Raw genomic sequence first — 261,010 nt, 5'->3', positions numbered from 1 at the left:
TACCGTAAACGTGTGTCTACTCCCGGTTCGAATCCAGCCACGCCGACCAGTCTAACGGGGTGCATAAGCCCTTACCCCAGGTGGGCCCTCGTCTGCTCGGGGAGCTAACGTATTAAACCTCGTATTGTTTTGTATATGTCTAGGATTTTAGAATTGGCAGGTGTAATTGCAGGCAGTCCCAGTTGCTAATGCAGGGTATGTGATCTATTTGATGTGGGTCGCCCTCTCCTTGTAAGGGGTCTCACTGTCCCAGATAGTAAAAAGGTAAAACCAATTATTATATAGTTTAAATTGCATGGATTAGTTGTTATGCCATTAATCCTCAAATATGTACTACTCAACATGTGAGATCTGAGAAAATGAATTAAAAAATGTATGGAAAGTTGATGTGGTTCGGGCATCTGGTAAGGATGCCCCCAGGACGTCTCCCAAGGGAGGTGTTCCAGGCACGTCCAGCTGGGAGGAGACCTCGGGTTAGTCCCAGGACTAGGTGGAGAGATTATATTTCGACACTGGCCTGGGGACGCCTCGGGATCCCCCAGTCAGAGCTGGTAAATGTGGCTCGGGAAAGGGAAGTTTGGGGTCCCCTGCTGGAGCTTCTGCCCCCGCGACCCGATACCGGATAAGTGGATGAAGATGAGAGGGAGATTAGTTGTTATGCTATTAATCCTCAAATATGTACTCAACATGTGAGATCTGAGAAAATTCATTTAAAAATGTATGGAATGAATGAAAGTTGAGGGAAATAATTAGAAAGATTAGGGAATGGATTGAAGCTGCTTGCGTTTATTTTTTTTTAACGCACCCCCTCAACCCATACTGTCCGCGTAGAGGAACAGGATTTTCGAGATGAATCACGAGACTGGCAGCTGATTCCGGAGCAGGGCTGTAAAATGTATTTATTTATTACTTTTGAAAATCTGAGATGGGAAGGTGGGCTGCACACTAAATCTCTAGCCTAGGGTATGAAAATCAGTGAAACACAAAATATGGAAAATCTACGTTTTTTAAATTTTTTGTTGCTGTTTGTTTTGCGTACCACATTTTCCAATAGTTAAATCATTTAGAGACATTGATCCAATTAATTAATGCAGGATTCTTGAAGCTAATGTCATGTCTTGGCATGTCAAGCCTGCAGGGCCAGTGAGATCCTCTCTACCTCATTTGGAGCATGGACACCTGTTTGATGTTATTGCCCTCACCTCCATTCCTCATCACTGTCCCTACTTAATACTCCTTCCCAAGTGTGTCTTGTTGGTCATTGTTTGCATTCCGTTCCTTTTGTGACCTTGTTATTTTCTTGTTTTAGATTTGCTACATCTTAGATATCTTTGTTTAAGTCCTCTGTACTCTCTACACCTTTGTCATGCCTACTACAAGCAATGTCACAGGTAAACACATCTTTCTGAACATTGACAGGCCAAGAACATTCAATGTGGCATGTTTTACAAGGTCAGTTTACTTTCCCATGGAAAACAAGCCTCTGGGAATGTTTAGAAAAATCGATGGGTTGGCTTGAACAATGTCAACATCTGACATTTTTATTTGTATAAAGTCAAGTTCTACATTTTTAATAGAGTGCATAACACAGCAATGTACAGTGTAAGATCACTGATTTGTTCATTGTTATGAACATGCTTTGCTCTAAATAAAGGAAGTCAGACATTCATGAAGACTGTCACATAGAATAAAAGTTAAGAGAGTGGGAATAAGCAAACACAATCACTGCCAAATTCACAATTTCAGAAATAGAAATCTTAAAACGTCACAAACTCATCTTAACACAGAAGAGCAGTACACTTCCTCTGATGTGCTTAGATGCAGGCATGGGCAGTATTTATGATACATGTATTTAAAAAACATATTTCAAATACAAAATAGTATTTTGTAATTTGATAAGGTTGATGAAAATGGCTTCGCATTTTGTATCAAAATACTTTAGTATTTTGTGGTTTAAAAATACTGTAAAATACTTTTTGATAAGAGTACACAATGACTGCATAAAAATGCTGCCTCTGATTGGTGCCTACTCAGTAATTTGCCCAACCTTGTTGAGATTAGAACATAAAATTGTCTCATACCCGAAGAAGAAGGTTAAGGTGAGTAACATGTAGGTTGACAGCTTTCCATACATTTTTGTTATGTTTTGGTGTTATAGTAGCCTAGGCTAAATCCTTTACCAATATAATGTTCTAGCTAACTTAGGTTTTTGTCAAAAAAATGATAATAGTGTTTCAACATCATCCAGCATGACCGGTTTGGCGGTGGGTCAGTGACGGTCTGGGAAAGTATATCCTTGGAGGGTCGCAGAAACCTCCATGTGCTAGCCAACAGTACCCTGACTGCTGTTACGTACCAGGATGAAATCCTCAGACCCATCATCAGACCTTACACTTGTGCAGTGGGCCCTGGGTTCCTCCTGGTGCAGGACAATGCCCGGCGTCATGTGATCAGTGTGTGTTGGCAGTTCCTGGATGACGAAGGCATTAATGCCATTGACTGGCCCTCAAGTTCCCCAGACCTGAATTCAATTGAGAATCTCTGGGACGTTATGAATCGGTACATCCAACGCTGCCAAGTAGCGCCACAGACTGTCCAGGTGCTCACTGAAGCCTTGATCTAGGTCTGGGTGGAAATCTCCCAGGACACCATCTGTCGTCTTATCAGGAGCTTTCCCGGACGTTGTCGAGAGTGCATACAGGCGCGTGGGGGCCATACACACTACTGAGTCACATTGAGTTGTGATGAAATTTACGCCAGTTGAAACTACATGCGATTTCAATTGTTTAATTAGATTTTATGTGTGAGTTTGAATACAGCCCTCAATCAGTTGGTGGATTTGGTTTCCATTGACCTTTTTTATGTTCAAGTCAAGTTCAGTTCACTTTGTTCTCAATGAATTACACAATGTACAGTAAAGATTTAGATCTTTAATACATTTCCTTCATCAAGACTTGATGTGTGATTTAAGTGTTCCCTACATTTTTTTGAGCAGTGAATACTTAGAAATTAGTTGCTATGAATAAAGGTGTCATCTGTTGTCTTCTTATGATATATTTATTTGACATTGAGTCAGTGTTGCTGACAAAAAGTAGGCCCTTTTTTACCAAATATCAAGTAACTAAATTAGGATACAATTATGAGTCATTACCAAACTGTTAGTAAAACAATAAACTTTTGGTTACTTAAAAACTAACCTTCATCTGGGTGATCACAGGGATGTGACTATTCAATCTGTTAACTGGTTTCATGTCAGATTCATCGCATGACTTGTTAGGCAGAGAAACGCTGTTGCTATCAAATGTTGTCTACTTAATCAACTGAGTCTGTGTACTGGGTGAGTGCACAAGTGCTGTTCTTTTTTTCCACTGTAGGTTCAGCTGGACTTCAAAACCGCTTCCTTTGTTGTGTTGAAATTGTTCATGGGACCACAATCTCATCCAAAAGTAACATTCCTGTTATGGGAGGATGAAAGATGCTGTCCATGATAACATAACACAGGGACCAATGGATAGCTCTATGGCCTGTGGCCAAGGCTATGCTCCATTCCAAATAGCTATACAGTGGATTTAATATGTCTACACACCTCTGTTAAAATGCCAGGCTCTTGTGATGTAAAAGAATGAGACAAAGATAAAATAACTTTCTCCACCTTTAATGTGACCTATAATGTGAACAATTCAATTGAAAAAAAATCAGAAATCTTTAGCATGGCAAATCTTGATGTGGCAATATTTGCCCACTCTTCTTTGCAAAGCGCTCCAAATCTGTCAGATTGTGAGGAAATCTCCTGTGCACAGCCCTCTTCAGATCACCTCAGAGATCTTCAATTGGATTCAGGTCTGGGCTCTGGCTGGGCCATTCCAAAACTTTAATCTTCTTCTGGTGAAGCCATGCTTTTGTGGATTTGGATGTGTGCTTTGGGTCGTTGTCATTCTGAAAGGTGAATTTCCTCTTCATCTTCAGCTTTCTAACGGATGCCTGAAGGATTTGTGCCAAAATTGCCTGGTATTTGGAACTGTTCATAATTCCCTCCACCCTGACTGAGGCCCCGGTTCCAGCTAAAGAAAAACATCCCCAAAGCATGATGCTGCCACTGCCATGCTTCACTGTGGGTATGGTGTTCTTTGGGTGATGTGCAGTGTTGTTTTTACGCCAAACATACCTTTTCGAATTATGGCCAAAAAGTTCAACCTTTGTTTCATCAGACCATAACACATTTTCCCATGTGCTTTTGTGGGACTTGGTGTTTGTTTTTGGAAACTTCAGCCGGGCTTGGATGTTTTTCTTTGTAAGAAAAGGCTTCCGTCTTGCCACCCTACCCCATAGCCCATTCATATGAAGAATACGTGAGATTGTTGTCATGTAGCACACAGCCAGTACTTGCCAGAAAATCCTGCAGTTCCTTTAATGTTGCTGTAGGCCTCTTGGAACCTCCCTGACCAGTTTTCCTCTCATCTTTTCATCAATTTTGGAGGGATGCCCAGTCCTTGGTAATGTCTCTGTTGTGCCATATTCTCTCTACTTGATGATGACTGTGTTCCATGGTATATCTAATGCTTTGGAAATTCTCTTGTACCCTTCTCCTGACTGATATCTTTCAACAATGAGATCCCTCTGATGCTTTGGAAGATCTCTGTGGACCATTGCTTTTGCTCTGAGATGCAACTAAGAAAATGAACAGCTGAATTTTATTTGTGATTAATCAGAGTCACTTTAAATGATTGCAGGTGTGTAATAAATTCTATTTAACATGAGTTTGAATGTGATTGGTTAATTCTGAACACAGCCACATCCACAGTTATAAGAGGGCGTGCACACTTATACAACCAGGTTATTGTAAGTTTTTATTTGTTATTTTTTTTCCTTGAAGATTTCAGTTTGTTTTTCAATTGAATTGTTCATATGATAGGTCACATTAAAAGTGGAAAACGTTCTGACCTGATTTATCTTCGTCTCATTCTTTTACATCACAAAAACCTGGCTTTTTAACAGGTGTGTGTAGACTTTTTATATCCATTGTAGATGTTCCCATGAAGTTTGGAAGTCCATGTATCCTATTTGATATTGGTGGAGGGAATTGAAGAAGTAGTATTTGTGTGAGGCTGGCTAGTTACCTGGTGCTTATGCAAACCAAGTGTTGTTTCAAACTAGTACATTTTTAATCCTAACAACTCAATGTGATGTACCAAACTTAAGAGTGGCAGCCAAGTCCCTCAACTTGGTAAGCATACTATTGGTTTGCCACACAGTGCTCATGTGAGCAGACACGGTTTCCCTTGGAACAATCAGTTGAACTTGGCCTTCAATCAATCAATCAATCAATCAAATTTATTTATAAAGCCCTTTTTACAACAGCAGTTGTCACGAAGTGCTTTTACAAAGACACCCGGCCTTAAACCCCAAGGAGCAAACAACAGTAGTGTTGAATTTCAGTGGCTAGGAAAAACTCCCTAAGAAGGCCAAATTTTAGGATGAAACCTTGAGAGGACCCAGGCTCAGAGGGGTGATCAGTCCTCTTCTGGCTGTGCCGGGTGAGATATTATTCCAATTGGAATAATTAATAAATGCATGTGGGCTAAATCCAGAGTCTATTTAAATTTAGACTAGGTCAGAAGTATGACCAGATGGACAAGGACAGGGACAGCAACGGGCCCCCCAAACCAGGTACTCGACAGGTGTGGACCAGGACCTCATGTCCTCCTAAAGTGTAAAACGTGAGGAGACTGGGAAAATGCAGAAAATGCATTCCTCATATCAACAATGATTTATAATGGAGTAGGAGTACTTAGTGGGGAAGGAGAACTGACCCAATCCCCCAGCGTATAGCAGCGTAAGACTTTGGAATTGAGACGGGGGGGTCCGGCGACACTGTGGCCCTACTTGGGGGAGGCCCCGGACAGGGCCCAACAGGCAGGAAATCAATCCACCCACATTGCCAGGCATCAACCAAAGGGACACCCACCAACCGTAACCACCCTGAATGAGGGCCGAGTATTGCCAGCAGAGTACAGCCCAATTGCACAAGTGTGCAACAGAAAGACAACAACAAGCCAGTGACTCTTCCCCTGAAAGGCATTGGAGGGAGGGCATTCCAGTGGCGACGAGAGCAAGGGTGGATAAATCAAGCCTACTGGTCACCTTCACGCCCCCGGGCCAGGCTACACCTAATTATAAACCGTGCTGTAGAGAAGAGTTTTTAGTAGACACTTGAAAGTTTGCCCTGAGTTTGCATTTCTAACCTTAATTGGCAGATCATTCCACAGTAGTGGAGCTCTATGAGAAAAGGCCCTGCTTCTGGCTGTTTGTTTAGAAATTCTAGGTACAATTAAAAGGCCTGCATTTTGCTATTGTAGGTTCCGTGTAGGTATGTATGGCTGGATCATTTCAGCAAGGTAAGTAGGAGCAAGTCCATGTATTGATTTATAGGTTAACCGTAAAACCTTAAAATCAGCCCTAACCCTAACAGGCAGACAGTGTAAGGACAGGAGTAATGTGTTCAAATGTTTTTGTTCTAGTTAGTATTCTAGCAGCCGTGTGCAGCACTAATTGACCTTCTTTACAAAATAAGAAAGTCATAAGAAATTCCTGGTGTAATATACATTGTCTTCATTGAATTAGCTCCAAACACCATGAGTTAGGATCTGGGCGTTCTTAACCCACTGGGCTGTCCTGAATGCTCACAGTGGCTCCAGGTGGCCAAGCCTGGTCCACTTTCACAGACAACAGTTGGCATCTAATCCCTTTGTATCCACTCAAGGTTCCTTTCTCTAATATAAAGATCCAATACAATCTATGAAGGTGACTCAGTCCTGAGTAACTGATTCAAAATGCATGTGCTCACTATTCTCTTCTTTCCCGGCCTGGCTTAAATAGGTAAAACGGAAATTATCAAAGAAATGTGTTCATAAATCGCTAGTAATTGTTGGAATGTCTCTGTGCACGCAACTCACTCAGGGAGAGCAGTGGCAAGCTAGCACAAGTGAAACAAGGTTTATCTATGTAAAAAAAAAAATATGGTTCTGTCACAGTGAAAACACAACATTGTGTAAGTGTAGTGAGCCAATGAGCCATCTATGGGGGAAATGTTAGAAAACTTAAAATATTGCTAAAATTCCCCACACACATATGGGGTTAGCCAATTTATAGGTTTTGCTGACACAACTTTTAATTTTCACATTGATAATCAAATTCAGAGTAGTTATAGTTAGTTTCAATTTTGTCATATATTTCCATTTTATTTTTATGAAATAATGTTTCCGTTTTGCTTGTTTTAGTTTTTGTTCAGAAATACTAAATCAATGTACTTAATTAGCCCTGTATGAAACATTACCATCTACTGGCACCACCAAGACCTTACAGCACTTATAGTACAGGCTGAGAATCCCCCTATTTTAAATGTGACTTAAATAATAATAGACTAGAACTGAAAAGAATTCAAAAACTTTTCATTGATCGAACAAATGTTCTAATTTATTTATTTAATGAAATATTTTTAAGGTGTAGTTTTAGTCTTAGTTTTACAACCATGCTATTAAACCGTGGTTGGAAGGGAAGAATGGATTGGTATCAGCCAAACAGACGACTGGTCTAACATCTGTGTGCCTTCATTTGCTTACAGTTAATGATTGTATATGCAATGTATATGACATGAATTGAACTGAAGCTCATTTATGAATTATAACTATTATAATGGGGGAGACAGAGGAACAGACACAGAAGGGCTTCTCAGTGCATTTTTTTTTACAACATGAGAAGGATGGGAGGAGGAGGGGATGGTTAAATTAAAAGCAAAAGGACAATCCCTTTTTTCTTCTACATTGTAGGTTATTTTGGCCTCCCTCCTGAGATGCTTTCTGCGAGCACATAAGTAGCTCCTTTGGGACATGAGAGTTTAGATGTTGATAACATTTATATTATCCACATAACTGTGCCAGGTTCAAGCTGGTGACAACTCCTTTATTGATGAGCTGAATTCCTCAGATAAATCCTAAAAATCTGATAAATACTAAACAACAATATGAAAATAAGTTGTTTTTAAATCAAGGGTGGGACATGGGGACAGAGGCAACTGAAAGAAGGAAAACTACATTTTATTTCTAATTAATTGAATGTAATTTCATTTCAATCCTAATGAATGTTTTCACAAAAATGCACAGCAATAATATATTTTAATTAAATTTCAGGCTTTCATGAACTCCTGGGAATGCCTGCCTAGGGAGGAGAATGGTTTTTCAAAGTCCAAATTCTGATTTTGAAAGTGAGTGGTTTTGATTACGTGAAGCACATCACATACCATCACATACCATAAGATGTGCACCATTCTCCTGCTTTAGCTCGACAGCGCCACTTTTAAAGCTAATTACCAAATATCCTGGAATATATATCTTTAAGCTTGAACTATTTTTGGTATGAGAGATGTTTGTATTTTTGCATTTATATGGGCAGTTTATAATAGCTGAATCTCCCTGTCTTGTTGTCAATAACCCAAAACAAAAATGTTGCCACCTTGTTGATTTAATAAGCCCATGGGTTGCTTTATCCACGGGTCACCGTGGTTGTTTATGCAATGCAATACATTACACTCTGATACAGCTGTGTTTACTATGTGAGCATTTCCGCTGGAACAGAGTGTTCTTTTTACTCTCCATGACGTCACCAGCAAACCTCAGCCAACATAACGAGCCTTCCATGTAAATGGATATAATGAGTCTGTCTGTATGACTGGAAGTAACTGCACAGTGGGCGTGCTCTTACATGTTTATTTAAGATGTGTCTCTAGATGAGTCACACAGCGCGGTGTAAATGACTGCACAGCACAGATGCGACCCGGCTGCTCCTCTGTGGCCTGCCTTAGTCAGCTCTCAATGGTAGGGCCCATTTCTCTGTGGTAGGGCCCAAGCTCTCAGTGGTAGGGCCCAAAGTCTGTGGTTCTGCGGTGAGATATGTTGAGATTAAGCTCCGTAGCATTTCAGCATCCCATCAAAGACGTGGTCACAGCTGCTGGGGCTTGCAGTTTGTGGTTCCTTACACAAATGTTGCAGAATGAAAACGTTTTTTATTTCTTATGGGATACACATTCAACTGTAGACATACACATTCAACAGAATGGCACAATCATAAAACAAAACATGGCTATAGGCCTTGTTGACCACTCTCCAAACATAGCGCTTATGGTTGTGACAATAAAGCTCTATTTTGTTCTTGTCACTCTAAATTACAATGTGCCAGAAGCTGTGAGGCGTGTCAAGGTGTTGTCAGGCATATAGTAACTGGGCTTTTTTGTGGCATCGGCACAGTGAAGGCTTCTTTCTGGCAACTCGACCATGCAGCTCATTTTTGTTCAAGTATCATCGTATTGTGCTCCTTGAAACAACCACACCACCAGATTCCAGAGCAGCCTATATTTCTTCTGAGATTACCTGTGGGTTTTTCTTTGTATCCTAAACAATTCTTCTGGCAGTTTTGGCTGAAATCTTTCTTGTTCTACCTGACCTTGGCTTGGTATCAAGAGATCCCAGAATTTTCAACTTCTTAATAAGTGATTGAACAGTACTGACTGGCATTTGCAAGGCTTTGGATTTTCCATTACCTTGTTAGGCAGGTCTTTTGACAGTTCTTTTCTGCTCCCCATGGCTCAGTATCTAGCCTGCTCAGTGCATCCACGTGAGCGCTAACAAATGTATTGACTATTTACAGTATAAACAGACACTAATTGCAATTTAAAAAGCCACATGTGTGGGAAATTAAACTTTAATTGCCATTTTCACCTGTGTGTATCACCTTGTGTGTCTGTAGGAAAGCCAACCATTCAAGGGTATGTAAACTTTCTGGGCCATTTGGGTGAATTCTGTTATCATTATCAATTAAAAAGGAGTCAAACAACTATTAAGTTGTTACATAGTATTGTAAGTATTGTTGTTATATAGGATTGTAAGGGATAGTAAGGGAAGGGGATGATGGTTCAAGCATCCTGCCTTCTGTTAGGGTCTGGCCACTTCATTCACATCACAATCAATGTCATCCCTGTCTAGGCAACGGGGACAATGTCATCCCTGTCTAGGCAACGGGGACAATGTCATCCCTGTCTAGGCAACGGGGACAATGTCATCCCTGTCTAGGCAACGGGGAAAATGTCATCCCTGTCTAGGCAACGGGGACAATGTCATCCCTGTCTAGGCAACGGGGACAATGTCATCCCTGTCTAGGCAACAGGGGAAAATGTCATCCCTGTCTAGGCAACAGGGGAAAATGTCATCCCTGTCTAGGCAACGGGGACAATGTCATCCCTGTCTAGGCAACGGGGACAATGTCATCCCTGTCTAGGCAACGGGGACAATGTCATCCCTGTCTAGGCAACGGGGACAATGTCATCCCTGTCTAGGCAACGGGGACAATGTCATCCCTGTCTAGGCAACGGGGAAAATGTCATCCCTGTCTAGGCAACGGGGACAATGTCATCCCTGTCTAGGCAACGGGGACAATGTCATCCCTGTCTAGGCAACGGGGACAATGTCATCCCTGTCTAGGCAACAGGGGAAAATATCACCTCGTGTTGCCTTTTCCATTGCTTGCAGAAGAAGCAGGAGGTTCACCAAAGTGGCCCTAATGTCATGGTAAATATGTTTCCGTCTATTGCCTGGTCCCCTTCTTTGTTCTTGGCCTCCTCCTCTCTCTCTCTCTTCCCCTCACTGCCTTCATGTTTGCAAAGTTCTCACAAAATGGAACGCAAATCAAGTACAAAGCAGAACATGTGTTTGTCCTTTTGGTGCCTTTGTTCAAGGCATGGTTATGAAAATTAATGTTTTGATGCTTTTGTCTAAGCATTCACTTTCAGAGTGTAAGCATTTGGCAGAAACATACAGCAACATACTTCACTGATGCTAATAAACACTTAATCTGCAAAGACTTAAGTGCAGTACTATGAATTATAGCTATATATCTGCAGATTGGGAAGAGAAAATGTTTGTGACATATATTTGTTGCTTTGTTTGTTCAACCAGTGGAAGTATGATTCATCGGCGGTGGTGGTTTGTTTTTTCACATCCAACGACAACAGGGGGATTTCTTGAAAATGTCTGCGATCTACATGAAAGAACCAAAGGCTTGGGTTCATCAGACATTGCATCTACAGTCGTCTTCCGCTTCTCAAGGCATAGGTAGATAGACAATGGTTTTAATTTAGATGTGCAGCATGTTGATTCATCTGTTGACCTGCTGTCAGTGTGATGATGGATCTGTTGGTCAGCTGTCATCCTATTCATAAAACACGAATTGAGTCATCTCATTTTCTCGTTTCGTATGAGCCATGATAGAGAAGACTAAAAAAAGTAATTTCTAGCCCTGACTTGCTAATCAGTTTCAGACAGCTATTTCCTTCCTCGTTCCGCAGTCCTGCAGGGGTTCACATCCTTTTTCACTCTAGGCAACCCTTCTCACGAGTAATGCCATCCACATTACTTAATTTAACTTGAGGGACCTAGGGAGAGTGAGCTGTTTTGCAACCAATTTACTTCCTTTCTATGTAGTCTTATAGCACTCATGCCATATTTTAGTAGGCTATGTAATATGAATTGTAATGTTACTACAACTTTTACTACTAATAATAATTATTACCATGTTTTAAAATAATTGTAGTAATATTAATACAAAATAAAAATTATAATTAATCCTGGCTAACCAGGAGTCCTTTTAAAAAAAATTGTTGAGTAGTTACAGAAGATTATGGTTTTCATCATATGGTGGGTGGGACTTGTTTGCTTGTGAATGTTGATACACACACTTGTTCCTCCAGCAGCACAACATTATGCTGACAGGATAAATTTGAGAATATTCCTTCAAATTAACAGTACCCTACAAAGCTTTGGGAATAGAGTATGTTATTAAAGCATTCAACTGCAGCATTCAATGTCTTCAAATAGTCCTTTTATTTTGAAGGTTTGATTACATAAAACACATTACATAATGCTGCCAAATGTTTTCTGCAACCTATTACTCTGCCTTCCTGGTTTAACTAAGTGAGCAACACTTGAGAGATGATTAGGCACACTTCTTGACAGAGATGTGACTTGTGTATATCAAGGAAGATTTGCCTGTATTGTCAATAGTTTGAGGTTCTTTTGTAATGGGACTATTTAAATGATGTGACAATGGGGAAACCTCTGTTATTTTTACTGCTTTCTCTTCTTTTGCTGGATGTGACATTTCCATCAAAAGGTAAATACAACTCATTATTATTTATTGCATCAATAATGAATAATTCTCAAAAGATGTGTAAACTGAAAATATAATGTAATCGTTTAGTTTAGTAGGCTGTGCATGTTTGGACATATTTTGGAAACCGTTTTTTATTTCCATAAGAAGATATTTTCACTTTACCACGTAGGTATGTGAATCACGGTAGATCATTTATGGATAAAAGGCTCGGCTAACTTAGTCACAGTTGCATGTTACTTTCCTAACCACACCTTTATCTACACCTGAGTGCTTTCTTTATCAGCAGCTCTACTCATAATCATAGAAATGAGTTGGTGAAATGAAATTGTTTCTCATTCAAAGATCATTCCAACATTAGATTTATTAATGGTATGTGCTTTATATTAGGGTGGGTGAAACAGGATCCAATCCTTTTACTATGCTATGTATAGACCTAATTAATTGCACATCTTTACCTCTCCTATTATCTCTCTTAAAAACAGGAACAAATAAAAAAGGGTTTAAAGAGCATTCACTCTAGGTCCATGGTCAATTATTATTGTATTATTCATTAGGATAACCATTAGATATTGCGGAAGCTACAAAAGTCCTAACAACAACCTAACACACAGACTACAGAACAGTTACAAGCAAGACATACCATTAATATTAAATTAAAAATACATGTTTTTAAGAAATCTGAAATAAAAAAGAGTAATCACAAAACAAAAAGAAACAACAATATACACAGTATTCATACTGAATGTTCATATTCTTAGAGTACTGTTACGTAACAGTTTCAGGAGGTGGCGTGTCTGCATTTGGAATGTTTTTTTTTTAAGATAAACTTTTGGTTTGGGCACAGTTAAGATAGGGTATGTATGTTGGTTTAAAGACGGGGGATTAGAGACAGGTCTAGAAGTGTAATCAATCTCCCCTCAACCCTCAACAATGAAGTTCTGCTGTATGTGGTGTTAATGTTGGTTATGTACAGTTCAAGACAAGGCATAGATTGTTTTGAGTCAGTTGCAGCTTTGCCTTGTCTTTTTTCCTATACCTGAACATATTACTAAACAGTAATGGGGACCAAAAAGGACCATAACCACAGCCTAAACGACTAGCACAGCATATTTCGTATATCAGACATACCTCTCGACATTTTTACAACAACATTCAGCGCTTTTTCTACTCAAATTCCTTTAAGAACAACTCTAGAAGTGTTGTTTAGCCAAATACAATGCTTTGTATTGTAGTAAACCCTAAACTCTGCCCCCTGTATGTCTTTTCTCCAGGGAATTGGGCCAGGACATCCAAAAGGAACAACACTGCTGTGGCAATTCCCAGAACATTTAAAGGACAGACGGTCCAGTTAGAGACCATCTCTCACCCTAATGCCAGACAACAAGAAGCCTCCCATTCTTCTCCCCTTGTCAACCCATCTGCTTATACCCCTCCAGCACTGCGGTTGTTAAGCAACAACACAGCAGCGTACCTTGCTGGACCCCTAAGCACGTGGGTCATCCCCAGCTTTTATATGCTGACTGTTGCGCTGGGGATCCCGGCCAATGCTGCCATTTTGTCCACCGTGGCTGCTAAAGTCAGGACAGTGTCTTCGGCCATCCTCTACTGTAGCCTGGCGGTCTCTGACCTATTTCTTCTCTTCTCCCTCATTTTCAAGGCCCATTACCATCTCCGTGGCAACAACTGGGTGTTTGGCGAAACTGCCTGCCGCATCGTAACAGCCTGTTTTTATGGCAACCTCTACTGTTCAGCCCACACGCTAGCGTGCGTTAGCGTCAAGCGCTACCTGGCCGTGGTGCATCCATTCTTTTACAAGAGCCATCCAAAGAGGGCATGCACTGCCTGGGCCAGCCTGGCTGTGTGGGGGGTGTTTGGGGCAGCCGTTGTACCTGAGCTCCTGGTCTGGCAGAGCTACCACATCCCCCAGCTAGGCCTCACCACCTGCCATGATGTTCTCCCACTGGACAACAGCTCCCATGCCGGTTTGCTCTACTACAAGCTAGTCCTGACCTTCGTAGGTTTACTTGTTCCCCTGGTGGTCACTGCTGTGTGCTATGTCCGGATCATACGACAACTCAACCACTCGCACCAGGACTGGGCGCTGTACATCAAAGCTAGCTCACTGGTGTTTGTGATCTTCGTGGTGTGTTTTGGACCTGCTGGGACTCTCCACTTCCTTCACTATGTGCGTTTGTTGGCTGGTGGAGAGGAGAACTTCTACGGCTACTTCAATTTGGCAGTGTGTCTGTGCTGTCTGCACGCCTGCTTGGATCCATTCCTCTTCGTCCTCATGTCCAAGGCAGCTGAATCCAAATGTTACTTACTGACATTCAAGGGAAAGTCAGCAAGCATCTCCACCTGAATGTGCATAATCCAAACGTTAGTCTGTAAACTTAAAGATCCTGATCATCTCATAATGCAGTGGTGACTCATCCATTTTCATTAATGACACACATTTTAATTATAAATAGAATTTTACAAATAACTTAGTTTAGCATCATTTACAGCATGATGTTAAGGTACTACTTTGGAGCGTGGAAAATAACTACCAGGTCTATATGTATTGTTAAACCAAGGTCTCTATACCAGGAACTCCACAGATTACGTTTATGGCAAATTGTTACTGAATATATACTTATAGGCAGTGTGCTCATTTGCAGAATCCAAAGGGGATCCTAATGAACAGGACATTTGTATCCAATAAACTTCTTGAGGACCATGTTAGAAAAAATCCTCACTCTGGGGCTGTACAATCGGACACTGGATATTGATAGGAATTGGCACATCAAATCCAATTACAGCACAATTTTTCAGTACTTTTGAACTGTTGCAGAGATGACATTGCAAAACGGAAGCTTAAGATAGCAGGAGCGCTACAGAGGACAGAGGATTTTTGGGGTGTCTGGAGCAATTAAATCAATTATCAAGTTTTAATACATTCTATTTCGTTTTTTGAGAAATGTTTGTTACAGCATCTTTTGGTGAGTTACTTGCATTTGTTTCACTGCAATCATGACACAACAGCAACTAACCTTGTTTCTGATAGCTAGGTGGTCAGTGGATGAAGTACCTAGTCATGTTTAATAATGAACTTGTCACAAGTTGTTGTCCTGTGTGTAATAATTGTTAGACAAATACAGCTAGGCTAACCAGTTAGCTCTATTGATGTTAACTATCAGATTCCTACATTAGGTGTCTACAAACGTTTGCCAGCTATGATCATTTACATTTACACAAAGTGCTTGTACAGATCAAGGGACACATCCCCCCCAATATTAAAATATGCACAACTGTTACAAAAGACTGCACACTGTCATTGATGCTAAAGGGGGCATTACACAGTATTAAGAACTGTATGCAGACTTTTGAACAGCGGTCAGTTAATATTTTTCTTTGTTGCCTTGTTATGTTTTATGAATGTGCCATTCTGTTTAATGTGAATCCCATAAAAAATAAAAGACATGTGTTTTGTCTGCTCACTCATGTTTTTTTTACAAATTGTACAAATATTATCAATTCTCCAAGGGAATGCAAACTTCTGAGCTCAAATGTATGTACCCTGAAAAATCCTGTAGCTGACAAATTCTGTAGCTACCAAGTAAGGCAACCTCCGAATATCATGCTGTTTCGACAGGCAACCCAATTTTCATTTCTATATTTTATATATATCGATCAGCCATAACAATATGACCACTTACGTGTATTGAATAACACTGATGATCTCGTTATCATGGCACCTGTCAGTGGGTGGGATATATTAGGCAGCAGATGAACAATCTGTCCTCAAAGATAATGTGTTAGAAGCTGGAAAATAGGCAAGCATAAGGATCTGAGCAACTTAGACAAGGGACAAATTGTGGTGGTTAAATGACTGGGGTCAGAGCATCTCCAAAACTACAGCCCTTGTGGGGTGTTCCCGGTCTGCAGGGGTCAGTACCTATCAAAAGTGGTCCAAGGAAGGAAAAGTGAACTGGCGACAGGGTCTTGGGCAGCCAAGGCTCATTGATACACATGGGGATTGAAGGCTGGCCCATGTGGTCCAATCCAACAGATGAGCTACTGTAGCTCAAATTGCTGAGAAAGTTAATGCTGGTACTGGTAGAAAGGTGTCAGAACACAGAGTGCATTGCAGATTGTTGTGTATGATGCTTCGTAACCGCAGACCAGCCAGGGTGCCCATGCTGACCCTTGTCCACTGCCGAAAGAGCCTACAATGTGCACGTGAGCATCAGAACTGATCATGTGGATGGCCGGGTGCATGTGTGTTACTTACCTGGAGTACACATGGCACCAGGAAGCACTGTGGGACGAGGCAAGCCAGCGGAGGCAGTGTGATGCTTTGGGCAATGTTCTGCTGGGAAACCTTGGGTCCTGCCATTCATGTGGATGTTACTTTGACACGTACCATCTACCTGAGCATTGTTGCCGACCATGTGCACCCTTTCATGGCAACGATATTCCCTGATGTCATTGGCCTCTTTCAGCAGGATAATGTGCCCTGTCACAAAGCAAAAATGGTTCAGGAATGATTTGAGGAACACAACAAGTTCAAGGTGTGGACTTGGCCTCCAAATTCCCCAGATCTCAGTCCAATCAAGCATCTCTGGGATGTGTTGGACAAACAGGTCCAATCCATGGAGGATCCACCACCACTTACAGGACTTGAAAGGATCTGCTGCTAACGTCTTGGGGCCAGATACCACAGCACACCTTCAGAGGTCAATCAATCAATCAAAATTTATTTATAAAGCGCTTTTTACAACAGCAGTTGTCACAAAGTGCTTTACAGAGACACCCGGCCTTAAACCCCAAGGAGCAAACAACAGCAGTGTTGAATTTCAGTGGCTAGGAAAAACTCCCTAAGAAGGTCGAATTTTAGGAAGAAACCTAGAGAGGACCCAGGCTCAGAGGGGTGACCAGTCCTCTTCTGGCTGTGCCGGGTGAGATATTAAGAGTCCAATTGGAATAATAAATAAATTTCTCTTGGCTAAATCCAGAGTATATTCGATTTTAGACTAGGTCAGAAGTATGACCAGGTGGACAAGGACAGGAACAGCAACGGTCCCCCCAAACCAGGTAATCCGCCGGTGTGGACCAGGACCTCATCTCCTTCTAAAATTTAAAATTGGAGGTAACGGAGAAAAGTTAGTAGTACATCCCTCATGTCCCCCAGCACAATAATATAGCAGCGTAACACCTTGGTCTAATGGAGTCCATGCCTCGACAGGTCAGGGTTGTTTTGGTGGCAAAAGGGGGACCCACCCAATATTTGGCAGGTGTTCATAATGTTATGGCTGATCGGTGTGTGTGTATGTATATATTTTATTTGTCTATTTATATTTCTTTTGACCAATTAGATGAGTTCTGAAAATCGGTGTGAAATGACATATATATATATATATATATATATATATATATATATATATATAGTTTTTCAGAACTTATCTAATTAGTCAAAAGAAATTAGAGTGCTTGAGTAACTGCCCCCAAAATGGATCAGGGTTATAGAAAGGTTTGAATTTCAGTTTAAATGGCTTGAGCAGTTATTGTATTATGTATTTTCTAATAATTGGTCTTTCCACCATTAATATAAAACATTAATGTCTTTTAGACCAATGTCTTTTAGAGCTGAAATTTAGTAGAAAAGAATGCAAAGTCAAAAATAGAACATTTTCTAATCATCAAGTGAGCAAGGGACATCATCATTCTTCTACATCTTGATAGCAGCTGGAGGTTGGGAAATCATCAGACTGCTTTTTACTATCTACTGCATATCATCATGACACCACAAAGGTTTTACTTTCAGTTTCAATTGATGGTGCTGATATGCCTTGGTCCCAGATGAGAGAAACTAATCATGATAAATACAAAGTGTCTCGCTCACTCTCTCTGTCTCTCACTCTCTCATCAATTTAATGTATCTTCTTAATTTTATTGGAGGATTAACATCTACTTCAATTTACAGAGAATTGCTAAACTTAACGCATTAACTTAAATCATATCCACAAAGTATTTATACCTCCGTGTTACTTTAACTAGTTTGCGATCAACAGGTAGTAAACACTGCCATCTTCTGGACATATGGCAAATGACAGCCTCAAGGTTACAATGACGTGGGTATCCGTCTGGAAGGAAAACACAATGTACAGTTGTGGAAGTCTGAGAACATTTGACAGGTGCGAATGAACACCACCATCTTGTGTCCATCTTGATAAATTACACCAATGTAGAGTGAGTAATGAAAGCACAATGATTGTTCAAGAATGGACATCTTTATTGAATACGCGCAGATACCAGAGGAGCCTACCTCTACATACTTTACACTGTACCTGTTACCCTTCTGCCAAATTAAATCAGATCAAGGACAGGTACTCGATAACAGGTTTAACATACACCTCCACATACATTATAGCAGGGCTGTTCCAAACAGGGCCGTTGGGTGTCCTAACTACTACAGCACTAAAGCTTTTCAACTTTCTCATCAGAGGATGGTCTCTCTCTGGTCAGTCAATGTCACATTTTTTCAGTCTATACCAGGATACTTTGAATTGTGATTTTGTGTCTGTTCTTTTCCCCATATGTTACACACAGATGTGACTTATTGATTGATCAGTAAGAGAGAGGTGACAAGATAAAAAACGTTGTATTGTAGAGGAACCTGTAGTTCTCTACTATGTACATCTCTCCAGTGGCATGCTCTGTCACAATGATCCAGAACTGACAGACACCAGTTCACAAAACAACCTGACCCTAAGGAGCTCAGCTGACTCATACATTCACCTTTGACCCAAATTAACCTGGCTGCTCCCCCCTAGAAGAAGAGTATGTTGGGATGTAGTGGAGTATAAACACACCTAAACACAGATAACGCCACTGGTTTATTAAAGGCTCAATGCAGTGATTTTACAGGAATATCAGTTCTAGCTAACAATCAAGGCTCTCTTTGTTATTGGTATATTAACATATTTGACCCCTGGTGACCAGGCCACAACACCATCAATACAAAACCTGCTGCTTAGAAGGTCTCGTAAGAAGGAATAGGTCATTTTATTTTCAAATCAGTAACAATCAGAAAATAACACTGACTAAAACTCATTTCACAATCATATAGTGTTGTTTTCAGCACCCCTTGTACAATGAGATAAAAACACAGTAAAGATTTCATTGTGATTGCATTGGGCCTTTAAGTAACACATGTTGTTCACAGACCTTTGTAATTACAGTAAGTTAGCATTGTTAGCTTTCCTGTTCAAATTACTAAAGCATTGATTTCGGTCATCTTGTCTGGCATTCGGCATTTAGCCACTTTTAAATTAACCACTACCTCCCTGTGAGCAGAGACAAAAACAGGACACAAAACGGAAAGACTTTAGTTACACACATGCAACATTTTCTAGTTTAAAAAGTGACATGAGAAAGTATGTATAGCTGCAAATGATGCAGCTGAATGAGCTGACAAAGTCATCAACACCAATCAGACACATCAGTGAGTCTAATCAACTCAATAACCCCAAGGTCAACCCAAATTAAAAACTTTGTACAATATAACACAATATACACACACGCATACACCTTATCATTCACATACACAAAATTCCCACACACATTCACACAAAACCTTCATACCTGGTAATGCAGAAACATCGCTAGGACACCAGATTAGCATGGCTCGCATTACAGTTGACGTTTCTCCACTGTCAATGCCAATCATCTGAAACTATGTTCAACATTTAGCCGTCTGTAAATGTTTTCCACTACATCCCGGTCAGTGTTATTTAGGGAATTCTTCCCCCGAACACTAAATTCTGTAAAATAGTAACTACAACAACCAGGCAAAACTGATGATAGCAGCAATAGGTAGCTTTGATTTAACTCAGGCTAGCTTTAGAAGGGCTTTTTTAATATCTCATAAAATTAAAGCCATCTTTCTTTCTGCGTAAGCTTACTGTTAAATCAATTCTCCAAACAAAAATCATGAATATTCAACAACAAATACCTAAGAATGAATAAGCAGTTCTAGGTTGGAAACAAACACATACACGCATACACCCTCAGAGACATACACCAACACACACACACAATCTCAAAAATTTAAATATAGCTGCTGAATTTGCCATGACTTTGAACACACTAATAATAGCTACTTATTACTATTTATACAATATTATGGCCATGTTATTCTTGCAGTTTGAACAGGGGTGCAACCCACAAACAAATAAATAAATATAAATAAATGAATCCTTTTACACACATCTCCCATGTGGCACTGTGAAGGGCAACTTGTGGTATTTCTCGAACACTTTACAAGAACACGCAGTCATAAGGCCTTCGTAACACTGTCTTAAAACAATTACAGCTCATATCAGCTTAACTAACTGGCCAAGCATGACGCTGAATAGCAGCTCTGTCGTTTATCTTTATAGCAGCGTGTAAAACTAAAGCCTGTAATGATAATGGAGGGAAGCCTGCTGGGTAGTGTAGTTCTACATCAGAACATTGCCACGTGTGTCGGGCAGCCTCAGCCCCACTAGGCCTCCTCCCACCAGGACGGCCGATGCCAGCAGGATGGGGATGGCCTTGGTGATGCCAACCAGGGAGCCGAAGATCAAGTTCCCTAACACCGCTGCCAGTTTACACAAGGCATTGCAGAACCCGAAACCTGTACATCTGGAGGACACAAAGAGAGTGGGGGAGGAGAGAGGAGGGGCAAGGAGGAAGAGTGAGCCAGAAAGTGTACGTACGTGTGTGTGTCTGAGCGTGTAGTGGGATGTAGAGGGAGAACTGTGCTGAAGGCCAGAAGAGGATGCTGTGTCTGTCAGCCAAGCTCTAATGGGCCCACAATTCAGGATAGTGTTAGGACATGTACATCTCTGACTGGGGACACCGTGGGGACAATTTCCCAACCAGACCCAATCATAAGGTGGCCGCCGCCCCCTAGTGGTGCGATAAAACTTGAAGTGATGAAAGCTCATTTCATTATCTGGATTAGGGGTGTCGCGATATACTGGTATTGACGATAACTGTGACATTCAAAAAATGAAATATTGAAATCATGTTAATAATACAATAATTCACTAAGCGAAACTGAAGTTGTACTTTTTCAGAAACTCCTCTCGGTTTTTTCGATACCTTATTCATGTCACCTATAGACAAACGATGTATGTGATTAAACAAGGAGACTGGACCTATACACGCTCAAATCAACTCGTTAGCCCCACTACAACCCCCAGGAGAGATTCGCAAAGACGCGCCATTTTCGCCTATTCACATGGTTAAAAGGACGTTGCGTTTTTCCAAAAACTCCTATTGGTTTTTCTATAGATTATTCATGACCAAATTATGCATTTGCTTAAACTAAATGTCTGGACCTATCATGAACTTATATCATAACAGCCCTAAGCTGAATTGAATTAGTGTGTTCAGATGCATTTGATTCACCATAAAAGGCTGAAAACGCCACTATGCTTTGTTGTATTTTACGGATTATGTATCATCTTCTACAGGGATGTTGTGTACAAACATCCCCTCAATGGTGCAACCTTTCCAACAGGGATGAGAACAAATGTGCACTCCTAATATTGTCTTGATACAAAATCTAAATGTCTTAGCTGTCTGATTCACTTAACGGACTAATGGATCTTGTGTCTGGGTAGGATGAATGGTCATGTTGATTTTAGTTAATGGATATTTCATTAATAGTAGCATTACTGCTGAGCTGTAATATATCAGAAATAGAGATCACAGCATTCTTCATATTTTAGATTAATCCTACATGTAATTTTTCATGCCATTTTCCACAGTAAAAGTACACAAAACCTATGTTTTTACCAAACTGTGCATTCCAGACAAGGAGTTTATGATTGAACAAAATTGCCAAATTATTAGCTGATTGGACAACAATTGAATAATGGCAATATGTAGAAAAATGACAACAGTTTCTATGGAATGTGATACAGGCTGAGCTACCACACTTATCCTATAGACAGTTATTTTTGGGGCACCATGACAGAATAGAGGAAATATAAAAATATAAAATATTACAATGTATCTTTATCACATAGAATAACATCATCAGTGATGGAGGTTAAAATATAGTGGGATTTGGGATTTCCTGTGTGTGTGTGTGTGTGTGTGTGTGTGTGCCTGTGTGTGTGTGGGTGCTCCCCACCTCCTGTCCGTTGAGTAGAGCTCAGCAGTGACAACATCAAGGGAGTTCCAGGCTGATATACTCAGACCGTTATACAGACACAGCATGAAGATCATCATAGATTCACTGGTCCCAAACCACAGAAAGAAGCAACTGATTCCTGACAGCACCATTGAGCCCCCTGGAGGAGAAAATAGGCAATTGCAAATGACAAATAACTGATTAAATGTCTCCTAGATTCTGGACCTTGTAGGGGTTCTGGACAGGTTCCAACTGACAAGTCTGCGTACACAGCGCAATATGAATGGCACAATATTAATTGTTGTATACTATGTAAAGCAGCTTGGGCCACTTTTTCACCTCACACTCTCTGTGAGTAGCTAAGATGAATTTATTATATCAGTGCGAAGAATCAATTTGACTTAGGCAAACACTGCGATCTGATCTTCCTAGGTGGATTCATAGCTTTCGTAGAATTGAAGACAGATAACTTTCTCTAGATCACAAAGGAATGCAATCTCTTATATCTAAGACTTAATCTGCAGGCACTCAATTTGTGTCTTTATGTCGCTCTGAGGACCCCATCAGTCTCTATGGTACATGTGTACATATTTATTTTACAGTTATCTTGTAAAATGCATAAATGCATTCCAGTAATTCTGTACTCTATTCTTCCAGTTTTATTGAATAGGAGGAAAAAACGATATATGATATTGAAAAATATTATACCATTTACTTAAGAATGCATCCTCAAAAGTGAGTAGAGCTAGAAAGAAAATGAAAGAATAAATGTTCTACGTGGGTGAGTAAAAGACCTTTCTAGAACTAAACAGCATTAGTAAATGATTAGACAGCCTTGACACATGATTGCACATAATGAATGGCGCATCAGAATTCTGTAGACTGTCATCCGATCATAGGAAATTCACATAATGAATGGCGCATCAGACTTCTGTAGACTGTCATCAGATCATAGGAAATTCTCAGACAATACTTTTCACTAAAATGTGTACGTATATGCGTCAAAAGAATGACCTCTTACCCAACATGCTCAGTCGCCCTATCTTGTCCATCAGAAGGGCAGAGACTATGTTGCCGGGCAACACAGCGAGTGTTCCCAGGAAGTTGACGAAGTAGACCCAGTAGGCACTGTAGTCATCATCGAAGGTCATCTGACAGCCCGTCTTGTTGTGGTGGAACGAACTGTTGATCACCCTTGATCCCACCAGCTTAGAGTCATCAATATCTGGACAGAAGGACAAAGATTCAATCAGAGTGTGGAATAAGAGTTTTATTTTGACTCCTTACTGATACAACCAGAGTGTGGAATAAGAGTTTTATTTTGACTCCTTACTGATACAACCAGAGTGTGGAATAAGAGTTTTATTTTGACTTCTTACTGATACAACCAGAGTGTGGAATAAGAGTTTTATTTTGACTCCTTACTGATACAACCAGAGTGTAGAATAAGAGTTCTATTTTGACTTCTTACTGATACAAACAGAGTGTGGAATAAGAGTTTTATTTTGACTCCTTACTGATACAACCAGAGTGTGGAATAAGAGTTTTATTTTGACTTCTTACTGATACAACCAGAGTGTGGAATAAGAGTTTTATTTTGACTCCTTACTGATACAACCAGAGTGTAGAATAAGAGTTCTATTTTGACTTCTTACTGATACAAACAGAGTGTAGAATAAGAGTTTTATTTTGACTCCTTACTGATACAACCAGAGTGTGGAATAAGAGTTTTATTTTGACTCCTTACTGATTCAAACAGAGTGTAGAATAAGAGTTCTATTTTGACTTCTTACTGATACAAACAGGGCATAGAATAAGAGTTCTATTTTGACTCCTTACTGATACAACCAGAGTGTAGAATAAGAGTTCTATTTTGACCTCTTACTGATACAAACAGGGCATAGAATAAGAGTTCTATTTTAAGAGTTCCTTTCTGTGCTTTTTGTCAGGAACTTTATGAATTAACACTGCCTGTGGAGGAAACTACCAGCCTAATTTCATGTGGCTTGGTTACAGTAGTAGCTCATTGTTAACTGATGTTAGCACCCTGTTGTTCACCATTGGTACCAGGGCATCAACCTGTATCGTTGTCTCAGTCTTATCTTGATGAGGGGGTTGAAAATATGGTCTGTCTGCAAAATCTCCCCAGGTCTTGCTGGGGTAAAGGGCTCCTTGTGATGGAAAAGCTATTATTACACAACATCACAAAATCACAAAGAAAGAGCAGAGGCAGCAAACAATCTGCACTCTATACGTCCCCCTTCTCCCTCGCAGTCCCACTCTCTCCACCTGCCCCTCCCTCCCTGCGTCTTTGTTCTTTTCCCCGCCTTTCCCCCTTCCTCTGTACTGTATGCATCCTGGAGTGTTGCAGCTCGAGGCAATGAGACTACATTTCCTGTGAGATTTGCCACCAAGCTGACACGCCCAGAATGTTTTCATGTTCTGCTGTTTCCTAAATGCTGAGGGGAACCATTTCCCATGAGTCAGCTGAATCACCACGGTAGCGGTCCCCCTTATTAACTACTCCCCTCTCATTTGCAACTCCCTTGGAGAGACTTTCCTGCATGGATTGTCTGGTTCAACCATTAGTCAGCTCCTCTTAAAATATACTTTATGCAACCCTTCCCTGACAAAGACATAACACGTGCAACAATGTTTTTAGATTCAGATTTAGTCCAAGTTAGTCCAAGTTAGTCCAAGAACAATGTAACAAAGAACAATGACATGTGTTTCAAAATGTATTTTTGTAGTGCTAACAAGGCCATTTATTTTCACATTAAGCAAAACTCTTAATGTACACTACCTATCAAAATTGACTGAAAACTATTTCCATATTTTATATCCCATAATCAAGTCTGATTTATCCTTATTATTAATCATTGATGCATAATATCAGTATTTCATAATGTCATAATTTCAATGGCAAACATGTCTTTCCAGATGACACACTGAAACAACTTGTTTGTTGTACTCAGGTCATGTTAAATGTTGTTTGGTTTTTTTGAGGATATGTATTGTTTTTTGTACTAAGAGTGGTGAAATATTACCACATACTTGTGTAAATAGCAGCAAGGAAACAAAAAAAGACTCTAATATGTTTACTATGAACTATGCTAAAGTGTAAATTGACATTATATAACAGTAGGCATTTGTATGGGTAATGTCAAGAAAAATAGGAAAGGAGAATTTACTTCAAGAGAACTGTGTTTTATTCCCTGATCTTCTACCAGATACAATTGATCATAATGCTTCTGAAAGAGCATTTGCCTGTGGGATAATCACTGCAAAACTATTGTAGGGGGTAATCATGGACGTACAACTGGCTCAGTGTCTTTGTCAAGCACAGTGAACAGGGAACAAAGAGCCAACCTCTTTAGGGGAAGAGATGTAATTCACTGGTTGTAAAGGAAAGCTATAACTTTCTAACTCAACTCTTCAGTCCACTCTTCACCCTGTCACTGGCACAATAAACGGAATAAGGTTTCTGAGAGAGATATAACCAGAGAAAGAGAGAGGATGGAACAGAGGGCGCAAGAGAGATAACAGAGAAAGAGCAGAGAGAGGGAGAACAGAGATAGGGAGAGAGAAAGAGAGGAAAAAGGAAAGACTGCAGAGAGAGAAAGAGAGTTATGTCTGATGGGTAATGGGGTTTTGTGAGAGGTTAGCCAGGGGGACAAACACCTAATCGGTAGCATTGCTATGTGCTCAGAATGATTAGAAAGAGTAACATTATAAAAAATAATCATGTGAGTGTGCGTGTGTGCGTGTTTGTGTGTGTGTGCGTGTTTGTGTGTGTGTGTGTGCCCATGCGTACACATTTGTGTGGGTTTGTGTATGCCTGCTTGTGTGTGTGTGTGTGTGTGTGTAGGGGTAGGGGGTGGGAGTCAACCTGTGTTATAAAAGAAGGCTTCTATAAAGGTGCAGTTCTTGAATAAGGAGCCCACTGTTGACACGTCATCAAAGTAGCAGTTCTGAAACGTAGAGTCTATGAAGGTGACAGACTTCATCTTCATACTGATGAACCTACACAACAAGAAGAAAAGAAGCCAATATTTAAATAATATGCAAAATTATTCTTAAAACAATAGCATAAGTTAACTTTGCACTCAGAATTTAGTGCCTTGGGCCTGTAAGCATTTGAATTGAATTGTGTCATTGCTGAATACTGTTATAACTGATGACACAGTTGATCCACTGACACTGAGCTGGATCCACTGCCCAGCCTCAGTCAAGGAAAGGCCATGATTGACAACAATAACTGTGGCACAAAATTTCATCTAAAGAATATTTGTATACTCCTTTGAGCTACTACACCATTACTCATAAACCCCTCTTATGCCACCCTCTTCTTCAGTCTCTCACTTGGTCCATTCTTGCAAATAGCAACTCAGGAGTTGCCTTTAATATGCATGAATAAGAACTGACTGCTGATTGAACAAAACTATGCAACAATGTTCTATAAACGTGAAGAAGTTTAATAAAGTATTTCATAAAGTAGCTTGTGTCACCTGTGACCTATTGTTTTAATTTTGTATGGTGTGTTGTATTATGGTATGTTGTGGTGTATTGTGGTGTATTGTGGTGTATTGTGGTGTGTTGTGGTGTATTGTGGTGTGTTGTGTTGTGTTGCATTGTAGTGTGATATGATTTGGTGTGGTGTATTGTAATGTTTTGTGGTGTATTGTGGTGTGTTGTGGTGAGTTGTGTTCTGGTGCAATGTGATGTGGTGCAGTGTGTTGTAGTTTGTTGTGGTAAATTGTGTTGTGTTCTGGTGTATTGTGGTGTATTTTGGTGTGATGTGGTGTGTTATGGTGTATTGTGGTGTGTTGTGGTGTGTTGTGATGTGGTGTATTGTGGTGTGTTGTGGTGTGATGTGGTGCTGTGGTATGTCGTGTTATGTTGTGGTGTATTGTGGTGTTTTGTGGTGTGTTGTGGTGTGATGTGGTATTGTGGTGTGTCGTGTTATATTGTGGTGTGTTATGGTGTATTGTGGTGTGTTGTGGTGTGATGTGGTGTTGTGGTGTGTTGTGTCATGTTATATTATGGTGTATTGTGGTGTGTTGTGGTGTATTGTGGTGTGTTATGGTGTATTGTGTTGTGTTCTGGTGTATTGTGGTGTATTGTGGTGTGTTGTGGTGTGTTATGGTGTATTGTGGTGTGTTGTGGTGTGTTGTGGTGTGTTATGGTGTATTGTGGTGTGTTGTGGTGTGTTGTGGTGTGTTGTGGTGTGATGTGGTGTTGTGGTATGTCGTGTTATGTTGTGGTGTATTGTGGTGTTTTGTGGTGTGTTGTGGTGTGATGTGGTATTGTGGTGTGTCGTGTTATATTGTGGTGTGTTATGGTGTATTGTGGTGTATTGTGGTGTGTTGTGGTGTGATGAGGTGTTGTGGTGTGTTGTGTCATGTTATATTGTGGTGTATTGTGGTGTGTTGTGATGTGTTGTGGTGTGTTGTGGTGTGATGTGGTGTTGTGGTATGTCATGTTATGTTGTGATGTATTGTGGTGTGTTGTGATGTGGTGTATTGTGGTGTGTTAAGGTGTATTGTGGTGTATTGTGGTGTGTTGTGGTGTGATGTGGTCTTGTGGTGTGTTGTGTCATGTTATATCGTGGTGTATTGTGGTGTTTTGTGGTGTATTGTGGTGTGTTGTGGTGTGTCGTGTTATATTGTGGTGTGTTGTGGTGTGTCGTGTTATATTGTTGTGTGTTGTGGTGTGTTGTGGTGTGTTGTGGTGTGATGTTGTGGTGTTTTGTGGTGTCATGTTGTGTTGGGTTGTGTTATGTCATGTTGTGTTGTGGTGTGTTGTGTTGTGCTGCGTTTGGTTGTGGTGTGTTAGAGTTGGAGAGAAGAAGTATAAATACACACACGTCTTCTCTTTGGCCTCAGAAATCATAACCTCGCTATTGAGGAAATAGGGAACAGAAGGAGGAGGGAGAAGGATGGAAAAAGAGAGAATGTAAGATAGGAAGAAAGAGACAGAGAAGGAATGGTCGAGCTAAGGGGAGGGAGAGAGATAAGGTTTTTAATTTCCTGGCGGCGGTGTAGATAAAGGTGTTGGAAGAACATTAGGGGAAACGGTGTGTTGTTTACAGGAATGATAGATCACACTACTACCCCAAACTGGATATGCCTTTTTACTATTCCACCCCTGGAGAATCTTGTCCCCTACGTGGACCGACATAGGACCAATTTAGAATAATGTATCTTGCTAAGGCAAAATTATCACATCATCAGGACATTTATCGTGATTGTTGTGATCAAAAGGATGATATTTCCGCACCACGGCGCCTCAACAGTAATGTCGTAGATCACATGAAATGGTGTGTGAACGTCAGTGACGTGGCATATTGTTACACAGTACCTATCGTTTATGAACACTCCGTTGGTGTGTATCTGGTTCTCCAGTGTAAAATTAAAGGTGAAGTCTTCTAAACGTTCGTCGTTGTGAATCTTCACTCTGGAGGCGTACTCATCGGACTGAAGGTGGTGGATCACATCAGGGAACCACACTGATAGGCCATAATACCTACACACAGGATATGACATCACTGATAGACAGCACCAAAAGCATGCAGTAATTACATTCTTAACAGTATTGTACAATCAGATTATAGATAAGAATATAATGATGGTTTCACGGACACAGGTAGCATTCTGAGGATCTTATTAAAGCAGTGTTCAGGGTTTTGTTTTCAATATATCTGAAATTAATTGGGATATAGCATTGATGTTCCAAGAAAATAATGTATTCCACTGCCGGCTTGCCTCTGAAGTTAGTCATACAGTTGTTCTCATAAGTTTGCATACCCTGGCAGAAATTGTGAAATATTGGCATTGATTTTGAAAATATGACTGATCATACAAAAAAACTGTTTTTTATTTATTTAAAGATAGCGATCATATGAAGCCATTTATTATCACATAGTTGTTTGGCTCCTTTTGAAATCATAATGATAACAGAAATCACCCAAATGGCCCTGGTCAAAAGTTTACATACCCTTGAATGTTTGGCCTTGTTACAGACACCCAAGGTGACACACACAGGTATATCTGTGTAGAAATAGTCAATGAGTTTGTTAGCTCTCACGTGGATGCACTGAGCAGGCTAGATACTGAGCCATGGGGAGCAGAAAAAAACTGTCAAAAGACCGGCATAAAACTGTAATGGAACTTTATTAAGATGGAAAAGGATATAAAAAGATATCCAAAGCTTTGTAAATGCCGGTCAGTACTGTTCAATCACTTATTAAGAAGTGGAAAATTCAGGGATCTCTTGACACCAAGCCCAAGACCAAGAAAGATTTCAGGAAAAACTGCCAGAAGAATTGTTCGGGGTACAAAGACAAAACACACAGGTAACCTCAGGAGAAAGAAGGTGTGGCTGTTTCAATGAGCACAATACGACGATGGTCACAACCATAAGCGCTATGTTTGGAGAGCGGTCAACAAGGCCTATAGTGAACAGAATACCATCCCCACTGTGAAGCATGGTGGTGGCTCACTGATGTTTTGTAGTTGTGTGAGTGCTAAAGGCATGGGGAATCTTGTGAAAACTGATGGCAAGATGAATGCAGCATGTTATGTTTTATGATTGTGCCATTCTGTTATGACCTACAGTTGAATGTGGATCCCATAAGAAATAAAAGACGTGTTTTACCTGCTCACAAATTTTTGCTTTATAAATGGTAGATATATTATCAATTCTCCAAGGGTATGCTCAATTTGAGCACAACAGTAGTCGGTTCTGTTTGGTCCCTGGATAGGAGATAAGATATGGGAAGGGCTGTTGGAGGGCCAATTTTGGACACTTCTTGCTCTGTTTAAATAATAAAACCTTAATGCCCCAGGGAAGTGAAGGGGACATTGCCCTGTGCAGAGTGCTGGGATGGGTCGTTAAAGCGGGTGTCTGGACTCTTTATTTCCACTAAAGATCTTATGGCACTCATTGTAATGGTTACATTTTTAATCATATCATCACCTAATGATCCTTATCTTCCATTAAGCTCATTCATCTCCTCTCCTTTCTCATAGAAAAAATTAATAAATCACACAAATCATACCTTTGTTAATCAAATGTATGAGGTAATGAGAAAACTGTCCAAGCTTGCTATCTTAAAGTGGAACTGACAGCATTTTAACAATATGAAATCTTATTAAGACATGTTGAAACAGAGCATACTCCAAGGAATACGCTGAGGGCCCTTTCCAATATTCAGACAAGCCATTGCATAGATGCGGAAATTTGCCCTTTTCCATACTTTCAATATTTAGGAACATAACACATTAGTGAAGATTCTATAGGAATGTAAAGCTGGAAAAGGTTTTTGGGCAAAAAATGCACTGAATAAAAACTGCAAAAAATGTGTCAGTGAAATGTGTTCACTGTGTGTTTATAGGCACTAGCTAAAGAGCACATTTAATTGAGTAGACAGCATTTGTTAAAGCAAAACTATTTTGTGTTTCAATGAATATTGGTAAATACCACAGGAGTCTCTTACCCCTTGGGAACATACCAATCCTGATCAAACAACCATGAACAGATAGGCTCCCTCAAAGACACACATCTGAATGACATTCTCCCTCTTGGGTATTTTCAAAGCCTCCAGCTTCCCAGAATGCACTGTTTTACTTCAAGCTACTACATTTTTGGAAAATAATAGGCAAAACACTTCTGGGAATGTCAACAAATATGTAACTAGCATGGCAGTGATGATCATACATCTGTAATAAATAGTGTGACTATCTGATGTATTATTTTAATATCTGGCTCTTTACACAGTGAGTCATGTTATTACAGAACTGTAAGGCTAGGTTATGTTGAAGAACATGTAACATACAGTAAGAGGTTAGGCTTGGTTAGGTTTACGAACTTGTAACACACAGTAAGTGTTTTAGGCTGGTTAGGTTTACAAACTTGTCATCAACATTTAATTTTTTGTGTATAAATGTTAGGTCAAGTGGGAAAGATGTGGTTTCATTTTGAAATGTTTCTAACTTTTTTGACCAGTGAAGACCCCAGTAGATGAGTAGTCAGCTGTTAGCATGTTAGAATTTCTTGACAGATCTAGTGCTGAATGCTGTATGTGAAACCTATCTGTAGAGAAGAGTCTTACCCAAAAGACAGCGTAAACCACACAATGGCTAATTTGATGGTGTTGTCTTTGACTGGATATTGGAAACATTTCATAAAAGTTAGCCAGATCTGCAGAGAGAAGATGATATAAAGAAAGCAATAAATACCTAAACTAAAGTCATCTTTATGCTTTCATATCATGTTCTTTGATCCAATCAACCAGTCCTACCCCTCTGAGTTCAGTTTTGATCCTGAAGAGGACTTTGGCAACAGGGTTGGCTGATTCTGACTGCATCTCCACCAGCTCATCAAGATGCTTAGGAAGCTTTATCCTGTTCACCTACAGTGGTACAAATTGAGTCAATTTGTGCGTGAAGGTAGTTAGAAAGAGACAGAGAAATATAGAGACAGAGAGAGGAGAGGGAGATATAGTAGAGAAAAGATGGGCAAGAGAGAGAGGAGGGAGAAGAGAGGGATGGAGAGGGGAGGAGAGAGAAGGGAGGAGAGAGAATGATGGAGGAGAGAAAACATTGGGGGAGAGAGAGTATTGTACTCACAGTAAAAACTTTCTCTGGTTCTCCACGTGCTCTCATGTTTGTGTCATGGACCTGTTTCAGAACCATCCAGGCTTCGTCATGTTTGCCCATCTGAAAATAGATTGAGAAGAGTTACGCACACGCACACGCACAAGCACACACACACACACACACTCATTTCTTACCTCTAAGAAGAATCGTGGGCTCTCTGTCATGAAGGTGAGAGCAACGACAGCACACATGCAGGGTAGAGCACAAACCACCACAAACACCCTCCAACTGTGGAATTGGTAGGCTGAGCCCATACTGAAACTCCAGCCTGCACACACACACACACACACACACACACACACGCACACAACCAATCATATGAATTACAATACATATTTCATGTCTAGTTTAATGTGTTTTTTATGTAAAAAGTTCAGGGGAAAATGACTCAAAATTGCCCCTAAGTACAACCATCAACATGTTTCATCATTGTGTCTCTTAGAAGAAATTATTCCAAACACACATTTCTATTTTCCACATGAGATGCAGCATGTTGATGTTAATGAGGAAGACTAGAGGCTGAACAACACCATATGGTGTTAGACTGAGCAGGAGAGAGAGGCAGAGAAAGAGACGGAAAGATGAAGAGAAAGACAAACCATTGCATTTAACTCGTATTGGAAGCATTTAGTGAGACTAATTGATACAGCAATCTCTGAGGAGAGCAACACAAGAGCTTTGCAATTTATGAAGTGTATCAAAGATAAATTCGGTATAAACAACATGAACTTGTGTGTTTGTGTGTGTGCATGTGACTGAGAGAGGCCCATTAGAAATACTGTGGTTATAATGAACTGGGTACCTGTATGGCAGAATAACTTCCTGTTCTACCTTAAACACTGTCGATGTATGGCAGAATAACTTCCTGTTCTACCTTAAACACTGTCAATGTATGGCAGAATAACTTCCTGTTCTACCTTAAACACTGTCGATGTATGGCAGAATAACTTCCTGTTCTACCTTACACACTGTCAATGTATGGCAGAATGACTTCCTGTTCTACCTTAAACACTGTCGATGTATGGCAGAATAACTTCCTGTTCTACCTTAAACACTGTCAATGTATGGCAGAATAACTTCCTGTTCTACCTTAAACACTGTCGATGTATGGCAGAATAACTTCCTGTTCTACCTTACACACTGTCAATGTATGGCAGAATAACTTCCTGTTCTACTTTACACACTGCAGTGTCCTTGGCTACAGTGCCAATGCCCAAGATACCAGGATCCAATGCATATACAGTTCACATCCCACCTCAAAGAAGTCTGCCAACATGCCAACTCCCATACACCGTAACACCCCACAGAAAGCAGCACACACACAGGCAGCAGCATACACACAGCAAATACATTTACATACACATACATACACATACATACATATACATACACACACACACACAGACAGCAGCATACACACAGCAATACATTTACATACACATACATACACATATATACATATACATACACACACACACAGACAGCAGCATACACACAGCAATACATTTACATACACATACATACACATACATACATACATATACATACAAACACACACACACACACAGATTTTTCAGGAGGAGGAGTCCCCCAGCCTCTGGCCAGCACCAGTCAATGAAGTGCCCACTGCGGCGGAACCTATTACACAAGCACAGCTCCTTTACACACACACACACACACACACACACACACAGAGACACATACGCACAGCTTCACAGAGAGAGAGAGAGGTTGTAAAACACTAGCATCTAATCAATTGACCTCAATCATGGGCCAGGGTTTCTCAGGGACGTGTGTGTGGATATGCAGTGTGCTTTTACACGCTCACATTCATTCAAGGTAATACACAGTCAAACAATTTACATATTGTCCTACTCCATAAACTGGTCCATTGGGATGGCAGGGCTCTAGGAGACAACAATATAATCACAAGGATAGCAAAAGGCCCCCGAGTAGACCGACAGACAGAGTGGCAGACAGACAGACCGGCAGACAGAGTGGCAGACAGACAGACCGGCAGACAGAGTGGCAGACAGACAGATCGGCAGACACAGTGGCAGATAGACAGACCGGCAGACAGAGCGTCAGACAGACAGACCGGCAGACAGAGCGGCAGACAGAGTGGCAGACAGACAGACCGGCAGACAGAGCGGCAGACAGACCGACCGGCAGACAGAGTGGCAGACAGACAGACCGGCAGACAGAGCGGCAGACAGACAGACCGGCAGACAGAGCGGCAGACAGACAGACCGGCAGACAGAGCGGCAGACAGAGTGGCAGACAGACAGACCGGCAGACAGAGCGGCAGACAGACAGACCGGCAGACAGAGTGGCAGACAGACAGACCGGCAGACAGAGCGGCAGACAGACAGACCGGCAGACAGAGCGGCAGACAGACAGACCGGCAGACAGAGTGGCAGACAGACAGACCAGCAGACAGAGTGGCGGACAGACAGACCGGCAGACAGAGCGGCAGACAGACAGACCGGCAGACAGAGAGACAGACAGTAGATTTTCTCTTCTCCTACAGTCTTATCTTTCACTGTGGGTTAATGATTCATTACCACACTCTCTCTTTATGTCACACACTCCCTCGAATCTCTCTCTCCATTTGAAATTCAAATTTCACCATCTTTTGTCTTCTTTTGCCTTCCTTTCTCTCTAAACCGCTCCTATTCCTTTGCTCCATCCATTTCTCTCCCACTGCTCTATGTTTCTGTATCTACAATATATCACCTCACATCCCTCACCACATCTCTGTTGTTCCTTTGCACTGACAGCCCACATAAAGCATCGTCACTCCACCTTTCCTTATCTCTTGTTTCCTTCTTTGGCTCTGTCTCTCGTCTTTGATTTTTTTTCTTGTCCTTTCCTCGTATCATTTTTGTCCCCCAGTCCCTCACTCTTACTGAATGCTTGTTCTCCTCTCTTTTCCAAATCTCTATCTCTGTATCATCTGTTCTTCTCTAACTCTGGTTTCAGTTTTGTAAACTTTTCAGGGTTCAGGTCTAGGTTGCTGATGTCGATCCCTTGTGATAAATGGTCCCACTCACTGCAGAATGGATTAGGATTGGGTTGCCAGCCAGGTTTGTCACTCAATCCTGCATTGTGATAGGAGGACATGGCTGTCAGTCACTCACCGTAATGCGGTATGATGAGCCAGGCCATGGCCGAGGCATAGATCCCTCCTATCATCCAGAACATGCAGAGCCAGCTCAGGTGCTCGCCTCTCTTCTCCCTTGACAGGAACTCGGCAAAGTAGGGGAACACAATGGGAACTGCTGCACCAATCCTGCAAAGGAACATGGGGAATGTAGTTAAAACTATTAAATTAACTAAATGATATGATGTTTTGGAGGTCAAGTGTTTTCCTTTCTGTCTAGTAATTTTCAAAATGTCACTGTATGGTGTTTGACTGTTCTTCAGGCAGCTGATTAAAAACAACAAGGCTGTTCTGATCAGAGACAGAGAAAAAGAGTCAAAAGAGAACGAGAGAGAAAGAGAATGAGTGAGAGGGAGAGAGAGAGGGAGAGAGATGTCCCCCTTGTTCTGATGTTCTGGTTGATGATAAAGTCAATAGAGCTTCTGAGGAACCAGCAGCCAGTTGCATCTGGAACCATTGCAAACAGAGTGGGGACAGACATATTAACAATTTTTTTTATAAACATATGTTAATGTCGCATTTGCATCTGTTGATGAGTTTGTTTGGCAACGGCACAAAATGGTGACAGGTGTCTCGGGAATGTAAAAAATAAATAAATATATAGAGGTTTGAATTTATTTGTTCTCTGCTTATTGAGAATAGAATAGAAATAGCAATTTATGTCATTCCTCTGTTAACCACAGGAAACCACCGGCTGCTGGCTTTTAAAGAGATGGGAGACAAGAGACATTCAATCAAAGAGACAGGCATTTTATTAGGTAGTGTATACTGCAATATCTAAGCCTGGGACAGTGCAGCTGCAGTCAGGTGTAGTCTAGGAGTCACACACACACAAATACACATTTTAGAATTCTTGTGGGGACCCAAAACAGAACTCCGACTCAGAATCTTGTTTTTCCGTAACCAACTCAAACCGTAACCCCTAAACCTAACATCTAAACCTAACCCAAAATAGACTTTTTCCTCATTGGGACCATAGAAATGTCCCCGCAAGGTCAGATTTTCCTAGTTTTACTATTGTTGCAGAGACATTAGGTGTCAGGACAGTAAAACCTGTACAAACACACGCCCCCACACATATTATAGAATCAGTCTTGTGATTTATGAATCCCCTCAGGCCAAAAACGGCTTTTATTAAAGCAAAAACACCAGAGAATCATGCAGCCTCTGAATAACAACCACGTGCAACTATCACCAGGTAATCATCCAAAGACTGCATTAGCTAACAGCAAAGGTCATATATTCTGTCAAAGCCTCTTGATATCGTCTACATATCATCTAGCGATTGTCAAGTAATTCACTCCTAACAAAAACATTTGTGTGCTATCAAGATCAAGAACTAAACTATTAAACATTAATACAATAGAATGGTAAGGACATTTAGTTTGCTACAAACGTTTAGCTATAATTTGTGTTTTTCTGTTATCTCCCACTCAGGGGATGCTCTGATGCCAGACAGCTAGAATAACCTCCTGTGCTGTTCTCTGACTTTGGGGGAGTGAAGGGAGGGACAGTCGTGGGAGTAGAGCTCTGTCTTGAAGAGTACCACATGGCAGAGGGAACAATGACCTCTCAACCAAGGAGACCACAATGTCATCATGGAAGAATAATAGTCTAATAGAATGTTGAAGAAGACATAGTGGGACTTCATGAGTGCTAAAAAGACTTTCAGAATAAGGAAACATTCTACAAGACAGTGTAACATACAATTATAATAATAGGGAACAAGATGAGACAAACAAATCGACCCTCATCGATCTACACTGACTCCCTGCACAATACTCACCTACAGTACCAAACACCAACAGGATAGTGAAAATGCTTTCTTCTTTTCCATCTATATGTCAAAGGTTTGGATACGAAATTTACAGTTTAGATTCCTAGCTTTTATTTGTGGGTATTTGTGCACATTATTTTCAGAAATATCAACACTTCCTCTACCTCGATCAACAAAGATATAGGGATCATTGGCTTAACTGGTGTTTCTGGTTAGGTGTGTTTTGTGACATCGTTTGTAAAGGCATGAGAGCGGTCAACACCTAGTCTTGATTCGAGGCTTTGCATTTGCCTTTGGCATCTGCTACTGGTGTCTGTCAAAGCGATGACAATAAAAGTCAAGGAAGCCAATATTAATCTGAAAGAAAAAAAATACCAGGAACCCGGGTTTGTGAACAGAGCTTTCGAGGGGCATGGGCTAAAATGACACAAAAGGGCCACCCGGATATCTGAAGATGTGTGGCGCCAGTCTCCTTCCATGATGCACAACATGCTGAAGTACGACTCGTGCCTGTTTAGAGTGAATTATGAACGTCATACAGACAGAATGCATGCACCGCTGGCCAAAACGGGCACTTTTTTCCATCTGAGATGGAAAAGGGCAGGGGCTCAAGCGCCCCTGGGGTCCATATGGGCACGTTCATGCCAAAAACAACAGTCTGGAACAATATGAAAAGGGAAGACACTGGGCACCTTAAAAGAGCCTGGCAGAACAAGGAAGACCTCTATACTGACAAATGCTCCCCATAACGAGTTAGAAAACACCTACATAACACACGGATGGATGTGTGGTATTAGAGTACAGTAGAATAACACAGTACGGAGGAAATGGATAGAACAGAACCAGTGACACTTACCCAAAGCCAGAAAGCATTCGGCAGAACAGGAACATGCTGTACCCCTGGACAAAGGAGGAGAGGAAGGAGAAGAAGCCATTGACAGACATGGAGATGAGCAGACACTGTTTACGGCCCACCTTGTCCGACAGACCCCCCCAGAAAAACGCCCCCACCATCATCCCCAGGTAGACTATGCTGCCTGCAGAGAGGGGGAGAGAAGACAGGAAGAGCGAAAGGGAGAGAGAGAATGGGGGGAGAGCCGGGACATGAGCAGGAGAAAGAATAGTGGGGAGGGAGAGTACAGGAGAAACAGAAAGAGAAAAAGAGAGAGTGAGTGATAAAGAACGAGAGTAATAAGGACAGAGGAGAGGAGACGAGGGAGAACAAACAGACTGCGTAAGAACATATTCATTGATACAGTGTTATTTTCTAAAGTGGCACTGTTAGATTGTGCAGCACTTGAGAAGGATCTGAACACGCAGAGAAACAGGTTACAGTATCAGCAGTGCTGCATGACTGATCGTGTTAGAACAAGGCCAGAGCTGCCAAAGTCACGTGGTGTGATTTAACCAGGCCTGTCAATTCCCAGTCATTGACAAAGCTCTAAGGGGTCACAGAGGTGTGATTGGACAGTGCCGGGGGACCTACAGACAGGCAGTCCTATAAAAAACACACAGGCGGCCATGACGCCATAGCCATAGAAACAGAATGAATCTAAAGGGCTTGTCAGTCCACTCATTAAGCCGTCTTTGACATTCTATTCATTCTATTTCTATGGCCACAACGTTAACTGGACCTCAAAAAACGTTACAGCGTGTTCCAACTGATAGGGGAATGTTTCAAATTGCAGGGAGCCTACCAGTAATCAGAAGGCTGTGTGAATGTTTGGTCTGTCTGGTGACTTCAGGACACGGAGGGCAACCCCAGCCTGGCTGGTGAGTACGGACAAAGAACTGCACTTGTTTTTCCCCATAAAACCAGGCCATGATGGGGTGTCAGGGAGGTTGTATAATGAGGTCAGATGTTCTATTTAAACCTCCCTCAATATGCAAGGACCAAGGCCCCAGGAGAGAAGAGACACAATCGTCTGGAGAAGACAGACTATCGACTCCTCCAAAAAGGCTCTCACCTCCACCCGTTCCTAAGCTTATGCTCTGAGTCACTGTTAGGTGTCGGCACGTTAAGGACTCATGGTTAAGTTCCAGCCTTCAATTTATCAGCTCCATACTTTGCCTTTGTGCTGATTTTGGTGTGCGTGAAGAGACGCTTTATAAAAGGAAACATGGATTCCCTTTACTTTGTTGTTTGACTCATTTGTTTGTACCACCTGTCTGCCAATAATGTGTTTGATTTGGTCGCCCAATGCTCACAGTTGCTAGATCAAATCCCAGAAAGGGCAGGTCTCCAAGCAAGGCACTTAACCAGGTCAGTGTAATCAATCAAACTACCTGGCAAAGGGAAGAAAAAATTAGCGGTGCATGCCTTCCCATTTTACTAACCTGGTTTGTACGGAAGATTCCCAGCATGGCCCGAAAACCAAGAAACATTTGACATTGTAGGAACCATTCATCGTTCCCCATTTTCAAAACTGCAATTTCTGGCTCAGTTTTTAAGGTTAGGCAAGAAAATTACAATATGACTTATAGTTAGGGGTTAGTGTTTTGGTTTAGGTCTAGTGCTAGGAGGACTTTGTGGTTAGATTAAGGTTAGATATTACTTTGAATAGTAATTACTTTGTGTTTCCCTACAACTGTAAAGATTCCTGAAATCATGGATTATGTGTGTGGCATCAGTATGCATGTGTTTCATAACACATCAGTGACCTAATCGTCCTGAAGCTGAGGTAGCGAAGATAAATTCCTTTCTTGTCCACGAGACCTGAATGTGTTCTCTCTTCCAGTCTCAAGGGATATTGGGGAGTGAAGGAGAGGGGGCAGTAAATAATCCACTTCACTCAGCCACAGTCAAGATATACTAATAAAAATGCTAATGTCTGTTTGTGGGGTAAGACGATCGTTTACCGACGCTCTGCTTCATCACTGATGGGAAGCCCAACATTCAGCCCCTCTAGGTTTTTCTCTCTTCTGTTCTCCCTTGGTCTTGTGGAGGTGATGATGAGAAAGATATGCTGAACGTAAAGGGCCTTATCGAGACGTACAGACGAGACCGTGAGAGACACTTATTCATTAGGTGACAGACTCTAACAGAGACCAAAAGACAGAATACTATCTACACTGGCTGTCCTATCATATAAACAGTAGTTATAGAATACTACCTACACTGGCAGTGATATTATATAAACATTAGTTATAGAATACTATCTACACTGGCTGTCTTATCAAATAAACAGTAGTTATAGAATACTATTTACACTGGCAGTGATATTATATAAACAGCAGTAATAGAATACTATCTACACTGGCAGACCTATCATATAAACAGCAGTAATAGAATACTATTTACACTAGCAGTTCAATCATTTAAACAGTAGTAATAGAATAATATCTACACTGGCAGTCCAATCATTTAAACAGTAGTAATAGAATACTATCTACACTGGCAGTCCAATAATTTAAACAGTAGTAATAGAATAATATCTACACTGGCAGTCCAATCATTTAAACAGCAGTAATAGAATACTATTTACACTAGCAGTTCAATAATTTAAACAGTAGTAATAGAATAATATCTACACTGGCAGTCCAATAATTTAAACAGTAGTAATAGAATACTATCTACACTGGCAGTCCAATCATTTAAACAGTAGTTATAGAATAATATCTACACTGGCAGTCCAATCATTTAAACAGTAGTTATAGAATACTATCTACACTGGCAGTCCAATCATTTAAACAGTAGTTATAGAAAAATATCTACACTGGCAGTCCAATCATTTAAACAGTAGTTATAGAATACTATCTACACTGGCAGTCCAATCATTTAAACAGTAGTAATAGAATACTATCTACACTGGCAGTCCAATCATATAAACAGTAGTTATAGAATACTATCTACACTGGCAGTCATATCATATAAACAATGGTTATAGAATACTATCTACACTGGCAGTCATATCATATAAACAGTAGTTATAGAATACTATCTACACTGGCAGTCATATCATATAAACAGTAGTTATAGAATACTATCAACACTGGCAGTCCTATCATAAAAACAGTAGTTCTATAATACTATCTACACTGGCAGTCATATCATATAAACAGTATTTATAGAATACTATCTACACTGGCAGTCATATCATATAAACATTGATTATAGAATACTATCTACACTGGCAGTCATATCATATAAATTGAAGATACAGTACAGACACATTTAAACAATACTAAGCACAGCGGCAGTGTAATACATTGAACACTGCCTTGCACTGCGTACCATATACCCATTAGAAAAACCAATAACCGGCTACTGTTTAATTACATTATAACCATGTCTGTGGGACTGCGCTTTAAACAATAGCATTTTGAGCCAGAGGGAAGCCTCTACTCAACTAATGTATATCACATGCACAAATTCACAATCTAACACACACACACACACGCTAACACACGCATGCACACACTACTGTAGCACAGGCCAACACAAATACACACACATACTTACACACTACTGTTGCACATACTAGCAAACACCCTGGTACACACACACACACAAACACGGTGCAGCGAGGGGGGATTGTCTAACAACACCTCCTTTATGCTAGGACTCGGCTCGGCTGGTGTCATAACCATACAGGAGGGGGGAGTAGTGGGGACGGAGGACAGGCGTAGTGAGCTACGGCTCCCATTAGGTGAGGTCAACAAGGGGTCAGGGGGTGGAAACATCAGCATTCTGGACCCTATGTTCCTTATTTCTGGAGAACAATGTGTCCTTAAAACAGTCCCATCACCCTCACAGCTGTAGTGTAGTAGTCGCATTTACATACACATCAACTGGCATCCCAGTTGCCGGAAAGGACGTTTACTTCCTCAGCAAATAGAGCTAGTAAGCGTTATTCAAATGAAGCTGCATTTAGTCATGTTCAATTAAAAATACATCATAGTCTTTTGAGAGATATTTTTGTAGACTGTACGGTATGCAGCTCTGATTCAAGCCCAGAGGGATAACTTAACTTACTCAACACTAGTTTCTGCTGCTATCTCCACCAGACGAGACCAGCCTGGAGGGTTTGTCTCTATGGTAATTAGCTCTTATGTGTAAGCCCAATTCCCAATCCACGTTACGCACCTTGCCACTCTGCTCTCAGCACCAATTAGAAGATGAGAGGAAAGGAGAGAGTTGATAAGGAAAGCAGACAGCAGAGAATCCGCAGACTAATTCTGGACCTTGTGAATGTTATGAAAGTTCATCGGGGATTCCCTCCGCAATCAGGGAATCCCCTGATAGTCCATTTTGATAATCTGTCTGAGACAGCAGCTATCACAGGCAGGATTTGATTTGTGTATAGCAGAAATGCAGGGCGCTCATCTTTAAACGAAAACCACGACTTTTGGGTAACACTTTATTTAAATATACAGTACCAGTCAAAGGTTTGCTACCCTCTCACAGCCTGAATGACTACCCCAAGAAGATGGCTGAGGGAATACAAATGATGTGCAAAGCTGTCATCAAGACAAAGGATGACTATTTTGAAAAATCCACAATATAAATTATATTTTGATTTGTTTAAATCTTTGTGGTTACTACTCTATTACTACTCTATTCCATATTCGCAATTATTCCACAATGTTTTAAACAGGAAAAATAAAGAAATCCCCTTGAGCGAGTAGCTGTGTCCAATATTTTGAATGGTACTGTATTTGTCATGACCATATTATGAAAGGTTATGAGAACTATGACGTAGCATACTCATACCACATTAAACAGACACTGCAGGCCAGTGAGATGGCAGTCAGGAAACAAGGGAATGATCATGATTAGGCAGGCACTTGCATAGGGAAAATCTGATTAGGTTTAGGGGTTACTTTAATGTTTAGGCATACAGGTTAGGTTATTGGGGTAATTAAGGTTAAGGTTAGGTTTTGGGTTGGGTTAGGGAACAGGAATTTCTGGGTTTTAGGTCCCTACAAGGATAGAAAAACAAAGGTGTGTGTGTGAGTGAATGTGTGATTGAGTGAGTGAGTGAGTGAGGGGTCAACATTTGAGTGGATTTAAGCGGCATTTTACTGACAGGTTCAGGAGCTGGTTTGTGTCTGTGTCAATATTTTGTTTTTAAACCCATCCATTTTACACACAAGCATGCATAAACAGAGACACAAAGACACAGAAACACACACACACACACACACACACACACACACACACACATACACACACAACCAGAGTGATGGTGGTCTGTCCCCTGACGTTTTAATTAGCTGACCTGAGGCTCCAGCACACTCACAATATCACCCTAATGTGTTGATTAAACTCTACTGGCCATGTGTTTTTACTACACACACACACACACACACACACACAATCACACTCTTCGGACCCCTCCTGTGTTTATCGGCAGGCCCTGACACAGAAACATTCAGCAGGGGAGGGAGGGAAGACAGTGGGATTCTTTAATAGGAAGGCAGACTCCACTCTAGCCTGTCTCCATCCACCTACCCCTCCTCTCCTCTGCTCTCCCTGGTACAGTGAATATACCTGAGCCAGCTCAGCATGGCTAAACTGCAGATAGAAGCATAATGCTCCAGATAGGAGCCTCATTCATATCTCACTATCACCTCACAGCGACGAGACATGGGGGTGGGGGGGGGTTTGGGGGGGGGGGGGGCGGAGGGAGAAACGGAGGGGGGGAGGGAGGGAGGGAGGAAGTGGGGAATGTAATAGAGAAGTAATGGGATAAAAAGGGGAAGAGCTAGATGAATTCAGATACGGCGGTAACAGAGAGAGAGAGGGCATGAATGGATAGACAGAATACTGTAGATATAATGAAGAAAAGCAGGCAAAAGAAAAGTTTTAGGGTTGACTCAGTGGTGTCTTTGTATAGCCATTTAACAACTACAGACATCTAAGTGGGAATTGGAAATGCTGGAGAGCAAACTATTTACAAAAATGACTGCTGCCTGGTGAGACCATTGGGCCTGTATTGAAGTGCAATGCTTGTCTTTCCCCTTCTCTGTATTTTTTACATCCTCCTTCTTTCTCCCTCTCTCTCTGCCATTCCCCACATATATCTTCACCTTCAATCCTATCTGTTCCTATATCTTTCTATCTCTCGCGATCTCTCCTGATCTTTCTTTCCGATCTCGCTCTCCCTTTCTCCCTCTGACTGTCTATTTGTCTCTCTCCTTAACCAGTCAATTAGGAGCTCTTCTCCACTAACAGTGGGGATGACCTTGAAACAGAGCCATGATGAGGCAGAACAATCAGACCTACACTGCAGCAGAGTGCCATTTCAAGGCCCTACACATTCTCACACACACACATTTACCGATCCTTGTGGGGACCCCGAAATTATTAAATAATCAGAACCTTAATCCTAAATGAAAAATGTAACCCCAACCACAACTGTAACATTCACCCTAACTATCCTGTTGCTGAAAATGAGTTCCTTCCTCATCAAAACCAATGTATTTTATAAAGGCCTGTTACAAAGGGCTTTTACAGATACGCAGCATGAAACCCCAAAAAGCAAGCAACAACTGAGTTGATGCACAGTGGCTAGGAAAAACTTTGTAGTATGTTGGAACTTATGTAAAAACCTAGAGAGGAACCATCTTTCTCATATATCCCCAAAAGGTCAAACTGTGCTTGTTTTACTATCCTTCTGGACCGTAACACACCCACACCCAAACACTTGTGTTCTTTTCCTTACCTAGCCACCCAGCTCCAGAGTTGGGGACACACATGTCCGTCTCGGCACTGGGTAGGACGAACCCCACCACAAACACCTCCACGCCATCCGACATCAGAGCCATGCCCAGCACAAAGAACAGCTGCCACTGGAACCTTCCGTGGCCACACTCCTGCATGATCAGCTCATACTGCTGGGCCAGCTCCTCCTCCTCCGCCAGCCTCTCCTGCTCCAGCTCCTTACGCTCCCTGAGGCTGTCCGAGACTGGCTGACCCATAGAAACCTGACCGTCCCTGGACTTTCCATCAGAATGAGCAGGCACGCCCTGGTACTCCCCCTCATAGATCTCATCTTCATCATCGTGACCCTCCGTGGCGTCACTGGCGTAGTCTTCCCCATCTTCGTCATTGGTGTTTTCACCGGGGAAGCGAGCATTCCCGTCGTGCTGCGTGTGGACGTAGCGTTCATCGTCATCATCCTCGTTCTGGAACTGGCTGTAGTTTCGTTGGGAGGAGTACTCATCCGCAGCACGGTTGACAACCTTGCTAACTTTCTTGGCGGCATGGCGCTTGGCTTCCCTGGCAATGTCCTTGGCACCCTTCACCAGTGACAACTTGTTATTGTACGACTCATCCATCTCACTGACTCTGGTGGGTTAACTGCCTTTGGCTTTATTTGTCCTTCACCGAGTCGGTCAATTGGGAGCCAATACGCTTTAGCAGAAATATCGGGAGAACAACGAAGTGCCACACAGACTTATTAACTTATGTGAGCCTATTTGTTTACTTTCTTCTGAGGTATCTGGATGTCGGTAACCACAGGACAATTTAATGGGATAAATCAAGTTCAGAATTGGTTAAAATGATGTGAGCTTTGACAGGATTGCTAACCACAGCTAATGTGGCAAGGGAAAGCAGCTCTCTATAGATGTGGAACGAGGAAAGTCACAGGGTTGAGAGATGAAGAAGGCGACGTCCAGAGAGATCACCATTCACACAGTCTTTAGGTCAGGTGACAGCTCATCTGTCTGTGGAGAGAGAAATCCAGGTTAGACTTAATTACATTATCTTAAACCATGTGAATTGATATTCTGACTATGTAAAAGATATAATTTTGCATGAATATTTCAGGCATGTAGTAGACATTCTCATCCACGGTGACACATTTCAGGTAACAGCTATGTTCAGGGACAAAATTTAAATGTTTCCACTTGCCAGATTGGGATTGGATCTGGCAAACTTTTGGTTGCTAGTTAGATGCCATTACCTCTAGGATAACTGCTTCCTGACTGCTGCCTCCTGATAACAAACCAGTAAAAATGCTTATACATTGATCTGTTTCGGTTCAGTGAACCCTCGGTTCTGGTGTGTCCCTTCAAGCTCAGTGTATTTTGTTGTGCTCTTCCAGGGATGTATGTTCTGCTCCTAGTCCTGCCTACAGAACATGTCATGTGGTGTGACTGGCTGCTTGCCCTAATGTGACGCTGCTTGACACCCTGACACACTGTGACTCAGAGGCTCTTAAGGACATGTCGGGCCTCACCATTACCACCCTGCTGGCTGCTCAGAACACCTCAGTCTGCTGACAGACAGCACCGCTCAACCTCTCCCTCTGAAGCCGGTGCCAAATGGGCACATCTCAAATGACACTCTATTCCTAACATACATTATTTCAAATTGATTTATTTTAATTCACAGCACTACTGTATGTGTGATAAATAACAAAAAATATTTTCATCTTGCTATGTATCTACATATTGGTATGGTACATGACCAAAGTTGAGAAAAGTAGTGTACATGTAGTAGACAGTGAACAGTAGTGTAAATGTAGAAGACAGTGAACAGTAGTGTACATGTAGAAGACAGTGAACAGTAGTGTACATGTAGAAGACAGTGAACAGTAGTGTACATGTAGAAGACAGTGAACAGTAGTGTACATTTAGAAGACAGTGAACAGTGGTGTACATGTAGAAGACAGTGAACAGTAGTGTACATTTAGAAGACAGTGAACAGTGGTGTACATTTAGAAGACAGTGAACAATAGTGTACAAGTAGAAGACAGTGAACAATAGTGTACATGTAGAAGACAGTGAACAGTAATGTACATGTAGAAGACAGTGAACAGTAGTGTAAATGTAGTAGACAGTGAACAGTAGTGTACATGTAGAAGACAGTGAACAGTAGTGTACATGTAGAAGACAGTGAATAGTAGTGTACATGTAGAAGACAGTGAACAATAGTGTACATGTAGAAGACAGTGAACAGTAGTGTACATGTAGAAGACAGTGAACAATAGTGTACATGTAGAAGACAGTGAACAGTAGTGTACATGTAGAAGACAGTGAACAATAGTTTACATGTAGAACACAGTGAACAGTAGGGTATAAGTAGAAGACATTGAACAATAGTGTACATGTAGAAGACAGTGAACAGAAGTCTACAAGTAGAAGACAGTGAAGAGTACTGTACATGTAGAAGACAGTGAACAGTAGTGTACAAGTAGAAGACAGTGAACAATAGTTTACATGTAGAACACAGTGAACAGTAGGGTATAAGTAGAAGACATTGAACAATAGTGTACATGTAGAAGACAGTGAACAGTAGTGTACATGTAGAAGACAGTGAACAATAGTGTACATGTAGAAGACAGTGAACAGTAGTGTAAATGTAGTAGACAGTGAACAGTAGTGTAAATGTAGTAGACAGTGAACAGTAGTGTACATGTAGGACACAATATAGAATAGAGCAGAGTAGGCTCCATATGCAGAGGGGTGATTGTGAGTTGAGGGCCCTGAATAGGCTCATGACAGGATGATGTATGGTCCATGTGCTAACCTCTGGTCTCAGGGCTGAGATAAGACATCAGGAATCATCTGTCATGCTAACAGGAGCGTTGAAGCTGTGGTCCAGGCTGACCTGGAGATTTTGCTGCATTGCACCAGTCAAACGGAGTAACTTTGTGTAATGTATATGTTATGTATTTATGAGTGTATTTATGTCTGTGTGTTTGTATATTTGTGTGTATATGTGTGTATGTATCTGTGTGTCTGTGACCTTATGCATGTGTACTCTACAATAAGCTAGTTTATTTTTCATTCTTTTAATAAACCTACGGAATACATGTATGGTTACATTTTAACCAGTCCCGTCCTAGCCACCACCAAGTGCAATCAGATTTTGGTAACAGTGCGAATAACCGTGGCACTGTCCTGTCTCACTCTGTCCACCAGTAACAGGTCCCTATCCAGGGACACATATTTAGAGTCCTTAACAATACAACGTTCGAAAACCTTGGCATTAGAGGATGTGTGTGGCACAAGCAGGTTATATGTTCTCTTCCTCTATTAATCCCATCAACTCCACTCAAGTCTGATAAAGCAGGAACCCAAAGGGACTTCATTTGTGCAACAAATTAAGTCCTTTTCCCTTCATAGAGCCACTTGGGATGCAGCCAGTGTCCTCTTCCCAATAAACAAGTTCCCCAAAACTCAATTACAGTGATGTAGCTTTTCTCAGCACAGGGTTTGTTCAGGGAAGTCAGGCCAGGACAACAGAACCATCATTTGACTGGAGACTGAGATCCAGCACCTACTAAGGTGATGGTGGAGTGAACACCCGATCAACATTTCATTAGCAGAAGTCCTTTCAATTAGTGAATGATCAACATTACTGGAGGTATATGAAGACTCAACGAGTGAGGTACCAAGCAGCAACATTAGGGTAAAATAGATAGAGGAATGTGAATAAATGTGAAGGGCTGTAGTAAATTACATGCTGACTAAAATCTTTACTGTTGTTTACTGTTGCTCCACCATGTCTCTCTCACTCACTCTTTTGCCATAATCCAAATGGTGTCCAGAGCATCAAAATTAGATGTTTGATACTAAATGGGCATATTGCAGCTGATCCCAAAAGACCGTAAAAGGACATGGTCACTGACACAGTTCACACATCCTCACAAACCTGCCCACACAGACACACATATTTTAGGAAACTCCAGCCTTGTGAGGACAGAAGGATTTTCCTTAAACTGTAAACCCAACAAAAATTGTTTTAACCCTAAACCTAAACTCTTAGAATTGTATTATTATTTCTCCCCATCTGACAAGGCAAATTGTAATACTTTCCTTATTTTACTATCCTTATAGTAAAACATGATCACGCATGCACACACACACACACACACACACACACACTATTCTTTACATTTTACTCAAATGCCGTTCTTCATTCTCTGATAGCTTGACTACTGTACCTAGAACAGTGATGGGGGTTAATAAAGCATCAAGATGTGTTTTAAGCAATCAGCACATTTCCTGCTGGTGTAAATGAGGAGCCTGCCGAGGGGGACAAATTACTTCCTACTAGTGAGGCTGACATGTCCTTCTGGAGCCACACACATACTTCTATTAATCACAAACATGTATGCATGAATGCACACAAACTGACAGTGCAGACACATACATACATACATACACTACCGTTCAAACGTTTGGGGTCACTTAGAAATGTCCTTGGTTTTGAAAAAAAAGCATATTTTTTGTCCATTAAAGAAACATCAAATTGATCAGAAATACAGGGTAGACATTGTTTATGCTGTTAATGACTATTGTAGCTAGAAATGGCTGATTTTCAATTTAATATCTTCATAGGCGTACAGAGGCCCATTATCAGCGACAATCACTCTTGGCATGTTGTGTTAGATAAAAGTTTATAATTTTAAAAGGCTTATTCATCATAATAAAACACTTTCTTTCAATTATGTTAGCACCGCTGATTGCTGTTGTGCTGAATAAAGGAGCAATAAAACTGGCCTTTTAAAGCTATTTCAGTATCTGATGCATAAGCATTTCTGGGTTCGATTAGAGGCTACAAATGGCCAGAAATAGAAATGTCTTCTGAAACTCTTCAGTCTATTATTTTCTAAAGAAATTAAGGCTATTCCATGCGAGGAACTGCCAAGAAACAGAAAATCTGTTTTTGCAAATAGCAGCGTGGCTTTCTAACATCTCTCAGCAGTGGGTCTCCATCCATACAACCCCCTTTTGTAATTTCTTGATAACATTACATATTGGGGAAAAGAAAATGTCAAAGTCTCTGGAGATGAACTTATAGCCTTTAGATCATCCATGCTTGGCCACAATTTTGTGTCTGACCTCCTCAGATAATTGCCTGGTTTTCTTTGTTTCCTCCATGTTTATGGCAGTACACACAGTTACATAAAACACGAGGAGTCCTTTTCTCTATTCACACAGGTTGAATAAGTGATTTACACATTGCAGGCTCTTCCACAGGTGAGTTCAATTCCAAAGTAAAGGAGAATCACATGCTTGTCATGTATTTATTTCTAACTAGATATAAAAGGTGCCAATAATATTATCCAGAACATTTTAGGATTTATTTTGTGGAACAAATACATACAGTATGTGGAATTCGAAAAGGGTTTTGAATATCAAAATGTTTCTAGATTAAATGGTGAATTATTTCAATAACGTGCAAGGGTGCCAATACTTTTGGCCAAGACTGTATGAGATGACACACATGCCAAACTCTCTTTATTAACCCAATTTATGATGTAGCTTCATAATCACCCAGGTATCACCTCAGTGAGTGAAACTGATGTGTATTTGGAGGGTATGTTTCAGGAAGGAATAACACTATTTTAGGTAGATGCAGGATACTGCAGTAGAAACAGCAGTGGTTACCCAGCACAGTTGGATCTATAGAAACCCATTCCAGACAAGCCCAAACCCCAAGCAGACACAAATGGTCACATTTGGTCATTTACTTTATGTTCCGCTGTACACAGGCACACTATCCTAGGTCCCTCTGTTGACAAAAATTCAGTTACACATAGAAAATACATCAGTATAACAATTTCTGTAATTCCTGATTGTATGCACCTACAGCATGTGAATGTGCACACATACGCGCACACACACACACACACACACAGACACACACACACCCAACCATCTGTCTGTAATGGGGTGATGGATGACTGTGTGTGTTTTTGTGTATGTACAGTGTGTACAATCCAGAGTCCAAGACCACTCTGAGGGGAGAGTCATGCTGGAACAAAGGGCCATGTTGATCCAGTCCAGTGGCCACTTGGCAGGCTGCGACATAAGGACGCAATCCCAGGGCAGAGACAGGTTTAGGGTTGAATGGCATGTTTTGGGGGGACTCCCAAGTAGAGATTGAATTAATGTAATACTCAATCAGTACTATGACTTATAGCTCTGTAATGCAATGAGTGGACTGACACGTGTCATGACATGGTGGGCTATCTCTATGCAAAAGTAATGAAATTAAAATGTGAAATTAAAACTCTACTCATGAGATAAATTACCAATATTTCAAACCAATGAATTGCAGGCTACATCTGGCTACCCATAGGCCATTTGACTTTTAGTACTATCAAGGACTTAGTCAAATGAAATACGTGTAGCCGAGACAGGAGACTTTTATTTCACGACGCATGAACAGAATTGATAAGCAGGTGACACACTCCCTCTACTCCAAGCTAAAGTCAGATTTCAGTTAATGAAGATAGACGCCTGTCTGGTTGCCAAAAGACATAATCCAAGGATAGCACACTGTTCCCTTTATAATGTACTAGCTTTGAACAGGGCTGTCTGGGACAAACTCCTGCCTGAATAACCGATCCAGGAAAATGTCAATATGCCCCATCCAGCCACGCTCAAGCTCCCATAATGAACTGTTTCAACTGTTTAGTGTTGGTTTCCATCAAACTGTCACACAGCCAATGTTACAGCCATATAAAGGAGAAACAATGGGTCGTGGACAGTTGTGTATGTTCAGCCACTGACAATGGAGGCAGATTATAGAAGTACTGGGCAAAGAGAGACTGTTCTTTCTTTTTCTCTTATTCCTTCTACTCTGTTTTTTTCTGTACGTGTCACGCATCGCAGGTTCCCCCTTTTCTACTGCGGCTGGGTGAAGTCATGAGGGGGATGTGCTGCTGCGCTGCATGGCCACAGTAAACCCAGACGGGGAGGACATCAATCACCAGCCGGCTGTTAGACGCAGACCGTGTCCTGTAATGAGATTTGGACTTGTCCTGGCATTCTGGTCTGTAATCAATCCTCCATCCCCCAGAATCCTCTGACTGATCTCTTCTCCGCCGATGACATAGGAAAACGGCAGTATTCATTTCTCCAAGAAAAACGTCTTAGCTTTGAAATGTTTTGTCAAACCGAGCAAAAATGGGGAGGGTTCAACCTGAATTTGTCCAAAAAAACATATCCCCACTTTGAAAAATTTTGAAAGGAAAAAGATTTATATATATATATATATATATATATACTGTATAATAGCACAAACCATTGCCAAATGAGAATCAGAAAATCAATGCAATCTAGACAATTTGTTAAGATTTTAGACATTTGACTGAATGTAAAATATCACTATGAAAATGTTGAAATGATCCAGGTCAATGTTTTTATACCACATATCGCTTTGTTTTATGTTTTGTTATTATATTCGTTTCATGTTTGAAGATAACAACTAGTTTGCCTACACATTTGGGAAAACTTCATAAATTTGTTATATTTTAAATTAAATTATTATATCCAGCCAGCCCTTCTAAAATTCCACCCAAAAGAGATTTTGTAATCTCCTGGAATTTGCCATGTTAAGATGATGGTCTGAACTAGGAAAGACCAAAATAATCTACTTTGCAAATGGTTTAATGTTGAAAGACAAGAACTATAATTAGTTAGCCAGTCAGTTCCAAGTTTTCCAGTTCCGACCAGCACTTCAACTGTGCATTGTTCCCAGAGACGTGTAACATTTCTAATTGTGAATAATATAATCTACAATACTAATTAACTTATTTTCTCAGTAGAGGAAATATAAAATGATTGCGTGAATCTCTGAGTCAAAACACACACACACACAAACACACTGTTTTGAGACATAATTTAACAAATTTTCCTGTAATTGTATCAATATTTTTTTAAACAATCATGAAGGAGCAGTGAGTTGACATATACTACATCAATTTCTGAAGTAAAATTGTGGCAATGAGAGGTCCTTTTCAGGTGGGCGAGGCTTAAGGCTTAGTTTTTAAACACTGTTTGACTAAATATTTTGCAACTAAATTACTTTCTGTGTATTTCTGAGTGAGTGATTGAAAGGTGAAAGTGGGATAACAGGAGTGTGAAAGTGGGATAACAGTAGGGTGAAAGTGGGATAACAGGAGTGTGAAAGTGGGATAACAGGAGGGTGAAAGTGGGATAATTAGAGGGTGAAAGTGGGATAACAGGAGGGTGAAAGTGGGATAACCGGAGGGTGAAAGTGGGATAACAGTAGGGTGAAAGTGGGATAACTAGAGGGTGAAAGTGGGATAACTAGAGGGTGAAAGTGGGATAACAGGAGGGTGAAAGTGGGATAACAGGAGAGTGAAAGTGGGATAACAGGAGGGTGAAAGTGGGATAACAGGAGGGTGAAAGTGGGATAACAGGAGGGTGAAAGTGGGATAACAGGAGGATGAAAGTGGGATAACAGGAGTGTGAAAGTGGGATAACAGGAGGGTGAAAGTGGGATAACTAGAGGGTGAAAGTGGGATTACAGGAGGGTGAAAGTGGGATAACCGGAGGGTGAAAGTGGGATAACAGGAGGGTGAAAGTGGGATAACTAGAGGGTGAAAGTGGGATAACAGGAGGGTGAAAGTGGGATAACAGGAGGGTGAAAGTGGGATAACCAGAGGGTAACAGTAACATCAGTTGTATTGTTGATTAATTGATCCATTATAATTGCGTTCATATTTCAAAATGACAGCTTTATGTTTCTGCTGCTACCAGTCCCTTGTTAAAAAGTAGTGTAAAGTATTTCGGGATATTAGAAGATCTCTTGTCCTAACGTTGTGTTGGTGAACCTACACGAAGACAATCCCAACCAATTAAATTTTGCCAGGCGTCATAAGGTGAAATCCCACCTGAACAGGCCTAAATTCTTAGCATTTGCTACATTATTTTTATTGCATCAAATCCAGTCCAAAATGAAGATACCCATCTTTCGATGCACATTTTTACAATCTTGTTAAAACCCTATAACTATATTATACTGATTTTAAAATGCATTGTATATAGCCGAGAGTAGCCAGTTTACAGACTGTTACATGAGTGACCTACAGCTGCCTCAGACCGGAAGTGTACTTTTACTGCTCAGAATGCAGCCATTTCCTATACTTACATTAAGCTGCTTAGCAAGACCGATGTTTGGTAATCGGAGTGAAAATTGTTAATTATAGTTGTTAATTTTCTTAAAATCTTAAGGCAGATTTTCCTTGAAGATACACACTAGCTGTAAAATTGGCGCTGTTGTGCCGAAAAGGATCCCTGAAAATGTATTTGCTGATTTGTGCCATGTCACCAAAACTAGCTTTCAAACTAGGAACGTAATAGGTAACTGCTGTATGATAGTGATTCTACTGATGTATTATGCAAATATAACGAACATATTAGACATACAGCCCAAAATGATAAAAAAAAAAAAAGAAATGTTAATCAAATAAATTCCCAAAATGCATATTTAAAGTAGATTAAACTGTCATCACTACAACCATATTTGGAGATTTCCATTCATTGGAGCAGCACTTCGTGCATAATCTGCCTTCTCTAGCCTACAATCTTTGGTAAAATCCTAACTTTTTGGGTAGCCTGAGCGCAACTTAAGTAAATACGACGCTATTCTCAGGGAGACTATCTACTTTGATTCTAATGTCTAATTTCACTTAATAAAGTGTACAAAGCTGAGAAACCCGTAATCTGAATTGCTGCATTCTAAGCGGTAGAGACCGCCTGTGGTAAAATCCTGTCCCCAAGCACAGGTAATGAACGTAACCTAGCTAAATGTGCATATGTTGTGATCTCTGCGGGATTAAACGTGTTGAACAAAGTGTCCCTTAATTTCCAACAGCGACAGCCGGTGAATTACAGTATATCAAATACCCAACATGCCAAAACTACATACACTAAGTTCCCCAACATGACACATTTGACATGACACAAGTTTCTACTGTATATGCGCACGTGAAGATTATTTAATCACGCTCTCGAATTCTATTTGGTGCCTAGCATACGTACAATAAATATTTGGAGTTATCTATACAATAATATTCTAATGCAGAGGGGTGAGGCTCAATAAAGGCGTACACATTTTCAAATCAAAATGTACGTCTGTAAACGGTGCAAAGATCGAGGATATTACAATACACGTTTGTTTTTACGTCAAAGAGATGAAGTCGAATTAAAGTAAGCAATTAAGATATGAAAAAACTACTTACCGCCTACAAAAAATGACAGTTCCGTAATACATATCAGGGAGCCATCTGTGTCCGTCTTCCAGCAGATATTTCCTGGTGTTCTCTCGCGACACAGGAACTCAAGTAGTTAGTGCCCGGGCGCGACAAGGGTTCTCTATTTTTCTCTTCTTTTTATCCTCCTCTCCAGCACGATGCGCGATGCAGCGGTGCCTCTGCAGTAGACCTACCACAACTATACGGTGAGAAAGAGCTACGGAAAAATCGTGTGTGTGGGTGGTTGGATTTGGGGGGGGGGGGGGGGGGGGGGGGGGGTGTATGGACGGGACGGGGAAGACCGTAAGGGGAAAGGTTAAGGGGATGGAAGGAACATTGGCTGTTTGTTTGGGAGGATATAATAACAATAAATAAGTAGGCAGAGTAATGCAGGGATAGACTGCTACATGGAAAAGCTACTCTCAAAATCAAAGATACATTATGTTTATCACAAGTGCATAGGCTCAAACGGGTTCTGCGTTCCGTTTATAAAATTGTCTAGATTAGGCCTGTTGAATTTGCCTGAAACTCAGTCTTAATTATACAACGTGAGAAGCCCGTTTATTCATCGTACACTGGGACATGTATGATGCGGTGATAAGGTCAAATATTCAGAGAAGTCACTCCAGCAGCTTGGCCAACTCCGGCACTAAACCTTCTGAGGGAGTCTCCTGAGCTGTCAGCAACGGGAAAGCAGGAGGCACTGTCTCCCTGACGCTCTGTTCACCTAGTGATTCAATGAGATGTCAGGCGTGAGGGAGCTATCCATGGTCCTGTAACGTCTGTCAGTGTTCAATTACACCAACACATATGTATGAGTTCATTACCGATGTTACATTACGATTGTGATTTAAATTCAATCATCTTCATTCATTATAGCATGTTGTGATGTGTAGAATGAGTGAAGGACTGTGCTTAGGTAAGACTCCAGCAGGAGCAGTGTGGCTGTGTTATAGCTGACTTTGCATTAGACTCTACATTGTCCTGAAATGCTGCTTTTCAGTAGGTTAGTTGTCAATGTTGTTCATTGATTCACTAACCTCATCCTTGTCTTGAAATGTCCCCCTGCCATATTGTGACTAAAGGTTTCCGTGAATCTTGAGGAGAATATTGATAAAGACATGACATGACTTATTTATTAACAATTAAACAACAATTAGCAATTAAACAACAATTCATTAACCAAGCAGGCCTGATATCGGTTTTTATATGTCATTAACCTTCCAAACAGAGAAACGAAACAATTTCATTCGTATCCTTAACTGCAGTGAGCGTTTGTGGGGCAAATTATAATTCACATACACGGGATTGCGCACACGCGTGTGTTAGTGTGTGCATGCATGTGTGTGTGTGTCATTCTATGTGTTTAGGGTCTTAAGAGGTCCCTAGAGACTTGTGGATAGAAAATCCCATCATCTCCAAAAAACTGCATTTTATTCTGCTCGGCTGGACAACAGCCATTAAGAACTTGGCTGAATGAGTCCGTTCCTCGCCTCCCTTCTCTGCTCCTCTCCTCCCCTTTCCTCTGTTCTCTCCTCTCATTCCGATCTTCTCATATCCTTTTTCCTCCACTCTTTTTCACTCCTCTTTGACTCTCTGAAATAACTGTTTGGGAGAGAATTCTCAAGTAGAGGAAGGAAGCCGGAAGGTCCTCCTTTTTCTCCAGCTCAAATGAAAATGCCAGTAAATTTGCATTTATATCCACCAGCTGTTGTTTCATCTGCATTTTGAAGTGGATCCACAGACTAACGTCCGCAGACGCACACACTCACCAATAGACACGACACACGCTTTCACATTAACACACACAGAACATGCTCACACACAAGTATGCACATTTGAAATACTCTTTTTAAATCCACCAACTGCACTACAGTCGAACGGATCCGAACAATTGAGAACTATGTTATCTGTTATTATCCTGTCTGTAGCAGAAACTATGAAGTCTCATTTAGTCTATATATAGTCGTTTTTTTTTTTTTGTCTTTATCAATCCTGATGTTTCCAGTTAATGAGCCCGACTTTTTCCAGTAGCAGCCAAATGGGTAGCCCACTACGAAGAATAGAACCCCGCACTGGCCTCCCACACAACAACCTCTGGCACATTTGGTACATCAGAAAACACTTTATCATCTACCAGGTTAACATGGCAACAAACGCTTATTGGGAAATGCAACCATTTACAACATGGACAGCATAGTCCATTACAGGTACAGACGCATTCGTGCAGTGTAGGAACGAATGTTTCACTTCACCTTAACAGTAAAGGTAGGAATGTCGATGCTAATAACAGCATTCTGATACATGAGTAAAACAGAGTTGAGAAACAGAGTTGTCGGCACAGTCCAAAGCAAGTTCTTTCAACAGCCTGATGCCAGTCTATTGGTGACATAGCTACCGCTTCCTGATGTCGAGAAATGATGCCCTCAGTGTTGGATGAAATGTTCCATCACGAGTGACAGAAACCTCCCTGACTACGCAGGGGTCTGCCAGAATTACATCAGAGACGATCCCTGGCTCAGTTTCTTTGTCAATCTGCATGCATTTTAGCTTCTGTACAGTCTGGTATCACAGGTCATTGTTTTCCATTGGGCTTCGTTCACATGCCTCTTTTTATGCCAAACATGTGTGGGATTGGTTTAGTTTAGCATATCAATTCATAAAATTTCAGTAGAGGGTTTCCGAAGGATCTCCTGTTCCAGTGTTTTGCAAAACTCATTGTAAAAAGCCCCAGTCAGAATAGTTGCCACTCTACTCCATTTCCCCAGGTCCTCAGAGGAAATGAAGTTCATTTTCTCCAGTAGCAGTTTCGTGTCCAGACTTTTTTCTGAAGGCTCTCTCGTGAATCTGGAATTGTACCCATTCATTTTACAACTGCTAACTTCCATACATAGCAAAAAATCTGGCTAATACACACACACACACACACACACACACACACTACAAACACACGCTACTCCCTCCCCATCCACTAATGTCTCCAGCATTATTAAAATATTATGAGCAGTGTAGCATGCTCATGTTAGAATTTCTAACTCTAGGCATCTGGTGTGTTTCCCAGCATCTTTATTAGACAACCTGCTCTTTGTGATTTGATCAAGCCACCCACTGGCCTATCTCACCCACCGCCCCCACCATTCTAAAGGCACATGGCCATAAACACGTACGAATTCATGACATGCATCAGCACCGTCAGACAAAGCCCATGAACTCTACAGAAATACAGACGAAGACAGTTGGGACCGTTGAGAATAAGAGAGATCGAGAGAAAGACAGAAAGGTAGAGAGGCATTGCTTGTGGATTCGCCCAATAACTCAATTTTTTTTAAATAATCTAACTCAAATCTTAACTTAAATAATATTTTTTGGTCCAGTGTTAAAACTTCGTCCTTCAAAATGTGCTTTCATCAAATAATCCTCCATTTGTGGCAATTACAGCCTTGCAGACCTTTGGCATTCTAGTTGTCAATTTGTTGAGGTAATCTGAAGAGATTTCACCCCATTCTTCCTGAAGCACCTCCCACAAGTTGGATTGGCTTAATAGGTACTTCTTACATACAGTACCATACAGTCAAGCTGCTCCCACAACAGCTCAGTAGGGTTGAGATAGGGTTGTGCTGGCTACTCCATTATAGACAGAATACCAGCTGACTGCTTCTTTCCTAAATAGTTCATCCATAATTTGGAGCTGTGCTTTGGGTCGTCCTGTTGTAGGAGTAAATTGACTCCAATCAAGAGCCGTCCACAGGGTATAGCATTGCGTCGGAAAATAGAGTTATCTTCAAGATCCCATTTACCCTGTACAAATCTCCCACTTAACAACCACCAAAACACCCCCAGACCATCACATTTCCTCCACCATGCTTGACAGATGGCATCATGCATCTGTTCATTTTGTCTGTGTCTCACGAATGTTCTTCTTAATGATCCTAATACTTCCTTTGTCCTGTGTCTATGCTCTTTTGCCCATCTTAATATTTTCTTTATAATGGGCCTCTTTACACCTATGTAGATATTCTATAAATCGATTTGATGTTATTTTAATGGACAAAAGATGATCTTTCAAAAACCAGGACATTTCTGAGTGACCCCAGACTTTTGAACAGTAGTGTACATGCTGCTTCATCAGTTGAGGTGTATGTGTTATATGGTGTTTAATTGATTACTAATTACATGGATTAGTGGGCACATCATTCTATGCAGATAAGGCTTAAAACAAAAGAGGTTGTTAACTAGGTCTGCTTTAGCATGCATGGCTTTGTTCTTCACTATAATTACACACTCCCATCATCTCTCCCCTCTTGAACAAGCCTTGTGTCTGTGACTGTTATGTATGTGTGTATGTGTGTACGTGTGTTTGTGTGTGTGTGTGTGTGTGTGTGTGTGTGTGGGATTGGAATGAGAGGTAGAATGCAATTTTTGAGAGCTGCTAATGCACAAACACACAGAGAACACCTATTTTGCGTTAAAAGAGTGTGTGATAATTACAATTTGCTGGTTGTGTTGTCTGTTGTCTCTACTTTCTACCCACCACATGCTTACAGGAGCCACGCATAATAAACAAATGATAATTAAACTCACACATCTCTCAATACATCAATCTAATGAGTTCCAAGTCATCAATACCATCAGCTTCAACATAATTGCAGTGTTCAGAAATAATATATCTGTTAAGAAAACCACTTCACTTAGATAAGCTCTCACTTCTTGAATATACACTTGCTCTCCATATCTCAATATCAACATTGTGTTGATCTTTATACATCTGTGAATGAAATCATCCACTTGATTTGAAGATTAATCTTCAAGAGCTTAGCACTTAACCTCTGACTGATTTCAACTGTTTGCTGAACTAACAGACACACAGACCTTTGGGTATGAGATAGCCACCCCCAAAAAATACTAACACAAAAATATACATGTTTTATGGTATGTTAATCAATCAAATACATTTTATAACCCCCCTTTTTACATCAGCAGATGTCTGCTAGTGCAGATATCAAGTCTAAACCCCAAAGTGCAAGCAATGCAGATGTTGTAGCAGTAGTTTTGAAAATCTCCCTAGGAAGGCATTAACCTAGGAAGAGAAAAGTAGTGGTCTCTCCTTGTCTAGCTGTGCCAGGTGTGGGTTTACATTGCACATAGCCATTAAGGCTAGATGTTTCAACAAGATGTTCCAATTTTGGTATGAAACAGAATGTTTGTCTTTCATTGTACAGTTTTTCACAACTGTTACCACACGTTTTCTGAATGTGTACTTCATTTTCTCTCAGCTATCAACTTACTTCTCAAACCTGACACCATATTGACCAAACACCAGACTTCTTACACAAAGTTAAACATTATACTGAAAACCATTTCATCTGGCATATAAATGAACTGTTTCCCTCAGTCAGGCGAAATACAATGACTACTGCCTACCCACTGCACACTGGTGAGAGTGATTGAAAACACTATTATAAAAACGTATCAAAGAATCAATAGTCATAATGTGTTCCAGAATTTCCCCTACGAATTTTACAGTTGGCATTATAAAATAGACTGTAAATTATGTCTAGTGTTTGGTGTTCATTTTGCAGGGTATTTTGCACTATTATTCAGCAACACTTTTAATTTAGCTCAAGAAGACCCAAAGGTAAAAGGGTATTTAGACAGGCACATAGTTATAGTCATAACATTTTTTATTCAATCTCAGAATCCTGCATATGACCTAGGCCAGATTTTCACCAACAGGCTATATTTTCAGAAGGTCTGTATACTATACCTTGAAAAATGCTGTTGTATTGAACTCTTCTTCTTGAAAAAGGGTAGTTAAGCCCTGTAGTTAGATAAGTTCACAGAAAGTAAAAAAATTATATTTCTGAAACATCTGTGCAATTGATGCCACAGTAAAACGGCTCATGTTTTGCTGTATTCTTGACCCAGTCTCCCTCATTGTCATTCCTTGTACAAGAGTATGGTCAAGTACAAAGTCACGAATGTTGTTTGACTTCACTGTTCTCCCTCTCCTTTGTATACCTCCTCCCATCTCTGATGTTGTTATTCATTGTTCCAAAACACAGATGAGTTTACCAGTAGACCTTTTTATTCATGCCAACATCCTGACTGCTTGTTGACTGGTTATGCTTGTGTTTGCACCTTGACAACTGTTTGCTTGAGTATTCAAACTTATTCGTTTTTGGAATGTCTGTCAAATTGTGTAGCACTCAAACCAGAGAGGGTGAGGTAAATCTACACCCAGGCTTATGTCAGAAGGGTATACAATAATATATGACAAGTGCAGTCCAGTTCATGTGATATACATTTGAGACACAGGTTCATAATGAAATGTCTGCCAAGATGAGGAATGCTGTATGCTGCTGCGAGGATCGTCTTTTGTCAGATGAGTTAGAATCATAACATGGCATTTTTCTGATAGGTCAAACAATACTAGCTATCACTGAAGATAATGTTCTGCCACCACCCTCTCTGGGACTGGTGTCAATGAAAAAGTATCGTCTCTGTGTTTTGAATGATGAATGAGGCGTTCCCTTGTTAGTCTTTCTGCTCATGTATCCTCAAGTCGCCGGTTGTCAGAAAAGGTAAATTGTTAACTTGTGACTCCAATTAATCAGATAAAATGCATATGCCATATATTACAGTAAATTAGGCTTAAAGCATTTTGTATTTTCATTGTGACTGAATATTACATTTCTTGGTCACATTTTTGTTATTCTACAAAGTTGTTCAGCGGTTCAGGCTGCATGGTCTTGTGACATAAGGCTGAGTGAGAGAGCTTTGCAATTTGACAGACAGTCCAATAACGAATTAGAGGGATTTATGAGATACATTTTCAGTGTCTGCCTTTATTTCCCTTTAAGGTTGTGGGAATGTGAGGAGAAAACTCTTGTAATACCTCAGATACATTTCCATTGCCCCCATATTTTGTTGTGCTAGCATGTTTTACAAAACATTACTGGGACATTGTGTGATTAAATTACTTAGAAACCTGATAACAACCTTAAGGGTATAATCTTGAGTTCTTGTTACAGATATTGTTCCGATGTTGTATTGCATTTTAGCATAATATTTAATGAATATTTAATTGACAATATTTTCTTATTAATATTAATTATTATGCTGATGACATTCGTTTTCTGTTATGTTTTTTTGCTTTGAGTTCATTCATCAGAAGATGGAAGTGTGCGTTAATAAATAAAAGCAATACTTTGTCATTTTATTCCCCAGCAGATACATAATTCTGGGGAGGTCCATTTCTTTTGTCTGGGTGCTCATGGAAGCAGGTGAGAATGGGTTGACACTTCATATGTATAGCCCAAACATGAGAAAAAAATAACACTTTTCCACCTGAATAAAAGATCTATAGCCTTGTTGAGAGTGTTAGAATTCTGATGGTTTGAGTTGTTATCCCTGGTATTGTAAGGTTTCAAGCTATTTAGTTACCCTACTAAGAGAACTGTTGACCTCACAAAGCATACACTATGATTCTATTTCAGACAAATTCATAACAGCATCAGTTGATTTTGACTTCTTAATTATTGCCTTAATAGTGGAATGGGTATTTTCAGCCATGTAGCTAATATATTTTTGTATAGCCATTGCCTAATTTATGGAAGTCAACAACCTTTTCTTTCAATTGTGTGTTCTCTGACTTTTCCCAGGTTGATAGATGACTAAGGGATTGTTGTATCTTTGTCAAATGTTTATACTCCAGTGAAACAGGAAGTCTCGGATGACCACTAAAAACTAATAATTTAGATCAAATTTATAAAGGGAAGATAATCAATTAGATGTGAGAATTCCTCTCAGAGACCCTTTGTAATGCTAATCAGGTTTCAGTCATATGATCAGCAAAATTTGCCTCATCAAACTGGATAGCACCTGGTGGGGACAATCTCTGGAAGATAAGCCCCCACAAATTACAGGTGGTTCCAGATTTTCTGGATCCAGCACCTCTCAGCTTTGTACAGTTTTTTATGGATCCTGCAATGTAAATATTTTGAATTAAAGCAACCTGAGTTGATTTGATTTGCCTCGTTCTTTACTGTCCTAGCTCATTTAGGTTGGACAGGCCCAAGTTTATGGTCAAGTCTTAAACTTAAGTCCAATGTGGGACCATTGCTGTGACAGATATTAGAGTACCTGCTGTCCATCCCGCAGAGAGCCAAAAAGAGATTTGTATGATTTCTTTCCCCCTCTCCATTTAGGTTGGACAGGCCCAAGTTTATGGTCAAGTCTTAAACTTAAGTCCAATGTGGGACCATTGCTGTGACAGATATTAGAGTACCTGCTGTCCATCCCGCAGAGAGCCAAAAAGAGATTTGTATGATTTCTTTCCCCCTCTCCAGTCTTATCTCTATAGGGTAACATTGTATTTCCTAACAGAATAAGGAAAATAAGAAGTGAGATCCTAATGAATTTAAATATATTTGATGAGGTCATAAAATTAGACCTTCTGTGGTTTAAATATAATAACTTAGAAACCTGCATCAACCAAGTCGGAATTTCCATTTCGTTATGAGCAGCAAACATGAAGATAAATACAGTGGGGAGAACACCTACCAACCAGTAAGAATTCCGGCTCTCACAGACCTGTTAGATTTTCTTTTAAGAAGCCCTCCTGTTCCCCACTCACCTGTATTAACTGCACCAGTTTGAACTCGTTACCTGTATAAAAGACACCTGTCCACACACTCAATCAAACAGAATCCAAACTCTCCACAATGGCCAAGACCAGAGAGCTGTGGACATCAGGGATAAAATTTGTAGACCTGCACAAGGCTGGGATGGGCTACAGGACAATAGGCAAGCAGCTTGGTGAGAAGGCAACAACAGTTGGCGCAATTATTAGAAAATGTAAGAAATTCAAGATGACGGTCAATCTCCCTCGGTCTGGAGCTCCATGCAAGATCTCACCTCGTGGGGCATCAATGATCATGAGGAAGGTGAGGGATAACTACTCACCGGCAGGACCACTCACCGTGTTAAGAGGAAGAAGAGAGATGAGTACAAACCCAAGAACATCCCAACCGTGAAGCATGGAGGTGGAAACATCATTCTTTGGGGATGCTTTTCTGCAAAGGGGACAGAACGACTGCACCGGATTGAGGGGAGGATGGATGGGGCCATGTATCGCAGGATCTTGGCCAACAACCTCCTTCCCTCAGTAAGAGCATTGAAGATGGGTCGTGGCTGGGTCTTCCAGCATGACAAGGACCCGAAACACACAGCCAGGGCAACTAAGGAGTGGCTCCGTAAGAAGCATCTCAAGGTCCTGGAGTGGCCTAGCCAGTCTCCAGACCTGAACCCAATAGAAAATCTTGGAGGGAGCTGAAAGTCCTTATTGCCCAGGGACAGCCCAGAAACCTGAAAGATCTGGAGAAGGTCTGTATGTAGGAGTGGGCCAAAATCCCTTCTACAGTGTATGCAAACCTGGTCAAGAACTACAGGAAACGTATGATCTCTGTAATTGCAAACAAAGGTTTCTCCACCAAATATTGAGTTCTGCTTTTCTGATCTATCAAATACTTATGTCATGCAATAAAATGCAAATTAATTACTTAAAAATCATACAATGCTTTGTAAGTGGGAAAACCGGCAGTGTATCAAATGCTTGTTCTCCCCACAGTATCTGTGGCTACCGAAATATTTTATCTCTGTCTAAATAGGTACATTTAGTGAAAAGCGGTCTATAACACAGGCAAAGTGTGTACCTTAACATGTGTCTCGACACACCTATGCCTAAGCAATTGATGTAGTGTTTCAGTTGATCTCAGATTCAGTTAGTCAGTGTCAAGGCAGCCTTGAATTTTGATAAATATCTGCAGTATTTAAACAATGATCCTGTCTCCAGTGCCCATGTTTGTGTGTGAAATAAGTTTGTTTTGTGCATGGAATTTCTTTGGGGGATATTTTATTTCAGCTCATAGAAACACGGTAGCAAACACTTCACACTTCTGTATTACTTTTTTTATTCACTGTGGTTCAGGGCCAGTGCCAGGATGACATGACAGAAGGGGCCATTTTGTATATATGTGGGGGCGTGTCTAATCACTGTTTAACCCCACCCCCCACTCCCCCGACAATACATTTAGAAACGTGATGATCGGACCAGTTCACATTCATATACGATCGTGTATGTACATGGGCAACAACACTGAGGGGGCGCGACTTTCTACCTCAGGGGGTAATGCCCCATTTTGCCCCCCCCCCCCCCACTGTGGTTATCTGTTGTGACTGTAATCTATTGAAAATATAAGCACAACATAACAGGCATTCATGCTATTTTATGGTATTTTTTCAGGAGTGGAGCCAGTAGTACATTCAGCTATTTAGCTGGGTTACACAGCATATCAAACAATCTCCACTGACAGGCAGTCAATAGCAATTTAATGTGTAAACAATTTTTACCGGCAGGCAGATTTCTTTTTTGTAGCTTTGACTAAATGGCAGAATAAGACAAAATATACCAATTATAACATAAAATAAGGATAGTTTTTCTATGCTCTTCAACCTTTTCTCATCCCCCCAACCCCCCCCCCCCCCCCCCCACCCCCCCAAGCCATTAATCAATCCAGGGACCCTTAATTAATATGTTGTCCTATGAAGGTCACTTGGTTGGGTTGATTCCCATGGGGGGCAAGTATGAAAATATATATGTTCTCACTACTTTAAGTTGCTATACGGTAAGTCAGCTAAATTACTTAGTATTTGTAAATGTTTATTTTTACTTTCTAATAAATAAACTCAGCTAGTTCAGCCAGGGAACCCTAGGGCATTGGCTCTGCCATGCATCAGCTGATGTCAGGATTACTCCTACCACTGTCTCAGGATTTCCTTATCTAATACGGTGGTCCATTTAAATCGGTTAGATTACTCAGTCAGTCTGCTGCTCTTGCTGGGCTTCTTAGCATGCGGTTGTTAAACCCACCCACCACTCCTGCCTCCATCTTTTGGTTCTGTGTTTCCTTCTGCAGAGGGATTGATACTTGCTCATTGCCAATAAATATTGATATTAACAATATTATATTAATCTTGTATCAGCATTATTATATACACATGCAATGGCCAATATCCAAATAAAACATTCAAATTAAAATGGTATAATACCTTACGTGGCACATGGTAAACTTGCTTAGCCATAACCAACCACCTTCCAGATCACAAATCAATTTAATTGGCTTTTATCTGTGATCAATTGTAGTGACTGTGATTTGTTCAGAATAAAAGCATTTGGCCATAGAGGACTGGCAAGAGTGTGCAAAGCCATCATCAATGCAAAGGGTGTTTGTTTTGAAGAATCAACCACATAAATGTATTTTGATATGTTTAACAAGTTTTTTGCTACTATTGTAGATGATTTTATATGTGTTTTGTTATGTTATCTTCACTATTATCTTACAATTTGGGATGTTTTATTTATATGCATTGTTTTTAAATGTGTAGATTTCTTATAATGCTTTGTCTTTTATGCATAATGTATTTCTAGTATAATAATAATAATTTAAAGCACTTTGAATTGCCTCTGTGTATGAAATGTACTATACATTAATTTTTTTTGCCTTGTCTTGGAAAATAGAAAACATAAAAAAATAACCTTGAATGAGTACGTGTGTCCAAATGTTTGACCGTTGCTCTATAATGTACAATTTAAAGACTTTTTGGATATCTTCCCAAGGACCCCCTACAGTATCTCTGCCGACACAGGAGACCCCGGACCCTAACTTGAATATTCCTAGTTGTGCCCAGTGCGATGTGCAGACATCCATTTTACTTTCATAATACTTTTGGAATGTCTGCTCAACGAATACGGCTGCAACACCATTGTTGAGGGTTCAGAATTAATACGTGTTTGTAAAACGACATCTACAGTCTATGATCTGGATACTGCTCTTTGACAGTTTCCAGAGTGGTAGGCTGCTAGTGCATGGACAGAAACTCTGCATCCATACTGGCTTTGGTCCAATGTACACAAAAAGGCTATCATCATCACTTTCAACCAGTCAACCCGAGTATTAGTTCAAACCTATAGGGAGGAAATATTGTCAAGTAAAATAGGAGTAGTGATTGCACAAGTCCTTTAAGAACCAAACATAGACCACGTATAGCATTTAGAACAGACTCGAGGGGCTGCCTCACAACATAGAACAGTGTCAGAACAATGCTCTTACTATAGTCACTGTGTTTGTGTATGTGTGTATAGCCCTTTACATCAAGGGACATGCTAGACTTCCCTTGAGAAACAGATCTTAGAACAGAACTTAAAAGGACTTTCAGACAAAGAGAAATGTTACCCCCCAAAAATTGTCATTTAACAGCCGTGAGACTGGTGTGAAATACTTTTTTTATGTGCAGCAAAGAAAAATAACATATTCACACTCTTTCTGCAATGTTCCATGACAGCAAAAAATTCATTCAGATACATTGTGATCTTTAGTGGGTTTTTTTGTTTCTAAACGTCGACAAAAGCATACCTTTGTCCAAAAGCCTCTTGACTCTGCAAATACCAAAATGTCAAGCTGCTCCCAGAGGTTTTCCGTCAGACAGAGAGTGACGTCAGCAGCCGCTGGTCCAGAAATACAATGACAATGATACTTTTATGAGCCATTGAAAAATGTATAATATAATGCTGTTGGTTTAGGCTGTAAATTACATGGAGAAAAAAAGCCTTTCTGTAGACCCATTTCATGTGAAAATGCTGTTTTGAGTTTAAACAAACAACGCTCAAATGTATGATTCAATGGGTCCTAAGAACTCTCATACCCACAACCCCGGTATGAGGGAGATTACTGATTAAATGTACTAAAAAGGAGAAGCCATTAATTCAACCAGTTTATTTATCAAATGTTTTCATCAAAATCCCTAAATGGAGTGACTTTAATTCAAATTGACCTAATCGCTATATTGCAGATATTGTGTCACTTACTAATTGATTACCAGTCACAGATCCTGGATAAAAATCCAGCTCAAAAAATCTATTTTTATACCTGGACTAGGCTTAATATGTGAATGCACAATATACAATATAAAACTTCCATAGGAACAATTTATTTTGCTGTAAGATACATTTCATTCACGCATTGGGTTGTCACCTAATTCACCCACGTTTTTTGTAATTCCAAAAAAACAACATGTTGGATTATTCACTGGATGGTGCAGGTAGGGGTGTGTGTGGTTTCCAGTATTTACCCAGCACTACCTCACCATAGAATCAGACTGGGTCACTTTTAACCCCCACATTTATTTTGTGTTGTACTAAGGACATAGTGAAAATACTTCTTAAAAAAAATGGATGAATGGTCTGTTTCTACTATACATCCGGTATCTGATCACTGTCCCCATGGCTGTCTAGTTTCATTACCCACAGCTCAGTCAAGGAGACAGGCAGAGACACTGAGAGATGGACGCAGCTGCCATTTGGTCTATTACGGCTCAGAAAGGCTGCAGTGCTCCATTAGATTTGAAGCTGTGTCGTATAAATGACAATAGCAGGGAGATTCACTGTGCTCTGTCATGTTGTGAAGCAGTTACACTGACAGCTTTTAAGGAAGGGGGACCGAGTGAGAGATTGAAGTGGCCAGTGGTGGGTCCATTATGACTCAAAATGCCGAAGTATTGTGTTGGGCACTGTTTGGATGTGATAGTGTTTCACAGACGGAGTCACCCTGCCCGAAGACCTCATAATGAGGCATGATTTTTTATTTGCTGAGAGGCCCTAGACACAGGGGGCGCTATCCTGAAGCCATCACTACTCCTCCAATTGCAGCCAACCGCTGTTTCTTTTCAGTTGAAGCTAATGACGTCAGTCTGCTCAGTGCAATGTGTGTGTGAGCTTGTGTCCGTGCATGCATGTGTTTGTGTGAGTAAAACTCAACCCAAGACCTGTGTAGTGGATCATTCATGCTGGATGATTTCTCTGCTTACGTCAGTAAGTTAAATTGCCCAAGGCTTCTCTCCGATACCTTTATATAAACCAAAGTGAGTCATGTTCGGTCTCCGCAAACAGGAGACTCAATCCGTTGCCATGGTAACCCCCCCAAGTAAGCAGCAACACTTAATGTAACTGTTTAAAAAAAAAAATGAATGAACATTTTTCAACTGGTGAGAGAGATTGGAGCGAGTGAGAGTGTTTTTGATTTTGCCTTTTCAGCCCTTTATTTGGCCCTAGACTTTGAACGAGGGGTGCCTTTTCAGTCCTCTATTTGGCCCTATAAATAAAACAAATTCCTATTTTTTTAATTCACGGTAAGGTTATTAAAAGGTAATAAGAAATAACTACAAGGCAACTAGAATACGTATAACCACCATAAGAATTACACATTGCAAACAGTGGACTATTATTTTTAATTCCGTGAAAGGTACCAGATCCTTACAAATATACAGTGGATATAAAAAGTCTACACACCCCTGTTAAAATTCTTGTGATGTAAAAGAATGAGACAAAGATAAAGCATGTCAGAACTTTTTCCACCTTTAATGTGACCTATAATGTGAACAATTCAAATGAACAACAAACTGAAATCTTTGAGGGGGAAAAATTTAAAACTCACAATAACCTGGTTGCATAAGTGTGCACACCCTTAAACTAATACTTTGTTAAAGCACCTTGTGATTTACTCAGTCTTTTTGGGTAGGAGTCTATTAGCATGGCACATTTTGATGTGGCAATATTTGTCCACTCTTCTTTGCAAAAGCGCTCCAAATCTGTCAGATTGCGAGGACATCTCCCGTGCACAGCCCTTTTCAGATCACCCAACAGATGTTCAATTCCAAAACGTTAATCTTCTTCTGGTGAAGCCATGCTTTTGTGGATTTGGATGTGTGCTTTGGGACGTTGTCATGCTGAAAGGTGAACTTTCTCTTCATCTTCATCTTTCTAACGGACGCCTGAACGTTTTGTGCCAAAATAGCCTGGTATTTGGAACTGTTCATAATTCCCTCAATCCTGACTAAGGCCCTGGTTCCAGCTAAAGAAAAACATCCCCAAAGCATGATGCTGCCACCACCATGCTTCACTGTGGGTATGGTGTTCTTTGGGTGATTCCTGCAGTTCCTTTAATGTTGCTGTAGGCCTCTTGGAAGCCTCCCTGACCAGTTTTCTTCTTGTCTTTTCATTCATGTCCAGTTCTTGGTAATGTCTCTGTTGTGCCATATTTTTCTCCACTTCATGATGACTGTCTTCACTGTGTTCCATGGTATATCTAATGCTTTGGAAATTCCTTTGTACCCTTCTCCTGACTGATATCTTTCAACAATGAGATCCCTCTGATGCTTTGGAAGCTCTCTGCGGACCATGGCTTTTGCTCTGAGATGCAACTAAAGAAATGTCAGAAAATCCTACTAGAACAGCTGAACTGTATTTGTGATTAATCAGAGTCACTTTAAATGATGGCAGATGTGTAATGACTTCTATTTAACACGAGTTTGAATTTGATTGGTTTATTCTGAACACAGCCACATCCCCAGTCATCAGAGGCTGTGCACACTTATGCAACCAGGTTATTGTAAGGTTTTAATTTTTCACATGGTTATTTTTCACACATGCCATCACATGGTCTCTCCTGTCATACCATCACATGGTCTTTCCTTTCACACCATCACATGGTCTCTCCTGTCATACCATCACATGGTCTCTCCTGTCATTGCTGTGCAGTTGACAGTCAACAACCTCTCTCCTTCCTCTATTCTATTCACTCAGGTGGCGATATACATTTCTGCATGACTGGCAGACATCACATATCAAAAGAGACAAATAGAGAGGGAAATTGATTCACAAGCTCCCCAGCAGCAAAAAGAACAAGCCTTCTTCTTTGTATTTGTCACTCCAGCCCTCTCACTCTGTTTTCACTCTGTATTCTCACTGCTAAACTCACTCCTGCTCTCTTATTCTCTCTCTCCCACCTTTGGCTCTAAGAAAAAGGCAATTACTTCTGTGTCACTATCCATCAATTAATGGAAGATGACAAATAATGGAGTGCCTGGGACACCACCGTCCTTTACACACTCAGCATGTTGGCGTGTGACCCATTGCAGGCATAGAGACAAGGTCCGGTGATCTCCCATGGGGCGTGAGTCGTAGAGTCTTTTAGTGCAGGACATGAGTAACCCACCAGAACTGGTTCCTCCTAGCCCAGTAGGTACATTTAAGGCAGACAGAACTGAGTCTGACCTGACCGGGATTAGATTCTACCCCTGGCAGTGAAGCATATTGAGTGCATAGAGGACATGAGAAACTGGTAACTATGAGTCAGTCTTGCAGGGCTTGCCCATCTGGGAATGGGGAATGAAGGCCTAGCATTAAAGATGGAGATTGGTAAAAAAGGTCAGAAAGCTGTGAACCTTCAACTAGAGTGGGAGACTGTGTAAGAAACTTAGATCCTACCAGGGGATCAACAAACCCTTTGCCTCCTTGAGGGACAGGAAAATGAAAACCAGGACACTTTCCAATGTAAGCTACAACCTAAACTCATGCCCTACAAAGAATAGAGGAAACTCTGATCCTGACCTAACTAAGGAGGAAGGGAACTCTAACTGGATCAGGATGTGAGGGAACTCTAAAACATGGTGGCAGAGAACTTTAGACCTACCCTAAAGGCAGGAAACTGGAAGTCTAGATCAGGCAGGATATCAGGGGTAACTGTTGCTGAGTCACTTAAGTTGTGGTCCCAAGGATTCCCTGTGGTGAAATTTGAAACGTGTGTAGGTGTCAGGGCCTAAAGGCCAAAGCTAGCAGAGTGCTAGCTGAAGGGGTCAATAGGACCCCATGCTTGGTGCTAGCAGACCCCTCCAGACAGGGGCTGCTACGGTCAGGCACACCGAAATGAGCTGACACTGTCTTTGTGGCCTTTGGATGAATTTCATCAACAGTAGATGAATGATCCCATCAAGTGTTACATAGTTGATGGGACCCAAACAGCAGGGCTACAATGGACATATGCAGTAGATGCACTAAAATCTCTCATTTTTGAAAACCAGAAAGTGAAAAAAGGCAAAGTTTAGAGACGGTGCAGTGGAGTTTCATAGTAGTTTATAATCAGCCTAAATTATTTCAAAGCAATTTCTGGGCAACCTGTATTTTTATCCAGAATACAAAACCTTAAGTAACATTATGCCTTATGGAAATTATTTCATTTGAAGCTGTGGTGCAAGCAGGCAAGGGTCAAGGCAGTAAGAATACATAACATGTGCATCACTAGATGCACATTTTGAGTACATACACAAAAGAGCTTCAGAAGATATTTCCCTGGTGTGGTACCTTTGATCTCGCCAACAGATGGTACATTGAGTAAACATGAAGTCTTGGCTACATGTTCAAAGATGACTTCAGAAAACCACGAGGTGTAAAGGAGGCTTGAGAGGGACACTTGGAACATTGGTTCAAAACACCATGCATGTTTTTCATCAAACAGCAGGTGCACCTCAGCTTTGGGTTGTGCAGCGCAGTCTTCATAGTAGAATAGACATGTAAAATGATTAAATCCCCAGTTGAAAGTGTCTTCTTGTGTGTATGTTCAGTATAATGTCGTCAGCTTCAGTGTAAGGCTGCATCTACAGTAACAACCAGTGACAGGATCTAACCACATCACAGCCAATGTTGTTGTTAGTCAAGTGGACATGTTAGATGTGCTTTTGCAAACAGGTTAAGCTGCCATTCCCACCACCAGCATTTGACGGTGATTGAGATGATTGATGTGTCCATCGTAGCCAGTCCTGCCTCATTGCATTACATTCCACATGACAACACCCATTCATGGCTGTATGGGAGACCAGCGTTGGTGGTGTTGGTAAAAAGAAAAAGTATCTCACACACGCCCGATCACCCCAGGTCAATGTGTAATAAGACATTTATCCAGGTGGAGAAGTCAATTAGAAATAAAAAATGATGATGAGTGCTATTTCACTTCCGACTTGGGGAGACTGTCTCCATTGGAAGAAAAGTGTGATTTTTACAGTCAGATATTAACTCTAACCTTAATTTCTAACTCATTTTGAGTTTAAGGGCTTATTTACATTACTAGAGAGAAAAAAGCGTTACATAGGCTTGATCTTTTTATTTTACACCAGTGTGATTGAGACATACCACGCAGGATTTTGTGTGTCAATCGAGGGGAAATTCTGCGGTATGCATGTGCAACGCACAGAAACATGATGCTGTTTGACACAATTGTCTTCAAACTCTCAAATCTTGAGGGGGACTCAATCAAAATATGGGTCATGCTACCTGGGAAGGGGATATTTCAAGCTAACTAATCTAAGGTCTTGAGTGTTCTTCAACATGTCTCCGAAAATGTATCGTAATGTATTCACTTCATCTAATAGACATTTTTTATTCACTTTCCCTATAGATGTTAATCTCCCCAGGACAGATGTGAGTCCCAACGTGAGCACACACACACACACACACAACCTTTTGAATACTTTATTTGAATAAAAAAATCTGCATTACAGTTGAAAGGATATCGCCTCATTTATGGGCACAGTAAGCACCTCCTACAAACGCCCCGGCTGCCCATGACCAGTGACACAGAGCAGCACATGACTAGTTGCTTTGACTTGTTTTTTGACACACACACACACACACACACACACACATGTGCACACAGAGACACACACTGCAGCAGAGGTTACTTCCTGCAGGTCATACATTAAGATAAGTGCTTCCTGTGGTTCTTGGAGTTTGTAAAGGAAGACAAAATAGCCTTAGGTGGATTCCTCTTTTCGCCTCAATTCTCTTCTTTACCCCTAACCCACCCCCCTCTCTTTTCATATTCTCTCTACTCCCTCTTGTTTTGCTCATCGCTTTTGATCCTCTCTCCTCTAACCTCTCTTCTCTGAGAGAATGGAAAGAGAGAAAAGGAAGAATGGGAGAAGCGGCAGAGGGGGGCAGAGAATAGGAGAAAGGAGGAGAGGGAGAGAGGAGGACAGGAAGGAAATAGGGTCTGAGCTGAGAAGGAAAAAGGGGAAAGGAGAAGTGAGAGAGAAAACAAGGGAGAGGTTCTACCCTTAGGTGATGTTGGAGTATTTATCAGGTTTGTGTCATGTAGTGAGAGATGGTCCTTTCACAGTTCAGTCCCCTATAGCCTCCATTTGGGATCACTTTAGGGAGGACAGGCACTGTATACAATAGTTGAGATGCACACAGACATACTGTAGCTGTAGAAGAATAATGAGAAGCATGTGCTTCCAGATCTTCTGTAATGTCACGTAGAACCCCCTGTTATCGGCAGAACCAACAGCAGTTTTGAAATATATCTTCTTATAACGAATACTCATTTGATAAAGTTGTCAATGTATAGTGATAATTAGTGACATACAAATGTTAACTAGCATGTCTTTAATTAGCATTTCTGAAATGTGGAAGTATTAATATTTTCAGCTAGTTGGTTAGCTACGTGGCTAGAAAATATGACCCCCTATTATCGGCCACTGTCACGGTCGTGGGATGGAAAGGACACAGGCGCAGAGTAGAGGTAGGGAAGGTAATCCATGTTTAATCAAAAAAAAGAAAGAAGGACTCCAACAAACAAAAAGGCAGCAACCAGTGACGTGGGTCTTCCTTACACAGGATACACAAAACCAAAATGAACCACGCCTTGGGGCCTACAAACTAAACTTAAATAGGGTCCCCAATTGGAGGCAATAACTAACACCTGCCTCCAATTGGGGAAACCAAAAAAAGGAGTAGAGGTGGCTAAAGGCCACCTCCTGTCCTGTCCTGGCTATGCCCCGAGCCCAGCGCAGAGATGGCTAGGGGCACAGCCAGGACGTGACAGCCACCTTACTATTTTGTTCAGTTACATGTATTACCTTTTTATTTGTGTTACAAATTACTGATAATAGTCTGGAGAAGAAGAAAAAAATACTGATCACTTTGATAATACATGATGAAGTCTGGTCTGTTGCATTATGAATTTCACAATTTCCATAAACTACAGTTTTAAAATCTCAAAAAAAGTATTTAACCTCCACACATCTCTATAATAAATGGTGGTGGGCCAGCTGAAAGGGTATATTTAATAGCAAAATATACTGTTTTTTTCCTGTGCATTAAAATTTTGAACATGAGAGGATTTAGTTCTCCAACCGCTAGAAACAGACGGTAATAGGGGGACGTTAGCAGCATGCTTGATGCTTGAGGTTCACATCACAAAAATACTTTTTAAATAAGTGGGCTTTGTGTCACAACAGCAGTAAACCAGAGATAAAACTGCATAGTGGCCTTAAGAGTAGCCAATTATTCTGAGCTACCCACGCAATTAGACGGTTAAAAACTATAACCTAGCATTTGTTAACAAAAAAACCCACAATAGATCCTCAAAAAATATTTTTTTCTGAACTTTAAGCAAACTTTGCATTGACTGGCTGCAATACACAAGCGGTCAGTGTTACATCTATACCGACATGCAAATGTTCAAACTGGAATACAAGTAAAAAGAGTAAACTAGAGTAAACTTGTAACACAATTATTGACCATGTTGTCAATCATCAAACGAGAAACTGTCCAACTGCCTGGACAACATAAGTGGAACATTTCCATGTTTGCTACCATATCTAATGATGGGCGGTAGGACCAAGGCCCCTTCTTGCTGTGGCTGCACAACCCATTTAGTTCTTCATTGAAATTGTGTGGGATAATCCGGGATGTAAAATGTGCTTACTGTTTTAAAAAAAAAGGCTTTTTTGATAACCTGTTGTGTTTCTTTTATATTAAATGTTGTGAAAACATACCACATATTTGTGAGAATAGCACTCTCGCAATAAAAAAAAAACTCAGTTTATAGACATGAGTGTGATAGCTGAATGTCTGGACAATTAAGGAATATAAAGTAGTACACTTCCAGAGAGAGGCAATGAAAGAGTGAGAGAAAGAGTGAGAGATAAAGAACCCAGAGAGCCAGGGGTTGATGTACGACCAGCTGTATGATGACAGCAGCGTTATGAGGTATTGACCAATCCTCATTCCTCCCTGTGACTCCCACCCGAATTACACACTGAGACAGATGGAGGGAGGTGGAGAGGGGCAGACTGCATGGGGAGACATGGGTGAGGGAGGGGAGTCATGGTGGGGAGAGGGGCAGAATGCATGGGGAGGCATGGGGGAGGGAGGGGAGTCGTGGTGGGGAGAGGGGCAGACAGCATGGGGAGACATGGGTGAGGGAGGGGAGTCGTGGTGGGGAGAGGGGCAGACTGCATGGGGAGACATGGGTGAGGGAGGGGAGTCGTGGTGGGGAGAGGGGCAGACTGCATGGGGAGACATGGGTGAATGAGGGGAGTCGTGGTGGGGAGAGGGGCAGACAGCATGGGGAGACATGGGGGAGGGAGGGGAGTCGTGGTGGGGAGAAGGGCAGACAGCATGGGGAGGGAGGGGGGAGGGAGGGGAGTTGTGGTGGAGAGAGGGGCAGACTGCATGGGGAGACATGGGGGAGAGGAGGGAGGGGAGTCGTGGTGGGGAGAGGGGCAGAATGCATGGGGAGACATGGGGAGGGAGGGGAGCCGTGGTGGGGAGAGGGGCAGACTGCATGGGGAGACATGGGGGAGAGGAGGGAGGGGAGTCGTGGTGGGGAGAGGGGCAGACAGCATGGGGAGACATGGGGGAGGGAGGGGAGTCGTGGTGGGGAGAAGGGCAGACAGCATGGGGAGGGAGGGGGGAGGGAGGGGAGTTGTGGTGGAGAGAGGGGCAGACTGCATGGGGAGACATGGGGGAGAGGAGGGAGGGGAGTCGTGGTGGGGAGAGGGGCAGAATGCATGGGGAGACATGGGGAGGGAGGGGAGCCGTGGTGGGGAGAGGGGCAGACTGCATGGGGAGACATGGGGGAGAGGAGGAAGGGGAGTCGTGGTGGGGAGAGGGGCAGACAGCATGGGGAGACATGGGGGAGGGAGGGGAGTCGTGGTGGGGAGAGGGGCAGACAGAAGATAAAGTGGGGAAAAACAAGGTGATGTAAGTTAGGGAGGAAATTGTGCAGGGTAACTAGACAATAGTGATTTACAACATATGCCTCCAAGAGAACGGAAGGAGATCGTGCAGAGAGACAGAGCGAGTCAGAGCATCTTTTCATAGCTGCAGTTTCCTGTCAACCCAAGTCAGAGTGTGTGTGTGTGTCTTATGAGATTGAAGAGCAGAGAGTGTGTGCATTCATGTGAGCACACACTCCCCATACCGTACCCTAATCAAGCAAACATTGTCAATTAACCATAAGACAGACAGACAGACCAACAGGCAGGCTGGCAGACTGACAGAAAATTGGAAAGGTTTGATATTGTCTTGGCTAACAGATCCTGAAAAGAAAAAAAACAGTAAAAACAGACTTGCTATATTTAGCTCAGTTGCTACTGTTTAGTGTCAAGGTGATGTTAATATCAATGATGTCATGGCAACTGTGTCCACATGGTGTTTGTCTGTGTGTGTCTGTGTGTGGGTGTGTGTGTGTCTTTGGCTAAGTCTTCTCACAAGGAGCTCCAATTACAATAATGCCAGTCATTATGATCCACATCAGAGTAGGTGAAATGAGGCCTGTAAAGTGCATTAGACTCCCAGTCAGATCTCTCGTACGGTGACCAACGTCAGGCCATGAGGTGAGTGTACGTAGCTCAGTGCCGGTGGAGGAGGGGAGACAAGAGGAAAGCCAGTGGAATCCCCTATGTATATTCACTGAGTGTGTGTGTGTGTGTGTGTGTGTGTGTGTTTGTTTGTTTGTTTGTGTGGGGGCGAGCTGTCTCTCGACGTGGTCCCTGCGCATCGTGAGTTGAGTGGGCGGGAGAATCCGTCCCGCAGGAATCACGAGCCGGAAATCGGAGAGAGTGTTTCATTTTCCACCGCGTGTGTTCCCGTGTCATGCCTCCGTCTCCTCTCCTCCCCCTCAACTCTCTCTTCACTCCTCGGAGTCGCTCGGAGGAGGAATCCTCGGTGACATGCAAATCAGCCCTGATCGCCACCTCGCTGAGTAATGGCAGCCCCGGAGAAATAGAGAAGAGGAAGCGGGAGGGAAGGAGCTATAGTGAGGGAGTCCCCGTCCCTAGCCCACTCTCTCCTCTTCCCCTGTGTTTGTCCTTTTTCACTCCTCTTTCCCTCTACAATACTATATGAATCTTTCTAGCTCTGCTATTTACTAATGAAAATAATGTTGTACACTTATCTAGTACAATGTTTGAGATCAGGACCAGGCCTTACTCTGCAACCCTCTTTTAACCCAAAAAGGTGGTGTAAAGCATGTATTAACTAATGTTACGTATGAGTAAAGTTTTCTACATGGTTACTATACTATTGGTAAACTGTAGCCTACTAATGCCGCACTGACCGCAATTCATCGTGTTACGATGTCTTTCACGCAATCATCTTACGTAAAACACCGCAACTTCGGCATATTTACTGGCAGATAAGTTATATCATACAGAATTATGTGGCAAACTTACCAAAGCCATATACCAAGCTGCATATTTCGGTCACTGGAAGTAAGGGTATTCAGCTTGTTGCGATCCCATCACATACCACTCAAAAGCTAGTTTTTTTTGTCTTTTTAGTCTTCTATGGTTTGACAACTTCCTGGTTGCAAAGGTTTGACTATTTTAAGCATGCAGTTGACAGGACCCATGCAGCCAACTCCGACAACTTTGCCATAGTGATGCAGAAGGCCTTCGTTGAAATTAAGGTCTTCTGCTGAATCGCAATGGTTTTTCCACGCTCTGTGTGTTAGCGGGGTTACCCCAGGAGTGGCCTGCACCTTAGATGCAGTAACATTCCTTAGAAGATTTTTAATGACCAAGTTAATGAATCGTTTTTTTTCCTTCTCAAGTTGAAGGATACATATTTGAAGTATGGCAGAAGTATGCGCAGTTTAAGTATTGAGTCAGTTTCATAGCCCAAGGCAAGGAGAGCCACTGGAAATGATGGCTCCATACACCATGCAATGTCCCCTTTCCAGCACTGGGGCATTGGGATTGGATTTAGACCAAAGAGAAGAATGCCCACTACTGACCCTCCAACACCACTTAGAAATGCATTGGATTTGCCATTCTGACACAGACCAGGACTAACCTGGATCAGAGGCAAGCTAGCAGTGGGAATATTGTCTTGGCCACAATTCAAACAATCTCAGTTATATTTGTAGTTGAATTAGGTGGTAGATCAGTAATCTAGAACAATCTAGAACAACAATTTTACTGTGTAACAATTCTAAGAACAAATATGGTACTTTGTCAGAAGAACATGGATTCCCCCTGTTAGGAAACAGCAGTTGCAAGAAAAAAGGTTTTATGTTCTGGGGTATGTTCTGGGGTAGGTCTCCCCCAGCAGATTCTGCATTGCAATTTTTTTCATGTGTCAGTTTCAGTCATTACCCAGCCAATGAATAACTATTCTTAAAAAACATGGAGAAAGTTTGTGGGTGCTGGTCACTTGCCACCTCTGATAGTAACAGATTGTCTCAATGTATAAGTCAACTTTTGTGATATTAATTGTTTATTTTTATTTCCTTAAAATCTGCTTAGATCAAACTGCATATATTTATTAACAACTGGATGCTAATAACAGTTGGTAATCAAACAATTTGACAATCCGTCTCTGACTTTACTGACCTGTACATGCTTGGTTATTTTCCCTGTCTGGCCTTGGATTTCTTTTGTCTGACCTACTTGGCTCTCTGGCTGTGGGGCTGAACAGGCAGAGACATGGAAATAGTGCTGTAATAGATATGGAACCTGCCCACTAATGCAGGATGTTTTATTTACGCAAACATCAAACAGTTTACTATGATGATACTGCAAGAACAAACATGGAAAGAACAAAACAAATTCAGTAGAAAATATGAGTCTCTGAAAGCAGAATTCAGCCTCAGTAGGATTTTAGCAATGAATGTTCTACAGGGGTGACATGGCCTTCAGGTCACTTTGGCTTTTAGACAAAAAGAAGCAGTAGGGATTCTATGTTTTAAAAGCAGAAGTGCATTAAACACTAGATGCCAGCTAGGCCTTTATGTGGTTCAGTTGGAGGAGCAAGACACTTACAACATCAGGGTTGTGGGTTTTGTTTTTCACAGGAGGCTTTAACTACCATGTAGCTCTGGATTATAGTGTCAGCTACATTTATATAATAAGCAAGTACAAATATTTGATTATTGGTGATGGGAAAATAAGTAACTGATAGAGGGAAAACACAGGAACATAAGCATACATCCGTGACAACGGAATGTTAGAACGTTTTAAGCAAATATTCTGTGTTACTATGGGGATAATGGCTGGGTAGGACCCACTGATTGTAATAATGTCAATGTTGCGAGGGGGCCCATGCATGCATATTTTCAGGGGGCCCAGGATTCCTGGCACAGCCCCTTGGTATGGTATATCACACAGACACATACACATACACACAACCACAGTCATTGGATCATGGCTTGCTGTCCCTCTTGATTGAGTCCACAATGACCCACTGTCCACTGGGGAGAGAGGGCACATGGGCTTACTGTACAAGCCAAAGAGCCGACTTTGGAGATGTTAGAAAAGGAAACATTTGAAACTTGCAACTGACATTTATCAAATAAAATCGATTGAGGTTACCCAATGTTGTGTTTTCACTGTGACAAAACACTTGCTTTCAAGTAGATTATTGTTATTTGACCAAGTTCTACAAAATTGCTTTAGTGGGGGGAGAGCAATATAACCAGATGCACTTGAGCAAACTCAACCCTTTTCTCCCTGAGTGAGAGAGTGGCATGCACAGAGAGACAGTCTAAAAAATTACTTTAAACGATTTACCAAAGTTTTTGAAATTGTTCATTATTCCCCTTTAATTTTTGAATGACCTTTTTCAGGTTGCTAATTTCAACAAAGTTCAACAAGCAATTAAGCTACCTTACTTAGCGTAGCAGTTACAGCATTTGATCAGTAATCTCCGAGTTGCTAGACTGAATCCCTGAACCGGCAAGGGAAAAAAGATGCTGTTCTGTCTCTGAGCACGTCAGTTAACCTTTATTTTAGCAGAGAGGCTCACACTAAGATTAAATAAGACCAAAATAAACAGTAAAAACAATGCTATACATCTTTACACATTAATGACACAATATTGTATGCAAAGCACTATCAAAAAAAGCAAACCTATTTGTCAGTCCATCAAAGGGCAACGTAATTTGGCTTAGCCCCGCCCAGGGTTCAATCTGTTATTAGACGACGCACTCAATGGCACTATTGGTTGATCCACACAATGTCTTTGCAAGGGAAGGTGACCAATATTTGCATGTACATGATTCGTTTTTCGACAGAATGTTGCTCAAAAAGAGGCTAATTAAACAAGTGTGTGTGATAAATAAGACAGAACATGGAATCCATTCTTGGTTTTGATTTGTAAGGGGGAAGTAATGTAGCAAGATATCAACCTGTCTCTAATCAACAGTAGACAAGGATTCCTTTGTTGGCGTCTCAAGAGGGTTATACAACTCTTACCAAACACCATTCACACGTTTGAACCCCTGTTCAATATTTAATGTATTCTATAAATTGAAACTCAATCTGGGGTTAGTGAAAGCATCAGAGATTCGATTGCCTTTCAGGTTATGAATTTGATTATGCTTAGAATATTGGTTTGTTAATGTCATTATTGGTGTAATTTCAGAATATGCCATGCCAGTGTTAACTGAAAATTCCCACTGGTTCACAAAATAAATTAATATGAGCATATTTTGATTAATTCTTCATTTCCATCTTACATTGATCATATGGTGCATTCAGAAAGTATTCAAACCATCACTTTTTTCACATTTTGTTACATTATAACAAAATTATATTATATACTTATTCTTATCAAGGATGATCAATAGAAACAAGGATGCATATGTACTGTATATATGTATGGATACAGATTAAAACAGATTCATTTTAGTTTGTGGTGGGGGTGCATGCTCAGTGTAGCAAAGAATGTCCTTTCAATCAGAACTATCAGCTGATTACAGATACCAGCATACTGTAGAACCTGCGGTGCACTTGTAGAACAATGGGTGAACATAACTACAATAAACTTGTACTTTATATTAAAAAATGTAGTCTAATGGTAATTGGAAATGTAAATAAATATTATGGTTGCCTGGCTACCCAGACTCCAGCCTAAAGCTACTTCATTCCCAATGTTGTATGTTTCATATCCCCAACTATTCCTTTTCTGAACACCTCCCAGACAAATCTTAGATCGGCAATGCAATCTAAATATCTAAAAGAAAAGTGAACAAGAGGAGTGAGGATATCAAATGAATCAGTTTCAAGTTGAAACCTATGGGATCTGGATTTACACTCTTGTTTGTTGTGATGGCGTGGGTGTTGTCAAGCTGTCTTCCTGTGGCCCTCAGGCCCTCTGGTCATGATATTTTTGTGTCCTCTGCTAAGTAATTTATTTAAGGTTGCGACCATCTGTAGAGGAGAGGCCAGGAGCTCAGCTCAGCCCACACAGCCTAGAACACATAGTTAAAGAGCACACTGTGAAACCAATCAGGCTTTGGGGGTCTGCAGAATACATCCAGGCAGACACACAAGCAGGCCCACTCATTAAAATACACACACAGCTGAACTGTATATGTTTGTTTTCATTTATCGTTGTATGTAGAGATGTTCAGTAAATTGGTGGATGACTCCTCTGCCTTCCAGAACTACTTTGAGGTTTGTAGAATCATGAAAAATTAAGAAGAAAAAATAATTCCAGGCCTGGAAAACTATGGTAAAATTATTAAAATATAATATGTTCAGGGGAAATAATTCATTCATTTATTTGAGTTCATTAGAGCAATATTTAAATTCATATTTAATTAATCGCATAAAAAGCCACCTATTAGGCAGCATGAGAATATTGCACAATGAGCCAATGGAACACTTTCACAATGCACTGAATTCATAAAGTTGTATGCTGGTTTCATGCTAGTCAAATATATATAGATAAATAACTACATAAACATCACATTGAAAGCACATTTTATTTGGTACAATGTAAGTTGCTCATATTGTAATTTCGTCATTACAAGGTTATAACGTTTGCCTATTTGTCCTTTTCAAAACCAACAATGAAGGTATTTGGTCTCCACTCACCTCAGTCATCCAAAAATCCAAAATGTTATTTGTGTCAGTGTTTGTTTTATCCTATCAAGAGTTAGGGATGGTGTTTTCATGTCCTTATAATCGATTGCGGGGGCAAAAACAATTATTCCATCCAATGGATAAAACAGGACAAACATGTCAGCTCTTTCTCTGTAGTCTGAGACTGACAGTGCTCTGACCCAATGAGAGTAATGGGGGCAGGCACCAATTGTGGCCAATCATATTTCAGTGGTGTTTCCTCCCTGACTACCCCCTATACCAACCCTGTATGCGATCACACACCTTACATACGTACACACATGCATGTGCACAGGGCCGTGTGCGGGTTGTCGGAGATGATGAAGGACTGTGTGTTTGTGGTGCATGTAGCGAAAATGCAAATAAGCTGACCAGATCCTTTACATTATAGAAAACCTGCTGATTCCAGGCCAGGGAAGAGGTCTGAACACACACACACATTCAAGCGTGTACATGTACACTCATACACACACGTGCACACATCATACACACGTACACACGCAAACGTGCACACTCACACAAACAAGTCCAATTCCTCTGAAGCCAGGGAAAAGGTCAGAGGACACTGCCAGTGCTTGATAGGAATCACGTCTACGAGTCTAAAACCCAGTAAGAACGCCTTTCAGAATTCTACGATACACCTTGTTGTAAACACTAGTCTCTCCCTGTTCCAACATCTGAGATTCTTCCTGTGAATATGAGTCACATCATTATCCACAGCAGTCTCTCTTACAAACATAATTTGCTAGTCATGTAATACATGCAGGTTTGTCTTCCTTCACTGCAGATCACATTTAAAATATTGCCTGTTAATAGGGCTGTTGTAATGCACAGGATTAACAGTCTGGGGTCCCTGCCCAAACTTGTCCAGCTGACCCTGAGCTCCACATTTATTTAATGAAGTTAGATGCCCTGGAAATGTTATTGAAATGAAAATTGAAGTAAGTGATTTGCTAATGCTTACTAACGTCCGTTGTCATATTTGGCATTGTGATAAGTGATTGCTTGTCACACTGGTGCAACGTTTGGAGTCTACCTCTGATGTTCTTCTAGTCATGTCCAGTCTTGCTATTAGCCCATGTAGTTGAATGAGCTTTGAGAACAAAATGTGCTAAAACAGATGCCAAAACGAGCACTTGTATTTCGTTAAGCCAGCCAACTCCCAGTTCCAATCAGCCACTGACTGGGAAGGAAACAGCCACAATAACTGCTGGGATAATGAGCCAGCAGAAACAACTGGGCTAGCTGCTAGCCTGGATTATGTGGACCTGCCCGCATTCACATCGCCTGCTAAATGAGTTCACCTTTTAGCAGGCGTTTTAATATATATATTTTCGATCCCATTCACATACTTTCACAACCAAATAGGCTGTAAATAGGCATTCACTTTATTTACCCTGACCAGAGGCATATTTTAGTAGCCTACAGAACAAATCAGACAAAATGTGTCCACTTTCTATGCACTTTCTAGAACGTCAGATCGCTAATAACATTTAGGTGTAGGATTCTTGATTTATGTAAGATATTTTAATGAAGTAGTAGTTGGTAATGTGTTCTAACTTGCTCAAAAACAGAAAAGATATTCACTTTCAGGAAGCATGACGTGCGTTCTGTGTACTTTGCTCTAGACACCCACAGGGAAAGCAGCATCACACCAATTTGAAGGGAAATCTGGGAAATCTGTCTTAATTCCACACAGTGCTCTCATAATGTTTCACGTCAATACTATGTGTGGTGTGGCAATTGCTGCCTAACTACTCATTTTACAGCAACCTAGGTCAGGTTACCAGTTACCATTAAATCAACATGCCTTGGGGAGGCCTCATGAAGGCATGTAGCCCAGGGGCCCCTGACCAGATAAAACCAGCCTTGTGTGCCTGACCTATACACATTAATATGTTAGATATTTAGCAGACGCTCTTATCCAAAGCGACCTAACGTTAGACCGTTATGATATCATCAGACAGTTTCTCTCTTGCCGTACTTTTTAAGCACTGCCAAAGAAGCTCTCTCTCTCCTTGCCAGTCGGTGCTCCTCCATTAGGCCTACAACAGTCACCTACTGGGTTATGGTTTATGCTAATCATATGACTGCAGATAGCTGAGTAAGTATAGCTACAAAAAGCATGGCCACTCTACATGGCCACGCTACATGATCAAGCAATTTTACAGAGTAGAGATGTGGTATCTGCAATACCTGGGATCAGCTAACATCTAAAACCCCACATCCTGGCCTACTATTAGTGCTTTGTCCATAAATTATTCAGAATTAAACATATTTACTATTTTCTTCTGCATTCAGCTTTTTTAGTAATTAGACACTGAAAAGTGACATACTAATTAGTAGAATTCTAACTCGGCATGCTAGAGGTGGTGTCTGGCTGGTGTGGGTCAAGTGGCAGGGCCTGGTCAGGACAAGGTGGAGGTAGTGGGTGGAGAAGCCGAACAATATGCAACATAAATCCTCTGGATACTAAATTGACTTGTCTAAGGCCTTCGATACTGATCACGCTGTCTTGTTGAAGAAATTGTCATCAATAGGCTTTAGCCCTGCAGCATGTTCTAGGTTTCATGACTATTTGAGCAACAGAACATAAACTATTGTGTTGGATGGAGTTAGGTCGGATCATCTTGAAGTACACAGAGGTGTTCTTCAGGGATCTATCTTAGGACCTGTTCTTTTTACTATATGCATAAATGGTATTGGTCCATCTGTACATAGTTGTGCTTTTCATCTCTGTGCAGATGATACTATTCTCTGTGCTTGCGCTCCAACAATCAATGTAGCTATGTTCTGTTTTCAGTTTGATTTTAAAGCTGTGCAGGATGCATTGATTTAAAGCTTGTATTTAATTCAGGCAAAACCAAATATCCCATCAAAAAAATCCCATCAAAAGATCTCACCTAGCTTATATCTTCACTCTTTAATGGTTCTATAACTGAACAGGTCCCATCATACAAATATCTTGGAATTTGGATTGACAGTGACCTTTCATTTAATAAGCATACAAATGAGCTTGTTAAGAAGCTTAAGTGTAAAGAATGTTTCTTCTATAGAAATAGATCTTGCTTTTCTCTGGCGAACAGGAAACAAATTTCATACCTGTGCTTGACTATGATGATACAATATACATGAGATGGCCAATGTCAGTTTATATGTAAATTGTATGTATTTTTTATTACATGTTTGTTTTATATTACACTTGTGAATGAAACCTAGGTCTAAATGTGTCTCCTTGGTTAAATAAAGGTTCAATATTTTCTTTTTAAAAAGAACCACCACACGGCATAAACATATCTGTCTACAATTGTCTTGGGACCACAAGACCAGAGTAAAAGAGGAATGGAATACTTTTATATTGGTATGTTTAAGTACTATGTGTGTGTGTGTGTGTGCGTGCGTGCGTGCGCGTGCGTGCATGTGAATCCCTAGCACATGGCACTCATCCCTGATGGATCTACAGAAATTACAAAGATGTAACTAAGATGTAAAATAATATAAGTATGCTTTGTAGAAAGGTGTATCAGCAAGCCTTGTGTATTTATTCGTTTTTTTATTACATTGGGTGCTATTTGTGTTCATTTTCATAATACTTGATACACAACAGATGAAAAAGCCTTTGTTTCAAAACTTTAAGTAAACATTTTACATTGACTGAGAACAATACACAAGATCAAATATCAGTCTTTAAAAATAATTACCTATGTACAAGACAGTACTGTAAAATACAGTGCATAATTACGATCCATAGTTGCTAAAGTATTTCACATGGTTGTAGCCATAACTGCTAACCATCTAACAAAAAGTGTGAACACTACCAATGTCTTTCAAAATGGAGCAAGATAGACAGCGGCAGAGAAGGAAATCCAAAACTCTAAACGGAGCTACTGTGAACCATAACAAGTACAGGCTTCTACCTAGCCAAAATGTTGCACTGTGGGAGGACATAAAGCCATTCGTGGGTCATACAATGCTGGGGTTGCACACCTCATTTTGCATAGTAATGTTAGGTTCCACCATTCAGGCATTGTTGAGTAATGGATTTGGGCCAATCCTCGATTCTTGACCCCTTACCTTTCATCAGCCCTGGTGCGGACTTCGTTTCATCATGGAGGTGGATGGTCTATGACAGCCATTCCCATGAGCATGTCACCGTCCTTCAGTGGAGTGTCTGCTAAACATTTATTTCATGATATTTACTTTATTTATTACAGTATGAATAACATTTGAAAAGACAAATGCCACGCAAGACTGAATGTGTTCCGTGCGACCAGTTTAGAGTTTAGAAAGTACCCCACATTCTTTTGATAAAACCATCAAAGTGCCTAAAAAAACTGCAATACACAGATTTCCTCAGTAAGCGGTTACAAAATAGAAAACACACAAATACATGCAGGCCTTTTGTAGAGAGAGAGAGAGAGAGAAAATGAAATCGATGGATGCCAAAGACATACAGTGCAGCAGTGCAGCCTGCTGGTTGCACCACCACTGTCACTAACACACTGTTTGGCACTCTTGTCTAGAATATAGAAAATAAGAAAAATATTAATAGTCACTGCGATCACTGTGGACCATGGTATATTATTAAAAAAAATATTAAGAGCTTTTCCACATTATATGCAGATATACTGTACACTACCATTCAAAAGTTTGGGGTCTCAATGTCAACAGTGAAGAGGCGACCCTGGGATGCTGGCCTTCTAGACAGAGATGCATAGAAAAAGCCATATCTCAGACTGGCCAATAAAAACCTACAGAAGAGCCGTGCTCTGGGACATGGCCAGTCCTCTTTCAGCACAGAGGGGTGAATATTATTAGAGTAAATCATTTTTTATGGCCACATCCATTGATCATCAATATATTCAAATGATGAGATGACCAGTCAGTTCAAAACAGGCATGATCTAGACTCCAGCACAATCTATTGCAGCATAAATACTGGGTGACAAAAAGTGTGCGGGGGGGGGGGTGCTGTAGCCCAGTCCAACAATAACCCCACACAGGGCCAACCAGGCATGAAATAGCTACACACACAAGGCAGAGTATAGCCCACAGAGGCCTCTACCATCGCACCAGATCCAGTGGGTGCAAAGCCGGGCAGGAGGATTTTTTGGCCGACTCAACCCACTCATGTCGGGGATGGCGAAAGGTCTGACATGACACTCTCTTAGGAAAAACATGCAGAGCATGATCACTGAAGCCCTGTAACAGTGTTGGAGAAGGGAAGAGAAAGAGAGCGTTGCCTGCCAGGCAGAGACAGCAAGGGTGGTTAGTTAATCCAGAGCTGTGGCATTCAGCTTCACAGCCAGACTACAGTCAATCACAATCAGTATTGAGAAAGAGATGTATATTTCTGCAATATCTGATGCTCCTCAAGGTTTGAATTAAAATGTTTTGTTAGAAAATGCTTTTATTTTATACAAAATATAAAATAACCTAATCCGTTTACAAAGAACTTAAATCTTGTGTTTTCGGTAAACTGTGTGATTGCAGTAAATAAAACTCCCTCAGCCAAACTCTCACCAATTCTGATACTAGCAGTCAGTGTTTAAAGACCAACACTGGTCTATCCTGGAATACCCAAATAAATCAGTAACAAAAAATCTAAGTACCAAGTACAGGAACTATTGCAGTTCCAATTAGTTACTGCTTAAACTTAAACTTTTCTACCTTAATCACAAATCGGTATCACTGAAATAAGACTACACAGCAAATAGTCATTTTTGGCAAGCTATTGTTTGTGTGATTTAAATCCCACAAACAATAGTTTGTATTTGCAAGGTTGAAAACATTCATTCACAAAATTAGATTTGATGAGCAAAACATTTCCATCCTCTCTTAGATTAATGCATTTCAAAACTATGTTATCCTAATAGAAGTGAAGGAACATTTAGGGCAATGCCTTCAGGGCGTTGTTGTTAGGATAGCATTAGAATGATTTTGAATGGGAAAACTGTTTGGTGTATACCCACAAGGATAGGTAAATGCTCATCCTGTATTGCCTGGGTGCATGCTGTGTGCTCATGGAAAGGCAACGCAAGAGGTCCGTGTCAGAGGAGATGTTTTCACTCATGCGTATAATAAGCATCATTCAGTGGGAGTGGGGAAGTGCTGAGCAGACCAGGTTGGGTTAGGCTGTCTGTGCAAGGTCACAGCGCTCCCTGTCAATGACAAGCCAAAAATCACTTCTTTACGGTCTACTGTAGCTGAACAGGATGGATAGGGACACACTTTTCTACTCTGTAGCACACTCACTATAACTCAGTCACTGAAACACCCTCATGCTCTTATAGACACGCACGTACACATATTCTCACTCATCTCCCAGGCAGCAGTGTTCTGCACTATGCCTGGGAATTCAGGGGAATTCATTTTTAAATCCTGTCATTAATTACATTATACATATTCTTATCACTGGAACGCAAACTTTCCTCTATTATTACAGACTCCATTTTGTAGTGACAATTGATTTTTCTTTTTCTCAGCCATCCCATTGAAAGAAATATTGATTCTATTTAGTCACTGCAGATACTTTCCCTCTGCCTTGTTACTGGAACTTTCTGGCTCACACTGGTGAGATCAGGTCTCAACTGATTATTCTTCTATAGATTAGATTAAAATGTATTGTCATTGAGCAGTACGAGTACAGTACAATGAAATGGAGTTAGCATCTAACCAGAAGTGCAATTAGAAGATGGCAGGACATTTACATTAGGTATAGTGTATGTTACAAGTGGGTAATGAAAAGTGTAAGGAGGCAAATGCAAGTACAAATGGAAATTCTGAATGTGCAAAAATAAATGCAAGGACAATGGCAATTATAAATGTGCACTGCAGGTAAATTTAAAATGCAGGTGGCATGTGCAACTGAAATGCAGGTATAGCAGCAATGAGGTTCTAGAGGTAGTAGAGTCCAGTAGTACAAGGAAGTAGTGTAACAAGGTCCCTGAGAGACAGTACTAAGCAGTGGGCGTGTGGGTATGTTTAGTGATGGGTCACATGGTTCAGCAGAGTTACAGTAGATGGAAAAACTGTTCCTGAGCCTGCTGGTGTGGGAAGAAAGAGACCTGTACCAACTGCCTGATGGGAGGAGGACAAACAGTTTGTAGCATGGATGTAAAGCGTCTCTGATGATGCGCCCTACGCATACACCGCTTTCACTGTAGGTCTACAATGGCTGGGATCCGGTGTTACAAACCCTGTGGCTCTAGCAGTCCAGGGTAGATTTTCCCATGGAAACAGGGACAAACAAACCACACAGGTAAAACAGAAACTAAACAGCAAACAATTGACTAGACAACACCAAACAAAACACCACAGCAATACATACTCACATGAAACAGGACAAAGAGATACATATGTGCTAAACTAAGTGATGTATGAATGAACACCGCATCTGTCTATCAAGAGTGTCTATATCCATGTGGGGTAAAGCAAAATAGTCAGTCTGGGAAAACCAACTGACTGGGTTTTTAAACCAGGGATGTGCGATTTGATTGGGTAATTGAAAAAGGAACAGGTGGTGCAATTAGGAGGGGTGGCCACTGATTGGTCAGGTGATGCACTTGTGACTGCCAGGTAGGAAACACCAACGAGCAACAATGAGGAACACCTGGGGAAAAAGAACGCACATACCTGCATGCGTTACACTCCCACCCTTAAAAGAGCAAACCTACTATGGTATACAGAAAGTATACAGAATACTATTCAACGTGCAAATGCATCCACACAGGATAGAAAATAAATCATACATCTCTAAACACGAGACAACACATCTGCCAGTACATTATGAGACCCCTTTTTGTGGCGGATCTCCAAATTATAATTTTGCACAATAAGTGCCCAACGCATAAGATGTTGGTTCTGGTTGTACATACGGTGGAGAAAAACATAGGGGTTATGGTCCGTATACACTATCACTGGCAGTGCACTGGAACCAACATAGACTTGGATGTACTGCAGAGCTAACAACAAAGCAAGAGCTTCTTGTTCAATGGTTGAATAGTTAATCTGACACTTGTTACATTTTCGAGAAAAATAACAGACCAGATGGTCCACTCCACTTTGGTCTGCCTGCAACAGAACAGCACCAGCACCTCTGGCACTAGCATCCACCTCAAGTTTAAATGTTGCTCGAAATCCAGAGCAGCAAAAACAGGGGTACTACACAGGAGTGCTTTGGCAGTGTTGAAAGCAGCTTGACAATCTGTAGACCAGGGCTGGCCAACCCTGTTCCTGGAGAGCCACAGTCCAGTAGGTTCTCTTGAGCCTCATTTGTGACTAACCTGAGTCTGCTTTTTATCCAACTACTAATTAGAATCAGGTGTGCTGAATAAGAGTTGGAGAGAAAACTTACAGGACTGTGGCTCTCCAGGAACAGGTTTGGCCAGCCCTGCTGTAGACCATACAAATGTTCTCATCGGACTGAGCAAATCGGTCAGCAGAGCGACAACTGCAGAGAAGTTCTGACAGAAACTACGTCAGTAGCCAACCATTCCTAAAAAACGGCGTCGCTCTCATCTGGTAGTAGGTGCAGGGAAGGTAGTAATAGCTGAGACCTTGGCATCAACAGGGCACACCTGACCCTGGCCAACCTGTTTTCCAAGATACGTAACAGTGGCTTTCCCAAACTCACACTTTGCCAAGCTCAGGATAAGAGAAGCGACTGCTAGTCATTCACTCACTATCCTTAGTGTACGGACATGATCTGTCCACTCTGTTGAACAGACCATCAGGTCATCAGTGTAGGCATTACAGTTGGGAACTCCAGCTAACACTGTGTTAACCAGCCGCTGGAAGGTGGCTGGTGCATTTCGCATCCCAAAAGCCATGACAGAGTATTGCAGGAAGTTGTCTGGGGTCACAAAGGCTGAGATGTTGGATGCCCGTGGGGTTAACGGAACCTGCTAGTAACCTTTTAGGAGATCTAGCTTGGTTACATGAGTAGCAGCACCAGCAGTGACAGTACAGTCGTCCAGTCTAGGCAATGGGTTACGAGACAGGCACTGTGACAACATTGACCTTTCAATAATCCGTACATGACCTGGATGTGCCATCAGTTTTGGGAACCAGAATGCATGGAGAACTCCATTGTGACGACTGCGCCCTCTGCTGCCTCTCCTCCCCCTGCAGCAGGCAGGCTCCAGCGGTCGATGTCACCGGTCTTCTAACACCACCGCCCATCTCATTCATTCATTTCACCTGTTGTCTTGTTTAGCGCACCTGGTCTTCATTCTAATCATTCCCCCCAGTATATATGTTCCCTCTGCTTCCCCTGTCTTTGTGTGTTATTGTCTCGCCTGCTAAGAGCATTGTTAGGCTACGCCATTTTTCTAACTACTAAATAACAGTTAACAAGTACGACTTCGTCTTTCTGCTCCTCATTTCCACTTGAGCCTGACATCCATGCACTTGAACTTGGCGTAGCTAGGTCATTCTCCAGCAAGTAATTTACTTCGTCCTTCATTATCTTCCATTTGGAAGCGTTGACTCAATATGCATGTTGCTTGATAGGGGCAGCATTTCCAACGTTAATGTCATGCTCTAACACATTTGTGCATGTAGGAACACCACTAAAAAGACAAGGAAAGCTGTGTAACAGCCTTACAATGTCATCTGCCTGTCCGTCAGTTAAATGACCCAGACTAGAGAGAAGAGACAGCAACTTTTGTGAGTTGGGAATCTAGCGCTCTGCTGCTGATTATTGCGAAACTCCAAACCATTGTCGCCAGCTTCATTAACATGCACGCCTACAATACCAGCAGTATCAATTGAGACGGCAGTGCCTGCCGGCTTCTCTGGACTGTCTATTTGGGTGATGGGTCTGGTGTGGTACATCTTTAACATGTTAATGTGAGGCACACAGTTTTTATCACGTAATCAGTTTCACTTAGTTTCTTTTCAATCACATAAGGACCAGAGAAACGTACTGCCAATGATGCTCCTGGTACAGGCAGCAACACAAGAACTTGGTCACCCGGCCGTAGAGGACGAGAAACAGCATGTTTATCATAATAACGTTTCATACATCTCTGCGGGGAAGACAAGGCTTCCTTTGCCAGCACACAGGCGCTCACGAAAGCGACTCACATAGTCTAAAACTTTGTCCTTTGCACGCACTCCTTCTGATAATAACTGATCCTAAAGGACTTTCATAGGTCCTCTTACTGTGTGTCCAAACACTAGTTCAGCTGGGCTGAACCCTAGGGATTCCTGAACCGTCTCACGGACAGCAAACAAAGCTTAGAAAGGAAATTTGAAACTTGATCAGTTTGTACCGCCTTAGGTAACCCAAATGATGAAAATTATTTAATCAAGGCTTTGCTCACCACCGGAGCAGTAATCTTTCACAGAGTAATGGCCTGTTGGTATCGTGTGGCCACATACATAATCGTCAACAGAAACTCGTTACCAGCTTTTGTTTTCGGTAATGGTCCAACACAATCAACTACCACATGTTCTAAGGGTATGCCTATGGCGGGTATGGGACAAAGAGGAGCAGGAGGAATAACCTGGTTTGGTAGGTGTAGCATGTCCGACGGTACTGAGCCACATCCTGTTTTAAAAACCAGGCCAAATCGGGCCAAAAGAAATTTTGCAGCACCCGATCCACCAAATGACGGGACCACTGGGGATCATGAGCAAGGGATAAAACAGTTTGTCGAAAGGCTGTAGGAACCATTATTTGGTAAATAGCATTCCAATCTCCCCCGGCGTCACCATGGGATGTCCATTTGCACATGAGAAGATTGCCATTAATGAAGTATGCCATGTGTTTCTTCTTAAGCTCCTCCAATGGGACAGCACTGTAAAAACATTTAGCAAGGCTTTTGTCACCCTTTTTGTTTGCAACCAGCTGCTCACAAATTACTGGTAACTGTATTACATCGGCAACATGGTCCACATTCTCCATCCCAATCTTGGGCTGTTTTTCAGACCCCACCAGTTTACCAGAGGTAGCACACAAGTTATCCTCTTGGTCAAACTCTCTAGAAAGAATAGTGTTTGACAATTCTATCACGTCACCCATTCGTCGTGACTGAGCATGTGTGATAGCACAAGCGGGGAACACGTGGATAACTCCGTGCCAGCTCCTCCGAAAGAGACTGGTCACTTTTATCCAACATCTTCAATATGGGTATTACCTTTCCACCGGCAATATCGTTGCCCATTACAAACATCAACCCTTTTACTGGAAACATAGAACGTACTCCAACTCTGAACAATCCACTGACTAGCTTAAAGTGTACGTTCACAAAGTGCAATGCACCAATATCTTGAAGGATCCTAACCGGACGTTGAAATCCCTCAATATGAATGGTTCCTAACTGCGATCTGGGACTGGGACCTTCAAGCCACATTTACCACGAGGCACCTGTCGTTTCTATGACCTAACAGTATGAATTAGCCCAACATTTTTTGGCGGCTTGGCATGCAAAGGCATCCCTTGTTTGCGTTTCAGCAGGAAGCACTCATTAACCATATGTCCTGGCTGATGACAATAAAAGCATTGACGTACATCTTTCGGCCGAGTTTGTTGTACTGTTGGTCGACTAGGGCTAGGTGCCGGTGGCTCCGCATCCCTACTCTTTGTACGAGCGTGTACGAGAATACGCTCTTGTGCATCAACACAAATGTCTGCCAATACAGAAGCTTCCGACAGTGAGTGCCCTTTCTGTTCATTTAGGTAAACAACAATGCGTTCGGGATAAGCAATGTTAAAACTCCTCCAACAAGAGTAACTCCGGAAGAGAATAAAAATCTGTCACCTTACTAGCAGTGAACCATTTGTCACACATATTTCCCTTGTCTCTAGCAAACTCCACATAAGTCTGGGTAGATTACTTTAAACAAGACCTAAATCTCTGTCGACATGCCTCAGGAACAAGCTCGTAGGCACGAAGAACAGTTGCTTTGACCATGTCATAATTCAAACTGTCTTGAAGAGGTAGCACTGACAAAACCTCTTGGGCTTTGCCCGTCAATTTACACTGGAGCAGCAAGCACCATACCTCTTCAGGCCATTTCAATGCTACCGCTATATGCTCAAACACACTAAAATAAGAGTCAACCTCTGACTCTCTGAACATTGGTAAAGGCGATCTGTCTGCTAATATCAAAAGTAGTAGAAGATCCCGCTGGTGAGGATGGCTCACCTTGCTGTCTCTGCCTCCAGTTCCATCTTTCGCAACCCTTGGTCAAGTTCCAGCTTACGCATCTCCAGTTCTTGATAAAGTCTACATGTCTCCTGTTCTGTCTCAAGTTTACGCATCTCCTGTTCTAGCCTACGTGTCTCCTGCTCTGCCTCAAATTTACCCATCTCCAACTAGACAGTTTCTCACCTGATCTGTGCTCTTTCTTGTGGTTAGCCAAAAAAGCATCCAAATCAAAAGTAGCCATCGTAAGCCAGCAACACAAGCCAACAAATACCAAACACTACACCAGCCATCCACACAATCACAGCTGCATTGTTCAACACTGAACTAGACACTTAAACCAAGTCGCATGAGTGACATGGGTATCAATGTGGTAAACAACAATGCATATCTCGGACGAGCCCCCACGTTATGTTACGAACCTCGTGGCTCTAGCAGTCCAGGGTGGATGGTACAGAGACCCGTAAGATTAAACTCATGCAAAGTGGTCCAATTTGGACTTTTTGACTTAGGGGTGTACTCACTTTTGTTCCCAGTGGTTTAGACATTAATGGCTGTGTGTTGAGTTATTTTGAGGTGACAGCAAATTGACACTGTTATACAAGCTGTACACTCACTACTTTACATTGTTGCAAAATGTCATTTCTTCAGTGTTGTCACATGAAAATATTTAATCAAATATTTACAAAAATGAGGGGTGTACTCACTTTTGTGAGATACTGTATCTCCATCTGCATTTGGAGCAAATAAAGGCACACACTGGTAATCCGGGCACTTTTCATCTCACGTCTGTACCAGTGCAACTGATTGTCACTTCATTGGGTAGGTGGTACTTATTACTGCTGAGTTGTGTGTTTGTCCCACCTAGCTATCTAAAATAGTTTGCACTGTAGTTCAATCTGGATAAGAGTTTCTGCTAAATAACTAAATTACAAAAAGGCTAAATGATGTTGCTAATGAATAAATTATAAAATTATTAAAGGACTAATTGTTGAATGGAATTTGATCCCCAACATAGGAAGTTAATTTTTCCTCCTTTAATCAGCTGAGGGAAAGCTATCACCTCCCTAGAAATAAGTTATTCAAATATCTGCAGATATCTACATTTGATATGCAGTTTTAGGACCTATGGAGTTAATGGAGTTATTAAAAAAAAGAAGTAATTAATGTGTTCCAGAGGCTGAGCTAGGTCTAAAGATTGTATTTATACAGTACATTTGTAGGTCCAACCATTAGTTCCTATTGTTTGTCTTTGTGATAAGAAAAGACTGTGAGAGAAAATAGCTACCAACAACAACACATTTGTATTGAACTCCGGTTGCAAATGTCACAGCAAAAAACTGCAAAGACATTTGTGTTTTCCTTGAAGAAGTACCTTATTAATTATTTTATTCATTTATCTTATTAATTAAACTTTTATTCTGATAACACATTGCAAACAGCACATTCAGATGCAAGCTTTTTTACATACAAGCCAAACTTTTTTTAAATTGTATAATGCTTGCAAGAAATGGGTTTGGAAGTTTCCTGAATTTCACAACCCTGCACACACACACACACAGACATACACACACACACTCTAGTTGAGTTCTTGTTGAAAGAGTAACGTTTCACAACTCTGCACCCCCCCCCCCACCCACACACACACACACACACACTCACACACACAGTTATCAGGAGAGTTAAGAATTAGTTGCAGGAACACAAACATTAACTCCGAGCGACATAGTCCTCTTGTTGCCAAACCCTTTTATAACTCTGGATTCGGGACAGTAAGCAAAGGGTGTACACCAGACCACACACAACATTCAGTCACCAGCGGTTTTCTGCAGAATATAAAAGGATGAAGGGAGTGGTAGCCTTGTCACTACTGCTGCCTCTGTACTGCAGCTTCTCCATGGAACAGGTTAATCATGGGAATGCTGGGGGGATTGGAGCCAGCCTGGCTGTCTGTCTGCCGGACACCTGCGCCATTTTCAAGGAACTGGCAGCCATAAAAGAGAGGCTAGGGAGTATGGAGCAGACTCAGGCTGCCCTGAAGGATAGTGTGGGGGCCATGGGACAGAAACTGGGCGCTGTCGAAAACAAGCTACAAGCCAGTGAGAGGGACGTGGAGGAGATGAAGAGAGTGAATACAGGTAACGTAGCACAAAGGTGTGAGAAGAACTAAGCTCTGTGAAGTATTGTTCCTCTTCACCAAAATGTGGAGGTTATATGAACTTTATTTTTCATTGTTGAGTGTTTCACTGCGCTGAGATTTTCTTAATAACCTTTGCTGTTATTTCAGTTCAAGAGAAAGAACTGTATTCCTTAAAGGAGAGCCTAACAGTTGGTAAGATCAAGGTTCAACTCTTTCACGTGGAGGCATCTATCTATTGATATCCATCTCCATTTCTACTTGATTATTCATCTATTTATTCCCTCACTAGCCCAGCCAAAGATAGCCTTCTCTGTAGCACTCACTGACTATGGTAGTGGAAACACTGGACCCTTCACCATCGATACCCCTTTAAAATATAAAAAAATCTTCTCCAACGCCGGCAGCGGCTATAACCCCGCTACAGGTACTGAGTGCGCGCACACACGTGTGACTCAAATTCTTAAATACTTGTTTTGTTTTAAAAGGTAACAGCATTGATCTTCACTTGCAGGCATCTTCACAGCCATGGTCAGAGGGATGTACTGCTTCCGTTATTCAATGTACAGCAACAACTCTGGCCGTCCCAACTCTGTTTTGTCTCTGATGAAGAACAGCGAGATGCTGGTTACTACGTGGAACACTGATGACAGTATGAATGTCCATGAAAGTTCTAGTAACGCAGCCGTGGTACAGCTGGAGGTGGGGGACAATGTTTACATTAAGCTTTGGGCAAACAGGGTCATCTATGACGACACTGGCAACTATAACACATTTACTGGATTCCTACTGTTCACAGTGTAAGAACGCTAGTTTATTTGACTTCAATTTTATAAGGACTAGCAATACCAATAGTGTTAATTTAGCCATGGGCAAATATCACAAGTTTAGAAAGATTGAACCATGCAGTACATAGGAATCGAAACCTAAAAAAAGTGACTCGATTTACTAGACAACAACAAAATGACTATTGCGGTTATTATTGTTTGGTGTTCTTATCAGGTTTTGCTTGTGGTATGATCAAACTACAGTCACACATAACAATTTATTTATTATGTAAACTATTCTTTTTTGCCAAGAGGGGGCACCTTTGCACCCAGTAGGTTGGGAGTCACCAAGCAATGCTTTGGAGACATAGGAACCTTTGATCAACCACTTTTATAAGGATGCAAATGCTTACATTATAACATAGCTGCTTTCTTACTCCTGTATCTTATACTTGTGTTGAGTAAACACATTTAAATACATATACAGATATACACAAATTTTTGGTAAACAGTGCAGTGTTCATGATGATCAAAACTGTGATGTATCATGGGTAAATTGTGACGGACTGATTTTATCTAACATCGGTTTATAATCATAAACTCACCTTCAAAGTTTGCTGGAATACTCCAATTCACATGCCATAGTGTAATGGTGCATTCGTAACCAACTGGGAAGTGGGAATTTACAACATATTAATACTATTTTGCAGGAAGTTTGGGATCCCACCAGTAGAGTTGAACCTGTACACACACATACACACGCTTTCATGAACTAACACATTCAAACCTTACAGCAGCACAGAGGTATGGAGTGTGCACGTGTGTTGAGGCAAGCTGCTTGTTTATTGTCAAGGTGTAAAATAATACTGTTTTCACTAATGTTATTGTACTGCACGCCCATTTCTCAGGAAACTACACTGATGGAATGAATCAATCATTGATTACATCAATCCATGTGTTTGGAGTGTTCAATCAGGTCTAGCTATTTCTAGGCACTATCTAACTAATGTGTGGAAGCAGATTTATTTGGATCTGTAAATAGCTCCTAAGTCCACCAGCTAGTGTGTTACCTAATGTCATGTTATGACAGGGTATTAGTCTGTTAGTCATGGTTCTGTGAAAGATAGGGTGTTGACACCAAGAAAATCCTGTGGGCTGAGCCGCACGCTGCTGCTGTAAGAGAGGCTTGTTTAAAGACACTACGTCTAAACAACATGGCGGCAGCAACCAAGGCCATGGTCCTACCTTCGGACCGCATGTGACACTGTAAACGTGCCAGCGTGTACGAATCATACGTCACTATAGAGAATCTAGTATGAAGTGATATTGCTACACTGACCATACACTTTCTCTGGGGATAGGACACGTCGACTGTTAAATTGTTAAAGGACAAGACAGTAATATAACAATAATGTGAGGTAATAGCATAATAGTTGGGCTAATCTTAGTGAGAGTTTCAGACTTTATTGGTTTGTCTCACATTAATCAGAAGCAATACCATCATCCTTAACCAGACTTTTATTTTTGGTGTATAAATGCATACATTGTACAATAAAAGGAATGTGACAGTTTAGCCAGTTCTATAGAACAATGTGATAGACACACATTAGAGGGCTGGATGACAGAGCGGAATCAGTAGAAAAGAACTGCACAGCCAGAAGAGGACTGGTCACCCCTCTGAGCCTGGTTCCTCTCTAGGTTTCTTCCTAAAATTCAGCCTTCTTATGGAGTTTTTCCTAGCCACTGAAATCCAACACTACTGTTGTTTGCTCCTTGGGGTTTAAGGCCGGGTGTCTCTGTAAAGCACTTTGTGACAACTGTTGTTGTAAAAAAGAGCTTTATAAACACATTTGATTGATTGATGAACTACAGAGGAGAGTAATGGGAATCAATCTACAGTTGCTGTACTGGGAATGGGAATCAAACTGCAGAGGCGAGTAATGGGAATCAATCTACAGTTGCTTTGCCCAGTAATACTCAGAGAAGACTGGGGAACCAAAAGGGATTGATTTTACCAGTCAGCAGGTGATCAAGAAAAAAAGAAACCATTTCTCTTATACTTTCTTACTCTTGCTGTCTCTGGGTGCCATGCTGCATCAATCTATAACCAAGTGACACGAAAGAGATGTGAGGAAATAGAAGCATGAGATGGGAAAGAGACTGATAGGACTAGAATGCACATACTGCAGAATGGTATTGTAAATGTGCTGGTGTGCCATTGCTCTTTTACAGCAGTAATGCAGCCCAGCAGACCCTTTGTTGGTAAAGAGATATATATTGAATCTTCATTCTGTCAGGTCTTGGCTGGGGTGCCTCTAGGCATCTCTATGCACGCGGGGGCCACAGCCAGGGCCTGACCGTGGGGATGCCTCTAGGCATCTCTGCACTATTAATTTCCCCCCAATTAGAGGCAGCTGCAACTTGTTGTCTCTGATTGGGGACCCTATTTAAGTTGCTCCTGTTTCACTTTAGTTTTTCAGTCATTGTTTGCTGTGTGGTTTGTCTGTCCTTTTGGTTCAGTTGTATGTCATGAAGAAGAAAATTGAAATGATGATTCCCTTTAACCCTATGTCCTATACTTAAAAAAATAAAATAGATATTGCTCATGCAGGGCCTTTGTGACTGTCAGTGCATCTAGGAACAGTTAAATAACAATGTTAAACTCTTCTCTCTCTGAACAAACATTCCTCATACTAATCAAAACTGGGAAGAGATGAGGAAAGATCCATCTGAGGTCCATAGAGTACTTCATGTGTCCACAGAATTAGATCTGATTGGACAGAATTTTGGTTTGTTCAGAATGGGGAACAGTAACATATCAAGCATGGCTTTTTAGGTTACAATGGCAATCTAACCATCCCTGGCACCGGCCCCCCTACACATACACACCAATTTGTCCCTCTATGCTTACCTTGCTCTCTATGACATTTCTGTTCTTGTCTCTGCCTGACGAACCAGTCTCTCTGTTTGTCTGGTCGCTATAGAAACAACCTGGTCATTGCCAACTGCTCCCAGGGACAAATAAAGAGTGTGCGTGTGTGTGTGATGAGGATGAATGAAGCCGACAGACAGAGCCTTGCGGTCTTCAACAAACAGATAGGGAGAGAAGTAAACACAAGGTCTGGAAGGTGCAGGTTCAGAACAGAAGGAGCATGTAGCAGAATATGAGCTGTTACAGTTGTAAAATCTAATAAAACACATAAGGGAATGGGGTTAGGAATATAAATGATGCACATTTCCAATTAGAATGTATTTTTATAAACAGTAGATACTGTAAAATTATTTTGCCGTGGTTAAGAGCACAAGAAGAGATGTTGCCTTGTTGAATTTAGGATTTACTCTCCCAAAGTTCTTGACTACCAGGATATCAGTCACATCTAAAAATGATCCCAACATTACCAATTACGTGGCATTGGTAATTTCAAATTAGGTGAAGAGGCCACTCACTGGTTATAGCTGGGCTAAGGTTAAGGATAGGGTTAGTTTAGGGTTTAAGGGATTTCTTTTTTACTGGTACTAAATTGCCAGTCCTCACTTTGATATTATGAGCGTGTGTGCGTGCATGTGTGTGTGTGTAAAACCACTATCAGGTGCTCAACCCAGAGATAAAATAGTAAGACACATAAAGACATGCACACACACACACATTCTCATACTCTTCTGAAAGGAATTTTGTATTTGAAGAGCACCCCAGAAACATATTGTAGAGCTACAGTAAATAGATGACTGTTCTTACAGTGGTCCCCACTGGTGAGATTGGATCTTGAACAATCAGATTCCAGATATATCCCTGAAGACCTCTAGATGGTGGTCTGTTGATTTCCCTATGGTGCTCTGGAGCTATGTCTGGAGAAGGGAGCGGGACAGCGTTGTTCCCTGGTTGTTGGGACATCACTTGGTACAGTAGCTGTGGTCGATTGTGACAGAGCCCAATTAAGCCTAATTTCTCTTTTCTCTCGTTCACTTGGGAAGTCCCAGCTGTTAGAATATGTTCACAGGGGTAGAGTGATTGTGATTGGATTCACACAAATGGTGGTTGACTGTAGGTTATTATATCAGAGGCAATCAATGTAAGACATACTACTGTAGAAACATGCATAAAAACAAAAAAAGACTTCAAAGCATCATCATGCTGTGTCTGTATGTGTTTCTGATAAGCCTAATGGAGGTCTTGTGGTTTCCTCTCATGAGTCTCATGACCGCACTGAGTTCCAAGTCAGAGCCATGGAACCCATGACACAGCCACATGGTACCCTGCTAGTAGAGGAGAGGTTGTCCTGAGGCTCAGATGTATAATCAGTTCACACTTGCTAAATTACTTTTAAAGTTTAAAAGTTATTAAACAAAACTGATCATTTAAGCTTAGTTGTGACACATCAACTCTAGTCTGTTATTTATTTGTAGTAGGACATGTTTTTTGTAGTATTTTATTTAAAAAATGTTACCCCTAACTCTACAATAGAATGTGTAATGTAGAGACATTGTCAACTAAAGAGAGGTGTTCAGGTGACAACTTGACATGGTGCTCTTTTTTGTGAATCACAGTGGCACTGAACCCTTCACACAGAAAAGTATAATAATATATATTTATGAATCATTAATTAATTTGAACTTAAACTAAAAAATTTACATAACTGCCCTACTGCCTTATACTGATGGTTTGAAGTGGAATCAGTGAAACACTACTTATTTTAGCCATTTTGGTAATAATAGTGTAGTGTTGTAGGCTAACCCATGGAGTAAGACTAGGGGACACGAGGGACTAATTATTCCCTCATTCTGCCCCTTAGAATGTGCATCAATTCACGCTCATGTCGTTACTCAAGAGGCTATGAATGAAGAGCCTGTAAGTACCCTTGATTTACAATTTTACCAAACGTGTATGTTACAAATTAAATGTAAGGTAGGTAATCACAGTACTGGGGTCAGTTGAGTTATGTTAAGAAAAAAAATCACAAAAATAACTATCTTCAACTTTTTCCACGCTCTTATCACCTTCCATGCTTTGCTTCGCTCGATGTGCTCTTCACTGCCCCTCCAAATTTGCAACCTAACATTGCCAATGCATTGAAACTAGTCGGAATGAAAAAACGTAATTGGTCGGAGATTTCCGAGTTGGCAGTTTAGAGGTTCCGATATAGCTTGAACGCAGCATTACCGTGTGTGCACTGGTGTACACAGTTACTATGCACATGACAGGAGTCACCAAGGAGTGGTTTGCTTCCTTTTGGGGAGTAGATTATGTGATGTCACTGGAGCAGCCAGCGCCCCTTCCACCAAACAAGCCAAGCATGCGCTCCAGTCGAGAATCTTAAACGCGTTTGAGCTGTCAGTTGCCTGTAAAGATAGATTCATATAAATACGGCACTCTCGAAATAAATAGGGATTTGTTTTGTGTTTGCCAGGTTAGTTAGTTGTAAGTGTAATAGTGTTCATTTTAACTAGCTGCCAGCGTTTTCAGTGTCCGAAGTTGGAACATTACTGGTAGAAGGAACAGAAAGGTGCGGGTGCGATTTACTACCTTCACGCACTCCGCAATAGCTTATCAGACAACCAGAGTCTGGTGAAAAATTCTGAGCCTACCAAAGAGCCAATGGGCTAGCTGAATGTAGTTATTCTCCGTTTAATTATTAGTTTAAAAGGACGACACAGTATTTGCTAACACGGATGTGTTACGCGGATGATATTGCGCTCTCTGTCATTTTTTGACGTTTTTAATTTAGATTTACTATTCACTTCATCTGACTGTCAGCGAACGTTGTTTGGCCAGCTAGCTAGCTAAACAACGACAATGTCGGATAATCAGAGTTGGAATTCTTCGGGTTCCGATGAAGATTTGGAGAACGTCGAATCTGGAGTCGGACAGTCTGCAATTGGAATCGCCGAGTTCGGTGGAATCCTCAGCAAGGTAGGAAGCTAACGTCAAGTGTGGCGTAGCAGCGTATGGTTCATTTAAAAGAAGACACCACTACAGTACCACTAAGCCACTAACCATACCTTTTTACTTTACACACAGTTGACGCATGCAATCTCATATGAACGATAACCTTTAGATGTGTACGGCTGGGCTGATTAAACGAAATGGTACAATTGGTTTACAGTGTCCCACACGAATAACGTAATTGTTGATAAGACCCAAATGATCGTGCTGCTTGTTTGATGTGATTATTTGATAATTATTTTAAATAGCTGCAGTAGTTCCGCACAGTACACTTTCAAACTCTAGCACGGCCCACGTTTTCCTAACGTTTTCTCGCTCTGGTGGGCCTTGCCAAACACAATATTATTTAGGCAGGCATATGCTGGACGCTATCGCCTGATTGATCTAATTGAAAACTGCGTGTATTGGCATTCTAAAGAGTTATTTTTACCCCTACATGGCTGGTCTCTCAACCTAAGCGTTTGTGAAGTCTTATAGTAAGCTCTGTACACATGTAGACCGAATTATATGTGTGTGTGTGTGTGTGTGTGTGTGTGTGTGTGTGTGTGTGTGTGTGTGTGTGTGTGTGTGTGTGTGTGTGTGTACGTACTCTATATGCTAACGTTTATTGTTACAAACAGCCTTGTGAGTGAGTCAGGCATTTTGAGTTAGGACATTCAGGTTTCTGTTGACCCTTTCAAAAGCTGAGCATGGACATTTTTATGTGCACTTTGAGTTATGGACGGTCAGTCCCAATTTAGAATGTGGAATTAACGTCATTTAGCCTACATGTACTTTACCTATTGTTCAATTAATTTGAAAGTACCTGCCAGAAACACAAGAAAGCATACACACTGGTTTATTCAACATTCTAGCTTGTAGAGCCAATAACTAGTCTGAATACCAGTCTCTTTAGCTAACATTCCAGACTGGCCTATTGGCAATCTTAAATTTCTATATACAACTGGATATATGGCAGATTTGGTTGTTGCGAATAACACTAATTATTAGTATGAGAGATTTGTATGTAGAGCCTCAGAACAAAATGTATAAACAAAGTGGAAATACTCTTTCAGCTTATAGCTTGGCTCGTTTTGTATTTTGAGACTCAAAATTAAAGATAAGTTGCATGTGGTTGGAATTTAGATGTTTTAGCCACTTCTGACCAACTTCTATCATCTGGATCAAGAAAATGGTCAGTGAATCAATTCCAACATATTCTGTAGAGAGAATATACAGTTCCAACATTTGCATAATCGTTTAGATTGGTAGACAGCTTTCAGGCGACCCAACCAAGCTGAAAAGTAATCCACGGTTCTCAAGCTGATTAAGAAAAGAATGTTGATATTTGTATTCTGAAACATAGCCAGCCCCTTTGGCACATTACATGGAGTAACAGGGAGTGGAATGTAAGCTAAGGAGAGGGATCCTCCGGGCCAACAGTTATGTTCTTACTACAACTTCTTTTAGACTGTTTATCCACGGTAACCATAGTATCAGTAATATTTGGGCAATACCTTATGATGCATTTAAATTACACTTCTGTTAGCTCCCCATTATAAGGAAATATTTAAAGCAAGATTATTTTCTACAAGGAACCCCTTTTATTTGTATTTTTTTTACCAATGACCTCATGACCAAAGCGTAATACCAATTTGAAAATGAGGGGCGAAGGGCACCAATTCAGTTATTATACTGTTTATCTCAATAAAACTCATGAAATGTTATCGCCTGGGAAAAATCACATAATTGCCCATAGAACATAAAAACTGTCAATATCAACAAAAAAAACATACACCAGGATCCAAAATAAACACAAACTATTCCTACAATTTAGTAGCCACACTGAAATCCTAGTAGACACACTGAAAACACTCAAATTATTGTAGTATTCAAATGCATTCTGCATCAAGCTTTCATATGAACTTTCTCCAATAATGACACATTATATATACACGTTATATACACACATGTTATCCACGGAAACACAATGCCAGTCTGCCTAAACCTGTATTTCGCATGAACCAGAGACATTTACTAGAATCTTCAATGTCCTATTACAGGATAACTCAACAACTCCTATTCAGGCTTTCCACTTTGTCCTCTTAAACACCACAGTGGGGGAAGCATCATGGACCCAGTCCCAAACATCTGTGTAGATTTCTGTGATGTATTATTAGAAATCTCAAAGTCATTGAAGATTTGAAGATTTTGCTTGTGTCCAGAAAGTCAGTCAATTGGGTAACATATCAGTAATGTCATTAATGTCACAAGACCAAATGTCAGTTTTAAAAGCGTTGTTCCTTTCTAAAGTTTTGCAATCATTTCTGGACTGCAGTCCATTCAAATCTACCTTACTTACTACATTTATATCCAGGTATTATTTAATGTGCAATTACAGAAAGGGAATGTTTATTTTTTGTATGATTGAATTTGTATTTGTTGCCATGAAAAGCATCATTAGAAGCAACATATTTAATTTCTACCCGGGTACACAGGTACAGGAATGACAAAACATCGTCCTCGGCAGATTGTGGTATATGAATATCAGCTATCGGTAACCGTCAAGAATATCGCACCATTTTCTTTCATACTTAGGAGTTCTTAGCAAGCCTGAAGCTGTCAACAAATTCAAATGAATAGTGGACATATACCAGAGCCGTGTGGCTTATTTACCTTGCTTGGTCATAGTCAGTGTAGCACTACAGTAGATTCTTTAGACTGTTTTAACACAAATACAGTATTCAGTGTGAATTTTTGTAGGATAACTTGATTTGTGTAACTATTTTGACCATTATTTTGCACAAGGGCAATACAATATGAAGCTAAGTATTCAGTGTCCCAAGAAGAAGATGACAGGAAGGCACATTTAGGCTGGCATGCCAATGTTCTTATTTCAGTATTTCATCTTTTGTGAATATTCAATATTCTTTCTTATAGTTAACTAATAACATTTTTCAATCCTTCTTTTTATAGTGGACCAACTACATTCACGGCTGGCAGGATCGTTGGGTTGTTCTGAAGAACAACACTCTGAGTTACTACAAGTCTCAGGATGAGAGGGAGTTTGGCTGCAGAGGATCCCTGTGTCTCAGCAAGGCTGTCATAACTGTGAGTAGATTGCACAACACTGTAGAGTACAAAACGCAGTCCATTATTAGTCCATTTATTAGGCGCTCGTAGTCAATTAGTGCATTTATTGTAAAGGCACAATCAGCAGTAGAAAGCTACCACCTGCCTGAGGATGGAGCTAAGCTAGGGTGCTCATTATTCTTAAAAATAAATGGGTAAGTCATTCATTTCCAAGCCTTTGAATGGATGTAACTGCGGATGCCCCTTTAAGTCTGTCCAAAAACTACGATGAAATGAAAGTGGTGCACGGCTGAGGAGGGTTCCTGTTTGTCAGCAGCTCTGTTAGTAGACAACCAATCTCAAACCTATAACACAGCGCTTTCTTCTGAATTAAGCTGTCTGTCAATCCAATATACACAGACACACACACACACACACACACAGAAAGAGAGACAGCAGGTTGTGGCGTGTGGGCAGTTTGTTTAGGTCAAGGAATGACCTGAGATGCCTAATGATGTACCTTGGCCCTGTGCCAAGATCAAGATCATTCTGAGCTGTTTGTTCTGACTTCACTGTAGTACCAGTTGAATGATGGGTTTTGTGAATGACATTGAAGTGGTAGTACCTAGAAGGGGAAATAATTTTGCATGTGTGTATACTTTACAGTGAAGTTGATCTGATCTATTATTTTTTTTTTTTTTTTTTTTTTTTTTTTTAAACCTATAATGAAGAGCACCAAGCTTCCACTGCTGTAGTTGAGCATGCCTGCATAAGATACTGTGGTTTTCATATTATACCACAGAATACCTGACTGAGTCATTGCCTCAATCTTCACCACAATCTTTAACACTGATCTAAAATTATTAATTCAGTGCCTAGTGGGGGTTTCCAAACTTATCTATACACCATACTCCATCCGTAATTATTATTCATGTACTTGAAATATGTGATATTGCAAATTTCGTCCATAAAACAACAAAATGTGGAGCAAGGCACTATATACACAATCAGCAGAATGAGTTGTTCCAAGGGACGTCAGTGCTCCACCTTTTCAGTCTGTTTATTCAGCTTTATCCATTCTCTACTGTACCCCAGTAAATATTATCCACAGTTGTGTGTGTCAGACCTTGGGAGTGTACTTTCCAAAATGAAAGCAGATAATAATCAATCAACATTTAACACAATTGTTGTCCTCTGTCTCAGACACAATCTGTTTAGATTGTAAAATGTATCATTGTTTGAACCAGCCAAGCCGCTGAAAAAATCGGTCAGGAGTCTACGAAAACAAAAATTGTGTTCTTAGATATTTGGATTGGACTGAATACCATCTACTGCTCCGTTGAATCGAACAGATTGTACTGCGTCAGGATTGTCACAGCAAGACAGGTGTGTGTATGTGAGAGGTTACAGGGTTTTACTTCAGATTAAAGCTTTAATCGTATCAGTTTGTCATGTGATACTTGTAATCGGATATACTTGTGATCATAAAAACCCGGAAGTCTGTTTTAAAGGATGGCAAAGCCTATTCTTCAGCGTTATTGCTTTGTCATACAGTGTACTTATTGTTGCGATTCTGATGCTCCTTTACTCAGTTAAAACATGTTGACAGCTCAAAGGGCCAGTGCACATGTCCTCTTTCTCTAACTCTAAAATTAACAAAGCATGCCAATAAATGCATGGATGCTAGCTACTTTTACCTAGCCCAGAGTAGCTGTTTAACATTTATTTTCAAACAGCTAGCCTGTGTCACAACATTTCTAAATTTGGTTGTACATTTGTTGTTATCTTCAAATCATCTGTTGTTCTGAAAATCTTCTAATATCTTACAACCCGTAATTTGAACGTGCTATGAAAACAAAGGTCTTGTCGTCTCACCCAACTGTTTCTTTATTGACAGCAGATACATCCAATTGAGTGCTTAGGACTCCATTGTGAGTGATGTGAGAATCTATGGTTTTCAGTAACCTTTAAATAATTAGATCATATATGTATCCAGCTAGTTTCTCATATCCTTGACGATACCTGTTTTGACTGAGTCCCGTAGTATCTACCAGGGTGGGACGGAGTGTGAACCCTGCCCATGGAGCTTAGATTGCCCAGGGACCCTAAATGTCTGTAACGTGAGTTAAACATGGACTTCAGCCAGAATGTACAATTGTTTTGCGGTTGGAGTGTAGGAAAGAATGGTGTTGTCTGTTTACCAATGTAACTAATTTGGTGGGAAATGAAAGTAATAGGTCTAAGCGTGCATGCGTGTGTGCGTTAAATCCGAGGCTCAACCCAGTGTATCGGTTGAGTAGTCAAACAGCACAGATCATTGTGGATCTGCAGCATGGGCATTTCCTCTCTAATTCTCTCTATATTCCTCTGTCATTCAATGTGGATTTAGACTGTCAGCTGAATGCTATTAAAACCTAACTGCTCATAGTCAGGCCATGACTGTAGAACGAAGTGTGTGTGTGTGTGTGTGTGTGTGTGTGTGTGTGTGTGTGTGTGTGTGTGTGTGTGTGTGTGTGTGTGTGTGTGTGTGTGTGTGTGTGTGTGTGTGTGTGTGTGTGTGTGTGTGTGTGTGTGTGTGCGCGCAAACCAGTGTGAAAAGGAAGGAGAGGGAGCCTTTACAACTTTAAACCACAGTTCCACACACATCAACATTTATTATTTGGGTATTCCAATAGTTACTACAGTGTCTTTGTTTATTCCCTGCACACGAATTAAAGTGTGACGCCAAACCCCGATTTATTTTTATATGGAAAGCACACAGAATCCTGGAATGAAGCCAGAGATGCATGTAAAAAATAATAATATAGTAGAACTGGCCTCGCCACTCGGAATACCACTAACATCCATTATTATCTCCAGAATTGGCTTCAGCTCTCCTGCACCCCTTAAAGGGTCAGTAGCATGAGTTAAATTACAGTAATTTGGTTAAAGTAGCAAATAACTTACATTGTATAGCCTCACTTTTGAACAACACAGAATGTGCTATTGTCAACTTCATGAAGTACTTGAGATAAGCAAGCTAGCTACATTTGCACTTACTCTAACATTTTCCGGCTTTTGGGATAAAACAAACTTTCAAATTTCCATGCTTTTCTTCACATTGGCCACCATGAACATGCAGAAATTGATCGACAGTAGCTTGTTATCCAAGTGATTCACTACCTGGCACTGGAAGCCTGGTTCCAATTACCTAGTTCAATTTTCCTAGTTTAACATCAAGTGAACCTACTAAGTCAATCTGCAAATCAACCTCTATGCTTTGGTTAAAATCCAATTACGTAATACACTACTTGCCCTTTTAAAGGGTAGGCGACAGACCAGAGATTCGCTGTGTTGTTTGATGCTCTATTCTATCTTTCACTGTCTCTGACTCTCTCGCTGACTGTACACCTGCCCCTCCCTCCCTAATTCTCTCTGCATATTTGATGAAGCCAAGGCCATTGGCAGGGATACTGTCTGAGCAAGTTTGGCAAAGCGACAAGGTCATAGCTGTAACAGATGTCAATTGGTTTGCCCATCTTAAACCCTACAGCCTAAAGTCACAGTCAGTAAAAAATGGAACTTTGCAGCCCTCTCTGCCTTTGGAGAGAACAATCTGGTAACAATTGGTTACCTCACTGGCAAAAAAAAAAGAACGATTTCAAATGTCCTGTCAGCTTTAATTAATAACAAAACTACCTTTAAGATACATACTTTAATGTACTTTTCAACATTTCCAGCTTCACATCTTCTCACCACTTCGATAAACATACCTAGATTTTGTAGGGCTTCTCAAAACATCCATGTTGGTTATTTTATAGAAGACTGTGTTTTCCCACTTTTGTGTGCATCAAAGGAAATTGATGTGTTCATTGGTTTGATATGTCAAGTAATTTCTGATAAAAAATTAATAAATAGGATTAGGAAGACCAAGAGAGAAATGAGGCAGAGAATGGACACCGCAGTCATTACGTAAAAAAGTGAGAGTATATGGGTGGGTAGGATGGAAGAGAGCAATGGACAGAGTTAGGGACAGGAAGTGCAAGTTAAAACAGGAAATTGTTCACTTCCTCTAGTCTTGTCCTTGTCTTATTGTGGGGTGATGTCATAGGAGAGAAGTTTTGTGTGGTGACTTATCCTCTCCATACTGTTCTATCCTCTCTGCCGTCCTGTCGTGCCCTCTTCTCTCTGCCGGCCTGTCGTGCCCTCTTCTCTCTGCCGGCCTGTCGTGCCCTCTTCTCTCTGCCGGCCTGTCGTGCCCTCTTCTCTCTGCCGGCCTGTCGTGCCCTCTTCTCTCTGCCGGCCTGTCGTGCCCTCTTCTCTCTGCCGGCCTGTCGTGCCCTCTTCTCTCTGCCGGCCTGTCGTGCCCTCTTCTCTCTGCCGGCCTGTCGTGCCCTCTTCTCTCTGCCGGCCTGTCGTGCCCTCTTCTCTCTGCCGGCCTGTCGTGCCCTCTTCTCTCTGCCGGCCTGTCGTGCCCTCTTCTCTCTGCCGGCAAACACCGGAATCACATGTAGTTGTCTGGCAGATGAAAAAATCAGTGGACAAAATGTCCAGTGGGAAAATATCCAGTGGGAAATGTGCCAAATAAATAAATTGATTAATAGCATATGAAATAGCCTAATATTGTGTGACCTATATGGTCTGTTGCCAAGAAAACAGTGAGCCTCCACTCACTGTTTCACTAAAACAATTCTGAGTGTTTGGTCATGTGACTAAGTGTGGCGCAAGATTCAAAAGCCGCACACACTGGCAGCAACTCCAGCATGCGACTCCAAAATGTTGAAGGCGAAGCAGATATCCGCAGGCTGGTTAAAAATTTTTAAAAAACAACCGATGGTGCAACTGAGGCCAACAAGACCACAGAAAAGCTTCTGCTCCTTCTTATTTAATTTGACTGGCTGTAAATGAAAATATACTTACATGTCTTTATTTTTTTAATTATTGTAGCTACGGCTGTCACGATTATGACATTTCAGTTGATGATTAATTGTTGCACAAATAATTGCGATTAACAATTGAATTGTTGATATTGTAAATGTTATGCCATTATTATAGTGTAGCCTAATAACGTTGTAAAAATATGCATGGTGGATCCGGAGAGAGTTCTTCAGATTTGTGGTGTTTGCGCTTTTGGGTGCCACCTTTCTGAAGCAAATCCGGCAATTCGCCTCCAAATTGTTGGGCTCACCTCTTTCATTTGGCTTAAAACAAAAATACACCCAGAGTGGTGCAGTTGTGTTTGGCTGTGGAACTGTACCACAAATCAATGATGTTAACGATTGATCTTTGTAAAACACAACCGCAAAGCAATGAAAATGATGTTTGCCTGCGCATCGTGACATTTCACCTCTTGATCTGCCGCACATTTTATAGCCTAGTTTTTTAAAATAGCTGTGTTAGTTACGTAGCAAAATCTGTTTCAATGTTTAATATGCAGTGGGACAACATGATCTGTGCCTATACCATTCCACAGAGCTGTCAAATGCTGTTCTGCACCTATGGAAAGGAGCGTGGAAACATCTTATGGAAATTGACATTATTCACCATGTATTTGTTTCTAACATTGGCCTAAAAACCCCTTATTAAGATTGAAAACACATGTTTTGCAATTAAAATATTGCACAAAAGTCTGGAGATAGATTTAGAATTAGTTTGTCAGCTCAGAGTCCCCACATCAACAGCATTGATGTTGCATGGAATTATTTAAACAGGGGCAAGAACAAAAGGCAAAAGAACAGTTGTGGCAAATCTTGCAAGAAGCTTGGAAAAGTGCACCGCTGGGCCACTCGCCAGTTTGGTTTGGGAAGAGCTCTTCTCCCTTCTGAAGGAAGGTGGAAGCTGGGACTTGAAGCACGTACACCGGTTAGAGGGAGGGGTGAGAACAGAGGAGTGTGTTGGCTCAAGTTGTTGGCATGCTTTTTGTCCTGAAAAAGACCCGGGGAGGAGGCCCAGACTTGAGCCTGACATTTTAAGTCAACTAGTTTCCCATATGTTTTCGGCATAAAACACTGGAGCAAACTAAATACGTTTGAACTCATCTGTATCTTTCTGTCAGCTAAGAGATCGTCTCTTCCCTTCTCCAGTGGAATGGGGATTTATTTGCTTCCCAAGTTACTCTTGCAGTATTCCAGCAGCCCAGAAGACCATTCTAAGAAGCCTAATTACCAAAAACATTTTGTCTCAGTAATTTAATTATATACAACAAATAATTCTGTAAAAGTTAAATAAATAAAATGTACCTTTTTTTCAGTTACACGTGTGCTTTTTTTGTAATGTCTCAAACACAATTCGATGTTCTGTTTGTTTCTTTAGTTGTAGTATAACAAAGCTATGGAGCTATGAGGGGATGAAGAATAACTGATCATTTTCTTTCTCCCCCGGCCCATCGTTTTTTGTCCTTACATAATCAGATGACCTCGCATCGCGTCAGAAACCCTTACTTTGGGAAATTCACAGTGGGAATATCCCCGACTTCTGTGTGAGACCAATAATAGACCCTGATGAATATATGCTAAATTCGCATCCAAACATAGAACTGTAGAAGGAGCCTAATACTTGAGAAGAGTGTAGTCTTTCACTCCGGAGTCTTGTTTTTACCCTGCATAACACAACAGTCCCAGCAACATTGGGAAACCTGTTGATGGAGGTTATGCAGAAACAAACTTTTGTCATGGACAGCCGCTGCACATTGACTGTGCATGTATTGCTGTGTGTATTTATTACATTATTACTCACCCAAACTGGGCCCCTGGTCATGTCGTGTCTGTGGTCTAGGTTTCAGCACAGCTAAATTAGTCCCCTTCTTGAAAGCTGGTGCTGGCTGGATGGGTTGGATGACTTGTTGTATAGGAATAGCCTGGTTGGTAGGTCTGTGTTCAGATTTTACTTTTCACTCCTTCATTACCCAGACTAGTATGGAAGTGAATGGGGTGTTGTAAAATAAAAAATGATGGCTAACATTAGTCCTGCCCTTAATAGTTTTTTAGAAATGTTCGTAGATTTCAAAACTGATCTGTAGTTTTCTGCAACATTAGAAAGGCCTCATGCCATCGTTAATAATTGTGGGATTGAGGCCTGTCAATTTCACCAAATGCGTTACATTTTTGTAACAAGTTTATTACTGACATACCAACTTAGAGTTTTTGTTGAGGCCTGTATCTAGGGGAGGGCCGTATGTACGGTACAGATGGTATGGATTATGTTTTTCTGTTTCAGTGTAAAGAAGCAAATGCTTTTAAGCAAAGCTATGTGATGAAGGCACTGCACCAAACATAGGAATGCCTCACTGTTCCCTAACAAAACATTTTGAAAGAAGGGTGTTTCTCTGTCATTTAGACATGGTTATGATTCAAATGTCAGACTACACGTGCCCTGGTATAAGGAAAGTTCTAGAATCTAACTAGAGGGTCATAAACGAGCAGCAGTGTTGGTTTCAGAAGAAAAGCCACAATATAGACATCGCTGCCCGAGTAGTTAACCAGAATCTCTATCTATGGCACAGAAGTGTTCAAAAAAGTGTGTATTTGGATGTTTTTATTTGAAAAATTAGGCTGTGAATTGCTTTGTTCCATGCGGTAACATTTGAATTCTTTTTGGAATACTTAAATAGTTTTAAGCTTTTCCGAAGAGTTTTTCTGTTAATTGTATATTCAGTAGTTTATTGTATTTTTCTGAGTCTGTTTAATTAGAGCTATGGATTAGCTAACTAGTGTTGTTGCTTCTGGGTGTGGACCTCTCTCATCAGTTAGCCTGGCTGTTGAAGCCCTACACCAGTTACAGTGGTGTCTGGCTCTCCTCTCGTTTATTCACTGTGCATGCTGCTTTACTCTCCCTCACTCTCCTTTCCTCTGTCACTGTCTGTCCTCAGCTACCCCGGCCTTATGCAACCCAGAACCATACACACACATTACACACCCTTGTGGTGTGAGACTCTTTAAACAGTCACAGTGTATTTGGAATCAGTCCCTTGATGTAACATCTGTAGTGCCAAAGCCTAAAGAAACAATCGGATAAGGTTTGGGAAAAGTTATGTTCAGGTAAAATAAAACCAAAGAGAGTTGAATGACTGACTCGCTTTGGAGAAGACATTGCGCAATGGAGATGACTAAAACATCTGCATATGGGTTTACTCTTCTTGCTCCCTCATGCTGGAATCTTCACAAGTGTTTTCCATCTTCAATCTGTTGGGTGTTAATCTTGTTCTCAGACGCTGTCTGGTGGAACAATCAGTCCAACATTAGAAGAAAGATGTGGAAATTCCCAGCACAATACACTGGCTTAATCTGCTTAAGTCCGCCAAACAATCCCAACAACTTCTCCTAATTGTCTTATGAACCAAAGCGTTGTTGCTATGTTCTAATGTGGTTGTGAAGCATACAACAACCACGCATCTGAGATATCTGTACATACTACTGACTATGAGCAGTTCAAATCAGTTATTACTTTATTTAGAGGTGTTGATTGGGATAAAATAATGTTACTACTAACTGGCTACGTAGCTAATTGAATGACCATTGCATTTAATGTTTTAGGCTACTAGCTGGTTATCTTATCTTTTTTTGTAATATAAAATGGCTGGCTGGCCTGGATGAATGGTTTGTTTACATTATCAAATGTTAGAAATGCTTCCTCATTTGGAGCCATGTAATACTATTTGGTGGGCCTTAATTTGAGGTGTAAAATTTTTTTTTACAATTCACCAACATCTGTACCTGTGTACTTTAGCATCAAATAAATACAAATATTGCTGATGATGCTTGTAATTTCAACAGTATTATTTAAGTTATCTTTATGTATTTTAATAACAATATACTCACAAAAATAAGTGATAGTATATGGAAACTGTATAAATGATTTGATAGCCAATGTTCCAGTGGTTCCTTGTGATAAGGTCGGGGGTCTCCAAACTCCAGTGTGACGTGTTGTTGGGGCATGCGTTAACTCCTCCTGTGTATCCAGCTTGGCTCGAATGGGCAAGAATCTGACCGGCTTGTAAGAAAATACTTTGAGGAAGCATCTTTAGATCAATTGGACATTATGAATTTGGGAAGGGCAGAGATATGTGGGTAAAAAACATTTAATTGATGATACCTTCTTTAATGAAAGTGCTTAAAATATGACTCCACCTTCAGAACGTCCATATTTTGATTGCCAGTAGATAGACCTGTAGTTTAAAATGCTTACCCCACCTGCCTTGTGGGTTCTGTCCATACTGTCACCCTCCCCTATCATTTTCTTGCTAGCTCGCTTTGAAAGGTCTACTCTAAAGAACTGAGGAACAAGAGAGCTACAGGCACAATTCTTTACCATCTGAAAGGGATGCACTATGAGAAACCACTGATTGCTACAGCAGAAGTCTGTTCCCCAAAAACAACTGAGCGCTTCTCACAACCTACTGTCTGTAAATGCTATGTAGATTAACTGTGGCCTAATCATTATATGCAATAGCAGGCATAGGACCATATATAGCAACAGTTTTTTGTAAACAAGAACAATATGTAAGTGTTTAAAAAAAATATATATATATGCTAACTAACTGTCCTCTAACTAACTGTCCTCTAGAGCGTGATTAACCCGAATTAACCCTGAGCGTTTGGGTCCTGAGCTCTTACTGCAGAGGTGTCCTTTAGAAGGCCTGATAATGCTCATGAACACACACACACACTCCATTGCCCCAGGTGGCGCTTGCTTGTGCCAATGCTGCAGTTTAGGACATGAGAGAGGAGAAATCACTGGAAAGACATTAAGGGTCTGTTCGGTTCCACAGACCACGTTTATGTCTCATCTCTTTCCCTAAAATGGAGGCTCATTCTTTATCCACTCACATCGTAGGGTTGGTGCACAGTGCAGGAAGTTTGGAAATCATGGCAACGGGCGAAGATGCCCCGTTCCTTGTGTCTGCCTCGTCCTGAGAAAGCCACAAAGATCTCTTCCTACTTCTCAGACTAGTTCTTGTTTAATAAGGCTTTAAGTAAAGTCGAATCAGTGTTTTTCATATTCCCATTAATGACTAATAGCCTGAATAATAACACATTAGGCTGTAATGGAGGATGCTAAACAATACATAGACCTATTTTGACTTCTTACGACATTTTAGGATTGATCATGGTGCTGAAAATATTGTGGCACCAGGCTAAACATGCGTTGATTAAAACAACATCCTGGTGGAAATGGAGCTTCTTAATTCTTTAAACCATGTATTCGCTATTTTTATCATTCAAAAAGGCTAAAAACAAAAAGCATATTTTCCCATTAATTATCAATGATATGATTGGCTTGCAGATGCATAGTGAATATTTCACCTGTCCAAAGTAAAGAATCAATCTATTATACAGAAATGGCAGTAGTCGGGCAGACTTCATTTAGAAAGTATCACGTAAACCAATACAGAAAAATTTAATGTACAGGCTATGCAGTGCATGTCTACAACACATATTTTGGTAACATACACACCCAACTTATCGAGGACCTGTTATTTCACTGGTAAGATGATTAGTTGAAATTAGTTAAGGACCGGAGTCAGGAAATACTGGATTTCAACATTGGCAAAGACCGAAGCAATAAAGGAGTTAATACATAGATGAAGTAAAAGTATGGAGAACCCATTAAAAATCAAAAGAACCCACACCTCCCCCGGTCACATCCTCTGGTTTCCACCACACCCACTCCCCCAGTCACACCCTCTGGTCTCTGCTGTGGGTGTTTACTGAAAGTTTTCACAGCTCCCTGCTGCTTTTATAGGTCAAAACATCCACACCCTACAGTTTAAATCTCTCTCATCCTGCCTGTCTTCTAAGGCCTGCTTATAGCACTTGACTATCTCATCGGAAGTTAGGATTTTACCTGTCCCATATTGTAGCACTATAATCAAAATACCCAAATAAAGAATTGCTGTATATTCCTTCATCTCCACCTTCTGTTTCTCTATGACCGGCCTGCTGTATTTGTGTTCACATGCTTAATATATGCTAAGTATGTATTGGTGTGGCAATCATATGTTACACTGAAAGCGTCAAATGTAACACACTATAATAAGTGAACAAGAAATAAAGTAATCAAATTGTCTTCCTCCCTGTCTCTCTCTCTCAGCCCCATGAGTTTGATGAGTGTCGGCTGGACATCAGTGTTAACGACAGTGTGTGGTACCTGAGAGCCATTGACCCAGAGCACAGACACCAGTGGATCAACTCCATCCAACTGCACAGGGTAAGACACGCCAAGACACCAGAGTTTCTGCAGTGACTATGTTTTTGTCCAGTCCTACATTCCTTCCTCTGCTGTACGGTTCATGAAATTACAAATGTTATTGCCTCAACGTATGTTCACCTTGGTACATCAGTGAGAGAGTAGATGACACCACAGCGGGATTAGAGCCTAACTCGTAGGGCGCTGGTTTAGATCACTAAGCTTTCAAGGTGAAAACAAATGTTGTGTTGCTCCTCTAAATCACCCAGGATAAGAGTGTCTGCAGAACGACTACAATGCAAGATAGGTCCTAGATTGTGGTTAGAGATTGTGAACACAATGGCTGCACAGCTTGCAATTTGACCAGGGATGTGCTAGATAGACGCTCGAGTTGTTCACATTACCCACCTCTCCTTGTTACAGTGTAATCTGTGTGTGTGTTAACCATTTTTGGTGTGTGTGTGTATTTCTACTAGAGTCTAAGAGAGGGGAGGATAGACAGTGGAGTCATCCAGAGGACATCACTAGTCCCCTCAACAGCTGTGTGTTTAATGGCAAGTCTATCTACAGTATAATAAACCTAAAGCTGCTATACCCTATATGGTGGGGGGGGGGTGAATGTGTGTGTGTGTGGGGCTTTGCATCACTGGTCAGCTCATAATCTTTTCCTCAGACGCTCTGATCCTTCTGGAATTAGATTGTCCCAGTCGGAGATAGGATGATGGAGAGAGGTGTAGAGTGGGGAAAGAGGGAGTTGTGGATAGATGAGAGTTGAGCATTAAAATACTCATCATGTTAAGCCTCTCATGACACCACCATTTGCTCTGTAGTACCTACAGATTCAACATTATGGGGGTTTTAAGAGGCATAAGTTAACCAGAGAGCTCATAAATTTGCCAGCTTGGTTACGTCATCTTTCAAATATGCTTTTAGAGGCATGTCAAGTGTATGTAAACATGCTGGCTCAAACCGAAGGTGAAAATCCAATAAATCCTGGCCTTTTTAGTCTGGGTTTCATGAGGAGTCACTGTGAGGTTACAGAGCTGGAAATAAACCCTGTAAGAAATGGATGTAAATAGGTCCTTTAAGGCAGAGTAGACACCACCCACTGACCCCTCCCTCCTGTCCTCCAGCCTTGTTCCTCACCCTCCACTTCCCTCCTGATGTCTCAACCCACGCTTTGGGGGAACCCCTCTCTGTCACTCTCTCTCCCTCTTCTCCTTTCCCTGGTTCCTCCCAGCCCCAGGGTGACTCAGCCCGAGCAGGAGGGAGTGAGTCACACAGACACACACACTCACACACAACTCTTCCTCCCCTCAGTGAGTCACCAGGCCTGACACAGCCCTCTAATTCTTTCTGTCTCACCCTCTGTGTCCCTCATCCCTGTGTCAGCTCTCCCCAAAACACAATCTGACAGTGGCTTTTAGTAGCTCCTTACATGAGTGCGTTGATTGATCATAGATGAGTAAACATGGTTTGTGTGTGTGCGTGTTGCATGCGTGGAAAGTCTGTCACTAAAAGTAAGCAAGCTTTGGTTGTATGGTTCCTCTTCTGTCCTGTAAAACCTGTTAATATACCTAACAACAACTTCAACAACTTCAAATTACAAGCCCACATTGTGTCTTAATCCTGAAGGTGTGTGTGATTACCTCCTTGTGTGTTTGTGCAGACTGCTATTAAACACACCACTGCTTTGATCCTGCTTGCCTTTTATCAACCAATCAGATAAGAAACTGGATTATTTTCAGTAGCAGCTCTTTGATTGGTGCATAGCAGCTGCATTGAACAGTCATTCCCAGAATCAGAGCGGTCGATTGGCTGAGAGGGCAACAATTGTGATGACAGCCCTGGTCGAGGCAGGGAAAAGGTTACTCCCGGCCAATAACCGATGGTAACCTCTGGCTGGATGATGCAGGACTTGGCAGAAGGCATGTGCACAGTATGCCCTCTAGTGGTACGGAACGGAAGCACAAGGGGAAAAGCCTAACTTGGCTGAGCTAGGGCCCGTTTCCACTAAACTCCAGCCTTGCATTAGCCTCTTACCTCAGTGCTGTTTCATAAAGGGTAAATCATCATGTCATTTTCACCAACGCATTTAGCCAGCAGCATAGCACCCTGCATCTCAATGCTAGTTTGCCTCTGAAGCTAAACATGGTTGGTCCTGGATGGAGGACCAGATGCTCCTGGAAGTGGCGTTATAGGACCAGTAGGGAAAGTTCTTCACTGTGGTCTGAATATCCAATCCCAATATACCAGGGGTGTGAACGGGACGTCGCCATGTATAAGGTGTTTCGACTGTGATCAGACTTTCCTTAAGAGTAGGGGTGTTCAACCAGCTTCTAGTTGGCTTATTGATCCTCTCTCCCCATTTAAATAATCACAGGGTTAGTACTGCAAGTGAGACGTGTTCTCATCCTTTTGGATGGTAAAATAAGGGTCATCCACACCTGGTAAAATAAGGGTAGATAAGTCAAGTTCCATGCTCAATGCAAAGATTCCAGAAATAATGACTTAGTTGGATGTTAAATAATGACTTAGTTGGATGTTAAATAATGACGTAGTTGGATGTTAAATAATGACGTAGTTGGATGTTAAATAATGACGTAGTTGGATGTTAAATAATGACGTAGTTGGATGTTAACAAGGTCTTAGTTGGATGCTCGTTGAGGTGGAAGACTGGAGTCCGTTCTAGTCTGTCTGGTTAAGTGAGCATTGTGATAAGAACCAAAACGATATCAAATGTGTTTCGTAAGACATCTTAATATCACCGGTCCTGAGTCTGAATTGGATACCACCGAATTGAGGAAAAACTGTAATAAATGTGTGCAGGAATATTGAGGATCGGATCTGTTAAACACTTGCTTCTGTTTAGTTATTTGAATACTGTGCCAATCCCTTGTAAGATGTTTTAAGCCCTTTCTATGCATTATATTTCTATACTCCAATCATCACTAACGGTTGCAGGATATGGCATGATACTCCTGTCCTGTGACGGCTCCGTGGTTGTCATGCTTCTTTATTCAGAGGGTACACCGCCGTGCTGCATGGTCAGCCCTGGGGTCACACAGAACAGGGGAGAACCACCACCAATACTCCTGCCTTTAGCCTCGCAAAACAAATGTGTCACCAATGAGCTGGGCGACTGATTAGCAATGCATTTGGAGCCATCCGACAAGCTAACAACCAATGTGTCTGTTTGCCATTTCCTACTACTCTGCGTGACTACTAGTGGATCAACAGGTTTCCTGGCCGAGGGTTTGTGTTTCTGACTGAGGACTGCTTCATTTGGTGGTAGATGTATTGACTGACATAATACGGTGATTGTCTGTGCCCTTATAGAGATACTAGATACTTAGGTGATGTCCTGATGTTGTGTTGAGGCTGTATTTAATTGATCTGATTAGTAATCTGTTAACGTGTCTCTCCCTCACTGCCCAGGCTGAGTCTGGGTATGGTTCAGAGTCCAGTCTGAGGAGACACGGCTCCATGCTGTCTCTCACATCGGCTACCAGCGGATATTCTGCCACATCCACTTCCTCTTTCAAGGTGAGTCATGACGCAGGAGGGCGCGCACCCCGGCCGGGCGGACGGACTCGGTGTTTGCTGACCGTCACCTTGTTTGGGTCAACAGGGTCACAGCCTTAAAGAGAAGCTGGCGGAGATGGAGACGTTCAGAGACATCCTGTGCAGACAGGTGGACACCCTGCAGAAGTACTTTGACGGCTGCGCGGATGCTGTCTCCAAGGACGAGCTGCAGAGAGACAAAAGTGAGTCGGTCCATTTATCAGTGGATCAGTGAGTCAAATGTATTCATCAATAAAGTATTTATTGCTAGCCAGATTGGCATAATAGGAAAAACGCATACCATCAATTTCAGAGGAAAACCTATGGGTTCCTCCTTATTGCACAAATATATTGTTTGTGTATTTAGAAGAAATGTAATATGAATCATACATGAATATTACATGCATTGTTAGCTTTGGGGAAACATTTGCAGAATCTTTATTGGAATGTGTTCTGTCAGCCCCCTTATTGAGACAGTAATTCCATCCCCCTTCCCCCTCTGTAATATTTTTTATTGTCCCTTTCCTTCTCTCCCCCCCCCCCTCCCCCCCATGCTTCTTGCTGAGCTGCCAAAACATTTGGTCACGGTAAAGTTTGTGCTTTGTCATTGGGCCAAACAATGGCTGTCGACGACCAGAGACAAACAGTTGCGTTGTTACCCATCAAATAACTCCCTCAATCCCTAAGCGCTCTACCTCCCTCTCCCCTCCTTTCCTCATTCTCTCCATCCATCCCTCGCTCCTGAAGAAGAAGCCAGGGCATTGTTGTGGCCTTGAGGACAGTGCGGTTGTGTCAGTCTGTTAGTGGGCCAGGCCCTGTGACTGCTAGCAGGCCTCCCTCTTGGCACCGCCCAGCACTCTGTCCTGATTGGTGGCAGGTTGGAGGCGCTCGCATACTGAAAGTTCTCTGTCTGTCCCTTTGCTCCTCCTCCCTGAAGTTGTGGAGGACGATGAAGATGATTTCCCCAACACTCGGCCTGACGGAGAGTTCATCCACAACAACAATGGCAGCAAGGAGAAGCGTAAGTACAGCAGGATGGGTTGTGAAGTTTAACGTTAAACGGAAATGTATAATAAACATTCAATATACACATTCTGCTTGGATTTAGTTGAATTTCCCTCTCCTCTGTACAGTCTTCCAGGCTCTGAGCCCTAAGGGAATCAGTGGGATAGACTTTAAGGGCGAGGCCATCACATTTAAGGCCACTACAGCTGGTATCCTGGCCACCTTGTCCCACTGCATTGACCTGATGGTGAAGAGGGAGGACAGCTGGCAGAAGAGACTGGACAAGGAGATGGAAAAGAGGCGGAGGATAGAGGATGGATATAAGACTCATCTCTCAGAGCTCAAGAAGAAGTCTCACTTCGGTGGGCCGGATTACGAGGTGAGGAGACTCATTCAGTTGTTCTGTCTTGCCGTCTTTTAACTCTCAGCTTTTCTTCTGTTTAGTTGTTGGGTCTTTCAGTGAAGTACCCTCCTCAGTATATAGTGATAATCATCTTCCCCTCCTCTCTCCAGGAGGGGCCCAACAGCCTAATCAATGAGGAGGAGTTTTTTGATGCCGTTGAAGCCGCTCTAGACAGACAAGACAAGATTGAGGAGCAGGTACAGGAGCAATGACTAAACCCGTCAACTGCTAGCAATATAGAGGATGTCTATTAGAATAGTATTAAGGTTACATCTTTGTATTATAATGAATTGGTGTTTTATTCTGGCCCTTGGTGTATATTTCTCTAGTCTCACACAGAGAAGTCAAGGATACACAGGTCCAGTCCAGTTCCCCCAGGAGATGTTTATTCCACCATTGGATCACACAGATTTTCTGACAAGGTGAGTTTCCATTCCCTTCCTTTTCCTCGACCCCTTTATTTATTTTATCTAATTTCTATGGTAAAAAAGGGGCTTGTGAGTATGTTATTAGGGTGAACATTTCAAAAGGGCTTGATATATTGACACATTGCTTTCTTGCAGCCTCATGTGTGTAGTTACAAAATAAAGGTCTAGATTAACAGAATGGACACTGGAGATAGATCCCGTCTAGCAAGGATTTGTTTGTGTTCGAGTCAGACTCTTTAACATTTATAGTTATGCTAAGCATTCCCGAAGATAAATAAGAGAAATAACAGCATTTTATTGTTTTCAAATAAATAATTTAATATGTATTTTCTAATTTATATAATAGTTAATCAATATCTCACAAAAGTGAGGACACCACTCACATTTTTGTCAATATTTGATTATATCTATTAATCAGAAATGACACTTTGCTACAATGTAAAGTAGTGAGTGTACAGCTTGTATAACAGTGTAAATTTACCCATCAAATAACTCAACACACAGCCATTAATGTCTAAACCGCAAAAAGTGAGTACACCCCTAAGTGAAAATGTCCAAATTGGGCCCAATTAGCCATTTTCCCTCTCCGGTGTCATGTGACTCGTTAGTGTTACAAGGTCGCAGGTGTGTTAAATTTGGTGTTATCGCTCTCACACGCCCTCATACTGGTCACTGGAAGTTCAACATGGCACCTCATGGCAAAGAAATCTCTGAGAATGTGAAAAGAAGAAATGTTCCTCTACATTAAGATGGCCTAGGCTATAAGAAGATTGCCAAGACCCTGAAGCTGAGCTGCAACATGGCGGCCAAGACCATACATCGGTTTAACAGGACCGGTTCCACTCAGAACAGCCCTCGCCATGGTCGACCAAAGAAGTTGAGTGCACGTGCTTAGCCTCATATCCAGATGTTGTCTTTGGGAAAAAGACGTATGAGTGCTGCCAGCATTGCTGCAGAGGTTGAAGGGGTGAGGGGTCAGCCTGTCAGTGCTCAGACCATACGACGCACACTGCATCAAATTGGTCTGCATGGCTATCGTCCCAGAAGGAAGCCTCTTCTGAAGATGATGCACAAGAATCCCTGCAACAGTTTACTGAAGACAAGCAGACTAAGGACATGGATTAATGGAACCTGATGAGACCAAGAAACTTATTTGGTTCAGATGGTGTCAATCGTGTGTGGCAGCAACCTGTATGGTACTGCTCGAACATGCCGGTGTAAATTCACTCCTTACGGAAGTGATTATGCACACTAAGTTAAGTCCGTGTAGCATTTTTATTCTCCCTCTTGTAACGCAAACAAGCCTTAAAACACTGGATCACTCTGGGCCACACCTTGGGACTCGTCACGTTTTCTGTCCACAAGCTAGCCTAATTACCCTAATAACAGCATGATTTGAAAACATATGCCTACATGCCTCAAGATCAAAATGACTTCCCCCACTTTGGCTGTAGTTCAGTCGCGTGCAAATGCTGATTTGGAGAGGATGCTCCGTTGTTGCTGAACAAATGGATGGACGTCAAATTCACATGAAACGACGTACGAGTCCCTTATTGTGTCTATTATGTATTCCCGTGGATATAATTGCACAAATAATGATGATTTATCCCTTTGTAAAAGCTCAAAACAGTTATCCACTTTAAGAAACGCTCGCTGGTACCCAAGTTCATAGGAAGACTGTCTCTGGGTCTGTTTGGTCATGTTCTGCTTTATCCCGCTCTCTTCCCATCCTGTCTGTAGCACCATAGTCACTCTTCTGTCATAGTCACTCTCCCACAAGAAGTCCACAGATTCAGCTCTGAGGTAACAGCTCTGTAGTAGAGTGTTGTTCCATTACAGCCCTGGCTGAATTACTGCTTTTCCCAGCGAAAGGATTGTCTTTCTGCATGATGTTGGCTGATTGCTATTCTAAACCAATTACCAATGCCATTAGAGGAGTAAAAAGATATGTGATGTCATTCTCTTATTATGTGGCTCTGATGTGCCTCAGCTTGAAGTCAATCAGCATTCAGAATTTAAACCACCCATTTTGTAATATTTATATTAAATTAAAAACCATAGCTAACAGCTTTTTTTAGGCATGACGCAGCACAGAATATTGGATATCTACCATAATCCACCTAAGTTCCTTCTTGCTATTATAAACTGGTTACCAAGGTTATTGAACAGTGAGGTAGTTTTGCATCATACGCATGGGAAATATAGTCCAAAATGGCAGCATCCATGACCCAAACTAACCAGTACATAATGTCTGTTGGCATAACCACTATATCACAAAAGTTAGTTTGTCTTTTCTGTAACTCTTCAGTGTTTGTTTGTGAGCAGTAATGTCTGTCTGACCTTAAACCCTTTCTGTCCCTGTATTCATTTCTTGGTAATCTGTTATAGGTGGAGGAGATGGTGCAGAATCACATGACCTACTCACTGCAGGATATGGGTGGAGATGCCAACTGGCAGCTGGTAGTGGAGGAGGGAGAGATGAAGGTAGGAGAGAGGGAGGAAGGGAGAGAGCTGATCGATCACTTTTATAAAAGAAAATATATATATATTATACAAATGAACATAAACAGCTGGATACCGGCACACCTGTCCTACACACCTGTCCTACATGTTGTCTAGGTGTACAGAAGAGAGGTTGAGGAGAACGGTATTGTCCTGGACCCCCTGAAGGCCACCCACTCAGTGAAGGGAGTGACGGGACACGAGGTGTGCCACTACTTCTGGGACACAGATGTACGCAACGACTGGGAGAGTAAGACTCATCTAAACAATTACGACACACCTCTGGCGCTTCAGTTTCGTACCGCTTCCCTTTTCTTTCCTTTTTAAATTTATTTTACACATGGTAAGGTCTCTGAGTGATCAATACTTTTTGTTCTGTCAGCTACCATTGAGAACTTCAACGTTGTGGAGACGTTATCAGACAACGCTGTTATAGTCTATCAGACACACAAGGTGGGAATGAGCTAATTATTTGTATTTTTTTATGCTTTTTTGGATGGTTTTGGTTCTACTGAACATCCTAACATTTTGCGTGCATAGGTTGCCTTTTTTTCTGTTTGTTTTTCATCACTTTAAAACTGTGTACCGAGTGAAACCTGTGTTGCCTTGCAGAGGGTGTGGCCGGCCTCCCAGAGAGATGTGCTTTACCTGTCAGCCATGAGGAAGATCCTAGCTAACAATGAGAACGACCCAGACACCTGGCTGGTCTGCAACTTCTCCGTGGATCATGAAAACGCAATGGTGAGTAAGACCATTTTCCCCCGGACGAGAGCGGCGACGCCATCCTAACTCTGACAAGCCGGAAACCTGGTTGCCCTGCTGCTTCTCAGAGAACAACCCTGGTGCTGTTGTGATCTGAATCTCAATATAGTCTTCTTGAGATGGGCTTTTCCAGGGATTCCTGAATCCCTAGGCTGACCTTAATCTATTTGTTCCAATGTTTTTGAACCTGTTGTGACACAAATAGAGCCAATAACAACCTGGTTAGTCAGTAAGTGTATAGGCTCCTCCTTGAGCCAGGGAAGTAATCAGTCTTGTGTTTTTTCTTCCATGTCTGTGTTCTCCCTCAGCCCACCAACAGGTGTGTACGTGCCAAAATCAATATTGCCATGATCTGCCAGACCCTGGTCAGCCCACCAGAGGGTGACAGAGAGATCAGCAGAGACAACATCACCTGTAAAATCACTTATGTTGCCAACGGTGAGCTCATCTGTCCTACAGAGATTACCACGCTAGAACAGCTCAAATTAGCAGTATTAGTGTGGAGGTGTGGTCCTGTAGTAACACTCCTGGGTCCATGCACTTATGCAACGCCCAGCCGGACACCAGATTTCAATACCCTTCTCTACCCTTCATCATGACGTCCCATCTTCACCTTTCTCCCTGTTTCTCACTATTAATAGTGATGGAAGGGGGAAAAAACAATAAAAAAAATGTAATGTTAAAAAATAAATCATAATAGCTTGTTTGTTGTTTTATCAGTAACTACATGGCTCTGTATACAGAGTTGCCTGCAGGTTTTGGAAACCCTCCCCCAGGCAAATCTATCATCCCTATCAGGACCTGCTTGGACAGCATTTTTGAATCTAGGCTATGTAATTAATTGTAAATATTTGATGTCCTGTTTAGATGTAGATCATTGATGGATAAAATAAATTGTAGAATTATACAGTGAACTTATTCAGTAAAATGCAAAAGCAGTGTTGTGAATGAACCGCTTCTGTGATATCCTGTGTAACATAAATGTATTTCTCCTGTCTGTCTCAGTGAACCCAGGCGGCTGGGCTCCTGCCTCAGTGCTGAGAGCCGTGGCCAAGAGGGAGTACCCAAAATTCCTCAAACGCTTTACCGGGTATGTCCAGGAGAAGACGTCCGGGAAACCCATCCTCTTCTAAGGCTCATAAGGGTCACTGCACACCTGTCCACACAGACTGTTCCAAACATAGCATTCAACCCTAGCTAGCCCTTATGCCAGCTAGTCCTTTTCTAGACTAGCTTCCATGCTAGCGTTCATGCTAGCATTCATGCTAGGTCTCCAGCTAGCTTTAATGTAAACTCAAATGCTAGCTTCAATGCTAGTACTTTCTACTAGCTTGCTTTATGCTAGATTGCTATACTAGCTCTTACGCTAATTGTTATGCTAGCATCCTATGCCAGCCCCCACATTGGCTAGCATGCTAATGCTGACATTTCCATGAGAATAGCCAAATGTCAATTTTGTTCTGTTTTCAGGCAGAGATATAATATATAAATGTATGTATGTGTTATAAGAAATTTATAAGAAAGCAATTTTCAAGATGTAAAGAAAAAACATGGCTCTATTTTAGTCCTGCTTTTTGTATTTGTCCTTTTTAAAAAAAAAGTTTGTTCATATCTGGTTGATTTAGCTTTTTATAATAATCAGTGGTGTCACAGCTTACTCATGCTGCTAATTTTTCTAGTACGACAACCTTTCGGCCACTTTTTTGATCATCTTGTTTGTAAGAAACAAAAAAACCGAGTCCAGAGGGCTGTCATTGAACTATGATGCCTATGACATAAGACTTGACCTTTTGGTCTCTGCCTCTCTGGTGAAAACACCACTTTGCTGGTGCTGATGGAGGGTGGAGATGAAAGTTTTTTTTTTTGCTTTCAGGTATTGAAAATGTATAAAATGTGTTCTCTTCATTTTAGGGGGGTTGTATATGTATGTCAATAATGACATGCTGCAATAGCACAATTTAGAGTTGGGATTTCAGATATCTTATTAACTGTATAATGTAACCAACCATTTCTGCTTCAGCACAGTCTGTAAGTGATTTTGCAGCTGCTTTTTGTGATTGAGGAAACTCCATCTGGCTTAGACTACGGTAGAAAATGCAGTTTGTTTTGGAATGGGTTAGGCAGCGTGCTGACACGTTACTGTACACCTGTATGAAATCACTGAAAGGACATTGTTTCCGATCCCTGATAATCTGCTTTTTTCTCTTCCGTTTTTTAGTTCTCAAAACCCAGAAATAACTAAATGGAAATCGGAAACTTAACTTTCAATTATTTAATTGGGATGGCCCAATTATAATTTAAATGTTGTGATATTGCAATCCACTGAAAAGGCCAGCTAGTATTTTTCTTGTCAAATTAAGAGAACTGTACTCTATGCAGGCTTTCATTCGAACATAATTCATTTGTTGTGGCGATTTTACCTTTGTATGTTTATGCCTTTACAAATTGTTTTTAAGTGGATAGCACTAGTAATGTATAAAATAAGCCAAATGGAGGGAAACCTTGACCGACAATTCAAATTGTACATCCATTTTAGTGGAATAACCATACTATTCTTATAGGAAACTGACCCAATATTTTACAGTTAAGTGTCTCTACTCTAAATTAAGTTACATTCGTATTGAATGGAATGTAATGGGGGAAATGTAAATAGAAGTGGTCACATTAATGCTGTTGATTTCTTTTTAAGTACTGTGAAAATGTGGCAATTCCTTAGCCCTCTTGAAAATCTAAAATAAAATTACATGTTCTCCAGGTGGGGTTTGAATCCTTTGTCCTCAGTGTGAGCTGTTTTTACAATAAACACCACTGGCTTGCCTCGGAAAGCAGAGCAGGTCCTCGCCAGCCCCTGTGGAGAAGTTGGCCTAGCACTGGCAATTACTAATGACAAAACTTTAAAAAGCAGTTTATTGAAGGCAACTTACATGGCTTTGTTTCCAAAGTACAGTTTAAGTCTGCTGAAGCAGTGAGATTTTAGCCATAAATCGCAACTGTTTAGATGTGCTTTACAGGCAAACGGAGACCGCAAGTTTCTCATGCATATCCTGAACTTCACTGAAGTGCAGTCGAAGGCAGTGGTGTCTAACATTTTGCACCGTGGTCAGTCTTTAGCTTATTCTGATGGAGGACCTCTAAAGAAAACCACCTCCCGGTCTGCACATAATGTGAGCAACTGGAGAAAACCAAATTGTCAATGTACTTGCAATACTCAACATAGATAGCCCCCCAAAAAACACATCCATGACAGAGGTTTGTTTGGCTGTGCACACAAGTTACAGAACAATCCCTGCTTAAAACCTGGTCAAAGTCAGTACAAGTGCATAGCCTGTGGTCTCAGACAACTGCTGACCTACTCCCAGAGACCTGGCTTATATTCCCTGCTCCAACCCTTCATTGTTTTCCCTCTCTCTATCTGTCCACATGGATTCAATTTTAAAGACAATGACAACTTTGAGTGTGCAAAAACAAAAATCTAAATCATTCTCTTTTACATTCACACCAAAACCCACAGCACACGCAGTGGACAAATACATGAAGTCCTTTGAGGTTCATTTTGGTGTGTTCTCAGAGGTTAGCAGCAGACAGCTGCAATTCTTCCAGGTGTCCACCCAAAACCACTCCTCCAGACTTCCATTAGCAGTTTTTATTTTATTCCTGCTGTAATAAGTCAACAGCACAGTCTTCTGGGTGGGAGAGGTTAATGTCACTGTCTGGAATTCTCAGAGCAACAAAGGGAGCAGGATGACTCTGGGCTGCTCCTCCAGCTCCTACAAGTCACTGCAGGTTGTCCTCATCACTAGAAGGTTCACTGTGATAGTATAATGTTATGTTCACAGTTTCTCTGAAGGAGATGGCACCATTTCAGGCAAGTTGATTTTAGATCTGAAAGGAAACAGAAATATTGAAAATAAAGTCACCAGACATGACAAAGGACAAGCACTGCACACAAATGCAGGAAAGCATATTAAGCTTTCGGAAAATGTTCCATTTTACCTAGTAATACCTAAGCACATTTGAATTTAATCTATATAAAATACAGCTTATCAATTGACAGCATAAACATGCCAGAACAATAATCCACTACACCTGGAGGTTATATTGGTTACTTTCATAATTCAAAATGGGACTTCCACTGCCTTCAGTATTACATATCTGACAAAGTGTGTTATTTCAGGCACATAAGGATTGGTTGAATGAGCATCCTGATAAGAGCCAGAATGCCATCAGAACACATTTCTCAACATCAAGATTGGATTTCATGGAGTGGGAGGATAAACAACAGGGATAGTTCGGGCCAAATTCATATTTGGGTAAAAGTCCACTTACCCTGCGTTGTTCCTGAAGGCACAGTCATTTTTCAAAACAAATCTATTATTCAGTCTGTAATAAGCATTATTAGCATCCAAATTCATGAATGGAAACAGCACGTCCCACTTTACAAAAGCTGCATTGCGGGTGGTAAACTACTTAAACACTCCAAACTAAGAACAGTGGTGTTGTTTACCTCAAAAATAATGGCAATGTTATATTGCTTCAAAATAAAGTTCATTTTTCCAACATAAATCTCATTTTCAAATAAACTGGTGTTTACCGGTCAGTTTTATTCCCAATTGTATCAATCTGCAGGTTCTTCAGGGAAAAGGAAGTGTATACAGTGACTCACATTAAATAGAAGTTACCATTCGCTAGCTAGAAAGGAAGTTACCTATTTCGACGTAGATATTCACCTTGGACAGTGAAACTATATTTGCTTGAGACAGAAAGGAAAATACATATGTATCATGTCTGACTGAATACGACCAGGAAGAATACTTTTTTCGGGGGATCGAGTCTTACTTATTTGAACCAGAATACACAGAGGATGAATTACACAGAGGTTCAGACAGCAGCTGAGGATGGGGGAGACGAACCAGTCAATCCCCAACTTTTGACCAGAATATCCAGAGATTGGTGGTGTAGTTGCGGATCATGCAATCTAATGCCAACCGAAACAGAATGATTTTGTTGGAACGAGGGGAAACTTTGATGCCAATGTTGGAGAACATGTATGACCCAGGCTCTGAAGCTAAACCTGTTCTAAGATGTGTGGTTGATTATCTGGATTTCACCCCACTCTTAACTCTTGGGATGTTGGAGGCTACCCATCTTCACATAGCTTGTTGAGGTTAATGTTCACGCCCACCATAAAGATATCATTGCCAAAGAACCGAAGCTACGTGTGGGGACTATAGAAAACAGTTCGCTAGTGCCATTTTGAAGTCACCAAATTCAGCTAGGACTTGAAGTATACAGCTTAAAAAACCAAAACAACAATGATTGTATCGCGTCAGATAAAAACGTATTTTGAAGCGTTTGGAGTAGTTTTCCGCTGGTAACACAGCTTTTGCAAAGTGAGGTGCACCGCCCGCTGACCATCTTCAGGAACAACGCAGGGTAAGAGGACTTTTTTCCAAATAAGAATCTGGGCCGAAATGTCCCTTTAAAACACAGATTTAATGTAACAAAAAATTGTCAGGGCATTATTGGTAATGTAGCTTACCTGTTGTGGGTCATGTGACTTTGTACAAGGTGTCCGGCAGCAAGAGCAGACATCAGAGACAGTTCTCCAGCCAGGACCGTTGCACAGACCACGCTGGCCAACTGACGGGCATTATCCCCTGGTCTCGTTAGACTGGCACCCTGTACACCCAGCATCTACAACACAAACACATACAGAGGCTTAAATGTACATTATCCCCTGGTCTCGTTAGACTGGCACCCTGTACACCCAGCATCTACAACACAAACACATACAGAGGCTTAAATGTACATTATCCCCTGAGCCCGTTAGAATGGCACCGCACTCACACACTTAAAGGAGAACTTAATTTCATGTTGGATGAATCCATTGGCCAAGAAAAACTGACATCCATAATCCAGCTAATAGAAGTAATCAGGGCTTGCAGGCATTAACTTAACTCAAAAATATATATGCCGATTTCTTATGATACTACACTCTTAGGGAAGGGGTACACAGAAATGTAAGTGCGCGCACACACACACACACACATACACACACAGGTGCGAAACACTACCTGTAGACAGGCCTGTTGTGGAGCCAGGTTGGTTCCCCCTCCAACAGTCCCCAGTTCTATAGAGGGCATGGTACAGCTGATATACAGATCATCTCCTTTAGGACCCACTTGCTCCATTAGAGTTATACAGTTACTGCTGCCTACTGTCTGGGCTGGGTCCTGGAGGGAGATTAAAGAGTAATATTCAATTCATATTTTGTAGAGAAGATCTGAGTTATTTTTATATCTAACAGAAGTGCCATGTGTCAGTGCATTTCTGTACCTGCCCACAGGCGATATAGATGGCAGCTACGATGTTAGCAGCGTGAGCGTTGAAGCCTCCTATACTACCAGCCATGGCAGAGCCCACTAGATTCTTATTGATGTTCAACTCCACTAAGGAAGCTGTACTCGTCTTCAGGACCTGGAAAGAGGGTCAGATAACAAAACGAAGGACGAATGAAAGCATCATAATGCCTACAAGATATTTGGTTCCACGAGTTCAGTTGATCCAAGTGAGCATGTCTCAGTATGCATGTGCTGTGTGTGTCACCATATTTAACAGACCAAGTATTCAAAAAAGGGAAGAAAAAAAGGTCAACAAGAAAACATTTATTTCAATTTTAGGGTTAGGTTTTGAGTAAAACCTTAGGTTCCTTGTGTTTATAGCCAATGCAGATTAGGGTTAGGGCAAAGTTAAAATAAAAGCTGTCGTTGTTGAGATTACAGTTAGGTTAGTGAGATTATGTTTAAAGGTTAGGGTCAGGGACCATTTGTTTTCTGGTCCCCACAAGAATCCAATCTTCCGTGCACGCGTTTCAGTGTGCATGCTTGTGTGTGACCATAGTGTACCTCTCGGACAACCCTGGCAGGGACAGTGGCCTCACACACAGCAGACTTGCCCCGGCCCTGGATCCAGTTCATAGCAGAAGGTTTCTTATCGGTGCAGTAGTTCCCACTCACTGCTAGTACCTCCAAGTCAGGGAACTGCTGCTGAAGCCTGGTCAACGCCTGCTCTGTACCCTGCAGACAGAGGTAATATGTGGTTTTATACAACAGAACCCCTTCAGAGCAATGGCATTCCAGGTATTCAGGCAAGACCCAGTCAGTGAGTAACTCACGGAAGAATCTGGCTTCTCTTAAAGCGACAGTTTGGGATTTGGAGTATTCTTAGAATGCAGCTTTTGTTGCTCAGGATGCTCAGTTTCAATTAATACATTTGGACGATGCTAATAATGCTAATTCCAGGCTGGGACAGAGTTGAATAATGGCGTTTTGTGAAGGATTACTCCATAGGACTACAAGAAAAACTCATGGTAAGCAGAATTTCAGCCCAAATATGAATGTAGGTCAAACTATCCCTTTAAACTGAAGCCTTTACCACTAGACCAGTGGTTCCAAACCTGAGGTGTACCTGGCCAAACCACAGGAGGTACATGACAAGACCATAGGCATCCTGGTAAAACGTACAAGGAGGCACTTCAGGCATACTTACTGCAGGGCAAAATTCAGCTAATGGTACAGTTATCAAAAAGGGTAGAGAAGCACAGATCTAAACAGCATGACCTTCAGGATAGCATTAAACATTTTACTGTACAAACACACACACAAATCTGACCTTAGTCAGCATGTTCATGCCCATGGCGTCTCCAGTGTGCGACTGAAAACGGATGTAGAGGTTCCTCCCTGCCAGACCTATCGACAACTTGTCCAGACGAGCAAACCTAGCAGACAAAGGCAAACGTTCAACTACCGTACAAAGCACTACAAAAAATGCAGCGTGACGGCACTGACCTTGTGAGTGGAGATACAAGCCACATCCCTGAGATCACAGTAAGGCAAGTCATTTTTTCAGAACCTCAATTAGGTTACATTTATCAATGTATCACCTAATCATTACAATCTGATCCAATTTCTGTGCGGCCTCGAAACCTTGACCTGACCTGCTGGTGTGGTCGAAAGCGTCCTTGGTAGTCCTGAAGCCTTCTTCGGTCTCCAGCCAGGCCTTGACCTCGACGGCTCGGCATGCTGTGGGCAGACGCACCACCGGCCCCCGTGTCATCCCATCAGCTAGCACCCTGCTGCTGCAGCCCCCACTCAGCTACACAGAAACAATCAAAATCACTCACCTTGACCCACACCCAGATCTCAATATACACAGAACCAAACCACCAGAACCCTGCGCCCAGGGTGGGAAGCCACAGAGGCAATTGGTTGAAATAATTTACAATTAGTATATTCAACACCTGAACGCTGGCATGGCATCAGCCAGACCTTTAGAGCTGGAGTCCCCCAGCTCCCACCCTAACTCAAACAAACACAAGCAAGTTCTTCATATACAGAGGTGAAGAGGGCTATGCATATGTAAGTTGTAGAGACACAGTGAAAAAAACATCAAGTGGCAATACTAGAGAACCTAGGGAAATCAGCTGACTGTATTTGAACAGCACTTAAGCGTATAAGAAATATATCAGCAACAACAAATAGGAAATAACAGCAAAGAGAAGAAAACAACAAGTAGTCTGGAAGGGAAATGTAAAGCCGGGGGAAGAACCAGTTTGTAGGGTACTGAAGTGAACTGATCGTTGCAGGCCTTTGTAAGTCAAATCTGCAGTGAGCCAGGTTGAGTTTGTTTGGAAATGCCTGCACCCCACACACTTAAAGCAGACCTATACTCCAAACTCACAGCAATGGCCCGGCATCCTCTGTTGGTGCTGGCCACGAGACAGCCCTCCGTCGTTGCCATGGGAACATGGAACTGCTTCCCGTCCAACATGAGAGGACCAGCCACGCCCACCGGCACAGGAATGTAGCCAATGACGTTTTCGCAGCAGGTACCAAGCACCTGAGGGAGAGTAAGACATGAGATGGGTGAGGACACAACACAGCTGACCATACCAAGCTTGCTGTATAGGCTGTTTTAGTGCAGTGGAATGTCCTAGTCCTTAAGTTGGCAACCTTGGTGTAGTCATAGTCCTTGTAGGGCAGACTGGCCAGTGCAGAGCAAGATGGTAGTTTGGGTGATAGAATCTCTCTTCGTATGGCCACGCCCCTCTCAGGTGTTTCCATGACAGCTTCCAGATTATAAGATAAGATGTTCCGCGATTTCACCAGCTCCACCACTTCAGCGTTGCTAAGAAAACTAGCTCCGAACTGGAAAGAATCATAGAGAGGTAAGTACACATCAGTAAAACATATCACAAAAAATATATTTTTTTAAGAATTGCGTTAACACAGCTTTTCCCGCAGACATTATGAAATGCAAAACATAATTTTTTCCCCCCAAAATGTAGCAAGATATCTAAGCATGTCTGCTCTCAGAGGAGAAATCTTTGCTGTTGTCTTCAGACTCATTAAACCCTACATTCATGAACACTCAGATGTGTACTTTTCTCCAGGTAAAACGTCTCATGGACCAGTAACATAACCAAGACTAAGGAAAACATTACAAAATGTACAGTAGCTTGTTACACACATTTTATAAAGAATAGTTGCAGCGTCGAGCCAAATAACACAATATGCATTTATATTGTCATCTGCGACATCAACATAGCTTTTTTTTGGTGTGCCTTCAAACAGTTGTGATCAACATTATTAAACACAGTATATGATGCAGTGTTCAACATGGTGCTAGAACCTGAGTGCAATTGAAGCTCACCTCAGGGTTTCTGAGAATGGATAGACACTGGTCTATGGAGCGGGGCTGTGATGAAGGATCCGGGACAGGCGTACATGGGTCTGGAGATGGGGTAGAGAGGGGAGGTGGGGACATGTCCCCTAAAATTGGGGCCATTGAGGGATGAATCACTTCATCTGTAGGGCAAGAAGAGAGAATGAGACAAACAGACTTAAGTATTCCAAACGGGAGTCTCAAAAACATTAAACAGTCAATAACCATTGCTAAACTTATACCTCTCTCTTCTTTGAGAAACGTGTTAGAGTCAGGCTCACTGTCAGACCCAGGACAAGTGTTTGGATTACAGCTGGTCCAGGGTATCGGTTTTGAGAGTTCATGTTCCCTTTGACAGAATTCCTCTGGCCTCCGATTGCTCAGTGCATGGGCGGAGATGGAGGTCGTAGTGGGACTCTTTAAGGACAGGGACAACTCTGTCTCAGGTGGCTCAAAGAAGACATACTTCACTGCCAGCAGTAGTGCCAGACCCAGAGTTATCACCTGCTCCAGATCCATACTGGGGGGAGAAACAACCTCATGATTCACCAAGTCACTGACACACAAATCACACAAGAACAGACAGCGTGATACTATGACCATGACTCATGTAAAACATCCAGAAAGAGAACATTGTTCTTTCCTTCTGGTCCAGGATGTTTGAGTCACTACTCTGCCATTCCTAACCTGGTGAGTGGCCAGACAGCGTACTCTTGTTCCATCCTCTGGGACATAGGGCCATTGAGAGTCAGAACACCGCTGGAGCCATGCACTGTCCGGTTCTGACCAGGCTGCTCTGATGCCAGACGACTGTGGGCATGGACCAGAACCAGACCCAGAGACTGGAGGAAGGAAAAGAGCAGAACCATTCAGATCCACTTCTGTATCTGTATCAGCCTGTGGCCATGGAGATCTTAATAAAACGGATTAAGCTAGGGTATGGTGTTAAGGTGGACAAATTCTTACCATTATAATTTTAACCCTCTGCGTTACAGGGTTGGGTTTTTTGTCCTCCTCTTCAGCCAGAACATGTGCAAAGTGACTGAGCTGCCAGACTGGACGACCCTCACGGTTCTCCCTGGACAGCTACACACACGCACAAAGAGGTGAGGCTACGCTAGGCATACAACAGCGGGTCGAGTATTTAAGATGCTACATGTGTGCTCACCTCTTGAATTCATATCAGACCAACCCATTACAACATGTTTTGTACAGATTAACATTATGGACAAAAGCCATGTTTAGTACTGGGCGGCATATACTTTCCATGCAATGATGCCCGAAGTGTGTCACCCACTGATGTCACCAGACACTTGGGTGTCCTTCCTGTTACGCTCTCTGTCAGACCTGGGGTCTTATTTATAAACGTTGTGAACGCACAAAAGAATGCGTACGCCATTTTCTACGTAAACTTTGAGAATTGTAAAAAATGTACATTGGGAAAAATAAATATAACCTCTCATGTATTGAAGAGTTCCCTGGAGAGTGCACACACACAAAAATCTGATTTCCGATAAATACAAACGGAAATATCTGCTCATGCAAAAGAACTCAACAATTTGTACAGGTCAATCAGGAATAATATTTCATTGGATATGTAATCATTCAACACTGAAATGTATTCTTATAAGGTGAACATGAGGACAAATTACGTTTAAATGGATGCTGTTTCCTCAGTAGGCCAGATACGAATGCACAATGTCATATGTTATCACATGTTCGTTGTGCATAACTGACAATGTGATAATGGCCCTGTCATTGTCAATAACAATCAGTGCAATTACCACAACTGAAAGTGTTACAAAATTGAGTAGCTTTTACAATAAATGGGCGGGTATAAAAAATGCAATGCGTAATGACGCACAATGGCTACTCTGGCACTGTTGGAAGATTTGGCGAATGGAAGAATTCAGAGAGATTTCCAAGCCGTGTCTGTACTACTTCCAGTCCTGACAACCCTTGTATTTCTGGCAACTGGCACTTTTCAAAAGAGATATTGCTGACAGGTCAGTGATCCCTCAGCCAACCTTATGCTGCATTAGGCCAGATGTGTTAGGTCTACCCATGACTCCTTCATATGGAGGAGGGATTCCCCTATAATACCAGCAAGTCATTGAGCTCCATTGTCCCTTTTCCCCCGCCAGTGGCACAAACATCTTTTCTGTGTAAGGCGATGGGCTTTTTGGTCTCCACTTTAATGTCACAACACTTCTTTTTAATTTCTGGGATAGTCCGACCTGAGCCTGGCGCATTCACAGCGTTCGCCACATGCTGCCACTGTAATGCCTTTCTGGCATTTGTAATGCTCACACTGTGTCCACCAAACAATATATTTTTTGATTGTTCAACCACCCCTGCAAGAAATTCAATTACACACTCGGTGACATTCCTTTTTTTTAGGTTTGCTGTTGGGATTTGCCGTCACTGCAGTCATGGAGTAAGAATCGATGAATATTCATTTGGGGCATTTCAGTGACCATTTATAGGCAAATATGGGTGTTAATTGGGTGGGACAAGACGCTCGGAAAATATGCACTTAATTTCGAGTAGGTTGTGATTTACAAAAGAAAACCAGCGGGGGATGTGCGTGCGCACTGTTTAATGAATCTGAATATTTTTGTGCGTACGTACTTTGTGTTTCGTTCGTACGCAACATTTTCATGTGAATGCTATGCTCAGTTTTATAAATGAGCCCCTGAACTGCAGACATCTTCAGTCCGTGTTTGTTTTAGGGCCTTTTTGCCTACAGTCGTATCTTCTGAATGTGAAATACAGGCAATCAGCTGAATGTAGAGCAGGTGATTGACTTAGCATGTCAAGAACTTGACACTTTTTCACCCTGAAAAACAACTATGCACCTATTACAGTGTGTTTGGGGAAATTGTCCTTCTACATGATCATGCCCCATCCAACTAGTTTAGAGGCATTTGGTTGTATCTGAGCAGGCAACACGTTTCTGTACACTTAGAATTTCTGTACACAGAATTAATGCAGGCAGCATCATCAATGAAGAAGTGAGCCAATTCCAATGGCAGGCATACATGACAAAACATACCACCACCTCAACCATACTGATGAAGTGTAATGTCAGTTCCTTTTTCTTGCACATATCCTTTTGCCCAAAGCCCAAAGCATCACACTGCCTCTGCCAGCTTGCCTTCTTCCCATAGTGCATCCTGGTGCCATGTGTTCTCCAGGTAAGTGACACACACGCACCCGGCCATCCACGTGATGTAAAAAAAAAAACGTGATTCATCAGACCAGGTCACCTTCTTCCATTGCTCTGTGGTCGAGTTCTGACACCTACTTGCCCATTGTATGCGCTTCCGGCAGTGGATAGGGGTCAGCATAGGCACCCTCACTGGTGTGTGGCTACACAGCCCCATACCCAAAAAACTGTGATGCACATTGTATTCTGATACTTTTCTATCACTACCAGCATTCACTTTTTTCAGCAAATTCAGCTACAGTAGCTGGTCGGTTGGATCGGACCACACTGGCCAGCCTTCACTCCCCACATGCATCAATGAGCCTTGGCCACCCATGACCCTGTTGCCGGTTCACCGCTTTTCCATCCCTGGACCACTTATGATAGGTAATGACCACTTCAGACCAGGAACACCCCACAAGGGCTGCAGTTTTGGAGATGCTCTGACCCAGTCGTCTAGCCATCACAATATGGCCTTTGTCAAAGTTGCTCAGATCCTTACGCGTACCCATTTTTCCTGCTTCTAACACATCAACTTTGAGAACAGAATGTTCACTTGCTGCCTAATAGATCCCACCCACTGACAGGTGCCATGATAACGAGATTATCAGTGTTATTCACTTCACCTGTCAGTGGTCATAATGTTATGGCTGATCGCTGTATAAGACCAACAGAACCAACACGCAGGCACACCCACACAACATAACATAGTTCTTTGTGTTAATTCTCACCTCAAGGACCAGGGAGACGCAGGCAGGAAAGAAGGTCATGAAGACAAAGTAGTTGGCCAGGACAGACATGCAGCCAAAACAACACATCATCTCAAGCTGACGCACTCCTGACATGGTGCCCACTCCGATGACTAGACACTCTACTAAGGCATCAAGGGTAAAGGTAGGTCCCAGGATAGCCATGCCCCGAGAGATGTTCTCCCTCACCTCCTCCTGCATGAAACAACACATCTAGCTAAGCATTTCCCTTCACATTAACCACTATATCCTGTTGAGTTGAATCTCAGTTAGCCTGGTCAAGAGTGCAGCTCTAGTATAAAAATGTGTTCAGAAGTCTCACATCAACATCTATAATAACAGTTATGCCGCCACAACAACAGTTGAGTCACAATATTCTTCCTGGATACAGAGATGTGAGGGCAATCGGGAATCAGTGCAATACAAGTGTAAAGTGCAATACAAATAAAATGTATTATTATTATCATATTGTACAAGAATATATTAATGTTCAATACAATTTGGTCAAGGGCACTATGAGAGGTTGGATACCTGTGAGTTTGAGCTAAGGGCAAACTTGGCCAAGGCACAGGCCTTAGACAGGTCAATGAGGAGCAGGAAGAATGGAAGAGCTTCACTGAGGAGAGAAAACACAATGCAAACCCTTCATAAAAAGGTGTGAAGAAACATGCAGGACTATAAAAGTGTATAAACTGGGAAGACAGTAAGGTATTTGGAAGAGCATGTCAGATAACATGAGCTTGCTGTACTAGTTTAAAGTGACAGGATTCATACTTTAAGCCGGTCAACTCTTTCCCCAGGAAGTGGATGACCACAGTGCTGAAGACAAAGCTGGAAAATACTGTGAATAGACCCGCTATACCTACAGACAACAGAAACAGATATAAATAATTAGCTGGAAGTTAGTTAAGTGCATGAACACAAGATAATGCATTTTGATACTAGCTTGTCATTGCAGTTATTGTGAAATTAAACCTACCAAGGATGTACTTAGAACCTAGCTGGCGAAGGTTCTGGAACTGGAAATAGATGTAGACTATAGCCATGCATCTTGTCACCGTTAGAAAGATGATGTCACTGTTGAGAATTCTCTACAGAAGGAAAAGCATTCCATTTTCTATTTTTCTAAACGTGACCGATTTCTCTGTTGTGCTGTCACACATTGAATATAAGAATAGTCATGGAGGTCCATAGTGTGCCAGGCCAACTCACCTCCTGAAGTTTGGGACAGCCATGACTCCAGCTGCAGATTTGGTCGCTGGTGACCAGGTTGTTCATGGACATGAGGCAGACGGTTAGAGCGATGGTGCCCACGATCACCTCCCAGGGGTGGGACGCCACCACCAGGCCATGCAGCCTAAACACCCCGCTCAACATAGTGGATACACACCGGGTTAAAACTTGGCTGGGGTCACTGTGGAGGGACAGTGGAGCAAAACATGGTCCGAGACAGACAGGACACACGGAAAGTTATTCGGTGTAAGGATAACTACTCCGAGACCAAATAGTCGCTGGCTAGCTCGAAAGGCTTCAAAACAAAATGTACACACCTGACTAACCTAGCCAAGACATACATTAGCTCACGTTGGCTAGCTAACTACATACCTCACGTTAGAAAACTAAGCAAAATGCAGAATTCTAGCTAGTTAAAAAGGCGACTTAACGGTTGTTATGCCCGACGTCTCACTATCAACATCGTTCAGACTTGTTTCAGGCAGTATCGTAATTTGATAACTAACTGCTAGTTAACATTAGCTTGCTAGTTAACAACAGGCTAACGTTAACTGTCATTCCAAATGTAGTCGAGAGTCACTGTTTCTGTCAGGAACCGTCTCGAATCACTTGGGATCAATGTCATTTTATCCCGAGAACAACCATGATAACACTAAAGCGAATTAAATGTTGTTGCTTAAATATATTAAAAGTAATAAATTACCTTCATTTTAGAGTATTTTCCGTTCGTGTCCCTCAAACTGCTACCCATCAACAAGAACGTTGAAGGTTTGTTTTCAGATCGCAACAAAAACTGACATGTACTGACATCTACTGTGCTGGAGGTGTAGGTTGCAGAAATCGCCTGGTGACGCGTCACTTGTAGGCGTGGAACCCTGAGTTAGCATTGGTAGGCTCGTTGCAAGGCACTGCTTTGACTGTGACAGAAAACTAGGCCAAATCATGTTTTTTTCTGGGTCACTGCAACAGTGATAGACACTAATCTATGTAAAAAAAAAAATTAAAAAAAAGCTCAGATCTTGGAAACAGTGCCCACACTGTAATTGGGTGACCAATAGCTTTATGAGTAGGCTAATAGGCCTATGAACTTAATGATGATAACAAATAATAGAAACAATAATAATATAAATAATTACATACATTTATTGGCTGAATTTTGTTAGTGATTCAGGTGTTTAAAAATCCACTCACCCAAGGCAGTTTTAACAGTTTCAAGACCCAAAACGAGTTATTTTGCCAAAATATATAATTATAGTCTCTTTGGCTTACATCACACACAAACACACACAAACACAGACCCCACTCACACACACACAGATCCCACCTCTGTGTTTTTATTGTGCCAAATGTAATACTGTTAAAACCGACAGTATCATTTCAACATATTTTTACTTTTAAAAAAACTGTGGGTGGCACATGGCAACAGTTGCAGCTGCATCCTTATACTGTAGTTATACAGCTTTCATTTCTGTTCATTGTGTTATCAATGGAATTTATAATGTGAGCAGCAAATATCAAACAGGCTGCATTGATCTATAGATTTGTGTTCATTATCTAAGATATGCATGTAAAGGCTACAAATAAGTTGAACTGCAATATTTCCCTGAAATGACAATATTTATTACTCATTGTCGAACATATGTATAATTTAGCCATAAACAATAAGTAAACACCAACCACAGTAACACTGCACAATATTGGAGCAGCAAATATAATACAGGCTGCATTGCTCTATAGCAGGGGTGTCAAACCGGTTCCACGGAGGGCCGAGTGTCTGCAGGTCTTTGGGTTTTCCTTTAAATTGGTTCCCAGGTCAGACCTGAACAACCAGGTGGGGATAGAAATTAACCAATTAGTGAACTAATTAATCAATCAAGTACAAGGTGAGAGCGAAAACCTGCAGACACTCGGCCCTCCGTGGAACCGGTTTGACACCTGTGATCTATAGATTTGTGTTGAATAGTCATGTAGAGCAGTGTTTCTTAATCCTGGTCCTGGGGACCCAAAGGGGTGCAGGTTTCTGTTTTTGCCCAAGCACTCACACACCTGATTCAAACTCAAGGCTTGATTATAGGTTGCTTACATCAATCAAGTTTGTAAGTGGTAGGGCAACATTAGCAACAGGTGTGTGAGTGCTAAGGCAAAATCAAAAACGTGCACCCATTTGGGTCCCGGGGATCAGGATTAAGAAACACCGATGTTGAGGATGAACAATTGGTGGGATGTGCAGAGGCTGAAGGTGTTTCCTCAGCTTCCACAGCTCATCTTAAAGAGGATTAGAAGGGTCTTCTCACTGTCCAACTGCCTTCCTCAATAGCTTGTTGAGCCTGCAAGTCATCATCCCCCTCACCCCATTGTCTATGAACAGCCTGATTAGCCCAAATGTAACAAATGTACATTTTAGCTAATTCAATAAATGTATTCAGTTAGTTAAGCCAAATAATAGGCTGACAGCTTGTATAGTTGGCTAAGAAATCTTAAGTAGATATTGTAAAATAACCATATGGCCTCAAGTAAACTCTTAATTTGATAAACAATGAATGTGTATCCAGTGTATTTAGCCAATGACAGGCATTCCAGATTTAGCACCACCCAGAGGGGAAAATGTAAATATCAGGTGGTTTTTTGATTTTCATGCTGGAATGAGGAAACAAAAACTGTTTTTTTGTTTTTCCTGAATAAACTAATAAACGAAAAATGTACTAGTTTGCTCATTATTTCGTTGTCCAAAGTAAACGAACAAACGAACAATACCTGGACCAACATTACATTCTCCCTTCAGAAACACAAAAGAAAAGCTCTTGCTACTCCAGATAATTAGGTTGACTGTGGTCAACTCAGCCTCACTGACGTTTAATACTGCCCCTCCCAGGGGTTTATCCTTAGCCCTCCTCGTTTAATTTTTTTAACCCATTACTGCGTGATTTAAATCTTGAGATGATCTTGAGCATGAATACAGACTTGAGATGTAGGCCTAACAAGGCTTGATCAACAGTTGAAGCCATAGAATACAACACGGTATCATATGCATGAAAATGTATCTTCTATCCTGGAGATTATTCAGAAACTATCCGCATCAGACCTCATTAATGATAATATTTTAGACAGAATTGTATGAACCTTTGTATCTATCCCCTCCTCCTGTCTCTATCCCACCTCTATCCCCTCCTACAATGGTGTAGGCTACTACAGGTGCTGGTCATAAAATTAGAATATCATCAAAAAGTTGATTTATTTCAGTAATTCCATTCCATGTATATTATATTCATTCATTACACACAGACTGATATATTTCAAATGTTTATTTCTTTTAATGTGATGATTATAACTGACAACTAATGAAAATCCCAAATTCAATATCTCCAAAAATTAGAATATTACTTAAGACCAATACAAAAAAAGGATTTTTAGAAATGTTGGCCAACTGAAAAGTATGAACATGAAAAGTATGAGCATGTACAGCACTCAATACTTAGTTGGGGCTCCTTTTGCCTGAATTACTGCAGTAATGCGGCGTGGCATGGAGTCGATCAGTCTGTGGCACTGCTCAGGTGTAATGAGAGCCCAGGTTGCTCTAATAGTGGCCTTCAGCTCTTCTGCATTGTTGGGTCTGGCGTATCGCATCTTCCTCTCATCTTCCTTGAGTGTGGCCCCAGGTGTCTTCAATATTGAACCTTTTCACAATATTCTAATTTTCTGAGATACTGAATTTGGGTTTTTCATTAGTTGTCAGTTATAATCATCAAAATTAAAAGAAATAAACACTTGAAATATATCTGTCTGTGTGGAATGAATGTATACATTATACAAGTTTCACTTTTAGAATGTAATTATTGAAATAAATCAACTTTTTGATGATATTCTAATTTCATGACAAGCACCTGTATACTCATGGGTAAGGCACCGGCACCAACCGACGGAATTCGTGAGGAGGCAAACCAACTGCACCCCACCCAATCACGTGTTTTGAGCCTGACGCTATGATGCACTGTCAGCTGACTGCAGTAATTTCACCGACCTTCGCTGCAAACACAGACCATCGGCTGGAACTCCATCTCTCTGTCCATCTATTTCTCACCGAACGAAATAATGGCAAGCCAGTCCCAGGGTATTCAGCAGTTATTGCAAGCCGAAAAACGTGCTGCGGAAAAGGTTGCAGAAGCCCGCAAACGTAAGTTAAATGTTGTTCTACGGCTTAGCGCAGGTAGAATAACTCTGTAGCTATCAGTTGGCTAGCTGATGTGTTAGCTAGTTTAGCTAACATTTGCTGATGTTAGTTAACAAATGTGAGTGCGTAACAAAAATGTTATATATAAAGTAGTAAGCGATTAGTTTCAACACCAGCTTGAATAGTTAACCGAAATATGAATTAGTAGCAGCAGAATGTCTAGTGTAAGGCAAGGCCTACACAGCCTTCTATCCAAGCCAACTAGCTAAGTAACGTTAGAATCATCTTGTTACCACCAAGCTGACATGACTTGCTACCAATAGAATGTTATATAGGTCAGATCTGTTTAAATGACGGTAGTATGTTAGGCCCAATGCTATGTTTTAGAATTTACATTTGCTGGCTGTTCCACAGTCCTGAACAGTTAAGTCCACAAGATGAGGTATGTGGTAGAATGGTGGCAATTCGAGGAATTGGACTTGCATGGCAATGGCTAGCTTTTATTTGGTGAAACACCTAGATCTAGTGAAGACTCATGGAAAATAAGTGAGATTCTGTCATCTCTTGAAAATTCAATCTTTAGCTGCTACCACCATTCTATGAATGATCAGTGGTATAATGGTAGCATCTAGAATGAACAAACAAAAGGCCTAGATTTTACAAGAGTTGTTCTGGGAGTTATATTTGTGAGACTGATGAATTCAGTCAGTTACATGACTCCAAAATCCCAAGAGAGAAATAACTTCCTTTCCATTACCCTGTCGAGTTTTTCATAGGTTGTTTTCCTGGATTCAGATTAGGTCTTACAAAAATGTGTGATCTGGGAAATCTGCTCTTACAATAGACAACTTGCTTGTCTTTCCTCACAACTCTTATTAGATTCATTTCCCTATGCAGCTATAGAACTTCCTCTTTTGCAAGGAAGCATGCAACAAACTGGTTATGTAGGCATAATGATTATGATGCTGATGATTATACATGAAATTAAATCAATGTTTGCTCCAAATGCATTTAATTTACCATGCCTAAGTTTTGATTGTTTTTGTTTGATCAGGTAAGAACAAGCGGCTGAAGCAGGCCAAGGAAGAAGCCCAGGCAGAGATTGAGCAGTACCGTATGCAAAGGGAGAAGGAGTTTAAAACAAAGGAAGCTGCAGTGAGTCACTGGAGTGGGGGGGGGCAATTTTAATTGTCCAACTGGAAACACGAGTCATGCCTTCCTAGTTATATATGAGTATATAGTTGGTAGCTCCAATTAATGGACACAGTGAGTTATTTAATGATGATTTTAACTGACATTTTGTTTTACGTATTACACATTCACCTTGAAAACACAACACTGCTACATAAAAGAACAATACCAGAGGGGAAACGTGATAACGGGGGACTATAAATGCCTGTTGTTGTCATTGTCGGATCCTACAGTGGAAACAATTGAGCACATTCACACCTTCCAGGATTTTTGCCCCACACCTAACTGTGGGGTCTAAAGGAATAAATTAAAACAAGATGTATATTTAAAAACACAAGACTGAATTTATACAATAACACAACTCCTTATCTCCTCCTTGTCTTCTGATACCAAACAAGAGCAGAATAGTATTAGCTAATCCAATATATAATTTTATTTGGTAAGGACAAGGAAAATTCCATGTAGATTGGAATGGCTGTTCCTGTAAGAGTAAATGCCTGCCCCCATGTACCTGAGCCACTGTATGTTTGTGTTATTTTTTCCTTATTGGTCTCCCATTTTTCCATTAGGCTCTAGGATCCCATGGTAACTCTGCTGTGGAGGTGGACAAAGAGACCGTGGGCAAGATGGGCAGCATTCAGACCAGTTACCAGCAGAACCGGGAAGCTGTGCTCGGAAACCTACTGAAGATGGTTTGTGACATTAAGCCAGAGATTCATGTCAATTACCGTTTTGCTGGTTAGACCCCCCCTTACACACACACACACACCCGTCACAACCCCTTGACCTAAGGAAGCACTGAGACACACCAATTACTGCCACCAATTGACACATGCTTCACAAGGACATCCTATGAATGGCTTAAACATCTTTCTGTTGTTTTGGTCCGGTGCAGTGGTTCTGTCTTAATGGCTCATATTATCATAGATGTTGTATGTGTGTCTTGCTATGCGATGTGATGTTTATTTATATGGACATATTTTTCTTATTTTATTTGTTGTGACCAAAATACAGTACTATTTCCTCCACCTAATATAAAGGAAGGCCAATTAAGTTGTGAAAATCTATTTCTTTCCTGCTGTTCTTTCTTTACCCATTTCCTCTAATATATGAATAAGATTGTGTGCATAGTGGACATTAAATTGTAATAAAGTGTTCTGGTGGCTTATCCTTGAATTACTTTGTTTTAATTGAAGTGATGATATTTGTTTCTTAAGACAACTGTAGAGGGTATTTGTTTGCCTGCTATTTGAATATTGTGCTGCTTAAAGTTGGTTTGCTGTCTCTAGCTTGAATGGATCAAGAAACAGGCAATTTATGCAAATTAGTTAATCATAGTTGATAAATGTTTTAAGAATGTATTGGGAAAACCTAAACCGGTGAAAGTAGTTATTTTTTTATTTCTCACACTTGAATAGTTCAAGATTTATTGTTAATGTGTTAATTATTTAGCAAATGTTCAAATTATATAGTCATAGTCTATAAACATTAATGTCTAAACTTTTATTGACAAAACAAAAACATATAATTTGTCCATAAATTGATCTGTTCAGGAATTAACTATGCGAATTTCGTGACAAGTTCTAAATCTTAGCTACACGTACGTTTTTCTGTTTTCTGTTATTCCATTTCCAATTTTAATAAATAATAGTACATTTATTTTTTGCTTAAATTCAGAAACAGAAAAACAAAGAAATACCTGTTTCCTGTTTGCCAATATTTATTTTGAATCGTTAATCACATTTTGGAAATTACATTTAAATTTAAAAAAAGTGGTCGTGCATACTTCCATGGTACAAAATAATCCAACGACCAAAAGGTCCACGGACCCTTACTGCCATGTGGCGGCGGGAGTGGTTCTCATTTCTCAAACGTCGACAGAGACCGAACCGTCGTCTGATTGGCTACAACGTTTTTCTGCTATGTCAAACGTTAGCAGAGACAGTACTATAACCGAGACAGCAGTCAAACAATCCGTTGAATCAGTCGTGAATTAAAAACTGAACGCTGCTTTGGAGTGTCCTGTCAGTCGACCCTTCACTACGTCACACACAGGCAGTCCAATTAAAGGTCTCGCTCTTGGGTACTCCTGCGTGGGGCGTGGATAATAGGGAGACCAGACTGACCCAGACCCGATTAACAAGTACCTCCTGGAGGAGGTTATCTCGGTCCATATACTGTCTCTGGTTAAATGTGTAGTGTGCCTGCGTTTGTGTGGTGGAAACGGCAATCTGGACTTTCCTTTGTAAGATCTTTGTTAATGGTTTGAGTGAGCATTATCGAAGTCGAAGAGCGTCACGTTGGAACCGTGTTAGCTATATGTTGTGAGGTAAGCGTGGGTGCATGGAAGTATACGTTTAGCTATCATCCTCGGTTGTTTGACCTCTAGCTAGCTAGTTAGGCTAACGTTAGAGATTAGTGAATCAACTCAACTCGTTCTCACTTGGTTTCCTTTTTCCGAGGTGGGATGCTTAGCAGTTTAACGTTAGATTGGATGCCGGTAATGTCAGCATGTACTTTTCTTATCAGATGACATGAAGTAATGTTACCAGGGTTAAAATGATTAGATTACGGTTACCTAAGCAAACAATGTCGTTAGTCACCAATTTGACTTTAGCGGCATCGCCTCCACTATCTAGGCATAACCCCGTAGGTATGGCGCTACCTAGGGTGTTAGCCAACTAACTCAGTAGCTTAGCTACCGACCTGTAACTTTGGTCGTTCTAACGTTTTGAAATTGGGTGATGGCACCTATGGATGACACATTCAACTTGAGCCATCTCCCAATATCACCTAAGTGTTTTATTATGGTCAAATATCAAACGTTTAATGGCGATATACATTGCTCAAAGATATAGAAAAAGAACCCCAAATACCACACTACTAGTTCCTACAACAAAACACTAATGTAGCCAATATTACATTTAGCATTTTGAGAAACCCTTTTGTGTTCAACGCAACGTTGTTCCCAACGACTAAGTCATCTTATCCTGTTAACTTCAATGCTTAACGTGGCAATATTTCATCATACTTTCCGTTTGCAATCGATCACATTCTCGTACATGTTAAAGGGGCTTAAGCTAATGTAATAACGACAAATAATGTCATAATTATTAACATTGTAGCCTATTAATTCAATTCTTATTTTATAAATGCCGATAACTTTCCAATAATAAAAAAATCATAAAATTGCTTAGCAAATGAATTCATTCTGTCGCATAATTTGGGCAAATAAATTGCATTACTGATTGGTTATTACATGAACTGTTTAAAGAAAAATTCTAAATATGTAATAATAAACGTACACATTTTTAGTAATAATTCAATAATGTACTCAAATCACTGTATTTAAGTTTTATTCAATTGCCATAAAGTGTCACTTTTCAATAGCACTTCACCTTACTGCATTGACATATCCTGACTAAGAGCTTCAGTGTCAATGCCAGGTTCCAAAATAGAATCGACCTCCTTGTCAGCCATAGAATCAACTTCTGACTCAAGGATAATTTAATTAATATTTTTTAGTTTTTTAATCTGTTGAGCTTTTGATGACTGGTAAGCAAATAACAAAACTAACGTATTGTGTTATTAGCTAAGCAGTTTTCTTTGTCAAGTTATTACATTATTGGTGTATTACATAAAATTTATTGTTATTGCACTATTGGTAGCTATTACATTATGTGCTCATATGGGGCTCCCACAATTAGAAGCTGGATAAATCAACATTATACTCCATTCAAAACAAGTCCCCTCCCACACTCCAAGGAGACTGCTTAAAATTTACTTTCAATTTTAAACAGCCACAATATTTTTTTTGTGAAAATATTTGTCATTGTTTAGATGGTAACATTATGCCATGTGATATATAGTAAATCTTTTCTCACATAAACACTTATTAAGAGGCTGTGTGTCCATTTTGTTTAAACAGGAAATTATAGTGATTTCTGTATTGCCCTGGCCCCAGCCACAACATCTGTTACACCACAATAATAAAAAATACAGTGGGGAGAACAAGTATTTGATACAATATCAGGTCCAATATCAGGTTACGCAGAAATATTATTCAAAAGCTAGCAAGACATTATCTAGTCTGTTCTTGGTACTTACTGGTCATATTGTTTAAAGTAGGCTAATTAAGAGGCCCTTAACAAGCACAGAAACTTTCCACCATCCTTTAACCCCAAATGCACAATGTGTACATATGTATATGCATTTACATGACCAATATGCTTTTTTCAAGATCTAATTTTTGTTACTTTTGGATTTTGCTTGTGACTTCTTTGGAAGAAAAAAAAACAGGGTCGCTCCTTAATGGCTTTGTTATATTTCCATTTACTCAGATATGTGGATAGGAGGAATGTTTGAGTGTTTCTATGTGAAACAGTGCCCTATTGTTTGTGTATCAGTAGGATAGTATCCAATGTGCTAGGCTGTCCTCCAGCTCTGCTCATGTTGTTGGCTCTTTTCCCCATTGAGTTCAATCCTGTTTGACTGATCCTTGAATTTGTCTGAAAAATTGATGACTTTATAGAAAACATACACTTAGGCCTACTTGCCTAGGTCTAGTTGATGAATGAATGCAGCGGGGGGCTTTTGTATTGACTATAGCTTAACAGACAAACTTAGAAGTTGAAGTGGAATGATAGTGATTTTTATGGACTGGTTATTGATTGACATAGGAATGTTTTATGAGTTACATCAGGGTTTTGTAGCAATAACATAAAAAAAACTCTCGTGCAGATTTCCTTAAACTAATTTGGCTCACTTGTGGACAGTTCCATTCCATGAATGTTTGTATGAGATTTTTGCTTTTATGGTGCACACAAAGAAGAAAGGACCTTGCATGTGGCGCATTGATCTAAATGTGCTCTATTGTCCCACAGCCACTTGATGCTATATATACACTGAGAAAGGGTGTTGTTTAGTTTTTGGAGTACACTGGTTTGTAACGAGAACCAAAAGTAATGATGATTTAAACCTTTTAATTTGTCCTTTATTCTCTATATACATTGCTCAAAAAAATAAAGTGAACACGTAATCATCACAGTATAACACCAAGTCAATTTCACTTTAGGGATATCAATCTGTCCAGTTAGGAAGCATAAGCAAGTGTGAATCATTGACACCCGTTTTGGTGCAAATGAAAGTGACAGGTGCACTGGTGAGGCAACAGCAAGACAACACTGACAAAACTGTCAGAAACAGACTCCATGAGGTTGGCATGAGGGCCCGACGTCCTCTAGTGGGACCTGTGCAGCACCGTGCAGCTCGATTGGCATTCACCAGAAAACACCAGAATTGGCAGGTCCGCCATTGGCGCCCTGTTCTCTTCACAGATGAGAGCAGGTTCACACTGAGCATGTGACAGACGTAAAAGAGTCTGGACACGCCGTGGTGAATGTTATGTTTCCTGCAACATCATCCAACATCATCAGGAGCATGCCCAGAGCATGTTGTTGGGAGTGCATTCAGGAATGTGGGTCCATACACACTACTGAGTAACATTATGAGTTGCCGTGATTAAATTCACACAGTTTGGAACAGCCTGTGATTTCAGTTGTGTAATTTGATTTTCGGTGTGAGTTTGAATCCAGCCCTCAATCAGTTGTTGAGTTTGGTTTCCATTGGCCATTGCTGCATCATTTTGTTCTCAATGAATTACAGATTTTGATCTTTAATATATTTCATTAATCGAGACCCGATGTGTGATTTGTGTTCCCTTCATTGCACGATGAGCAGTGTATATCAGTTATTTTTGAATTGGGCCTGTTCATGTAGCTATTTCTATGTTAAAAGACACAAGCATTTAAGGGCCCCATGAAGTGTGAATATGAACAATTCCCTGTACTGATACTAAAGTGTAGAATATGTAAGCATTAGTTGATTTCTATGCATATGCATCCAGTTTATGATTAATAACGTTGACCAGAAATGTTTTGGTGATTATTGTTTATAGTCAGGCTGATGTGAGTTCACCAAACACCTATGAAGACAGACTAGACCAAGACTACACTGTTTGGTCCTGCCTGTTTGTCTGGTCAAAGGACAGATTTAGTAAAGATAAAAAGATTATTTAAACAAATGAGTGAGTGGACATTCCATTATTTCTTCAGTTGATGTATTTTTTGTCCCTATAAAGCCATTTGATTGGCTGGATAAAAGGAAGTGAGAGGTGGAGGAATGGTCACATGAGTAGTGCAGTCATGAGTGTGTAGCTTAGTGCACTCATGCACCACACACACTCACTTTCCCACTCACATTTACTAGCTCACAGACCAGCAGGAGAGAGCACACAGAATAAGACTACACATGCACATAGAAAGTTTTTATGTGTATTGACAAGAATCATTGATTTGGCTGTAACAGAGGCACTGAATGTGGTGAGACATTTGGGTAAGTTTGGAAATATTTTCAGATTGTATCTGGAATATAACCATATGTAGTATCTGTTATTAAATTGAGAAAGTTTAGGCTACCAATTCATAATTGTATATTTTTCTCATTTTATATAGGCTACAGTTGTTTTGTCTGTTTGACTGTTGGAAAAAGTACAGACTTGTATTTTTATGTACAGCTCAGCTGAGCAGGCTAATATGGTTAATATGGTTTAGGCTAAAACTAACATTTACACAGGATACTACCGTTTGGGGTTGTTTTAATAATAGTCATATTTTCATGATCAGCACCATTGTTTGCAAAGTTAATTATCTTCCAACAAATGTGTTTTATTGCTGAGGAATTTCATTCACCTACAAAATAATTTTGTGAGGGTTTGCTTTGGTTACAGATCATAGAGTTCACAGGTTTATGAATACAAGGACTGCCAGGAAAATTTCACAATGGCTTTTACAACCTCATGTGGAGTGTGATTGTATTCAAAATTCTATCCACTCTGAATTAAGGCATGTTATATATATAACTGGACTTCAGACTAGTGTCTCACTTTGGGCTATTCAGCAACTGATAAGAAGTTCACGTTGATTTCAATGGAATGTTAATTGCCTGCTGTTCTTTTATCAATGCCATTTTTGAGCTTACGTGTATAGGTAACTTGACTAGCCTGTTTCATCTTCAAGAACTGCCAACCAAAACTGCAAACCAAATTTGGCAACAACTGAGTAGCAGAGCTGCGTAGAACAACTTGAGTATGTTTACTACAGTATGTTTTGACTGGAAACTAATAGGTTAAGTGGTGAGCCATTGTGTTTTTGATGTCTGTTTTCCTTGTCCACTGATGTCATTGGTTTTGGCTTCAGGCAGTCACAGACCTTTGGGATAACATGTTTTTCTCTAATTGACATTGATATCTGTTAAGTGAAAATGTATTGGGTTATAAAGGCAGGTTTGTACGGATGTGGCCTCGGGTTGTTTGGTAAATTGATTATTAAAGGGTCCTGGAAGAGATCTAGAGTTAAATGACAAATGTTTCCTCTTCACAGGATAGTGGTTTCTCTGAAGTTCCTTAACATTGTCTGTGTATATAACATTGCAAATAGTCCAAACTGGCTTCACAGTTCTTTGGATCATATGGTTCTTTCTGTATCTTAGTATGTGTCAGTTCCTTCCTAAATTCCTTTTCAGATCAAAAATACAATGAATCTTACTACCTGATCATGATCAATAAGTAGATTACATGATCAATGAGTAGATTACAAAACAGAAAAACTGCTATCATTGTCTTGGCCTCAGGGGCATAGTCTGGATACAGTGCTTCCTTTCTTCCTTTCAGCCAGCAGTATCCAGGATTATGTTCAGTACAGTTGGTTCAGGTGGTTAGAACGCCTCTCTGCTAAACTGCAGCATCTCCTCATAGAAATCACACTGGGCAACTTAGAGGCTTTGACTGACTCGTTTAATAACTGTCTTAATCAGTGCTACCCCTGGACCATTAGAGAGGATCTGGTGCTTGTCCTCAGTCTGGTGCTGGTGGCATGCTGCCAAGCCTAGGAACAGGCTACTTCAGATCTGAGTCATTACCCACCTTATCCCTCTTTAAGCTCAGAGTCCAATGCAGGCCCCTGTTCTCTCATCTCAAAAATGGAATGAGAGAATCTCACTTCAATGTGTAGGTCTAAACTTGGAGGAAGGAAAATGAGCAGCAATCATACAGCATAATTGCTGCTTAGGCATTGGATGGGGTTTGTTTAGGCATTTAGCTCTGGCCTGTTTGCTTCAATAGAGCATTCAAACAAGAATTTCCGCCACATTTTGACAGTTCCAAGTGCGTACAAGCCTCCTTTTTGGGGTAAATTAGTGTGTGTGTGTGTGTGTGTGTGTGTGTGTGTGTGTGTGTGAGAGAAGGTGAAAAGTCTTGGTAACTGTTGTTTTTTGTCTCTCTTTTTTTTTTGGGTTCTTTCAGTTGTACAGTACAGAAGAACATGGACCACTCGCACCATGATCACAGCAACATGGCTCCCACCTTGGTTCCTCTCATGGCGACAGACTCTCACGGGGATAACGGAGGACATGGAGGAGGGGTCCACATGATGATGGTGAGTGGACCTGGCAGCCACACTCATTTCAGTTACAGCGTGGGATTTACTTAGGCTTGGTATCCCATCTCTGCGGTTCTAGTTGCAAATAAAATGAAGCTGGTCTTATTGTTTAAACAGCCTGCTTTCTATTTCTCCCCTGTGTGAGCTGAATCTCTGTAAACCCTATTATTATTTTTGATTCCCCCTTTTCTCCAGCAAATGACATTCTACTTTGGATACAAAAATGTGGAGCTACTGTTTGCAGGACTTGTTATCAACACACCTGGAGGTACGTTGTTGGGAGGGTGTATAAGGGGTGTGGGATGTCGGGTGAGTTTTTACAAAATGCAAAAAACAGTTCTGACCATAACAATTGATCGTTCACCATTATTCTTGATAAAGAAAATGTTACTAGTTAACCAACATTATCTGTCTACCATCTTTCCTGTCAGAGATGGTAGGGGCCTGCATAGGTTGTTTCCTGCTGGCTGTGATTTATGAGGGCCTGAAAATCGGCAGGGAGTTCCTGCTGAGGAGGAACCAGGTCAATGTACGCTACAACTCTATGCCTGTCCCAGGAGCAGATGGCACCATGCTCATGGAGACCCACAAGACTGTTGGGTGAGTGAAACCAACCATTCAACTCCTCATTCAACCGAAGCCCAGTAATGCTGCAGTGAGGTTTTCAATTTAGTCGAGTTGACTGAAAACCCGTTTATAATAATCGTCTGTTGGTCCCTCTCTTCCCCGCAGCCAGCGGATGCTGAGTCTGGCCCACCTCTTGCAGACGTTCTTACACGTCATCCAGGTGGTGGTCAGTTACTTCCTCATGTTGGTTTTTATGACCTACAACGCTTACCTGTGCATCGCCGTGGCGGCTGGAGCAGGGGTGGGATACTTCTTATTCAGCTGGAAAAAAGCTGTGGTCGTCGACATAACTGAACACTGTCACTAACAAGCCACCTGGTCCAGCTTCCTTCCACAGAGACACAAACACACACACACATACTATATTGTACTCACTAGCATTGTCCATTAGATCCTCATCATCATGTATCCATCTTTATATACACATTATATTTTGACAGTTCACTGTGTCACACAAAAACTGGCGGATGGAAAAGGTAAATTATGCTTTTATGTTCGTGTCCCATTGAAGTCTCCCGTTTGTAGCGCTGTCAGGCTTCCTTCGTTGTCGTAACTTGATGTTGGTATTCCGAAATGCTGGCTTGTTACACAAACATACCCCTCCCTGTTTGTTTCAACAGCTCTGTCAAAGGAGCAATCCCCTGTCCTCCAGTTTGTCCCCATTTCATTTGCATTCTGCGTTCGTTATAGCACAACAATCCATGTTGGTTCATCCTTACTGTATAGGGCTTCCGCTCTTGCTGACACAGGGCATTTCTGACAATTCAACTGTATCTCCCTTGGAAGGTGATTGTGCTGGTGCAGGCACTGAGGAGTTGTAAGAATAAGGCCCTATGCAGCTTCAGAAGCCTAGTCATATCAGCAATCCTCATGACAATCCAGTAGGGATCCATAAATAAAGTCTCACTGCAACAGCCAAAGGTCATACTTGGGATGGTGGGCCAACTCTGGGTGTATGACTGAGCGCCTTACTAAACCCTTTGCCTTAAAGAAGGGAAACGTGACAGCTTAGGCCACATTGTGGCCTGCAGGTGATTTCTAATCAAATTATTCTTGTTGGACATAAAACACCAGGAAATCAGCTCATATTTTAATTTTGGAAATCTATTCCCAAGATGGAGAAGCAGTGAATGGAAAGCACTGACAACGTTGTAAGCCCTTTATATGATACCTGCTGCTGTTTGTTGGCTTGAGTAAAAGCCTCAGTATTTATCATTGACACTTGAAGTCTTGATTTGAACAGTAATTTTAAACTAGCTCTCACACACTAAGAACCCACTGTAAAATAATTAAAATAACACAGGAAGTAAATTAGCTTGCAAGTGAACACAACATAAAACAGTTGTTAAGTCCCAAGGACAAGCAGGGGACTATGTGGACAGCAGAAGGCTGAATGCAGTGTTTCCTCAGACTGGTGTAGTTACACTTACTGCACTTTTTGTGACCTCAGTGCTTAGGCCACATAGACTATACACACTGATGGAAGGGGGTTATCTATAAAGTAGAACCTAAAGAAATTATTTTTATTAGTTTATCATGAAATTGTTTTTTTATTTTAGATAAATGACAGTAGTAAATGTTTCAGTTTTCTAAGGCTACATTTACATAGGCAGCCCAATTTGAATCTTTTGCCAATTTTTTGGGCAATAGAGAGGCTCGGATTGGTCAAATGACCAACACACAGAAAATATCGGAACTGGGCTACTGTGTAAATGACTTATTTTTTGACCTGGGCCCAGTTTCCTGAAAGCATAAAGGCAAAGCTCTCAATGTAATCCAACAGAGCGTTATATAGCCATTAATATCAACAAAGTAGCCTTAAGATGTTTTTAGGATACTGGATGTTATTGTAAGGCTGCATTTACCCAAAGCCCAATTCTGATATTTTTACATTAAAATCGTTTAATTCATTTCTGAACAAAATTGATTGTTAGACGATCTGATGTAATTGGTCCGAAGTGAACTAATTGGTGTTAAAAAGATTAGTAAGTATGCTGCATTTAAACAGGCAGTCTATATGTAATCTTTTCAGAACATTGTGCTGTGCCTGACTTGGAGGTCAAATTCCCACTTGCTATATCTGGATTTAATAGCCATGTTCTCGTTATGTGTAAGTCGTGCCAGAGACACTAATTGTATACTTGTACATATAATTGTTTCTGCTTTACCATGTGGTATCATGTGCAACTAATATATTCTAGTCTACTGTACAAATAAGCGTTGAAGCGAATGGGCCAAAATTACAGTGGGAATCTGACCACCCCTCCAGCACAGCATCAGTGTGAATATTACCTGGGCTCTTAAGTCTACAGACATGTCTGTATAGTTTGACATATTTACAGTCCTGTGATCGTCTCTAAAAGAAGTAATAAATGGTATCATTCAACAATTGTATTTGTCTGCTGCATTCTCCCATCCTTGACATACAGTATGTGGCCTTGAAGGTGAATAGAAGTACAAGCATATCATTAGTAAGTTCAAAATAACAATGGATTTTATTCGAAAATGTAGGCGAGTGAACAACTAAAGTGGACGTGTCTAAAATAAAATGTATACTATTGCAACTGTTCAATCCCTAGTAGCCTTGCAGACTCCGGTTTTAAGTGGGAAAGAATCATGAAAAACTTGAGATACTATTTTTGTTAGATATTTTTTTTTAAATTTATGCAGAGGGGCATCTTTTAAACATTAAAATTGTATAGCTAAATAACTAGTTATCAGATCATGCCATACAGATGCTACCTTCACCCTACTGGGAGTACCATGTCTGGATGTGGTAAACTTAACAACAGCTCCCAACAAATATATTGTACAAAAGGCAACACACTTTACACCCATCAAACATCACAGGTAAATTCAGCAAAATTATTGTATGAGTTAATAGTACAATGTCAACTTCAATATACACATTTCTTTGTGGATCTTTTGATCTCGTGTATGAAGTATCCCTGACCATGTCAAAAGCAGTCATTATATCATCCACATGCCACAGCTGGGAGTGTGGGAACATTTTGAGAAGTCTATTGTGTGCCTTCGGATCTTAAAACTGCAGGTTTCCAAAAAGTGAAGGTAAGGTGTTTGGTTTAGGATGTGGCTTATATCCTATTCTTTCGTTAATCATCTGCTCCCGTGTTTTTCCATCCCCTGTTCCACCCGAAGCCCCGACCATGTCACTCGATGTTGCCACACCAACAACATCTACATCATCTCTCTGTTTTTTTCGACTCTGAAAAAAGGGAAACGGACAGAGGTGGGTGGTGGTTTTCCACAGTTCTGATATGTATGGTTAAATAATAGCCAATTATGCTTTTACACCTCCAGATAGATTACGACTATTTACGATGGTTACTCACCTCTAGTTCTTTCTTGACACTTTCAAACTCTTCAGTGTCATCCAATTTCAGCTCCAGACGAGTAGGTTTTCTACGCAGCATTTCTTACGCTAAATGTGAAGCAGATGTGCAACATCTGTGAATACGAACTTATTCCCAAAACAAGTTAATAAGGTAACATTAGTAACGTTATTAGCTGATAAAGGTGACATGTCAAGAGCTGATTTTCTAACGCAATATGTAACGTTACTACCATATATTATCTTTCTGCGTCTTGCTTAAAGCTGGCCATCGCAAGCCGACTAACTGATTAACAATCCCTACCAAACCTTGTCGCGTACAGGAATTTAAACACAAACCTGTAATAAATGAAAACGCCTAATTCGTGGGATACTGGATAGCTAGCAAGCCGTCTTAACTAGCAAGCAGATAACCACACACACAGCAAGACAACAGTGCCGGACCAAGCTTGGCCAAAACAGAAGGAAACTCACATCTATCTATTACTTTGTCATTGAGTCTGTGATATACACAAAAAAGAAGGAAAATTACCATTATTAACTTACAGTTTGTTATATAAAAAGTAGGTAGGCAAGTTTGCTAGCAAGCCACGCTCTAGCTCACTGGACTCAACATAAATGTATGAAGTGCTTCTGGGTAACGTAGTTTTTATTGTCATAACGGCGGTGCGGGGAAACCATTGATAATTGTTTGGTGATAGGAAAATATTTCCATCGATTTCTATTAGTGAAGTACTTCATCGCGCTGTGCATTGTGAGCCAAACACACGTGTAATGCTGCAAAATCTAATTTGATGCAACTTTCTGTCTGTCTTTGTAGCAACAACTACCAGAACATAATACAGTAGGCCTGTATTCGCGATAGTGTATACAACTTACAACTATTTATGATATAAAAATGCATTTGTCATGGCTTGTAGAGAAATTGAATGTTTTATTGTACATATATATATATATATATATATATATATATATATATATATATATATATATATATATATATATATATATATATATATATATATGTGTGTGTGTATATATATATATATATATTATATAAATAGTTGCAATATATATATATATATATTTCTGCCTGTGGCACTGCTGAGGTGTTATGGAAGCCCAAGTTGCTTTGAGCTCTTCTGTGTTTTTGGGTTTGGCGTATCTCATTTTCTTCTTGACAATACCCCATAGATTCTCTATGGGGTTCAGGTCAGGCAAGTTGGCTGGCCAATCAAGCACAGTTATACCATGGGCAGCAAACCAGTTACCAGTCATTTTGGCAATGTGGGCAGGTGCCAAGTCCTGCTGGAAAAGAAAATCTGCGTCTCCATAAAGCTTTTCAGCAGATGGAAGCAAGAAGTGCTCTAAAATCTCCTGGTAGATGGCTGCATTGACTCTGCACTTGATCAAACACAGTGGACCAACACCAGTAGATGACATGGCACCCCAAATCATCACTTATTGTGGAAACTTCACACTGGACTCTGTTCTTCTCCACTCTTCTTCCAGACTCTGGGACCTTGATTTCCAAAGGAAATGCAATATGTACGTTCATCTGAAGAGAGAGGACTTTGGACCACTGTGCAACGGTCCAGTTCTTTTTGTTCTTTGCCCAGTTAAGACGCTTCTAACATTGTATCTGGTTGAGGAGTGGCTTGACACTAGGAATGCAACACTTGTAGCCCATTTCCTGGACAAGTCTGTGCGTGGTGGCTCTTGATGCACTGACTCCAGCCTCAATCCACTCCTTGTGAAGCTCCCCGAAGTTCTTGAATCTGCTTTGCTTGACAATCCTCTCAAGGCTGTGGTCTGTTGCTTGTGCACATTCTCCTACCACACCTTTACCTTCCAGTCAACCTTCTATGAATATGCTTTGATACAGCACTCTTCGAACAGCCAGCCCTTTCAGCAATGACCTTCTGTGCCTTACCCTCGTCATGGAGGTTGTCAATGCGTGTCTTCTGGACAACTGCCAAGTCAGCAGTCTTCCCCATGATTATGGCTGTGGCTCTTCTCAGGTCGCCATTTCTGTATATGTAAATTTTTTATTGTTATATTTTGAGATACTGGAAATGTCTCACTTTATGAGTAATGAATCTAGAATATATGAAGGTGTCACTTTTTTTTTTAATGACGATTTTTTTTATGCACCTGTAGGGGTTGGTTCGAGATTCAAATATACTCAGTTGTATTAACCTCCTTTCAATAGATGTCGCTGTAACAATATAAAGCAACATGTTAGACTTCCGGTGTCTACAGCCGGAAATACATCTGAGATTCAACAACGAGGCGACGACGATTACTACTACGACTGTATGTGTTTTTATTTAACTAGATAGCTAAAAGTTGCCTATATAGTTTTTTTTTTAAATCGTTTTATAATTTCGAAAGAGAGACTGAAAAGAGGTAATTTAATTTCCGGATTTAGAGCATTTTATATGATGATTGCAGCATTCGTTCATGTTGTTTACTGTTTACAACATTATCACTAACTAGTAAAGGAATATGTTTCCCATTCATTGACGAAAAACATCATGTGGAGTCACGTAGCGTTTTCGAGAGCGAAGGTTTATGTCAACGTTCTGTTCATTAGCTAAGTCTAGCCGAATAAACTCAACACCACAAATTACTGCAGACTTGCAAAATACTTCTTTGAGTGCTGCAATCTTTTCTCGCTCCTAGTCCTAGCGTAATTCTTTACAGTGAGACTTACAGTGATGTTGATACTCCAGTCCACCAATAAGTAGTCCATGATGAGTTTAGTCAGCTAAATTAAGGCAAGCCTAAGCAACTGCAGTGACAGAAGTGTAAACAAATGCATACGAAATTACAATTTGCCGTTGTTAGTGAGGTGTCCTATCAAGTTCTGACTCCATTCAATGCAAAAAATGTTCTCTGTCTACCTCAGGTCAATATAATTGTGTGATACAGTGTGACCAGACACAGGAGCCAAAAATGTCTGATGAGGATGAAGCTCCACTGGTGAAGAAAACCAGGATCTTCTATGGCAGTTTAGAGGAGAAGGAGAGGGAGAGGCTGGGGCGAGAGGCCTCTGGGTCAGGCAAAGATTCGGTCAAAGCAGGCATCGAGGCTGGGAACATCAACATTTCCAGTGGTTAGTAAACAATCACAGTCAATGACCAGTTGACAAAGATGTACTTGAAAGAGTTTGTTTTGATAACCATCTAACATTTTGTCATTTCCTCTTTCCCCTAAGGTGAGTCACTGGAGCTTGAGGAACGTGTGAGTGAGCGCCAGTCTGAGGTATTGGCTGAATTTGAGCGCAGAAAGAGAGCAAGACAGATCACAGTATCCACTGATGCTGCGGAGGTCAAAGCTTGCTTACGGGCCCTAAGTGAGCCCATCACACTGTTTGGGGAGGGGCCTGCAGAGAGACGAGAGCGGTGAGTGACATAAGCATGGTTATTTTACAACGTCTTATCCAATGATTCACCAATCACATCTGCAATTAGTGGGATTGTCTTTCTACTTTGAATAAGGGCTGTCAAACAGTAAATAAACAAAAGTGGCAATTGTAATCTACAAATAATTTGTTCAAGATGACTCTTTTGATTATGGCATCTTCAGTTTGATCTTCAGTTTGAAAACGTCCAGGTATTCTGGCTGCATGGCCTTTGTCAGGGAATATAAGACAGTGATGTTCCAGTTTGAACATGCATTGTTTCAATAAGGCCTGGTAGAGAAGGGAGTGAGTAGTCATTGGACAACTCCTAGTTACACAAAAATATGCATTCTGAGATTAAACAGATATGTTGTAAAATGGCATGTCTTGCTTGGAAGCTTTAGTATTATCAAAAAAGTAGTTACAAGTGGGAGAGCTGAAATGTACACCTAAAGAACATTTCCATAACAAAATTTGTGCCTTGGGTTACAGGCATACAATTAGAGATATGATGGTACTTGTACCAAACTGCAGGGTGTCGAAACCTAATTTCTTTATGCACTGTAAACCAGAATACAGGAAAGACCAACACTGGACATATAGCCTATGCATAAACTATATTGTATGCCTTGTTGAAAACACTAATGTCGGCTGTTTCTTTAAAACAACTAAAACTTATGTACATGTTGTAATTCAAACATTAAGCATTTCTAAATATTTTTGGGTGAGACATCAAGAAGGAACTAGTGCTGCATGTTTCTACTCGAATTGGAATAATTTGCTCATGTATTCTTACTGAGGATCTACAACAGGAGCAATAGCTAAATTAAATGGTTAAAACAAGAGACAATCACACAATATTGTAACCATTATTTTCCTTAGCTAAGTTAGCTACCTAGTTAACATTAGCATAACCAGCTACATTTTGGGTGATTCTGCTGTTTATTGGAGGAAACATCTGGAAATTGTATTTGTGTTGGAACTCTCTGTATATTTTCCTTCAGAACTGTTGCTCAAGTTTTGCAAATAGTTGATGTTTAAATACCATAGTAGCATACCATGTAAAAAGTTGTGACGTAATTATGTCCTCTTACCTGCTCATCCTCTGTAACCCTCTCCCACTCGATTTGTTGCCTTCTTCTCTTCTCCAGGTTGAGGAATATCCTTTCCGTTGTGGGTCCAGATGCCCTGAAGAAATCTAAGAAGGACGATGACAAATCCAAACGTTCCCAAGAGGAGGTATGATATGATGCCTGTCTCACTACTACAACTTTTAAACTCTGGAGTAATTTCATATGGAGAGATACACACATCTTCTTGCCCCTTCAGTGTCAGCAGACATGGTACCATGAGGGACCATCCACTCTGAAAGAAGCTCGGCTCTGGTTGGCCAAATACTCTCTGCCCAGGTATGTCCTGATTGGGATGTCAAACCGTTGTGACCGTGCTGTCAATGCTTGTTTAATAGGTTGCCAGTTATTATTTATTTGATTTCAAAGTGTAGTAATATCTTTAAAAACATCTCAACAGGGCCATGAAGAGGTTAGAAATCACCAAAGCTAACAGAGAGATCCCAGAATCTACACGAACAGTGCGAACACAAGAACTTCACAAAACCCTTAGGGTAGGTCCCTAATGAAAGCATCCAGTTTGTTCCACAATCACTTTGCGGTTTTAAAACACATTTGGATTGAATTTCTCTGCCCATCCAGAACCTTAATAACTTCTGCAGTCAAATCGGTGATGACCGGCCTATTTCATTCTGCCAGTTTAGCCCGAACTCCAAAATGTTGGTGACTGCATCTTGGTGAGTCACGTCGTCTTTCTTCACTGAACTGCTCACACAGCAATGACTTTCTGTGTTTTATATTGTAGATGTTGCCGTTCAGAAGGCCTCTGTGACTTGGTCAGTCTTCCTGACTTGTTTCTATTTCTGTAGGAGTGGCCTGTGCAAACTGTGGAATGTTCCTGACTGCACCCTTGTCCGTACTCTTCGGGGTGAGGAAATTATATTTCGGAATCATTTTACCCGTCCTTGTCTGCTGCCGTTGCTCCTTTCACAGATTACTGAAGTCTGTAATGACGATTTCCAAGGCTAGTAAATGATAGCGTTTTTCTTATTCCCTCCCGCAGGCCACAACACCCACGTAGGGGCCATCTGTTTTCATCCTCAGGCCACCGTGACTCTGGAAGACTCTGATGTCAACATGGCCTCCTGTGCTGCGGACGGCTCTGTTAAACTCTGGAGTTTGGACAGGTCTGTTGTGGTTCTCTGGCTACTCTGTGGTTGGCTCTGTCACTGTGTCAGATTAGGGCGGGTGCCGAGGGGTTGCCCAGGGTTGGTTCCAGAAAGTTTGTTTGAGGGCTCTCTAATTGTTTAATGCAGTGCATTTAGCTTATTTTCACAAGTAGTCGAGATTCTGGACTTGGTAATGTATTGGTGAAGTGAATGAATATAAATCAACTTCTTTTTGCTGTGCAGTGATGAGCCTGTGGCTGACATCGAGGGTCACTCTATGAGGGTTGCACGAGTTGCCTGGCACCCCTCTGGACGATTCCTGGGCACCACCTGGTAGGTGAATTCATTCAGGCACTTTATTTAACTTTATATTGTACAGTTGTTTTCATTCCAATCGAGGCAATACAGCTAGAACAAAACACAATCACTTACACCAATTGTCTCCAGTGTTGACATTAAAGTGGCATTTAATTGTCTGTCTTTGTCACTTCCTCCTGGCAGTTATGATAACTCATGGAGGCTGTGGGACCTGGAGGCCCAGGAGGAGATCCTACACCAGGAGGGTCACAGTAAAGGAGTACATGACCTGCACTTCCACCCTGATGGGTCTTTGGCCGGCACTGGGTAAAGTCTCACTCTATATTCTAGGTTCAGAATCTTTGACACCCTTGATAGACGAGCAAAATGCGGTATAAAATAACACGGGTGATGAGCTAGTTTCTTTTCCAACATGTTTAATATTGTGTAGTTCATTAATGATGCCAGGGGATCAACTTTAATGACATTTCATGCATTTATTTCCCCCAAAGGATTGTTAGAAACAGTTTTTTCATACTTTTTACACCCTCCCCTACTAAACACGTTTAAGGGTGGATTCTTATGAGGCTACCATGTTGTTTTGTTTATTGCTTGAAAAGACGCTGAGATTCTTATCAGTGTGAAATAAGATAACCAATGTATACACCAGGAACTAAGCAAATGTGACTCTCCCTCTCAGTGGTCTGGATTCATTTGGCCGTGTTTGGGATCTTCGTACCGGGCGCTGTGTGATGTTCCTGGAGGGCCATCTTAAAGAGATCTACAGCATTGCCTTCTCTCCCAACGGGTAAATTACGTGTGACAGGCTGCAACCGAAGTTTGATGCATAGGGAAATGTGTATGGTGTAACTATGAGTTTACATTTGTAGATCCAAAATGTAAACTATCTTCTTTGTTTAGCTACCACGCAGCAACAGGCAGTGGGGACAACACCTGTAAGGTATGGGATCTGCGTCACAGGAAGTGCATCTATACCATCCCCTCCCATCAGAACCTGGTGTCCTCTGTCAAATTCCAACGTGAGTTTTTCTTTAATTGCAACTCATTCGGATTGATCCCGAATATTCCATGCCAATGTTTGGTGGACTCTATAATACCATATAGTTATCCATGTGTATTTTTTTTTTGTTTTATGCTGAGTAATATTATTTTCTTAATAATACAGTAAAACGTATACCTCTGGTGATGCCAGTTCCAGGTTTGGCAGCATGTTATGTGATGATGTCTGCTGAATGGAAATATGTCTGTTAAAGCAGCAGGGGTATGACTTAGAGACTTTGAAGAGCTGTTGTGTTTGTGTACATCATGTTAATGTTTTTGTGTGCTCACATTTCCTCTCCCAGCCAATGATGGTCACTTCCTCCTGACTGGGGCCTATGACAACACAGCCAAGGTGTGGACCCATCCGGGCTGGTCCCCACTAAAGACCCTGGCCGGTCACGAAGGCAAAGTGATGGGAGTGGATATGTCTCCTGACGGACAGCTCATTGCCACTTGCTCTTATGACCGTACCTTCAAGCTCTGGATGTCAGAGTGATGAGGGGACATACTACCACACATAGAAATAGGATGTTTTGTTTTAATACCACCTGTTCCGCCATATGAATATTATTAAATAGAATAAAAACTCTATTTCTATGGTAATACCTAAATGTCATCCCATGCAAGTAGAAGACCGGTTATCCTAGAGCTGCAGAGATTTGTTTTGTCACAATTAATGCTTGAATTGTTTCAGCATCCTGAATATTCAGAATTGGACACTTGGTTAAATAATTATTGAACAATTACGTTATTAAATCTCCTGTTGTTTATAACTGGGACTCTCCCGGTAATGTTTTTAGTCATGTTTGCCCTTGTTGTGTTATTTTTTAATAAAAACATGAACTCTTTCATTTCATATCTTCACCCTTGCATGTGACAGAACATACAGCTTACACTGATAAGCCTGGTGAGTTGCTTTATAAAGCATTTTATTTAAAGTGCTGACACATTAGTCCGTCAATGTCATAAATGACTGTAAATAATGGCGCAACCCCTCCAGTAGAGTTAATCACAACTTGTATTGCCCATGAAAGCTTGTCAAGCGCTTCCATTTCATAGTCTTGGGAGTCCAGGTGCCCCTGTAATCGTTTGGGAAAGCTGCTGACCAGGTTCTATGGCCAACTCGTCATTCTGGACAGTCTAGCAGCACCACCAGCAGCAGAAGAAGCGCCTGCAGCAGGGGCTTCTGTGGAAACGAGGCTCAGCCAGTCCCCCGTGATGCCATGTGGCCTGAGGTGGTTCTATGATGGACTGCTTCCCAAAGGAAGGCTTGTGCTCCAGTTGGGAGCCTAGTTCCCTTCTGCCCTGCTGGGGGCTGGACCTCTGGTTGTCCAAGTCTGCTTTGACCCCCAGGAAGGCTGCCAGGTCGAGGTCCAGGGCTGTAGCGCCGCTGCGTGGCAGGGGGGTGTTCTGCCTGCACTGTGGACAGGGGATCCACATCTGCTGGGAGTAGAAGTGAAGGCACGTTAAGGGTGGGCATTTGGTACACGTAAGTTAGACCTCTTAGATTTCCTTGGTGCTCTACTGTATGTGTGTTGTGCTGAATACAGAATCCCTCCTGCAAAGTGTGTTGGTGCAATGTATTGCTCTGCAATAGTTTGATAATTGTCATTGTGTATTTCCAGATCCTCAAAAAAGTGTGTTCCTTTTTACCAGAACAAGTAAACTATAGTTTGCAAAATGACTGCAAGTTTTGGAAGATTTTTTTGGAAGTGGTCTACAACCAAATTGTTTCTCCCACCATTTATTTAAGCCAGTGTTTATCAACCCTGCTCATGGACACCCCACTGCCCAGCATGTTCTCTCCCTACCCTTACATACCTCATGAAGGACTTGATAAAGAGCTGATAATTTGAATCAGGTGTGACAGACCAGAGAGAGATCTAAAACATGCAGGCCAGGGGGGCGCCCAGGAGCAGGGTTGAGAAATATTGATTTAAAGCCAATCAACAGCCTTTTTTGTCAGCACAAAGAATGTTTTGTGCCCTTTCATACAAGCTTGCTGAAAGACATGTGATTTTGTTTCTGATAATATAGGCTTTGAAATAATATTGGATTTGGTGAAACAATTCCTTCCATAAGTCAACTGTAGCTTCTTTTAAGTGGACAAATTCTGTAAGACAAGAAAGCTGCTGCAGTTATTCTATTTTTAACAGTGGGAAATAACTAGACTGTCATTTATTTTAGTCCTCTGCCACCATGGCTGGCAGAAAATATGATAAAAGGGATAGTACAAACAAACTTGAAGAATTCTTTAAAACTGCACAGTTACTTCCAAATTGTACCTGCCAGTTTTGTTCACAAATGGTATCAATTTTCTTCTCCAAGGGGAAGTGTCTACTTGCATCCTTTTTTAATCAGCATGCAAATGCTGGAATGCCACGACTACATGTAACATCCATTTATCCAATCTATTTTAATGATAAAATCACCTAACAAATAACCCTGTCACTTTATTAGTCTATGTTGGGGCAGATGATTGTCAGACCCACCTGCTCATTGAGGATAGTATCAAGGCGTCTTAGGCAAGCCTGGCAGAAAGTGTGGCCGCAGTGGAGCTTGCGTGGCAGCCTTTCAGTCAAGTTGAAGGCAGAGTAGCAGATGATACAGTCTAGTTTACGGCTCTCTCTGGTTGTCTGAACCTCTCCGGCCTCCACACACACATCCACTGGAGTACCTACTGGAGCCTCTGTGTCAGGAGCCTCTGCTGGGGTCTCTAAAACAAGGGCCTCTGCTATAGACTCTAAGTCAGGGGCCTCTATTGTGGGCTCTAAATCAGGGGCGTCTGCTATGGTCTCTGCACCAGGGGCCTCTATTGTGGCCTCTAAATCAGGTGCCTCTGCCGAGGTTTCTGAGTCAGGGGCCTCTGCTGGTGGCTCTAAATAAAGGGCCTCTGCTGAGGTACCTAAGTCAGGGGCCTCTCCTGGGGCCCATGAGACAGGTCCATTTACTGGAGCCTCTGGGGCAGGAAAGTCTGGGGCATCAGGCACTGGGGCTTCCTCCTCTTCATCCATCCTGCAGGAGAACAGATTATGAGTAGTGGTAATTGTGAAGGCCCAACTGGCCTACCTCACTACTAATACTACCACTACATCTAAAACTACTACAATGGTTGCTACTACACTACTACACTACTAATACTACAACCATTACTACTGCCAACACTACCACTTCTATTACTACTAGGATAGCAGAAAATAAAACATATGCCGAGAACCTCTGTTTTAATAATTTCTGTCTGGTGAAGGAACCATGCACCACCAGGTTGGCTAATCCTCCAGTAAGCAGAGACACATATCTGCTTACTGGCTTAAACTATGTCACTGAAAAGGGGAGATGGTTATCATGATGTTCTTGCGTAGGTGCATCTCACTTTCTGCTGTGTCGGGACATTTTTATAAATAATCTATTGTAACATTCATCCTATTTTAAGTATTTAGAAAAGTGTAGATAAACTGTTATTTTATTATTTTAATTTGGAATCAATTCAGTGAGAGAAATAGCCATAGTTTTCAGTCTCACTCAAAACATCTCTAACTATTGATAAAATGAGCCTAACAAAACAAAGCAGTACCATTGCATGAAATACATACCGTATAGTTTTCCTTCAGACCTCTTAAAGTACAGCGGTGATTCTTTGGAGTCCTACCATGGCTTATGTTTTTAAAGCCACCTCCATCCCAGGACCAGTTCAGTGGAGTATTTTAGAGTTTCTCATTATGACTAACAACAAATGAACACTACCACCCTAATAAACAGTATGGGATCAGATAGTGAGTATTTGTTACATAGCCTAGTCCCTGTGTACCCCAGTACAGTCTCCTAAAAGAGTAAGTCCTTTTCTCTTTGTCTCACCTGGTGCTCTGCTCTAGTTTCCAATGACGGGCAAACAATGTCTGAGCCCAAAGCAGCTCCTCAGGCCTTTTAATATTTCAGGCTGCCCGTCCCTGTGACCTCACGGTCATAGGCCTGTCAATGGAGCGTGTTAGATATTTAAGAGGCCACAAACGTTGTCAGGGTAGAGGGAGCTATTATCCTTATCTGTGTGGTGAATGGATTGGGCTCTGTACCTCTGTGCACTACAATGTAGACAGTGGATAGTGAAAGTGTACATATCCCTTGCATAAACTTCAAATTACATCTAAAAAGTGATTACCATTTTGTTTTCCTGAAGATCTACACAACCCAGTAATTTTCGTAGTGAATGAAAGTTATATAAAATTTTTACAAATTAAAAACAAATTAATAACAAATGAAGACATTTATTCACAGTTTCATTCTTTGAGGCGCCTTTGGCCACCAATACAACTGTCAAAACTTTTGAATAAGGTAAAAAAAAAAGAACAAAATTGCCCCCCGGTCGGTAGATTTTGTTATGATTTGTAGAAGATAGTCTCTGATTTTCAAGCCAATGAAAGTCAAGAGACTGGACAGTTCCAGAACTCTTAACACCTGTTGAGAAGCCCTTCCAGTGCATCTTTGGTATACAATTTAAATTTGCCATTTGGATGAAGCGTGGTGTATATTGTGCAATGTCCCTGTAAAAATACCCTTGATAAAGTAATAGTCTCATTAATAAACAAAACTAAATCCATGTGTAAAGCTTTCAATAAGGAAGTGGGTTTTCCTTGAACTCTTTACCAGGGCTTTGAATCTGTTTTTTTGTTAGATTTGATCCAAACTTATTGAACTTTTTTATTTAGCCCCAAAAGTGAATGTCTTTGCCAAGTTGTCTTGTTGTTTTACTTAAAGGTGTTTTTTTAAATACAGGTGGATGCAACATGACCCCGTTTTAGTTTGTGTTGGCAGTAAGACTTTCACTGGCAAAGAGTGATGAGTTTATTAAAATAAAAAAATATGAAATATGTCATTTCCATATTCTTTGTTTCACTGTTTTTCATATTTTTTTATTTTAATAAACTCATCACTCTTTGCCAGTGAAAGAGTTGTGGGCATTCAGTATGAGTTGGTAAAAATATTATTCTGAATCATTTTACAGCTGTGTCAAATGTGCTCCCAACAGGTAATGGCTATGGAGGGAAAAGAGATACACTCCATATTCATTAAGTACTTCTTAATCATTTGGAAAGTGTTATTTTGTGTTGTTTTAGATTTAAAGCAGCAAAATGTGAAGAATATGCAAGGGCTGTGTAGACTTTCACAAGAACGCACATGCACACACAAAGTGAGTATTTTGTCTGACCAGGTGAAAGATGAACTAGTCTCATGCGGTGAGGAGGGAGTAGGCCACAGATAAGATTACACTTGCATCAATAACGAGCAGAAACCCTACACTCTCTATCCACCAGCATCCAACATTCACAGGAACCAGGCCTGTGTCAAGACTGTGGGTTGGACAGCTGAGAGCCAATCACCTAGTCTAAACTGGCAGGACGATTGACATCTTAGGGGCTAGATAATTCTTTTGTTATTTTACCAGTACTTCCTTATCTATGAAGTAAACTCTAGGTTTGTTCATAATATATTTACAAATATATAATTGTATACCCACGATTGTTTATTTAGAAATTAGCTCAACTTGAGAAACATTAAATGAACAGTAATTAAAAAAACTGTGGTTTATACATTTGTGTTGTTAAGGTATTTTGGAGACACTAGATGGTAGCAGAGATCAGACAGACAGGTGGAAATATAAACGCTGCCAGCCACAACATTTTAAGGATGGGTGGAGCTCGCTAACTGAACTGGAAGAAATTGTGACAACATCTACTCAAAGGCTGACCATTGCAACATATGGTTTTGGAACATTGTTAGGGTTTGCATAGAGGCTGTTGCCAATCCTGTCAATGTAGGTGGTTGTATGTGTGATTGAAATGGATTGATTTGTGCTTTGCAGTTTGTCTACAACAAATAATACAAAATGTAATTATAGACAATAATAATAATAAATAATAATAATTAAATCTACAAATGTAAACTTAATAGAAAATATATGTTGTATTATATATATATATATATATATATATATATATATATATATATATATATATATATATATATATATATATATATGTATGTTGTATTTTAAGTATTTATTCAATTCTTGGGCAAGCTGAACAAAGTTCAGGAGTCAAATTTGGCTTCATAAATCACATACGTTACAAGGACTCTGTAAATAATAATAATGTACAATAATATTTTAAATGACTTCTGTAAGTTCCCTCATTCAAGCATTGACTTTCAAAAAGGCAATAGATAAAAACAAGGGAGCTTTTATGACTGTGTCATAAAGGAAATCATTGGAAAATGGATAACAATAACAAATCAATAATTTTCCTTCCATTTAAACAGGGTCAAGTTAATAATATGCTGTGGATAATGTATGAACACACACAGACATCAAAAACACAGTGATTCTTTGTTCTTTTAAACTGAACTGCAGCACAGGAAGGAAACTGCTCAAGGATGTCAGCATGACACCAAAGTTAATTATAAAACAGGAACAGAGTTCAATTGTTCTGATGGAAGATTCAGTGCATTTGGATTTTTCTCCACATTTGTTACGGACATAATTTACAATTATAGCCACCAATCTACGCACAATATCCCATAATAACAGAGCAACATTTATTTTGACATTTTTGAAAATTTATTGAATTTGAAAACCAAAAATCTCATGTACCTAAGTATGTAGACAATTTGCGATCACTCTCCGAATGAGCTCAGTTGCATCCTGTGTGCTTTGATCAACACTGAGGTTTCAAAAGGACTTTGTCCACCAGTCTACATAAGGTTCCCAACTTCATAGTGAATATGTGAGTGCAAACACCAATTCCAAGGAATCTCCATAGACCTCCAAGATCGTCTCAAATTGTCCAGAGGCAAAGATCTGGGGAAGGTTATAAAACAATTGTCAGAATAGGGGCTCCACTAAAGAAATGGCATATTACATTAAGACTAATGAGACCAAAATCAAACAATTAGGCCTGAATGCCAAGGAAAAGAATAGGTACTGCTCATCACCTGGCTAATACCTTTCTTATGGTGAGGCATGTTGGTGGGAGCATCATGCTATGGGGATGCTTCTCTGCAGCAGGGACTGGTAGACTGGTCTGGATTGAGGGATGGATGAACAGAGAAAAATACAGAAAGATCCTTGAAGAAAACCTAATCCAGAAAGCACAGAACTTCAGACAGGGATGAAGTTTAATCTATCAGCATGACAGCAACCTGAAGCATTTATCAGCCAAGACAATGCTGGAATGCTTCCAGGAAAGGTCTGTTAACTTCCTTGAGTGGCCCAGCCAAAGTATGGACATGAACACTGTGGGCAGATTTGAGGTTTGAAGTTCACAGACAGTCTCCATCGAATCTGGATGTAGAAGTATGTCAACAATACGTCTACAGAAATATGTCAACGACATGAAATCTATAAAACAACAAAATGTCTAAGTCAATGGGTCTGAATATTTTCATAAGGCCCTATAAACTGTATATTCCAAAACATGCAACATGGCAGCAATCCAATACTGCAATACTCATGGTGTGAGGATGGTTGACATCGGTAAAGATTTAGATTATTTTTTTAATGAAAAAAAACGCGATTCCGATAAGGTCAGGCAAAATCCTAGAGGAAACCCTGCTTCAGCCCATCTTACACCAGGCACAGGGAGCATAATTCACTGTAAGCCATATAATAATCAACAACACAATACATCTACACCAGAATTGCTGAGTGTTCAAGTTAAAGTTTTGACTTAAACCCAAAATATATGGAAAGGCTTGAAAATTACTTCCCAACACCTTGACAGAACCTATAGAAATGTAGAAAAAATAGACCCACACAAGAAGTTTTTATTGTTATTATTACCCTTATTATTTATGTATTTCTTTTGCCCTATATTTCAAGGTAAATTGACTGAAAAGACATTCTCATTTTCAACAATGACACATTCTCATTTTCAATTGGTTTGACCTCCTTGTTCAGGGACAGACTTTTCACCTTGCCAGCTTAGTCAACATGTGAGGGGGGGGGGGGGGGTCACCCTGGTTTTAGTTAGTTTTAATTCAGTGTTCAAAACCATTCTGTGAGCTAATTTGACCATTGGAAAAAGAGCTACTACATCAACTACAATGCAATGTTGTTTTGACTTCATTGAGCCCCCATGAAACATGTGTTCTGATATATCTGCAGTTGGTTCTTTCATTATACAATGTGTATGGTACTTTCGTGAATGATGCTGGCTCATGTCAGTGAAATGTTGTCCCCCACCAACCCCTAACCGGAATTAGACTTCTAATAATTCCAAACTTACTGTAACCTTGCCATCAGGAGGGTAGATTGGTGGCAAAGAACAGAGGACAACCTTTACCAATCCCCTTAGTGACAGGTGCCAAAACTCCCTTCATGGTGCAACAGAGTCCACAGAGGATTATTACACGAGTACACTTAATGAGGATTATTACATGAGTACCCTTAATGAGGATTATTAAATGAGTACACTTAATGAGGATTATTAAATGAGTACCCTTAATGAGGATTATTAAATGAGTACACTTAATGAGGATTATTAAATGAGTACCCTTAATGAGGATTATTAAATGAGTACCCTTAATGAGGATTATTAAATGAGTACACTTAATGAGGATTATTAAATGAGTACCCTTAATGAGGATTATTAAATGAGTACACTTAATGAGGATTATTAAATGAGTACCCTTAATGAGGATTATTAAATGAGTACACTTAATGAGGATTATTGTATTGAACATCACCAGTCCAACTTTTAGCAGTGATGAACAGGATGATCCATGTTGTTTTGTAAGCAAATGTCAAGCCTGATATATTCTTGAGCCCTGTTCTTGCCACATAATTTGACAGTATAATCATATTCCTGACCAATTGTGTAGCTCTGTCAAGTCTGCCGTGCAGAAGAAATGCCAGCCCACAAAGACCCACAAAATTGTCATTACTATGCACTATAGAAAATCAGAACCCTTTCAAGATAGGTCTGGTGATTCTGTTGTAAGCAGAGCAAGTGCGCCTCAATGTGTTAGTTTTGAACCCAACACAGACCTGTGCGCCACAACCAGTCAGAACTACAGTAGGGTTATATGCAAATAAGATTTCTGCCACTCCGAACCTTATGTCCACAGATAGTAGCAAAAGTTCAAATGTAGACAATGAGTTAAAAAAATTTCTGTTAAAGCCACAAAAATCCCCTGAATATTTTACTGCTAACATGTAAGGATCATGGGAGTTCTACATTCAAGAAAATATTATTTCTGAATCAAACATTTATGAACAGGTAGACAATCAACTAGCCAGAGCAATTAGCAAATTATAATTTTTATAAATGCAATGTAATGTAAAACATATGTATGTAGCATAACATCTTATTTGAGGTCTGCTGGCATGTTGTGATTATGTTTTAGATATCACCTACCTGTTTATACTGTCAACCATTGGTGGAAAGTAAAACTAATTGCTTTCCCTGTTTCTCTCTCGCACACCCACACACTGAACACACACCCGCACACAGTACGTACGTACACACAAATAATGTACACACATACAGTACTGAAAAGACTTGAATACACAAACTCAACATGGAAAAGACATAACTTTCAATTTACTGTTTCCAATAGTATTTAAAGAACTTCTTTAATCTTAATGTCACTTTACTTGTTCTTACAACATGTTTAAATGTTAAATCTTAGTTGTTTTAATGTTGACCATATCCAGGTCAGGGTGGAGGCCTCGGGAGGCAGATCAGCTGAGGCTTGTAGGGCCAGTTATTCCAGTCATTATCTTGGTGGAAGCCTTCTAATGCCTGCCAATAAATGCAAACAGTGGCCTTTCCTGTTTCACTCGCATAGCAAGTACACTGTACTCCAGAACACCTACGAAGGCCTCAAGAATCACAAACTCTGAAGGAATGTGTGAGCAGTTCTGACACAAGTATCACCAAACTATGCACTCAAACTTGTTACTATTACTTGGACAGCCCGTTAATAAAGGGGCACAGTTGAATCCTGCCTCTAATGTTTACAAGACTGAATTTAAACAATACAATTGCTCGTCTCCTCCTCTTCCCTTATGGATTAACACTGTAATAGGGTTGGCTAGTCCAGGGTGGATTAGGGTTGTGGGATAGAACTGCGAGTGTGTAATGCAAACATTCACTTAAAAAAAAAACTGCATATGGATTCTGGTCATTTATGCTTGTATTTACAGTACCAGTCAAAAGTCTGGACACACATTTGACTGATACTGCAGGTTAGTTCAAATAATATGAATTACTATAGGAGTGTTAAATTCAATTTGATATTTTCTGCACATTTTGATTTGGCCAGAGATGTTTATCAGTCAGGAAAAAAATCTGTCTGATTTATTTGAGGAGTAAGTCATGACTTTACATGCCCCAGATCTTACACCCATATTTCTCTCTTTCTTTCAAACTGGGATGAGTACATGGCTGGTGTAATTAAGATGAGTTAAGGTTAACATTTAGTGTGTACCAAACAGGTTCTGGCCATCATGGGTATAATAAAGACTACGGGAGTAACCTCTTGAGACACCATAATAAACCCCCGTACAACCTATTGTTCCCCTTACCTAAGACGTGACCAGACCAGGAAGTTGTTTTTGGTTAGGTCACATTGTAAAATCGCTGGGCCTAACACAGACATACAAATCAGTTACTGAATACCTTCTTTCTAATCCACTTTCTTATTTCCTAGTTGCCTGAGCTTTGCTAAGTTGTCGAAGTCCACTGCTGACTGAAGAGAAGGCGACCGTTTTCATCAGTCAGTCATCATGTATTTCTGTTAAGGACCTGAGGCATTGAATTACATTTGGTGCTAATTCCAAATGTGTTTTTCCAAATGTTTCACAAGGCTTAACAGTGGACTAGTGGCTTTATGTAAATGAACAAGACAATGAGTGTGACCACATTACATTTAATGTATTTTATCCAATCAAATGACACAGGCCTTGTCTGGTTTGAACATGTTTTGGCCAGGAGGGACAATATGGCAACCACATACAGAGTGGCCTGATTTCCAGGGACCCACTCGCACAAAGGCTGCATTGTTAACCATCAGCAGCAGAGCGACCAGCCCAGCAGATGGATCAACGGGATTGACTGTTGTTACGGTGTGGTATGTGTTGGAGGGACTGGACTGGTAAAACTGTCCTGGTCTCTAAGCTAGCTGCCCCTCCTCTAGTTTCACCGTGCTGGTTTGGTTACATCTGTCAGTGGCAAGACACAGTACAAGCCTACAGTACAAGGTAACATTTTATATATTGTATACGTTTCAGTTTGATAAAATAATTGAAAGGATATCTAAATACCAATTCCTTAACATTTGTGTATTGTAGCCTTTGGCTTACGTGCTACCATTCCCTGAAGACTGTCTAGGTGCATCATCTGACCAAGAGTGACTTTTTTGACGTCACTCAACACTGACAGACAAATATAAATCAGGTTTAAAGACATTAGGTTATAAATATAGCAACAATCATTTCCACACCCGAATATACTGTAGCAAGCAGTAGTGTCAACAAGACAACCCAAACCGACTAAGCCGTAAGTCAAAAGCTTATGTGACAGACTTGTTTCCAATGCAGATTCTGCCACTGTGTCTGCAAGGGGAGCTTACATCCAATTTTGAGAAGAATCCCTTTTGGAATTACATTTCCATGATCCCACCGATGAATCCTTCAAAAAACGACACATATTTAGCCAGTTACGGCTTTGGCTTGAAAAACAGGTAAAACCAGATTGGATTCATTGATTGTCTTAAATTTATACACACAAGAATCCTTGGCAGTCGGGTCGGGGTGTTTTCCGTGGTTTGACAGGTTCCTGTTCTGTGCCGAGGTTTTCCGGGTCACTTACGTCGGCATCGTAGGCAGCAGGCCCGACAGCGGCCCACGTCCTCCTCCGTGTCGTCCTTCACTGTATAGGAGGACTGGACTTGGTAGGCGGAGGCGTTTGAGGCGTCACCGTTACCCTCCCCATCCTTGGTACCCTCCGAGTGGCCTGGAGACGTCCCCCCAGGCCTGAAGGCGCCGTAGGGGTTGAGGGAGGAGTTGTGGTTGCTATAGGTACTGTCCAGGGCCATGGGGTTTATAATGACTGTGCTGTCTCCAGAAGTACGTAGCTTAGCCCGAGGGATGTTCACGTTTCCATAAGGGTTTTCCAGAGATACATTCATAACGGCTGGTTGTATAAGGCGAACGGGACAGGAATCAGTCAGATAGAGCCAGTGACTCAATCCTTGACAGGCTCTTTGGTTTGATGGGTTAGATCTTAAAACTGTTAAGGCTCTAGTTTGAATGAAAACGTTGGTGGCACTTTAAGTTTGGGTTTCCACTGATGACTTGGAAAATCCTTTCCAAGAATACTCCTGTAAAATAAATATGTATTCAATACAACTGTGTATGTATAGTTATAAAGAGAATCCCGAAACTTAGATCTGACATTAAATTCATGAAGAAATAATCACAATGTAATCACATCTCACTTTCCTGAATTTTCCTGATCCAAACCTCATTTTGGGATGTTCCTTAATTATGTCTTCCTCTATAAACTCCTCTTACTGCCAGCATGTTTCTATCCTATGCTCTTTCTAGTTCATTTTTGTTCGTAGTTCTTGTTGACACTGAAATATGCCCTTTATATCAATGACATCATCTTTCCAAAACAAAACTTACCTTCACAATGAGATAGCATAAATCCACCAATAACATGGACTGATTGTAATGTTTACCTTTTCAATTTGCGGAATTCCTCACCAGTCAAGCGATATATGATATCCCATGTGAAGTTCCCGGATCTTCAGACAACTCATACAATACAGTGAAAACTTGAATGGCTGTCCCTGGCAGGTCCGTCTAGGCCTGATCCCTCAGTGTGTCTTTATTGAAAACATGAGCTACTCCTGTAACAGTGCGTGTCTGAATGAGTTTGCCACAAACTCAGGTGAAAGGAGCTGTTGTTGGTGTTCCTGAGAACTAACTGGCCCAACCCCTACAAGAGTAGAGAAGCCGCCCGAAACCCAGAGAGGGCGTGGTGAAGACTGGCTGACTCTGGAATGTCATTCCTCTAGCTAGCTACTCTACATAAGTGCATATCAAAGCAACCACAATGTAGGACCCTATGTGTTCCTCTGTCCCTCCCTCACACAGTATCTATGAGGTACATCACCCTTTACAATAATTAACTTAAATGCAGGAATATTATGTAACTGGTCAATTACAGGGTTAACTATTAAAGCTACAATTACTCACATAGGCCTTGATGTCACAAAACCCTCCCATAAAGTCAATGATTTGTTTGTTCTTTTTATTTTTTTAATCATGCTTATTGTATTATAGACTTTGAGTTGCTTGAACTAGGTTGGAGAGAAAATTTGAAACTATTCACAGTCTTTGTACAGCATCAGTGAGTGTTTGTAAAATGAAAATACCCTAGAAATACTTTTCTACATGAATCTAATTTGGCCCTTTAAATATTCCTTTTTATTGTGTGGGCCTTAGGAAACATGTCCTAGTCTGGAGCCCATCCCCTAAACTATTGGTTAATAATAATCAGATAAGGTTGTGATGTCATGATCCGGCATAACATTTCCATCACACCTGAACAGGTGCAAATTCCTGGAATTCTTTTCAAACAGCTCTATCACAGAATGTTAAAATGTTTGCGTTTTAGAGCTTATTGTATGGGTAGCGAGAAGTATCATTCAACAAACACAAACTGTTTAAACTGCACTGCAACTTTAAACCAAGATGCAGTATTTCAGTCAAACATAGCTACCTGGATGCTGTTAAATATAGGTTTCCAGTGTTAAACATCAACCTGTAGCCATTTCCCATTTTGAAACAGAAGCTTTACATTTGCCTGAGTGTTTGCTCAGCAAACATTCTTCTTAGCAATGTTTGTTAAATGGATCAAAGAGAATGAGCTCATGCTCAATGACTAATACACAAGTTGTGCAAATGTAAGACCAGCATTTCAATGGCCTTGTTTCCATCTAGTGGTTTTCCCAGTCAACTCTTTTTGATGCTATTGAATATACAGTATATTTTACCGGGTAAGTTACTAATGAGTATGCCGACAAGGTTTTTCACCTTGTCAGTTCAGGGATTAGAAACAGCAACCTTTCATTTACTGGCCCAACCCCCTTGAACACTAGGCTACCCTGCCGCCCAACAAATGTATACTTTTTAATAAACCAACATATATTGAAAACTTTTTTTCCCCTTTTTCTTTCAGTATATAGCTCACATAGCTCCAGGCAACCTACTCTGATGAAAAGGTCACAAGAACAAGCTGTCCCATATCAAGTTTGAGCCCTGTGACCTGTCCCTTTTCCCATTGGACCGTGCACTAACCCTCTGACCAGTAGCATGCGGCTGTTAGAGATTTTATCTCACCTATGGGCAAAAGGACAGGTCACCTAGTAGTCAGAGACGTCAGGTGAGCATATTTCAAGGTGCTACATCACACTTAAAGTCAGGTATTTCTGCACCTTTTTATTATTAACATGAGGAAAGCAGGTTACACCCACTACCAAATATGAGCTTTTGGATATTTTGCCTTATTCTTGTTCTGGTGCTCCTATTAAAACCCTCCATCATGAATACCAAAGTGGCGGAGCATACCTTTAAAGACCAACTCAGATCCTACAATGACTCAAGTACACATTTTCTCTATCAGACAAACATACACACACCAAACTCATAAGAATACGCAAAAATTTATTAGACATTTTTTCTTGCTTTTCAAACTATTTTTGAGATTAAAATCTATGCAGTGTTGAATGAGTCACATGATTCAAGTATATTACAATGTGTGCAACAGGCAGGCGCCAGTTTGGTTTCTGTATGCAACACTTTGTGGAACGACAACGACGTAGCCCAGGGTTTTGGTGTTACCGACATCACCCCATTCAGTCTGTAACGCCATCTTCCTTTACCAAGTCAGACGAGGTCTCCCCTTACACAAAATAATAGCGCAGCAGAAGAAAGCCCCAGAAGGTCCACATTTGCAAAAAATATATAATAGAAAACAATAACCAAGAAAAAGTTTGCTTCTTTTGGCACTACTAGAACTTTGAAAGAGAAATACAGAAAACATTTTCAAATAGCTCCGCATTGTGTATCTGACAGTCATGCCTAGGGTGTCACCAGAACTGTAAATGTGTCATCCATCATAAGTCATTAATTAATGACAAAACTGGCAACAAAACCCAACAAACAAATTCCAATTCAAATGAACAGCAGAAGACAAAGGTACCAGTTGTACAATTGACATTCTCACCAGTGTACCTCCCACCAGTGCTGCACGCGGACATGTATTTGTTTCTGTAATGATGGTTAGAGAGCTGGTTACAACAGCGTAAAGTGTATGGCTCCATTCAGGGGAATACATCAGGCTTTAGTTCCTGGATGGGGTTAGATTAACACATGGCAACAGTATTCACCAATGAAATCACTGAAGTCATCACATTGTTATCATGTTACAATGTCTACTCTAAATGTGACACACCCTTAAGGGGTCTTTCAGGAAACCCAAGAGCACCGTGAGTGTAAGTAATGCTGGCATGCTGAATTGTAACACACTACACAACTAGAACTCCATTAGTAAACATTCACCTGGTTGGAACCCTTGCACGTAGGGAATCCTGTTGGGCATCATGTACATTGAAACAACTGCACTCATTGGCATCAGGCAGGCAAATAGAGCTACTACCTCTAATAAAAAAATTAAAAAAATGCTTGGCTGGGATGTCAGATGGTACATCATAAGCTTAGTACGACATGGTCGCACTCATTTGGGCACAACATGTCCATACTAATAAAATGCTAAACAACACCTAATCACCTAATTAAAACAACCCAGGCTCGTCTGACTGGAAGGAGTAGTGCTAGTCCATACCTCCACCAGAGGGCGGCCCCACAAAGTCATCCCCAAACTAAGCAACTTTTCTAGGGAGGGCCATAGAGGGACAGAACCAGCAGCACGGACGTAGAGAAAAATTGTGAGGAACAGAAGCAGAAGAGGAAGGCATTCAGTTTCAGAGTGAGAGATGGAAGAATTGAAGGAAAGGAACATGTATATGTTGTCTCTGGTACATTCTTTCTTGATGGTGTGTAATACTCTATTTTGGAGCGTAGGAAAGCCTGTCCACATGACAGTGGCTGTGCGGGACAGGAGTAACCTGTGTGTGTGTGTGTGTGTCTCACTAGGCTGGTCCTATATCTGTTTGTGATGTAGGCTATAGCCAACAGCCATAAGAGTTAGGCAACACAACACTAAAGATATGAGCAATCAGGCTAGTGTCTTGCTGCGTATAACATCAGAGGAATTCCTCATTGACGAGTATACCCCTGACAAAAGGCAATATGGGCAAAATGTATTAAAAAAAAAAGTTAATTACAAGCCATGTTACTCATATGGAATGTAAACGCATCTTAAATTGCAGTAAACTACTGATGTAATCTTGCTGGTCAACTGTCATCAATTGTCTAACTGGCAAAATAAGTAACCGGTTAATAGTCTTTGAAACGGGGTCACCCCCTTGGTGGTGATGCAAAACTGGTGGCTTGTGAGTCTGTACCGTGAGTCCATCAGCGTGTTGTGTGCTAGCCGTACATTTCAATCAACATTACAGTGCATGTACTGGACATCAGCCTATGGATGTGTCCTGTGTCAGTGTGTGAGTGTGCAAGTCAGCCTGTGCACTTCTGCGTGGGTCTGTACACACTTGTTAAAGTGTACATCCGTTTTTTTTCCATTTTAGTCCGTGTGCCCCCGGGAAGTTCCTCTCTAGACAGCCACATTGGCTCACATAGTCCCCAGAGGTTCCCCGAAGCGGATCTTCTGGCCGGCCTTCAGGTTGAAGGTGAAGTCCCGCGGAGCCTCAAAGAGCAGGACGATGGTGGAGCCCAGGTTGAACTCTCCCAGGTGCTCCCCTTTCCTCATGCTCACGCCCTCCTGGTTGTTGTTGGACAAGTAGCTGAAGTCATTGTATGACCCTTTGCTGTAACGTGGGGCGTTGGTGCGCAGCTCCTGGCAACAGAGACGACGTTTGAGTTTCATGAAACTGTTATGATAATGACCATAATGTAAGCAGGGGTTTACCCAAATGCCTCAGACCCAATCGGATTTCAAAATGATTTTGCAACCCCACAATGAAAAATATAAATGAAGTGATGCACGTTAGCTTTATTTTTATTTTTTTTCTGAACCTATGGCTGTCTGTCAAGTAGTTTTGTACAGATTTGTGATTACATTTTAAAACTTAAGGGAATATGTTCTGTAAAACATTAAGGAAGATAACCAGGATTATCCACGATTGGTTTGCAGCGTGAAACTTTTCAGAACTAAGAGGCTACATGAATTCTAATTTTAGAATTAAAGTTAAGTTCAGGGTTAGGTTGTGGGTCAGTTATATATGTGTTGTTTTACAGTTCAGTGTCCTTTCAGCCTTTCCTGTTTCAGGTGGATTACCATATGACTTTTTTTTAACCACTGAAGAGACCTTGTTACAGTCCCATAACTCCAGTATCCAGTGGGGGATGGATTGATGAGAGTAGTTGAATAAGCCCCATTAGATGATGAGTAGCAGCCGCTGAATGAGGTCATATCCTCCCGTTGTGTTGTTGACGGCCTGGCAGGGATCAGCTTGTAACGCTGGTCCAGCCACCCCATTGCTTTCCCCTCATCTTCCCATCTCATGTTTCTTGTTTTTTTCTCTCATTTTCTTTTCTCCTAGTCACCCCTCTTTTGTTCCATTGTTTCTCTCGCACTCACCGCCCTCTACCCAAACTCCCACATTGCCTAACTTTTCCTTTTGCCGTCCCTGATCACGTTTTTACAAATTACATTTCACTTTTAACCACGTCATCTATTGACCCACGTTTCGACAGGACAACACCACCTTGAGCCTTGGGTTTCATCAATGGTAGTCTACGGCTCCTATGGGACATAACATCCTATGGGTTTAAACACAGAGTGGAGAGATTCATTTGGGCCATCCAGTCTGTGTCATCAGCTTAATAAGCAACTGCCCTGACAAGTAGCAGAGAACCAAAAGGGAGTGAGAACCAGGGAGAAGAACTCCTTTTAAGTTAGCCTTATGTCACACGTACTTTCTACTGTTTTGTTCTAAAGTTTAAAGGGTACAGATTTTTATTTGTCAAACACCTTTTTGGTTACTGCATGATTCCATGTGTTATTTCATAGTTTTGATGTCATCACTAAGATTGTACAATGTTGAAAATGGTGAAACTAAAAAGAATTCCCTTGAATGAGTAGCTGTGCCCAAACGTTTGACTGGTACTGTACAGGCCCAGACAGGTGACCAGAATAGGCCCAGTCTTGTAAATATCTCCACTAAGTGGTCTGGGACTCTAACCTTGTCAAAGTAGATGCGTATGGAGCCCACGTTGGTGGCCCCAACAGCAGTGAGGGAGAAGAAGCCGTGCGCCCACTCTCCGCTCAGCACCACCCTCTCATTATGGCAGAATAGTTCTTTGATCCAGCGAGCCACGCCAGGGTTCACTGACATCAGAGAGCCTGAGAAGGACACAAAATGGAGCTGTAGGTAAATGCATAAGTGTATATACAAAACCTGAGGTACAAACACTGCAAGCTGCATTGTATTTATACATCCAAACATTTAGTGGCCAGTTTATTAGGTAAGGCATCTAGTACTGGGTCAGACCCGACTTCTCCTACAAAAAGGTCTGAATCCTCTGGGGCATGGATTCTACCAGGAGTCAGAAACATTCCACAGGGATGTGATCCATGCTGATGTGTTGTTGCAGCAGATAGGACATTCATGATGCAAACAGTCTGTTCCATTTAATCCAAAACCTCCTGAGGTCTCTGGAGTGTGCAGAACAGTCCAGTAAACTGAGCTCACGGTCATGTTTATGGAACTATTCTGAGACAACATATGACACTGCATTATGTTACATTATTCTGCTGGAAAATTCCATGTGATGAAGGATAAACTATTAGCATGAAAGGAAGCACATGGTCAGCAACAGTGTTCAGATTCTATGGTGATCAAACATTGCTCAATCGGTATCAAAATAAATCTTGTGCCAGGAAAGTATTCTCCACACCATTACACCATCCTGTATTGTTAACAACAGGCAGAATGAGTCAATGAACCACCAAATCCAGACATTTAACCCACTCTAACGTAAAATCCAACAGTAATTAAATGCCTCAATGCCATGCCTTACTGTAGGAGTGATCCATTTTCATAACAAGGTGGTGTACCTTAGAAATTGGCCACTGAGTGAATATAAAATATGATTTCGATGTTGACAAGGAAATATCTCAAATCTTGGGAGGGATCTTAGACCATTCCTACATACTGTCATTTGCTGAATGCATGGTCTGCAATTGTCTATGTTTTATGTTTATGCATCGGTCCAGAAATCATTGTGGTATGTAGTGTCTCCATTTCAAACAGTAGACAAACAAAACGACTGGACTACCAAACTCCCTCATCCGACATTTTCTGTACAAAACATGTTTCCCAGAATATTAGCATACGATATAGCTCATCTTTGAATGTCACTTTACAAAAACAGGTTCAACTCACAGTATTCAGGGACCTTGAGTAACTATATGAGCAAGACATGACTAAGGATACAGACCAGGAAAGTGTCGTCTGTGGGCCACCCTCCAGTCTGTGGGGGAGTGGAAGCAGTGGTAATCTCCTGGAGCCAGGTACACTACACAGTGGAACAGCTCATTGCCCTCTTTAGTCACCAGCAGGTCCTGAAATGAGCTGGGGTCATCTTTATCTGGGAAAACACACATGCACACATCGTTATGGTCAGAAGGCAGAATGTTTAAGACACGCCATACGAAACCAATCTGAAATTAGGCTTAGCTTCTGTCCAATACACTAAGGATTAGTTCTAATTCTGATAAGAAAATTATTGGGGGCAAGTTGGCCCAATTAAATCTAGAACATCAGTTATATTTACACATCCAACCATACAAATCTGTTTTTAGAAGGGTTTTAAACTCCTTTCCAGTGTGTCCCTCATCATCATTATACCTATAACAAATAATCACACACCTTCTTGCAAACATTGCACTCAATTTTGCCTAAGCAGTTTTCGGCTAGCAAGAGAGAGGGTCCATCTGTCCTTGAATACACAAACATTCAGATGAAATCAAAACAAGTGACCCAAGTTGAAGTCTAGTTCTGCATTGCTTAGAAGAGTCATTGTTTAGAAGCTGAAAAAACACTGGAGATAAGAATGGAAGGGAGCTTGTTTGCAGGACAACAGCATAGACATTTTTCAGATTTACCAAGATGCTCATTCCTGAATTAGCGTATTGCATATAATAAACGCGATACCTGGTAATAATCATCAAATCACCGCCTACATCAACTGCGACAAACGGGTGCTGGTTTAACAAAAGCGTATACGTAAACAAACAACAATCACAGCGCAAATGAAAATTGTCTAATCATAAACAACGATGCCTTTTTGAAAATCAATCCACAGAGGTGAACATGTTTTCTAAACCTGCATATTTAGCTGAATGACATTCATGTTAGCAGGCAATATTAACTAGGGACGTCGTACGTGTTTCTTCTCTGGAGTGCAGTGCAGTGATCTGCAGCAGCTCGCGGAATTAGAATGAAAGCAAGGTCTGTCTACACCAAGCACCATTAATTGGACGCCTGACTCGTTTAAACTGTGTAAAGACCATTTCGTCCACACAAAACCCGTAACTGATTTGCCACAATGTTACAATATTATTTCTTATTGATGGCTGTGCACTGTTACACTAATTATAGTAGTCAAGCGTCCCATATTTCACTGAAATAATTAACGTTCCTTTTCCGAAACGATCGTTTCCATGTGACCATTTAAGTCAGAAATATATTTTAAATAGCTTCATAATAAACACAGCTTTAAATGCATCTTGTCATTGATCAGCTCGTGTGTGCGATTTGATAGCAAGCGAACCATCCGGGGCAGATTTGTTAAATGTGTACATTAGCTAGTTTTTCTGTGAATATATTTTATTACAATTAAGTCCATCCATCCATCTTCTTCCGCTTATCCGGGGCCGGGTCGCGGGGGCAGCAGTCTAAGCAGAGATGCCCAGACTTCCCTCTCCCCAGACACTTCCTCTAGCTCTTCCGGGGGGACAACGAGGCGTTCCCAGGCCAGCCGGGAGACATAGTCCCTCCAGCGTGTCCTAGGTCTTCCCCGAGGTCTCCTCCCGGTGGGACGGGCCCGGAACACCTTCCCGGGAAAGCGTTCTGGAGGCATCCGGAACAGATGCCCAAGCCACCTCAGCTGACCTCTCGATGTGGAGGAGCAGCGGCTCTACTCTGAGCTCCTCCCGGGTGACCAAGCTTCTCACCCTATCTCTAAGGAATCGCCCAGCCACCCTGCGGAGAAAGCTCATTTCGGCCACCTGTATCCGGGATCTTGTCCTTTCGGTCATGACCCAAAGCTCATGACCATAGGTGAGAGTAGGTACGTAGATTGACTGGTAAATCTGATCCCCACCGCTTCACACTCGGCTGCAAACCGTCCCAGTGCATGCTGAAGGTCCTTGTTTGAAGGGACCAACATGACAACATCATCCGCAAAGAGCACAGACGAAATCGTGTGGTCTTCAAACCTGACACCCTCCGGCCCCTGGCTGCGCCTAGAAATTCTGTACATAAAAATTACGAACAGAACCGGCGACAAAGGGCAGCCCTGCCGGAGTCCAACATGCACTGGGAACAAGTCTGACTTACTGCCGGCAATGCGGACCAAGCTCCTGCTTCGGTCGTACAGGGACCTGACAGCCCTTAGCAAAGGACACAGGACCCCATATTCCCGAAGCACTCTCCACAGGATGCCGTGAGGGACACAGTCGAATGCCTTCTCTAAATCCACAAAACACATGTGGATTGGTTGGGCAAACTACCATGAACCCTCCAACACCCCGTAGAGGGTATAGAGCTGGTCCAGTGTTCCACGGCCCGGACAAAAACCACACTGTTCCTCCTGAATCCGAGGTTCTACAATTAAGTCTATTATTTGATATAACACAAGCAGCTAGCAGGCTCATTAGCATTTCATTCAAGCAGCACTTTAATGCTGTTTCCTTACAGTGCTTATTATAATGCTTTCAGACTTCAAGCCTATATACACAAGATTAGGCTAGCACCTTTGGTGTAAATAATTTACATCAATACTCATGAAATACACAAGGAGTCGGTAGGCCCCTAATAGATGTTATTCAACTCATTGGAATTATTGATCAGATTAGGAATCATTAATCCTCATACATTAGCAATCCAAAATAAAATGGTCAGATATAATAAACGCAAATATGACTCAATTATTGATTTCTAAAGGGCATTTGCAATGTAATAGAAAAGGTATGCCTACTCATTTTAAGTCGGGCAAAAACTGAGAAATTATGTAAGGGATTTGTGTTAATTAAGCCGGATAAGCGGGTACTGGCCTCCAGCCTTTCTGCACCAAAACCGATCGGAAAAACTAATTGGTCAACTATGACAATGCGCTGATTCGCTCTGAAATACAGACTTAATGTTTTTGCCACAAATTGCACTTTTACTTGAGATCCAAACCTATGAAGGTAAAACAGCGACAAATGTATTTGTATAAAATGTTTCACACTTGTAAAAAAGACTAGCAAATCTGGAATTACTTTTGTAGTTGGAAAAAGGTTCCATGGGCGAGTGTCTGCAGGTTTGGGGTTTTCCTATAAATTGGTTCCCAGATCAGACCTAAGCAACCAGGTGAGGGCAGAAACTAACCAATTATTGACCTAATTAATTAATAACGTACAAGGTTAGAGCAAAAACCTGCAGACACTCTGACCTCCATGGAACCAGTTTGACACCTCTAGTGTATAATGTCTCTCGATTATCCTACACAGATATAATTCTGATATTTTGCAAGGTGTTTTTCAAAAACAGTCGGCAGCTGCTGCACATTCACTACGCAAAAAATTAAACATGACAAATAAAAACAGCCTTCTCCCTGGTCCCTTAACGTCCACGCTCTACGAGATAAGCTAAATTAAAACAGACAACGTTCCAGATGCCAATTTGATTACTGATGCAATTTTTATGCTTTATTCGACAGAGACAGGAAAACATTTTGCTGAAAGAGTGGTAGGTCCAATTCAAACCTATGTGGCATCCATTTAGGTGCACCAGAGAACTCATAGCTACAGGCTTTAAGTTACTTTGTTCAATATGGATTGTTGGTAAAGAATAACGTCACTAGCTCCTTGGTTTGATCGTAGGCTATGCATGGTTTTGAGACCCCACCCACAGACAAAAACATAACCTGAAGCCTTGGCCTATAGCTAATGTATTTTTATTTTACTTTCATTTTAGTTTGGGCTTTTTTTCTTCCCCTTGATTGCTTGTGAATTAGAACCAGCAACCTTTCGTTTATTGGCCCAGTAGGCAACTCTGCTACGCCAGGGTACTTCTTTAGGACTACCCCTACTTTAGGCCTACAGAAAAATAAAAAAGTTGTATTTCTATTGGGGTGTGAAAGCGGTCAATTCTCAGCAAGCAATCATTGATCAACTTCGCACATTCTCTTGTCCGGTCAATGACATAGCAGCTTTATGTTATTGCCAGGCCCAATTACAAATTAAACTTAACTCAAATAAAAATAATGTGTGTATATTTCTTTATATAACCTAAATTCCATTCCCCTTTGAATGTCGAACTGGAATTGGGCATTAGACCCCATGAGACCAGGAGGGGGAAAGAGTAGAGGTACTCACTTGATGGTTTGACAGTATTGTTGATGGCCTCAGCCCAGGTATGAGGTCCAAGAAAGGTCTCCAGAGAGTAGGTGACCCCTTTGACTTGTTCCACCTCACAGTTCCGCACACGCCCAAAGTGCAAGATCTTCCCATCTGCTGGGCTGATCTGAAACACATATCCTTAGCTAGGGATTGCTATGTATATGACAGCCTGATTTCAGAGATCTCTCTGATCAAATACAGAACCAGAAGACTAGTTTAAATTCACATAGACTGATCACACATACAAATTGTACATGGAGAGTTCACACGTACTTGTGAACAAGCGTGCAGGCACATGCACACACTTACCACACAGTGTGAGTCACAAACAGGCCGAACAGCCGGTTTGAGTTTTCGTCTAAAGAACTCTCCCAGATTTCTGTAATGAATTAAGTCTTCCACAGCCGCCTCCTGCATGTTGACACCAAACGTCCATATGTAGAGACTGTACACTGGTTTTCTCAGCCAGGTCGGCAGCTCCACTTGGTTCAGTCGACCCCATGCCCGAGACAGCAGCCGCGTGGGGATGGACTTGTACAGAGCAACCTAGGGTAACGAGGAATATGAGGTTGGGTTGGATTCAAGTACAGCCAGGTGCCTTGGTTTCACATCCACTGCGCCCTGGCATCTCCTCTAGCCTGGTCACAGATCTATTTTCGTGGCCTGGCTAACTCCGATACTCATTGTAACATCAAATGACAAAAGTCCCTGGCAAGATCAGAAAAACTGATGCAGTAGTGCTAGAACCTAGAAGAAAAGATAAATAAAGGCAAGTTGATATAATGACTCTGAAAAATAATAAAATAGTCACCCTCATAACACAGTCAATTGCATCAAGGCGATATGCAGGAATGGTAGCTGACAAGTGGTTGACAGTATTTTAAGGCGCCTAAATAGATCGGGTTTTCTACACACCTTAAATTGTGGTTTTGTTTGTTTTTTTACAGGTGCATTGTATAAGCCAAAACTAAAACTGGTAGAACTAGCAGAACCCTGTACATTTGGAAATTAAAATTGTAGACAGCTGTAAAGTAATGAACTCACAAATGTACAGGCAAGCATACTTCACTCACAAACAAATGACCACATTTTAACAGTAGTCTGTGTATTAGCAGCAGCACTGAAAACTCAACAAAACTCATGAAAACTACAGAGCAACAAATTCAATACTATTTTTGTGATCGGTTGAGGATCTGTCTGTCACTTGACTTGTCTGCATTATAGTAGTGACTCACTCCAAGACAAGATGTCAAGAGAATTCTGGTGTGCAATGAAGTGACGGGTGACAAAGCGATCCGATGACCTGACCTCACCTAGCACCTGGAAGCAGTCAGGTCTGTTTAGACTTCTACCCCCAGAGACCTCCAGATGATTTGCCACTTAATTTGCTGTTGCTGCTTCAAGCAGGAATTGCCTAGCCCAGCATAATGAATGGCTTCTGCCTAGCTAAGTGGATTAGTCAGTTTCTGGACCAGCAGAGACACTTCCAACCAAATGCACATGGACCATTCACCTCCCAGAAAACCTTCCCCCCATTGTGTCTTGCAATATATACATTGGGGAGAACAAGTATTTGATACACTGCTGACTTTGCAGGTTTTCCTACTTACAAAGCATGTAGAAGTCTGTAATTTTTATCAAAAAATCCAGAAAATCACAATGTATGATTTTTTTATAATTAATTTGCATTTTATTGCATGACATAAGTATTTGATCATCTACCAACCAGTAAGAATTCCAGCTCTCACAGACCTGTTAGTATTTCTTTAAGAAGCCTGTTCTCCACACTTTACTTGTATTAACTGCACCTGTTTGAACTCATTACCTGTATAAAAGACACCTGTCCACACATTCAATCAAACAGACTCCAACCTCTCCACAATGGCCAAGACCAGAGAGCTGTGTAAGGACATCAGGGATAAAATTGTAGACCTGCACACAGCTCGGATCGGCCACAGGACAATAGGCAAGCAGCTTGGTGAGAAGGCAAAAACTGTTGGCGCAATTATTAGAAAATGGAAGAAGTTCTTCCTTGGTCAGATCTCACCATGTGGGGCATCAATGATCATGAGGAAGGTGAGGGATCAGCCCAGAACTACACGGCAGGACCTGGTCAATGACCTGAAGAGAGCTGGGACCACAGTCTCAAATAAAACCATTAGTAACACACTACACTGTCATGGATTAAAATCCTGCAGCGCACGCAAGGTCCCCCTGCTCAAGCCAGCGCATGTTCAGGCCCGTCTGAAGTTTGCCAATGACCATCTGGATGATCCAGATGAGGAATGGGAGAAGGTCATGTGGTCTGATGAGACAAAAAGAGCTTTTTGGTCTAAACTCCATTCGCCGTGTTTGGAGGAAGAAGGATGAATACAACCCTAACAGCATCCCAACCGTGAAGCATGGAGGTGGAAACATCATTCTTTGGGGATGCTTTTCTGCAAAGGGGAAAGGACGACTGCACCGTTTTGAGGGGAGGATGGATGGGGCCATGTATTGCGAGATCTTGGCCAACAACCTCCTTCCCTCAGTAAGAGCATTGAAAATGGGTCGTGGCTGGGTCTTCCAGCATGACAACGACCCGAAACAACTATGGAGTGGCTCCGTAAGAAGCATCAAGGTCCTGGAGTGGCCTAGCCATCTTTGGAGGGAGCTGAAAGTCCGTATTGCCCAAAGAAACCTGAAGGATCTGGAGAAGGTCTGTATGGAGGAGTGGGCCAAAATCCCTGCTGCAGTGTGCAAACCTGGTGAAGAACTACAGGATCTCTAATTGCAAACAAAGGTTTCTGTATCAAATATTAAGTTCTACTTATCTGATGTATCAAATACGTATGTAATAAAATGCAAATGAATTACTTAAAAATCATACAATGTGATTTTTGGGACTTTTGTTTTAGCTTCCATCACTCATAGTTGAAGAGTACCTATGATAAAAATGACAGATTTCTACATGCTTTGTAAGTGGGAAAACCTGCAAAATCGGCAGTGTATCAAATACTTGTTCTCCCCACTGTAGTGGGGTAGTTACTACAGTTGATTACTGAAGGACCATTGAAAGAATTGAAGGAATTTTATTTAGTGTAGCACCAGCTATCTTTTCTTGAATTTCACTTCGGTGGTAAAAAAAAATAAAATACCCAACTAAAACAAAAGTAAATACATATTTCTTGAGTAATGACTGATTTATTCTGACAGTGAAATGTAGCTGCTAAGTAACAAGCTGGGATTAAAATGAAAAAGCTGCAAAGCTTTAATGTTAAAGAACAAATACTTTGCTCAATAGGGAACCTCTGAAATATCTAATCCCTCCTGTTAAGAACAATTTGAAATCAAGTATTTCAAGTGTACTAAAATGCCATTTCCAATGCTGTACTATTAGGAATACTACAGAATACAACAATAAAGTATTCAACGCACTGAAGTACATTTAATATTTTAATACTATATAATCAGCAAATTTAAATTAAAATAGAATGCCTTTAATACCTAGATAGAAATAAAGGAAGAGGGTGAAGAAAAGCCTGGAGATCCAGAGTATGAACACAAAAAACAAACACTGGGAAAATACACTGATCTATTTTATTTGAGTTGCAACATTTGGAATCATGAGGATAGAAATAGAACCATAGATTATACTGCCTGAATTATTAGATGGTCACGATTGAGCCAAATTCTAATCTCCATTATATAGAATGTATACATCTGAAAATATCTGCAATGTTGCACACTAGCCAGAATTCAAGCCATCAGTGCTGCCTGCGGAGTCTGGATCCACCCACAGAACTAACAGGCAGATAACTCCTGTGGCTCTAGAGATAAATCACTGATCTCATCCAAATTGCAGAAAATGGGATTAGCAGAGGATGGGGGGCAGACATGCTCCATATACACAAATAGGTATTCCCTTTAAATAATGGTTCAGGGGAGGTGGAATAGATCAGCATTTCATTAACTTTAAATGCTTATTGGTGGACAGTAAGCAAGGAACGGTGTCTATTAAATAAGCTAAATGCACTCAGTCATCCCTTGACCTTGACAACATGAGTAAGCAGAGCAGGATGACAAAATAAAGCGTTCCTCTGTTATTATGGAGCCCACACAATGGGCCTTTGATAGGTTGTTGGGTACAGTGGGACGGCAGATCTGTAGGTCCATATGGGTCCAGCCATCTGTGGAGGTGGATGCACAGCACACATCAGTGCCTCTCAAACTGAGCACCTTTAGTCGAGAGAACCTGGGGCCATGACGCAAGGCAAATGAACCATGTTAGGTAGAGACCAGAATGGGGGGGGGGGGGTCGTTGAGATTATGGACGGGGTTTAAATTCGAGCTTCTGCAAGTGTTCAAGATGTGCTTTACCTTTACGGGAGGAAATCTCCCACTCCACTCGTGTAATAACAGTTGGTACCTCTGGTTGCTGAGATTTATATTCATATGTACACACAATCTCACACACACAGGTACACAAGCGGTGAGAGACATGCTGTAGTGGCTGGAAGCAGGTACTTACCCTGCTTGTTGGTCTCCAGCCAACCTTGGCCAGGGGCTTGAGTGCACCGAAGGTCAGGAAGTAGTAAAGGAAGCTGAGCGGCCATGAGCGCAGCCTCAAGGCGGGCCGGGACATGCAGCTCAACTGGCCAAGACGTCGCCGCAAGGCCAACTGAGGGAACTGCAACCTATGCAACCATACAAAATCCTGGGTTGGCACAGGTATGGCCGTGTACGTACGCAGTACACACACACACACCAATACAAACACTGAGATAAATGAACAGACTCATCAACGCACATTTGTGTTGTATGGGACACAACATAAAGGGCCAACACAAAGACCTGAGTGAACATCGGCATAGTGGGGAGAAACAAAATGACAGCACAACAGTGCACAAACTGCTTACACACACACACACACACACACACACACACACACACACACACACACACACACACACACACACACACACACACACACACACACACACACACACACACACACACACACACACACACACACACACACCTTACTTTATACTGTTCAAACAGTGCATACTTGTCAGATTCAGGCTACTGAACGCTAACAGATTCAGACACCACTAACTTCTTAAAACTTTCCTTGGCCAAAAGTTTCCTATAACAAAATATATCCCTTACCACTGCTACTAAACATCTTTGGTAAAGGTAGCAAACTCAAGAGATTAGAAATAATTATTTTTTATTGAAATAGTGTCCTTCGAACTTTGCTTTTGGCAAAGAATCCTCCAATTGCAGCAATTACAGCCTTGCAAACCGTTGTCATTCTAGCTGTCAGTTTGTTGAGGTGATCTGAAGAGATTTCACCCCATGCTTCCTGAAGCACCTCCCACAAGTTGGATTGGTTTGATGGGCACTTCTTACGTACCATACGGTCAAATGGCTGGGTTGAGATCCAGTGACTGTGCTGGCCACTCCATTATAGATTGAATACCTGCAGACTGCTTCTTCCCTAAATATTTCTTGCATAGTTTGGAGCTGTGCTTTGGGTCATGGTCCTGTTGTACGAGGAAATTGGTTCCAATCAAGCGCCGTCTACAGGGTATGACATGGCGTTGCAAAATGGACTGAAAGCTTTTCTTCTTCAAGTTCCATTTTACCCTGTTCAAATCTCCCACTTTACCACCACCAAAGCCCCACCAGACCAAGACATTGACTCCATCTGTCAATCATTGTGGAGGCAATCACTCCTCCAGCATATTTTCCTCTCACAAATGTTCTCCTTTGTGATCCGAACACCTCAAACTCAGTCATCTGTCCGTAACACTTTTTTCCAATCTTCCTCTGTCCAGTGTCTGTGTTCTTTGGCCTATCTTAATCTTTTCTTTTTATTAGCCAGACTGGTGTTTTGCTATTTAAAGAGGCTGCCAGTTGAGGACCTGTAGAGTATTTGTTCCTGAAACTAGACACTAATGTATTTGTCCTCTTGCTCAGTTGTGCAATGAGGCCTCCCACCCCTCATTCTATTCTGGTTAAGGACAGTTTTTGCTGTTCTGTGAAGGGAGTAGTACACAGCGTTGTTTATTGGCAATTTCTCATACTGAATAGCCTTCATTTCTCAGAACAAGAATAGACTGATGAGTTTCAGAATAAGTTTTGTTTCTGGCCATTCTGAGCCTGTAATCCAAACCACAATGGCTTTTAGCTGTGCTAACAATTTCAAAGGGATTTTCTAATGATCTTTATGAAACGATAAACTTGGATTAGCAAACACAATGTGCCATTGGAACACAGGGCTGATGGTTGCTGATAATGGGCCTATGTATGCCTACATAGTTATTCCATTAGAATCAGCTGTTCCCAGCTACAATAGTTATTTATAACACTAACAATGTCTACACTGTATTTCTGATCAATTTGTTGTTGTTATTTTAATGGACACTTTTTTCTTCAAAAACAAAGGAATTTCTACCAGACTCCAAACATTTGAACAGTAGTGTACATATTTGCACATTTCCCTTAGGCTATGAATTCAGAGCACGATTTTGATGACAAAAGGTAAAACACACTGGATTATTTTTTTTTTTAAACCATTTATCATTTACACATGACTAAGCCTAGCTGCACAGTAAAACCACCTATTAAACTGGGCATCAGTGGCTATGTAGTAGCCCAGACTGTGTATAGTAGAAACACCTAGGCAGCAGAGGACTACACAGAGAAAGACAATGTTACATCAACACAGAACACTTAAAGCATACATTGTGTAAAACTCCTGCCCTTTTCTCACCAGGACATGGTGAGAAAAAAAAAAAACACTGGAATCATGCAAGGCCAGTAAATTAACAGCAGTCTCTCTCTATTGTGTAAAGAAAGCATATGAAAGTATTTATTACAATATTCTATGGATTTTTTTGGAGTTAAGATATTTTTTTAACAGTACCCCATTGGTAACTGGCTACTATATTCACTCTTGAAAGTTTCCTTTTGTAAATTTTATTCCTAAAGATAAATGACAGTGTGTGGGGGGTTTGTCAGTATATGATCGGCAATACAAAGGTTTACCTGAGGAGCTGAATACTTAGTTGTGCTTAGTCCACATTAGCCTTTTAGTGTCATGGGATGTGGGTCATATTTGGCCCTGAAAGTGATGAGCTAGCACTAACTGGCTTGAAAAGAAAGGGTGTTATAATACAGGATAGCTGTATAGCCTCTTTGGGGTTATCTATAGACCTAAACAGAAACTGTCCACTCTAATCAAGATAAGACACCTGTGAGGCCAAGCCACGGATGGTTTAGACACAGACACCCTAACAGACATTATGTCAGTCAGCAACATCTGCCACTGGCTTGTACAGAGCCGCTGCCCACTAGGTGACCTGTAGGATAAACCCAATGACAACAATGGAGTAAGAATAGAACAGTTGACCTCAACAATCTGTCACACACACACACAAACACACACACACACTAAATGACATAGGTCCACGCCAGAGTCTTTCTGCAGTGTTGTCATTAATAATCCTTGTGACATGATAGAGCCATTTTGCCTTAGCGTTGAATCAAATCAGCTGAATGGTGCTTTGCAGGCTGGTGTTGATTCCGCCTTTGTGAAACTGCAGCCACTGCTGACTGATGGTCCACAGCACAGCCATTCACAGACACAACAGTGCCCATATTGTTTCATCTGAGGATGGCCTTAACAAGCAGATCACTGTGGGGTTCAGAGGGTCCAAACACAGGCAGAGGCGCAGGCCAGAGACGGGGAAGGCGCAGGCCAGAGACGGGGAAGGCGCAGGCCAGAGACGGGGAAGGCGCAGGCCAGAGACGGGGAAGGCGCAGGCCAGAGACGGGGAAGGCGCAGGCCAGAGACGGGGAAGGCGCAGGCCAGAGACGGGGAAGGCGCAGGCCAGAGACGGGGAAGGCGCAGGCCAGAGACGGGGGAGACAGACTGAGAAAGAGACACAAGCCAAAACAAAAAGACCAAGACAAAGCTAAAAGACACAAACTGAAGACATAAGAAACTCCGGATACAGTAAATCACAAATTCCTGAGTCATCAAGCAAAATCCCATCTGATTACTGTTGCTACACGGATGGCTTGGTATGAAATCACTTCCCCTGAGGCCTGCCACTGATGAGGGTCCTATGGGGCTGTGTGTAGTAAGGTTGTGTACTGGCTCGAGCGTCTGCTCCCGGTCACCGTTGGCTGGCCTAGTTTGGACTGCAGTGTGACACTGGGCCACTCATCCTCTCTAAGCTGTAGACTGACAACTACTATAAAGCCTGGCCAGTTGCCCAAAAAGCCCACAATAAGATTAGAGCTAATGAATGCGAATAAAGCCTACACAAAGAAGTCAACATTTTGAAAGTATTCATGAAAGGATATTTAAACAAATGGAAAAATATAGAAAGAAGTCTACCAGACCAGAACATTTAAAATATTTAAATGTTTTTGCCATAGCCGGTGTTAAATCTAAACAGAGAGGTTTCTGTTGTTCTCAATATCTAGGCACATTCCCTTCCAATGAAATGTACATTCATATTGTAATTTTTAATGCTCAGATTCCACACTGGTCATATGCCTTGGTTTCTTGCCATCATAAAGTATCATAACATAAGATCCTAGCCAACCGGATATTCGAAAAAAAAAAAAAAAAAAACAAGTCAACACATACTGAATACACTTCTATCCTGTTATTTAACTGTTTGGCATCCTGTATCTTCCTCTCTCCACCACACAAAACGCACGCTCCACAAGCAACCCCCTCTCTTCCTCAATGCAGGCACATATTAGCCAATCACTGGCTGCATGGCATTCTCTCTCCCCTGCCTCTCTGCTGGCTCTCTCTATACAAGCAGAGTCAGTCAACCTCCACGCAGCTCTCTAAAACTCTATCACGGATTTCTTTCAGGTCTGAGTTTGAATGGATAAGGCTGGCTCTGGCCCAGATGCATTGTTACCCCTCAGATGGGTCAGCTTGGTTGGGGTTTAAGGACATCACACTGAAATGAGGCCAAATGGAGGCTTTGTGTTGCCTGGGACACAGAGAAAGAGCGAGAAAGGGACAGAGAGAGCAAGAGAGACAGATCGCAGAACGACTGTGCCCACTCAATATTCTCCTCCTCGGCTCACATTCACCCCCCTTCTCATGTAGCAGCCCGGGCAGAGCTAAACACACAAAGTACACACACAACACAACTCCCAAACCGCACAACTGCTACAGCTTAAATCTCACAGCAGAACATTGCATTAATAATCCTGCCTGCGCTCGCTCCATTTACCCCTCTCACCCTGTTTTAATCCATCTCTCCCTCTTGCGTAAACAATAACTCTACGGGCTAGCGATCCTTCATTATCTCTGTGTTAGTCCTACCTCTGTCATGTTTCACAACAGGCACGCTGTGGTCATTCATCCCTTTCTCATTCTCTCTCTCGGCGTACCTGAATCGGTTCCTGTGGGTGAGTGCCTGGGCCCCTTGGGCACCCTGGCCTGAGGCGTTGTTGCCGCTGATGGCCCCCTGCTCCCCAGCAGCTCCTGTGGAGCCGATCGGCCGGAGCCGGCGCACATCAACCCTAACTCTGTGGAGATTGTAGCAGGACGGAGGGCTATGCAAAGACTTGCAGCATCTCACCATTTCCCTGAGCTCCGCGTTGCTGCCCGCTGCAGACTCCGGCTCTGACACATGATCACTGATGGTGTGGGCTGATTACAGGCTCTTGTCGGTCTGTGGGGCTGCCTCTCTCTGGCTCGCCGTGTGCACGTCTGCTCACTCGCTCTTACTCTCAATCCCAACCCCTTCGCTGGTAGGACGGATGTGACGTGGTGGGGGAGGGTGTAATCCACTCGCTCCTCCTCTCGCTCTCTCTCTCCCTCACTCTCTGTCTCTCTCTCTCTCTGTCACTCCCTCAGGGGTCCAGGGAAGTTATTTTGTACTAGAGGCTTGGTGCCAGAAGGTGGGGTGACTGTTTCACAGTTGATCTGAGAGGAGCTGCAGCAGATGGTGGGAGAGTACTGGTTAGTGTGAGGGGGAGGGGCAGCTTGATAGAGGAATAATCCCATCAGTGGGCCCTGTCATAACTTCCAGGCAGATCCTGTCTACATACGTACAACTAAACTGAGTTTAGTGTCTGATTATTACAGTGTCATTTCATCATTCCTGAGGACTCCACGCCCCCCACCTTTCTTTGCCTGTTTTGCTAGCCTGGATGGAACCTACCTTATTCTCTACCACCCACATGTCAGCGAAGGTTGCGCACTAACAGCTACATCACAGTATAAGATGGATGAATTCACTCTGCATTGCTCCCTAGACTGAAAACTACTTCATAGAGATGAGATGGTTATATTCTTTCATATTCACTCCCTACTGTTTGGTAAAGTCAGAATCATTTCAGAACGTGAAGCATCATAAGACATCTGATGTTTAACTGCTTTATTTTTAAGTACAATTGAAAAGGTTTACAAACCATAAGAAATGCAACTGACACCAAGGGATACTGTTCAGGACAATATTTTAAAGTGTATATGATTTTGCAAATACAGACGAGTATTTGCCTTTTATTAAACAAGACTTGCGCTGTAGTTGATAACTTCCTCAAACAGAGGTCATGCATAAAAAACAAGCCCTCTTCAGCATTTATATTCTTGCGCGACCAAAAATTACAATATTAGTAGGATTGTTATGTAACTAGTTCATTGTTCACGATTAGCATCTCTGCTACAATAAAGCTTGGTAGTGCGAGTATCATAATGGAAAAGATGAAAAACAAGTTACTGAATGACAGATACTAGCACTAGTATTTTCTTCATCCAATTTCCATATTTTCAAAACCATATTATAAATGGATTTCCCCATTTTATTAGAAGGTCAAAGTATCTAGAAAATATTGTGATGTGTAACTACACTGATCTTGTCCCAATCACACTACAGTGCTGTAAACAAGTGTTTTTATCTTAAAAATGAAACAACTTAATTTTTAAGAAAAAACAGCGTACCCTGAAACAGAATTTGTATTGGCCAACAGAAGACACACCATCATCAGTCTGCTTCAGAAAGCCAAGCTATTATCTCCCCAGACAAACAGAATCGATGTGATTCCGCTAGCATCCACATGGTGGGAGCAAATTACAGATAGTCTTCAGACCCACGTTCAACACCTCGATAAAGCATTTAAAGCTAGAAAGATGTTGTTGCAGCCACTTTCCTTCTTGCATTTCTTGGATTATGGGGATATTCTGAATTTCTGAAGTGCCAGGACCATGCTTTCAGAAACTAAACTGTGCTATGCTGCTCTTAGATCTATAAGAAACAAGTCCTCTTTACACATCACCATACCTCATCAGTTAGCAGGAAGCTGAAATTAGATGTTTTTAAACCTGTTGTTTTGAACCATCTATGAACCTGCATCATTAGAGCTCTTAATGCTGTTTTTATTAAGACTTGTGGTTTGCCTACTTGGCCAAGGCTCAGTAAAAAAGAAATAACTCAATGTCAATATGATCTCTGGTTATACAAATAACATTTGTCTGATGAGCATATTTTTTGGGTAAGCATATTCACTTCCCGATCTGTCTGGCAACCAACCAATGCTTTATTAAGAGTGGCGGTTTAAGCCCTGACACGCGAGCCGACGGGATGTCACCCGCTTCCTTCATCTGATAAACTGATGCTGTACGTGTTGTATCCAGTTTCTCATAAGTTAGCATACAGACATACACTACATAATAACTGTCAAAATTACTCACATATACCCCCAAATGTATATAGGTTTTTGTTAGTGTTTCTTGTAACAGTTTCCCAATAAATATGCTCTTATTTGTTTAATTTGATTACATAATTTAAACATGGTTACTATTCAGCTAATTTAAATAAGCTATGTATATTACAAGTATTGGGTATTTCATAAAATAGAAACTCAGAACATTACCTTCTGTTGGATGTTTTCTGTCTGAAAAGTGAATCAAAATGACAAAGAGGAAGTTAAGACTTTCACGGTGTGCTAGTTAAAGGTGAAGGCAAGTAAGTTCCCTTTACGCTCTCATAAAGTGCTGCGTACTGGCCACAAGCCCTTTAAGAGACTCGAAGGTGGGCGGGGACATGTCATCATTTTCAAGAGACTGCTGGCTGGCGTCATCAGTCATAACTATGGCAAAGTAACCTGATGGTCTAAACCTATCCTGTATTGTATCGTTTAGCCAGGCATACTTGACCTCAGGACAAAGGGGAAATTTGTGAAGTTCTTCCCCACAGCAACAAGCCAAACTGGAGATAACAGACGGTGCGTCGTACACGTGTACTAAGGTTTCTTCTAAATGCAATTTATTATCCTGAAATACATTTCGAATGATTTTTTTTTGGCGGCCAGTCCTCACTTATTCTGTTATTTATTGAAAATGGGAATTAAATCTCAGATGGGGATCTACATCATGAGCAGGGAGCTGGGAGTGTTACCACCGGCCCATGGCTCGCATTCATACAATTTTAGACACAAAAGCAGGCCCCATCTTGGCATGACACTGTGGGAAGAACATCATTAAAAATGTCAGGAGCACTTTATTTGGCAGGACGGAAATAAGTAGGTATGAACTATGTAAATTCAACCTGGAAATAACATAGAAACAAAGAGAACAACAAAAAAAAAACTAGATAACGCATCATAATAAGAACAATTCTGCAGAAATTAGTAGGTAACTGCTAGGACAGTTGAGGGAAAGAATGATGTAAGAGACGCAACAGTAATTCATCACGGGGACAAGTATGCTTGACTACTGTTCATACCATCTCATGTATTACATTTAGTGGGGCTAAACAAGGACTACAAGCATTACATTAAATAGTTATATTTACTTCCATTCATCTTTTAGTCATACAACACACAAAGCTTACACAAAAACACTACCTGGTTCCACTTTCTTTACAGGCCGATTTAATAGTTCATCTTTGGGTAGAGACTAACGAGCAAGACATACACTAAACGCTTCCGTCCCTAATCTCCCTGTAGCTGGTTCAGATTGCTGCATGTCTTTGGCTGGTCAGAGGGCCCATCTCCAGTCAGCTCATTACTATTCTATTCCTCTCTCAGCCCAGATTCATCCAGAGAAGAACTAAGGCCATTGTTAACAGGCCACGTTTATGTGGGTCTCTGTGAGGACTAACAGTCTTTGTGTATTTGTTCCAGTGTGTTGTGTAATGTGTGTGTGTGTGTGTGTGTGTGTGTGTGTGAGTGAGTTCACACTCGGTTTGTGTTGGTATTTGAAGTTGAGAAGCCATGATGACAATGCTGGCCTTGATAGTGACCAAAGGGCCTTGCTAAATACTTTGATAGTCCATGAGGTGCATCTAAAAGTCCACCACGTTGGCGGTTTTGTGTTTGTTTAGAATAGAGATAAGAACTGCCACCGCTGTCAGGGAAATTCCCTAAGCCAATTCTCCAAACCAGCCAATGAGCTTGCTTTTCCAGAACGTTCCAGAAGCTCTCACCCCACACTCAAATTCATTGCAAATCCCTATTGAGCAAGTTGGCCAAGCCACCAAAGGGCAAGCTTCAAATAGCCAATAATTTATTTCAGTACGGCTGAATAAATATTTTGCCATTGGTAGCTGTAAAAAAAAAATACATTTTAAGCACAGTTCTAAAAAGCATGTAGGCAATCTGGTTAACAATAGTATAAAATAAGAAACTACAGTAAATATTTATTCAATATATTTACTCATTTTTACCCACTCAGATTCATAAAAGCTATGATGAAAATACTAAATAAATGTGAGTTAATCACATTGAATCCTCATTTCCATTTGATTATAAGTTTATAATTGGGCTTCTGTTGAGACATTCAGTATGAAATAAGCAAAACATTTGTATTCCTTAAAATGAATTCCATACATTGCAACAATCAAGTGATAACAGCCCATCCAACTCTGTAGGACACGTGCTGCCAAAACAAGTATAGCCATTGCTTGACTACAAAACCCATGCACAATTCCTATGCAATACCCCAAGATGTAACTTTAGTATTAAAATATACACAGTGAGATTTTTAGGGCTACTGAGAATTCTAGTTTTTAATAAATGACAAATAACACCTTTTTAATAAAATCTGATCAGGGTTATGGTACACTCCATTTCTTTTGTGGGGTCTATTTAGGTAATCCAGATATAAAATGTAAGACTTGAGGAAGTGATTATTTCCATGCTTATTTGCAACCAATACACTGTCCTCCATTTCGTACGCAAAATGAGTCCCAATTGTCTACACCATGGTTAATGTCAAAGATGGACCACCAAACCCAAGACCCCAAACAAAAAGTATATTCTTGCAAGCTGAAGAGCCATTAGAATGACATTCCAACTTTGTGTTGACCTGTAGATACACTTGCACAAATTCTCATTTACAAATATACGGTGCTGACAGAGCTTGGCAAAATGATCAATTGACAATGCCCTCCTCCATTATTGGCACCATTGTTAAAGGCTATGATTTTTTTAAATAGTTTTTCCATCAACTTGATTGAGCACTTAAAATATGAGCAATTTTAATTAAGAAAATACATTATCTTCAAAAACATGTCAGTTGTTAGCACCACTGCATTTAGTAGTTGCCCCCCCCCCCGTGTTTGATGACACAGGAGGTGTTTGTAGCCATATAGCTCTATTTTTGTTTATCTGAGCAAGGTATCTGGTTCCAATGACAAACATTTACTCTATATCCTTTACTCAAGGCTTTCTTCTGGCCAGAAATGGCTTGTTGGCATGGGGGTGGAGTCTAACTGGTGATCATGGAGGTGGAGTCTAATTGAGTTTTGGAAAATTGGCGATCGCAAAGTTCAACCAGCTTCTGTATTTCTCCAACTGTACTCATATTTATACCTCAGTGAAACAGGAAGTTACGGGTGACCATATAGTTATATATATAGTTCCTACCATAATTTGTCGTTTAGAAACCGCTGCTTGTACAGAGACTTTGAAAACATGGTCACGTTGGCACAAATAACTGCAATAGCCAAACACCATTTTGAGGCTTAACTACAAAAGCTTGACAGACCTTCAAATAGTGACCGGTTGCTTGATTGGACAAGGTCAGTGTCTGGGAGGGATTTTGTGAAAGGTCAATTCTCCGGGCAAGTGCCGTCTATATATGGGTGCCGTTAAAACTCAGGTTTGTATACATACTAAGCTATAAAATGTACGGTGTGGGTTATAAACAAGGAATTAAAATTACTCAATGGTAAGAACTGCCAAAATACGTATTTCTTCATTAGAAATTAGCTTTTCCACTGAAAAACTTTACCTCAAAAGGTTAGATTTCGCTTATATTCTCAGTAGAAGCTAATAATAAAAAATTACTGAAAAATGGTTTTGTTTATCCTTTCTGAGGGTTGCAGTAATCGTTGAGGGGCACTGCATTTGCACACAAAGCCATGCCATTACCAATACATGTGTGCTTTAATGAGGAAGTCTTATATACATTAGACATTTTACATCTAGCTTGTGTGTTTTGTGACCAACCGGCAGCATTTCTTGAAGGTAGGCTCCGGTTTTGGGTAATACGGATTATAACATTGGTCTAGTGATGTTTAAATCACCATGGCCAAATACGTCTGATGTGTTTTGTTGTTTTATAAAAAAATATTTTAGATATGTGCCTGGTCGGTGCCTCAGATCTTCTGACACTGTCTCTTAGTGGTACCTAGTCAGAACCAAAATATTTGGTGAAACCTCTTTTTGCCACCATGCTCCTCTCCCTTGGAACAGTCTGCCTGAAAATCTGAGTGAAGCAGAAACCACTGACATTTTTATTTTGCAATTTGATAGACTGAATAAATATGAAACTTTCTATTCTAAAATAATAAAAATTATGTTAAGCACTTTGAAATGTATTTTATGTATACATTCTGAATTATAAGTAACATTTTATTGATAGATCTACATCCATTACAAAACATTTGCCAGTAGAAAAGTCCTGAATTATAATTATTATTTTTTTTATTAATATATATAACCGGAGCGTTGGGTCACGCACTTCCAGACTCAAAAACTATGGTTTTTCCCTCAGGCCATAAGGCTCCTCAACCAGCAACACAGATCCATGATCATGCTGATCACACATGAACATTCCAGATGCTCTGATGTCCTTTCAGGTACATTAAATGGGCATTAGAATATTCCTCTGTATGTACCATTCATAAGCATATTTCATCCAAATGTATAGATTATAATAGATACTTCTACCATACCGTTCATACTCCCCCTCCTACTCTTTAAAAAATGTATGCTAGTTCACATTTTTATGTATATTTCTGCCATATCTATAGTACTCAATACTACCAATATTGTTGCTAGTTTACAGTACTCTAAACTGCTGCTATGTACACTTGTATAATTCTGCTTTATCTTCATCCTATATTTTTGCTGTGTATACATTTTTCACCTTAAATTCTTACTGAGTAGTTGTAGTGTGCTATGCCACCATTATTAAGCTTATTACACTCATTTGTATCTATTATTTTCAATAACTCAACCAATTGCTGCTAGTTTACACTTGTACATTACTGCCATACTATATCTAAATGTTCAATAATACTACCCAGATGGCTGCTACTGTACAGTGTTATGTATATTTTTGCTTTGTTCTATTTTTATTTGTCTGGTTATATTTTTGCTTATACAGGTGCTGGTCATATAATTAGAATATAATCAAAAAGTTGATTTATTTCAGTAATTCCATTCAAAAAGTGAAACTTGTATAATGTATACATTCAATCCACACAGACTGATATATTTCAAGTGTTTATTTCTTAAAATTTTGATGATAACTGACAACTAATGAAAACCCCAAATTCAGTATCTCAGAAAATGTGAATATTGTGAAAAGGTTCAATATTGAAGACACCTGGTGCCACACTCTAATCAGCTAATTAACCCAAAACACCTGCAAAGGCCTTTAAATGGTCTCAGTCTAGTTCTGTAGGCTACACAATCATGGGGAAGACTGCTGACTTGACAGCTGTCCAAAAGACAACCATTGACATCTTGCACAAGGAGGGCAAGACACAAAAGGTCATTGCTAAAGAGCCCTTAGCAAAGGACCCAGGTCCCCATACTCCCGAAGCACCCTCCACAGGATGCCACGAGGGACACAGTCGAATGCCTTCTCCAAATCCACAAAACACATGTGGATTGGTTGGACAAACTCCCATGAAACCACACTGTTCCTCCTGAATCCGAGGTTCTACTAATCGGCCATATTCTCCTCTCCAGTACCCTGGCATAGACTTTCCCGGGGAGGCTGAGAAGTGTGACCCCCCTGTAGTTGGAACACACCCTCCGGTCCCCCTTCTTAAAAAGAGGGACCACCACCCCGGTCTGACATCTCAGAGGCACTGTCCCCGACCGCCACGCGATGTTGCACAGCCGTGTCAACCAAGACAGCCCCACAACATCCAGAGACTTGAGGTACTCAGGGCGGATCTCATCCACCCCCAGTGCCTTGCCACCGAGGAGTTTCTTGACTACCTCCACTTGGCCTGTCGGTACCCGTCAGCTGCCTCAGGAGTCCCACAAGCCAACCAGGCCTGATAGGACTCCTTCTTCAGCTTGACTGCATCCCTTACTTCCGGTTTCCACCACCAGGTTCTGGGATTGCCGCCTCTACAGGCACCGGAGACCTTACGGCCACAGCTCCGAGTGGCCGCTTCGACAATGGAGGTGGAGAACATGGTCCACTCGGACTCAATATCTCCAGCCTCCCTCGGGATCCAGTTGAAGCTCTGCCGGAGGTGGGAGTTAAAGATCTCTCTGACAGGAGACTCGGCCAGAAGTTCCCAGCAGACCCTTACAGTACGCTTGGGCCTGCCGGGTCTGTCCAGCTTCCTCCCCCGCCATCAGATCCAACTCACCACCAGGTGGTGATCAATTGACAGCTCCGCCCCTCTCTTCACCCGAGTGTCCAAGACAAAATACATTTAATTAGAAGACCAATACAAACACTTATTCAAAAATTAAATAAATTTAAAAAGGACTTAATTTAATTTAAATAAAAATACACATTTGAATCCACCTTTGGCCTTCCTGGAGGCCATGAAAGCCCTGATCCTCCATTGGCTGCAACATAAGGTAATGACCATGATAATAGTCCCCATGATCAAATCAGGAAAGAGACTGAGGCTCTCTGTACCCGCACAACATACAAGAGTTGTTAGAGCATGATGTGCGATTGTGCGTATTTCACTTGACATCTCAGACACCATTAGTACGATTTTGAAAAGTTAGATGAATGTGTCGCCATAGAGATTTATTTTCTTAAACCCACTGTTTGGCTAGTGGTGGCACTAAAAAGCTATTGGAAATACCAGAAATGTTAGAATGATGTTGTTTAAAAACATTTACTAACCACAAATTATTTAAAGTGCGTACACAACCACAAGCTTCTCTTGTGAAATGGAAAAGCGTTTCCATTGGTGGCACCCCTAGTGACACCAATAGTGGTGGCAAGTGAAAAGCAAAGGTAATCATCATACCATCTAAATAAATGTAATTATCTTTTTTAATTGCAAAAAGTTTTTTGCAGCTTTTGTAAGCTGGGAAACCAAAAGTGAAAACAAGAGTAAGTTTGAATGCCTTGTTGCATACATAATTTAGCTAACTGCCACAAAGTGGGAGGAAATAAAGGTTATCCCCTTTACCACAAAACATGAAACGCTGCATCTACCGAAAAAGATTGCTCAACACAACCATTTTCAGATTAGTAACTAAAACAAAAAGGACCACCTTAGACCAACAATCAATAAGGTAGATGTGGTCTGGCAAAGAAATGCATATGAATCAGTCTTATGGTAACAATTTGATACACGCGCCAAACATTGTCAACACTCAACATTATGCAAGAACACTTACTGATCACATGGATGTGTTTGAAGACCTGAATAAATGAGTGGAAGAACATAAATGCAGATGCCTCCATACAGGAGTACTGCATAATATAATTAAGCAATTAGCATCCTATCATGCTCTGCGGTCCAGTTGACCTCAACTTTGAATCAAGATGGCAAGAGGAAAGGACTTTGAAGGAGGGTTCATTATAGGGTCTTTTATTCCTGATCCACAGGACACTTGAGTATGAAAATTTGTCATATCCTATAACCTTTGCAGTCACCAGACCTCAACTCAGTTGAACATCTAAGGGAGATTTTTGACCAACATGTTACACAACACTCTCCACCACCATCATTATAACACCAAATGAAGGAATATCTTTCAGAAAAGTGGTGTCCCATCCCACCAGTAGAGTTCCAGAGGCACATTGACGCTGTTCTGGCAGCTCGTGGTGGCCCAACACATATTTTCTTAACATTTGAGCACACTATTTGGAGTCTATTCAAAATGAGTTGTCTGTATCATGTACATCATGTTCACAGATTGCAGGGTCTTATAGGACAGAGGTGTACCAGCCCACCACGTGTTGTTAGTTGATTTTACACAACAACCTGCAGTGACATTTGGAACATTTGTTAGCAAACTATCTGTTGTGTGGAGCCTGTTTTGATTAATCCTGACATAACCTACAGCCTGTTGTGACTATTCCTACGATACGAAAACATACAACCAATACACACTTTATAATCACTCCTCTTAAAAGTATAATTCCAAAGAAAAAGCCTCAAAATTGTTTACGAATTAGGTATTCTAATCCGGTTGTTCCATACCAATTTGTACAGATAAACTACTTGAAGGGCATTGGACACAGAAGGTGAGGAAATATATTGCCTTGTTCAGCACTCTAAAAGAATGAACCAAAACAGCACTCTAAAATTGTCATTGTCGTGATCTCAGGAAATAGTTTTTTTATACTCTTCTACACACGCTAAAATGCAGGTGAAACAAAAGTGTCTTCATGTAAAAGCAATTAATTCAGCAACAACTGCATATTTTTAACTCTGCAGTACCCACTTTTCAATTGCTGGGAAAATACCAATAAAAAAATGTATGTGGCATTCTGTGGCTACCAAGGAAGAAAAAGCACAAGTAAGACAAGCATTATCGAAGAAGGAGAAATGGATGATCACAGACACACCGGCATACATCAGCAATCATACACATGACATCTTTTGAGTCTTAGCTCTGTACATTTGTCAGCATCCAGAGGTATCAAGATTTACGTTTTGTAGTTTGTCTTACATGGAGGACACACATGGCGCAGTTATACTGGGGGTGCATTTTCCTTGCTGGCAGGTAGCCAGTTGAGTACTGCCGTTTAACCAGAGATTTGAATTCGTGATGACGACAAAGACATGTTTATGGTGTACACAACACCCAACCTGGAACCATGGCCAGGTCCAAAGATACAGTAAACTGACACAGGCGCTCCTTACCTGGGTTGCATTAGCGATGCGTGGAGGCACCTCGATGCCAATCTTTGTTAGCTCCCGGTCCTTGTAGCGACAGTACTGGTCGTATCCCACGTAGCCTCCACCGGAGGCGAAGAGGAGGGGGAAGATCTTGATGCGAGCCTGCAGGCCTAGGGAGGCTGCATTGAACCACTGTCGCCCTGTCTCATTCACATACATAGAGGTTTATATTAGGAACGGATTACTATAACAAGCATGATAAAATATACATTCAAAACTCCTATTGTAGTTAAATGTTCACATTATGTTACTGTGAATATAGCACATAATTGGATAAATTACTGAATTTAGATAATGGCCTAAGCTACAAAGTAACGATGTGACAGTGAAAGTTCACATTGGTCATTTGTACTGATAATGTAGCTGCTACTGCTCTCTACTGGCTAGAATTAAAGAACCCAAATGAGAGAGCCCATATGAATGTGGGACAGTCTCAGACACCAATATGATGACTGTAAAAGCCTGGTTGAGGACTAGGACTTGTGTGGGGATGTCATCATGTGAAACTCACCACTAGATAATGAACGCCATGGACCCAGCTGAGACGGTCTGGATCCTTGGGCTCTAAGGAAGAACGAGCCACAGAGCAAACAGAGATTAAATGCCTAGTTTTCTATTTGATGACTATTCCAATACCCTATTAAAAGAAAATATTAAATTATAATATATTCAAACTGCACTGTAATGTAAATGCTCAAAATGAGATTAACTCCAGGAGTTTATAATATGTCTGGGTCAACAAACTTAGTGCTGTGAAGATATATGTAACTCCCTATATTCAATGATATAAAAATATTTGGGCTTTTTGTTCACCAGGTTTTCATTATCTGATAACATATGTACCTTCAACAAAAATGTACAAAATTAATTTAAAAAAATTATTTAAATAAGTCACCCAGCCAAAAACTAGACATCAAGGCAATTTCACGTGATATGCAACTTGTGCTCTGCCTAACATAATGTACAGGTTTCTCCATTTTGTTGATCAAAAGATTAGACCACCCACTGCCAATAAATGACATGTTGGTAGGTCACTAACATCAAAGTTAGAATTATTTTAACTGAGCAGGGTATTTTCAGGCGGGTTGCACTGCTTAGGCATGCATTGCCTCTAAGGAAACCACTGCTATGTCCTACATTAAAATGTAATGTTTTTAAACTGCACAAGGTCGATCTAGCACCTAATGAACAATTAATTTTAGCAGATTTATCATGGCTTTTTAACAGATTTAAGATAAAGTTAAAAACGGGTTAAATGAGAATCATCCAGTTAAGAGAAATTCACATACAAGATTACAATGTAGCTGGACAGCACTTTTTGCCGGACCACGTAAGGGGAGCCGGCCTAGAAGAGTGAATGTCTCTTACTGAGTGAGTGCGTGCCTGACTGACTTGTTAAATAGCATAGCAGTTAGAGACACGGACTACAGAACAACAGGTCCCGTGTTCGCCTCCCGTCACGGATAAAACATTACGCCTCAGGATGTGTTCAGGACAGAAAAGCTTCGCTAGCTACAGCCTTCGCTCCCAATGTGCATCAATGAGGCTTGGTCGCCAATGACCCTGTTGCCAGTTCACCGCTTTTCCTTCCTCTGACCACTGCAGACCGGGAACACCCCACAAGGGCTGCAGTTTGAGATGCTCTGACCCAGTTGTCTAGCCATCACAATTTGGCCCTTGTCAAAGTTGCTCAGATGCTTACTCTTATAAATTTTTCCTGCTTCTAACACATCAACAGAATGTTCACTTTCTGCCTAATAGATCCCACCCACTGACAGGTGCCATGATAACGAGATTATCAGTGTTATTCACTTCACCTCTCAGTGGTCATAATGTTATGGCTGATAGGTGTGTTACATTTTAGCCAATTTGTAACGTATTATATGTTTTGGTATCGCATTGTAATGTAATCTAATGTAACATATGAAATCGGGTGCCATAGATATACGTATTCCAATGAGACCAGGTTGCCAAAACAAACCAACATGGATTATGTGTTGTGTCTAGCTTTTGTTCACACCTTCGTTTCACAATGATTATAAAACTTTTTTTCAGATCCTGAATGCTGATCAGCGTTTCAAACCATGTTATACTAGGGCTGACACAAAAAATAGAACACAGGAAATAGAACGGAACGTTTAGTATCAAACATTGAGATACATGTTTGGTTTAGGGTGATGGTTGGAAAAAAAAATTTTTTTAAGCTTTCCTAAACATTGGAAAGGATAACTATTCAATTACACATCTACTGACAACAATGCAGCCTGAACACGTAATCAAACAGATATATAACAACGCAACGGGGCAAATAGCTGTTGCTAGCGATTAGACGTCAATGCATTCAAAAGTACAATACTTGGGCAGCTATAGCCTACTCTACAGCGATGTAACAGAGTTGTACTTTACATTACTCTTTTCCCACCAACACATTCAACTAGGAAAGTAATTCTAGCAAATACATTAACTTTCGAGCGCCAAATACAACATTACCTGCCAATTATCCTTGCAGGCAGTGGCATCGGCTTACTGCACAACTTTCTTAAGGACGCTGCCATCTTGTGAGTGCGCACAACCCATGGGCACATGGTCATATAATCAACCAATCAGAACTAGGAAGGCTTCTTTATCTTCACAAAACGATGTGTTTCCTTAGTGGAATGTCATTGTCGCCCCCTAACGGATTGAGAACATACTGCATCAAAGGCCATAAAGCGCCTTTAAGTCATGAAGCCAGCATATTTCTGCAGTACATGTCTTAGGAAAATTCATGACAACAAACGTTTACGTTTTGGTTAGGCGTAGGTTAGGCGTAAGGTTAGCATGCACATTTTGTTCTTGTTTCACACGAACTGTACAAGCATGGTGAAAATCTAAATTTGTCCAGCTTCGCCAGAAGGTAAACGTCCTTCACTCTTACAATTGACGAAACCACTGTCTCTCTTTCCCCCATGCACGCAACCTTGTCATCTGGGACTCCACCCTCCACAACAGACTGTCAAATCCTCATTCTTTCACCTCTGCAACATGGCTAAAATCATGTCTTCTCTCTTCCATATCAATGCTAAAAACATGAATGCATTGATCTCCCTTCATTTTGACTATTGACACTACTTTCTGGCATCAACTCCATAACATCCTCATAGGGTTCAAAATTCTGCAGCCCAACCTCTCAACCACAAGTCCCGGCAGGACGTTAACTCCCTCTCTCCCATTGCATTTATTACAAGATCTTCCTACTCAAAGCCCTGCACCACCTTGCCACTCCCAATCTCTCAGGCCTTTTACTAACCTACACACAATTTTCAGCTAGAGCAGGCTAACTCACCATCCCCAGGTCCAAGTCCCAAAACTGTAGCAAAAGGGATTTCTCCAGGGTAACTCTGAGTCAACAAAACTCTGAAACTATCTGCGTCCAACCATCCATGACTCTGAGTCAATGAATCTTTCATGACTACCTTAAGCCCCATCTGTTAAAAAAAGACTACACCTAGTCCCTCCCTTTCACCTCTTGCTGTTTCATGTTTGCTTTCCATGTGTTATGCCAACCGTAGGTCCTTGATGTAGGTGGTGGTGCTGTGCAAAGCCAAGGCCACACGTGAGGATGGTGTAAAGCAGGGGCTGAGGACACACCCCTGGAGAGACAGTGAGGAAGTAATGACAATCCTTACAGCTGGTCTGTCAGTATCTCACCAGGTTTTTATGCTTCTCATCACCCCACTGCCACGGTGTTTGCCGGAACATTCGAAGGTTGGAGGAGAAGTTATTATCCCGTAATCAACCAAAATGAAGTTTGCAGGCACCGGGGTCTGTGAGAGAATTTCTATCTATTCGCTTATAATCCCACGAATTATGAATATATCATTATGCATGTTTAAGTTTAAGTTTATGAATATATCATTATACATGTTTAAGTTTAAGTTTATGAATATATCATTATACATGTTTAAGTTCAAGCTTCTAATACACTGCTGCCTAAGAAAGGTTACCAATGTAAAGCCCAGACATACCGGCAGCAAACTCCCACGTGACATATTCCACCCACCCACGCAGTTGAACAGTGAGCCGGGCCCTTACCATGAGGTGTGCACATGTTGACCCAGGGGTCGCCACAGGAAGACTCCCTAAAAGGATAAGTTCTGTACATGTCCGGCACACGGACAGTTGCGAACCTGAAAATTTACGACGGTTGTGAGTTCATTGGAGGGGCGACCCAAAAATGAACCATAAGTTTGTCAAGAGTAAGCACATCTTAATTAAAGAACATACAGAGAACAAGGAAGAGGGCCCCACCTCAGGGGACTCCTAAAAGATGGTCAGATGGCGTTCTGGGTAGAAGTTTTTGTATAAAAGCCACGGTCCTGAGCTCAGTAAGGAGGGGGTGTATCTGCAGAAGGACCTGGCTTTAATGTCTGTCATTCTTGTATGATCTTTCATTAAAGTCGATTGGATTCACAAGTTTCTGAGTTGAAGTGCTCTTTATTTTAGTCGTTGTGGACTTGGGTTTTCCACGACATAATTGGCGAGCTAGCCAGGAGTTGGACAGAGACAGAGGTGCCTGACTGAACTGCCTGGGAGGAATTGGACTGAGTTACACAAACGGTGGCCACAACAAAGGTAAGCAATTTTGCTTTTAGTTAAAATGTTTGTGTAATTCAGATCACATGACTCTATGGTGGGACATCTAGCACTGGTCTTCCCAAATTTAATGAACCTTGAAAGAATACAGTTTTGTTAAAGGCACATGGAACTTTTGGATCCAATTCATCACATGTTATAACATTGTAAATAAGTCGTTATTAGATAAAATTCCTGGGGCGGACAAGAAGTCCGGCAGGTGTAGCCAAGGACGGACGAGAGAAAGAGAAGGGCCGGCGGCTGAGATTAGATAGAAATTCCTGGGGCGGACAAGAAGTCCGGCAGGTGTAGCCAAGGACGGACGAGAGAAAGAGAAGGGCCGGCGGCTGATATTAGATAGAAATCCTGGGGCCGACAAGAGGTCCGGCAGGTGCAGTTAAGGACGGGCGGGAGAGAAGGACCGGCGGCTGTTATTAGATAGAAATCCTGGGGCGGACAAGAGGTCCGGCAGGTGCAGTTAAGGACGGGCGGGAGAGAAGGACCGGCGGCTGTTATTAGATAGAAATCCTGGGGCGGACAAGAGGTCCGGCAGGTGCAGTTAAGGACGGGCGGGAGAGAAGGACCGGCGGCTGTTATTAGATAGAAATCCTGGGGCGGACAAGAGGTCCGGCAGGTGCAGTTAAGGACGGGCGGGAGAGAAGGACCGGCGACTGCTATTAGATAGAACGCCTGGGGCGGACGAAAGGGCCGGCAGGTGTTGGGTATGAGTGCCTGTCCCGGAGAGACAGCACAGGTTAAAAACCTGCGGGTTGGTGCGCACAGAGTACTTTGGTAAGGTAGCTGGTGTAACGACTGGTTGGCGTGTGTGTGATCAGCTCACGACTTGACACAGTAGCCTCAGCAACGGCCTGCGAGGGTCTGTGGAAAAGGCACTGCCTGGTAAGGTGGCCTGTGGGAGTGGGTGTTGACAGCAACTGGCAGGGGTAAGACAAACCCGCGGTTGGGTGTCTAAGTGTGTAAGAGATACGGTCTGGCAGGATCATTCCCCCATCGGGAGAGTGACAGAAACCCTGTAGACACGTGCGGGTTCGAATGAGATACACGGAGCTGGTTAAAGTGGTTAACTAGGTCTGTGAGAGTGTATGAAAAAGATTAGGGTTTTGTGTGTTAAGTAATCTATATATGCGTTGTGTCAATATATGTTTGTGAAAAGGCCTGTGTAAATGTATGTGAAAGATTGGGAGTGATAAAGACAGATTTCTGTATGAAAAAGTGTGAAACAAATATGACGAATGTATGTATGAGAGATGAGCGTCTGAAAGGGTACCCGAGTGTGTGAGTGTGGAGATCTTTAAAAAGATCAGTGTGCCCGAAGTGTGAGAAGGAAAGAGAAGTTGTGCGCTTAGAGGTGTAAAAGCCAAGAGCGGCTGAATACTTGCGGAGAGAGTGCTGTTATAAGGAGCAATTGGCGAATTTGCTGTAATTTTTGAGTAATTGGCTGTGTAATTCAGAAATTGTTTTGTGACTACTATTGGTGAATAGCGAAATGAATGAGGGGGTCACTACCTCTAGGATATTCATGAAACGTAAATTTTGCAGTGATATAAACCACAAAATATTTACAGGACCCGCCGACACTTCTGTACATTTATTCCTGGCCCAGATATTTGAATACTGTGTGGTTGAGAAGTATCACACAACCACGAGACAATTGTTAGAAAGTCACGATTACTCTGAATCAATCGGAGTACAGGTAATTTGGATCACGTCGGGAGGAACTAGACTCTGGTCCAGTCAACCAGATTTAGACGAGCCCATTATTAGACAAATATACAGTCCAACTGAAGAAGTGTGGTTCTAAAAGAAAAACGGGTAGTGATACATTTGTTCAGGAGTTTATTTGTGAACTGTCATCAAGCACGGTCAGGTCCGTGTCTTAGGGACATTAGCATCCGCTGGCAGTTTCACGGATCAACGGGTACTTACTCCCGTACTGTTAGCACAACCCAGGTCAGGGAGTCGAAAGCAGCTGCACCCAGGAGAGGAGCGAGTAAGGGAAAAACTTGGCAATCTGCCTAGAAAAGTTAAATACTCCGGGGAAGACATCTGGGAGCACGCTGACAATAAATTCTGAACAGCCTGAAACTTAGACAGAACAAAGGTCAGAGAAAGCAGTAGAATTAGACAAGAATAGTAACAAAATTCAACCATCTAATCTAAAATATGGCGATTACACCCGTACAACTATTAGCTAAACGGTTCCCGTTATGTGAGGAACAAATTAAAGCAGTATCTAAAACACTAGAAAAGCGAACTAAAAAGTTGATGACTAAGTGGCCCAAAGACGGAACCTTTGATGTGGCCCTGTGTGAACAAATGGAAAGTTTGATTACATATTATAAGGTTAATGATCAGAGTAACAAGCGCAAGCTTAAACGTGAAAAGGAACAGGAGGTTATGAAAATGTTTCTGGAGGAAGGAAGGGGCCAGTTAGCCAGTTTGGCTCAGGCCCGGCGTATGTTACAGAAAGACGAGGAAGAGACAGCAAGAAAAGTTAAATGGGTTGATGAGCCCCCACCCTATAAGGGTGCACAGTGTCCTCTGGTGTCTGGGGTAGTGACAATTAAGGGGGATGTTGAGATGGAAAGGGACAGGCCTCTGGCGTCTTCCTCCTTCACTTTAGGGAAGAGCAGGCGGCCTAAGGGAAAGCCTCCCATTCAAGTGGACTGTTATAAAGAATGCCTAGAATGGTTGGAGTGTAATAAGACAAGAGGAGAGAGATCAAGAATTAAGGAAAACAAGGCCAAAAGTTGTGAAATCAGACTTGACGAACTAGTAGAGCAACTCAGGGAGTCACAGTGGGAGGAGTCAGATCCACAGGGTGACTCAGACAGTCAGGCAGAAGAGGAACAGGGGCAGTATGAGGGAGAATATGGGGGGGCTGCAGCTGCTCCCAGCCCTTACGGTAGGGAGCCAAAGGGTAGACTAAGAAGCACACACTCATTGAGGACACCCAGACAATACACCAACATGGCACCTATCTTAGTCAAAGGGCATCAACATCATTATGTACCATGGCCAACTCAGGACATGGAGGGACTAGTTGTGAAATTGCCTAATCTCCATAATGGGGCTGGAAAATGGATTAGAACACTAGAAGAATTGACTACGGGTAAAATACTGGCAGCGGGGGACATTAAGGCTTTGTTGGTCAGAGTGCTGGGTACGACCAAAGCGGAGGCGGTGCTCAAAGATGGTGGCATGGCATGGACAATCGGGAGTGTTGTCGGAGATGGACGATCCTTTGATCCCTACAGACATTTGTTGTGGAAGGCCCTGAGGGACGAGTTCCCTGCTGTGGTGGACACTGATGTTTTAAGAGGGGCTCCACTGGGAGACACAGACAGTCCTGCTGAATACCTACAGAAGCAGGCAGATAGGTGGAGAATGGAAACTGAACATGACCCAGAAACTGACAAACTTGTGTCCCATATGTTCAGGAAAGCGTTGGTGGAAGCTATGCCGACTCCCATAAGAACCAAGCTGGAGGATGCTGTGGGGCTGACCACTTCAAAGACTCACAAAGAGTTCAGAGACTATTTCGTTCATGCTGTTGACAGATACAGACAAAACGAAAAGAAATTGGCTGAACAGGGTAAAGACATTCAGAGAAAACTCACCCAATTACAGCTTGATGACCTGACAAAAAGGAAAAAGTCCCAGGCCCCAGTTACTACAGAGACCCCACCTGAGGAATACGCAATGGCGCCTGTCCTCCAGGGAGGTCAACACCCAGCACAACAGCCACAGGCTATGTATGTACCTCCCCAAAACCCAGTAGCAAATGTGTACTCACAGCCCCCAAAACAATACCAGAATAGAGGAGGGTATCAACCTCAGAATAACGGAAGATATCCACCTCAGAATTTGAGTGGGCCAGGAGCCCCGAGGGGAGCCTGTTGGGGATGTAACCAAGAGGGACACATTAGACGATTCTGTCCACAGAATCCATGGGAAGCCACTGCATTTAACCCGGCCGCTAGCGGTCAAAGTTGGCAGGGGGGCAACCAGGCCCCAAGGATTTGGCAGCAACAGTCAGGCCCACCCAACCGAGGTCCTGTAAATCCCTATGCAGGACCAAACCAGCGATACTGAGGAGGCCCAGAGAGTCCTACGGGGGAGGGTCAGCTTGTAGTATTAACATCACAGGCTGACGAGGAACCGATGCTGCAGGTTCATATTAATGATAGAGACACACCAATGATGGTAGACACTGGAGCTACTTACACTTGTATAAGTCCAAAATATGCCTCTCATCTCCCCAGGTCAGGAAAATATGCTAAGACAATAGGATTCTCGGGACAAGCGCAGCTTATACCCATGACAACCCCAGTCAAACTAGCCACGAGCGGACGCTCGATAGAAATTCCTATTTTGATAGCGGAACATACTCCTGTAAACTTATTAGGTAGGGACGCCCTGTGCAGGTTGGGGCTACAAATTCAGTGTTCACCTGATGGAATAATCATAGATAACATAGGGATCAAAACTCAGATGTCGCTTCACCAGGCACCACTGGCTAATGTGTACTGGATTGGGAACATAGAAAGCGCTGTTAGAGAAGTCACTGTTAAATGGGGTTCCTACATTGAAGCACAATTACCACGGGCCAGACTGCCAACACTAGCCTACCATTGCACGCTAAAATATGATCCTTATCAGGAACACATTTTTGAACAATTGTGGTTGGACGCTGTGAACGGTAAGCCAGCTCACGCTGTATCTCAGTACTTTGTCATTGGTAAACAGGGTGCGGCCATGGAAGTAACAGATGCTGAGGGGTCAACCCTGATAGCTGACTGGTTTGATGTACCTGGATCAGTCCCCCATATCACACTGTTAGTAAACGATGGGTTCAAAGCCAAAGATCTGGGCCCAATGATGAAACAGGCAACGCAAGTCGCATGGGTTAAGACAGACAATCCTCTAATCTTTTGCTCTCCTGAAAATGATCTCATTAAAATCCTTTGTTTTGCAGATATTGTTGGAGAGCCTCAGGAAGTTGAAGTTGGTACAGGTCAGCAAGTGCAGATGGGGAAAGCGGCAGACAGGCAGGAACAGTTACGGGAAGGGATGGAGCGGATAGTTCCAGAACAGTTGTGGTCTCAACATGACACAGATGTAGGACTTGTTAAGTCAGCTAGCCCTGTATTTATTAAAATAAAGCCAGGGGCTAAGCCAGTATGGAAAAGGCAGTATCACATGAAACCAGAGGCGGTGGCAGGTATTGAGCCCACCATTGAGGGTCTAGCAGAGGCAGACGTGCTCGAGGAAACAGTTAGCGATTGTAACACACCTTTGTTCCCTGTTCTAAAAGCAGATAAGCAGAAGTGGAGACTGGTTCATGATCTACGGCCCATTAATGACATAGTGGAAGACTGCTTAGCTGAGGTCCCGAACCCCCACACACTACTAACCAACATCCCTCCGGAGGCTAAGTTTTTCAGCGTTATAGATTTATGTGGCGCCTTCTTCAGCGTTCCTTTGGCAGTAGAGTGTAGACATTTGTTTGCTTTCACCTATGGTGGTAAGCAATATAGATATACGAGACTGCCACAAGGGTTTAAACACTCCCCACACATTTTCAATCAGGTCCTCAAAGCAGACTTAGAGGAGCTTGTCCTGGAGGGAACACTACTTCAGTATGTCGATGACCTACTGATATGTGCTCCCACCTTGGAACAATGCCATGCAGATTCCATAAAGGTGTTGCAAAGATTAGCTGAGGGGGGTCACAAAGTGTCACGAAAGAAGCTCCAATATTGTCAGACAGAAGTTGAATATCTGGGAAGAACCATCGCTCACCAGACAAAAGCCATCTCCCCAACTCAGTTAGAAGGATTGAGTAGTGCACCACTTCCCCAAACAGTGAGTCAAATGATGACATTCTTAGGAATGACAGGGTTCAGTTCTGATTGGATAGAGGACTATGCCCTTAAGGTTTCTCCTCTCAGGGGGCTTATGAAAGAGGTGGGACAGCAGCAGCTCAGTGCCAAGTTGCACTGGAACTGTGATGCTTTGGCAGCTTTTGAAACCATTAAACAGGATATGCAGTCTGCTCCCGCTCTAGGAACACCTGACTACACGAAACCATTCTTGTTGTATGTTGCCAACAGGGCCGAGGGTTACGCTTCAGCAGTATTAATGCAGGACACGTGTAGTGGCAGGAGGAAACAACCCATAGCGTATTACAGCACGAAACTTGACTCAGTAGCACAAGGGTATCCACCCTGCTATCAAGGTTTTGCAGCGGTTCAATATGCATATGACAAAGCATCCACCATCACCATGGGCTACCCAGTAATTATTCACACCCATCATAAAGTAACGGAGCTGATAGAGCGTGGAAAGTTTGTATTGACTAATGCTAGACTTCTTGACTACTTGCCTTTGTTGACTTACCCTGACATCACCATTAAGAAATGCACCACTGTAAATCCAGCAGAAAGAATTCCCCTGGAATTTGAGGGAGAGCCTCATGACTGTGTGGCCGAATCATTAACCTTTACCAGACTTCGACCCGACCTTCTTTCACTCCCCATTCCGAGGGCAGAGGAAGAGTTATTTGTGGATGGTTCCTGTTACAGAGACATAGACGGTAATCACGCAGGATTTGCTGTGGTCAGGATGGACTCTCAGGGTCAATTCCAAATTCATAAGTCAAACCTGTCCGCAACCGTGTTCTGCTCAACTAGCTGAACTCAAAGCGTTGACAGCTGCATGCAGAGAAGGGGAGGGTAAAGTAGCTAACATTTACACAGACTCTGCTTATGCACACGGGGTATGCCATCTATTTGGGGCTGTGTGGAAGCAAAGGGGCTTTAAGAAAACTGATGGCTCACCGATTCTGCATCATGAGCACATCCAAGATCTGATGGGTTCGCTGTTGCTCCCACGCCAGGTAGCTATCATTAAATGTCAGGCACATAGGAAAGGCAACAACTACATAATTCAGGGTAATAACGCTGTTGATGAGGCCGCTAGACTAGCATCTAAGTGTCATTCAGCTATCCTAGCTCCCTTGATATTGGTTGAGGCAGCACCTGTCATGTCTGATGTGATTCGCATGCAAGAAATGGCCAATGTGTATGAGAAACAGTTGTGGCTACAGAGGGGTGCTACCACTGATGCTGCAGGCTTGTGGCGGACCCATACGGGTCTCTTAGTGGCACCCACAGCTCTCCTTAGAATTTTGATCAATAATGCGCATGGTTTTGACCATTGCGCAAGGGGGGAGATAATGAGGATGCTTACCCGCCAGGGGTTTTGGTCACCATACATGCAGGCAACGGTAGATGTGGCCCTCGCAGAATGTGCAGTATGTGCAAAAAATAATATAAGGAAGGGAATGGTGACGCCATTGGGTCACATTCCTACACCTGAAGGACCGTTTAGACATTTAGTCATGGACTATGTGGATATGATCAGACCAATCTATGGAAAACGGTACATGCTGGTGGTAATTGACAGGTTCAGCAGATGGATAGAAGCAACTCCCTCGAAGGACCAGGGAGCGGGAACGGTAATAAAGTTCCTGACAAGGGAGGTGATGCCCAGATTTGGTATACCAACAGAAATCAGTTCTGACAATGGGTCAGCTTTTATTCAGAGAACATTGAAACAAGTGATTCAACATCTTAACATCAAGCAGAGGCTAGGTTGTGTCTACCACCCCCAGTCCCAGGGAATGGTAGAAAGAGCAAATGGCACTCTGAAGGCCAAGATCAGTAAAATTTGTGCCAGTGCAGGATTGAATTGGGTTGATGCTCTACCAATAGCACTAATGAGTTGTCGCATGGAAACTAACAGAACCACGCATCTAACACCGCATGAAATGCTTACGGGTCGACCCATGCCAGTGCCTGTGCTTCGAGGCCCCCATGAAGGGCCTCCGCTGGAGCAGTTGGAACTGGAATTCAGAGAATATATCAGACAACTAACTACTATACATGAGCTCATTCACAAACAGGAAAAGGCGCGGGTCCCGGAGCCCGAGGACGATCAGCCCAGGGCGGTGGTTCCAGGAGACCAGGTCTACATCAAGGTCTACAGGAGGAGGTGGAACGAGCCAAGGAGAGAAGGCCCATACAGAGTGACCCAGGCCACGACGACGGCAGTACGCGTGGAGGGCAGCGACACCTGGTATCACCTCAACCACTGCACCAAGGTTCCACAAGGAGTGGGACAACATGAGGAGGATGAGAATGCTGATCTTCCAGGCGGGAGTGAAAGCCAAGAGGGGGAAGGCGTGGCACCCTCAGCACCAAAGGAACTGGTACCTCAGCCGGAGAAGTCTGAGCCCAGCAGAGAGGAACCAGACGTGGGAGTGGAGAATGCTCATGCTCAGTCTGCTGTTGACAGCTCTGGGGCTATGGTCTGTGTTACAGATTCCAGGGGAGAATGTACAAACAACAACGGAGCAGATCCTGCAATTGGTGCCACCACAGAAGAGACCTAAGGGGGGCCACGCCCGCCCGACACCAGTAGGAGACAACACCTTACCGCTGGTCTCACCGACTTTGACTAACACAATTTCATTTATTTCTGACTCTAGTAGCCCCGACACAGACCTTGACAGGAGGAATGAGGTATGTACAGCAGCATTGTTAGCGGGGATATTGCCCCACCGTCTGGTGATTGCAGACGTAGAAATCACAGTCTACATTAACACAGTTGGATTTGGTACCAAGAATGAAGCTATATGGTTAGGAAGGGTAGAAGAAAGTAGGGAACAATGGAATGTTGTGGGGAGCAGTAGAAAAGGAGAATGTGGCCCGCAAGAAAGAGAGAAGGATCAAAGAGTAAAGTACTTGGTAAAGTGTAGTCAAAGGAAGTGTACAGTGAATGTGACGGCTTCTGTCACCAGAGCCGAAGCGGAACTGTTGTTTGAAAGAGTAAAACCCACCTTATCAAAAAAAGAGAGAGGCTGGGGCAAAAGGAGCGGGGAGGAATGGGGTCTAGCGTGGGATAGAGAATTAGGCAGTACAGACCCCGAGACCTCCCTGCTCTGGAGAAGACCGAGGGCAGTAAGTGTTCAAGATGGAAGTAGGGTAAATACTACAACTCAGAATGTGAAACGAGGGAAAAGGGAAAATAGATCATGGAGTGTACTCGAGGCTAGAGAAGTTAGAATGCCTGTTAAAGCCAGGGATGAAGCCCAGAGGACAATAACGGTACACTCTCAGAGTGGGAAAACACTATGTTCATGGGCAGATAGTGTCTCATACGGTCGAGGAACCTGGTCCTCAGGTGAATGTGTGATCACTGTACATGAGACAAGGGGCAAATGGGATATAACTGTACAACATAATAACGAACACCAGTTGTCTCTTCAACTAACCATTGCTAGATTCCCAGACGGCACCAAGAGCTACCCGATAGCGTGGTGGAACCCAGACGAGGGCGGTTCAGGGGAGGAGTCACCTCCTCCAGTGGCATTAGGGAAGGAGCCTTTAGCCCCTGCATCCAGGGCAGGACGGCAAGCTACCCCAGGGGCCACGGCAGGGTGGAGCTGGCTTCCCGTGCCCACGGTAGAACAGGCCTTGCTTGAGGTACCCACTCAGAGTCCCACGGTAAGAGTGGAGGATGATCATATCGAGGTATTTAAGAAATACGGATGGTACAGATGGGCTCAATATACAGCCAGGCAGCACGAAATGGAAGATTGTTTAATATGCTCTAGAGCAGGCTTGGCTAATATGGTAGTAGTCCCCATAAAGGAGGGATGGCAGTCTTGTCTGAAAGAGAAGTTTGAATTATGGAAAAATGGGACAGATGACAACCGGCTATATAAACCGTGTGCAGCAACATGTTTAGCATGGTTGGGAAATAAGAAACTCCAAAATGAAATGAGGAACTCACGTTCACGCCTTGAAACAACGGTAGAGTGTCAAGAATTGAATATCAGAATAAGTAAGACAATAGCTGAACACACTCTCCCTGAGGGAGATGTAAAAATATTAGGTAGACATGAATGTTACTATGCCACAGGGACTGTTAAGGTGGGACATTTTCTCAAGTGCAAAACACTTATTAATTTGAATAAAGGGGAGCTAAACATTGCTCAGTCAGGAAAAGAATTCACTCTAGCTCAGAGAAGAGGAATAAGAAGCATCTACCTAGACCAAGACCAGGCTATAGCCGACATATTCTGGATATGCGGGGGAGGAAAACTAAGGCCCGTGCTGCCCAAAGGATGGTCTGGCACCTGCGCCAGGGTAAGAGTGGCACAGGATGTGTCAATAATTCCCCGTGTTTTCTCATCTCCAGAAGAAGTTCAACAAACTGAGGAAACACTAGTTAAGTCCCGAGTAAGAAGGGCATATACACCAGACCCAGTGGTTGTCATTGATGCAATAGGACAGCCACGAGGGATCCCTAATGAATTTAAGGCCAGGAGTGAGATCACCTCGGGGCTTGAATCCATATTCTTATGGATAACACCCAATAAGAATACGGAGTGGATTAATTATATCTATTACAATCAGCAAAGGTTTATTAATTACACTGATGCAGCTCTGTCTGCCCTAGGTGAGCAGTTACGTGCTACGAGTAAAATGGCATGGCAGAATAGGCAGGCTTTAGATTGGATCCTAGCAGAAAGGGGCGGAGTCTGTATTATGTTTGGGGAACAGTGTTGTACTTTTATACCTAATAATACTGCACCAGACGGCACCTTCACTCAGGCCATGGTTAAGCTAAAACGATTGAGACAGGAAGTTAAAGATAACGCAGGTAGAGACGCTCATGCTTGGGATTGGTTAGAACATTCTTTCGGCAGATGGGGAGCTATCCTCACTAAAGCAGGAATAGTTATGGTGATAGTCTTGGTTTTACTCGCATTAGGCTCATGCTGTGTCATCCCTCTCCTCAAAATATACCTGACCCGGACTGTGAACACTCAAATGCTGCTGCAGGGAACTCACGACTCAGATTCAGACTCAAACAGTCCATTGGTCAACCCTCGTGCTGGACATCCTGGACAGTATGTTAACGTAAATGGAGCACCTTGTGACATGAGCGGTGAACCATTGTACGAGCAGCCAACTGACCCCGTCGCAAGGCGGCACTGTCCTTCTTCTTCTCTTGCAGGCATGAAGGGACTACCAAACCTGAATATTCCCGTGATGGAGGCCTTCGTGAACCAGTTGTATGAAGAAATGGGAGAGGTCTATGTTGACGTGGATAAAGTGAACAAGAGCAACTCCTCTGATCCTCCGGGGAGCCATGCCCTCTATGACAAGACATCACGCAGACACTATCCATGTCCGTATAGAATGGACAGTTGCCAGTACTGCAGCAAAGAATGCCCTGCTAAGGAAGGACACTATCATCATCCTGAGCCCTACAACTGTGCTCTTTGCCAAAGAGGGGACTGTCCCCTGTGTGCCGGAAAGGACTGTGTACCGTTGAATATTGATCTTTTAATGGGATTGACCCCTAATAAGGTTGATGTTGGGACCGCGGACTAAAGAGTATTAAGGGAGACGCAAACCTTTGTATATTTTCCATCTGTTTGTATTTCTCCTGTAATTTTTATTTGTATGATACTGTCTGAAAGTCTGTTCTCTGTTATCATCTCAGGTCATTCTACCTCATGTGATACGGAATATTTGATCTATCTTGTTTTAACAATTATTCATATATAATCCTAGGCTAGTTCATATATTTGCTTTGCTTATCTTTATACTCAATTGAAACACCACATTTTGCTAAGGCTAACAAAGAAACCTGCACACGCTTACACACACCCATATCCCATAGATTGGAAAGGTTGGTGAGTCTTTTACTTCCACTCAGTCAAGCGGAGGGGAAGAGGTTTGGCTCCCAGCTTCTGGGGCCGACAGGCGACAAGGAGTTAGGTGATAAAATGTTTGAGTTGATTTCAACTCCCACATGGATACTGAGATACTCCTCCTCATCTGACGGTCTTAGGCCCAAATTTAAGTGGCTTAATGAAGCCACTAAGGGGGGATATGTGAGAGAATTTCTATCTATTCGCTTATAATCCCACGAATTATGAATATATCATTATGCATGTTTAAGTTTAAGTTTATGAATATATCATTATACATGTTTAAGTTTAAGTTTATGAATATATCATTATACATGTTTAAGTTCAAGCTTCTAATACACTGCTGCCTAAGAAAGGTTACCAATGTAAAGCCCAGACATACCGGCAGCAAACTCCCACGTGACATATTCCACCCACCCACGCAGTTGAACAGTGAGCCGGGCCCTTACCATGAGGTGTGCACATGTTGACCCAGGGGTCGCCACAGGAAGACTCCCTAAAAGGATAAGTTCTGTACATGTCCGGCACACGGACAGTTGCGAACCTGAAAATTTACGACGGTTGTGAGTTCATTGGAGGGGCGACCCAAAAATGAACCATAAGTTTGTCAAGAGTAAGCACATCTTAATTAAAGAACATACAGAGAACAAGGAAGAGGGCCCCACCTCAGGGGACTCCTAAAAGATGGTCAGATGGCGTTCTGGGTAGAAGTTTTTGTATAAAAGCCACGGTCCTGAGCTCAGTAAGGAGGGGGTGTATCTGCAGAAGGACCTGGCTTTAATGTCTGTCATTCTTGTATGATCTTTCATTAAAGTCGATTGGATTCACAAGTTTCTGAGTTGAAGTGCTCTTTATTTTAGTCGTTGTGGACTTGGGTTTTCCACGACAGGTCAACAAGTCTTTGGGGTGTACAGTAGTAACCCTGTCCAACATCCTACCAGTCCACTCCAGATTGTGCTGAGAATTTACACCACTCTCCGCCGGACCCTCAGGCACTGTTGGTATGATGTGCCACATAAGCTAAAAACATTTCTGAGAGTGGCTAGGTAAACAAAACCAAAGCATGTATTACTAACTTTCACTAGACTGCATAGTCAGACAATAATGCATTTTTACTGTAGTCCTTTTTATACCTGGTATTTAATAACATTTAATGTTATTCAATGTAGAGGATGAAAACGAGAAGTGCTTCAGCATGCCAGGACCAGAGTTGAATGACCCTGCACAAGTGAAAGATTTCTCTAAAGCAGCCATTTCAGCAAAAAGTCTAACAGTCTCAACCAATTCAATATTATTTTATTCATAAAATATATTACACTTAAAATTATGATTTACAATACTAATCCTTAGTGTTGGTCTGTGAGAAATGTCTGAAGTAATTGCCCATCCCTCTTAGCACAGGATTAAATAAGGAATAGGAGGGATTTGAAAACAGTAATATTTTCAGATATGGGAGATCCCAGTTCTTATTCTTATTCCAGAACACACTAACGTAAACAAAAACATTGTTAGAGTAAAAAATAATACTACCATTCAAAAGTTTGGGGTCACTTAGAAATGTCCTTGTTTGTCGAAAGAACATTTGTGTCTCTTAATGCGCAGTCCCTTCACAGAGCAGCACAGACTGTCTCTACCCAGAATAGAAAGAGGAGTATCAGGCCCCAGTGCACAACTGAGCAAGAGGACAAATACATTAGTGTCTAGTTTTAGCCTCACAGGTCCTCAAATGGCAGCGTCTTTAAACAGTACCCACAAAACACCAGTCTCAACATCAACAGTGAAGAGGCAACTCTGAGATGCGTCTTCAAGGCAGAATTGCAAAGAAAAAGCCATATCTCAGACTGGCTAATAAAAAGAAAATATTAAGATGGGCAAAAAAACAGACACGGGACAGAGGAAGATTGGAAAAAGGTTTTGGTGTTCGTTTCACAAAAAGAAATTATCACGAGCCAGAGACAAAATGAAAAGATGCTGAAGGAGTGCTTGACGCTATCTGTCAAGCATGGTAGAGGCAATGTGGTGGTCAGGGGGTGCTTTGGTGGTGGTTAAGTGGGAGATTTGTACAGGGTAAAAGGGAGCTTGAAGATGAAAGGCTATCACTCCATTTTGCAACACTATGCCATACCCTCTGGACAGCGCTTGATTGGAACCTATTTTCTCATACAACAGGACAATGCCCCAAAGCACAACTCCAAACTATGGAAGAACTATTTAGGGGAAGAAGCAGTCAGCTAGTATTCTGTCTATAATGGAGTGGCCAGCACAGCTTGAATATATGGTACGTAAGAAGTGCCCATCAAACCAATCCAACTTGTAGGAGGTGCTTCAGGAAACATGGGGTTAAATCTCTTCAGATCACCTCAAAAAACTGACAGCTAGAATGACAAAGGTCTGCAAGGCTGTAATTGCTGCAGAGGATTATTTGATGAAAGCAAAAAATAAAGGACACTATTATTTTAATAAAAAAACATTATTTCTAACCTCGCAGTTGACTACATTTACCTATTCATTTTGCTTTATGTCCTATTTAAACTAATTTCATGTATGTTTTAATGGAAAACAATGACATTCCTAAGTGACCTCAAACTTTTGACCTCAAACAGTAGTGTATATTTTCTTCCACATCACTCATCAAAAACTTCAGTCAGTGGCCTCAGGAGCAGAGGTCAGGAGGAGGGAAAGAAGGTATACTAGAATACTTCACAGGGTCTAATGTTTGAGAGGTTAGTAAGTGTATACTTGTGCCATATCAAATAAGCTACTGGGAAATAGGTCCTGGGAAGTTGAAAAGTATATTAACAAAGATTGCAATTCGCATCAGGGCTCTCTTACAAAGCAACCAGTCAAGAGAAAATGAATGAAAAACACATAAAAAAGAAAAACCTTGATAATGGCAGAAGACTAATTGTAAACCCCATTAGACCATTGACCTTTAATTGTGTGCTAAACATTTCATTCAGAGGATTGTCAAAGTATGCAGAGCTGAATGTTTCAATGCTGTCCCGCATCAAGACCTGATGGATACGGCTTGCAATGATTGACCACAGAGAAAATATCATTTTATAATAAGTTTAAAAATAATTTAACAATAATCCATGATGTTAATTATGCTTATGAAGTGAACACTACAATGATTTTCACACAACATCTACAATAACAATGTATCTATATATAGTAAGGGGTTAGGGGTTTAGCAGCTTTGAAGCAGAACTTCAGACACAAAGCCCACACTCTCGTTTGAAGCAGCTCACTTCTAATCCTCAAACACCATTACTCCAATTGAAAATGGATTTCCTGTCCATGTAACCACCAGACCAAGTAAGATTCTGGGCATTATTTAACTAGAACCCAGAAATGTTCAGCATCTATAAAAAGTTGTGGATATATTACAGCCAGAAAATGGACCACACAGCATTAGCAGACCACTGGATACAGACACTATAAACAGACTCCCTATGCAGAAGAGTTTAGTCTTACTTGAGAAAACATCAGACAGAAAAGGATCCACAAACACACTGAATATTTCACGTGTCCCCATAAGCGTTGCGCAAATCAAGGATGACAAAGTTCTATAAAAGTATCTTTCAAGTGGGTCAATGGAGGGAAAGCACCACTAACTGGGCTCTGGCTTTTTGACCAAAAAGGTCCTAGTAGTTCTATGACAATGCAGCTGGGTTCTGAAAAATATTGGAGATCATGGAGCCACAAGATCCGCAAAGAAATCATTTTGGAAAATCAGATGATTTACATTATGATGCACATCAGAAACATTTGTAAAGAAAAAATCTATGGTTAACAAATACTGCAGGAATATTCCCACTGACCAGACCCGTATTGTTTTACTATGTGTCAGAATGGAAGATCCTCATCACTCAGGGCTCAGACTAGATCCTATTCAGGTTCTCAGGGCTGTGTACATGTACCCCCACATGTAGCATCACCCCAACAACACATGAGAAGTAAAGGAACACCCTTGGTGCTACTGGTGGTTAATAACCTCCAAAGGCTAGCAGAGAGGTCTTTGTCAGGGGAGCAAAGTCGCACAGATACAGTTATAGAACTTAGCGCCCATGTGCTTTTGTAGTCTACACACTTGCTGACATGACAAAGTGTGCAAAGTGTATGTCCGCGTGTCTACCAACGCACAGATCTTGTGTGAGTATCCAAATTCTCAGTTACAGTTTCAATTATAGCTCCTACGCAACAAAACATTAATTGAACCATTATTTTCCATATCTATAACGAAAATAAGATATTTGCTAGATTGATTTAACATTTCAACAAAGGCACACATAAGGTTTCACTTACCAAGCATTTATACGACCATTAATCTGAGTGGCTGGGCATTTCAAGGACCCAATAGAAACCTGTGCATATGATCATTATTAAAACAATTCAGTTTTATAATCCTAATCAATGTACAAAACAAAGTCTCCCAAAACTGAGAAAGAGGAACTGTGTGCAATGCATGTGCGTAGCAAGTCACTCGAAACCCGACTCCTTACACAATAAACCACTTTCGACCTGACGGATTAAATGTAGACCACTACACACTCAACAGGTTTACATAGTCTGTGGAATTGGATGAGGGGGAACTCTGCGACCTCTCAGTCCTCCAGGCCTTGGCGAATAAAGAAATCCTCCAGCTCGCTCAGCCTCTCAATGAGCATGATGTCCAGGTCGACATCATCAGACCTTCCCCTCCTACCACGCCCCCTGGGGCCTTTCACCCGTAGGGGCATCAGGTTGGCCCGTGCTTTACGTTTGCGTGGAAGTGTGAAATCTGGGAAGTCAAGCACACGCTTTCTTTTCTGCTGGCCAATGCAGACCAGCGATCCGTTTTTCTCCTTAGGCTCCTCAAAGATGGTTTCCAGGCTCCTAGAAATGAACAACATGATAAATCATACACGGAAGAAAATACAAACCAAATGTTAACAAATATCAAAAAGGTGAAATTGGCTTTTTGAGCATAATACTGGACACATATGGGTCCTAAAATCTTTGTTCAATGTAACATGGACATTTGTGTATAGTGCCAGTACAAAGTCCACACCCCATTGATCTTTACCTCAGAACTTCATGAATTTAATATTTTTTTCAACACACCATACACCACACATTTATTTTGTGAAACATTTAATACAATTGCATTAGTCTCCACCTCAGTTTAAAAATAACATGGCAGTAATAACAACTAGGAGTCCACTGGGATAGATGTCAACTAACTTTGCACAACTATATTTGACAATATTTTAAAATGTGCTTTTATACAACTGTTTAAGGTCTGTCACATTCCTTGGGGAACTGCAACTGTTTAAATTATAACTATTTAGATTAGTCACACAGAAGTTGTGTAGAATACAGTGGCTTCCCAATTTCACAATGCATTTAATATACATGGTGTTTAGGGTGCATGATGATGACCACTGACCTGTTGGGTGTGGGTGATTTGTAATTCTTGTTGGTGTAAATCTCCTCCAAACTGAACTCCTTCTTCTTCAGTCTGATGGGTTGTATACAAAAATATTAACAAAATACAGAGGTAAAAAAACAACAAGATCAAGCTCACAGTTTGATGCACTGTTCAGACATGTATCCAATTGCTGGACTTTATTTAGTATTTACTATTTGGATTGGGGGACAAAATAAGCCCCAGCATATCAATCATTACATTGTTTAGTTACTGAGTTTTTATCACCTCTTTGGTTTGGGCAGGCCCATGGGAGTGAGGTTGTTGTCTGGTTTGGGAACCGTTTTCCGAATGCGGATCTGGGATACCCTCTTAGAGCGATGGCCTGGCTGGGCACCCACACTTGCATCATACAGGCCTCCCTGCAGAAAACAGAAAAACAAAAAAATTAAGCTACAAGCAAATTTCAGCATTCAGCTATCATTGCCTTTATCGCAGTACTATTGCAATTAAAGACCAATATGAACGATTTATCTATAGATGGTTATATACACAGATTATTTTGACTGTAATGGTGAACCATGTAGCCACATTGATATACAGTGCATAAATTAGCTACATTCATAACCCTGGACATGTGTGCCAAATGTAATCACACCAAGTCACATAGACCAAGAGATATCATCATGTGGCCTTTATGGCACCACTGCATGACCAAACTCAAAATACTTGCATAGGTTACATCCTAATACACTTACGATTATAGGGGTCTGATTTATCTACATTTGTGCCAGACCACACCCATGTCAACGTTTATTGGTCAATTGGTCCTTTACCATTATGCAAGTTGGGCCATTGAGGTCCTAGTCATCACGCAAGCATTTGCACATTTGTTTAAAAAAAAAAAAAAAAGGCTAAATATGTATAACAATTATGATAGTGAATAAAAGATCCACTGATTAACCCCTAAATTGTTTATTTCAAGTTGGTAAAGATTTCATATAATAAAAAACTTTAAAAAATGTATCATCACTGCTCCACAAAGGTTAAATTAAAATAAATTGCTAAATGTAACTATTTTCCAGTCTACACAGAATTTCTAGTTGCCTGTTGCATCAGGAAACTAAACACTCCATTCTAGCAGACGTTAACATGGCGTTATTGCCACTCTGTCTTTGCTTGTGGTTAAACCCCCAAACAGTTTTTGTTTTGTTATCAGTTACCACTGACTATAAAATAATGTTTCCAAGTTATGAAAAGCTCCAAAACCAACTCGTATTACATCAGAATATAATTCTGGATAATGTTTCTTCACTACTTTTTGGGGGGTGGGGTTCACATGAATCCACATTTGCCCATTTTAGTTGTTGTAAACAGCATGCTAATCTGACAACCAACCTACAGTATACCACACCCATATGAGCTTGTTAGACATCCAATTCCAAAATCATTGGCCATGTTAATGCATTGTACTGCCTATGTTTGTCTATGGTGATTTCATGGCTATGTGCTGGATTTTATGCACCTGTGATCTGTGTGGGGCTAAAACAACCGCACTCAATAATATAGTGCAGGTGTTTATGGTGCCATATAGTGTGTGTACACACACATTCACACAATTTAATAGATCCCATAGCACAAACAGTACAAATAAGGATATATGTGAAAATGAAATTCTTTGAACAGACAATATTCCTGGCCATTATATCAGATGTGTTCAAGTTATATGTTAACAGAACAGTTGTGTTCTGTTATAACATTAGTTTTCAAAGTCATTTAACAGTGTATGCCCTTTTAAGAGCAATTAGTCAATACAATGATAATAGTATACCCATTGTCCACAACATTTCGCAGCCCACCTAAAGGCCAAGACTGGATTTACACAAACTAAGAATTACCGAAATACCTCAAATGGGGTAGAATTGTTGCATGGTCCCAATAAATGTGAAGGATGTGAGCGACACCTACAGTATAAAGCTCTCTATACTGCAATCAAACAAATTTGGAGTACTGCACAGGATATATTTATTATATATGCAAGGCTCACCTCTCTGGATGGGCTCCGGCCATGCCCGTGCAGCCCAGGGTATTTCACATTAGCACTAGCAATGGCAAAGCTGGGCAAAGGCTCAATCTGGTTCTCCAGGCACATTGCCTTGGAGCTGTGCCCATGGATGGTCTTGGGGCTGGGAAGAGTCCGCTCCAGGGTGAGTCTGACCCTACGGCGTCGCTGTGTTGGAGAGGTGGGAGACATGCTGCTGGGCCGAGACGGTGGAGAAAAACAATTCAGCTGTTAGATAATACAAAGTTGATGGAAGGCATTGGTAACACAGCATTATAAAGCTGTTTTTACAGATGCTAATGGAAGGTACACATTTTGCTGCCTTCTGCGGCTTTAAAATGTAATATAGAGTGAGAATTCAATGTCGTCCATATTCTCCATAAGTTAAATATTTAAGCTTTCCAAAATTATTTTTTCTAGAAATTGCAACGGAGTGAGAAACAGGGAGCAGATTCAGTGCCAGTGTTCAGGGCCCTGGATGGCAATTTATTAACAAACATGGCAAAACAAAACAGAAAAAAGCCAACAACAAGGTGGGGTACAAAGTCACATTTGTTCCTTTTTCCTGTAAAGAGCTGCTGCTTCTATGGACCTTTAATCCTCCGCCTATTTTCACATTGACTTTTATCAATTTAGTCGTTGTTTTATTAAATAACAATAAATAAAAATCAGGCAAGGCCCAGGGCCCCCTTTTTTGGACAACGTGAAGTCACTTTTTGGGAAGTTGGGCTATATTACCATAGCAATTATTCATCCTGCACTATACTTTGGCAAAAGGTTGAATAAAAAATAATAAAATAAAAATATTGTCCACGTTTTGTAACATTCTAATTTAAGCAACAGAAAACTGTATATGATGTATGTAAACCCATATGTAACTTCATGTTAAACACTACTTACCCGTTATATACTTTTCTACAGTCAGTTTTCATTCAAATTAATACAGCACCAAGCCTCACATTGAAAAGATTACAGATCAAAAACAAGTGAAATGTCACTAAACACCTCAAGTCAGAAACGCCTACTTCTTTGCCCCAAGTATTTTTCTACATGTATACAAATAGATAAACAGCAGCTTAGGGACTTCAGGATGTTTTGGCCATTTAAAAAGCATTTTACAAAGTAAAAAATAAAAAGTTAAAGGCCTTTCACAATTCAAGAATGTCTTCTAATACTAGGGTTAACATCTGGCTTAGTAACATCTGGCATACATCAGAGTGTAATTTTGAAAAGAAAATTCTTAAGCAAAACTGTATCCATCAGTTGAGAATTGCTGTTAACAACTGTAGTTACCACTCCGTAACAGCCAAAGGAAAACCTTCCTTTTGATAATTTGAGAAACAAATGCTGGGCATTGTAGCAACAGCATCTTGTCATGGGTATCCTGGTCACTGGAAGGGATAGGGAAGTTTGTCAAGATGAAAATAAATTAAAAGGACCAACTCCAGTTAAAAGAAATTGGAAACTGCCTCAGTCAACTAGGAACCTAACCCTGGGACACTCTTAATGGATTCATATTTATGCCCAAAGACAAACAATAATGCCTATAGTGTTCTCAAAGCTTTCCCGTTACGGCCCTGCTATATACTTGATTAAAATCATACAAGCTTGAATACTGTTGTCTATTAATGACTCCCTAGTTGAATTCTTAAACTTTTCTCCCTTCTCCATTTTTATCAAAACAAAATGTATCTATATCTTACTCTAATTGCAACAACTCCCAACAGCTTTGGAAGACTACAGCAAGACTTGCTCCGAGGCATCAACACAAATGTATTCTGCCCCCCCCACCCCCACACTGTTCTTCCAACCAGGATGTCACCAAGGTCAACCTCCATGAGGGCATGCTCACTCATCTAACAACCTCATCAACATTCCCAGGCATCTAAACCACCTGAGAGTCAATAAAGCACATTTTGTATTTTGTTATTCATCAGGCTGATTAAAATTTACAGTAACCCTGCTGAACTCTGTAACCCATCAATAACCATACCCACTACTTAGTACTGCCTCTCAGGGACCTTGTTGCACTACTCCCTTGTACTACTGGACTATGTCACTGCCTTGCAAAGTATGATAAGTTCTCAGTTGTTACATGTAAGTGTCTACCACTGGAACCTCATGTCTACCTCAACCTGCATTTCAGTTGCACATGCCACCTTGTACCTTCAATTTGCCTGCACTGCACCTTCAGAATTGCCATTGTACTTGCATTGACCTCATTGCACAACTATTAATTTCCCACTAGTACATACATATACTTCAATATGTACATTTTCTGCCCTCCCCCTATTTGCCTTCATTGCTCACTTAGAACTGCAATTTGCCCTCATTGCACATCTATACATTCCATTTGTAAATATTTGAAACCGAGTGTGAACACTGCACGGCCTGTGCAGACTTCAATGGGCGACAGAATGTTTGAGATGCCACGGACATAAATACTAACAAATGCAATGCTGTCCTACCACAATGACGTCACTCAATTATTACATTGAGATTTGTGGAGATTTGATACTCTGCTACATCTAGACAGACAGCCATTATACATACAAGGTTGCTGACCTTGCTGCTGTGGAATTCCTGCCAGAGGAAGCCTCTTGACCACAGCATTGAGCGTAACTACAAATACAAACAAACAAGAAATCAACTACTTCAAGAAATATCGTTAGCGCCAATTTCCAAATTCTCATACAGCATCAAGACACATTAACAAGTCAATATCACAGCGTGGACTAACCTGTGGTCATTGCCCAGGCCAAACGGGCCCGTGTAGTCCTTGAGCGGTGGAAGAGGGCACATGTACTTCTCCTGAGACTCTATGATCTGACACACCACCGTCTTCACCGCAGTGGCCGACAGCCTCATGAGGGGCCCGGGGCCCTTGTGTCTGAACCAGAGATGGAAGGAGGCGTAGGAAGAGGCAGCCAGAACGGTGCTAAGACATCCCTTGGAGAACTTCGGGAACCCCATCCGTCTGGACAGAGACGTGGGGAACTGGCCTGTGGTGTGGAGGAGCCGGGAGAGACCGCATTGACTGGTGGGCATGCCTCCGTCCAGGAGCTTGCTGCTACAGCGGGAGGGGCAGAAGGTCTGGCCTACAGGCCCCAGTTTCAGGGGAGACAATGGCAACACTGGGCTGCCCAGAATCACCAGGGGCTGCGTCATCTCCTCTTCCAGTTCCGGGAGAGATATCATTAGAGCGCCACAAGTGCTGCTAAAGCCTTTTAGGGGCAGTTTCTTATAAGAGGGCCGTTCCTTAGCCCAGTGGTGTTTCAGCTTGCAGTTAAAGCAAGTTAGGTTCCCCCATCTACTTTGGCCGCTATTCAGGAGTGAATGGAGCGCTGTGGATGTGGGCAACGTGACTAGGTGTCTAGCAGTCTCAGACAGCTGAAGCAGGAGGGCCTCGTTTTTGTGGTGGGTGGACCTAACACCAGCTATGAGAGAATTTGAAGAGCCATTTCGTAGAGGGGAGAGCTTGAACTCACCGAACAAGTGTACCTTTAATTGTCCCTTTTCATCCCTCTTCATCTCTGCCTTCCAGTCTTTTGAGGCTTCTTTGGAAAATTTATTATAGGCAGTGTGGTCATTGTGGGTTCGGCTGCTGATCAATTCCTGGACATCAGTTAGAGCACAAGCAATACTGCTTGAGTGCTCTGACCTAGATAACCCTAGAACTTCAACGGAGTGGGGCAACAGAAAGTAAGCTCCTATAGGGTTCAATTGGCCCCCCTCAGAAAATGCAGCTAAAGTCCTACCCTTATTTGGAACGGGATACTTTGGGAACTCAGGGCCATTGGACTGAGCTGCGGATTGAGAGGGACAATGTATATGAGAATGCGGAAGTGTCATGATACCTTCTGCCATCTTGGAAGAGGATGAAAGGGGTACTTCCATATTGTCACTAGATTCCATTTCTACCAGGACAGAATTGACAAAGCAGGTGAGTGCATCCTGACTCTTACCCGCTTCCAGCTCCACAAACACAGGGGAGCATTTTCCCTGAATGGACCCCTCTGTATCCCCCTTACAGGGACCTTTTCTCACAAAGGATGCTGAGTGCCCTAACTCTTTCCTATCCATTTTCCCACCTAAGCCCTCTTTGAGGCCGTCACTCTGGGCTGGACTCTGCCTGTGTGAAAACGTTGTCATCAGCCCACATGGAGTTCCAGTGATGCTTCCCTCATCAAAGTCGGTTCCAGATGAACGTATATTGCACAAAGAGTTTGGACCATGTGGTACCGGCTTGATGTAGTTCAGCTTTTCTTCATTCAGCACTATTGGTTCCTTTCCTATAACAACCCAACAAACCAAAATAATTATTCAGCAACAAAATACATTTCAATTAAATAGAAATAAGATAAGAAAATACTAGGAAATACTATGACACTGCTAGGACCCACTCTGATCCTCACATTAGTGTATGTGTGGGACTGAACTGATTCAAAATAATAAGGTCCATTTATTTCATGAAAAGAAATTCATAGCATAAAAGAAATGTATCAATACTGGCATCTTACAACAGTAATGATTAAGTAGCCATACTAGGAATGTAACATTGGATATTAGGTAGCAGCTAATATGGGCTATTGCTTATGTGACAATTGTTAAGCAGATAACTGATAGAGAATTCAAAGTAGTGGTAGTTTTAATGGATATATAATGGTTTTAATGTTTTAATGGTCCTTTATTTTCAAATAAAGGAGCGGTTCAAGCAGTTGATTAAAGCATTTTTACGGTTGCAAAATCAACTCTGGACTGCATGATTCCCACAAAGACATCATAATCATCAGAATAGCTAACACAATAGTATACAGAGTGATGAGAATCATGACATTTGAGTGGATGAACAGAAGGAGGAATTTACACAAAAATAGAAGTAGGAACGTTTGTTTTAAATGATCTGTGACTGGAAAAGGTTGTTTAATTTCAGCTGCAGGGAGACATCTCTCGGTCACTCAAACAGCAGATCCCTGTTTGTAACAGCAGGGAGAAGCCAAGAGGCGATATGGATGACGATATAGTCAAAGAATTATGAAACATGCAGTCATAGACCTGAGTAAAGTATCCAAAGTATAACAGAAAATTATTGAATCCAAAACCAAACTACGCATCCTTTGAAATTGGGTCATTACCCCTTAATCTTTAGTGCATCAAACTCACCCTGACCTTGGAAAGGTGACAAGTCCTGCTTTGTAGTAGTGACAGTCATTCCTCTCGCAAGCTGGCTCAGTTGGGTGCTCAGCAGGGCGAGGCTGTTGCCGTGTGTGGTGCCCTGCTCACAGAGCTGCTCCATCCTCCTCTCCACCACATCCAGCCGCTGGCACAGATTGCCGAGGGCACCAGTCAGTAACCGCCTCATCTCAGCCTGGTGGCCTTCCAGACAACGCTGGAGGGTGCCTAGCTGCTCATCTGTTGGGGTGTCCGGAACAGCAGGGCAGGCTTGAGCCTGAGGTGAGACATACGCTGAGGCAGCCCCCCTGGAGGAAGGTTCTGTGTACAGAACACAAAGTCACAAGGCCGGAAGAATGTGAAAAGGGCTGGGGAGTTTGAATGTTTGGTTTGTGTCGAAGGATTTGCAGGGATTTTCCTGCATATAAAAGTCAAAGGCCGCCACCTTCCGAAGTTTTGCAATGCCTCTGTGTTGGCATTTAAAAAAAACTAAAACGCTATTTTCGCTCATACGCTAAATAGCCTACCAGTGAAATACTGCAGCAAACTTTTTTCATTCTGGCAGTATGGCCAGGTGGGAAGGTTTCCACTTGGGCGGGTCGATTTACAGATAGGGTTGTATAGAAGAAATTGCGTTTGAGTGGTTTTTTTGTGTAGTATGCCAATTCCAGGGTTTACTGTCATTGATCTGGCAACCTGGCATACAGAACCTAACCAGTCTAGACGTCACATAACATCCAATCCGCATAACATGTTAACGTTCCAGATCATATCTAGTAGAATCACAGATTTTTCTCAACCTAGTTCGTGAGATGAAGATGACTAGTGGAAAGATTAGGGAATGTAGGTTACTGGCCCCAACTACATCATACAGTGGGGAGAACAAGTATTTGATAACCTGCAAAATCTGCAGTATTTCCCACTTACAAAGCATGTAGAAGTCTGTAATTCTTTTATCATAGGTACTCTTCAACTGTGAGAGACGGAATCTAAAACATTGTATGATTATTAAGTAATTAATTTGCATTTTATTGCATGACATAAGCATTTGATACATCAGAAAAGCAGAACTTAATATTTGGTTTGCAATTACAGAGATCATACGTTTCCTGTAGTTTGTGACCAGGTTTGCACACACTGCAGCAGGGATTTTGGCCCACTCCTCCATACAGACTTTCTCCAGATCCTTCAGGTTTCGGGGCTGGCGCTGGGCAATACGGATTTCAGCTACCTCCAAAGATTTTCTATTGGATTCAGGTCTGGAGACTGGCTAGGCCACTCCAGGACCTTGAGATGCTTCTTACGGAGCCACTCCTCAGTTGCCCTGGCTGTGTGTTTCGGGTCGTTGTCATGCTGGAAGACCCAGCCACGACCCATCTTCAATGCTCTTACTGAGGGAAGGAGGTTGTTTGCCAAGATCTGGCGATACATGGCCCCATCCATCCACCCCTCAATATTAATCCATGATGGTGTAGTGTGTTACTAATGGTTTTCATTGAGACTGGGGTCCCAGCTCTCTTCAGGTCGTTGACCTGGTCCTGCCATGTAGTTCTGGGCTGATCCCTCACCTTCCTCATGATCATTGATGCCCCACGAGGTGAGATCTTGCAGAGAGCCCCAGACCAAGGGAGATTGACCGTCATCTTGAACTTCTTCCATTTTATAACAACTGCGCCAACAGTTTTTGCCTTCTCACCAAGCTGCTTGCCTATTGTCCGGTAGCCCATCCCAGCTGTGTGCAGATCTACAATTTTGTCCCTGATGTCCTTACACAGCTGTATATGCAACATGCAGTGTAAAAATATACAACATATTTAAGTCACTAACAATATAAATATATGAACGTGAAGACGCTGGATAAGCACAAGCAGCATAGCTAAGAATCGTTGAAGGAAGTTGAGAGAGGGGGATAAATGTGGGGGCGTCAAGGCAAGGATGTAGAAAGAAAAACAAGGCTGTAATATGTATACAGCCCTGACATGTTTTTAACACAAGTCCAATTAACAAGAACATAGTATACCAACAAAAACAATAATAGTGACTGACTGATTATAAAGACTTATTAATACGTAAAGAATGAATCTATTGCTTGTATTTTGGTTGCTATTAGGAAGGACAATGTATCATGCATTAGTTGCTCAAGTGGACATGGACAACAGGGCAGATTTAACATTATAATAGTGTAGCCAGATATTTTACAGTGTATCAAAGAGGGTTGTCCAGTGGAGCATGGGGCAGCAGGGGTTGGGGTACCACCTTTGTCCAATTTTGAGCCAGGAAAAGCCCTGATAACACAGTTTGACATTTCATGGTTGCCCTATAGTGATCATTTAAATGCATCTTTAAAAACTGAGCAGCACTCATATTCAGTTGTTAGATTCAGCGGAATGCCTTCTTGACTTAAATTTCCTTAACCCTGATCCGTGTATTATATTGGACATCAACAAACATACATTACCTCGTTGTTTTGGATGAACCCAGACATTGCTTTTATTATAGGGCCTTTGAATATCTTGCACCTGAAAACAATGAACCACAAGTTAAGATAAGACCAAAATGCACAGACCCGGTATAAACATGCAGAACCGTAAGCATAGACATTAAGTGCCACACAAGCACTCCCCACCTGAAGACTACCATCTCTACTCTCCGCTGACCTGTGAGACAATTTCACAGTCACCAGAGGTCCTCCACCCTCAGCAGCGTTCCTAAGGTCCTTGCTGTTCTCTCCGCACTCCATAGCCAATCGCTCATCATACAGCTGTGAGAGAAGGGGGTATGGACCAACTGGACCCACCGACGTGGTGCCAGGTAGCTGCTGACCACCTCTGGGATCAGCCATAACAGGTGACAACATCATCACATGGACTGAAGGGACAAGAGGGGATTCAGAAAATTGTATGATCGATTAACCAACATATACCCAGTGATTGAATCACAGACATGGGAGCTGGACAGTAAACTATATTTAATACCAAATGATACACGTTTAAATTGGAAAAATTTACGAAAAAACAAATCGACAATAATTTTTTTCTGACTTTATTGCCAAGAAAGGTGTTACACATTTCGTTCATCTAGCCGTCGTCATCTAATCCCACGCATAATCCTCGACTTTTTCAACAAGTAAATTGACTCACAGCACGCACCATTACATTATGTTTGTGGTTTAACAGACAGAATTTACCAGCACGACCAAAACATACACCAAACATAATAGTTAGCTATTCTATTGAAAACCCCAATTGGGAAAACACTGAACACTCATTGGAGTGTCAATGACCTGCAGTACAACAGCACGACTGGCTACACTAGCTTAAATATTGTACCGCAGCTAGCCACATCGATCAAAACGATATCGAAGGGCCTGTTCTACATGCCTTGCGCTGTGTTGTGTATATTTTAGATGTTAGGTTCAGAAATAATAATAAAAAAGACTTACCTTGGCCTGAGTTCACCGCCCAGTGTGGATATGAGGCTTTACCAAACGTCCCCTAGAATTTCCCAAATCAAAATCCAGTTTGTTGTTCCATCCAGACGTCCCGCAATGACTACAATAGTTCGCGAACAGCAGCGCTTCCGGTGGAAAGCGGCTTGACGGACAGGAGAAAGCCGTAGCCCGTGTACAGAACGCAATATGCCTATTTAATATTAGAAATTATGTTGACAAAATAAAAAAAATTCTAAAGTGTCAGTGTTGTCCAGAAATAATTTGTTTACGAATAACAAAGTGAACTAAATAAGTATTGGGCGGGACCCTACGCTTTGTTACGTTTAACGATACATTTGCGAGTAACAAACATGGCTCTCTGCCACATCGCTCTGGCAGCACATCTGCGTACTGAACATGAATAGCAAAGACGATTTAGTATGTAGTAAGTCTCGGATCAAATCATATTACATCGCAGGCGTTTTTATCACATGTGCGGTGTGAACACATCCGGTTTTCAGGGGAAAGGAAGTTAGGTTGAAGATTATGGGCTTCTCCCGCCTTCTCCCAATGTCGTCACTTGGCGTCCTTTCTCCTTGCTTTCTCGGAATTTCTCAAAAATGTAGGATGAAGAAGGCAAAGAAAAGTGCGACGTATGACATTGAGAAAATATCAATGAGCACAATTTATTTTTAAATCCTAACCACACTGGCCTAACCTTAAACTGCGACCAAAAGTAACGTCTCGTTTACTTCATGGCTACAGAGGTTTGCGACAACAGCAATATGCTACAATCCTATCTTCTCAAGTGCTCTCCTCTCTTGTCTTCTGACCAAAACCCATCCAAGGAGAAAATAAGAACGCATTGAGGGGTTATAGATAGGGGACTAGCCCTTAGAGCAATGGAGGTTCACTGTCTTGCCCAGGGGGTGTAGAATTAGCGGGGGTGTCATGATCCCCCCCAAATATTACAGACAGGTAAATGTGACCCTCTGGAAAACAGGAAAATCCCAATTTACAATACCAACCTATGCCGTTGGTCTTGCCCGAAGACAGAACTATTAAATGTGCACCTTCACCTTGATGGGTCGAATTATTCCCTGAGATTAAAATCCAGTTGGTTAGCACAATTCTTAACATAAGCTACACCCGATGCACCTCAGCTCATTCAGGTGTGGTGCAACTTCACACAAAGCAGCTGATAAATATGTTTAGCTTCAATTGCAAAGGACGATCAGTTATGGGAGTCAAGCCAGTACAACATATTTTTGATATGTGTAGTGTAGACCATTAGTTGTAGGCCTACAGCATATTTGGTACAGCCAATTCCGCAGTGTTGAATTTTTCTTATTCCAAATGAAAGAGGTAATACATTGATCAAGATAATAAAAAAAAATATTTAGAAAGAAAAAGTTGGAAATATTGAAATAAATGAAAAAACAAGCAAACGTTCATATATAATTTTCGCTGTGTTTAGAGGCATCTCATTTTATCTGAAAAACAATTTCCTTTGACGTGGTTTGCAGTATGGACAGTGCCATTCCAAATAGCGTGAATGATTTGGAATATTCTTCTATATATTTAGCAGTTTCTCCATACACATTTTTCTCCCATCACAGCAAGGGAACTATTCTTATAAATCATAAATGGTAACATCCCCGGTTGTTTTTTATTTCAAGGCCTGCAGCTCCGTTCAGAATAACTGTATCTTGTGAGTGGATGGTACATCATCCATTCCACAGCAGAATTATTTTACCATGTATAAATGAATACTCAATGCCTAAGTATGTATTGAGACATTGTAATAATGTATATATATATATTCTAAATTGCAGGATGAATTTGTGAAACGTATGTATCTTTTTAATTCAGATAAAAAACAATTGTCATGGAGAAAATTATTAGCAACCAAAAACATTTGTAATACTTGTTTGAAAAATAAACTGGTTGCACTTCGTTTGGCAAAGAAGTTAAATGCTCCTTGTAACCATCAGAACAGTGTGGTCCAACCTATCCCGATTCAAAATATGTCATCTTCGTAATCATGGAACGCTTGACTTAGCTATTGACAAGGGAGAACGAATATCCACCGAATGTCCATTATAAAACTAACTTTACCTCGCTCAGGTAGCGTAACGTTTTCATGACTTGGAGACTTCAAGATTTCAATATCACAGTGGAGGCGGGGTGTTATGTCCGCACGGTCAATCCAGACAAGAATGCACTTATACAAGACTTGGCACTGAATTAGCGAGGTTCTTCATTCTAGGAATATCAGTAAAATCGTGCAGAAACATGGTAAGCTAATAAAAAGGAAATGTCATTCTAAAACAAATTAGTATGGATTTTTAGTTTCACTTCGGCATGGAGCTTACACTTTCTCTTTTACTTTGTTGTCAGAATATGTTTTGTGAAAATCAGTTTGGAGAACAAAGATGCATACTGTTAATTTTTTGATAAGTAGGTTTTAGATAACACCAAGTTTCATTTCTGGTTTTATTTATCTTATAGTTTAGGAATTACGCAAACGTTAGGGATAGAGTAGACAGGGAATGGGAGAACTTTGAATAATTTACATATACTTGGCATGTAAGTACTTGCATTCCTCAAGGTCGTTGATGATTGATTTACCTGGAGTAAAAATATTGAGATTTTAGATATGTAACATAGTCACAAAATCTTTTAGGACTTTCTATTGTGATTTGGAACTATCCAATAGGATTTGTATTTCTTATGAAAATCCTGTAAGGGAAGTTAATGTTATAAGACTGTTTCCTACAAGAACTCACATTCCTTAAATTGTACCACTTCTTATACCTGACAGAAAGATTATTTTAAATCACTTTTACATTTTTATTCTAAATGTTTATACCTCATTGATTGGTATACTGTATATTTTCTTTCATGTTCGCACAGGTTGAGTGAGATATCCGACATTTCTGAGGACGATATATCAATGTCTACATTCAATGTATACACTGAACAAAAATATAAACCCATCATGCAACAGTTTTTGTGATTTTACTGATATAGTTAATAAAAAGGAAATCAGGAAATTGAAATGATAAGGCATTAGTCTACAGATGGAAATACAGACATGAGAATGGAAGATGTCAGGGATCATTTATTTCTGCTCATAAAATATTGGACTAATGTTTGTTGTGTTAATAGTTTTTTTCAGGGTAAAATCTTCCTGAAAATAGATGACAGTTACAAGCAGGAAGTGTCATTGTATTTACAATAAACATGTTGTAGTGGTGCTTATGGTTTGCAAACTGGTTTATGAATTTCTGACAGAAAATAAACATTAATGTTATTGAAAACATTGCCAGGACTTTCACAGAAATATATAAAAAGTGCTTTATAAATAAAGTTGTATTTATTTAATCTCTTTCTGCCTGAGAAGAACAGTCAGCTGCGCCAAGCCCAGGAGGAGGCAGAGGAGGTAAAGGTCATCATGATGAAAAACGTGGAGAAGACAGAGAAACGCGAACTTAAACTGCAGGACCTTGACGAAAGAGCTGAGGAACTGAAATTGAAGGTAAGTCAGGGATTGGTTTTTAAAATAATTACATACAATTTCAATTATAACATTTTTATACACTCAAATGTATTTTGTGTATCAGTATATGTATTTTCATTTTACATCACATTTTCAAAACATGATGTCCCTCAAGTCATTCAAGATAAACAGTAAAGTTTTGTCATGACAATGTTTCTGACCTTGATTCTTGATTGGTTCATTTGTTCAGAGCAAGTCCTTCCAAAAGACCGCAATGAAGTTGACGGGGAAGAAGAAAAGTGACAAAATTAAAGCAAAATGGAAGCTCATTGTTGTTGTTGCAGGCTCAGCTATGATAATTATTATCATAGCTGTCATTGTACTGGTGAACAGATCTACTGACGAAAGATCACATGAAAGAGGCATCAACCCAACAATTGGACCTGGGAAGTAGATTAAGACGAATAGGGCTGAAATGGAAACAAATACTGCACACTATGTTCTAGCTTCAGTGTTTGATGCTTTACTTGGCCTTGTAAAAAACCAGGAGACTCCTATTTTTGCATCAGACAAAAAAGGAGATTGGGTGGTTTGTTTATAATCTTGATTTGATTATCTGTAAACTATTATATCTGATGATATTGAAATCAGAAATTGTAAGACATATGTGGTGAGGATTTACGTTGAAGTAATTTTCCAGATGTTGTTATCCAGTGTGATGGAATGGATTTATTTACTTTTGACAACATATAGAATGTCTTACTGTAAACCCAGTTCTTTAAAAAAAAAATGTAACCTCACAACTTCAACGAGAAAATGTATTTAACAAAGTTATTGTTCAGACATGAATGTGTTTGAAGTTGTAGGCAGTTTTTTTTTTTTTTTTTTACTGGAGTCCATCTAAACACAACTGTTCTTCTCTGTCATTCTTGAACATTCTTAGTCATCAAAAGTGGACAAAACAAGGCATTACATTGCTAAAATCAGGACTATAAATATGCAACTGTAATTCTTTTATTTTTACATGCAACAAAGGTATTATAGAAGACACTAACGACTCTCATAATGCGTCACATTTTATTGTAAATAACTCAAAAATAGGCAACCACAATAATTACTTTTAAATAGTTCTGTTGTCTTGATTGCAAAATAGCTCAGAAGTTTGCAATATCAACATGATGGCACCAGTGTACAATGACAATCCATTTGTCACTTTCAAACAGTTATGTCACTTTCAAACAGTCGGTATGTCACTTTTGAATACATTCAATAACTTAATTTAAAGACCCCTCTACCTAGCTGATGGTCACTTTGTTCCACGGTACAAGTAATGTGCTGTTGAACAATGACAGGTTGTTATTGTTGTCTGCCATGTTCTCACTTTAATCAATAAAAACCACTCCCAAGAAAAACATTGAAAACGTAATCACAATAGAGAGATGCAGTATATTACAAAAGATTTATCTACGGGCAAAATCGATCTTCAAAAACGAGACGTATCTGTAGTATCGATATTTGGGGTTGATCTGCCCACCCCTAGTAGGCTCAGTGGCTGATGAAAACTGAAGTCATGCAGGCATATATATATTTTCCAGGAAAATTTCTCTCAAATATTTAACCAATCGGGTAAAGTATTTAGCAAAAATCTCAAACTTCAATATTATAGGCAAATATTGAGCTGTCGAAGCTTTTCTCGCGATCCCATGAACACATAGTTGAAAGCTACATATTAGCTCTTCTGTGGTAAATCAACTTCCGTTTATATATCGTACCGAAAAGCTCCGCACAAATTGAACATTTTCAACTCATGCGACACACCTGCCATACTGCATCCACATCTGTCCGAGTGCGGTTGATCAGACGGAGCGGTGTTGATTGCTTTCTATTGAAATTAATGGCCTTCTGCTGGAGCGCAAACGTTTTGCCGTGCCTACCTCCGGTTTTCGTTGCCTTCAAAATAAATGTCTGCGGTAAAATGTTAAATACATTTGGCATATATACATTTGGCAGCAACAATAAGTAGTGAGACTTCATTATCGTTCTTCTAGCAGCAGGGCATTGTGCTGGCAGCGCTAAATCAGATTTATTTTTTCTGTTCTTCTCACAGACTAGATTGTTAACTATATTTCCTTTTAAATTTCAATGATAGCTTTTATTGTGATAAAGAAAATCAGAGTGGTGCCAGCATATCCTGCTGCTAAAATAATGCCTATGAAGCCTCGAATGGCCATCACTAACGTTTTTTGCCTTAAAAAAAAAAACTCTGTGTGTCTATTGTGTGTATTGTGTACATAGGAAAAATGAATAACTATGTGGGAAAAATATAAACGAAACAAAATTACTATTTAAATAATACTTTACATAAGTTAAAGAATATTATAAGGTGGATCACACTGAGAAATTGTTAGGGCATAAGTAAGTTAATGTAGAGAACATATCTAATATATAAAATAATCCTATTCTGTTGTTGTTGTTGTTAATTTTTACCACACTATATTTTCCATCCACCCACTGTAATGAACAAGGATACATTTTGCGGAAAACCTATTCAGTACTGCAGTGAATGTATTGTTCAAAATACTAAGGGAGAGTTTGTAAAGTAACAAATATAATGTCAAGTCATGAGGCACTTTGTGCTACATCCAGCAAAACTATATTTTCTACCCCCTCTTTAACCCCAATGCAACACACTATACAATACATGGAATTCATATTGCCTCATTATTTAGTAGCTAGTGGCTTCAGAGTCTGGGATGTGATTCATGAACAGATTTAGAGAATGGTTAATTGAGAGTGAGTATTTAGCTTATTATTAGGGAATTATGTTAATAAAGTATTGTCAAATGTTAAGAAAATAAAGTTGACAAGCAAGAGAGACTGGTTTACAGGGAGGACATTTTATCATTTCACACATCAAGCCTTTTGTGTTGTCGATGCTGGCGTGTTGGCCCTCAACCCCGCCCCACTGTTGGGAAAAAATGTAGGGGAAACACTTTATGGTTTGTTCTGCAGCTTGTGATTGAAATAAGAAAATGTGTGAAACCAGTTCCACAGAGGGCCAAGTGTCTACAGGTTCTTGCACTCACCTTTTACTTGACTGATTTAGTAGATCACTAATTAGTATTTCCGCTCACTTTGTTGTTCATGTCTCAGATGGGCAGCAACTGAAAGGAAATAAACATACGCAAGCCTACACTATGCCAGTGGTATTCAAATCTGGACCCCAAAGCTAGTTCCACTTATTTTAGCAGCAGGATATTATGCTGGCAGCAATCAGATTTTCATTTTCAAAATAAAAGCCATCATTGAAATTTACAAGGCAATATAGTAAATCTAGTCTGTAAAAAAGAACAAACAAATCTTTGGAACAGATATTAACATAAAATGTAGCGACTAGATTGTTACCAGTATCGCAAAGATATTGCAAAGATTCTTAACTCTTATGAATTGTCCCAACGGAAAACAAGCTGGCACTTACTTTGACATTGAGAAGGCTTATTATACTATATGGAGGGAAGAGGTGTTGATTGAGATGAGTGCGCTGAGTATTGGGGGTAGAATGTATAATTGGATTTTGGATTTCCGGTTCGATAGATTTCTACAGGTGAGGGTTGGATCTGCACTGTCAGGGTTGTATGAGGTGGTCAGTGGTATCCCTGTCTAAGGAGGTAGGTCAAGGAATGGGACTGATGCTGTATGCAGATGATGGGGCTATGTGGAAGAGAGGTAGAAATGAGAAGTTTGTGTTGAAAAAGATGCTGCAGGCTGCAGGCGTGGTGGAGAACTCGTCAAAAACGTGGGGTTTTAGGATGTCGGTGGTAAAGTCATGTTTAATCGGTTGTTCTAGGTGGATGGTTGGTGATGTTCGGTTGCAATTGTATAGACAGAAGTTGGGTAGGGTTTTCAAGTTCAAATATCTGGGTTTATGGTTTGATGAGAGGCTTACGTGGAGGAGACATGTTGAGTATGTGGACCTGAGGTGTAGGAAGGTGTTGAATCTCATGAGGGCAGTGGTGGGGTTTGACTGGGTGGGCGAATAAACAAATGCTGTTGTACATGTATCAGGCACTGATTAGGTCTTCTGTAGATTATGGGTGTTTTTTTTATGGATCAGCTGCCAAAACAGTGTTACAGCATCTAGATAGGGTGCAAGCACATGCCCTGAGGTTGTGTGTGGGTGTCATCAGGACTACTCCGGTTGTGGATTTGCAAGTGGATATGGGAGAACTTCCACTGAGTTTGAGGCGGGACAAACTAGCGTTGACATATTGGACGAGATTGAAAGGGTGTGCAGAAAGTCACACTGTGGTCTTAGCAACCAGGGATTGTTGAGAGAGAGACCTGGGTAGACAGAGGGCGTATGAGTGGGTGATTGGACAAAAGGTGGTGGAGTATGGATTGGGGAGATAACTATTGGCCCGGCATTATCGTTGGGGTCTATACCACTGTGGATGTTTCTGACGCCTATTGTGGACTTGGGTATGATTGAGGATAGGAGGGAATGGGGCATGGAGGATGTGAGCATGTGTGTGGAGAAATGCATCAGTAATCGTTTTAATTAGTTTTTAAGGATGTATACTGATGGCTCGAAGGCCGAAGATGGGGTTAGGGTAGGTGCAGGTGTGCATGTTCTTGAGTTTCGTGTGAGTATATGTCATGGATTGACTGACCATGTGTTTGTTTATGGGGCGGAGATGGTAGCTGTGAACCTTGGCAGGGTGGTAATTTGTTCTGATTCAGCATCACTGTTGAATAGTGTGAAATCTTGTAGGTCAGATAGGGACAATTTGTTAGGTGAGATGATGGGGATATTGTTGGGTTTGGAGGGAATGGGGCTGGAAGTAAGATTTTGTTGGGTTCCATCTCATGCTGGAGTGGAGGGAAATGAAGTGGCTGATAGGGTGGCGAAAACTGCTGCGAGGAGCACAGAGATAGATGTCTGGGTGCCGTTGGGACGTAAAGTCAATGATACGGGCAGCTGGAATTGAGTTATGGGAGAGACAGTGGAGTGGAAGTGGCAAAGGGAGACATTTTTATAGAGTACATAGGTCTGTGAAGGCAGAGGTGGGAAGTGTGGGGGTTTAGGAGAGAGGAACTGGTATGGTATGGTTTGAATGCCATGTTGAGGATAATGGCAAAACACGAAATGGGATTGTGTGACGAGTGTTTGGTAGTGGAAACAGTGGAGCATGTATTATTCTTCTGTGAAAGATATGATTGTGATAGGGAAAGATTATATAACAAGGTAATGGAGGCTAAGCGGAGAAGGGACATGGGAGGTGTTCTTGGGGGTGGGACAGGGAAGGAGGTAGTTGTAAGTGCGTTGTTTTCTTTTCTTAGGGCTACAGGTCTTTTTGCGAGGATTTGAAGTAGGGAGGCCGGGACCGGAACCTTCAGTTGGATGCGATCTGCCAACCTAATCGAAAGAAGCAGAAAAACAAGCTGGCACTTACCAAAGGGTAAAAGCAGAAGGATTAACTTTCAAAGTAAACAAGTTAAAAACCCTTAAAAGTCAGTGAGAGCCTTGGGCCTGGTTGTATATCAACAAAGCCACTTGTATTGAATAATGTTTTAATGTGCGTCTGGTTGCTGGACGCTAAATTGTTTTCAGGGGAAATCGGACAGCGGAATATACTTCTCGTAAATGTGTAACCACTAACAACCCGTTCACGGTGTATCCCTCAGAGAAATTAACGCTTTTAAGAGAAATACAATACAAGAAAGACAGCGTCCATTTTCCAGAGTTTACACAGTAAACGCCATGTGGGTGAAATGTATAGTTGGTACTCAGACGTCCCGTTCCCGTGAAGGCAGCACGGAGCTGCGCCAAAAGAAGCTGACAGAAACACTGGAGTTACCGTCTCGTCCAGTCGCAGTGGCGTTAACTGGTAGGTTTTAATGTTTCAGACAACTGTTTTTTCCAACTAGCTGAAACTTTAAACTCGTATTGTTGTGAATCTTCGGTGTAAACTCGACTTAAAACAAACACCCCCCCAAGGGCACCCTCCTTTACAAAATATTGCTTCCAGCGCCCCCCTTCGTCCTCTGAACGCCCCCGTTGATAAACAATGCTGTAGTAGGGTATGAGATGTAATTAAACATATTCGAATTACTTTGTTTGGGATTTTGACCAAGTCACAACCCCCAACTAAAACCTGTGGGAGACAAGGGGTGACCGGAGTAGAATTTGGTAAAATACCTTTAAATAAAAATATAATAGTTGGGGATGGCATTCTATATGGATTCGAATACGTTGCGATTGGCAACGACGTTACATTTGAGACAGGAATTTTCATGACATAAAACATCCACTACTGTCCACTTAGTGAATATCCGAACAAACACCCTTCTCCTTTCAGTCATTGTTGTACAATGATTTTTTTAAATTGTAATATCTATTATTCCAAGCTGGAGAATTATGCGGTGTAAAGTTATGATTGCAAAAGAGTTTCCAATATAAAATGACTTCTTCCGTCAAGAATCAGCCCTCACGCTCTCGATGGTCCGATATGCATGTAAACCATCTGACCAATAGGATCTCGAAAAAAAGCTAACAGGGAATTCGACTACACTTCTGATTGGTTGCTAGAGCAGGAACTGAATTCTAGCGTACCGTTTACACATGCATCTAGACATGAAAACTGAGCTAGGTTGCGATTGTAAATGACAACTCCATTTAAAGGTGAGATCTACCCGATGAACTACATACTATTGTTACTGTTATTTATTAATCGTTGTCAGATTCGAAATTGACGGTATTGTGGTGTCACAAAATAGTGTGTCGGGTTTTACAATAAGCATATCTGCCATAAATGCATACAACATTCTGGCAATGTAGCTTTGAAATAGTATCCATTAACATAGATTTGCTAATAATTGTTAAACATCTATACTTAATAATTTACCACGACTGATGTTGACGTTTTGAATAGGATCACAATGGAAAGCTTGCAAAACCCCAGTACTTTGGCATCCAAACTGCAGAAGACCTTAATATCTTACCACAATCTGGATGAAAATGATTGGAGAGTATCAAAGAGATTGGTGGGTAATATTGTTTTCACAGTATATTTATCACCTTTGGGCATTAAGTACCTAATTGGAAATTTGTGTAGTTTAAGTACATGTTAAAGACATTTTTAAAAGCATATAGGCTACCACACACTGTACGTCTGTAACCACTTCTACTTTCATTTCCTATAATTTTGTGTGTGTGCAAAACTGCTGTTCTGTTACAAGGTGGAAAGATTATATTGGATGTGTTCCTCAGCTCAGATTGTTGCTGCATGATATGTCTCAACACTGGAATATGTATTTTAAGTATAACTGCATTGTATGTTATAGCGAACAAGCAGTTGATGTCACAGTCGATGAAATGAAAGTCAAACATAATGGATGCATTACATTTCTTAACTGGTGAAATTGACCTACTTACAGTAGATAAAAAAGTCCCTGTTAAAATGCCAGGTTTTTGTGATGTAAAAGAACAAGACAAAGATAAATCATGTCAGAACATTTTCCACTTAGTGTGACCTGTAATTTTATTTTTCTTCTAGGGTGAAAAATAAAATAATCTGGTTGCATAAGTGTGCACACCCTCTTATAACTGGGGATGTGGCTGTGTTCAGAATTAACCAATCAAATTCAAACTCATGTTAAAAAGAAGTCATTACACACCTGCCATGATTTCAAGTGACTCTAATTTATCACAAAGTTCAGCTGTTCAGAGCCCAGGCCTGAATCCAATTGAACATCTGTGGGGTGATCTGAAGAGGGCTGTGCACAGATGTCCTCGCAATCTGCTTTTGCAAAGAAGAGTGGGCAAATATTGCCACGTCAAGATGTGCCATGGTAATAGACTCCTACCCAAAAAGACAGTGTTGTAATAAAATCAAAAGGTGCTTCAACAAATTATTAGTTTAATGGTGTGCACACTTATGCAACCAGGTTATTGTGAGTTTTTTATTTCCCCCCTCAAAGGTTTCAGTTTGTTTTTCAATTGAATTGTTCATGATATAGGTCACATTAAAGGTTGAAAAAGTTCTGACATGATTTATCTTTGTCTCATTCTTTTACATCACAAGAACCTGGCATTTTAACAGGGGTGTGTAGAATTTTTATATCCACTGTATGTATTTAATTTGTCCATGATTGCCAAATACAAAAAATTAAATAAAGTATTTTCTGTTAAGGCATTGCTGTTTTCAAAGTTGACTTTTCAACATGGTGTCTTGTCAAATGACAAATTAGAAAACATATCTTGAAGTGTTGCTTGATGTGTCTAATTGCAGAAAGACGTTACAGTGTGGAGAAAGCCATCTGCAGAGTTTCATGGTTATCTGTATGTATGGTCCTTCCTACAGTATTGAGCCGTTAAATGGCCATCGAATCACAAAAAGGATGTCTGTAATTACCTATTACACTGGAGAAAAATATAAATGCAATATGAACATTTATATTTTGCAACAAGTGTTGGTTCAATAGTTAAAATGAAGATCCCTGACATTTTTCTTACGCATATCTGTATTCCCAATTATGTGAAATGTCAGGCAAATTAATTTATTTCAATTGGCTGATTTCCTTATATGAATTACAACACTGTGAAGTCTTTGAAATTGTTGTATGTTGGGTTTTATATTCAAAAGGAAGTTCTATTTAATAACATTTATTTATCTGATATGTTGATTTTACCTTGCAGGTATAAAGCCCAGGGTGTGGTTGACGATGACCCCAATAGAATAGTGGATTACATTCGTCCAGGCCCTTATCGATTACAGTGGGATAGTTTGCTGACTTCAATGGACATAATAGAAACCCTTGATCAGGTATTCAGAACCGCATTTGCTTCCTCTTTGATTACGTAATCAACTGGCATAAGTAATTGACATCTCTAATAATAATAATAATAATAATAATAATGATGTGAACTTGTGCACTGCACATGTTTGCTTAAGAACTTTTGTCCCAGGATAAATTTGACTTTCTGCAAATATTACGTTATAGTTCATTATATGATACTACGTCAATTTCAGTTGGCTTATACTTGATCTACATATTGTTTTGATGTTCACAAGTCTGGCTCTGATATGTCTGCAGGGTTGTTGTGTGATGAAGTACACGACATCTGGTCAGTTGTGGAACATAATTTCTCCGAGAGAGTTCATTGATTTCTCCTACACCACAGACTACCAGGGTGGCCTCTTGTCCTGTGGTGAGTAGCAATATGATGTGAAGTTAGCATAATAATACAAACGTCATCCTGTTACTGAGTTTACACTTCATTAGGCTGTATATGCTTGTTATTTTTTACCTTGGTTTTTAATGACAATGACTGACAGGATACAATGGGGAAGCAGGAACTTAAATAGGGTCCATGATGAGGGAAAACCGGTGCGGGCAATATTCAATGAAAACAGGTGTCAGTGATGAAGTGAGGGAGGGCATTGGATTCACCGGCACGGCTGTGATGGAGAGAGGGCGTTGGGTTTACCGGCACGGCTGTGATGAAGTGAGGGAGAGAGGGCATTGGGTTAATTGGCACGGCTGTGATGAAGTGAGTGAGGGAGGGCATTGGATTCACCGGCATGGCTGGGATAAAGTGAGGGAGAGAGGGCGTTGGGTTCACCGGCACGGCTGGGATAAATTGAGGGAGGGAGGGCGTTGGATTCACCGGGCATGGCTGTGATGAAGTGAGGGAGGGAGGGCGTTGGATTCACCGGCACGGCAAGCCTGAAGGCGTACAGCTTATTTTAAGTCTTATACCTTTGTCAGTTCATGGAATACAAGAACTAGCATTACCAAAAACAGGTACAGCCGCAAGACAAGTATAACAGAGTCCGGAAGGCAGTGCGGCTGGGCAAAACCAAAGGCAGCAGCTGCTAAGCCCAGTGCATCACTGAAGCCCACAGAGCCGCAGGTAACGGGCTCCGTGAGCAACCAGAACAGCAGACCCCAGTCTGTGTTCCTTGTTGAAATAAATGTATTATTATTATAATAACTTGTTGAGAGATCCTGATTGACTAATTGCCAACAAGTTGAGTCAATCTTTTAAACAAATTATAGATTTCAAAACTCTATTTAAAGATTTATTTTTGGAAATAATGTGTGTTATTACATTTTACTGCCAGATTTACTGTTATCAAGGTCATTTCCTTAGTAGAGATCAGAGGTCATCATGTGGGAGAAGTCCATGCTCAGGGATGATAATAGTCATTTTCTATTTACAGGGTAAATCAAGTGGATTATGAAAGCGTATAGTTAACTTAATTCAAATGTTAATGCAATCCCACATTAATTTTCCACTTTTGCCTGCGTTATTTCAGTCAATATGAAAATTAAAATACAATCATGCAGATTTGCTGTCAAAATGAAAATGTTAACGAAAAGCCATTTGGCATTTCATTTTCAAATTCATGCCCCACTTTGTGGTGAACAAATTTTAATTCAAATGAAAAGTGAAAAACAGCGCCACCCTTTGCAATTGAATTTCCACGCTCAAATGCTGTTTTCCTAACTTAATGAAAATAAGATTGCAATGCGATTGCCAAGGGTCATTCTCTGAAGGTGGGACACTGTTTAACATGCCAACCGGAAATAGGTAGGCTACAATCATAGATGTATGGGTACAATGCGGGACAATGGCAACAGGGCTAGTGCATGTAATGTTGGGTTTTATTGAAGCAATTAGATTTTCTGGTCAGATGCTCATGACAGAATAGAAATGATAATTGAAAATGTAGCTGAATTCTCTGTGATCACAAATAATGATATCGACCCGTTAGTGTTCGCAAATGTGTATATACCATCTATGCTCATATGCAGAGTCAAACTGGAATTGTGAGAACGCTTATTTTTTCTGTCACCACTCCAGGTGTCAGTGTGGAGCATGAGGGGCAGCACCAGAATTTTGTCAGAGGTTTCAACCACCCGTGTGGCTGGTTCTGTGTGCCCACCACAGAGAGCTCCACCATCCCAGCCCAGAGCCTCCTTACCGGGTACATACAGACAGACCTCCGGGGTATGATGCCACAGTCTGCAGTGGATACAGCCATGGCAGGCGCCCTCATCAACTTCTACACCGACCTGCGCAAGGCTCTGAAGATGGCTTAACTTTGCTCAGTGGCTGGATTGGTTAAGCTTTAGCCAGCTCATATTTTGTACGATGGCTAAAGCACATACAAATCCAGCAACTAGGCTAAGCCATCCAACTAGGCTAAGCCATCCTAACATCCTAATGAACACACCAGTCGATTGATCATCCATTCTACACTCCACCGTTTCAGGGGGAATCCATTTCTCTTTCCTAAGCAGCTCAAATGCAATCCAAGTTAGGACCAGGGGTTTAGTCACTGAGTTGGGACTTGTTTATTGATACAAATATCAAGCATAGAATGATAGTGGCACACCCAACAAATTCAGTGGTTGAGGACAGATAGATAATTAGCAAAATACGAAAATAAAACAAATGAAGATAGAGAGCCAGATGCTATTATTTTAATGTGACTTATAGTTACCAGTTAGATGTAAAATGTTTGCAGGAATGTTTCATGGTGCTAATATGAATTTTTCATGTCTATCAAATCCTAAAGCGAAAGCTAAGTGTCCAGAGAGATGTGCATCTATCTGTTTTGTTTTTATTATTACAATAAACCAGACCCCTTTGGTCTATTGCATCTCCAATAGAAATCAAACACTGAATTGCCATTAGTCCCAAAAATACCTCAGGGGTGCAATGATATCACTATTTAGATAAAAAGAACACCACCAGCAGGAATAGGAAAGCTTTGCTTGTTGTGTCCTGTATAGCTCAGTTGGTTGAGCACAGGGTTCCACTAAAACAGCGTAAATGTACTCACTATTGTAAGTCACTCTGGATAAAAGTGTCTGAAAAACTTGAATACTTGAATATAACGTTACGGATGTTTGAGGGCCATACCTTTACAAAATTAACTTGATATTGGTTATCTAATGGATTACCAGCTCAATGTCAAGTACAACATATTAACTATGTTAGATTGATGATACTTTGGAACTTTAAGTGTATTTGATTTTTTTTCCATTCTGTGGTTGTATTATTGTTCTGTAATGAGGAAGAAAGTGGTATGCCACACGCAACTTTTGTTTCCTGTTTCTTGCCTTAAGGATAAATAATCCTGAGAAGACTACAAGAACAAAGAACTACATCACTAATTGTTATAACAAGCTGGGCATATATTTGTAGTGTTGTTTCTTCTGTTGTTGATAGTTTAGTCCTTTTTTGATATTGTAAATACTTAAAATTAATCAGGTTAGGGAGTTAATGTATCCCATTCAGTATTTATTTTAGAGTACAATACAAGGAACTATGCTCTGCTTTGGGCCTTGCATTTTAGAATTATTATGTGTACAACATTTAAGGTTAAACTATATTCATGCAATCTTCATGTCTCACTTACTTGGTCTAATGTTGTGTTTCAGTTTGTCCTTTATTTTACTTTCTATCACTGTATTTAGTTTAAACTAAATACATGCTATCAATCAAATTAAATGTATTTTATTAAGTCCTTTTCAGTACTGATAATACTGTGCTAAAATCCCTGAAGAATGCAGATGAACAGGGTCTACAACTATAAAAATGTTATTTGACTGTCCACATATGAGAACTGTTAATGGTTTTGAAAATAAAATGTTTTGGTTCCTCAGAGGAAAGGCTCTTAACAGTTCTTTAAAAAAAAAATCTATATGGACAGCTTTTCTAAGTTCTAGATAGTACTTTTTTCCTGCTGATTTTAGGAAAAAAACCCACAGAACCAAAGAGGATAATCTTAAAATCTAGTTCAACCTACAGTAGTTAAGGATTTTTACTGCACTGTGTATTACTTTATTTTTACTGTACTGCTAGCATAAAAAAAGCAAAAATAACCAGTAGACATCTGCAGTTAATATTTTAAGGTTTAAAAAAAAAATCTACAAAATGAATCTGAGTGACGGTCATATTCCTCATCCTCATACTCGCTTTAGACACGCGCTGTACAGTCCTTCCCACCCTCAACCACCTTGGTCTAGTACTATATCGGTCTCGTTTGGAAAGTAAAGACAAGGAGACAAGTTGTGCTATTGTTTAGAGTCGGAATTCTACCCAATGACCCTTTAAAATGAAAAATGTGTGTGTACTGAATTACTATCGTGGTCTGGACCGGAAGTCCCTACAAGGAGTAAAACATCGACATTTTGAATACTTTATATTTACCTAATTACTGGACAACAATATGCTGAGATCCGTTCACTCCTTGGACAAGTGCGCTCTTGTCCCAGAATTAGAAATTGCCAACAAGGACAATTCCGACATAAAAAGCATGTTTTCTCAGCAACATTAATACACGTAGATGAACTAATTAAGCCTTATAAAAAACAATTTAATTCTATATTGACAAAATTCTGCTTTTGATGTATTGTTTTTCATGCAAGGTGATTTGCACATCGGTCAGCCAGACCAGTTGGTCCACTTTGGGTAAAAATCGTTTTTATCCCCTCATGGACTTTGATATTTTTTCTGTAGGTACGTAATTTCTCAATTACGTCACTCCCTGGGATGGGCGTGTCACGTGGTTAGAACCAACCTGTGTGGGCTGCAACAAAAAAACTAAAAAAACTGATTCCGTTATTCTAGCAGCAAGATATTATGCAGGCAGCACTGAAATTGGTTTTCAAAATAAAAGCCATCATTGAAATGCATTGCAATGTGTTTAATTCATTATTCAAGAGAGTGAATTGTAGTCAAAGGCAAGTTTTATGTTTTTGTTTTAGCAAATGAATGAAAGAATAATTATTGGAAACAAATAATTAACAAATAATTTATATATATATAATTAATACATACATATAAACAATACCAGTAACAAATTTGGACACACCCACTCACTCATTCAAGGGTACATTATTTCTTTATTGTTACTATTTTCCACATTGAAGAATAATAGTGAAGACATCAAACTATGGAATAACACGTATGGAATCATGTAGTAACCAAATTGTATTAAACAAATCAAAAAACATTTCATATTATAGGCTTTTGAAAGTAGCCACCCCTTGCCTTGATGACAGCTTTAGATTACAACATTATTGTCATTAAACAGTATGAGTACAGTACAACAAAATGCAGTTAGCATCT

At 41.2% G+C, this 261,010-nt stretch overlaps 14 protein-coding genes and 1 long non-coding RNA gene across 36 annotated transcripts; 8 read left to right on the top strand and 7 right to left on the bottom strand.

Moving 5' to 3' along the window:
* The first annotated feature begins 12,003 nt into the window (after positions 1 to 12,003).
* On the top strand, positions 12,004 to 15,584 carry LOC105015124 (proteinase-activated receptor 3). The gene is made up of 2 exons (XM_010878002.5): positions 12,004 to 12,216; positions 13,488 to 15,584. Exons 1-2 carry the CDS (start codon positions 12,150 to 12,152, stop codon positions 14,576 to 14,578), a joined length of 1,158 nt encoding a protein of 385 aa, XP_010876304.1. The 5' UTR covers positions 12,004 to 12,149; the 3' UTR covers positions 14,579 to 15,584.
* A 2,888-nt stretch (positions 15,585 to 18,472) lies between these two features.
* LOC105015125 (synaptic vesicle glycoprotein 2C) lies at positions 18,473 to 55,146 on the bottom strand. 2 transcript variants are annotated; one of them, XM_010878003.5, is made up of 13 exons: positions 54,941 to 55,146; positions 44,651 to 45,656; positions 37,840 to 38,020; positions 35,184 to 35,335; positions 32,178 to 32,311; positions 32,014 to 32,103; positions 31,686 to 31,796; positions 31,497 to 31,585; positions 28,745 to 28,909; positions 26,274 to 26,407; positions 23,406 to 23,609; positions 22,385 to 22,544; positions 18,473 to 20,883 (listed from the first exon to the last, which is right to left on the bottom strand). In XM_010878003.5, exons 2-13 carry the CDS (start codon positions 45,264 to 45,266, stop codon positions 20,700 to 20,702), a joined length of 2,220 nt encoding a protein of 739 aa, XP_010876305.1. In that variant the 5' UTR covers positions 45,267 to 45,656; positions 54,941 to 55,146; the 3' UTR covers positions 18,473 to 20,699. The 2 variants fall into 2 exon arrangements, with proteins under 2 accessions (XP_010876305.1, XP_019908670.1); XM_020053111.3 differs by having other exon boundaries at positions 54,948 to 55,146.
* Positions 55,147 to 96,870: 41,724 nt separating this feature from the next.
* LOC105015126 (complement C1q-like protein 2) lies at positions 96,871 to 99,043 on the top strand. Its single transcript, XM_010878004.4, has 4 exons — positions 96,871 to 97,327; positions 97,477 to 97,521; positions 97,619 to 97,753; positions 97,841 to 99,043. The coding sequence occupies exons 1-4, from the start codon at positions 97,033 to 97,035 to the stop codon at positions 98,128 to 98,130; spliced, it is 765 nt and encodes a 254-aa protein (XP_010876306.1). The 5' UTR covers positions 96,871 to 97,032; the 3' UTR covers positions 98,131 to 99,043.
* A 4,259-nt stretch (positions 99,044 to 103,302) lies between these two features.
* LOC105015127 (ceramide transfer protein-like) lies at positions 103,303 to 129,679 on the top strand. 2 transcript variants are annotated; one of them, XM_034297086.1, is made up of 18 exons: positions 103,303 to 104,001; positions 106,990 to 107,124; positions 118,153 to 118,269; positions 118,725 to 118,802; positions 121,687 to 121,794; positions 121,880 to 122,015; positions 122,750 to 122,833; positions 122,946 to 123,196; positions 123,331 to 123,417; positions 123,550 to 123,642; positions 124,222 to 124,244; positions 125,397 to 125,451; positions 126,037 to 126,132; positions 126,268 to 126,400; positions 126,533 to 126,603; positions 126,763 to 126,891; positions 127,221 to 127,350; positions 127,918 to 129,679. In XM_034297086.1, the coding sequence occupies exons 1-18, from the start codon at positions 103,885 to 103,887 to the stop codon at positions 128,043 to 128,045; spliced, it is 1,971 nt and encodes a 656-aa protein (XP_034152977.1). In that variant the 5' UTR covers positions 103,303 to 103,884; the 3' UTR covers positions 128,046 to 129,679. The 2 variants fall into 2 exon arrangements, with proteins under 2 accessions (XP_034152977.1, XP_010876307.1); XM_010878005.4 differs by lacking the exons at positions 124,222 to 124,244; positions 125,397 to 125,451 and having other exon boundaries at positions 103,312 to 104,001.
* Positions 129,680 to 129,801: 122 nt separating this feature from the next.
* LOC105015131 (3-hydroxy-3-methylglutaryl-coenzyme A reductase) lies at positions 129,802 to 142,640 on the bottom strand. The gene is made up of 19 exons (XM_010878011.5): positions 142,529 to 142,640; positions 141,805 to 142,006; positions 141,572 to 141,683; positions 141,367 to 141,454; positions 141,124 to 141,208; positions 140,575 to 140,787; positions 137,602 to 137,721; positions 137,323 to 137,477; positions 136,878 to 137,155; positions 136,624 to 136,778; positions 135,924 to 136,118; positions 135,652 to 135,810; positions 134,909 to 135,066; positions 134,584 to 134,689; positions 133,818 to 133,988; positions 133,249 to 133,389; positions 132,987 to 133,145; positions 132,452 to 132,606; positions 129,802 to 130,794 (listed from the first exon to the last, which is right to left on the bottom strand). The coding sequence occupies exons 2-19, from the start codon at positions 141,967 to 141,969 to the stop codon at positions 130,743 to 130,745; spliced, it is 2,667 nt and encodes an 888-aa protein (XP_010876313.2). The 5' UTR covers positions 141,970 to 142,006; positions 142,529 to 142,640; the 3' UTR covers positions 129,802 to 130,742.
* Positions 140,715 to 158,695, top strand: slc31a1 (solute carrier family 31 member 1). 5 transcript variants are annotated; one of them, XM_020053300.3, is made up of 6 exons: positions 153,392 to 153,577; positions 154,261 to 154,329; positions 155,544 to 155,676; positions 155,875 to 155,947; positions 156,111 to 156,279; positions 156,412 to 158,695. In XM_020053300.3, exons 3-6 carry the CDS (start codon positions 155,563 to 155,565, stop codon positions 156,611 to 156,613), a joined length of 558 nt encoding a protein of 185 aa, XP_019908859.1. In that variant the 5' UTR covers positions 153,392 to 153,577; positions 154,261 to 154,329; positions 155,544 to 155,562; the 3' UTR covers positions 156,614 to 158,695. The 5 variants fall into 5 exon arrangements, with proteins under 5 accessions (XP_010876310.1, XP_010876309.1, XP_019908859.1 ...); XM_010878008.5 differs by lacking the exons at positions 153,392 to 153,577; positions 154,261 to 154,329 and adding an exon at positions 140,715 to 140,737; XM_010878007.5 differs by lacking the exons at positions 153,392 to 153,577; positions 154,261 to 154,329 and adding an exon at positions 149,343 to 149,513.
* atp6v1g1 (ATPase H+ transporting V1 subunit G1) lies at positions 145,859 to 148,349 on the top strand. The gene is given in 3 exon segments (NM_001303848.1): positions 145,859 to 145,996; positions 147,048 to 147,148; positions 147,754 to 148,349. Coding segments are annotated over 3 exon segments (357 nt in total). The 5' UTR covers positions 145,859 to 145,914; the 3' UTR covers positions 147,928 to 148,349.
* An 83-nt stretch (positions 158,696 to 158,778) lies between the features above and the next one.
* On the bottom strand, positions 158,779 to 160,290 carry cdc26 (cell division cycle 26 homolog). 3 transcript variants are annotated; one of them, XM_010878016.3, is made up of 3 exons: positions 160,205 to 160,290; positions 159,660 to 159,748; positions 158,779 to 159,532 (listed from the first exon to the last, which is right to left on the bottom strand). In XM_010878016.3, the coding sequence occupies exons 2-3, from the start codon at positions 159,738 to 159,740 to the stop codon at positions 159,347 to 159,349; spliced, it is 267 nt and encodes an 88-aa protein (XP_010876318.1). In that variant the 5' UTR covers positions 159,741 to 159,748; positions 160,205 to 160,290; the 3' UTR covers positions 158,779 to 159,346. The 3 variants fall into 3 exon arrangements, with proteins under 3 accessions (XP_010876318.1, XP_010876319.1, XP_010876320.1); XM_010878017.4 differs by having other exon boundaries at positions 159,660 to 159,787; positions 160,205 to 160,279; XM_010878018.5 differs by having other exon boundaries at positions 160,191 to 160,272.
* prpf4 (PRP4 pre-mRNA processing factor 4 homolog (yeast)) lies at positions 159,465 to 167,381 on the top strand. The gene is made up of 14 exons (XM_010878015.5): positions 159,465 to 159,556; positions 162,570 to 162,776; positions 162,879 to 163,065; positions 164,216 to 164,303; positions 164,394 to 164,473; positions 164,595 to 164,688; positions 164,777 to 164,871; positions 165,004 to 165,062; positions 165,198 to 165,321; positions 165,547 to 165,636; positions 165,805 to 165,927; positions 166,301 to 166,408; positions 166,522 to 166,640; positions 166,965 to 167,381. Exons 1-14 carry the CDS (start codon positions 159,484 to 159,486, stop codon positions 167,156 to 167,158), a joined length of 1,641 nt encoding a protein of 546 aa, XP_010876317.4. The 5' UTR covers positions 159,465 to 159,483; the 3' UTR covers positions 167,159 to 167,381.
* A 231-nt stretch (positions 167,382 to 167,612) lies between these two features.
* si:ch211-202f5.2 (uncharacterized protein LOC795181 homolog) lies at positions 167,613 to 169,676 on the bottom strand. Its single transcript, XM_020053202.2, has 2 exons — positions 169,155 to 169,676; positions 167,613 to 168,102 (listed from the first exon to the last, which is right to left on the bottom strand). Exons 1-2 carry the CDS (start codon positions 169,674 to 169,676, stop codon positions 167,803 to 167,805), a joined length of 822 nt encoding a protein of 273 aa, XP_019908761.1. The 3' UTR covers positions 167,613 to 167,802.
* Positions 169,677 to 177,567: 7,891 nt separating this feature from the next.
* LOC109616563 lies at positions 177,568 to 179,643 on the bottom strand. The gene is made up of 2 exons (XR_002197757.3): positions 179,401 to 179,643; positions 177,568 to 179,037 (listed from the first exon to the last, which is right to left on the bottom strand). It is a non-coding gene; the product is annotated as an uncharacterized LOC109616563 (long non-coding RNA).
* Positions 179,644 to 181,372: 1,729 nt separating this feature from the next.
* Positions 181,373 to 213,432, bottom strand: pisd (phosphatidylserine decarboxylase). Of its 7 annotated transcripts, XM_010878020.5 has the most exons (9): positions 203,352 to 203,493; positions 202,380 to 202,400; positions 199,893 to 200,440; positions 194,989 to 195,154; positions 190,788 to 191,024; positions 190,455 to 190,602; positions 186,311 to 186,460; positions 185,053 to 185,213; positions 181,373 to 183,704 (listed from the first exon to the last, which is right to left on the bottom strand). In XM_010878020.5, exons 3-9 carry the CDS (start codon positions 200,084 to 200,086, stop codon positions 183,480 to 183,482), a joined length of 1,281 nt encoding a protein of 426 aa, XP_010876322.1. In that variant the 5' UTR covers positions 200,087 to 200,440; positions 202,380 to 202,400; positions 203,352 to 203,493; the 3' UTR covers positions 181,373 to 183,479. The 7 variants fall into 7 exon arrangements, with proteins under 7 accessions (XP_010876322.1, XP_010876323.1, XP_019908970.1 ...); XM_010878021.3 differs by lacking the exons at positions 194,989 to 195,154; positions 199,893 to 200,440; positions 202,380 to 202,400; positions 203,352 to 203,493 and adding exons at positions 210,821 to 210,996; positions 211,368 to 211,420; positions 213,347 to 213,432; XM_020053411.3 differs by lacking the exons at positions 199,893 to 200,440; positions 203,352 to 203,493 and adding an exon at positions 210,821 to 210,872.
* Positions 213,433 to 229,823: 16,391 nt separating this feature from the next.
* On the bottom strand, positions 229,824 to 243,872 carry wu:fi75a02. Of its 4 annotated transcripts, none has more exons than XM_010878026.5 (10): positions 243,372 to 243,872; positions 242,556 to 242,797; positions 242,388 to 242,448; positions 239,921 to 240,250; positions 237,498 to 239,049; positions 237,311 to 237,379; positions 234,743 to 234,950; positions 232,984 to 233,117; positions 232,717 to 232,788; positions 229,824 to 232,163 (listed from the first exon to the last, which is right to left on the bottom strand). In XM_010878026.5, the coding sequence occupies exons 2-10, from the start codon at positions 242,787 to 242,789 to the stop codon at positions 231,893 to 231,895; spliced, it is 2,931 nt and encodes a 976-aa protein (XP_010876328.1). In that variant the 5' UTR covers positions 242,790 to 242,797; positions 243,372 to 243,872; the 3' UTR covers positions 229,824 to 231,892. The 4 variants fall into 4 exon arrangements, with proteins under 4 accessions (XP_010876328.1, XP_010876331.1, XP_010876330.1 ...); XM_010878029.5 differs by having other exon boundaries at positions 237,323 to 237,379; XM_010878028.5 differs by having other exon boundaries at positions 239,927 to 240,250.
* Positions 243,873 to 245,510: 1,638 nt separating this feature from the next.
* LOC117595538 (synaptobrevin-1-like) lies at positions 245,511 to 247,912 on the top strand. The gene is made up of 3 exons (XM_034296803.1): positions 245,511 to 245,657; positions 246,766 to 246,900; positions 247,112 to 247,912. The coding sequence occupies exons 1-3, from the start codon at positions 245,655 to 245,657 to the stop codon at positions 247,313 to 247,315; spliced, it is 342 nt and encodes a 113-aa protein (XP_034152694.1). The 5' UTR covers positions 245,511 to 245,654; the 3' UTR covers positions 247,316 to 247,912.
* A 4,319-nt stretch (positions 247,913 to 252,231) lies between these two features.
* On the top strand, positions 252,232 to 259,543 carry stard4 (StAR-related lipid transfer (START) domain containing 4). Of its 5 annotated transcripts, XM_020053078.1 has the most exons (7): positions 252,240 to 252,320; positions 252,547 to 252,749; positions 253,794 to 253,905; positions 255,153 to 255,202; positions 255,560 to 255,686; positions 255,958 to 256,072; positions 257,732 to 259,543. In XM_020053078.1, the coding sequence occupies exons 3-7, from the start codon at positions 253,801 to 253,803 to the stop codon at positions 257,968 to 257,970; spliced, it is 636 nt and encodes a 211-aa protein (XP_019908637.1). In that variant the 5' UTR covers positions 252,240 to 252,320; positions 252,547 to 252,749; positions 253,794 to 253,800; the 3' UTR covers positions 257,971 to 259,543. The 5 variants fall into 5 exon arrangements, with proteins under 5 accessions (XP_010876334.1, XP_019908637.1, XP_019908638.1 ...); XM_010878032.4 differs by having other exon boundaries at positions 252,232 to 252,749; XM_010878031.2 differs by lacking the exons at positions 252,240 to 252,320; positions 252,547 to 252,749 and adding an exon at positions 253,440 to 253,543.
* Positions 259,544 to 261,010: the final 1,467 nt, after the last annotated feature.

The sequence above is a fragment of the Esox lucius genome, chromosome 14, assembly GCF_011004845.1.
Source record: "Esox lucius isolate fEsoLuc1 chromosome 14, fEsoLuc1.pri, whole genome shotgun sequence".
Lineage (NCBI taxonomy): Eukaryota > Metazoa > Chordata > Actinopteri > Esociformes > Esocidae > Esox > Esox lucius.
This window is presented reverse-complemented; position numbering and strand designations above follow the sequence as displayed.

Excerpts from the sequence above, each read along its gene's own strand:
- LOC105015124 (XM_010878002.5), top strand. The coding sequence starts at position 12,150 with ATGGGGAAACCTCTGTTATTTTTACTGCTTTCTCTTCTTTTGCTGGAT. Across the intron at positions 12,217-13,487 it reads TGTGACATTTCCATCAAAAG|GGAATTGGGCCAGGACATCC; the intron begins GTAAATACAACT and ends TCTTTTCTCCAG.
- LOC105015125 (XM_010878003.5), bottom strand. The coding sequence starts at position 45,266 with ATGGATGAGTCGTACAATAACAAGTTGTCACTGGTGAAGGGTGCCAAG. Across the intron at positions 32,104-32,177 it reads GCCCACGATTCTTCTTAGAG|ATGGGCAAACATGACGAAGC; the intron begins GTAAGAAATGAG and ends ATCTATTTTCAG. Across the intron at positions 22,545-23,405 it reads AGGGCGACTGAGCATGTTGG|GGGGCTCAATGGTGCTGTCA; the intron begins GTAAGAGGTCAT and ends TTTCTCCTCCAG.
- LOC105015126 (XM_010878004.4), top strand. The coding sequence starts at position 97,033 with ATGAAGGGAGTGGTAGCCTTGTCACTACTGCTGCCTCTGTACTGCAGC. Across the intron at positions 97,328-97,476 it reads GATGAAGAGAGTGAATACAG|TTCAAGAGAAAGAACTGTAT; the intron begins GTAACGTAGCAC and ends CTGTTATTTCAG. Across the intron at positions 97,522-97,618 it reads AAAGGAGAGCCTAACAGTTG|CCCAGCCAAAGATAGCCTTC; the intron begins GTAAGATCAAGG and ends TTCCCTCACTAG.
- LOC105015127 (XM_034297086.1), top strand. The coding sequence starts at position 103,885 with ATGTCGGATAATCAGAGTTGGAATTCTTCGGGTTCCGATGAAGATTTG. Across the intron at positions 123,418-123,549 it reads AAGACAAGATTGAGGAGCAG|TCTCACACAGAGAAGTCAAG; the intron begins GTACAGGAGCAA and ends ATATTTCTCTAG. Across the intron at positions 126,892-127,220 it reads TGGATCATGAAAACGCAATG|CCCACCAACAGGTGTGTACG; the intron begins GTGAGTAAGACC and ends GTTCTCCCTCAG.
- LOC105015131 (XM_010878011.5), bottom strand. The coding sequence starts at position 141,969 with ATGTTGAGCGGGGTGTTTAGGCTGCATGGCCTGGTGGTGGCGTCCCAC. Across the intron at positions 137,478-137,601 it reads AGAGGGTTAAAATTATAATG|TCTCTGGGTCTGGTTCTGGT; the intron begins GTAAGAATTTGT and ends TCCTTCCTCCAG. Across the intron at positions 135,811-135,923 it reads AGGACTATGACTACACCAAG|GTGCTTGGTACCTGCTGCGA; the intron begins GTTGCCAACTTA and ends ACTCTCCCTCAG.
- slc31a1 (XM_010878008.5), top strand. The coding sequence starts at position 155,563 with ATGGACCACTCGCACCATGATCACAGCAACATGGCTCCCACCTTGGTT. Across the intron at positions 155,677-155,874 it reads GAGGGGTCCACATGATGATG|CAAATGACATTCTACTTTGG; the intron begins GTGAGTGGACCT and ends CCTTTTCTCCAG. Across the intron at positions 155,948-156,110 it reads TGTTATCAACACACCTGGAG|AGATGGTAGGGGCCTGCATA; the intron begins GTACGTTGTTGG and ends CTTTCCTGTCAG.
- prpf4 (XM_010878015.5), top strand. The coding sequence starts at position 159,484 with ATGTTGCCACACCAACAACATCTACATCATCTCTCTGTTTTTTTCGAC. Across the intron at positions 164,872-165,003 it reads ATGTTGGTGACTGCATCTTG|GAGTGGCCTGTGCAAACTGT; the intron begins GTGAGTCACGTC and ends CTATTTCTGTAG. Across the intron at positions 166,409-166,521 it reads ATTGCCTTCTCTCCCAACGG|CTACCACGCAGCAACAGGCA; the intron begins GTAAATTACGTG and ends TTCTTTGTTTAG.
- cdc26 (XM_010878016.3), bottom strand. The coding sequence starts at position 159,740 with ATGCTGCGTAGAAAACCTACTCGTCTGGAGCTGAAATTGGATGACACT. Across the intron at positions 159,533-159,659 it reads GTGTCAAGAAAGAACTAGAG|AGTCGAAAAAAACAGAGAGA; the intron begins GTGAGTAACCAT and ends CCCTTTTTTCAG.
- si:ch211-202f5.2 (XM_020053202.2), bottom strand. The coding sequence starts at position 169,676 with ATGGATGAAGAGGAGGAAGCCCCAGTGCCTGATGCCCCAGACTTTCCT. Across the intron at positions 168,103-169,154 it reads ATACTATCCTCAATGAGCAG|ATGTGGATCCCCTGTCCACA; the intron begins GTGGGTCTGACA and ends TACTCCCAGCAG.
- pisd (XM_010878020.5), bottom strand. The coding sequence starts at position 200,086 with ATGGTGAGATGCTGCAAGTCTTTGCATAGCCCTCCGTCCTGCTACAAT. Across the intron at positions 191,025-194,988 it reads GCTGGAGACCAACAAGCAGG|GTTGCTCTGTACAAGTCCAT; the intron begins GTAAGTACCTGC and ends TCGTTACCCTAG. Across the intron at positions 190,603-190,787 it reads TTTGTGACTCACACTGTGTG|ATCAGCCCAGCAGATGGGAA; the intron begins GTAAGTGTGTGC and ends TATGTGTTTCAG.
- wu:fi75a02 (XM_010878026.5), bottom strand. The coding sequence starts at position 242,789 with ATGATGTTGTCACCTGTTATGGCTGATCCCAGAGGTGGTCAGCAGCTA. Across the intron at positions 242,449-242,555 it reads GTAGAGATGGTAGTCTTCAG|GTGCAAGATATTCAAAGGCC; the intron begins GTGGGGAGTGCT and ends CATTGTTTTCAG. Across the intron at positions 237,380-237,497 it reads GGCCTGGGCAATGACCACAG|TTACGCTCAATGCTGTGGTC; the intron begins GTTAGTCCACGC and ends TTGTATTTGTAG.
- LOC117595538 (XM_034296803.1), top strand. Across the intron at positions 246,901-247,111 it reads CTGAGGAACTGAAATTGAAG|AGCAAGTCCTTCCAAAAGAC; the intron begins GTAAGTCAGGGA and ends TCATTTGTTCAG.
- stard4 (XM_010878032.4), top strand. The coding sequence starts at position 253,801 with ATGGAAAGCTTGCAAAACCCCAGTACTTTGGCATCCAAACTGCAGAAG. Across the intron at positions 255,203-255,559 it reads GCAGAGTTTCATGGTTATCT|GTATAAAGCCCAGGGTGTGG; the intron begins GTATGTATGGTC and ends TTTACCTTGCAG. Across the intron at positions 255,687-255,957 it reads TAATAGAAACCCTTGATCAG|GGTTGTTGTGTGATGAAGTA; the intron begins GTATTCAGAACC and ends ATATGTCTGCAG.